The following is a 235,666-nucleotide window of genomic DNA, read 5'->3' on the forward strand; positions in this document are numbered from 1 at the left end:
ATTTGATTTGTTGAATGTTATATGACACTTTCTAATTAGGAATTAGTATTCAGTAAGGGGCATGTTGTTATTTTGATTGCTTTTCAAGCAACTCCGATGTTTCCATCCGCGTAAACAGGAGTAGGCTTTGGCTTAGCCTGTTCGGTATTGCTGACCATGAGGAGCAAGTATTTTGACCCCCTTTAGAAGCTACATGGGTTTTTAATTGAGAGTACAGGTTCCACATCAATTAACAGTTCTGTGTCGTGTTTTTATAAGATCATGTTCTTATTGGAAACGTGAGCACATGACTCCCATTTTATTTTCTAAGAGTTTTGTCGGGGCCCACACTCTGCAAAGGCAACAGAAAACAGCACCGGGTTATGGAGCACCCATCGCGTAAAGCCTGCTGCATTAATTCTGTTGCTACAAAACTTCCGTGAAATGTTGTAAATCTGTTTCGTCTTACACAGCGCAGTCATGTCCATTTTCCTCATAACTTGGTTAGTTTAGACATTAAGGGGAGTTTGTCACACTTGTCAGTGAAATAAGATCATCTGTTTTCAGTTATATTTCACAGCATCAAATCAGATGTGGGACGCATTCTGCCCATGACATCCAGGGAATAGGGGGGATCCTCGGCTCGCTGCTCTGCCCACCGGGTGGCGGGTGGGAAAGGACAGTTGGGTGGGCTTCAGGGCCTGCTCCAGCCTGTTCCCAATGCAGCGTGGAGTGGAGGCGCGATCGAGAGCAGCACTGACAGGCCCACAGCTGCGGGAGGGCTGGACGCCCAGAACACCCCAGAGGGAGAAGTGCAGGCGGGCCGTCTTTTACTAAGTAGCAAACACACACTCATTCTTACCAAGTCCCTTCTCCTGCTACATCCATCACAACGCGCTGAATTCCACCACATGGGTCCTGAATGAACTGAAGGCACCGTTTGTGCCCACCCTGTGAAGAATAGGTAATAAAGCAATGCTTGGGCGAAAGAACTCTTTGAATAACATAATGGGAATCGCTAAGCGTGGTTCTTCAGCAGCTCGTCCCCGTGGCAGCCAGTGCGTGGCATTCCCTTACCCGACGCAGCGAAGTGGGAGGCGGAGGCTCTGCCGCCGGGTTCCTTCGCCATCTGCCCAGCGAGGCAAAACTTCAGCTACAGATTTTTTTTAAGGATGTTTTGTTCCTCTTTCTTCCTTTATTTTAGCCTTTTATTGGGTATGGAGAAAAGCCATGTTTTTAAAGTGGACCTTGCATGTTTCAGAAAGATAGGGAAGAACAGACCAATGGTGAAGGCGCCATCCTTTTTTTTTTTTTTTTTTCTTTCAGAAAAGTCCACACTAAATATTTGTAATTTCCTCTTCAGGCCCTTCTGGCTGTCTCCTCGCCAGGTGATGGTGGTCCCCGTGGGACCAACGTGTGACGACTATGCCCAAAAGGTAATCCTTAAATCATGACTTTTTGTGCAATTCGACATCTGTCGTTCGGCTTTCCAAATTCCATGAGCTATATCCTTGGTAAATCAGGCTGCTTATGACACAAAGAAGTGTTACTGTTTTCAGTGTTACTATTTTAAGCGTGAAGGGATTGCATTCTCTCTTTAATGCTTCTCTAACGTGGTTCCGTGACCAGAAGACACAGTTTGCCTGGTGTTTCAGGTGCGCTTGTATCTTTCATCGTTTTTTGTTAGCAAATAGCCAGTGCCTCCATGTGACATGGAAACTCAGGCGCACGATGCCGTTTAACTTGCCCCGGTTGCTCTTGGACTCCAAGAGTAATTTCGCTTCATCTTTAATGCACATCTCTTCAGTTATTTGAAACCTTTCTTTAAGGGCATGCCAAACCAATATTTCACCCTACCCACCAAAAAACTGCCTTACTGACAGAGGTCGATAACGGTTAAATAAAACCATGTAAGATCAAACTGTAATTCTAACTGTAGATCTGAAGACCTTGTTGTCTCTGTGCCGACAGGTGCAGCAGGAGTTCCACGACGCTGGCTTCATGGTGGACGTCGACCTGGACCCGGGCTGCACGCTGAACAAGAAGATCAGGAACGCACAGCTGGCGCAGTACAACTTCATCCTGGGTAGGGAGGGGAGCCGCCCAGGGAAAGCCGCGGGCCTTGGGGCAGCTCTGGGATCTGGAGACTTGGGCTGAAGACAGTCACGGTGGTCAGTGTCGTTCCTTTCCATCCTGATGCTTAAACTATTTGTGCAGTTGGAATAGGAAAGGAAAATTTCAGTGTGACAAAAATAATCTCCAAGGTCTGTCTAAAAATGTTCTATTTCTTCAAATGGTAAGTTGTTATTAAGTCGCCTGGACTAAGTGACTCAACAAGCAAAGCAGTGTTAGTCGTTGCACAGTGTTGGGTTTTTTTAATGAAGAGATGTTTTTCAGTCAGTGGCTCGACTCTGCCTGGTCGCCTGCACGGTGTAACCAGAAGCCTTACCGGTGGGGTGGCTTTGAATGCCCAGTGAGAACCCTCGCGTCCCAGCACTCCCGTTGTCCTTTGTTTCAGTTGTCGGCGAGAAGGAGAAGACCAGCGGCACCGTGAACATCCGCACCAGAGACAACAAGGTGCACGGGGAGCGCACGGTGCCCGAAACCGTCGCGCGGCTGCAGCAGCTCCGGCAGTCCCGCAGCAAGCAGGCGGAGGAAGAATTCTAACGAAGGGCCGGGCCGAGACTGGCTCAGTGGAGAAGGAAGAGCAGTTTTTCCATGATGTCCACTCCGGGAAACGTTAATGTGTACTGAACTCGGACTACTCTGGCCAAGTCTGCATGGGTGGCTGCAGGGGTGAGCGTTTTTTGGCCTGGACAGGTGTCAGATGAGGTGTATCTGAAGGAGATAATTACCAGAGACACGTTAAAATTATTTTATCCTTAATTATCTGAGCACTGGAAATAAACCATGGGGAATGCTTCACTGTGATAAGGGATGACATTTTTGTGAATTTCATGCAGTTGAAAAATAAAATTTTTTAAATTTGGTTTATGGTATAAAAATAAAAACTTTAATTCCTGCAAGTTTCAAAGGATTTCTCTGGCCTTCACATACATTCTGCATGGGTCCCTGGGACAAACTGCATGACTCAGTATTTACCTTCGAGGTGTCACAGCAGACGTGTCAGGTGGGTGGAGGGAGCCAGTCTCCAGGGTGTGCTGGTCTCCTTAGGGGTAGGAGCTGGGTGCCAGCTTCCTGGTGACAGGGTGCTGCCTTTAGGCATGCCACTTCTACTTCACTTCTTGGATACAAACCTTTCAACATTTAAAACGACTGTTATGAGCCAGTCTTTTGTTACGCAAATTCCCTATTCTCTCTGAAGGGAGAATTTTTGAATTTTTTTACCAGTGAATGGTGATTGAGAGAATACCACAAAATAAGGAATTCCTTGCTTGCATAGCTGTATGTGAATTTCTCTAATATAATCATCTTTAAAAGGCAACGTCTTGGCAGTGTTCTCAGAACCCCAGTAGTGTGTTTGCGAGGGTCACTGAAAGGCAAATTTGCATAGATTACTCCTCACTTTACTAAAGGAGATAGGATCTTCAATCAGGGGCTTTTTGAAATTTCATAATTAAGTCTTCTGACTGTCTTAAGACTTTGATAGGTTCGTGGTTCATTTTTATGTGTGTCTCAAGAGAAGCTATAACCAAATCAGGAACATCTAGTCAGAGTCATTTTAAAGTAATGCTTGATTTCTTTAAAATTCACAGTATCTCAGCTTGGATATTTCTTCAGTTTTAAAAATTTCTTATTACAGAATAATGTTGTCATCCAAAGACCAACTATGGTTTTAGCTAAATTTTTCTTACCTATTTTATCCTTAAAAGTAACAAATGGCCTATACAATATATTGACAATTTTCTTGAGACGTTTACAGAAGCTTTATAAATCTTTAAGCACTTAAAGATACAAAAGACACGGTGGAGACAGGCTGACGGAACTGACACCCAAAGAAACGGGTCCATGGCTGTCCCCAGAGCTGGCTCCTCCTCCGGGGAAGCCCTGGGGGCCACCCACGGGGGCTCCCCCGTCTGCAGGCTGGTCCCACCAAAGCTCCTTTCTCGGTAGTCCATCCGATCTGTTTGCTTCGCTTCTCTTCTCCGGGAAGCAGTGCCTGCTCTACGTACTGACGTGCTCATCCGTTCTGTTCAGGCGCCTAACGCAAGACCCCAAGACCTAAGCCTTGACCGCGTCTAGTCGATGGAGAGGTGTCTTGGTAATTACATATGGGAACGGACAGTTTGAGAACAAGATGACAAAGTTGGAATCACCGTGTGATAAGTTCTGTAAAGACAGGTTTGGTGAAGGAAGAAATAGGTACCCCCCCCAAAAGTAGGTACCAAAATGTGTAAAATAGTTACCAAACCCCCAGTCTGTAAAGACAGATGAAGTCTGTAGGGTAGAGCAGTCAGGTTAAGGCAGTGTGGGCAAGTGGATAGTGGGAAGGACCAAGAATGAGGACCGAGGTCACACCGGAGACCCCCACCCCTCCCCTCCACACATCACCAGGTGCCCATCGCATCCCCTTGCTTCACTTCCCCACCTGCGCTGCAGCGGTGGGCACCGGCACCGCGACGGGACTGCAGGACCAGGGCTTCTGAGACCGTCGGGCGCGCCAAGCGGCGGGAGATGAAAATGCGGACTCTTTCTGTGCGCCTGGGAGGCTCCTGGCTGATGCTGGGGAGTGCACTGTGGGGGAGGCTCTCATTCCCCACTCTGACTTGCCCTCCCTCTTCTGCCTTAAAAAGGTCAAATAATAATAAAAGGTGCTTGAGAAAACCAGCCTCTAGCCCTTGTGATTCTTCCATGATTACCGGTCTCTGAGCAGTGGCTTTCACCCCCCCGGCGCGTGCCTCTGGCCCTGTTTCGGATTCCTCACTTGTAGACCCTCTGCTGGCTGTTGGAGAGGAGGGTCTCAGCTCATGCCCCTTCACTTCTTTTCCTCCGTCCTTCCAATATTATATCTCAATTTTTGTTAAATTCATACTGTGTGTCCTTGTTACTATGTCCATACATGCTGTGATTTCTTCTAGCGCAACTCTTTTTTTGCTTGTTATATTGCACTTAAAACATATCCCTTTTAAAAACATTTTCTTTGAAAATCTGACTAGAATGGCTCTTTTCTACCTTTCATTAGAGTTCTTCCAAAAGCCAAATCTTTTTTTTTTTTTTTGGAGCTTTACTAAGATCCCGTTGACACACGGCACATGTAAGTTGACGGGGTGCAGTGTGATGCTTTGACACCCACAAATACCATGAGGTGACCACCACAGTGAGGCTCATTAGCATCTCCACCCCCGACACGTCGCAGCCACCAGTACCCTGAGTCCGGCAGACAACTCTCTCGTTTCACTTACCCTCTGAGACAAGTCCCTTCTAGACCCCCGTCTCCTGCCCCTGCCTGGGCGCCCAGCAGCACCCACCTCTGTTAGCCTTTTCCTCCCTCCCTGTCCGGTCCTCTTTCCTGGGGTCCCCATCGTCCTTCTCCTCGGTGCACTATTTCCTGTTGGTCAACGGGATTTCCCGGTTGCTTTTCAAACAAGGATGCACGGGGTAGGATTGCGGGTTGAAACTGTTGCTCTTAGAACTTGGAAGGCGCTGCTCCCACTCTCCTCTGCCTTTCAGCGTTTCTGTGAGGGATCCATGCCCACCCCCAGGCCCCTCCCATCCCCTGCCCTTTGGAACCCCCGAAAGGGTGAGGTGTCTTTCCCGTGGCCTTACCCTGGGATTTCTTGGGGACATTAGGTCTTTGGCCTTTCTGGAATTTTGTGGGGACTGTAGGTCTTTGGCCTTTCATCATGAGGAGCAGGGAGTCAGGTTCTTCAGTTCCGAGAAATGTTTTTTGTGATGTTTTTGATGGTTCCCACCCCCCTACCTTCTGTTCGTGTGTGTGTTGTGTGTGTGTGTGTGTGTGTGTGTGTTTCAAATTTCAGCTTTTTTTTTCGTTTTCAAGTGTTTTCCTTTTCTTATATTATTCCCTATATTAAAGCATTCTGTTATTGTTCCTTGGGTTCAATTTATTTTATCCCAGGTATTTCTTTAAATTACATCGAAGTTTGTTTAGCACACTGCATTATCTTTCATTAAGTTCACGTATTTGTATCTTGGTCTCTGTCGTACTGTAGGCGTGGCTGCCCAGCAGAGATCCGTGTGTAAGAGGGAAGCACTGAACGCTCTACTAGAAGTGTGTAAGTAAGTGTGGGTGCACACGCGCTGCTTGCTCCCTGAGGGCAGTTCTGAACTGGAGAGGTGGTGGGGAAAGGATGTTCTCCATTCCGTTCTGCTCTGAGTAGGTTTATTTAGACGATCTATTTTCTAAGAGTTCTCCTTAACTTTAACTTCCCATTTATTCCACTGATGTGAAAAATATTTCAACTGTCCCTTTTTTTTCGTTTTTAAGGGTTCTTCCTTATCCTTTAGGGGTCATTACAGTTCTTCAGAGAAGTTTCCTCCCTTCTCCCTGCACGGTAAGCCTGGGACATTTTGGGTTTGATTTTCCGTTGGGAAAGGGGCCCCGGGAGGGGAAGCCTCATCACGCAGAGTGCCAGATGGGCCCCTCACCCTCGGGTCCCCAGACCGCTGTCCCGGAAGGGTGCGGCCTCTCTCTCCAGACAGTGAACCCAAGAGCTTGAGGTGGGGGGCAAGGCGGAACGACCCTCCCGCCAGCACAGGGTAGGGACTCCGGCAGGGGTCTCACTGCTCCTTGTGCAGACTTTCAAGCAATGACCTTACATGTATCCCCATCTTTCCATTGCACCTTTCAAGGCCGACCACTCTTCCGAGCTCCTGGTCCCCCGGGAGAGAGTGTGACACAGAGAGAGGTATGAACTTTGGAAATAGTTTGACTAACGTTTCAACTCTGTCGCCAGCTAGACACATTGTTTTAAATTTCTCTGAACCCCTTTTCTTGCCCATGAAAAATGCCTCCTCCTTCGTGCATTGTCGTGAGGCGTCGCGAGTTCTATGAGCCCCGTTGCTCTCGTGCGCTCCACTGTGGTCCTTTGCTCGCATAGCTACCCCTCTTTGTCGTGGGCGTCTGCCCTGACGGCCTCTGGCTGCCACCCCCAGAGCCCCGTCGTTCTGTCCCTCTGTGTCCTGTGTCCTGTGTACCCGACTGCAGCAACCTCCGCACCCCTGAAATGGCTCTCGCTGAAGACTGAAGACCCTCCATGTTGCACTTGACAATTCCCTCTGAAGGAATTCGTGTGCTCGGGGGCGGGGGGGGGGGGGGGGGGGAGGTTGGGACCCCTGGGGACCCCGCTCTGGAACTGGTGCTGTATTCGGCAGTGGGAAAGGTGACTAGATCCCTGCCCTCGTGGGCTTCACAGTGTAGTGAGGGAGGGAGAAGTCAAATGCTCACAGTCGTGACCACTTCGTGGGGGAAGAGTCATAGGGTAGACAGATGCGCGGGCCGTCTGTGGGTCCTGGAAGGCGGGCCAGAAATGAAGGCCTGGGGGACACTGGGGGCCGTGGCAAATGAGAGGAAGGAACAGACAGAAGAGGTTCAAGAAAGCAGACATGGCTGGACCTGGAAGAGGGGTGGGAAGGTAGTGGGGGCAGGAGGCAGGGCGTCTGTGGGACTGAGGGGGCGCCGGCCGGGGAATAGAATCAGTTTGGTTGACCGAGGAGGGTCCGTCGTAGGACGAGTAGATAATTACATCTAGATTCACAGTGGCCTGCGTGGAGTGATAGTTGTGTGCTGGCTTTGAAAATAGGAAGTCGTGTTTTCTACAGGCTCTTAAAGACAAACATTCTGGGAGAGACAGATAAACCAGTTTCTTCAAGTTATATGATTTCTTGTTTTCAATATCTCAGAGTGCCTTATAAATCTCCAGTGATGCCAGAAACCTTCTATCCAAGGAGACTCTGGCTACTGGCATAATTAGGTGAGTGACTCGGTGGATGCGAAGTCATGAAAAATTAAAGGTTATTTTAATTCCAGGCAGCAGAGGGCGACCTTGCCTTCCTCCTCCTGTTGGATGCGCACCCAGGAGAAAAGGCTGAAGTGAAATCAGTTAAAATAACCCCAGTGCTAGCGTGAACTTCAGGGAGAACCTTTTCTGCTTCCTGCATGGTTCCATGCCATGTTCACGTCCACTGTTTCTGAAAAGTCACCTTTCAAATTGTTCTAATGAGATGCCTGTTGATGCCAAAACAGACGCAGGTGGGAACATCTTTCTGAGTTGTCCACTTACTGGGAAAGGGTAAGGAATCAAACAGCACGATTTGACTATGTTCACATCTTGAAATGGGACCTTGCACTGGTCATGCTCCGCTGCTCCTCATTATAACTGGTAACGGGAAAAAAACCACCATGAGAACCTGGAAAGCTGCATTGGGACGCCCCCCACCCGTGTCGCCCTGAGGAGGGGTGGGGAGATGCGGATGGGCACAGCCCCAGGTCTGTGTGGACTGTGCACAGACTTCTGGTTCCTAAGCAGGGAGAAGAAAACTCAAAAAAGGCAGGCAAGGCCTAGGGTGCTGCGAGGAGCAAAGCTCTGACAGAGGAAGGAAATATCTGTTAATAGCTGGGCCTGTCAGAGAATCAGTGTCCCAGAAAAACACATTTTTTATGGCACGGTGCCCTACAGAGGATGGGTAAAGCCCCGTGCCTAAGAGAAAGTACAGAAACATTTTAGTTATGTGAAGGATGCCATGGGATCCATTGCCGGGAATTAGATAGGGGTGGAGCTAGAGAAAGAGATAAAAGAACACAAAGATTTCAAGTTTTAGTAATTCCTCGTTCCTGCCTCTCCCGGCTGAGGCAGCAGTGAGAGGGAGGGGAGCACGAGAGTCGAGCAGCTGCAAAGCCAGTCTGGACCTCCGTCAGGGACGCGGCTGCTCGGGGCGCACACGGCAGCGGCACACTTGCGCCGGCAGGGGGCGCTGGCAGCCCTTCTCACAGGGACCGGGGAACTTCTCCACCTGGGGCCAGACCTCTGCACGCCCTCTGCTGATAAAACGTGAGGCAGACAACTCCTGCTTCCTGGACCAGTCTTCGCAGCCAGAGGAGGGGGCTGCCGGCACGTCCTCCTGCTCCGCCCATCAGATACGTGGAACGTGGGGAGTGAAGAGAGATGAAGGGAAGGACCTCGGGGGCGGACGCGATGTGAACGCAGGAGCAGGCAGTTGGCCTCCCCTCCTCAGAAGCGCTGTTTAGGGTCTCTGATTTGCATGGGCGCGTTCATGCCCCATGGAACCAGAGAGCCGCCCTTCGTTAACTTGCCGTCTCAGCTCTCCTTGCAATAAATAGTGATTTTTCACAAAGATTCAGTTCAGAGAAGTGAAACTGGTGACTGTGTCCATGGCTCTGGAAAAGGGTAGGCTACCTTGAATTACCCACTGAGTATTAATTCGCTGTGCGGTTAAATGGAAGGGCTGGTGGAATAAGCCCTGGTGAAGAGGTTTGGGGGGGTTTGGGGGTGAGAACAGCCGGTCAGGAGTTCTTAAGGGTTTGTCTGTCAAAGGTCAGCCCTTCTAACACACTTCACACTCACCTCTGGTTCTTGTTACAATCCTGGGCTAATCCCTGGGCTAACACATAGATCCCTGGAGGAGGAGCCTGGGATGTACATTCTAACAAGCTCCTTAAGGGTCTCATGTTCACCAAAGCTTGGGGACTGCTGCTTTACATGGGAAACACAGAGACCTTGAAGGAATAGGAATACACTTAAAGTAAATTAATGAATTTATAAGTATAGCAAGCTATTATTTACACTGAATTATCTATGCTAGTCTCCTGATTTGGAGTCATGCCTGCCGCCCACTCTGTGCTCCAAAAATCCCGAAGTGAGTGTGTTCCACTTTCATGAGTACATTTGAATGTCAGATGCCTGGCGTGTCCCAGCAGTCATCAGTGCACATCCTCCTAGTCTTAGCACAGCTTCTTACCTGAGCCACCAATCAGGGTCTTTGACACGGAACTGGAAATCGGGCTTATTCCCCTCCTCCTGGGCCCTGGCATCTAACTGGCACTTATTTTTAAAAATGTCAAAGTCCTCTTTCTTTTAGGAAGAAGATTTCACTTTTCCCTCTAGCTAAGCATTTGAAGCCAGTGCTTCCCAAACTTAATGTGCAGCGGACAAATCGAGAGCTCTTGGGCATCTGCAAGGTGCCTGACTCCAGGGGCCTCCCGTGTGAGCGGGTCCGCGCTGGGCCGTCCCGCCCCGGCTGCGGGGCAGGAGCCACCCTTCAGCCTGCTTGGGCAGCCCCGCCCCCCGAGTCCTGATTCCCCTCCTGCCGAAGTCACCCACCACGAGAACTAACTCGGGGATGGCCGAGGGCTGTGCTCCTGCTGGGAAAAGCCTCATCAGTCCCAGGAAGACGCCCCACTCACCTGCCCTGTCTCTCTGGCTGTCGAAGGCACCTTTGTTGAGGTGTCAAGCTCCCACGGCTTTCAAGCACACCTACGTGCTCTGCTGTGGGTGGTGGCATGTAGCTTCCTCCGTCCTGGAGTTCAGCTAACAGGATGTGCACCGTGGATGGACGTTTGCTCAGAGGGTGGCGGAGACCAGGCTCTGGGCGCTGGGGCTGAGCTCCCACAGGGCTGGGGGAGGGAGGGAGTCAGAAACGGATCCCTGAGCAGGAGATTCATAGGTTCCTTAATTCGTTCTCTAGCTTTCCCCGTGCCTTTGCAAGAATTCAATGGGCACAGCTCAGAGATCCAGTGAGAAGGAGATTTTCTCTGTAACTGGGACTCCTTCCTGAGCCCTCTCCCAGGGGATCTTAGGCAAAAATCAACTACATCTTCAATCCAGTCTAAAGCTTACTTATTCCCTTTAAATGAATGGTTAGTTAAAAATGCTCAAGCTTCCTTTGTCTCTGTCCTAAGACTGTGTCCAATATGGAAGGACATAGCTTACTTGCCCTTGTGGCTTCAGGGGCAGTTGGCGTCCCCAGGGAGCCCCAGAGACCTTGTGCCACCCCCTGGCTGTCCTTGTGTCTAGACGGTGTTTCTTCCCCACCCCGGGGTGCAGGACCCCTGCGGGCCCACAGCGCCCACAGGCAGGCGGGTATTGCCTTGGGCTGTCCCTGTGCCTCGGGCTGTCCCAGTGCCTGGGGCAGCACACTCAGAGCTGCCTTCTGGGCACCCCATTTCACCCAGGTCCTGCGGGCCCCCCAGATGACCTGAGGATGGGCTGAGGCGCCCACCGGCCTCCAGCTGCTCCTTGCTGTCCCTCAGGGTTTTGTGCAGGACACCTTGTCCCAGCCGAGGCAACTCCTTCTGGCCATCTCCCCCGGGGAGAGAGGCAGGTGTGTCCGGGTCCCAGACAGCGTCCTCAAGCGAACCGGGGCCGTGGACCTGGGACACTGGGTGAGGGGCTGAGTCTCTCTCTGCCTGAGATGCTTTGTCTGTGGAGTGAGAATAGTGACAGCTAATGTCAATTGAACACTTACTACGTGTCTGGCACTTTTTAATGTGCTTTCCACTACAATGTGCCGGGGAGTTTCCAAGCCCGCGCTTCTCAAAGTCTCTGTGACAAATGCCTAGTTTTGTTCTTTCATTTCCAGTTTATCACAGATTGATGTTCTTGCAGAATGCAATCAAAATGAATTCATGGGAAAAAAGAAAAAAGTATACAACTTGTGCATATTGTTTGTTGAAAGTGTATGTATTATGCCAATAACTTGTTATTTCACAGTCGAAAGTTCACAAAAAGTTGCGAGGGAAACGGCGACTGCCCCGCGGAGGCCCTTTAGCGCACACTCTGCGTCAGCGCCGTGCATGTCGACACTGGTCGTTCGTAACGGGCAGATGAGCTTTCTTCTTGCTTCAGACACCAGCAACTCAATGAGGTTTGATTGACAAGTTTCTCAACGCTCTCTACTTAACTGCAGTTTTGTATTTGTCTACTTTCTGACTGGTAGCCAGCACCTGACGGACGGCATCGGTTCACAAAATACACTTGGAGGAGCACTCGTCTCTGCGCGTGAATTGAATCCTTGCAGTTATGCCTACAAGGGCAATATTATCGCACAAGTAGTGACGGCCACTAACAAGTGTTAGAGTTTGGGACCCAAGCGTTGGGGCCCTGAAGCCCCAATGCCTACCGTGTTTGGGAGGGGAGGAGGGACATGCCGGGTTGATTTCTGTCCGCGTCTTGGAGACCTGGGTGGAGTGAGCTAATGAGCAGTGAGAACCGGCAAGCAAGGTGAGGTAGCCAGGGCACGGGATGGGATTAGGGTGGGCCCGGGCGGTCGGTGCCATCCAGGACCAGCGGAAGGCGTGGCGAAGGTCAGACAACCTGTGGGGGGGCCCAGCCCTGAGCCCTGGGAGTGGGGGGCCCTGAGACCTGAGAGGCCCCTGTTGCTCCGAGTGGATTTTGTCTTTCCACTGGAAGGTACGGAGGAGAGCACGCAAAGGCTTGCGGCTTGTTCTGTCAGGCAAAGACCCCCCCCCACACCCGACCCCGCGCCCAGGGCAGGTGCAGGTGGTGAGTGTGAGCGGGTGGAACGAGTGCGGCTGAATGAGACCTGGCCCTGCTCTCCCTGCTGCTGCAGATCCACGCCAGTTAGAAGGGAGGCGTGGCTCCGAATGAGTCTTTATTTCCGTCAAGTTCCCCTTTTAAAGGGAGTCGTCTTAATGGAAAGAGAATAAAATGTTTCTGGCACTTTATCTTATTTTTGCTAAGACCGTACGGACTTGGGAAATGGTTTCCCCACGGTAAAGCGGATAAAGAGGTGAGAGGGTAACTTCCCTGAATTGTCTTGTGGGCAGGAGCCTGGGTTAGAACCAGGAGCTGTGGTTCCTGGCGAATGCAGGGGAGTGGGAAGAAACTAAGACACAGGTGGGGTGCGTGTGTGTGTGTGTGTGCGCGCGCACGCGCACGCGTGTGCCCCCGCTCTAGGCGGCAGCCCCCTGACTCGAAGACCTCTCTGATACAGCCTGGCTCCCTGCAGGCAGCTGGGGGGTCAGCAGTGAGCGAAGAGACTGCAGGCAGCCCTCACTTTCTGGTGCTCCACAGATGCTGCGATTTTTACAAGTTGAAGGCACAACCCTCCACCAGCAAAGAAGATTACAGCTCACTTTATTGCGATACTTGATTTATGGAGGTGTTCTGGAACGGAACCTGCAGGATCCGAGGTGTGCCTGTACCTAGCTCATTTATGGTAGACGCTCAAGTTATTTGGTGTAGATTTGGGTGGAGATGAGGTTCAAGAACTGGGTCCCTAGTGACCATCAGAGGTACTGCATGTACAATTTCTCCCCTGTCCTCTGGACAGGCCTTTCTCCAGGACCAGGGATTAGCACTGGGCCTGGAGCTCCATCCCAAAGCACCCAGTCCCCATTGCAAAGTGCAGAGAGAAAGAATACAACAGCTTAGCCTAAAACACAGTGTGATCGTGCCCCTGGTCTTATAAAAGCCTCTAAGGACCCCCTTCTGTCCTTAGGCTAAAATGCAAACTCTTTAACAAGGGTGGCAAGGCCCTTTGTAACCTTACCCTTTGAGGCAGGCAGAATAATGCCCCCCAAAGGTGGTCCGTGCCCCAATCCCCAGAACGACCCGTGCATGAGTAGAGTCACATGGCAAGAAGGAAGTAAAGTTGCTAATCAGCTGGCATTAGGTAGGCTAGGGGAGAGCAACCTGGGCGATCCAGGTGGGGCCAGTGTAATCACAGTGGTTATTAAAAGTCGAAGGTGAAGGTGAGAGGAGAGAGAGATGCAGTGCGAGGAGGGGGTGGCCAGCTACTGCGGCTCTGAAGGTGGGAAGGGGAACCGTGAGCTGAGAAGCGAGGGTGGCCTCCAGGAGCTGCAGGAGGCAAGGACATGCCCCCCTGGAGCCCCCAGGAGGAGCACAGCTCTGCCAGGCCCCGTGAGACCCACCTGGGACTAACAGCCTATGCAACCGTGAGGTACTAAGTGTGTGTTGTCTAATGTCACCGAGTTTGTGGCAGTGGTTGGAAGGTCGGAGCTCAGCTTCCAAACAGGAAAGTCAGCAGCGTCTTCCTCTGATTCCCCCCCTCTCCTCTTGTAGCTCCATCATCCATTTCTGTTCTCTCAGTGCATGGTTCAGTGAGAGAAACTTCCTAGACTAGAGCCTTCTTCCTTGTCCTCGGTGAGGGAAGTTATCCTGAAAATTACTCAAGACTGTGGGCATAAAATGATTCATCCCAGAATGCCCGTCAGACCCAGCAGACCCTGAAGGTTAAAAGTAGTTCTTACAGCAGGGGGAGGGCCAGGCCTGGCTTGGGGTAAGGGCCCTGAGGGCAGCCTCACCGGGACGACGAGGCTGGAACGGAGACGAGAGGACGTGAGGGAGGAACGCTGTCTTCATCTGGGGACCTTCCAGGCGGGGGGAACGGCAGGTGCAAAGCCCATCATTCATCACCTGTTAATCAGATAATTCATTTTTGAAAGGTTTTATTTATTTATTTTTCAAGAGGAGAAGGGAGGGAGAAAGAGAGCGAGCGAAACATCGGTATGTGCTTGCCTCTCACGCGCCCTCTACTGGGGACCTGGCCCACAACCCAGGCATGTGCCCTGATGGGGAATCGAACGGGTGACCCTTTGTTTTGCAGGCCCCTGCTCAATCCACTGAGCCACACCAGCCAGGGCAAAAATCAGAGGATTATTAATAATACTACTCCCTGTCCTGCTCTCAGTCTCCCGGTTCAATCAATGACTATCTGGTCAGACCTTTTACATTTGGGTCAATCTCTGTTCCCCAGCTTCCAACATCTTGTATTTGCCTGCTCCCCAATGTCTGAAATATTAGATTGAACCATATAAAATTGCCAATATGCAACCATTTTTGGCCCACAAGAATGTCAGCCTCATAGGTCTCAGGCTAATGCATTTGGCAGGGCCCCAGGCTGTAGCAAAAATGTGTTAAATGCAAGCATCCCACACATGGCTTGGAGGAGGCATTTTTTTTAGAGTAAAGTAACAGTTTTTATTTTAAAATATCAATATTTACAGGACAGCAGAAAGCATATACTTTGGCAACTCTAACTTCCCATGAAAAACTTTAGATGTCAACTTAAAAGTGCTATAGGACACAAGGTTTTTCAAATGCTCTGGGAAGTCCCCTGCTTTCCCACACTGTGTGTCCAGGTGAGGCTGGGGGACCGCCTGCAGTAAAGTCGCCTGGGAGGGTGGCTACTTCTTTCGAAGAAATGCAGATTCCTGGTGTCCGTCTGGACTGAGTTACTCAGGTTTGGGTTGGACCCCAAGTCAGTCAGATTTCACCGTGCACCCTGGATGGTTCTCATGCAAACCAACACCTAAGAAACACTACTTAAACAACCAGACTGGATTTTACAGTATTTCAGACATGGCTGAAGAGGGAGACACCTCACCCGCATTTTTAGACTGAGGACCGAACTGAAACAAGCCGTGTTTTCTCTTGGCCCAGCCTTCCTCTCTGAGTCTCACTGACCTCACTTCTACGCAAACGTGCAGGGAGCTGATAGCTGGGCCTTTTGTACGAGCAGGTACTCATGGTGGCCACCCAAGTGAGAGTAGGAAACACCTTTGGGACAGAGGAAGGCAGGGTATTCTGGAAACTTCTCCCAGGCATGGTCTGGTTTGAGCAGTTTTCCCTCTGGTCCCCCTAAAGTGTATGTGGGAGGCCCCCCCATTGCCTGGCTGACTGGCTACAAGGGAGTTCAGGTCCACACTCACCCCTGGGGGGTGTGGTCTAACCCCCAGGTCAACCGCCCTCTCAATCCAGTTGGCTGAGGAGTGAACGTGGATGGAGGCAGGCGGTCTTCCTTCTAGGCTCTCAGCTGCTTTGTCTCTTGTGTCAGTCTTTTAAGCGATGGCCCCGCCCAGCGGTGGGGGTGGAGCCGAAAGGCAGGGAGCTGCCACCTGGTGCGCAGCTTCCCCAAGGCTTTAGGTGTGCTGTGTGCATGCCCCTTGGGACCATTGTCCACGCATGTTGTACCAACGCCAAACTCCTCAGGGAGGACTTTTTGGGGGACTTGAGTTGTTCACCCTGGATGCTGTGAGTGTGTGTGTCTGTGTGTGTGTGTGGGGGGGGAGGGGGGGTGCCTGTGTCCATAAACACTCAAAATTTACCACAATCTTGATGAACTTTGTTTTCTCATTCCTTCATTTAAAAAAATATACTAGAAACCTCAAAAAAAAAATAGAAGTGACCGAGCCCTGTTTAAAACCTCTGTGAGACTCTCAGTCAACGTCACTGACCACGTCAAGGAACTGAGAAAACAGAGGGCTTCTGGGTGACCCCTGGACCCTCATATCAGCATCGCCTGCAAACGTGGGGTCCTCCTCCTGACCTGCCGAGTCAGAACTCTTGTCCTAACACCCGGGGCAAAGAGCTTGTGTTTGAAGCAGGTCCCCTTGAGTAACTTACGCAAACTCGAGCCTGACGGCACACGGCCGGGAGTTGAGGGGCCACTGGACACTGGATTTCCCAAGGACGGGAGCAAGGCTGAGCTTGGGGACGACGCCAAAGGCCTCGGTGACTGTGAAGGAGTGACTGAGGGGGACAGAGGGGAGGGGTGGGACAGCGGCGTTGGGTGGACAGCGTGGCTCTCCAGGAAGCAGTCTCTCCTGAGGCGACTGAGTGACAGCAGATATGTCTCTCTCCGAGATGTCACCTTGTTTGAGCTCCACAGTCACTCTGGGAGGCTTTCAGGTGGGCCAAGTAATAGTCAAAACCACCTGGCCAAAGAGGCAAGAGATAAGTGTGCTGTCTCCTGTCCTCACCCCGAGGCCCCCCCTTGCAGAGTGGCACCCCACTCCTGGTAACCCCCAGATGGAAACAGCAGAGAGCAACCTCCCACGGGGCTCTGCGGGTATTTAGCCCCCAAAGCTTGATGATGACTTGATAAAGAGTTACTGATGGAGTTCAGCTTTCTAGAAGGAAATGTGGAAACTCCTTGTGAAATCCTGACAGCTTATTCATAATTCAGGGTGACTTGCAATCAGGATGAAAATTAGCTTCTTTGAGTGCAGAGAAAGGAAAATTAAGGGTAGTTTCCTGCTAACTTGAAACAGGCCTTGACCGCATGACCCCTCTGCCCATTTCTTTTGTTCCTGGGCCTTCCGTGAGTCACGTGACATTCCGGACCCCCGCAGAGCCGGTAGGCAGGGCAGGAAGTGAGGGCCCGGAGGTTGGTTGGGACACACGGCAGAGTTTGAGCTCAAGACACCCAGCCGGTCACAGCTGCAACTTCACCGTCGTCCCGGGGGGCCTTCTGACACCTGGGCTTCCTGCTGGAGTGACCAGCGGGCTGCCGCCTTGCCGAGGTGCCATTCCCCACGTATTCATCTGTCCCTTGGCCCGAGATCATCTTGGACCCTACTTAGCTGCAAGCTTCCCTTTCCTCAAGAGTCCCTGCTTCAGCGGTTAATTCCTGGGAGCTATAGTGGGGCGGGCAGCACTGCCCTTCGTCCTGGGCAGCAGGGGCCTCGGACCTGAGTCCTGCCTCAGTGGGGCCAATGCATCACACATGTCGCAGACGCTGAATCACAAACACTTGATCTGTCCTTGTGGTCTAGGAAGAGTTGTTTTTAAAATGTGTTTTGTAACCAATTGAATGAACAAGAATTACCAGAAAGGGGCAACTGTATTTTCTGATGCCAAATGTGTTGTTCCAACACACATGCGCTCATCTTCTCCAACCCCAGCTGGGTGTCCCACGACTTAATTCAGTGCTGACACTCCCAGAGTTAGCGCAGGGCCCGTGTCCCAGGGCTGCCCCACTTCAGGCGCCATTTGCAAATGGGGCGTGCAGGCTTACCTGCACTTCTGCCCAGCCGACCGCAGCCTCAGGTGGCCCACATTCTCGCAAACACGATTTGCTGGGAATAACCAAGGGAGAGCCGAAGGGAAGAGATGCTGAGGGCATGGGAGGTGGGTCCCCCTTCAGGAGGTCCATGTGCTCCCCAGCCCAGAAGCTCCCTGACCCTCCTTGTTCAGGAGTGTGCCTCCAAGGTCTCCATGTTGGTGTGGCTGATTAAAGCATTGGCCATTGGTGGCTGAACTCAAGCCCCTCTCTCCTCCCTGGAGACCCGGGGGTGATGGTTCCTGGTGACCAGCTCCCATCCCGAAGCCGCCCCGGGGCCTTCGCATGAGTCACCTGAGCATAAACTCCGGTGTGGATGAGAGGAGCTTGTTATGAGTAATGAAGACACCCCTGCCACTCAGGAAATTTCAGGGTTTAGGAGCTCTGTGCCGGGAACCAGGGATAAAGACGCATGTATTTATTGTGTAAAAATTATACTACAGATATATGCTGTGCAGATATACACGGGGCTCCCCAGGCCAGGGGAGGCTGTGGGAATGGGAATCCGTGCGTACAGGCTGGGGAGGTGGAGATCACGGTGCTGATCCACAGACACCAGAGACTCAGCAGCCGTTCTGGCTTCCAGGGGAGTCTGCACAGGCCCTGGGAAACCAGGCTCCCCAGGTCACTGTGCTCTCTCCATTCTCCATGCCTGTGTGATATGGTTTGGAAGGTATTTAGAACTGCTTGCAGAATTTTAGCTGGAAAAGTGAGAGAGCTGGAGGAGGGAAACCAGCATGGCCAGTGAGAGTCCACCATGGACTTGGCCTCAGTCATGACCCAGGAGTCCTGTGTTCGGGCCACAGGTTCTCGGGAGGCAGGGCTGGCCCGGGGTGGCTCACTTAGCCTCTCAGTCACAAGGGCAGTCCTTGGGGAGCAGGCTGGGCCCAGGAGGTAGCTTGTTTGATAACTTCTAAACATGGAGACATTTGGTGTGTGGTCCTTTAACTGTACGCTCACTCCAGGCCCCTGGAATGCGAGGGGCAAGACTAAACAACCATCTCTGCAGGCCCGGAACTGGCAGGGAAAACACCCCCTCTTGCCTGATGGCAAAGACCTTAGGCTGCTGTAGAGAAACCCGGCATACGCCTCTCCCTATTGCCCGGGCTGCAGCAGGCTGGAATGGGCACAGACAGCAGGACGGTTCGGAACAGTATGAGGACCAGGAGGAACATGCATCCAGACCACTCTGAGAGGGCCCCAGGGGGCCCTTGGTGTCCTGCCAGGGGGTTGGTTAGGGCAGGACCATGAGGCTCAGAGCTGTGCCACCTTCACTTCCAATGTCCCTGCTCCCACTCTTCTAACAACCTAGTTTAAAAACTACCCTCTTCTCCCCAGAGTAGTCTCTCCCCAAGGAAAACGGTGAGAAGAGATGTTTTTTAGCCTGTACCTTTCGTGCGCACCTTCTGAGGTTCAGAGGCCCCTTCGGCGGAGCTGGTCCCTCAGCACCGGACAACCACAGGAGTGTTTCCTTAGTGTCAGGTCTCAGGGCATCCTGAGGGCAGAAAGGACGCCTGGCTGCCAGCAGCACACGGCCAGTCTGTGCTCAGCCACAGCGGCCGGGAGGGCCAGTGGCATCTCATGCCGCACTAGTTCATCTGTTGTCTAAAGTCAGGGACAGATGCGAGACAGTCAGCCCCAAACAGACTGCCATTCTGTGCAGCTGTGGGCTGAAGCGGGTCCCCTGGGGCTGTGTTTGCAATGATTTCCCAGTTGGAGGAAGGTGGTCCCCGTTAATAGCTGATTGGCACCCCATTGTCTGCCACGACAATTTCTCCTCATGGGGGCAGGGGGGGGACTTCTTTCCTGCTGGGGCTTGGTGTCAATTTTCTTTTCCGTTTCCTTTTATGTGTTTTCCCAGAAATTTTATTTTTCTCCTGTTCTAAATTGAGAAAAGTAGAAAGAAAAGGTATACCCCAAGCATATATAAAAACTGATTTCATTGAGTCAAATGTACATATTTTAAGTTAAACGTCTTAGAGTCAAAATAGAATAATTTTCAGGTGTACAAGGTGTGTGGGCTACACAGTTCTTCACTTCCTGAAGACGGCCACCAGGGGGCAGCCCAGACATAACAGGCCTTAGGTTTGTGACCAAGGCAGTAAGGATGGCCTGGGGGCAGGCCTGAGATTGGGCAAAACTGGAGAGGTTCGGAAAAGGAAAGCTACTAGGAGACCAGGAGACCTACCCTTGCCCTGGAAGGCCCCTAGAATCAGCCTGCAGAGAGGAAGAGGCTGTGAGGGGAGTGGAGACATGAGCTTGTGAGGCCGGTGGTAAGTACCGGGAACAGCTCGATTGCTGTTGATTTTGGAGCTATAAATAAATTCTAACAAATAGGCAATTGACATACAAGGACTCTGCAACTGGTGGAGTTCTATTGGAACTTGGCCCTTGGTGTACACGGTGGTTTTTAATCATAGCCCCAGAGGTTTGGCACTAGTCCCACTGAGAGGTAGGTCTCTACCATTTCCCCTGGACTATGGGGAGATACCCCAGTGGCGTGAGTTCAGTTCTAATTTGTGCAAAGGTGACTGGGTGTTTTAATGGGAAAGTGAGAGACAGCAGGGATGAGGAGTGAGCGAGGGCTCCAGTGAGGCCAGAAAGGGAGAAACCGCTAACACCAGGCAAGAGGGATGTTTGGTGTCAGTGTGAGTAGGTCCTCTGTGCCTGCCCAGGGGCACTAATCCAAGCCAGGCTTCTGCCTTCCCATCCAGGTGGGGAGACAGGTGCCGTCTGCTTCCTGATGATTGCATTCCAGAGCAATGGCTCTCGGGCCCTGGAGAGCGACAGTCCTGGGCTGTGGGAGACGCATACACATCTCTAAAGGGGCAGAGAGAGGATCCACAATGATACGCTTTTAACAAATGCTCCAAGAACAGGGAGGTCAGGGGCCCATGGGAACAAATATTAGATTCTCTTGGCACGTTTGGTCTTTCCAGACAGAAACTCAAGGTGGGCAGAGTTATCCCAGGGACACCGTCTTAGGCTGCTAGAAGCCAAGGTCAAGTCTCTTAGGGCAGGGGTCTGGACAGAGTCATCGATGCCAAGTTTTTGCAGTTCTCCATACGGAGCAGAGACAAGCTGGTCCTCTGTGTCCCATTGGAATCCTTGATCTGCAGAATCGGCAAGCACGAGAAAGTGGTGGCTGTTCCTACACCACTACGTTTGGGAGTAGCTGGGGATGCGGCAATAGTGTTGGGCTGGCCAAAAAGTTTGTGTCATTTGTTTTGACACAAATAAAAGGCTTGTTTTTCATTTTCAACAATAGCTTTGTTGATTTGGATATTTTTAGTATGTTGCCTACCTACCATATGCTGGAAACTGATCACAGTTAATGTTTTCATTTGATCGCTACCAGCTTCAACTGGTGGTCTACCCGACTGTGGAGCATCTTCCAGCAAGAAAACTCCAGCACAAAGCTTTGCCAACCACTTTTGGCACGTTCCATCAGTCACAGCACCTCCATACACTGCACAAATCTTATTTTGCATTTCGGTTGTGTTTTTATCTTTCTTGAAATAATAAAGCATAATATGCCAAAAATGTCACTCATTTTCTTCCATCTTCCATATTAAAATAGCTACACAAAAATTCACCACATTTTGTTAAGTTTTTATTTAAATGCATGCTGATATGACAGCTGTCACAATACAATCCAACCAAATTGTTCTGAGTGACATTAGAGACAACTAAGCACTACTAGATCCATCTTACGGAAGAAACCAATGAACTTTTCGGCCAACCCAATAACTGGAACATTGCGGCTCATCTCCCCTGGTCGGAGCAGCTCCCTAGCCCCTGCGTCTGACTAGTGAGACCAGCCAGGCAGTTGAAGCCTTGGATGGATTGTTCCTTCCATCCTCAAAGTCATGGTGTGATGCATCTTCAGCAACTGGCTGCTCTGGGTTCAGAGTGGAAAAGCACAACTCTTTTCCTTGGCACTCTGCTCATAGATTGGGTCCAGGATCCTGTAGTGCAGCGGGTTTGGGGCGTAGCAGAAAAAGCAAGTCAGCAGCCACGGACACTTTCCTGGCTGTGCCAGGAATAACTGGGCTAGCAAATGGACAGCCTTCAGGAGGGACTGCAGCGAGGAACTGGGCAGCGGGGGGACAGAGGGTGATGCCAGTGGGACACTGAGGCTGACAGATCCTGCCCTTTCTCAGGGCACATCATGTTCCCAAACACTGTAATTACAGAAGGGTCGCTTGAATGCTCAGGTGCCTATAATTCATTGTTCATTACTAGCTATGATGGTTGGACTAGCTCTGTGTGTTCATTCTGAATGGCTTCCTAATTTCAGTTTCTACCCAGAATAAGCTTCCTCCTCTCAGTTGCTAAAAGAACTTGAGCTGTTTTTCTTAGACCCTTAACTTGGTGTGCATGAATGTAATCGAGCCATTTTTACTGAGCACATATCATATACCAAGCAGTGGACACGGTTCTGGAAATAGAAATACCTGATGATATTTTCCCTCTCCTCAAAGAATCGAGTGTAGAGGAACGGCACGTAGGTATCATTAGCAGGTGCTTCCTGGCCTGGGGTTAAGAATGCAATGTTCGTGGTGGCTGAGAGTTAGTTTTTCCCTGTTCCTGTTCCCTCCTGCTCTGAGGGAATTCCTCTCCAGGGTTCCTGGGAGCAACGAGCTACCGTCTCCTGGGGACTGGTGCTCTTGAGGCCCTTCCCGCAGGCAGCACTGACTTCCTGGCCTGCGCAGCTGGCTGTGGGCACATTGCCCGGTTGCTCTAGTAGCCAAAGAGGAAGCTGCGTCGTGACAGTGCCAGGGGCACCGCCATGGCTGCCATTTGGGCGCCGTTGCCCGAAGTCGGCCTCCAACTGGACCATGTGCTCCCTGGTCCATCGTACTGCCTTGGCGCCAGGCACCACATCTCGTCACTGTGGAGGCTGCAGGCGCCATCACTGAGGACCCCTAGGCCTGGCAGCGTCCCACCAAGTTGGAGATGGGGTGAGCCGGGCTCTGCCTCTAGAAAGAGGAGCCCACAGGCTGTCCAGTGAGGCAGTGGGCAATGGCTGGTGGGGCAGTGGGCAGATAAGGCGGGAACACCCTCTTGGTGGCTTCCGTGTTTTCCCTTCACACTGCTTGCTCCAGGTCCTCGTCCTCTTCGTCCTAGCCCTGTCCTCCTCCCGTTCTTCCCTTCTTCTTCTTCTTCATTTCTCTCCCTCCCTCCTTCTCTCTCCCTCTCCCCTGCTCTGACCCCTCAACCCCTTCCCTCTTGAGCCTGACCCCTGGAGGTGTGGAAAAGGGTAGGAAAGCCCTTTTCCATTTGTCTCTGATATACACTCTCCAAGCCAGCTTCACCATGAGTAAGGATGCTATTTTAATCTGGCTAATTATGTCTATTGTTTGGTTAGAAACGTCATTTGGAGGTTTATCCCAACCCTCCACCACGTCACTTTTTCATTTTGCTTGCTTTGGTTCACGGCCCCCGGCTCTGGGATCGAGAGACCTGGGCCCCCGGGGGCTGGTCCGAGACTCTGTCGGAGTTGTCATCCCTCCTTTCCAACATGCTTTTGTCAAGCTGATGTGCTTTGAATCCTGATGTATCATTTTTCCCCATCAGTCCTTTTCTGAGGTCTGAATTTTGGGGTGAGCTGAGTTTTACCCCTGCCAGAACCCTGCTCCTCATTCCAAGAGGATCATTGTTCTACTGCAGTTTCTCAACTTCAGGAGCTTGGACCTTTTGAGCCAGCCAACTCTCTGCCGTGGGGAGGAGCCGTCTGCAGGATGTGAGCGGTGCCCCTGGCCTCCACCCACTAGATGGCAGAAGCACTCCCTCCTCCCCCACTAGCTGTAAAGCCAACAATGTCTCCAGACATTGTATAATGTCTTTTGGGGGACAAAACCGCCCGTGATTAAGGACTCCTCTAGAGGAAGATGGACAAGGTGGAGAAGGAGCAGAGAAGGGCCTGGTCCTTCGGGCAGGGAATGTGTGGGCTCCCCCGGGAAGCAGCACTGGAGCTGAGCCTTGTAGGACATGAGTGACCGAGCGGTCAGAGAGAGGAGTTCCAAAGGTGCCATCAGGGAGGGAGGTGTTCACGACCCTCTGTGGTGTCGTCTTCACTGAAAACACATTCCTCCCACGATCTGTGCCCTCACACATGCTAGGGATCACCTGCCAACAGTTCCTGGCACTCCCTGCCTCGATGCTTCTCATCATCCCCTGTGAGTGGGCTCCATGGCCACACGTCCACATTCTGCCTTTGCTTGTTGCACACGCCGTGCAGTGCACCACCTTTGCAAAGACTGGATTTCCGAAACAAAGTCCTCTAGATGTGGGTTACTTTTTCTTAAGCACCATGTCCACACTCTGGATAAGATGAGGCGTAGGTGATGCTGAATACACTGGATCGGTGTCGTGGAGAATTTTAGGCATCGCTTCAGATGGTCATATGGTAGATTGTCAGCTGTTAAGCACAGTCATTTGTGAGAAGAGACCTACGTTCTCTACTCCACCTGGGATGTGACTCCTCTGGCAACAAACAGATCTAGGAGGGAGGGAGGGAGGAGGGAACCTGCCAGGAGTATGGAAGAATTTGCCAGCATCCTTCTCCAGGGCACTAAACCAGTGGTAGAGGGTGGGAGTCTCACAGCAGGGGTAAATGAATCACATAGAAGCATTGCTGAGTTTGGCCATTTATTGATGCCACTCAATGGCAGGCTATGATTACAGTCCGGTTTTAAATACCGAGGTGCCCAGCAGGGCGCCCCTTGAGGCTGGGGCTGGCAAAGCAGCACAGAGATGCAGGGAGGCAATGGGTCGGGCCACTCCATCACACAACCATTCTGGAGGACAAGGATAGGTAGACTTGTGCTTCCCAACCATGTTTTTTTTTTTTAAATGATATAACTTAAAATAATAAGAATGCTAATAACATCAATACTACTTGAATTGGCAATACAAAAACCAGGAGTAGCATCAAACGTGTTGGCCGAGTCGTAGCACCAGGCGGTTCACGTCACGTGTTCTCTCTCTAGAAAGTGAGTCGCTGTGCGGTGGGCACCAGACACGCGGCCCCAGGACTTCGCCTGAAAGTCAGCAGGGAGAGGGGCTGAGACCCGCGGCCTCTGGGGTAGCAGTGTGCAGCTGTCACAGCTTAGAGGACTCTGGCCAACTGACTGGGAAATCATGATCTGAAAGAATAGGAACCCCTCAGGGTGCGTTTCAGAAACTTGATGAAGCTCACTGACACCTTCACCGAGTGTCTGAAAGCATCACTTGGGGATGACTCTGCCAACTGGGTGTCAGGAGGTAAGACGGAGGTTCACCGTTGTTTCAGAAAACCCATCACAGAACAAGTCATTTCTACAAAGAGGCCATTGTCTGCAGCACCAAATGATTTCTCGTTTCACTGTTGAGTCTCCTGAAATACTGTTTTCTCACGGTGTTGAAGTAGGTTTTGTGTTCAAGAATTAAACTGACCCACCACCTTTCGGAGAAGACCTAACTCTACCGCTGTGGACGGCAAGGCCAACCAAGCTGGGTTTGAGGACCGTCAGGTGTTTGAGCACCGGGCCCTGGGGCAGCCCTGTGTGGTTCATGGGGGACCCTGGTGTCTCTTTCTACACTTCTCAGCTGCTGTCCAAGCTGGGAAGGAAGGAAGGACATGGATGAAATAAGTCAACAATGTGGCTTCACGTTGGGCCCCATGAGCATCGAAGAAAGGGTGAGGACACCGTCTATGGTCTTGCCTCCGGTGTCCCTGATAACCCAAGGCCCCTCTCTTGTTACAATCACAGGGACCTCTCAGAACCCAGACGACCCAACGCTGAGGGGTGGTCAAGGCAACAACCACGTCAGCCGGCTCCGACAGCAAGTGCTGTCTTTATCCTGGGGTGGAGATTGACAGATGCCACACGACTGTCACAACACAGCCTCGATATGACGGGAAGTGAATGTCTGTGATCAGGGGCCACGACTCTGCCTTTGAGAAACGGGAGAATGGCCTAAAACAAAGCACCTGGCCAGGCTCTCCCTACCTTTCTACCGTCTTCACCACATGGGACATAAACAACGCTTTGTGTATTGGGAAATCGAGCCTAGTTAAGTGTGTTGAGGTCAGTAGGAAGCCCAGTTTGTTCCTGAGTTTTGTAAGACTGGTCATATCCGGTCTCTGATGACATGCATGACCTTGTGCCAATACAGTACCAGGTGAGATCAACCCGCCGGTTTTCTAAATGAACTCCCCTCCCCCCGAGAGCCTGCACTGCGCTTCAGGGACAGTCTCTGCGAACCGCCTCATTAGAAATAAATCAGGTTCCCCCCCTCACATCGCTAGCAACTTAAGCGTCTTCTCTCTAAAACTACTATTTCACAAGAGATTGTCATTGCCAGCAACGTTTACATCGGAAGACGGAGAATACAAGACGGTAATTATTATCTAGAAACCCATTTCCTGGCTTTAGGTAAATAGTTCCACTTTCCTCCTGTGTCTGGTCTATCCTGAATTGCATCCCAACCCCAGTGTTCTATGTTCCATAGAAATTTATCACAATAATATACATTAATGGCTTGAAAAAAAAATAAAAAAGCACATAATACAACAATTTTAGGCTTCCGGTATCCAAGCCCTGGAACTGGCATTGGCCGGCAACGCCGTTCACCACGCGTGTGGCCGAAGATGCCTGTGGACCCCCCCACGTCTGCACCTACGGACACGTTCGTTCACTTCAGTTCTGCCACCATCTGGTTGTTCATTAGCACCGTGTTTCTATAGCACCACTCTGCTGCGCGGATGGGTCACTCGAGATACGGGGCATGGCACCCGCGGGGAATGTCACCTGTGCCTGTGCATGGGTCTGCAAATGTGCCTGCCGCCCGCCACACCAAGGCCACGTCCCTGCCTTCCCTGCAGCCCAGACCTGGTTCTGCGGGCTTCGTCACCCGCCCACCCTCTCCCTCCGGCTTCAGTTCAGGCAATGCCGCTCCTCCCCAAAACCAGGACATTCGCCTTGAATTTGAGACCCGAGCCTAGTCTGGCTCCCGCTGAGTGGTGGGAACACCCAGGAGAAGCCGTCTCACTCTCATCGCAGTTCTGTGGGTCCCCCCGCCCCCCGGGCTTGCCTGTTTCTCCCAAACAAAAGACCCTCAGAAGTAACTGCTGGGTGCAGGGAAGGGTAGATCCTCTTTACCTCACTTCTGAGCAGTTTTTCTCCAGACTACAAATTTGTGCTAGGTTCTTGTGTTTAATACAGCTCACCTGGTTCTCTGAAATATTTTAATCCGGAGCATCCTTCTCCCAGCTGGGGTGGGCGGTGCAGCCGGGGACCAGGCTCTCCCTGCTGCTGTGTGTACACCCCTAGCAGTGGAAGACGGTTCACCCTGAGCCCAGGATGGGGGCAAGGAGCAGGCTGGGGAGGGAAAGGCTCTTCTGCTGAGGAAAGGAACTGTCCTGGGGAAATGGGAAGAATCAAGGCCCACGTTCCCTGTCTTATATGAGTCTAGTTGACCCTTGAACAAGGCAGGGGGTTAGGGGTGCCAAACTCCATGCAGTCAAAAATCCACATATTTACCTTTGACCCCTCGCCCAATGCGAGTTTCCCTTGGTAGCTGTGGGCTTTTGGCTCCAGGACCACCCCCTTCCCCCACCACACAGACGCTAAAATTCGTGGATGCTCAAGGGCCCTAGATGAAGTGGCAAAGACCGATGCATAGTCTACCCCCCACATCCACGGACCCCCAACTGCGGATGGAAAACAGTATATTAGTTGAAAAAAAAATCCGTGTATGAGTGCACCCATGCAGCTCGAACCCGTGTTGTTCAAGGGTCACCTGTTCTTTTCATTGGCTTTTTAAGAATTTCCATAGAAATTATCCTCAGCTCAGAAATGTCCTCTGTGTAACCTAAATCCCTTAGCTCTGCTAAATCCTGTCACTTCTGCCTGCTTCCTCTGCCCAGAGACGGGTCTGCAGGGATCAGGGACAGACTGAGGGGTGCAGCCGGCACTCCTCAGTCCCCCCCTCCCTAGCTGAATACTGGGCGAAGAGAAGGGCCCTCCCCCCGGATGAATTCAGGAACGTTCCTCAGCGCTCTCCCACGGTATTTTAAACTGCGGCCATCCCCAGCAGAGGTGGGTGGGGAGGATGGTTCCACCCCGAGGTCAACTAACAAGATACTTTGTTCCTTGGATAAGTGCGGCTCTGTTTCCTGATACTTTTGAGGTAGTCTGGGGAAAATCTGGTTTCTTCGTTTTTCTCTTTGAAGGGTGAAAAAAAAGACATCATTTCACAGGCTTGCCTCATCTGGCACCTTTCCCGGGGGCTGAGCCCCAGGAGATGCCTCATTGTCCTGGCTGTCAGGGAGCAGCAAGTGCGACGGACCCACCCTAACGCAAGGGACATGGTGTGGCTAACGGAACACAGTGGACTTTGTTTTGTTATGACCCCACGTTGGACCTGAAATGCACAGAGCGAAACCTCCAGGAGGTGGCCCCTGGGGTTAGAAGAGGTCACGGTCAGCAGGCTGCCAGCAGTCTGTGGTGGCGGCGGCTTCCTCCTGGACTTAGGACGCCTTGGGGTTTTTGAGTGACTGTGGCTTCCTCGGCCTTTGGGTGTGGACGGCGTGTGCCTGGGAGCATGACAGGCAGCACTGAGCCCGCACGGTGGGCACGGAACATTTCTGCATGGTTTTCAGGGTCTGGCAGAAACCGGATGATAAGTTGTCTTTAGTGCAAAGCACATCTGTGGGAGGAGAAAAAAGTTAAATAGCAAAGGTTACCCTTTGTAAGTGAGTGAGCACAACTTCTATTAATAATGGGAGACTTTATATGTCTGCGAAGAGAGGTTCCATAACAATCCATAATGACAGTGGACGTCCGCGGAACCTGTCATGTATCAGGTGCCATGCAAAGAGTTTGTGTTCAACTGAACTGTCAGTGATGATTCTTCACGCCCCTGAGGCAGTGTCCGACATTCTGCCTTGCCACGGTCACCTGGTGGGTCACGAATGCTGCTCTACTTCTGCACTTTGGGGTCAGCCCTGTGACTTGCGCTGGGCAATGGGATGTTAGTAGACACGATCCCCGTGGGGCCTGGGGATGTGCAGAAGGATGACCCTGCCCTGATGAGCTTCTGCCCTCACTGTGAGGACACGGCTCGGGCAGCCACTGAGCCAAGGAGGATGAGAGACTTATGAAGCTGATCGAGACCAAACCAACAGCTGGCAGCCAAGCCCACCGAGGCCTGGCTAGCTCAGCTGCACCTTAGCAGACCTGTGGATGCAGGACAAAAAATACACGATGATGATTTCAAAGCCCTGAGTGTGGAGGTGTGTCGCCCTGCAGTATTGTTATGCAGCTGAATGCAATGGTTTATGTGCATCGGTTCATTTGATCGTCACAGCAGCACTGTCGGGTAAACACAATGATTCTTGCTGCTTTACAAACGAGGAATGTAAGACCTGTTGAAGTTAAGTAAGAACTTGCACAATGTTATCCAGCTGATAAGTGGCGCGGTGAGATCTGGATCCTGCAGCTCTTGCTTTAATCCGTCATACCATTCAGAGAACCAAGCAATCACCGGGTTGGCCAACTACCCACTGCTTTCGGAGCATTGCTCAGCAGAGTGAGTAATGTGGTCCCTGCTGTCTAGAAATGTACCACAGAGCGGGAGGCATCAGACTCACACAGATAGTTCCCATCAGAAATATATAATTCGTTACCTTGTTCTGCTCTAACCAGCTCTGGCAAGAAGTCCCTTAACTGGGGGGCGGGAGGGTCCTGCTTTGCTCACACATGAAGCAGGGAATCAGACCAGATTTCTCGGGAACCACCACCACACAGTCTGTAGGTGGGTCTCAGACCGCCTCGCCCACTACTCCTGGTCAGGAAGGAATTCAACAAGGTCCAAAGCACAGCTTTCTCTTCTGTAAAGGGAAATTGTTTCAAACTTTGCTCAAGTGCCTCTCTGAGCTCCGGCTGTGTCTTTCCTTTTCCTTTACAAAAAAAGATTTGAATAGTCCCAAAGGAAAGCTTTTTTTCACAAACAGGCATCTGTCCTTTGTAAGGAGAACTGTCAGTAACAGTAGAAATAGAGGCAATATCCTTTTTACCCAAAACCTGGTGCAGTATTTTTGCCCGTCTCTGCTTTTTCACCTTCTGGTTATAAAGGAAAAAAAAATGCTTTTTATCTTCTCAGAACACATCATTCCCTTGCTGGTGCCTTTTTTTTTTTTTAAAGTAATTGCTGTCCTCTGTTATCTGTGAAATTCTATTTTGTGAGGAACTCTTCAGTGCCCTTGAGGACGGGCAGCATAACGATGCTCCCAGAGCCCCACCCCTTGGCTGCTCACTCTCTTCTTCCCGCATTGTAACAACCCGTCTCTCTGAAAGTCCCACCGGAATCTTTGGAACGGGCTCTGACATTTGAGAAAGAGTGCGTGTTTCAGCCAAGTATTCCTACTGAGGAAGGAAACTCGAGCTTTTCGCCTCCCAGGTCACTCTGCCCAGGGCGGCTGGCATTCTCTGCGGGGCCTGGGCCGTGCGCCATGGGGGCTGCTGTTTGGAACAGGGAAAGGATTCCTTCCTGGGCTTCTGGCTTTGCAACGGGGCTCCGCACAGCAGCCTGGGTGATGGGGCTGCCCCAGTCTCTCCTGAAGCCTTTGTGGATGCTGGACGGAGAAGGGCATTGGTGGTAGCTCTTTGCCCCCCTCTTTTTGCCACGAGTGGGTGAGTGCTCTGGGGCTACTTCCGGAGCAAGAAGGCAGAGGGAGTGTGGAGTCTGAGCTAACATCCCTCCCCTCCACCAAGCTTCTGCTGGCCCTTGGCGGGTCGCACAGACTCCCTCTATCCCAGCCTCCGGAGTGGTATCGTTACTGCCGCAGCATTCGCTCCAACAAGCACTACTACAACCTGACTCGAACTGTTGACATGTGTAAGCCTTTTCCGCGAAGGGTCCCAAGTGCCATCTCTCTCAAGGGTGTCTTCCATCACAAAAAGGGCCTCCTAGACACCTCCAAATTTCAACCCTGTGGGTGGTGGAATTGTGTCCTCCAGTTTGTGTCTGCCAAAGTCCTAATCATTGGTAACTGTGAATTTGGGAATATTTCTTCTATTTTTTAAAAAAATTATTTTTAATCATAGCTGATTCAATATTTATTCACCTCACCAAGTGATCACCACAACAGTTCAGTAACTGTCTGTCTGTCCCTGGCTGTAGTTACTGTGACACTATTGACTGTTCTCTCTGCTGTACACTACGCCCCTGTGACTCACTCTGTAACTGGCGGTTCCCACTTACTCCCCTCCCCTCTGGCAACCATCCAGTTTTTTCTTTGTATGAGTTTCTGTTTCATTTTGTTTGATCATTTGTATTGTTTTAGATTCCACATATACATAAAATCATGTGGTATTTGTCTTTCTCTGTTGTATTTCACTTAATATAATACTCCCTAGTTCCACCCATGTTTTCCCAATGGCAAGAATTCATTCTTTTATGGCTGAGTGAAAGTCCGTTGTATATATGTACTTCAGTTTCTTTATCCACTTTTCTATCGGTGGACACTCAGGTTGTTTCTATATGCTGGCTGTTGTAAATAATGCTGCAGTGAACATAGGGGTGCATATATCTTTCTGAATTAGTGTTTTGGGTTTCATCACATAAATACCAAGAAATGGAACTGCTGAGTCATAAAGTAGTTCTATTTTTAATTTTTTGAGCAACCTCCATACTGTTTTCCTGCATCAATTTGTAATCCCACCAACAGTGCAAGAGGGCTCCCTTTTCTCTGCATCCTCTCTAACACCTGCTGTTGGTTAATTTATTGACTGTAGCCATTCTGACACATGTGAGATGGTATCTCATTGTGATTTTAATTTGCATTTCTCTGATTAGTGATGCTGAGCATCTTTTCATATGTCTATTGGCTATCCGTATGTCTCCTTTGGAGAAATGTCTACTTAGGTCCTCTACCTATTTTTAAGTCAGATTGTTTGGTTTTATGTATATGTTAAGTTGAAGGAGTTTTAAAATATATTTTGGATAGTAATCTCTTATCAGATGTATCATTGGTAAATATTTTCCCCCATTCTATAGGTTATCTTTCTGCTCCTTTGCCTTGCTGTTCAAAAACTTTTTAGTTTAATGCAGTACAATTTATCTTGTCTTTTGTTTCCCTTGCCCAAGGTGCTATGTCAGAAAAAAATATTACTAAGAGAAATGTCTGAGATTTTACTGCCTGTGTTTTCTTCTAGCAGTTTTATAGTTTTAGGTCTTACATTTAAGTCTTTAATCCATTTTGAGTTTATTCTTGTATATAATGTAAGCAAGTTGTCTAGTTTCAGCAATACATTGAAGAGCATGTATCTGTCCAGTTTTCCCAGCACCATTTATTGAAGGGACTGTCTAACCCATTGTATATTCTTGCTTCTTAGTCATAGATTAATAAACCATATATGTGTGAGTTTGCTTCTGGGCTCTCTATTCTGTTCCATTGGTCTATGTGTCTGTTTTTATGTCAGTACCATGCAGTTTTGATTACTCTAGTCTTGTAGTATAGTTTGATATCAGGTAGCATGATACCTCCAACTTTGTTCTTCTTTCTCAATATTGCTGTAGCTATTCTGGGTCTTTTGTGGTTCTATATAAATTTTAGGATTATTTGTTCTACTTCTATAATAAATGCCACTGGTATTTTCTTAAGGACTGCATTGAATCTGTAGATTGGGGTAGTATAAACATTTTAACAATATTCTTCTAATATACAAGCATGGTGTATCCTTCCATTTATTTATGTTGTCTTTAGTTTTTTTCATCACTGCCTTATAGTTTTCAGAGCACAGGTCTTTTACTTCTTTGGTTAAATTTATTCCTAGATATAGTATTCTTTTTGATGCAATTGTAAATGGGATTGTTTTTGTAATTTCTGTTGCTGATAGTTTGTCATTTGAGTATCAACAATACTTGCTGAATAAAGTAACGAATAGAATCTCATTCATCTGGAAGAATATTGTCCCAGAGAAAGTTTGCTGGCTCAAATGGTCATTTGTGTCAACCTTGGGTCTAAGTACGGTCTCTATTACTTATTATTTTTATGGCCTTCTTTACCCTTCACTTGCCAAATTAAACAAAAACAAAACCCAGGAAGAGTGTGCATAAGGATTTTGCTTGGAGTTTTTAATCATTATAAATGTACTATGTGTAATATAGATAAATCTTAGATGTGTTATTTCTTAGCCCAGGTACATGAAAAGGGTTTTTTTATAGTTCCTACTATGGAAATGATTTAGGTTTTAAGTCATCAACAATTTAGATGGCACCTAAAGGAAGTGGAAAGGCCTGGAGAGCGAACCTCACGTGAATTCATACCCGATATTACAAGACGGACGCAGGAGGCTTGTTTATTGTGATGGCTGGAGGGCTGACAAGAATCTGGGCATCGAATGATTCGTCTTCCAGGCATTTTCAAGGGCATGGTGGACAGGGTGGGTGGTTGGCTTTTAAATCAAGAAACTTCTCGCAGCTGCTGTTTCAGGTTGTTTCTCCACGAGTCAGCGTGGTGCTGCCTCCAAGAGAAGCTAATAATTAACTTCTGTGCCCTGACGATTGTTGGTGAGTGAAATTCACTGTTATTGACACCCACTGCCAGCCAACCGTTAATTGCCATCTCTTCCATGTTTGAATTCAAGATGAAAAATAGCAGGGATGCATTTAAGCCAGTTTTGATTACAGCAATCAGACAGTTAACTGATTTTAAAATAAGTGACATTACTAGGCATGTTCAACCATGACTGCCAAAACTAATACAACATAGGGTTCTAATGCCTCAACATTTTATTTTAAATACATTTATTGAGGTGACATCGGTTAATAATAACATGTGCTTCAGCTACACATCTTCATAATATGACATCTGCGTACTCTATCGTGTGCCCAACACCCAAAGTCTAGTCTCCTTTGTCACCAGATGTATCCCCCTCCCACACTCCCCTTCACTTCCGAAAACTACCATTCCGCTGTCTGTATCTACAAGCTTTTTTGTTTTCTGGTTGTTTGCACTTTGTGAAATCATACAGTTCTTGCCATTTTTCCCGTCTGACTTAGAAATTAATCCAGTATTTCACTTAGATTAATACTCTCCAGATCTATCCGTGTTGGGGAATGGCAACATTTCACCATTTTATAGCTCCATAGTATTCCATTGCATATACATGCCACATTCTTTTTATTTTTTACCCAGTCCTCTGTCAAAGGACACTTTGGTTGTTTCCACGTCTTGGCTACTGTAAATAACACTGCAGTGATTATAGGTGTGAATACAGTGAACACTTTATGAATAAGTAGTTTCAAAATTTTCTGAAAGTGGGATCGCTGAGTCATATGATGACCCTAGTCTTAACTTTTGTTGAGAAGCCCTCCGTACTGTTTTCCATAGTGGTTGTACCGATTTACATCCCCACCAGGTGTGTATGAGGTTCCACTTTTCCACATTTTTCCCAACACTTATTTCCTGTCTGCCATTCTAACAAATATGAGGTTGTATCTCAATGTGGTTTTAAATTTCATTTCCCTTACAGCTAGTGATGTCGAACATCTGTTCACATGTCTGTTGGCCATCTGTATGTCTTCCTTGGGTAAGTTTCCATTTACGTCTTCTGCACATTTTTAACTGGATTGTTTTTTTTGGTTGCTGAGTTGTATGAGTTCTTTATATATTTTGGATCTATTGATCTAGCACTGTTATCTTAGGGTCTGCAGCAATAGGCTCTGAAGTGCAAATACAAATTTGCAAGGGACTCATTAAGAAAAAAGCTCCTGAGAAGACCATTAAGGGAATGGGGGAAGCAAGATGGAAGAGATGGCAAGCAGAGCCAGGCTGCCATCTCGGGCACAGCCCCGGCTTCAGCTCCCACAGGGGAGCTCCAGGGTGTAAGTTGTGTCTTATTGGAAGTATCATTGCCAAACATCTTCTCCCATTTGTTTGGTTGCTTCTTTGTTTTGTTGATGGTTTCTTCTGTGGTACAGAAGCTTTTCAGTTTGATATAGTCCCATTCATTTATTTTTGCTTTTACTTCCCTTGCCTTTGAGGTCAAGTTCACAAAAATCCCCTGATATTAAGGTCCATAAGTTTAGTGCCTATGTTTTCTTCTACATATGTTATTTGATTAGATCTTACATTCAAGTCTTTAGTACATTTGGAATTAATTTTTGTGTATGGTGTCAGGTAGAAGTCAAATTTTATTCTTTTGCATGTCAGTTTCCAGCTTTCCCAGCACCATTTACTGAGAGACTTTCCTTTATCCACTGCATGATTTTAGTTCCTCTGTTGAATATTAGTTGCCCATATATGCCCATATATGCATGGGTTTATTTCAGGGCTCTCAATTCTATTCCATTAGCTTGTGTGTGTGTGTGTGTTTTCTATCAGTACCAAGCTGTTTTGATTACTGCAGCTTTGTAGTATAGTTTGAAGTTAAGGCATACGACACCTCTGGCCTTGTTCCTTTTTTTTTCTGAGGATATCTTTGACTACACAGGGTTTTTGTGGTTCCGTAAATATTTGAGAATTTTTTGCTTTTATTTCTGTGAAAAATGCCACTAGGATTTTTGATAGGGATTACATTAACTCTGAATATTGCTCAGGGTATTATGAACATTTTTAACAGTATTAATTCTACAAATCCAAGAGCATTAAGTATCTTTCCATTTCTTTGTATCTTCTTTGATTTCTTTCAATGTCTTATAGTTTTCAGTGTACAGGTCCTTCAGAAAGCAAAATAACTTGCCAAGGTCACATGGACAGAAAGGGGCTTCCATGGGACGCAAACCCTTGCTCTGTGATTCCGACGCTGGATTCTTTCCACCTCTGAGGAGCTACGGCACGTGAAGAGTGGGAAGGAGACCCGACTCGGCATTCTGGGTCAGCCATCACCCCGCCGTGTCATCGCAAACATGCCACATAACCTCTCCAGGCCGCATCTAAGTGCACTTCCAATGACAAAGGTAACCATGTAGCATTTGGGATAGGGATGCTTTTAGAAAGTGAATGCTGACTGTAATAGTACACAACAGTCATGTTCCACCATTCAGATCTCCCTCCTTGGAGTTTTTGGTCTACTTCTGTGTCCTCTCACCCCCACATTAAGTCCCAGTGTCCCCATCTTTAGCCTCCAACACCCAGAGACTCTGGCCTTTCAGAGGACTCCCCACAGCCCACTGAAGCTGTTCTGTCTCTGCACACAAAGAGCCTTAAGGCCTGCAAAGTCACTTCCCCTGGGTACCCATTGGCCAAGGCCTGAAGAGCATGACGGTCCAGCTCCCTGGCTTCAGGAGCAGACAGCTGGGACATCACTTACATACACCCTGGAGCTCCCCTGGGGGGCCAGGCTGAAGCCTGGACTGTGCCCGAGATGGCAGCCGGGCTGTGCTTGCTCTCCCTTCTGTCTTGCTTCCCCCACTCCCTTAATGGTTTTCTAATGGTTTTCTTAATGAGCCCCTTGCACACACATTTGCTTCTCAGAGTCTGTTTCTGTGGAACTGAAAACAGTGCTAGACTGACACCAAGGGCCATTGAGTACTTGACTGGGTTTCTGAGAAGGGCGGGAGGGCCTCTGAAAAGGCTTTGAGAAGTGATTCTCACCTGTGTGCGATGACATCAGCACGCTTTCAGAAAACTCGGAGCATTAGAGTCAAGCCTCACCAGATCAGGCCACTTCCTCCCAGGGACACTGGCTGGCTGGCCCTTTGCATTAAGACTCCCGGCTCAGTAAAGGGGACTGACTAAAAACAACCCAGAAATCACACCACGTGGGACCCCTTATTTGTGAAAAGCTCCCCTCGCCCCTGAGCAGAGCCGTTCACTCACCAGCCCTCTTCCTGCAGGCCTGCTGGTTGCATTTCTGGGATTCGGGAGGTCTGGGTTTGTGATCGCACAGGCATTGGTCCTGATCTTCGGTTTTATCGTCCTCCGAGGAAACACAGCGGACCGTCCTCTTCTGAAAGCCACCTCCGCAGGAAGCAGAGCACTGGAAGAGAGGGGCGCACGGAGAAGGTCAGAGCTCTTCCCCAGACGCAGCCCGGAACTCCAGCAGAACGCCCCTCGCCCACTGTGGTCAAGTAGGGAAACGTCTCCATGATCAGAATCCTTGCTGGAGTCCCAGAATAAAGGCTCTAATCATTTGGAGATGTGGATTTAGGAAGAGCCTGTGCTATAGCTTGTGTGGACTCAATTTGTTTAATTTACTGTTGGGCTCTCTGTAGAATGTGTACAGAGGTTCAGTGACAAGTAAAATGGGGAAAAAAAATTCCTATCTGGACCCCGCTGCTTCAGTAATGCAGTTTCTCTGAACTGGTTTTGCTCTGGGGCTGGACAGCAGATGTGAGGAAAGGGAACAGAGCCCCAAAGAAAGCCAAGAGCAGGATAAAAAGGGGAGCGGGGGAGGCGAACGCTGGTGGAAGGGAGAGGAAATCTGGATGGACCTAGTGGGGCCGTGTGGTCTCCAGCCATTCCAACAGGCAAGGTCCCACGGTCGGGTCACGATGTGGCCGCCCGCACGCAGCTGGCCTGTGGAGGCAGCTCGGACAAGATGATGCCTGGAGATGCAGGAACATGTGTCCCAAGGTACCATGTGTGTGCATTTAAAAATTCTGTGTATTGTGGTAAAATGCATAAAACATAAAATTTACCATTGAACCATGTTAAGGTATATAGTTCAGTGCCTTCAGCACATTTGTGTTGCTCTGCAATCATCACCACCATCCACCTCTAGACTGTGTTCATCTTCACAGACGGGAACCCTGTGCCCATTAAATAATAATGTCTCCTCTCCCACCTGCCTGGCCCTGCCCCCAGGCTCTGGAAAGCACTGTCCTATTTTTTTGTCTCTACGAATCTGACGGCTGCAGGTACTTCACATAAGTGGAGTCATGCAATATTTGTCCTTTTGTGACTCATTTACTTCAACAGGCGTAATAGTCTTCAAGGTTTGTCCACGTTATAATATGTGCCAGAATTTCATCTTTAAGGTGGAATCTATTCCATCGTATGTGTGCACCACATTTGTTTATCCATCCATTGATGGACACGTGGGTTGCTCCCACCTTTTGGCTACTGGGAACCACATATACTCTTGTGATTTGCATTCTATTTCAAGTTTTATTACTTTTAGCATCATATTTCTTATACAACCAAAACCTCCCAGAGGGCAGAAACTAGTTCCTCTTTTATTGTCCTGCATGGCAATTGGATAAATATTAAACATGACCTGGTATTCAATAAATCCTCATTGACTGATAGGCCAACAAAGAAACTGCCGAATGGCAAATTCTGGAAAACGTGATAGACCCAAATCATACCAAGCATAGTTTCCAACCACAACTATATGAAACTAGAAATTAACTCCAAGAATAAAGCTGGAAAAAAACCACACATATATGGAGATCAAACAACATGCTGCTGAACAACTATTTTGTCAAAGAGATAAGAGATCAGAAGATTCATAGACACAAATGAAAATATAAATACAACACACCACAGTTTTTTGGATACAGCGAAAGGGGTACTAAGAGGAAAGTTAAGAACATTACAGGCCTGCCTCAAGAAACAAGAAAAATCCAAGTAAACAATCCAACATCACACCTAAGGAACTGCAAAAAGAAGAACTAATGAAGCCCCAAGTCAGCAGAAGAAAGGAAATCAGAAAAGGCAGAGTGGAAAGAAATGAAATAGGCAGCAAAAAAAAAAATAGAAAAAAATTAGTGAAACAACAGCTGGTTCTTTGAAATAATTAAACTGACAACCTCTGGCTAGGCACACTAAGGAGAGGAGAGAGAGAACACTCAAATAAAATCAGAAATGAAAGAAAAATTAGAAAGGACACCACAGGAGTACAAAGGTTTATACAAGAAAACTATAAAGAGCTTTATTCTACCAGATTTGAGGATATAGAAGAAAAGGACAAATTCTTAGAAATATACAACCTTCTTAGAGTGAATAATGAAGAAGCTGAAAACCTATAAAGACTGATCACTAGTAAAGAAATTAGAATAGTAAAGACCTCCAAAAATAACCCCTGAAGTCTAGGACCAGATGGCTTCACTGGTGAATTCTAACAAACATCCAAAGAAAGTTCAATACCAATCCCTATTAACCTCTCCCAAAATTTTGAAAAAGAGGGAATACTTACAACTCAATTTTCAAGGCCAACATTATCCTGGTACCGAAACCAGGCAAAGACAACACACAAAAAAAGAAAATTACCGGTAGCCAGTATCTCTGATAAACACAGATACAAAATCCTAAACAAAATACTAGCAAATCAAATACAACAGCACATTAAAAGACTCACATATCATGATCAAGGGGTGTTCACTCCACAAATGCAAGAATGGCTCAACATGCACAAATCAGTGTGATATACCATGTTAACAAAACAAAGATACTAATCACATGATCATATCAATAGATGCATAGAAAGCATTTGACAAGACACAATATCCACTTCAGGTAAAAATGCTCAATAACATGGACATTAAAGAAAAGTACCTCAACAGAGTAAAGACTATATATGACAGGCCCTCAGCTAAAATCATCCTAGATGGTGTAAAACTGAAAGCTTTTCCTCTAAGATCAGAAAGAAGACAAGGATGCTGCTCTCAACAGCTATTCAACATAGCACTGGAAGTCCTAGCTAGAGAACTTAGGCCAGAAAGAGAAATAAAGGCATTCAAACTGGGAATGAAGAAGTAGCCCTGGCTGGCGTAGCTCAGTGGATTGAGCACGGGCTGCGAACCAGTGTCACAGGTTCGATTCCCAGTCAGGGCACATGCCTGGGTTGCAGGCCATGACCCCCAGCAATAGCACATTGATGTTTCTCTCTCTCTCTCTCTCTCTCTTTCTCCCTCCCTTCCCTCTCTAAAAATAAATAAATAAAATCTTAAAAAAAGTAAAACTGTTGCTATGTGCAGATGGCATAATTCTATATATAGAAAACCCTAAAGTCTCCACCAGAAAAAAAAAAAACCTTATTAGAAACAATGAGCAAATACAGTCAAGTTGCAGGAAGCAAAGTCAATATACAAAAACTTGTGTTGCTATATACTAACAACAAAATATCAGAAAGACAAATGAAAGCAATCCCATTTATAATTGTAAAAAAGACTAAAATACCTAGGAATAACGTTAATAAAGGAGGTGAAGGAACTGTACATTGAAAACTATGACACTGTTAAATTAAATAAGACTGTGAAAAATGGAAAAATATCCCGTGCTCATTGATTGGAAGGATTAATATGGCTAAAACTGCCATATTACCTAAAGCAACATAAAGATTTAATAAAATCACTATCAAAATCCCAATGGGATTTTTCACAGAAATAAAACAAGAACTCTCAAATGTGTATGGAGCCACAAAAGACCCCCAATAGTCAAAACAATCCTGAGAAAAAAAGAACAAAGCCAGAGGTTGCACATTCTCTGATTTTAAACGCTACTACCAAGCTACAGTAATGAAAACAGTCTGGTGCTGACAGACGGACACATAGACTGATGGAACGGAATTGAGAGCTCAGTAATAAAAACTTACACTTACACAGGCAACTAATTTCTGACAAAGGAGCCAAAGACGCACCGTGGGGAAAGCAAGGTCTCTTCAATAAATGGTGCTGGGAAAACTAGAAAGTTACACGCAAAAGAAAGGAACGGGACTGCTATCTGACACGGCACACAACAGTTAACTCAAAATGCATTCAAGACTTGAACCAATAAAATACACTAAAGAAAACATACAAACTAAACTCATGGACCTTGATCTCTAGGGGTTTTTGTGAACTCAACCCTAAAGGCAAGGGCAAGTAAAAGCAAAATAAATGACTGGAATTATGTCAAAACTAAAAAGCTTCTGCACAGCAGAAGAAACCATTAACAAAGCAAAAAACATCCAAATTGGAGAAGATATTTGGAAATGACACTTCCAATAAAGGGCTAATATCCAAAATATATAAAGAACTGATATAACGCAACAAAAACCAATCTGGTTAAAAATGGGCAGAGGACCTGAATAGACACTTATCCAAGGAATACATACAGGTGGCCAACAGGTAGATGGAAAGATGCTGAACACCACTAGTTATAAGGGAAATGAAAATGAAATCACAGTGAGATACCACCTCACACCTGTTAGAGTGGCTGCTATCAGGAAGACAAGCGTTGGAAAGGACGAGGAGGAAAGGGACCCCGGGTGCACTGCTGCTGCAAATGTAAACCTCCATGGAAAACAGTATGGCGGTTCCTCAAGAAATTAATAATAGAGCTCCCATAGGACTTAGCAGTCCCTCTTCTTGCTATCTATCTAGAAAGTCTGAAAATACTTATCATAAAGATACATGTACCCATGTTCATTGCAGAACTATTCACAATACCCAAGACGTGGAAGCAACCTGAGTGTCCTTCGACGGAGGCCTGGGTCCAGAAGATGTGGTGCGCTCATACAGTGGAGCACTATGCAGCCAAAGTAAAATGGAATACTGCCATTCGCAACAACGTGGATGGAGCTTAAGGATACGCTGAGTTAGTTACATGGGAAAGGACAGGGACTGTATGAGTTCATTTAGGTGCAGATATAAACAGAAAGTAACAAACAAGAAAACAAACTGTAGGTACAGACAGCAGAGGTCACCAGAGGGAGAGGGGGCGGCGGACAGATGAAGAGGGTCAAGGCGTCCAGCACACGGTGATGGAAGGAGACTGCACTTTGGGTGGGGAGCCCACGATAGACTGTACAGATGTCATGTTATAAAACTGTACCCCTGAATTCATATAAGGTTCTTAACCAATGTTACTCCAACACATTTAATAAAAAAAGAAAAATAATATGTTCCAGGTAAAAAAGCCCACATATATGAGAATGACCAATGAAAATAACACAGTAAAAGCCAAAAGAAAACATAGCACATGCCAGCATTTGAACTATTCATGGGCGTGCAGGGCACCTATACAGCTATGAACAATGAAAAGTGCTAAGAAGAACACGGCGGCCCCTAAATATCTGGGGGCACAACATCTGGCAAAATACTGCAATGGTCTTTGTTATAATTATAACACTCAAAATACACTTACATAAGAATGAGTTACTTTCAAAAGTATTTATAGTTGAGGGGATCCATATATTGGGGCCTCTGGACTCCCCCCTCCCCAGCTGGGCCCTTGACCTTCCCCAGCTGAGAAGGTAACCAGCTTCATGGACGCACAGCCCATTGGCCTGTACCTCGTGCCCAAGTGGCGTGCCTCTCACCTCCCGACTGGGCTTTCTTGTTGCCAGTGAGACCTGAGAACGGTACCACCCGCCCACACGTGACTAACCCCTGATGATGGAGGGCGCTAGCCATCTGGGGGGTGGCCAGTGCTGGGAGACAGAAGCCAGCAGACTTCTCCTCTCCTCCTGCCCCTGGACAAACCGCCCCAGGAGGCAGTGGTTTATGCAACTTTTATTGACATGAGACCTTTCTACAATGAGTAATCAACTTCCCCTGCTATCAAAAACAGTCAGGTTGGTAATGCACCGTCACACGTCTGACCCTGTCTTCCCTGCCTCCTCCCCACCCCCCCTTTTTTAATCACAACTGCTTCCCTAGTGTTGTATTTCCTAATAAAGTGATCAATTTTGCCTCAAGTTTTGATTTTCTAGAGTATCCAGGATAAGGCAAATTATAGTGATGGCTGAATCTGTCATGCAAGAATTTTTATTAACTGTAATAATTTTATTAAGTTTAATAATTAATAAACTGGTTATTTTATTTATACAATAAGTAAATTCTGAATAATAATAAATCTTTCTCATTTAAAATTTAATTTTGTACCTGCTCTCCATCAAACTGGCTGTTGGCCTGTCCAGTTAACCTGTGGATGCCGAGAGACCTGGGCTCACTAAGTCAGGCGTGGCCTCCAACGTGAGGGCACCTGCGATTCCCACTTGCTCTACGAAAAGTCAGAGGCTCTAGGGTGTTCGGGCCGCAAAGTGCCCTTCCTTAGGCTTTGCAGCTCTGGGAAAATACTGGTATTCCATCTGTTATCTTTGGAAAGTCTTTGATCTTTTTCTCTTCTGAACCCAAGACAGTGGACACTGACCACCACCATGTCAGCTAGGAGTGAACTTGGGCAGACTCAGAGGCCTGTCAGACACGGAAGAAAACCGGAACCAGAACAGACAGAAACACACGGTGAGTCCATGGACCCACTGAACACTTCCAATGCACATACACACATTGCTTCTGAAACCAAAAGGAAGCAAATGCTTTTTTAAAAGACTAAGCTGAAGAGCACACAGCTGACTCTTACCCGGTCCCAGGTCCCAGTGGCCCAGCGGCAGCAGGGGTGCCCGTTGCAGGCTGCGGTGGACACGGGCCTCTTCGCCGGATCACAGGGGCCCCTCGGACAGGCCACTGCCCTCTCCTGCACTCCGCCTCCGCAGGACCTGGAGCACTGGCACAGGGCGGGGGTGAGGTTAGGTAGGAATCACAGGGTGACGTCTGCAGCCACCATCGCGTCTGTGGTGCCCAGTGTCACTACGGGCTTTGGCATCTGCCCTGGACCCTGCGGCAGCTGTCACGGCCCCTGACAATGGCCACTCAGCCTCTCGGACAGCAGCGGGGAAACGGAAATGAAGAGGAGGGAGATTGACAACGGGCATTCTGAGGGCAGGGGCAGGAGCAAGGAGCAGAAGATGCCAAACAGTTCAACGGCAAATAGTAGGTCAAACAGAAGGAATTCTGGTCAAAAACCTAAATGAGTCATCATCCCAGAATGGACGTTGTCATCTGAGTTTTGCCTTCTGGCACCAGTGTCTAGAGACCGAAGTGTAAAATGCAGACTTTATTGCGATCAGCTTGGACAGCTGAAATGGGGAGCGTGAACATTTGCAACACGATTTTTGTTTGTTCCCTGTTAAAATGGGACTCGGTCTTCCTTTCCCACCACAGGAAGCTGAGAATTAAATCGTCTGCATTCCCAGTGGGGAAACGGGAAGGTTTGCCCGGGGTTCCGGTGCCCTGGCTGCAAAGCCCACAAAATCAATCTGAAATGACGAGTTGGGTTCCCGAAGGGACGCAGAGCTAAAATGTGCCAGGTTTTTGCTCACTAAAATAATGTTTAGGATATATTGTCTCATCTTCCTGAAGTTTCTAGGAGGAAGTTAAATAATGCACCAAAAGTCTTTGAAAAGCACGTTGAGTACTTCGAAAAAGCTCAGCACTTTGAAAAATCTTCATTAGGGCACGGTGACAACCACCACCACAAAACAAATATGTTGTCAACACCTTGCCCATCACATCAGGTACCACAGAAAGTGGAAATGATGCACAAATAACCCTTTATGCTCAATAAAAAAACTAACCTGTTGCTTTCACAACATTCCAACCTTGAGAGTCAACTGGACTTTTTTCCCATTTATTCACTCTGTTTTTAATTATATAAGGAGAGGAGAGGGAACCCACTTTTGGGGCCCTTGTGTACACCTACACGTGTGCATATAGATTTGGGACCCCCTGGTGAGCCCCCTCCAGGAAAAAGGGATGAAGAAGATATAGACCAGGGGTCTTGGAAGAGTGGTCCCCAGACCAGCAGCTGCAGCAGCTTCTGGATACTTGTTAGAAATACAAAATTTAAAGCCCCACCCCAGGCCCCTGAGTAGGAGACTCTAGGGGTGGGGTCCAGACACCTGAGCAGTAACAAACCCTCCAGGTGATTCTGAGGCGTGAGAATTTGAGACCCGCTGGAGAGCAGACATTCCCGCAGCTGAGAGGTATCTTTCACCAGCAGCCTGGGCTGGCTGCATTCACTGCAGGGGCCCAGGGCCTCCGCATGGGGCGTGAGACACGGTGTGCAGACAGAGCAGCATCGTGGTGGCTCAGGGACAGCCCCTCAACATGTTAGCGCCCCAGCAGCGCCCCAGGATATACCCAACCAGCTTTTGCAGTTCCCGTCTCCACTGCTCAGAGCCTCAGAGGGAAGATTTCCAACCTTGTGGTTTGCTCAGAACAGAGAAGTTTACACGGGAGGGTGGTGGGAGGCCTTCCAGGAACAGTGTTCTGGGAGCAGGCTCGGGACTGGGGCTCGCAGGAGCTGCTGAGCAGTATGAAGGATACCTCTTTTTCATAACTGTAACTGCTCAGCTTTGAGAACCCACAAATGCCAGTTCTCTGACGGGGCAGTCAGAGCTCCTCTGCAGACTCCAGGGCTCTGGAAACCATCGCCAGGCTCAGCGAACACGAGTGCTCGGAGGCCTGAGCCCAGAGCGTGGGCTGGCAGGCACCTCCTGTTCTCCAGAGCTGGGCAGGGAGGAGGAGGAAGAGGGGGCAGGGGTGGCTGCTGCCCCACAAAACACCAGGCATTGGCCCAGAGGCTGAGAAATTGGTGTGACTGTGTGACCCAGTAGACAAGTCAGTAGCTTTGGGGGACTCGGTCTTCCACGGTGTGACCCGAACTCCGCATCCTACAGTTGTGCCTCTCTGTCTTCCCCTCCCTGGCCCATGGTAGCTTCCTCCAAAAGTGTTCTTCCTTTGCTCTTTTTCCTCAGCCCACTCTTTGTGCTCAGTGCCCTCTGGGCTGAGGTCTGCAGCAGAAAGGGCACAGGCACCAGAAGCTGCCTTAGGCCTGAACTGGCACCCCACTGGTTTATACTTTCTAGCTGCGTGAGCGCGCGTGGGTCTCAGTCTGCACCACGACATGGAATTAGCGAGCCTCCGATCCAGGCTGCTGTGCGAGTTAAACCAGGTGCTGCAGGTAAAATGCCCAGCTCACGGACACTCTCAAAACACGCTGGATGTTCTTCTGTTCTCCTTTCCCACCCTGCACGGATGTGTTTGGGACCAGTGTTTTGTATCTACAGAGACATCTGCCTATTGGCAAGTTAGATCAACATACTTCACCAAAGAAGGGTGCCCTTGTTTTCACGTGTTGGAGTAGGACCAAGACCCAGCCGGCTCTGGGCCCTCACAAAACAGAGGACGCAGGCCCGAACAAACAGACACATGCACACACGCTTTTTATTTGTGCAATGGTCTGGGTGTCTGAGGGGCGGAACCCGTGCTAGACTGAGTGTGGAGAGGATCTGGCTGTTTCCACAGCTGGATCACGAAGCCCGGGAGAGGCACGCGGGGCCCTGATGTGAACCGCTCTCATCCAAGTGGTCCATGGCCATCTCCCCGGCAGGGACCCCAGCTCCCCTGCACCTCCCCGGGGGAGACTCAGTTCTCATGAAAATGCTGACTCATCTCAGTGAAAACCACAGGACACAGGCTTCAAGTTGTTGAGGGGGTCAGTCTTTCCCTCACTGTGTTGGGTCCCTGAGTGGAGGGCAGGACACAGGCCAGGTCTCCCCTGACGCGCCTGGTGACACACAGACATGCACGCACGCTGGCCTGGCTGTGAGGACGGCGCACTGCGGGCTGTACCTGGCTCCAGGGCTCCACCCGCCAGTCCTCGCAGGGCTCCGGATTACAGCTCTTGCTCAGCGGGGGAGGAAGGCCAGCCAGGGACTGGCAGTGGAAGGGCCTCAGGCTCCGGTGGTCCCGGCTGTCCTCGCACTGCACCTCCCGGACCTGGAAGCCGCCGCTGCAGTTCCTGGAGCACTGTGGGGGTGGGGAGCGAGAGGAAAGGGGAGTCCTGAGTCCCGGGGCATTCCACGAAGCCCTGTGACTTGCAGTCACGAAGAGGCTCAGCTCTGTCAAGGGAGGTGATCTCCCTCACATGCTGCAGAGAAGGGGCCACTCAGGCTGCTCCGAGAGACCAGGCTCCCGAGTCAAAAACGCAGGCGTGGGAGGGTGGGGGTCGGCTGTCTGATGGAACCGGGAGGATGTCCTGTTCCTCACTCACTGGTCACGCGCACGTGGGCAAGTCACAGACACATACTGAGCCTCAGGTGTCTTGTCAGTAAAGTGGGGTCACAGCTGCTACCTCCCGGGGCTATGCTGAAGGCTGCAGACACCCCTGGGGCTGGGGCCCCTGCTGGCACAGGGTCTGTCTCACTGGGCAGCGGCTCCCTCTGGTGTCTGTATTCCTTCCAGGTGACCACACTGCCCACAAGGGGACCTCTCTGCCAAGCCACATCCACGCCCCGCTCCGAATCTTCCCACAACCCTGCCTCTCTGTGACTCTGAACGCAAGATGGGGCTACGCTTTCTCAAGTGAAGGGTCTACTGAGAAACACAAATTGAGTAACGGCTCAGGGGTTTGACTCACCAGACTGAGCAAACCCTGCCCTGACCCCCAACCCCATCCTTCCTCACCCAGGTGCCATCACAGAGTTTTCCCAGCCCATGTTCCCCGGAAGCTGTGACGGAGGCCCTGCCCGCCCCAGTCCCCCTCTTCCCAGGTGCCCGCCTCTGGGGAGCAGCCCCTTTGCTCTGGTCTGTCTCGGTGAGGGGCGTGGCCCAGCAGGCTGCTAAGTTCGTCAGGTCACAGCAAACACGGTCCCCTACAATCAAAGTTCGTGTGGCCTATTCCGGACAACTTCTCCTCTTAGCTGTCCAACCTCTTCGACTTTGGAAGTGACTTCATCCCCCACCCAGTTAAGTTTTGTCTGATCATCACGTGAGCCTCTACGGCTCAGTCTCCAGTCTGTTCAGAATGTTACTACCCGCCGGGGCCCTTGGGCTTGTCCGGTGGCGGCATCCTCATCTCCTGGCCTGGCCCGGCCCGGCCCGGCCCGGCCCGGCCCGGCCTGTCTGCGCACTGCCTGCACGCGGATGGGGGCCTGGGGCGGGTGAGGTGCAGGCGGACCCCTGTGCTTCTGCGTTATGTCCTGAATGTCCCTCCTTCACATTACCCACCAGCCACTGCTCTCCCCTTAGGCCTGGGCTTCAGTATCTCGCACCCCCCCAGATGTGCACCCCCCACCCCGCCCCCGGCCAGAGAAGCCTTCCTTGAACACCTTGAACCCCTGAGGCAGCTCTCCCTCTTATTTCCCTCAGCTCCTTCCAGCTTCTGTCACAGGGACAGGAAACTCGAGAACAAATTGATTTACTGTGTCCATCCTTCTACTAGACTCTCACTGCCATGAAGGTGGCACCCCACCTGCCCCAGTCACCAACGTGTCCCGAGCACTTAGCACAGTGCCAGGCACGGCAGAAAGGGTCCGTGCAAACCTCACGCAAACCTCCTGAACGAGGCATGAACTCCGAGGAAAGCGCAGTGGGGGCTGTCCTCGGGCTGCAGAGGTCTGTGATTACCACAGAGATGCAGGACCCCTTTCCTTGCTCTCTTAACCCTTTCAGCCATCACTTCACTGCATTCTTGGACGAGAAAATGCAGCCCTCCCAATCATGTGTCCATGGCTGCAAGGGACGATTTCACGGGCCTCCTCTCTACTGAGTGAAACATCACGCTCTCCTTCTGGCCGTGGTGGACTAGTCATAGCTGTAGGGTTGCAGTTGGGAAAAAAAATGCCTCGTAACCTTTCAGTAGAGGCAGATCCCAAGACGCCACCCCCTCTTCTTCTGCCACCAGGCAAGACTGCAGCAAACCACCTGGCTTCAGGCGTTGGGCTGCCGCAAGGACAGGTGTGGGCCTGGGCGATAGGGGGCAGACTGATGCTCTAATGCTCCCATGACCATCGTGGGTAGCCTCTCAGAAGGAAGCAGCACTTAAAAGACAGCTCCCCCGCCCCCCTGGCCAAACCAATTAGGGACTTCGTCTTCTTGCCATGCTCTAAGCACACAGAGAAAGAAAATAACTGCCAAATTAAAATCAGCCACAAAGGAAATGAGGAAGCAGGCTAATAATTTCCATACAAAGCAGCCATTTGTGTGACCAAACAGACTTCTGGGAAATAGCACATGGTTCAAACAAGAAAGCTCATTGCTAGGAAAAGGATATTTTATGAGACCTAAGTATAAAAGGGGGTTTTAGTTTCTTATTTTCTATAATCTGGCATGCTTCCATTGAATTTTCAAAATAGCATCACCCTTTTGTAAAGAAGGGATTCCCATTCAATGAAAAACGAAATGCGTTGATATGCCGAACTCAGTAATAAGGGAAGACACTCAGTAAAGCTACGACCTTTCTATTCCACTTTCAAAAAGTCTGATGCAGTCAGCACGAGGGCGGGGGCAGGATATTAAATCACTCCACTCCTGACACTCTTCTACCTTTGTGTGCCGAAGGCCAATTGTTATATTCATTTTCTTATTGCCCTACAGGAGGGTAACTTGTATTCACGTTTCCAAACCTGTGGACCGGGCTGAGAACAGGGCCAGGCTAACGAGAGCAGAAACACTGGCTCACCCACTGTTGTGACCGAACAGGCCTGCTCGTTCTCCAGCCGCTGCATCAGTGTGTGTAACAGACAGAGACTGCAAACCAGACTGAGACAGAATGAAAACACCCTCAGTGCACAGCAGCCACTGGCAGAGACAGACAGAAGTCACAGTGATTTCTCCCTTGTGTCGCTCTTGACACATGAAACGCGCACAGTGCGTTCGGAAGAGTACAGTGACATTCAGGAACGTCAGAGGTACGGAGGGCAGGAGGCTACGCACAATTACGACCCTGACCCCAGCTGGCTGCATAACTGTGGATCGACCACTTCTCTAAGCTCTGTTCCTCCATCGGTAGTAGGAGGAGGATAAATAGATGACTAAACGGTTCTGACATCCTGGAGTGGTGTGAGTATGTGAGATCACTAGACTTGTACTCCGTTTTGATTTAAGAACCCTTTCTTGCTCTCCAACTTGCATGCCAAACACTAAGCCAGGGTACAGGAAGAATTCTTTTCCGCTCCCTTCCTTATGCTAAACAGATTCCTAAAACCCTTAAGATCAAATAACACATTCCAAAAATTTTACATCGAACAGCACCAAAATTCAGTGTTCCATCTGTTCCCCCTACCCCACCACCCCCACTTCCTTCCTCCCACTTGTTGGGCGCTTGTTATGGTCCAGGCTCTGAATCCCGATGCAGCGGCAGGGAAAAGTCTCATAAATGAGTAGAAGTAACACAGGGTTTAGGTCACGAGTTGTCCATCACCTAGTGAGGGCACGAAGGAGGAGGTGGTCAAGTTCCCTGACGAGGTCAGGAAAGGCTTGCACAGAGGAGCCAAGACTTGAGCTGAATCATGTGAATGGATGTCCACTCGGCTGGCAGAACAGGGTGGGGGGCGTTCAGGGTGGACAGAACGGCACGCAGAGGAGCGCGGTGCTGTGGGGCGAGAAGGCTTGTTTGGGGACAGCGGGCTGGTCAGAATGTGAGAGCATAAGGCGGGACAGACCACGACCGAGAACGGTGGGGGCCACCACGGGGGCCCTCCCGGTCTGGACCTCAGCCCTCAGCTGGAGGGGTCTGAGGTCCCTGCTTCCTGGGGCCCCAAGGGCTTCTACCCAATTGGCATTCCTCTTTAGGGGTCCCTGAATCTGAGACCCTCAGGGGTGTCAAGGCAGGGTGATAGTTCAGACACACAACAAATTATATCGAGAGTAAAATACATGCAGTGGTTTTCAGTGTACGATCCGCCTTCCTGCTGCTCAGCTTTTGCTTTCTGGGGACGGAAGCTCCCCTGTAACCCGCAATTCTATGTTTTGACTTTTGCACATTGGACTTTGTTCCTGGGAACAGGTTATGTATAAAAGTTGGGGACTGTTTGTACTTAGCAAGACAATGGCTCTTTCCCTATTTAATTCACTTGTAAAAATTCACATCTAAAACCATGTAGCTCTGCCATCAACCATCTGTAAAATCCAATAAACATGGAGACAAGGAGTAGAATCAGACAGAAAGATGGGCAATAAGTGCAAATACATTAGCAAACACATGAACCTCAAGGTCATAAGGAACAGCTGCCACTTTCCCTATTTTCCAGCAAAGCTACAGAAAATAAACTCAACCACCACTGAAATAAAACTGCGACATTACTGAGGTGGAAAGACAGAACCTTCCAAGAGGAAAATGTAAACGTATTTCTAATTCATTTCAGAAGTAATCAAGATCTCTTCGACTTAACCATGGAAAGGGCAGAACTCATTCTCAGGAAGATAATAAAGGGATGGCCAAGCCACCGGTTTGCCAAACTTCAGAAGATTCGGGCAGAACGTTCCGTCAGGGAGTGTGGGAGCTGTGAGCGACACGCAGCTTTGGCGTCAACCCGACTGAGGGGTTCTCCAGCTCGCCTGTGTCACTTATTACACTTCTTCCACCACAGCGATCACATTTTTCATACAGATTTTAGTTCTGGATTGCCATGTGTCTTACACCGGATGTACATAGTTATTGTGTAGTCTTTCTTTCTGAAAGGCTGTAATTCAACGGACTCATCCCCCAGGTGATGGTTTCTTAAGCTGAGAGTATGTAGAACCAGCTAGTGATCAAGTGTTAGTGATAGAAACACTAACTCCAAGCTTTTGTTTCCTCGAAACAAAAGGAATTATGAAGAATGTTCTGTAGTAGGGGAAAATTCAATTGTTTACCTAAAGCTCCTGTGTAAGGCTGGGTGTGTGGTGGTGTTTGGCAAATGCCAAGGCCCAAGGTAGGTCAAGTGCTCCAGAGTTCACGGACACTTTGAGCACCTTGTCTGCTCAGGACTGGGGAGGACACCTGCTTGAGCCAGTCACTCGGCTGACAGGACTTCCTCCACGGTCCCTGTCCACAGGCCTCCTGCCCCTGGAGGCCAGAGGTGAGCAAACACGTAAGAGCCCGTCCTAGTCTTTACGGAGAGCTCAGTTTGCCCAGGGTTTCATCCGAACAGTCTTTACCCCTGACAGTTGTTTCACATTCTCTCTTCAGATCCTTTTAACAACCCTGTGAGGTGGAGGCACCATTCTCCACTTCGTTTTTCAGAGGCCAGTAAGCTAAAGCTCCTAAGAGGTTAGAGGAGTGGGCCAGTGTCCCATGCTGGTCAGTGACCGAGTTGGGGGTGGGGGACGCCGACCCAGATGCGTCAGATCCCCAGCCCAGTGCTGCTTCTAGGATTCCATTCCGCAGAACTGCTTTTTCCCAAGTCTGTCTTTGGGACAAACCTGAGGACTACGGCCTCGCGTTGGCTCTGGGCCGATTAACGCATCAAGAGGAAGCAAGTCATTCTGAAAAAACTACTCCTACTCATTGTAAAGCCAGGGATGCGAGTGTGAAGTCTCATTCTAGTGTCACGTGTGAGAAAACGCCCACAGCGGTGGTAGCAGGCTTTTCAGTGAGGGCCCGAGTGGTGCTAGAGACACAAGCCAGTGAAACAACTGCCACTCGGACTGCAGTGGAGAGCTACTGGGGCGTAACCTGCAGCCCCCGGGTGTGACACCAGGGGTTCGAGTGAGGCTGTAGCCTGCCCTGTCGTCCTGTGAGAATTAAAGTGTCTCTGGATGTGGGGTAGATGTTGGTGGGATAACATAGAAAATTCAAGGCAAAATTAGAATTCTTCCCTCTGAGAAAGTATCTGTAAAAAGGCAAACCTGGGCCCAGGCTGGATGGCTCAGTTGGTTGGAGCATTGGCCCATAAACCAACAAACAAACAGGTTGCAGGTTCAATCCCTGGTCAGGGTACATACAGGAAGCAACCCACTAATGTTTCTATCTCCTATTGATGTTTCTCTCTCATCAGTGAACATATCCTCAAGTGAGGATTAGAGAAAAAAAAATTTTCAAGGCAAACTTGTCAACTTAAAAGAATCTAAACCCTTTGGGATATTTAAGGCAAAGCCAGGGGCCCACCTTCCTACTCTAGGTTCCGGAGGTTTGCGTCTGAGCGAGCTCACAAGCGCTGATGGGAGTGACACTAAGGAGGCCCTCGAATCTTTCCCGTGCATGATCCCCACTCCAGACGTCCTCACGACCCGGTCAGTCATGTGGGAGTCGAAGCAGAGTCTGTCTTCATCATTGAAATTGAAGGTAAAATCTAAACCGACATTTCCAGGAAACCGTGGTGTATGCAGTATCCATAATGAGAGTCAGAAAAAACAAATGTCGGCGCAATTGACTATTAGTAGTTAAACAGCATCCCTGACATGAGGTTTATCTTTTATCCTGAAAACAAAGAGAGAGACATTTTCTCTCCTGATAGGACTGGGTAACTTGGGGGGTTAGATTTCTCAGCTGTGGTGGTGACCACATTCCGGCAGAACCTGATGGCGGGTCACATCTTCTACAGAACCACCAGGGGTGCTGTCGGGGTTCACAGTACCTGCCCCCCTCCCAGCCACAAGGGAGAGGAGACCAGAGACCCGGGGAAGGGAGGCACGGGCTGAGCAGGGCTTTCTGTAGGGGGTCGGGCCCCAGAGAGGGGCTTCCAGGCCCCTCGCTCAGGGATTTGTACCAGATAGAATTTCTAGGATTTTAACTGGAGCAACCTCTGCAAAGCGTGAGCCATTTAATGTGCCTGCCCTCTTTACAAGCCGTGTCATTTCCACGGAGAGAATTAGTCCTGGTGATGGGAACGTGGGCCTTTAGGACTTGCTCAGAGATAGAAGAGGTTTCTGGTGGCTTTTTCTGGGTATTGAAGAGAATTTATAGCCAAGCATCTAGTCCCTGTTGGCCCCTGCTTTGGCAGAGAAAGAAACAAGAGCCAGCGTTCACCCCTGAAAGAACAATGGCGTGCAAACAGAGAAAGGGAGGTTGGCGGGGGATGGTAGACCAAGAAAAGCCCAGTTGATTTTCTCAGGGAGCCGTCCCACTTCCCCTTCCCTCCCCCAAATCAGAGTCTCGCTCTGGGAAGCGCAGCCTAGAGCAGGTACACACCATCCCGCGCTCTGTCTGCCACGTAAGGCAGCCACGGGAACCAGAGCTGTCCTGGGAGACACTTCACAGCACCGCTTGTTGGGGGACACGAGCTCTCCCTACATGAGGACCCCAGCCCCACCAGACCCCTGGGTAGCAACTGCTTTTCCCTTCTGTGTCAAGGCTGCACAGGGAAACCGGCTGCCCAGAGAGAGGACAGGGGCCTGATGGGCATCCTAGGGTTGGGCTTCCTTGGCAAATGGGTGTATGCACGCATGCTCCCACCTCTGAGCCGCTGCCTGCCAGGTGACTCTCAACCCAACATGGGCCAGTGTGTCACAGCCTGGGTGAATAGCCCAGGGCCGGCTCCGCCCCATCCAGGGTGACAGGGCTGCTGGGCCTGGGTAGTGCCCCAAAGCCCCAAGGCCAGCTAACCCTAAAAGCCAGTGCAGCCTTTACAGGAACTCTGTGGAAAGCACAATGGAACCAGTAACCACTGCCCGATGAGCAAGGACGGTACAGGAAATATACTTTAAAGACCAAATTCTTCTTTATGGCTCAGCTTTCTTTTTATCCTGAGTCTGGCAGATTGGAGGTGGAGCTTGCTTTGGGAGCACCTGCTGGGCCATGATCATGTTTAACTATTCATTCTAATGCTAAACTTCAGTAATCTAGAAATAGCATTGCATGCTGGACAAGCAATTAATTATGCAAATTTAACTCCCTCCCCTCCCCCTCCCCAGCCCCACTTTGTCTGGCAAGGGAAAGGACAGGCCGATAAGAACACGTGGGCTCAGAGTTCAGCGGGGAGAGGAGAGGGAATTTCAGGGGAATTTCAGGGGAAAAGGGGAAGGGTTTGCAGGAACAAGTATAAAGGACACATGGATAAAAACTAGGGGCGGGTGGAAATAGGAGGGAGGAAGGGAGGGCTGGGTAGGTGGGTTGGGATGGGAGTAAAAGATAGAAAATTGTACTGCAACAACAATTTAAAATTTTTAAAAGAACACGTGGGCTAAGAAAATCTCTGTACTTGTTCTAAGACTATCGTGCACAAGGGTAGTGGGTCTGGGGCAATGCCTGTGACGGACTCACCCACTGTTTTACCAAAGAAGGGAGGCGGAAAGGAGGGAGGAGGGGAGGCGAGAAATCTACTTTCTTAGCAAATGCTTACAGAAGACCCCCGCCCCTGCACACCACTGGGCCTAGGAAGTTACCTTGCTCCAGCTGCCCACTCTCCAGCTGGCACAGGGATGGAGGTGGCATCTCTTGGCGGGGTCAGGCTTCTGAATGGCAGCACAGTCGGTGTCCACCTGGGTGCTGCACTCCACGCGGCGCCAGGAGGCCCCCAGCCCACACGTGGTGGAACACTGTGGTGGGGGACAGAAGACAGAGCTGAGCGCCCCTTCCTCAGACACAGCCCCCCACACCCTGCCCTTGGAGCTTTTAAACAACCCACGCACCGGGGCCCTGCCCCAGGCAAATAACCCGAATCTCCCCTCAGGTAGGGCCAGGGCACCAGTAATTTAAATGATCTCCCAGGTGGTCCTCATAAACAGCGGGGCTGAGAATGCCTGACGTCTGTGGGAGGAAAACCCAATGCAAATTAGTGTCTGCTTCCCTTTAAAAATGCTGCGGGCTTGAGTGCCAAACTGCCACATTTCATACCAATTCTGTTCCGAGTGGACATCAGAACCAGGCACCTGCCTCTTACCAGCTCATACCCGCACCTCACTGCAGTGACGTTACCTGTTAGTCCTCTCCGTCACAAACTGTGATAGAGGCAGGCATTCTTATAAAGAAACCAAGGCTGGGAAAGCTGGCTTGCCCAGGGAGGAAGACTAGGATTTTCTGCCTCCAAAATGCAGTATGATCTTGTTACAGCTGTTCTTCTCAGCCTTGAGTGCCCACGGGCACCACGGGGACACCAGGCTAGACGCAGGTTCCGTCCCAGGAGGCCTGGGCTGCAGCTGGAGAGCTCGAGTTTCTAACTAGGTCCCAGGTGATACGGATGCTGAGGTCCTCAGACAACACCAGGGGTTAGAGAGAGGCCACAACGTTTCACTACTTGACTCCCTGGTGGTGAACAAATCAATCGCCTTTTCCTACATGTACAGCCCATTCCTCAGAAGATGTTTTCATTTATTTACAATTCTGAAATACCTCAGGTTTAGCAGTGGGCACCTTGAAAACTAGACAAACCTTCCCCTCATCAGTTCTTTTATTCTACATCCTGATTCTTCCATAGGACTGCTCTTTCTTGCACTCCCCCACGCCTGCCCACCCTCAGGGGGGTGCTGTTCCTAAACATGTACAGCACAGCTCTGGGCTGTCAAAGGGGTGGGAGTTCCATCTACGATGGTTTTGGAAGTTTCTTTTGATGAGTTATAAACAGAAACCAGTCTTACATTTCTCTTGCTGTATTTTCACCCTCCATGTAACGTCACACTTTACTTTGTGCAAGTTCTTGTGTTATAAGACGTGTACAACACAACAGCATTCCGAGGTAGATGAAGTTATTATATTGTACAATAATAAAAGGGAAGAGTAGAACACAGCCTAGGTTATCAATATTTCCAGTCCACTCATGGAGGTAATCTCTCCTCCTCCTTAAAGCTGTTTAGGGTTTGGTTTGTATCTCTCCTAAGTTTCTACCACCTCCTCCTCTGGACGACACTATGTGTACATAAGGAGACAATAACAGCTGAAGTGCATTGACCCCTGACCCCTGGTGGCCCAGGTGCTCACACCCATGTTCTTTGCTATGGGACTTTGCAGCTCCTCTCATCAGGCAGTGGACTGCATTGGGTTGGCCAAAAAGTTCATCTAGTTTTTCCCGTGTGATGGCTCTAGTAGTGCTTAGTTGTCTTGAACTTCATTCGAAACAATTTTAGATTTTATTGTGACAGCTGTCCCACCAGCGTACACTTAAAAAAACTTATCAAAGTTGGTGAATTTTTGTGTAGCCATTTTAATATTGAAGATGGAAGAAAATATGCAACATTTTTGGTGTGTTATGCTTTATTATTTCAAGAAAGGTAAAAGCATGACTGAAACACAAAAAGAAGATTTGTGCAGTGTATGGAGAAGGTGCTGTGACTGATGGAACGTGTCAAAAGTGGTTTGTGAAGTTTCTTGGCACTACTGACACTGTGGCCAAATAATTCTCTGCTGTGGGGCTGTCTCATGCATTGGAAGGTGTTCAGCAGCACCCCTGGCCTCTACCCACTGGAAGCCAATAGCAGGAGATAGCCAACACACTCAAAATATCCAACTCAATAAAGTCATCGGTGAAAATGAAAAATGTGTTTTTTATTTTATGGAAAAAAAACTAAACAGACTTTTTGGCCAATCCACTATTTCCCCAGCTCTTGAATCAGGACTGTGCTTTCCACTTTGGCCAATAAAATGCAGTGAGCGATGTTGCACAGTTCTCAAGCGGCCTTGCTTGTTTTGGTCCTCTCTCTTGGACCCCGTCCCTGCCCTGAGAATGCAGCTGGGCTAGCCTGCTGCAGCACAAGAGATCATGGGAAACAGGGCCGGGCGACCCAGCCAAGGCCATCCCAGCGCGGCCAGCCTTCAGCCAACACTCCAGCAGATTCATGACAAGCCAAGCTGAGATCAGCTAAGCTCAGCCTAGATCAGCAGAAGCCCCCAGCCAACCCACAGACTGGTGAACAAAAACAAATATTCACTGAGGTGTTGTGGTGCTTTGCTATTTAGCATTATTGTGGCAACAGACCATTGATACAACAACATAAAAGGCATTTTCCCCACATTTTCTATCACCTTCAGAGAGGCAGGGTACAATTAAAGGTCTGCAGTTGGCTAATTGTGTGACCTTTTGCAGTTTCCTAACTCCCCTAGCCTGAAAAATTGGTGGGAACGCTTGGACCTCCTTCACAGGGCTGTCGTGAGGACCACAGAGGTGCCTTCTCATCTTCAGGATCAGGAAGGGCCTTATGGAAGAAGCAGCTCGAAGGCTGATACTGAAGAACAGGTAGGGTTTAAAATGGCAGAAGGTTTCAGAGAAACGAGTTCAGATTTATGGAAGCTTCAGGGGGTTGAGGAAAAGCAGGAAGCGTTGGGTTTGAAAGCTGGATTACGTGGGGTTGGGAAGTCCATTTGGATGCTAGAGTGGATTTTATCTGCTCTGATAAGTAACGAGGAGACATTAAAGATTTGTGAGCAGGAGTTTGGAATGGCCAGAAAATTCCTTTGGGAAGACGAATCTGGCAGTCCGCCACCTCCTGTGCTGATGTATGGAAAGCGATGGAGACAGCAGAGACCGAAGAGCACAGACCGGCAAGGAGGTGTCCGGCAGGTGGCCCACACAAGAGGGTCCTTCATTCTTGACCACTGGGGCACCAGTGGCATTTTGCACGGGACACTTCTTCCTTACAAGGGACTCCCCCGAGTGTGGCAGGACCTCTACCATCTTGGTAGATGTGGAATGCTAATAGCAGCTCCTCCCCCCATCATTGCATAAAAGCATCCCCACTCTTTTCTGAATGCCTCCTACCATTTCATGAGATTGGAAAACACTGGCCCTACACTAACAGGAAATAAAGAGGAGATGACAGAATGATGAGACGACACTGACAGAAAAACTATGGGGGCGCTGTTAGTAGCAAGGGGCAGATTGGTATCAATGGTGATGCCGGGGTTTCTAAGACTTGGTGATGGAGAGGATGGAGTGACCACATTATGGGGGGGAGGGCGATCCTACAGAAACAGCTTCCGAAAGAGGCAGAATAAAAAATTAGGAACAATGGGACCTTCGAAACCCTGAGTTTTCCTTCCGAGTCCTGATCCTCTCGGACAATTCTGTGTCCAACACTTTATTTCATCAGCGGCACAAAGGGAGCGGGCCCGGAGCCCGGTCGTGAAGGAAACCCCGGCCAAGTGCGGGACTGGGCTCCAGACTTGCGGCTCTGGCGAACTGCCGTCTGGGCTGGCTCCCTTTTCCAGACAACTCCCTGGAGCTAACAGCTCTCAGTGGCTCCACTACGGCTGCCAAACTTTTGTTGAGCAATGATGCATTCAATAAGGCAGTTTATTTCTGTCGAAGTCACATGATGACATTGGAGATAGAATTAATTCTGTGTGTCTTGACTGACCTCTGGGCTCAAAGACTCATCAGGTTTGAAGTGTACTTTTATTTTGGTTTCGTTTCTTTGGATATAGTAATTTCTCATAGAATCCACGAATATTTAGCAATTAATTATCACACGTTAAATATCTTCAGGACAAAAACATCAGAACACATTTGCATTTAATAATTCTACAGCTGCTTTGGGATTTGGGGATTGGATGAAAAGATGAGGTTGGGAAAAGAAACTACTTTCTGGGCCATCCTAAGGCTGCTTTTTAATCACACCTTTGTATTCCCTTGTGGACAGAGAAGGGCTTGTCCTTCCTTATGAACAGTCCCCTGATGCAGGGACCCCTCTGTCTGCGGATGGTGACAGCTTCTCACAGGGTCTCCCCTCTGGATTGCAGTTGGGCACCTCCCTGCACTCAACATAAATGCTCTGCTCCCCACAGTCACCAGTGACCTGCTCATGGTCAAATCCATCACGTCCACTGCCAGCCTGCATGTTCCTAGATATCCATAGCGCCATTTCTCTTGGTTTACATCTTAACTATTAGACTACTCCTTACTAGTCTGCCACATGGGAGCTGTTTGTTAGCCGGCTTCTTGAGTGCTGGTGTCTCCTAGAGTCCCATCGCCTCTTGGCATCCTGCAGGTTAATGGGTGAGCTGCTTCCCTCTCAAGGCTCTAACCTCTACCTACTGGTCTTGCCCACCGAACCTTTCCTCCAGGTTTCACCCCTCCCGAGACTCTCAGACCCAAACACACAAACTCCTGCTGCCCATCATCTGGCTGTCCCAGAGGTACCGCCAGGGTAACTCGGTCTGTAAGTAAAGCCACCATCCCTCCTTTCTTTGCCTCTGTCAGGACTCACTCCTCCTATGTAATGTGCGATATCTCAGTTTACAGGAGCTCCACCTGACAGACCCCAGGATTCCAACCGAGCAGTCACGGCAGACTCCTGTCCCCTCCCCTTCACGCCCCACATCAATTATTCACGAAGCCCTACTGATGTGAAGTTCTAAGCAGGGGTGCCCAACTCCCGCAGTGGGCCCAGGATCGCTCAAAATGCAGTCCAACACGAACTTGTAAATTTACCTAAAACATGATGAGATTTTTGTGTGATTACATGTTGCAATGTATTTAATGTGTGGCCCCAGACAACTCTTCTTCCAGTGTGGCCCAGAGACGCCAAAAGTTTGGACACCGCTGCACCTAAAGGTATTCTGAATTTATCTTCCCCTTGTTATCTGAGCATTCTTGTCAGAGTTCTCACGCCTCGGCCAGACCACTGCAGGAACCTCCCAACAGGTCAAATCCCTCGTCCTCACTGCGTCCAGAATGAGCTTCCTCAACCACACACAGGGCTGTGTCATGCAGTGGCAGAGATGGCTAGATATCCACTACCATAAGCTTCCCTCTCTTCTTCTGGGGCATGTCATTAGAATAAATTTCTCAGCTGCCTTGCAGTTGGGTTGGGTCACGTGACCGAGTTCTGGACAATGGAGTGTGAGCAGAAATATTCTGTGCCCCCTTCAGGCCTGGCCCATAAAGCCCCCTACAGGAACACCTCTGTGCTCTTCTCCCTTCCTGAGACTCGGATGGTGACCCAGGGCAAATCTGAGGAGAGGAGGATGGTGGCAGGGCCCTTGTCAGCCCGGATTCCCGAATGACTGCATGGACCAGAGTCTCATTCTCTGTAGCCACCATCGCAGGTCTGGAATTCCCTTGTATTAGTATGTGAGTGAGAAACCAACTTCTGTTGTAGGGAACTGCAATATGTATGGCTCAGTCTGTTACAACAGCCTAGTCGTGTGTGTGTGTGTGCGCGTGCACGTGTGTGTGTGTGGTTTCTAACTTCATATACATACAGTACACATGTCACACTCTGATTATTCTGACATCAACTCTATACCTAAGTCTGTTAGCACCTACTCTTTCATATGCTGTTTGACTAGGTTCTCCTCTTCTCAATGCCCACCGTGGCTTTAGTTGTAGGTACTTTCAGACTACATCTCTGTGAACTAATGAACAAAATCACACAAACTAACTAGTAGCCTCAGTTTCCATACCATGTTCTCTTTGTCTTTGAGTCTACAGAGGCTGCACACTGCCCAGACTGTGTTGACAGACGGAGGACCACAAGCCCATTTATCTGTCCTTTAGGGATGCCCCATGTGTTTGGAAGGAAAGGTACATTTGAGGGTCCCACTTTCCAGTACATCCTTTCAAGGACATCACTCACAAAGCGGAAAGAGGTCAATTTCATTTCCAGGCTGACCCTACTGTGGTGACAGTATAGGGGCCATTTCGCTCTGTGAGCTCAAAAGGAACCATGGAGCCCTCAACGTTATGGTAAAATACTTTCTTGTGAACTTTGTGATTTTCTCAACTGTCTACCCAGGGTCACCTCTCAGCCAGAATTGTTTCTGTGCCATCTGACCAGAGAAGAAACTGCTACAACAGAAGGCAGACAGAGTGGTGGTATTTCCTCATTGGCAAAGCGATGGGCCAGAGGCTCCGAGGTCTGCCTGCCTGGGGCCGAGTCCCTGCCCCACCACGCGGGAGGGTGTGGGATCCTGGATGGCTCTCAACTCCTCTCAGCTTCCACTTCCTCATGTCTAAAACGGGGAAACTATTACTAATCTCCTTGGGCACTGGTGAGGATTCAATGAGAGAATTCATGTTAATTAGCATAAAATCATGCTATTAAAGCATGGCGCATGCTTTATAAATGCTCGCTGTCTACATCCTCCTCATTATAAAGAGCCCACGTGAACTTTCTCAATGGAGAAAATATGACTGAAGTGTCAGGAATCATAAGACCATTCCTCTGCACACGAACATCTTTCTTCCCTCCTGAACCTGTACCCTTTATGTGCAAATGGAGATACTAAGCTGCTGCTACATTGACAGGAGATGTGATAACTTACTTAAGAAATCACATGTGAATCAATGTGAAATCAGGGTTTGAGTGTGAACAAAAATTTTTGAAAGCTTGATTTACCTACTTATTGCCAATATGGTCAATTCTGTGACTAAAGATAGTGATTCATTCACACAAAAATTTTTTATACAGCTCAGTTGTTCACTGGTGCTGAAATTTGCTAGAGACAGCAGATTAGAGTGGAAAGAGTTAGAAGGCTCATCGTCCAAATGGCCAGTGTCCTTAGAGAAGTCGTGGAACTGTTGGAAATCTTAGTTTGTCTGCTTATAAGTTGATGTAAATCAGACCCTACCTGCTCCTCAGGGATGTCAAAAGGGGGAAATAAGAGATTGCATATAAAAGTGATTTGGAAATTAACATGCTTTATAAATGAAATGTTTGCTTTTTTATACTAGTTACTATTGCTTCACTTCCTTTTGGCTACAAAGCATGAGCCATGAAATGTCATAAAAATGCTGAATGATTATCTTGCCACAAAGTCCTCTTCTGAGTTGTGAGATAACTTTCACGAGTATATAAACTGTGCATTTGAAATTCAAATGGGCGAGAAATGATTTTGAATTAGTTCTAGAAACGGAAAAACACATGTCTAGCCAAATGCCTAAAGCCTGAAAATAGGGGCCAACATTTTTTCATCGCGTACCTTCTCTTCCCTCCATATTCTAACTTGTTTGAAAGCCAAAACAATTTTTTGTATATAAGCAAACACCGCCCTCCACCCCCAAGTCATTAATACAGTGAGCTGTAGAACTCGTTGAAAGAGTGTGGTGATAGATTTACGTTCTGTTATTACTTGACAGGTGTAATCGGGGGCTCAAACTCTGGCTCTCTGAAGGAAGTGCGCCCTTTCAGTCGCCCTTTGGCCCGCTGGAGGGGATGCTGGAGACGACCTGCACTGGCTCACTATTCCATAGATGCAGAGCAGACTCAGCGAGATGACCAAAGTCCCCACTGTCACACACCTGGCTGACCCAGCCCTCACTACCTCTGTTCTCATCTTCCCTGGAGACTCTTTTCTTCCCCATTTTTGGAATTAAGGAGGCAAAGACGGAGGTGAGTGCATAAATCTGATTGCTTCACACTGATTCCGAGTTAGACTGTGCTTCCTACAAGCCCATTTTGAAGCTAGCACAAGAATGCAACACCCCTCACTATTTCCCAGAGAGACACAGGCATGGGGCGAGCGATGGGACACCTACCTCCGACCAGTTTCCAACAACCCAGTGCACAGAGCTGTGGCTGTGCGAGAGCTGCTTGTAATTGGAGACGTTCAGCAGGAACCCCTCGGCGATCAGGCTGGTGGCATCCTCCTCGGTCAGCGCTGGTTCAGAACTCCGTGTCAGCTCCGTGTTGCTCGGAAGTGCTGGGGCGTCGTGGTTGGCTGGCTTTTCCGAGGGTGCTGGCTGGCGGTCTCCCCCCAGGGGGAGAGGAGCATCCCCGGGTTTTCCGGTGACCGTCCCCTCAGCTCTGGGTGTGCCATTTTTGAGAGCAGTGGGCCCTTGGCTGGGGAGCAGTCCTTCTGTCACTGTGCTGACAGGGGGCCACAAGGATGCCCCCCAAAGATAAGGTGTTGGCAGAGGTCCAAATGGCATTCCTGTACTTCTTCCCCCAAAAGCATCCTTTCCTGGTGCTACGGTCCTGGTCCATATTACAGAGTTGTTTTCATCTCTGTTCTCATGTTGTTCCCTGTCTTCCCCTGAGCCACTAGGAGCCTCCGTGTCTGGCTCTTTGCTCCAGGTATCGTAAAACGGAGTCACCTGCCACGTCATGGGGTTGCTGGATGACGACAAATCCGAACCGATCACAGTTGTAGCGAAAAGGTCTCCCTCTGAGGTAGGACCAGGGCCTGCACTGGAAACACGCTCTTCCTCTGGCCGGATACTCGGAGACCAGGAGGTGAGGGTGGGCTGGGAAGTAGTTCCAGGGGAGATGACGTGACGGGTGTCCAGCGCCGTGTGGGTGGAGCTGTTCTGCCACTGATTCCCATCCGCGGCTCCTTCGGAGGCTGGGGCGGGACTAGGGCTGCTGACTGACGGAGCACCTGTGGTCACAGGCTCAGGCGCCGTGGGCGTGGCCAGCATCCCGGGCCCGGGTGTCGTTGGTGGGATGGGCTTTACCGGGTCACGCTCAGACGTTGGTGGCCTTTTCCCAGTGAACACTGTGCCTTTGCTGGGGTTCAGGATTCTCCGGCTGGACGGGCATTGCTGAAGGCCACACAGAGCTCGGCTGTTGGGCTTTCTCGTCGCGTCACAGGGCTCATCGTGGTTCTTGGCGCACGTGACACTGCGGATCCGCACTCCGCCGCCGCAGGACACGGAGCACTGGAAAAGAGGGACAGCGGTCATCCCGGGTGTGAAAGTGCATTGGTTCTCACACTCAGGTTCATTGCAAACCAGGGCAGACCCACAGAAACTGAACTGTGCAGCTGAAACTTTTACGTTTTATGCGTTTATATTTTGTTTCTGCATTCGTCTAGTTTTCCGTGGAAATATGTATCTCCTGGAGACCAGCTGAGGCTCAGGACCCACCACTCACCCTCCACAGACTGAAAATACAAACCACGACTGTGTAAGTGAAGTCTCCCTGGGCTTTGAACTACAGATTGTGGAAAGATTTAAATAAGTTGCCTACCTTTTCAAAGACATAGTGATAATATCTTTCCTTGGGTTCTGATGCTGTTAAATTAATGTAAAATGTGTATGCACTCTCTGAAGTCTACTAAGTGAGTTCTGACGAACTTTTCCCTCCATATTGAGGACACTCATAGGCTCACCCAGGCCCCAAAAGCTCCATTTCACTTGCCTGCCTCAGGTAGAATCATATTAAAAGACAGACACTCACACATGTGTGTAGATCCAGGGCCTTTCCTGAAACTGAAGGAGGGTAGTTCATCAGCAGTGGGAGACACCCTTTCCAAAGGGTTCGGTGCACCTTGCAACCTGGGAGTTCTCATGACCTCACTTACTAACTTCCAGTTACACTCAGAGAGTTAGATCAGCTTAATTTGGGGGATAATCTTAAATATGCAAAATATATTTAAATCGATGTGGCTGATAACAGCAATCTCCTAAACCTGGGTCAGGGCTGGCCTTGACAGGTGTTGGAAAGACAGAGCTTGGAGAGGTCTCTTCAAGGGCCAGGTGTGCTGCCCGTCATCCCAACGTGAGAGCAACGCCCCTTCGGTTCCACGTTACTGCGGCGGCTCCGGTGAAACACAACTGCGGGTGAAGGTCTGACACACTGGCTGTTGGGGTGGGCGGGGGGCTCTGATTTGCTACCGATGGACTAACAACAGGCCACGAAATATCCTGATGATTTCATCAACACTGGCAGGCATCTGACTACTGGACAAGTGTGAGGGGGATCCTGTAAGAATGGGAAACGAGCGAGACAGAACACTGGGTGGAGAACTCAGGAAACAGGCCAGCGGGGCCAGACGCTGGCCATTGTGCCATTTTCTCTGGCGTCCCTTTGGATTGGCTGATGACAAGGAGTGGGGGGTGCTGATGAAGCATAAAAAACGAGTTTCCCCTTTTCCCCCTGGGCTCACCTCACTCCAGTTGCCTACTGTCCAGTCCGACGGACACAAGATGTCTCTGTTGCAGGAGACAAGGGGCTTGGGCTTCAGCAGATGCTGGCAGTCTTTGGCTGGCAGCGCCTGCTCGTCGGAGCCCATGGTCTGGATGCACAGCACCGGGCGCGTCTTCTCCCCGTGGGGCCCGCACGTCGCCGAACACGCTTCCCACTCCCCGGCCCACCACCTGCAGACACACGTGGTCCCGTGAGAGAAGGTCACCCAAAACTCCCAACACACACACACAGGGAGAAGAGACTCGAATGACCTCTTTCTGGAGTCACGTACACTTTAACCGCAAAGAATTTGTTTGTCGAGAGGCTACTCCATCCTGGAAGCCATTGACCACATATGTCTTATATGAGGAGTATCAGAATGTTCTATTACTTTTACATGCTCAGAATCTTTACTTTTAAAGGTTCTCTCTTAAATACTCATTTGGGAAAGAACGCAGAATATCCAAATTGGATGTACAAAAATTAGCACTGAAGGACAATACCCATAAATAAATAAGACTAAGTCTTGCATATGAAATCACTATGGGAGCAGAAGTGACTCGGAATGATGGGTATGAACTTTTCAGATATTCTGTGATGAAAGTTCGGTGACAGAGGGAGATGTTGCAACTTCAAATTCATATGCAAGGAAAGTACTCAACCCAGCTTGCAAAAGCAAATAATAGCAACTAAGTGATCAACATTTATTCACTCATTTATTCTTAAAAAAGCAAATTCATTTAATTAATTTTCTTTAATTCTTTTGTGGATTTGCCTGCACAATTTACCTTTAGAGTCAGATCTTCTTGCTTGTTTATATTATTTTCATTGTGTTTTAATGTGTGAGAAGTATTTTCAATTTGGGGTTCTGGTTTTAGCACAAGAACCTGTCCACCCTGAGGCCCTGGGCAGCAGCACAATGTGGTAGTGCCAGCGCAGACTTCTCAGCAGACAGAGCCGGGTTCGAGTCCAGACTCTACCACTGTGGCTGAATGACCTGGGAATTTTTTGTGAAGCCTCTAGTGTCCTCATCTATACAAAGGTATAAAAAACCAAACAGAGTTGCTAACAAGAATGAATGATGTGGTAACATAGAAAGGATTAAAGAAGAGTGGGTTCTCAATATGTTTTCAGCTCCTTTGGGTAAATATGCTCCTTGGTATTTACCCAAAGGAGTTGCAAACATATGTCCACACAAAACCTGCATGTGGATGTTTATGGCAACTTCATTCATTGGTGCCAAAACTTGGAATCAACCAAGAGGCCCTTCCATGGGTGAACTGATCAACTGTGGTCTATCCAGACAATGAAAATGACTAAAAAATGTCAACACTAAAAAATGAACTATCAAGCCATGAAAAGACACGAAGACACCGGAAATGCCCATTACTCAGTGAAAGAAGCCAATCTGAAAAGGCTACACACTATATGATCCCAAGTATATGACATTCTGGAAAAGGCAAAACTACAGAGACAGTGCGAAGATCAGTGGTTGCCAGGGTCTGGGAGCGGGGGAGCTGGACAGACAGAGCACAGAGGATGGTCAGGACAGTGAAAGTGCTCTGCGGGATGTTACAGTGATGAGCATGTGTCACTCATTATGTGTTTGTCCGGGCACATGGGATGTACACCACCAAGGGTGAACCCAAAGGTAAACTATGGACTTGGGGTGATTATGACATGTTCATGTAGATTCATAAGTAAAAGGAGGAAGGAAGGGAGGGAGGGAGGGTGGGAGGGAGGGAAGGATGGTTGGTTCTTAAAAACTATAATTTTCCTCCCCACCCCTTTACCCTAGGACACGACATCCAGTTTCTCTGAAACTGTATCCCCTCACAGACCACCTGGGGAAAATACACACCCTCTACCCAGACTGTTTCATAAATATTTTGGGAAGCTATAATTCAATCATAAATAAGGATTTTTCTAAATTAACCTTATGTCAGAGTATTTCATGGAATTCTATTTAGTGTACCATAGCCTACTTCAGAAGAAATTGTACCTGTTACATGCCATGTTTAGTTAACATTTTCCAAAGTCGAAATCTTCTGACCCAGTTCATTGGTTTCCACATGAATGAATGGCATCAGGGAAGCACCAGAGGTGACTTTGCTAGTTGTCACTTTTGACAAAAGTTTTACTCCAGATGCACTAAATAAGCAAAGATAGATTTGGAGAAAGGAATCCCTATACCACAGAAGGGCAAAATAAATTTAAAAAATGAAATTCCAATAAACTTAGCTAGGTGAAGTCAAGTCCTCTCCTAAATAAGGGTATCATAAGTTTTAACCATTAATGAGCATATACGTGCAAGTGTGTACGTGTGTATGTGTGTGTATAAGTATGTGTATCACCCTGAGTATAAAAACAAAAAAGACAAACATCTTACTCTCGAGGCTACAAAAACACCAGTGGGGTCACTCATATCTGTCTCTGCGGACTGTACCTTAAGGTGGGAACCGGGCCACTTCAGGCCTGATCTGCTCGTTTTGCTGACCTTTAACGACTGACTGCGTACGAGGCCCAGGCATGAGTGATGTGCAGAAAAAGCCTCCAAGAAACTCAGAACTTTGGAAATAGATACGTACCAGCAGAAGGAAAAGTACTCGAATAGTATAAAATGCTACCAAATGACGAAGCTTTAAAAAGAACTGTCAAGTTGCTTACGCTTTGCTCTTTTCCTTAAGCACATCTTCCAAACTGTTTGGAGGAAATCACGTTCCCAGCACAGCAGCGAAGCCGGGGGACTGGGCGGGCTGCTCTCTCCTCCCTTGAAGTGCAACGGTGTGAATGGCAGAAACGTCAAAATGCTCACCAGGAAGCCTGGGCACTGGGTGTCTGTCGCATTGGAGCCGCCTGGGACGCACAGTGGCAGTCCGGTAGCCCAGCTCCTCCTGCACGTGGCATCAGTGCTTCCATCCTAACTGCCAGGCTCCACAGCAATTGTGTGTGAGGGGGCTGTGCAGTAGGTGCATTTCAAAATTTTGCTCTGCATTAACAAGCTGTATCATGAACTCAGCTGAAGAAGCATTCCGGGGGAGGGGAGGAATGCATCAGTGACCTTGTTCTAACAGTGCTGCTCTTAGAACTGAGAAGTCAGGGGATGTCAAGTAACCACAAAGCCCCAAGGAAGGCAAGGACCACATGGGCAGGGACCAGGAGGCAGGGCACTGGGTGAGGCACCAGCCAGATTCGTGCCGGCCCGCCCCAGCCCACACAACCACAGCTCCGTCTTGCTGATGTATTCTGTATAACCTTCCTGGCAGTAAGTTTCCTTAGGAAGTGACATATGTGTGCTATTAAAAAAAATCCTTTGCCACATGCCTTAAGAAAGCCCTAATCATGTGGTTTTCTGAGTTTTGGAGCCTCTGTGACCCGGTGGTGGGCTCTTGTCCGCACTCGCCTTGCTTCTGCATCGTGTTTGCACTCACCTGCCTGGCTTAGTTTCCATAACAAATTGCCACAAACGTGGCAGTCCAAAGCAACAGAAATCTGGGGCCAGACATCTGGAGTCAGTATCACTGGGGTGCAATCACAGCAGAGGCAGGTGGCACTTTCGCCGGATGCTCCAGGGAAGAGCTGTTCCCGGCCTCTTTCAGTCTGGGGTGGCCGCCAGCACCCTTGGCTTGTGGCGTCTCACGTCAGTCTGCGGGGTTAGTGTGTTCCGATCTGTCTCTGCTGCATCTTCGCATTGCCTTCTTGCGTGTGTGTGTGGGTGGGTGTGGATACCTCTCTGCCTGTCTGTGATGAGAACACTTGTAAAGACGTTTAGGGCCCAAGTGGATAATCCAGGGCACTCTCCCCATTTCAAGACCCTTAATCACATCTGCAAAGACCCTCTTTTCCAAGTCAGGTACCATTTGCTGCCTCCAGGGAACAGGATATGGCTATCTCTGAACCAGTTGTCAGCTACCCCATGACCACATTTAGGGCCAATTTCAAGTCCAGAGAGCTCAGACTTATAACTGAAGAATTACTTGATCAAGGTCCCTCCTTTGGGTCTACAGGGGTTCAGCCTTGGCTCATTTTCTATCCTCTGGACTCTTGCCCCAATATCCATCTTCTTTCTTTTTTAAAAAGATTTTATTTACTTATTTTTTAGAGAGGGAAGGGAAGGAGAAAGAGAGAGAGAGAAACATCAATGTGTGGCTGCTGGAGGCTGTGGCCTGCAACCCAGGCATGTGCCCTGACTGGGAATCGAACCTGCGACACTTTGGTTCGCAGCCCGAGCTCAATCCACTGAGCTATGCCAGCCAGGGCAATATCCATCTTCTTCTAGCCCTGCTTGTATCTTATTAGAGGGTTACCTCCAACCAGAAAGCTCTGGTAACTAGAGTACAAGTAGGTAGAGATCACCACCCTTGTGGATAGAGAATTCTGGAAACAGGGAAACCTAGCTTTTAGTTACAGGTGAGTATGAAAATGTCAGCTACAGACTGATGTTTGTTATAAAACACAGAGCCGACACCGAATCCACAATCTGTGTACACAGCCGATGTCCCCAGTTCTGCCTTGGCCTCAGCAGGTGAGTGTCTGCATCAGACCTTGTTGGTTCCCACCACTCCTAGCACCGCGCTGGCTTTGCTTTGGGCCAGCGCAAATGAGAGGAGTGGTACCAGCCTCTCCCTGAGTCTGCCTCCTGCAGACCCACGGCAGGCTTATAGCTAGGCAGGCTTGGATTCAAACCCCGGCCATCGACTGGCCACATGATACTGAATGAGGTCATGAACCTTTCTCCCTCTGTAAAATGGGCATAAGAATAGTTGTTGATCCAAGTAGTTGAGAACAATAAGGAGAATATATCAGCATCTCTAAAACGTTGCCAAGAGTGGAGTAGGTGCTTAAAAAAACCCCCACTGTTTATTTCTAGTCTACTTTCACAAGCGCATACTGCTGCTTTGACTGGCAGAGCAGCAGGCTGTCCAGTAGCTCTAAGAAATGCTCATCATCCCGGCTGACTCTTCCCCAAGAAGGACCACCAGAAACTGCAAGGGTGCGCACAGCCTAGCGCTGGCCTAACCCCAGAGCACCTAGTTGTTCCCGGCAGAGGTCCGGCGAGGTGGTGGTGGGGTGGCAGCACTGCTGTCCTGCCTCGACAGAGGCGGCTGGCTCTGCTCCCAGCCCACCTCTTCCCTACAAGGACCCCTGGGGAGAGACCAGGCCTCTGACTCGGAGGTGAGAACGCCCGGCCCCTGGGTCCCTGCTGTTCGAACCTACAAGATGGTGACATGGCTTGTCTTCCCCGGCTTGTCTGGACTCTTCGTTTCTTTACCTAGTTCCTTGGCATTTATCACATTCACCCAGCACTTCTTTAGAATTCAGCCTGTCATTTGTTTGATTTGTTACACCAACTAGTTGCCTCCTGTTAAACTAAACTCTTGGTGTGTCTTCTTGGGACTGCAATGAATGCCTGATGGGATCTACGACCTAAATACACCCCTGTTTAAGGTCACTACAGAATGAATATACTCCCCAGAATCCATCCTTCCTCCTTTCCTTCCTTCCTCCTTTCCTTCCTCCCTTCCTTCCTCACTCCCTCTTCCTCTCTCTCTCTTTTTAGACATAAACACCTCATAATAACATCCAAGCCACCTTCTAGGATCCCAATATCTTCGACCCATAAGATTAACAGCGAATGGATATCTCTGTTACAGTGGTTCCAACCAAGGGTGGCTTTGTCCCCCAGGAGACATTTGGAGACATTTTGATCGTCACAACCTGGATGTGGGGGGTGGGGTGGGGGCAGGGACCAACAAGCTCTAGATAGCTATAGACCAGGAGCACTGTTAAACATCCTATAACGCACAAGACAGACCCTACACCCGACAAAGAACTACCCGGCCCCAAGTATGATGCGCTGAGGTTAAGAAAGCCTGGCTCGCACATCTACCCTTCCGACAGCCTTCGAGGCAAGTGGGCGCTGGGATCTGAAGTGTCAAGTTGTCTGCATGTGGCTGTCACCCTGGTAAAGTGCTCTTAGGAAAGCCAGACCCAATCATTGATGGACTTTTGGGTGATCTATGTAGCATTGTCTTCAACAATGCTTTGAGGCTTAGTCTTACCAGATAACTAAACACACAACACACCAGTTTTGTCTCATAAGAAATACTGCTCTCTGGGAGGAAAACGCCCCCCACCCCACAGCCTGCCAGAGGCTCCCACACACAGCCACAGATGCCCAGAATAGCTTTCCCACCTTTATTCTAATAACAAAGCCCCAGCCCCCCGCCCCCCGCCCCCCACCCCCTTTATTGCTGAGCAGTGGCTACCGTTAAATCAGACAGCGTTCCAGGAAGGCACACAGAGCTCTGGCCGCTGTCACTGCTTACCTGGGGGGACAGTCCTTTTCATAGCACTTCTTCTGCCTCCCATTGGGCTGTGTTTCCGGGTCACAGAACGTAGCTTTCACCGTGCCATGGCCCTTCCTCACGCAATGGGCAGTCTGGCGGCGGACACCTGGGGGGCGGGCAGAAAGGTTCACACACACTGAGTCCTGAGCCCACGTGTTCAGTGGCAGGCCCCTGGTCATGTCAAGAGATTATGCTTATAGCTGATAGGAGAGTTGTCTGTATTTGGTTCTTAAAGTAGCAGTGAGAACTGGGACCTCTTGTTACCCACACTCAGGCTGCAGTTGGCGATGGACAGAAGGACCACAGATAACACAGGCAGACTAACGTATACAGGCTAGCTGTGGAGATAAGGCTAAAGTACATCTGCCAAATAAAAAACAAAGTGAGATGTAAGTAAGGGAAGTGTACATCTCCAGGCATCACAGCACCATCGCCACATGATTAGTTTGGGAAAGGAATAGAGGAGTAGGGACCTTTCTATCAGTTGGAGTTCATAAACTCTGAAAGATAGGAATAAAATTCAAAACAATGTTGTGAAGTTTCAGAGGTTATGTGTTTCAGGCGGAGGGTTTTGATGACACTGCTGCCTCTGGAGACCAGGTCGGTAACGTGAGTAAGAGAAGCAGACTGGGAGTGGCAGGCAAAGCACGCTCATCTGTGGGCGGGACTTGACCTTGGATATACAATACGAGCTAACTCATGCAGTGCTTGCCTTGTCCTGGGCACTGTTCTAAACCAGGGTGTGTGTCTCAGACAAGCATGAACACATAGAAAATATATTACCTATTATCGGTTACAATATACACCTAAAATCCCACAACAGCCCAATGAGGTCAACACTCTCATGATCACTATCTGACAGGTGAGGAAACTGAGGCACAGTGAAGCCCCGTAGGTTGGGAGAGGAGAAGGACCGCTGGCTTTGCTAACTGGGATGTCATTAGCAAGAGAACTTGGAGGGGCGGCCAGTGTGTCATAGACTGAAAGGTAAAGGGACAGTGAGGGAGAGAATCACCCGTCATCCCTCTTGAGAGAGAGAACCCTTCAATGTTGAATGTGAGACGTGGGGTAAGGCGTCTGAAGACTGAGGCCCCTGGGGGACAGAGCAATCAGCCTGCAGAAGGCTGCCACCCTGAGCTCTCAGGACAGTGGGCTGTGAGAGGGCTTGTTGCGTCCAGAACTGCAGAACTGGAAAGGCCAGGAGTATACCAATAAGACGGCCACCCCCTCCCCTTGCTGGCAAGGGCAGGGAGGGGCTTCCCCCAGCCACACCGCCAACAGGACCCGGACTACAGCCGACCCTCCTTCACGAAGCACCATGGCCTACCTCTCCTGAACTTGGCCCAGCCCAATAGCCCAGCATGGCGCACGTACTCCAAAACCAGTGATGGAACCTCACATCAGAGGGAGTCGCAAACAGTTAAGTAAATCCTTTAAAATGAATCATCAGCATGTGATTGTTAAATCAAACAATGTTTTATCTTTTTGAAAAGAGAGGTAACCTTTCAACCACACAGGCTTTCTGAACTGATAGATGGCGTGTTATTCTTCTTTTGTCATGTAAATCAACACTTTGGACAGCCGGAAGCAACACTGTAAAGAGAACCGTCATGGCGCCACGTGTGAGCCATTGTTGGGGAAGTCACAGACTCCTGGGGAGGAGTCGTAGACACTGTGAGCGGAGGAGTCTTAGCCACTGAGACGGAGAAGGGCTGGGGCCAGCAAAGCTGACATGGATCTGCCACTGTCGCATAGCAAAACAAAAAGCTCAGAGACGTAGAAGCTTTATCAAAACTCTGGGTAGTTTGGCAAACTCTAGATGTCAGAAAATCAAAGAGAATGACAAGGTGACTCTAACGGTTTGGAAACATCCCCAAAGGCTTGTTTCTGGGCACGAATAACAAGAAGTGTGCTGGGGGCTCCTGACGGCAGAAGTAGAAAAGGGCACAAGGTATTAAGTAAAACCCCCTGAAGAACACGTTAATGACATTGCCTGGGTCAATCCGCTGGCCCAGCAGTGAGATGAGCAGGCAGACTGGCCAGGCAGGGACTGTTGGGTGTGTAACAGGAAATTAACCAGGATGTGTCGGTTCTCAGCGGGCATTGATGGTCCTGGTGACCAGGACTCTTCTGGCCTCCTAGCCCGTGAGCTCTCACATGACAGATACAAAGTTAAGCCCAAATTCTCCATGAGGCCCCCCACCCCAACAGCCTGACTCCTCCCACGTTACAGAAAGGCACTAGCTGGCCAGTGGCATCTCTTTCAATTCTAGTGCTTGTGGGTTCACTCGGCAAAATGTAGTCTGTAATTCCATTCCATAACACTTTCTGGTTAAATAAATGTAACAAATACGTAGAATCCAAGGGTGCTGGGTTTTAGTCTCTACTTTTCATTCTACACATCATGTAACTAACTGGAAGAAAGTGACAAAGACATTCAGAGCCCGTTTGAAGGCGGGACGCTGATTCCGGGGAGTGTCTGGCAGTGTAAAATCTATAGTCCATGAAGGGACACCAGTGTTAAAGTTTAATCACTGGAAACTTTAGATGAAAGGATTCTAGTTAATACAGTTGTACGGTTTACCTAGAATATGGTTGTTAGCCATTGTTGTCAGAATGGTTCGAAAGTACACTAGTTCACATTGCCTCAGTGGCAGGTCACAGTTTCCAGTGATGGCTGTAACAACAACCTCTCTTCCAGCCAGTTCCTTCCGCAATGCGACCATGCCATCCCTCCATCCAGGCAGGGGTGACTGGCTACCCTGTCCTTGAACCAACGGCGGGGAGTGAGGTTGTGTGGGCTCAGAGGACAGGTCATAAAAGGCCATGCAACTTCGGTCTGATTCCTGAGGCTCTCTCACTCCTAGGATGCTCCAGCTGCCAAGGTACAAGAAGCCCAAACCCTGGGAGGAGGCCAGGCATAGGAGCCCCAGTTGACAGTCCAAGATAAGCCCCGCCTTTGAGTCATCAGCCCAGCTGCCAGTCACGTGAGGGAAGAAGGCTCTCGGTGATTCCAGTCCCCCGGCATCTGAATCACCCCCAGCTAGGTGAGCCTTCCTAGCCAAGGCACAAACATCCAGCTGCGGAGACACACCATCCCCCCGTGTCCCGTCTGAATTTCTGGCCTACAGAATCATGAGCACGATAAAATGATGGGTGTTTTATTACACTACATCTAGGTTGGCTTGGTAAATTGCAGCTATAACTGGAACAGCACTCAGCGAAGACCAGCCATCTTTTTTTTCTCCAGTCAGGATCCAGAGCTGCGATCCAGCTTGGCTTGCTGGCAGTCTAACCACTATTGATGTTACTGGTGTTTCACCTCCTCTTCTTCTGTGTTATAGTTTTGCTGCTTGTCCCTCCAGATCCGCTCTGCCCCTGCTCTGAACCCTGGGACACTGATCCTAGGATCGCTGTGGCTTCTAGCTGGGTTTGGGAAATGAAGACTCTGTCTCTTCGGAGAAATGCTCCTTTCCCTGACGTCTTCAGGCCCGGGGTGGGGGCCTCATTCGATCCGCCACCCTTGACTGCTAATGGGCAGGGGTAATGAACTACCTTTCTCTGTTTCTCTAAACACCACCCATACCTTTGAAAGTAGCCAAGGTATTCAGTTTGGGTGTGCCATATTTTTCCTGCAGGGAACTTGGACTGATAATGTCTCCTTTGCAGTAAAAAATCCCAAACATTAATCTTGAGTGCCATACTCACTAATTTACTCTGTAAACCAGTTTCTAGAATAACAGAATGTTCTCTTGGCACAAGACATTATAACACTGCCCGTGAAAGGGTTAGAATCAAGTTATCTTTTTAAGATCAGCAATCATGACGTAACATTGCAAATGCAGGAAGCGCAAAAGATTAGATTGAATTGATATGACCTTGACCTCTTCCTGGAAATTAAAGAAAGAAAAATAATGTTGGCTTTTAATTTGGCTTGCCTTTTATCGCTTTCTCTTACACACTGAACACAGCCGAAAAGGAAATGTTGGTTAATTAAGGATGCCAGCCAATCAATATGTTGTCTCAGCACTAAGTTAGCTGCCTATCAGGAAGTATTTCCTTGAAAATGGTATTAAGTATAACTCAATTACATTTCAAAATATATGGGAAGCAAATTCAAAATGTGATTCTCATAGGATTCTGAGCTTCTCCATGTAGCAATGAGAATATCACCATGTAGCTATAAATTTTTGGAAAATTTTCTTGGATACTGGAAGCAAAAGATCAATTAAGAATTTTTACTTTTAAGACCTATCTTCCCATACCCCTAAGCCTGGTGGTATTGAGTGGAAATTCTGCCTTGATATAAGAAAAAGTTCCTTATATCCAAGGAAAAAAATGCACAGTGGCATAGCTCTTCATATTCCCAACTGAATATTAGGACTTTAAAATAGAGGTAGTCTATTATGTAATTAATGCATTTCATATAGGAATTTCCTTATCCAAAAATGGTTTAGGAAGGGTATGGAAAAAACAACTGAAGACTTGGCTTACTATAATGACCTATGGCAAAAAAATTGCAGTATTTCCTATTACATCCAAAGATTAAAGATACTCAAAGCACTGAATATTTAATCATATCATGTGAAAGAGATTCAAAGTACTGCAAACTCAGTCTTTCAAATACTGACAAAGAACGTGATATCCTTCTTTATAACCCCTTAAGTGAGTATAAATAAAGCAGTACAAGTTAAATTTTACATGAGCACATAAATCATAATGTTGAAAATTTATAATATCTAAAAATATACCCTAAAACTAGGTGTCACATTGATTTTAATAATGTGAGATGATAATAATTCTGTGGATCAGTAGAGGGCACTGTCACTACAATCGCCCTAACGATACAGAAGTGACATTCACTGTAGAGGAAGAAGGGATGAGTACCGACCATCTTCTTGGCAAATCCATCCTGACTCTACCAACTTGCGATGTCAGTTCTTAATTCTGGCTCCTTGACCCCTTCCCTTCATCTCTGATTTTCTTGATCAGTGAGTTTTCAGATCTAACCTTCATACGGTTCAGTGAAGGGAAACTTGAGTCTCAGCACTACCAGAGCTAAAACACATTGAAGAGTGTGTGTGTGTGTGTGTGTGTGTGTGTGTGTGTGTGTGATCAAGAGCCACAACGTCAATATCAACACCATCGCCATCAAAACCAGCAATGGATGAGAGTCTTGCTGAGTGATAGCAGGCCTCTCGCTAGCCTTCTCCAGCCTCAGTTCCATGAGGCTGCAGTACTCGCAGGCTGCTGTGAGGACGAAAGGATGCATATTCCCTGACAGGTACATGACGCACCCTGAGTTCCGGCACAGTGCTTAATGCCTGTTAGGTCCTTGAGAAAAGTTTTTGAACCTGAGTCTGAAGTCTCTTTGTAACCCACTCTCCCCATCACCGGCATTAACTCCCCCACGTCTGTTTCCTACAGATCGTGAGATCAGGGTTGGCTTCATGCTCTGACACCAGGGACCAGAGCAACCCACCTCCTCAGCCCTCACACTCCCATGATGCCACCTCCTCACTGCAACCGACTGAGCTCTTAGTCACACATTTCACGGTTTTTTCTAGCTCAAAAGGACACCACCACTGACTTCAATAAACGCAAGTATTAATGGAAAATCAATTAAAGTTTCATTTTCTTATTTTCCATTGCTGAAAGCCACACATCTCAAAACAGCAGGAAGACTTCATACAAATAGTTTTTATCCCCCTGAAATCCAAATGAACTGATTACATAAATTGGCTGTCATGGTCAAGGATAACTCATAAAAAAAGTATAAGAAATGCTCAAACCAGAGCATTGCTGGTGCCTGAAGGAGGCTTAATGAAATTAGGCAGGACATGGTTCTGTTCTATGAAAGATCCGTTTTCAAAATTTACCACAGTCAAGAAGTGCTTTTCCTGCTCATAAGTCCCTCCTGCAGCCACTGTGTACAGATCAGAGAACACACACAGCTAAGATCAGAGGCCTGAGAATCTCACAACATTCACGGGTTCAGGAGAATGCAGGCAGTCAGCATTTTGCAGGGGACACTGAGCAACACCAGCCTTCACAGAAACAAATTGAGAAATCCTGATTGAGAAGTAAGTGCATTTGTTAGAGAGCAAAACTAAGGGCCTGCAAATAAGGGAGGGACTCATCTCTGCTGGCCGCATGGGGTGAAACAGGATGGGGCTGAGGAGACCAGCAGAACAACAGACCATGAGATTAGCCACCTTGGAAAGATTTGCAATTCATGGTTCCCCATGCACGGAAGTTGGAAGTTGCCACTCCATCCTAACAAGTAAAATGCCAAATAGACTGAAAAATCAACAAGTCTTCGTGAACAGAAGAGAAGAGAGGGCCAGGGGGCCAGCCGCTGTGGCTGAAGAGATGGGCCGTTGAGTAGGAGTCACAGCTCCAGGGAGCAGAAACCACCACAGGAACCAGAATTGCACCAAACTGTTCATGTCAGATACTGAACTGCTGATCCAGAAAACACAAAGCAGGATAAATATTTTAAAAATTATGCACACCTAGGCATATCATTTTTAAATAACAGAAAATCAAAGCTAAAGAAAAAGTCCTGAAAGAAGCCAGAGGGGAAAAGCATTTTTCGGATAAAGGAACAAAGTCACATCTGACCTCTAAGAAATCACTCAGGGAGAAGAGAGCAGCGTCAAACACGGAAAGTGTAGAGAGAAAAAAACCCACCATTCTAGAATCCTGAACCCTGTGGGATTATCATTCAAAAGTGAAAGATAAGTACTTTCTTAGACAAACAAGAAATGGACAAAACTCACTGCAAGTAGACCTGCCACGCAAGAAACGTTAAGAGATTGATTTGAGGAGAAAGAAAGTAATATTGATCAGAAACCTGGACCTACATAAAGAAAGGAAAAGCATCAAAGAGGCAATAATAAAAATTTTAACTTTCTTTACTCTGAATTGATCTAACAGTTTGTTAAAAAATAATAATGCCAATGATGTATTTGATTATGTATGCTTATATGTATATCTTATATATATACATGCTTATATATTCTTATATATAAGTGACATGAATGACAGAAGGACCTAAGGGATGGGAGGTAGATTATTGTAAGGTACTCATACTGCCCACAAAGTGGTGCAGTGCTCTTTGAAAGTGGATTTGGATTGGCTGTGAATGTATATCGCAGACTCACAGGGCCGTCCAACCCTTTGGCGTCTCTGGGCCATACTGGAAGAAGAAGAGTTGTCTTGGGCCGCACATTAAATACACAAACACTAACAAAAGCGGATGAGCAAAAATAAGGTTTTAAGTAAATTTATGATTATGTGTTGGGCTGTATTCATAGCCATCCTGGGACGCAGGAGGCCCACAGGCCATGGGTTGGACATTCCTGATAGGACAAACACTAAAAAAAAGTTCAGCCACTCCGGCTATGGATTCTCATTAGTTCATTCACAAAGTACAACAGAAAGGTTATCAGATCGCCACTGTGTACCACTTGAAGTTTGTTTTATATATTTATGCAGATGTTAAACTCCTCATTCCATAGCATGTGCTTGAACCCATCTCAGTAAGTCCTTCTATTAGCTTCATGGAGTCCTACATTTAAAACAGCGCCCTCTAGCGATCGTCCGGACTTGGTCGGTCCCCCCTGACAAGTACAGCGGATGAAGTCAGATGGACCAGCACCGCCATGAGCGAGCACGCTTTCAGAAAGTCAAAGACAGAACTGACTCTGGTTTCCCGACGAGGTGAGTTCTGCCTCCCAAACATCAGTAGGCGGTCACACGTCAGGGTCACAGTGGAACATGTGTCCTAGTTATGATTGCCCAGCTTTATCGGTGGCATGTGGACAAACCTCAAACTACACGGTTACTCTGAGCCTTAACAGGGGCACCGTCAGATCAACCCGGCAAGGACCAGTTTCGGTAAACCTGAGTGTCTGTTTTACACGCATTTGTTTCCAACACACACCATCTAGCTTCCCAGGCAGCTGAGAAGAGTCTGACAGTCTCTAGGAGCTTGGCAGGGAGTTTTTACATTCCTCTTTTGCTGGGACCTTGGAAACGTTTTCCAGGGAAAGAGTATAAAACTAAAATAATACAACAGTAACAATAAAATATTTGCCTTTTCCTACCAGGACACAACGTTCCTCACACAAAGGGACGATGAGAAACCCGGCAGGGAACTCGGCCAAGTGGGGCGAAGGGGACTCAAAGCTCAGGGCGGCGCGGGGAAGCGTGCTCTCCCCTCTGTGCAGCCATGGCTGTCCTCACAGACTCGAAAATGCAGGACGGAGGCGACCACAGAGCACAGAACTGGAAAAGGTCACGTCCAGAAGCGATGACCCGTTCTCTAACAACAGTGCCATTACTATGAATTTTATAAAAAACAGGGCATTTTGTATGTCATATATCACAACTGGCAGAGTTTTGTGTTACTAGAGATGCAACGGGGCAAAACTGTGGCTTCTACACTTTTTATGAACACGCTCTTGAGTTTTTGCCAAAATGCTTTCTCCTTGAACAAAGAGCGTCCCAGAGAGGCCCGCCTCTGGGTCCAGCCTTTTCTGCAGCTGTCCCTTCACAGACAATCCACTGGCTGGACTTCCGTGGGCGACCTTTCAACGGGCAACTCAGGTGAAGTTGTTCAAGAAGCCTTTCGTCCCGGATGGTAGCACGTGTCATTCCCTTCCCTTCCAACCCTTCCCGAAGAACGGCCAGTCCTAAGTCCCCCCAGCACCCCTCCAAAGCCACACCCCAGGGATCGGGCAGGAGGGCGGGCAGACGGGGCTGAGAGGACCGAGAACGGAGACGAACGCGGAGCAAAGACCGCAGCAGGTCTGCTCCGAGGGTCCTCTTGGCCTTTGAGAAGTGGGCTATGGAAAAGAAGTTGGCTTTATGACATTTAGCTAAATGTACAACGTTGTGTTGCCACCTACCTTGTAACATGGATTTATAATCTAGAACAAAGGTAATAAAAATGTTCAAATAGTCAAACTAAGGAAACAGCATCTTAGTGAATTTATGCCCACATAGCCTTTTGCGTCAAAGGCGCAATAGTCATACATAAAATATAGGCTATAGGAAGTACTAAATAATAAAATATAGAGATATAAACAGAGAAAACCAAAAAGAAGCAACACTCGAATGTAGGTAACTGCCCCCACAGAGGGGCGGGCAGGACGGACGCGGAGGGGCCGCCGGGCTCTGGGCCAGAGCAGTCAGCGGCGGCCCTGTGCTGAGCTCCAGGGAAGTTCGAGGGCCCCCAGTGCCCACGTGAGGAGGGAACAAGACTGTCCTTGTCGTCACTGAGTTTTAGAGCCTTCACCGTTGGTGAGTCTCAGGCCCAGGAAGGCGGCAAAACAAGGACACGGCTTTTCACCCCGCTGCTGGGCCAAGTTGCCTGCCGCCTCCAGGACGATTGTAACATATCTCCAACGTCCCTAGGAGCTAGCAACGCTGCACGACCCTGACTAGTCCTGCCCTGAAATGAGGTCTCGGTGTGGTCAGGGAAACAAACCTGCAAAAACACTAGAAAAAGTGGGTGCACAGGGAAAGAAGGGGGGAAAGGGGCAGGAAAGAGAAAAAAAAAGACAAAGAAACTGAAAGGACATCGCACCCCAATCAAGCCTGTGAATTCTAATTCCAAAATATGTAACCAGTCTAATGCTAAGGAAAGCAACAGAATAATCACAAGAGGAACTCATTCTGGATAAAACAGAGTTGACAGGGCGGTGCTATGAACTGAGGGTCGGTGTCCCCTCCAAACGCATACGCTGAAGCCCTGACCCCGGTGTGAGGGTATCTGGAGGTGGGACCTTCGGGAAGCAATAAGGGTTGGTTTAGGTCACGAGGGTGGGGCCTCACGACAGAATGAATGCCCTCATAAAAAGAGAAAGGGACACAAGAGGTCCCCTGCGCTAGCTGCCATGGGAGCATATAGCAAGAAGGTAGCCAGTCATCTACAAGCCTGGAAAAGGATTCTCACTAGGAAGTGAATCTGCCAGCACCTTGACCTTGGACCTCCCAGCCTCCGGAACTGAACGGGAAATAGATGTGTGTTGTCTTGGCCCCTCGGTCTACGATAATCTGGTACTGCAGCCCTCGGCTGGCCAACACAGGCAGTCTGACAAACACTTTTCAAATAAACGTCTTACTGCCTCAGGGCATTTCCACCTAGACCTCTCACAGGCACTGTCACCGGACATGTGTAATCACAGATTCTGCTTCAGGCCTGTGTCTTGTCCCGTGGTCCACGTCTCAGTGGTGAAGGACAACGCCATGTAGCCAGTGACCCGAGGGAACACAGCGGTGTTACCCTTCAGCCTTCCCCTGCGCTCAAATGCCGGCAGGTAAACCAGACAAGCGGGGAGTCCAGTCCAGTCTACATCCTAAATATCTCTACATCGGTACGCTTTGGCCACCTGGTCCACCTGAGCTCTCGTCCAAGCCACTGTCAGGACTTTCCGAGACCACAGCAGAGGCCTTCTCTCTCTGTTCCCTCGCCTCTGCTAGTCACCTCTGGGGGAAAAGGGAGGGGTGAAACCAGGGGTGCTCTTCCAGTGCTCCGTGTGTTTCCCTTGGAAATGAACACGGAAACAAACATGATGAGACCTGACAAAGCTGAGCAGTCCATACACGGGAGTTCGCCACCACATTCTCCCCTTTGCTGGGGCATTGGAAACGTTTTCCAGTGAAAAAGCATAACACTAAAGTAATACAGTACCAAAAGTAAAATAACACGATCACTGTTACCTGCTTGTCATCCTTTTACTAGAAAATCAATCTGGTATAAGTTTCTTAACATTATCATAATTTGTCTCCTTTCTGAAACTAAAAATGCCACCTGCAAATTAACACGAACGAGATCATTGTTTTACATGGATGGCCAAAAGATGCTCAGCAGGGGGAGCTGACGGGAAAGGAACTGGTTAAGGAGCTGGAATCTTGCTTTGTCTTGCCAGTGAAATGTAAGGCATCCATAAACATGAGAGCTATGAAGATTAAATCGCACATGCAAAGGCACCCACATTGTGGTGTTAAGTGAAAACACGTGTGTGCAGGTACATAAATACTTCCACATGCACACCCCATATACACACTCACGATTAGAAAAGAGAATACCGAAAGGCAATAAACCAAAGTCCCAAAGTGCATGTGTAAGGAGGGTGGCTTTAGTTTTCATTTTTCAGGAATGCATTTAACTTTCATAATATAGAAAGTTTTCTCTTAAAGGAAAGAAAATACATCACCAAGTGCAGCATTTTAGGCAGTCTTCCATTTTTATATGGAGCGGCGTGTGTCCCGCGTGAAGATTAGCGTTTCCTTCCCTGAGTTCGAGAGCTGCGACAGGAGACAGGCTGCCTGTCTTCTCTGCCAGACCCTGGGGCTCGCTGTCACTCAGAGGCAGGGTGGGTGGATGGACAGGTCCTGCTGAGGTCTAATAACCAGAACGATTGTGGACCGAGTAAGCGGAGGTCATGCTGAAGGGCTAAACTGGCTGGATTCAAACACAATGCTTGACACACATTTCGTAAGGATGTCTCTTGTCCTGGCTAACTGGGGATGCATCTCTGTGGTCACGTACACATCGGCCATTTATCCTGCATCTCCCGTGCTCTGACATATGCATGTGTAATGCAAGGGTTCATTCCGTGCTGAGGTAGAAGGGGTTGGGGGTGGGGTGGGTGTTCCCCTGTTTTACTGCGGGGTCCCTGCCCAGTCAGGACTGTCTGATGTCACTCCTTTGTGTCCCTGGACAATGACTTCAGCCTAAAGCTTAATCCTGGGCTTCACCGAAGAACAGAAACAAGGCCATGAGAAATCGCAGAAGTATTTCTAACAATAGTCCTGGTGACTTCATTCTGCTCATAACGTTGCTCCTCAGGGAAATATTTTTCATCAACTTCTTTTATGCTTAAATTGCTTTGCGTCTGCATGGAGCCTGGTCCTCCTGGGCAGTGGGGGCGTGCAGGGGGGAGGGGGTGCAGGTGGGAGGGACCTGTGGAAACACTAGATTAGAGGCAGCGTGGTGGGAGCAGCAGGACTGACTCTGGATCACTCTGACTAACACCTCTTGTGGCTGCTGCCGCAGATGGCGCAGATGGTACCTTTGACCCAGACAGAGTTTTAGGACTTTCAAAACATCACATATTTTGAAGTGAACATATGGTATGATGCCTGTGATTTCTGAAACTTAATGCTTGGTTTTCTGTATGGCAGGAAGGAAAGGAAGACGTTGGTAATACAAAAAATTGTTTATAAGGTCGATGGTGCATGACTCATTGTCTGTCTCTAAACCTCTTTCCACAACTACCTCCTGGGGTGGGCAGTGGGAGGGGGTAGGAGTGGGGGGGGCAAGTCAGCCCGTGGTGAGACAGAGAACGTGAGACGGAGCGTGTGGAGGAGCGGACTGGCTCCTGCAGGCCCACTCGCTCCTTCACTTCTACTCCCTTTGCTACACCGCAGACTCGGGCACTGCACGCTGCAGCTGCTCTGGTTTCACAGGCAGTAGTTACAGGCTAGAGGCAGAAAGTTCCAGGGCAGACTGAGACAAGACCCAAAAGGACGAAGAGAGGCCGAGGCGTTCTCATACGGCACTGACTACTATGGAAGTCCTCCGAGTGAGTGGCGGGCCCTGAGCCCTGCCCGCGTGGGCCTTGGAAAAGAGCACGTGGCCCCACAGCTGACCGCGTGTGCTCTACCGACTCCCCACGCCTCTCTGAGTTGGCTCCTGGCCTCTCTCTGCGGTTAGATCCTGTCCGTAGGACTAAGGCCCAGCAATGAAAGGCGAGCAGAAGTGACTGGTTCCCCTGTGAGGCCAAGACCATCCATCAGAGGCAGTCTCTGCCTCTTCCGTCTCTCCCTCCCCCGGTGGGGCAAGCCGGGAGCCACACACTTCGGATACGTGAGCTCTGAGATTAAGTAGGGCCACCCAGCCTGCGTCACACTTGGAATGGGTTAGAAATAAATCTTCACTATGTTGAATTCCCGAGATTTCAATTTTCTTTGTTCCTGTACCAAAACCTATCCCATCCTAATACTCGCCAGCAAGGAATCTCCCCTGACACTTGACTTTGTGAGAGAAACTACTCTCCTAGTGAGTCTGGCAGAAGAAAAAGAACGCTGGGCTAGAATTTAGGTGGGTTTTTTTTTTTGTATTTGGCCATAATTTATACTGTATCTTCGGGCGGGCTGCTTGCCTTTTGTGGTCCTCGGGCCCTCAGCCAGAGCAGTGCTTGTGTTTAAAAGTCTTTCTGTTTGGCTTTTTAAAAAGACGCATAACCCTTCCGTTAAACAAAACGTTTCATGAAGGCCAGGCTATAAAGCTGGTGAGAGAAGAACTGTCCCTCTATTTAGTCCATGAGCTGCACAGTTGCTCCCCCAGGGTCCCCGGGTCCTCCCTACGGAAGCCGCAGACTCACGGGCTCAGAGGCAAACCGTGGCCTCAGATAGCCCCACGGCCCATTCTGCAGCTGACGCGGGCTCACGGTGCAGCAGCTGGTTCTCACCTGTCCCACAGGTAACACTGCACTCCGTCCAGGGGCCATACTGCCAGAAGTACATCAGCTTCTCCACGTCGTTGTCCACGCCGTCTTTCCGGATTGTGTACTCATACTTGATGCCAGGGTTGGTCACCTGGAATAGAAGCTACAAGGCCAGAGAGCGGTCACGCCAAACTGCCACGACTTTACACGGAAGACCACAGTCACATAGAAATACTACACCATGTGCATTGTCTTAAAGCAGTTACAGACACATTCACTGGAACAAAGGCCAGTGCGTGAACATTCCTCCACCTCTACTTCCCCCTGTACATCTACATCCACCTGTATCTGTGTTTGATCTGCTCAATTCTATTTCTTGGCTGAATTCCCATGGCATTTCAGTTCATGGAAACAGGAAGGTCTAACCACAGAGAGCTGCTCTGAGGGAACGGCAAGCAGGCTCTTTTCCGGCAGTAGGCTGGTGGGTTGCCTGTGCCTTGTGCACTCAGCAACCTTGTGATTGTGGGTGAGCTACTTCATCTCTTTGTGCCTCAGCTTCCCCATTTGCAAATGGAGGGTAACAGTAGTACTACTGATAGGGTGCTCATGAGGGTTAAACAAATGAACAAATGTAACGTGATTAGATATGATCAGGACAGTAGCTGTTGTGTAGTTAGTTGGCACTCAGTAAACATTACCTGTTATTGCCGTTGCTGCCTATGACGCCTTTCTCTAGCCCTCAGACTGCTTAGCTATTTTAAAGTATACAGTTCTGGGATAACAATAATCAGGGGTTTTAGCCAAGGCATACCACACTTGGGACCATCCCCTCACTTCCCTCTCCTGCAGGTAATCTACCTACAGCACATTTGAAATGAATTCATCTTAAACTTGGAGGTGGTGCCTTGGTTGCCCCATGGGATGGGGGGTTCTTCTATGTAAATATTTTCCCATGTGGACAGATGAGATATCTGGTTTCCTGACATTTATGAAACACAGATGTGAAGCCTTGCCCTCTAGCTTCTGTGAGTGCTCTGACCCCGCCTCTGAAAGGACTTCCCTCTAATCTCTAACACTGTTAGAGCTGACTCTCTCTCAGGCCATCTGTCCTCCCCAGCCCACCTTGTCTCCGCTGGTTGTAAGTACTGTAGCCTACAAATCACTCATGACTTTGAAGAACAACACATCCTACATCCTGACCCCTCCTTCCCCCAAGAGTTTCGCAAAGTGAAACCTTTTGCCTGCGGACAAGCATGTGAGACCACGTGAAATAAGCACATCAGCTCGTCGCCACTGCTGGGAAGCTGCTTGGAAACCCATGCCAGACTGACACAGACTGATGGCATTTCTCCTGTACCCAAGGAACACTCACCCTGAGAAAAACAGCCTGTGTCGACCACACTGAACACTGAACTTGAACCTCCTCCCAGTGGATGTTTTTAGGGCCCCTGGCATTTCATTACGGGGGTTTGGACAATTTCTAGGCAATAAAGGATTAACAGCACAAAATTAATACGTTGCTTCCTCCCTCGTTCCTTGCTAGAAGAAGTTTTAAGGATTCTTAATTCATGTCTCCTAGCAAATACCTTGGAAAGGAATATTAGAAACTTTCTCACTGACGTGCATGTCAGCATTTCCTTACTTCATTACCTGGATCCACACAGACTCGTTGGTGGGACCTGTGGCCATCAGCTTCTCCAGGTCCCCCTTCCGGTCATACTGGAAGACGGTCCCCGCCAGCTTGTAGTTCCCGTTCCACTGGATAATGAAGCCTCCGTTGAGGTAGTATTTCTCAGGGTCCTCACTCCTGATGGCCAGAAAGTTTCCAGCTCCCTTCACCTCCATCACCCGTATGTCCCGTGCTCCTTTCGGAATCAGTCCGATGTCAACATAACCTACGGAGAGAGGAGGCAATGAATGAAAGGGGCACACTAGCTTAACTGAACGCATCTGCTTGATCGTCACCATTCAGCACCCTTGCCCTGCTCCTGGGTGGCCACTGGGGTTGGTAGATGTACTAACTACGAAGAAATTTAAAGAGTTCGGCCACGAGCAGAATTCTCAGGAGCTCTGTGACTCGGAATGTAAACGGTTTTGTGACGAGAGGTAAAATAAGTACAGACTGCACTCTGAAGAAGCTTTTGTGGTTGGTCCAGCATTTATTTTTCTGTGATTTTATGTTGGTTGTTCAGGATTTTATGCCCCTTAGCTAGCTTCCCAATAGCATCTCTGCTCTTTCATTTGTTGCTGCTACGTCCTGTTGCTCATCCTCATTGCCTGCAAGTTAAAGGTGGATTCTTCGGGGTAATTTCATCGTAACTGAAATTCATGGTGAGAATCCTGGAGGGAATCTTGGGGTGACTGCCACCCTGGTGCTCGTGAATACAGCTTGTGATGAGAAACTCGTCTCTGAGCACAGCTTTTTAGAGCGCTAGACAATTCTATTCATTAGAAACAGTTTTTTTCTTATTTTTTCTTAGGTTTTGCTGAAATAGGAACTTACATTTTACTCTCACGTGTTCTAATCCAGCCTTCTAAAGAAGCAGAGGGAGCAGGTGAAGGTGAGGGAAGGAGACCAGACTTGGGGTAGTAAACACGAAATACAACACTCAGAGGATATGTTTAGAACTGTATACCCAAAACCTATATAATTAACTAGTGTCATCCCAATAAATTCAATTTTAAAAAAAAGCACAGAGGACATCCATATAAAGACGATGGTCCACTCTAGCCAGTCTTCTTGCTTGCTGGTTATCACAGCAGGAAAACCAGCAGGGAGGAAAGGAACTAATGCGTAAATGTTCCCTCTCCTTGCCAGCCTCCACACACTACACTTCACACACTCGTCCTGTTCGTGCTTCCTGGGAAGCACCAGTTCACTAACGCGACAGAATGGAAGGAGTGTGGACTTCGGGGACGGTGCTGTGAGAGGAGGACTGGGTCATGGGGTCAGACCGGTTGAGCTCTAGTTTCTGTGCTGCCACAAACGAGCTCTATGACATTCGTCGACTTATTTAACATCTCTGAGTGTCGTCTGCACAATGAAGGGGCCTGAATGAGATGCTGTCCAATGTCCCTCCCAACTGTGCTATTCTGCTCTTTTGCCCTTGTCCCAGCTAAACGTTACTTAGTCCTTCAACCTTTCCATGAAAGACATGGTTGTAAGGCCCTGATCATCCTGGGTCTTCCTTCTCCACGGAATACATACCAGGTTCCTCAGCCCGACAAGCCAGCCCTCATCTCTGTCACCTGAAAGTGTCCTGACTGCTCCCTCTCTCTCAGACACAGAGTAGCATGGGGTCCTGGCAGCCCGACCAAGGGCTGGCCAGCAGGAATGCCTTGCTCAGAAGCTGGGTGCAGGCCACAACCTCAGTTCCAGTTTTCAAACTGGCAGCTGTGATCTGGAGGAACCAAATTGTGAGTCTTGTATTAATTCCATTTGGCCCTCACACTCTTACCTGAGATGGGAGGTTCACGCTACTAACTTATAATGGGCCCAGTGAGAATATTTATCACATGCAATTGAGACTCATATAATTTTTTAAATGCCTGGGAAGCATTGCTACCTGCAGCTATTTTCTGACTTAGGAGGTTGCATGGCTTCTCATGCAGAAAACCAACTGGCTACCACCTCATCCCTTGTTGAAAAACAAATGAAAAACAAAAGAAAAATTTTTTTAAAAAAAGAGAGAAAATAATTGGATAGAAATAAAACAACAAAAGAGCTTGCTTATTATCTTCCACTTAAGAGAGAAAATCCAAAGTTATAACTGTTTCTCATGGGCAGATTCTGCCAAATCAAAAGGGAGGTATTTCAAAATTTAAAATGAAAGCTTTAAAAATAAAATGAAAGCTTTCAGTGATGTAAGTGCTGCTTCTAGATAGTGTGCAGACAGATGATGTGAACTGAAGCAGATTTAGCCATGAGCAAAGGTAACACATATTTGCACAAGAATACCCAGGAGAAAGCCAAAGGATGAAAGTAAAGGGATGTGGAGTTTAAGAAGAACCATGAGAAAATGCCCCCCAGACTCCCTTGCGTGTGACAGAAAAGCCCACCATGGAGAGAGGGGGGAAAGGAAATGCACGGGTTTCCCTTTCCCTGCACCCCCAGTCTTCTGCGTCAAAGATGATTACAGTTCATAGTTTATTAGGTTCTCGAACAAAATTTCTAATGCATACACATTTGTTTAAACAAGTGGGATTGTAATGTATGAACTACTATTGCTTTTTAAATTTAAAGTCTTTTCATATTTTTTGAGCATTTCAACAACTGCAAGAATGACACAATCTCATTTACTGAACCAATGTCCTGTTAATGGATATTTGGGTGGAAAGGAATGGCAACCAATCCCCTTATTTAAAAAATGAGGAAACTGAGTTCCCAAGAGAAAAAAATCTATAGGCTAGGCTGAGGGTATCTATACCTATGACCAGGGTTTACTAACCCTAACCTAGTGTTTTAATGGGAGAATGTGATTGGTAGAACAGAGATGAAAACAAACCCTTGTAGGTCTCACCCTCGTGGGCCTTCTTTACAGAAATGAGAATCACATTAAAAAGTTGCAAAAGTGAAGGGTTATCAAGGCATTTACTGTGCTTCGAGAGAAGGTGTTCAGGGTTAGTGAGACTATTTAAGAGTGATGAACACATTCCTCCAGCAAAATCACTTTTCTTCCATCTTCCCCATTTTGAATTCTTTCAAGGTCACAACCTGTCTATGGCCAGACCACCCTGAACGTGCCCGGTCTCATCTGAGAGTCATAATCTGCTAAACAAAACAAAACAAAACAAACAAACAAACAAGAGCAGCCATCGCTCTCGCCCTCCAGTCCCAGTCCCCTGCCGCTTCAATGATATGTTCGTGTGTTACCGGATCCTTCTTTCTGCTTAAACATCTTCCTCACGGTCTGGCAGGCAGAGCCGTCCCCCAGGCACACGCCGCAGCGGTCCTCCGTGGCGTTGGAGTCGATCTCGTAGTCACAGCCGACCCTCTGTGGGAAGAGAGGGTGGGGGTGAGTGACACAGGCAGGAGATGTCACACCTGCCTCGGGCCTTTGACTGTCCCCCCCCCCTTCACTCTCATTGAGATTGGGTTGGGGGCAGATACAAGCGCAAATGCTTCCCTTTCCTGGTGCAGCGGAGAAACAGCCAAAGCAGCCACTGAAGGTAAAGGCAATACCTGCTTAGAGCAGCTACAGGTGCGCACTGGGTGGCCCTCCCCTGAGTCAGGGGCAGAACGGAACACAGTTCCAAATGTCCAACTATGACAATGTCTCGGAATCGAAATGGTGGAGTGGCAGGTCCCTTTGAGATGGGCAAACCTCATGCCCCTCCTCCCTACGGGGTCTTCCCAGGGGTGGCGCCATTACTCCACCCGCAACTGGGTTGCTCAGTCCCTTTCCATTCCTCACCGGGTGACTCTCCCTGGCTCCTGCCCAAGGACAGCAGGTGAACCAGCAGCCGTCTGGGCAAGGTTAACGCTGTGACCACTCCAGCTGGAGACAGGTGAAATCTCCAACCTGCAGAGCCTCCTGTGACTGCAGCCCCCACTGCCACTCACACTCAAATGGACCTGTATCCCAGCCATTCTAACCTCCAGCCACAGAGGATGAGCTGGCCATTCCTCCTCTGAGCCAAGGACAACCTTGCCCTGTGTGCTGGACCGAGTCTGTTCTCACTGTTCTTTCTGTCACTGGGTCCTCCTGGATCATCACCTTTCCCTCTCCACTGATTCCTCCTCCTCGGTCCACGCACATGGCCGAGCGTTCCCCACCCTAAAGTTCCCATTTGGAAAAGGTGGGCATCAGCGTTCGGTAGCATCAGATACAGAGAATCATGAACTTAGACTGAAAGTCGTGAAACACGGGGGATTCTGTGGAACCTCTCTGTGGTTCGTTTTCCTCCACGGCCCAGGCTCCTAACCACACGTCAGTGGTAAAAGAAAGGGGAAAACCCATAGCACATTCTGTGAGTCAGATTTTTCTTTTCTGTCTGGGAAGAATTATACCCTATAGTTCTTTTCTCTCTCAAAGGTAATTATTTTCCTTAGTTTAAAGCCATCTCCGATCGACTAGAAGGGAGAGCAGTCTGGGTTACTGAAGACTCCCTCCCTCTGCCAGCTAGACAGAGGCTGACTGTCGCGGACAGAAACAGCTCCACGCCTCTAACGCCTTTCGGTCCACAGGCCACGCTCCCTGAACAGGCTGAGAAACAAGTCAAGTTCTAAGAGATGAAAACACTTACTCCTGCGAATCACCATGGAAAGAGAAGAAATTTCCTGGGTGTGAAGCCTTCAGGGGTCAGGAGTAAAATGCCAAACCTTCGCAGGGGATAGGCTTTCATGAAGCTGGACCATCCTCTAGGGGGGTGACCTTCACAAATCACGCTCCTGGTGACCCCCTCTCCTTCAGGGACTTGGCATAAGCCAGGGAAGCTTAGCCTGAGACACACTAACTTGAAAGTGTCTTCTTAGAATCTTTACCAAAAGAGGATTGATTTCTAAAAATGTAAATGATAAAGGAAAGAAAGGCAGATATGCGAATGCGGTGAGCCCGCCTGTCCTCCCTAGCAATGGGGGCTGGGGCTGGGGCAGGAGACACCCCACCCCCCAGCGTGCCGTCCCCAGCACACGCGGTGGGTTCTCACCGAGGCCGTGCCCCTTACGATCAGCACTGAAGCAAGCTCACAACGGAGGGCCTGTGCAGGCTCCAGCCTGCCCTCCTGGTTGCACAGCAAACATAAGGGCTCTTGGGAAAATAAGTAGGCACCACTCTCCTCCTCCACGCCCTGTGCTCGGGCAACGGGGCCAGAGACTGCACTGCCTTCCCGTCTCCGCAGAGCCAGAGCGGCCCCTGCTGCCCCCCAGCGCGGGCAATGGCGCCCGCATGGCTCTTCTCTGAGGCGACTTGGGGGCCAGACAGCCACCCAGGTGGGCAGCATTTTGAAAAAGAAGAAAATCCCTTTAATTTCCCATCAGATCATCATTTCTTTCTTTTAAAAAGTTTAATTGGGATTGAGCACGGGCTGCGAATCAAAGTGTCGCAGGTTCGATTCCCAGTCAGGGTACATGCCTGGGTTGCGGGCCATGACCCCCAGCAACCACACATTGATCTTTCTCTCTCTCTCTCTTTCTCCCTCCCTTCTACTCTCTCTAAAAATAAATAAATAAAATATTTTTTAAAAAGACCTTTTAAACAACTCAAGAGTGGCCTGGTATTCTAATATGCCAATAAAAAAAAGTTTAATTGAGTGTAGCTGATATACAAAATAATGCAGGTACGTAATGTGTACAATTTGACGAGTTTGGACTTACACAAACACCTGGGAAACCATCACCACAAGGGTAATAGATGTATCCATCGCCCCCGGACACTCCCTCATGTCCTTTGTGTGTGTGGGGCGGGGGGGGTTATGTGTAAGAACACTTAACAGGAGGTCTATCCTCTTAACAGGCTTCCATGCGCTCCATGCAGTACCGCTAGCCACAGACACTATGCTGTACAGCGGGCCTCTGGGACTCACTCATCTCGCCTCACTGAAACTTGGTGCCCGCTGGCCAGCAGCCCTCCATGGTTCCCTCTCCTCAGCTTGGCCACCACCATCCTATTCGCTGCTTCTCTCAGCTTGGCCGTTTCACATGCAGGTGTGAGTGGAATCACACAGCATTTGCCCTCCTGCGACCGGCATGTCGTAATTAGCGTCGTGTCCTCAGGGCTCATGCATGTCGTCACAAATGGCAGGGTTTCCTTCTTTTCCTAAACTGAATTAATATTCTGTGGGGTGTCTATACCACATCTTCTTTATCCATTCATCTGTTGACGGGCATCTGGGTTGTTCCTGTATTTTGGCTATTAGGCTACAATGAACACAGAAGTACAGATATCTCCTCGAGATCCTGGTTTCAATTCTTTTGAATATACACCCAGAGGTGGATTTTCTGGGTCATATGGTGGTTCTAGTTTTAGCTTTTTTTTGGAGGAACCTCCACATTGTTTTCCATAGTGGCTGCCCCACTGTACCTTCCCACCAACAACGTACAAGGGCTCCAGTTTCCCCGCATCCTCACCTGCACTGGCTACCTTTTGGTTTCGTTTTATTTTACAACATCCATCCGAACAGGGGTAAGGTTCTATCTTATTGTGCGCTTGGTTTGTGTTTCTCTGATGTTTAATGGTGTGGAGTGCCTTTTCACAGCTTGTTGGCCATTTGTACGTCTTCTTCAAGAGATGTCTGTTCAAGTCCTTTGCTCACTTTTTAACCCGGTTATTTGTTTTTCTGCCATGGAGTTGGAGTTTCTTATATGTTTGGATATTGATCACTTATCATATGTATATGGTTTGCAAATATTTGTTTCCCATTCTATAGGCTGCACTTTTATTCTGATGACTATTTCCTTTCCTATCATCAATTCCTGATGCTTTCATTTGGACTGAGGAGTATCTTGAGTATTAGGGAAATTAGGTCCCAGTCTTTCTCCCAACCTTCACCCCTATGTTCATGAATAATCAGTAGGTGTTCTTGCTAATCCTCATTTTGGCTTGTAACACTGTTTTACTTGTAAGTTCTTAAGTAACTAAGAACTGGCACCATGCCCTAATCCACCTGGAATGTCCTCATTTCTTTCTACAGTCCCTTGGCAAAGGTAGAGACTGGAAGAATGTCTGGTTCTACAATGAGTCTGATTCCCAGCCAATGAAACTTTAAGTGTCAAGATAGTTAGGAAAGATTCATGCTTAACTGAAAAGAACAAGTAAATGGTTTTGCCATTTAATAAGTGAGTGAGACAGTAGCAATAATGTAGTTTCCTCACCATACATTTGAGGGTCAGAAGATAGATAGGATCTAGAATTCTGGAGCAAGACTTGGCCCAGAGAAATCGATTTAGGATGTTCAGTATATCACTGAAATGGCCAAGATGGCCTCATGAGAGGACAAAGAAGGTTCTGGACAGTTTCTGAGAGGAATGACAGGGCAGTTCACCCAGGACAGGTGGGAAGGTTGTCCTACAGGGGTGAGGACTCAGCGGGGACTGAAGATACTGACTTTGTTAGGGCACAAATGCATGACGTTGACTTTTTTGTTTAAAGAAATACATAGTAGTGGGCTGACAGTAAGATCAAAAAAGGGTTGTGGTTGGGTTGAGGAGAACCAGGGGCCTGGGGTGGGAGACTGATGGGAGGCGAGAGGAGCCGTCCAGCGACGGCTCGTGGGACAGGTCAGGGCACCTGGGAAGGAAGGGAAGCCAGTGCTACGCTGACCAGGAGAAGGGGGAGAGCGAAGGGATGGGAAGTCAGAGAGCCGGCTGCCCAGAGAAGGGGCGAGGGAGCTGGAAGGGCCCCGGGCTGTCCAAAGACAGTCAGTAAGGTCGCAGAGCTGGGACAGCTGTGATTAAAAATGAGAGATAGCCTGAAAGTTCAAATTTTAAATTGATATATTTGATCAACTAGCTTAGGAGTGCTGTTCAAGTTAAAAAAAAATGGGGTGGGCACAGGTAGTTATCTCCTAGAACAAATCCAGTTTTGACCCAGCCTTGATAACTCCGTTGATGATAGAATCTGCAGATCTAACATGCCAAAACGCTGGCGAACTTAAATGCAAACTAGACAGTGGAATATATGTGCAAGAGCAAATGCAATAAATATTTACATAAATATAAGCCAATACATTTTCATATCCACAAAGAAGATGGATTAGATGAACACTGTGCATACTTTTTTCTGATGGCATACCTTTTTATTTCAATATATATTCAATTCCCTCTTTAAAAAACAACTGTAGCAAATGAATAACACTGAAAAAACTGAAAATGTCTACAACCTGGATCTGAATGGCCTTACCTCAGGCCATGAAGGCGAATTTGAATTGAGTCATTTTTTAGCTTAAAAACTTAGCTCAGTGTAGTACAGACAGAAAGTGGGTAGTTATAACTTCTAAACGGCCTTAACTGGTTTCCAGAAAGAGGAAGGCAAGCCAAAAGAATATGGCTTAGTCTGTTAAACCAACTTAATTAGTTTGAAAAGAGGCACCCAAGACCCCAAACAACTGTGTTTTCTGTGACACGCTAAGGACGCTGTCTCTGTGTGAGCAAAGATACTTAGGTCTAAAAGATCATTTCGGCATCACATCCGTTTCCTGGTGAGGTAAGTTCTCAGCCCTGGCTGCATATGGCAGTCAGCTGGGGAGCTTTTACAATATCAATGGCCAGGCCCCAAATTCCAGAGATGCTGAGTTTTCAGATGGAGCCAGACATCAGTCACTTCAAAGGCTCCCCAGGTAATTCCAACAGGCAGCTGGGCCCGAGAGCCACTGCTTCCGGCAGCTGTGGGCTGTTTGGGTCTGCATTAGCTAAACGAACCTTTTCTTACTCTGGCAAACACATTTGGCCTAAAACATATTAATTATTTTTGGCTCTTTGTATATAGCGGTAATTACTGAGTCTGAAAGAGAATTTCGCCTGAGCTTTTTCAAATTAAGAATCTACGGTAATTATGGCTTGCAGTTCACTCACTCATTCCTGGGAATCAACACACTGCCTCCTACGCTTTGCTCAGTACTGGAATGAGTCAAAAGGCCACTTCAAGGTGGTAAGTGCACCTTCCCAGGGTGCTGGACATTTATGGGCAGGAGCTTTTTACAGTAGTAATATGGTCCAGTAGGAAAAAATACATGATAAATATTTGCAAAAACAAATAAAATGTATTAAGAGCTTATTGTATGCCAGGGCTCTGTTAGGGCTTAACATAGATGATCTTCCTGCACGTGCCCTGACCAGGGATCGAACCTGCAACCTGTTGGTTTATGCGCCAGTGCTCCAACCAACTGAGCCATTCAGCCGGGGCAACATAGATGATCTTATTTAATCTTTTTTGACAACCCCAACTAGGAAGATACACTAATATCTCAATTTTATAAAAGAAAACCAAGCCTCAGAAAGATGCATAGGGTGATATAGCTAATAAATAATAGTAATGAGTTCACATTCTAGGTTCTGAGCGCTAAGTCATTATGTTTTACTAAAAGCTAGTTAGGTATTTCTATAGCGTAGTTTTTCTTTCATTGATGAAAAACACCTTCTCTCTAAGCTGAGACTTGTGCCTGGGTGTTGGATCACAAAGCTTGTTCACTGTTTCCTTGCAAAACAAACTGTGAGCAACAGGAAGGAATTTTTCAAAGGTTGTACACATGAAAGCATTAACACATCAAGTCTGAGTAATTTATATAAAGGCAGAGGTGATCAATAGAGCCAGTGAGAAAAAGCTAAATAACGATCAGAAGACCCAGTCACGCAATCTCTCTTCCTAAGAAGCTCATGTCAGTAATCAGTGGGGAATGAAATGTAAAAATGCCTTGTGAAAAACACTATACAAACTATTACTGATTTCAGTTTTTCCTAAAATGTAACAACTCTGTTGGCAAGTAAGTGAATAATTTAATGCCACTGAAATAATCTGGGTGGCCTTTTCCTAAAAATTCCTACCTTATAAAGTATTTTTTAAAGATTTTATTTATTTTTAGAGAGAGGGAAAGAAAGGGAGAAAAGGAGAGAAACATCGATGCGACAGAGAACTATCCATCAGTTTCCCTCTCGTATGCACCTTGACTGGGGACCGAACCCGCAACCCAGGTATGTGCCCTGACTGGGAATCAAACTGGCAAACTTTCCCTCTGCAGGACAATGCCCAGCCACCTGAGCCACACCAGTCAGGGCACAGTTCCTCCTTTAATATGGTTCTTCTTCAATGTGCTCCTGTCCATGCCTAAAATAATACCCCAGAGCATGCCACCAAATCAAGAAATGAAGAAAGCAGGAAGAAGACGACTCCATTCCAAACTGTGTCTCTGACATACTCTGAGAAGTCTTGTCCCTCTGACCAAAAATAAAACCCAGACCACATGCAAATTCCACAGAGCAAAAGGGTTGAATGTCTGAAACCTTCTGAATTAATAAAAGTGTGATTTTATAAAGTTGTAGATTAAGGAAACATACCCAATACCTTACATATGCCATTAATACAGACATTTCTGCTGTTGCCGCCTTCAAAGCAAGGGGTACCATCAATAACAGCGTCCAGCATTTTCTCGGAAAACTGGCCGTCTATGGGTCGGCAGTAGAGCTCACAAGGATGTGCTGAAGGGGAAAAGAGACAGACCTTTGAAGTTAGCCCAGCACCCCTCCCCCAGAGTCCTTTCTTACACGGTCATATTCATGACCCCGAGTGCTGTTAATCTGGAGATGTTTCATCTTTACTTTTCTATGACACATGCTGAAAAATAGTGTTCTTTTCCTTTTTCCGTTAAAGAGTGTTGCAAATTAAATTGGGAAGATTGCTTGAAAATGCTATGCCCTTTGTAATCAATGATGAAGCCTTTCAACCCAGCATTGATTGAACTGTGCTTGTGAAAGTAAGGCACTGCGCAAGTGGGGTTAACCTGGAAGTTAAGTTCTACCCACTACTGATGTGGGATTTCAGACCAGCAGGACACCTGGCCCCGGTTTGCAGCAAAATACGTACACCTCCAGGGGAGGTGGTTCCGTCCATTGGGACCAGCTCTCCACTGACGCCAAAACTACTCCCCGACCCCTCAAACACTGTCCCTTATTTTCCTCAAGCTCAAAAAGTCCCTGGACACAGATTTACATCCACACAAAAACAAAGGATCTGCTTTTTTGCTGAAGCTGAAGCCAACCTGCTTATCATAATGGTCCGTCCTGTCCCGCTGCGTCCTACACTGAATCCATTCTAAGGTTCGATTTTCCAGTCCCTATGAATGAAGACAGGGTGGTCTCCAGCACAGAACTGTTCTAAAGATTTACTTAACAAAATACATACTCCAAGTAACCAGAAAGATAGATAACCTTTAAACATACATGACCTTACTTAACAGATAAAAATTTTAACAAGTAATACATATATATGATAACAATTCAAATAGGAATTTTCTTGTGAATGCCTTGTTTTCTTTAAGGGAAGAACCTCTAAATGTCTTCTTCAGAAAAGTCCTTTTGGGATCTCTTCTGGATCTGCTTCCTGTGGGAAGGACTCTCCGTTTCTCAGTGGTTCGCCCAGCGGGGGGCTCGATGACCCCAGCTGCGGGGCCATTCGCCACGGACCCACCGCAGTGTAGACGAACACCAGGTGCAGAGCCAGAGGCACAGCTCCAGGTGTAGCTGCTCCAGGGTGCAAAGTAATAAAAGTATAACACCCACAAATGCAACTAAGAGCAAGAGCTCCAAGCACTGAAACTCTGGACAAACTTGAGACAGAGGTGCAAAGCATGTGCTCAAAGCTTAAAGAAAGAATACCGACTGATCTTATATAAGGTCCCGTGCAGGAGTTGTCTGGAAAAATGAACAGCCAACATGAACTGGAGAGATCGCTGGACAGAGCGCCAATGGAAAGGGGCCTGAAGACTGCAGGGACAAGGCATGACATGGATGGTTATAAATCTTCGTTCCTGGAAGCTTGATTGGCTTTGCCACAGCCCCACCTGGAGCAGAAGAACTTGGAGCAATTCTGCTCTGAGACATGAGAACACCCACCCCTGCGAGCGAAGTCCAGGGAACAGTTTCAGAAACCCTGGGCTGTCAGGAAGGGTGGAAGCAAGGGAAACACTTGAAATAAGTCTTTGATTTGAGCTTCAGAATTTGGCTCCAGAATTCTGAAGCCCAGAAACTCCTAATCTGAGACATGAGAGGTTCGGCTGGATCTCCCGGGTTCTCTGCACGTTTACATTTTCCTTAAAGGCGGTGTCTATCTAAGCCCCAAGGATTCTTGTAATAAACTGTATGCCTGCGCCCAGGTGTCCCCAGGTGCTGGGACTGTCCCTCCAGCTCTTGAGAATGCTGCCAGCAGTGGCCCAATTGTCACCTCGGCTTAAAAGAGCTTCCCTGCCCAGGACGGTCACCCCCTTCCAGGGGCAGACCATATCCAGTGACTGGTTCGTGCTGGGCATAGGGACCTGGCTCCCGTGCCCCCCACCCCCCACCCCGCAGTGTGGCAGCCCTGGAGGTCCATTCCCTTTCCAGGGCTCCCATGGAGCTGGAGGAGCCCTTTGTCTAGGCTGCACTGCAGCCCAGCTCCTTCCCTCTCCTTCCACAACCGCTAAACTTCCTGCACGCTGGTCTCCGTCTCAGAGTCTGTGTCCCGGGAACTTGGTCTGCCGCAATTCCTGTCAGATGGCCCTGGAGGACCCTGGCCCACGAGGCGCGGACTGTGGTCTGCCCTCCTGCCAGACCCCCACATTTGCTGGAAACCTAACTGGCATCAAGCATGAATTGGGCTTAAATATTTAGAGGAAACAATTTTAAAAATTTGCTTAAATCCGCAGTTATTTGGGTGTTCTGAAAAAAAAAAAGAAAAAGAAACCTAAAAAGGAAGAGAAATTCCAGGAAAGTGATGACATTAAGATCAGACTCTGGTCATTTCCTAATTGAAGATGCAGGATATAAACTATTCTATTAATACAGGCTGATGAAGTCTGTGGGAATCTGCATAAGTTCCTGTGTGTGTGTATGTGTATCAGCTTCTTAGTCAAACAACCGTGAAGAAGTTACTGTCTTCTCTGAGCCTAAGCTTCCTTCTTGCTAAAGGATGGGGAGGGGCTGGGGGGATAATGAGTAGTCACAGGCTGACACAACCTCGGTGGTCTCAGAAAATGCAGCTGACCTGTGGCAGCTCTTCCTGCTGGTGTCTGCATGGCTGTGACCAAGTGGAGTTGGGATAAATTCTTTTCTTTTTGCCAAGAATGCTGGTAAAGAAAATGTCTACATTGGAAAGTAGGCTTACCTAGATGAGTAGTTTTCAAAAGTTTTAAGCAGAATTCTTTTTCTTTTTTTTTAAGCAAGACCTTGCCAATAAGGCAGATGAAATCAAAATTTTATTAAGCACAGATTTTGTAAGTTCCAGTATATAATGGTTAAAAATAAATTTGTGGGATTCATAGAAACTATTAAGGTCAACAGAGAATTTTGACACTGAGCTTATGAATGGTGTTACAGGCTTATATGGGCTGCAGCATCTAATTTTTTTCTGTGAGATTTTGGTTCCACACTATTGAAAAATCTTGACTTATATGGACAAATAACTGTAAAATGTTAATGATAATAGTTTAGAACAACTCAACCTACAATTTCAGGATATTTTTCATTTAAATTGTGTTCATGAGAGATTTATTTTAAGGTCTGCAGAAAACCAAATTAATTTGACTAGGTAAGATAATGCATTGGTGGTTTCTGATATGTTAAAACTTGACATATAATATGTTTGAGTGTAAGCACTATTCTTTATTGCACTTTTAAAAGTAGTTAAATTTTGTAAATGAAATTAGCACAAGCAATGTTGGAAGCTCTGGGATTCCATGGAACTGAGTTTGCAAACTGTAGGATTTGCTGGAGTTTCTGTGCTTATTCTAGATGTTTGAATCCATGCTTCTCTTCAGTCACTGGCCAGTCTCCCAAAGGTCATGCACCAAGACACTTAACACTGTGCCCTGAGTGGGTAGAAAACTCTACTGTACACATAATTTACTCTCTAGTGACTCCTAAGGGAAGGCTGGGAGGGTGTAGAGCCCTCGATGCCTGGCACGGAGTAAGTGCTCCATACACAGCTGGGGTTTTTAAAAATTTTATTTAAATTGTTGTTGCAGTACAATTTTCTGTCTTTTACTCCCATCCCAACCCACCCACCCAAACCTCCCCTCCTCCCTCCCATTTCCACCCGCCCCTAGTTTTTATCCATGTGTCCTTATACTCGTTCCTGTAAACCCTTCCCCTTTTTCCCTGACATTGCCCTGAAATTCCCTCTCCTCTCCCCTCTGAACTCTGTCAGTCTGTTCTTTATTTCAGTGTCTTTACAGCTGTTGATATGGGCGACCTACTTGTCACTAGCAGGAATGCCTATCGACTAAGCAAAGAACAGCTCTACAGGATACGGTCTGATGAGGGGACAGAAATCAGTGTGTAGGTCAAGGTGGTAGTTACTAGTATCGGCAGGCAAGCTCCTATGCTCAAATAATAAATAGCCCAGGGGCCTAAGGAAAACCAGGGACGGAGGGTGGAGGCTTAGAGCCCAGGCAGGCAGCGAGCTTCGCTTAATTCCATCTTTTGGTTTATTCAGCCTCATACCAGTGTCAGATGCAAACCAGTCACTCCAGAATGAGTGAAATTTAAGTCTACCTTTATAATTCTCATTTCTTTGGTACCTATTCTGTCCTAGACAAAAAGTATGCATGTGATGACTGCTTATAAAGAAATGAAAAACCAAGCTGAACCAAATATGTCTTCCCAACTACTCAAGCCATCGGAGTTGGGAACACACAAGTCCGACCCTGCCTCTGGTGTGGGGAGTGGGGACTCCACACTAAGTACCTGTCATACTACGGGGGCGGCTCATGCTACTTCGGTTCTGCAAGCCTGCTCATTTAGGGCCATAGGAGCATGCGCCCAAAAGTTTCAACAATAGAGAATGTCCAGAATATGGGAAAGGTAGTGCCTTTCAGCATTAGTTTTGGGGTTTTCTTTTTTTTTTTTTTAGTATATACATGAGTTTTCCTATACTCGATGCCTGGCTCAGAAAGCTGAATTGTGCCAATAGCCGATGACTAGCTCCTGCAGAGCACGAATGATGCTAAACAATGAGGGGCAAGAAGCACACGATGCCCCTGACAACCAGGAGCTACCAGTATCTTGGAGACCGAAAGTGGACTACCTGTCTCAAATCTCCTTAGCTCAGGAAAGTCTTCTAGGTTTCCTCCCTCCCTGGAACAACCACGAATAGCACAGATGTTTTCTGAGGTTGATCTACAGCGAGTGGTTAATGATCGTCTTCCTTTCGGGTCTGCACTGCCAAGGCTGCCACTCCACTCCACAGCTCGGTTCTGTCCCCACCCCCCAACCTGCATTCCTTAGATGCTTGCTTTTATGTTTGATCCCTCTTAGACTGTCTTGTACAGACAACACGCTCTTTTCTGGCCCAGTGCTGGCTCTCATTTGTTTCCGATGAAGTCATTCCCGCTGTCTTTCCTTGTCCTGCTCTGTGCCCACATGGAATGACTATTTGGACGCCTTCCCTGTTCTGTCTTCCAGTAGAAAGACCACTCAGACTAACAGATCATCAACTACTTCCTTGGGAGCCTTCTGTGAAATTACTCTAAATGCACAATGACCTTTTCTGCCCAAAATTACAGTTGGTCTCACATGCTCATCAGCAAGCACTTTCATCAGTGAGCAGTGACCAGATTTCTGCACGCCCCACTTACCGCTTAGCTGCCCCTCAGCTGTTTGGAAGTAAGCCACTACATCTGATCAGCTTCTCTGTTATCTCCCACAGAGCGCAGCCCAGAACTTGGACCTATTCAGCCTCTAGCACTGACTGATCAGCTTAACCGGAGCAGTGGTTTTACCTTCTAAAATATAAAACACCTGCACGGTACGCTTCTCTTTCTTGTTGAATGTTGCAGGGTGGCACAGACCCCCTGACACAATGCTTTCTGATGACGGCTGTGGCCCGAGATCTGGAATCTGCTGCTCCCACTCCTCACCTGCACTAAACACCGGAAACCAGCTGTAGAACTCGTTCTTGTAGGGGACGGTGTCGAACTCGCTGCACTGCATCTGCCGAAACGTCGGTGCCCCCGGGCGGCAGGGGTGCACGTTGCACAAGCGGTAGCGTTTCCTTTCTCCGGTGCAGTACTTGCCGCCAAACTTGGGCCTGCCGGCGGGACACACAAGCCATCCTGTTAGTTTCCTCAAAGGCCAGCACCTTCGTTTCAGACTCCCCCAGCACGTGGCCTCGCTCACTCCTTCCCAAACCATGCCCCTCTCCCCCTTTTACATTCATTCTTCCACCTTCATACATTTTTGTTTGTGTGGTGGCCCATGCACATCTGGTCCCAAGCGGACAGCTGCCTGTTCTGAAAGAGTCTGACCCCCTCCCTCACTCAGTCCGTTGCTTTGCCACCAGCTGTCACTTTTTGTTTGTTTCCTCCTCTTCATTTTCATAATCACCAGACTTGCCCAACCCTTGTCTTCATTTCTGGCTTCCCCTCTGGCCATCTTCCTGTCCTCATTCAGCCTAGTATATACACACCATTATTTGGTTAACTCTTGCAATTATCTGAATTACTTTAGTGTCTTCTTTAAACACCTTTAATGGCAGCCAATGGCCACAGAATCAAGTCCTGCCTCTTGCGCTTGCCTTCAGGTCCTCCCAATCCTGGGTTTATTCACTGTCATGACTTTATCTCCCACTCTCCCCTCGCGTGCACACTGTTCCAGCGATACAAGTGGATGCACTTAATATTTTTTCTCTGTGCGTCTGGACAGATTTCCCCTCTTTTAAGGCTCAAGATGTCCACAGACTGCCCATGCTTTAAGGAGCCAATAAATGCCATTTTCATCATGATTCTTCCCGGAACCCTGCCAGAAGGAATCTCTTTCTTCTCTTCAATGACGCCCCCTTACCCTACCGCAGGTGCTTCCTGCACCCAGCACTCCCAGAGATGATTTTCTGACTAAGGAAGGTCAATCCTTGCAGCCCGGTAGGGGGCACAAGGAACTGTCCTTGGTATTGCAGGTGAGGCTGGTTTTCTATCCGTCACGACAGAGTGACACTCTGTGACTTGGCATCTCTCCCATTCATCTCCATCCAACACACATCGCTGAGGCCAATTTTATGAGCCAAGCCCTGCTGGGCTCTCACTAGACACCGGACCAACACCAAGGGTGTGGTCTCAAGGTCATTTGGTCACTCACTGACACGGATCTGTGACAGTTCCCCTGGCATTGTTCTCAGCGAACCTAAGCTGACCAGCTACTTTCTTATGTGGTCCCTCAGTTGAGGAGACTCTATGACAAACTGTGGCCTCTGCGATGGGAATTAGGACCATCGCCCCCCTGAAGCTCTGTGAGAGAACCATCCTTCCGTGCCTCGACAAGGATGTCCATCTTTTGACAAGCACAGGTCCCTGACCATTGTCCCAAAAGGGCTACAGATGGATGGCAGCTGGTATGCAGCATTCACAATACATCCCAGAGCGACTTGTCTGTATTTCTGATTTCTGACACTTTGAAATAAACTATAAAGATATTTCTGTATAAAATGAAGGATAAGAAATTCCTGTTTTACATTTTTGAATTCAAATAAATCATATATTGTTTAAAAACCAACTTTTGTCAAAGAGTAAGAGTTTGAAACAATTTTGTCCAAATTCCTCAACTGTACACTTATGTGTGTGGAAATGATAAAATATCATAATAATGACTATACTAACTACAATTTACTGACAATTTTTGTTGTAGGTATCATATTAAACTATAGACATGAACTCTTAGAAATTCATTATATGAGGTATGAGGTATATGTGGTGTGTATATATATCTAAACACATAATAATACATTTATTAATGAAGAGAAGATGCAAAGATTTGAAACAGAGATAGTGAGAAGACTGTAATAACATTTATCATTTGCCTTTTTAAAAAATGTGACTCTTCCTCTTCAATGCAGACTAATGTAAAAACAGGCAAAAGAAGTTTAATATATTTTCTTCTTAGAGGAGGCATTCTATGTATGCTTTAAAAAAATTATACTTGGGAAACTGGTATACCAAGAAATAATACAATTAGGAATATTTCTCATATATATATTTGGAAAACAAGGGCATTTAAATTAAATTTATATATAATATCATTATACAAACTTAAAATATGAAAAAAAAATTGAAGGCCACTTGTGAAATAATTCCTATGGACTCCTTAAAAGGCTAACACGGATCTCTAAGGTTTACAAAACGCTTATCTCCAACAGTAAAAATAATAATCCTCAAAAATGTGCCTAGCTGCTTTCTTAGTTACCTCAGGAAGAAAAACATTTTTGCAAAATTATATGTTCTCTGTGACTGACAGGGAGCTACAGTCTCACCAGCAGAATGGGCTCTGAGGAATCTCTCCCCGAGAGAACGGTTTATCTCGGAGAATTTAAATATGCAACTTCCTAGAGGCTTTCCCATAAATCGTGCTTATTTTTCCAAGTGATAGAATCAGCGTGTTTATCCAGGTTCTAGCAAGAATCCGGTGCCAAGCCAAAGTGAAATCCAAGAGAGACACTGTTTTTCACCCTCTGTGCGTCTCAGGTTCCCTCGTGTCTTTGGGAGCCCACCTAACGTCCCTCCAGAGGCTCGGGGTCACTGAGGTCACACTAGCCACGACCGGCCACTCCAGGAAGGAGGGGAACGAGTTTGGCCGCACTCACTCAGGGTTGTTGCACAGCCTCTCCGCACTCTGGGCTCCAGCCCCACACGTCCTGGAGCAGTGGGACCAGGCAGACCAGCGGCCCCAGCCTCCGGGGATGCTCTCTGGCTTCTTCCCCACCATGATACACTTGCCGGCCATGCACCACTGGAAAGAGAAGAGGAGCAGGCGTGTGGGTCGGGAAGGCTGCCATAGCAGACTGAGCCCAGAACCCTGAGGTCTGACCCCAATCCTCCGAGCAGGCTTCCTACGGTCATACATCACACGGAGAACAAAGACGAGCTCACAAAAGAATTTCCTCCACGAGGGATCAGAGAACTTCAGGAACTGAGGGAACTTAATGGTGCCCAGCCACAGCCAACGTGGGAGTGTTACTCCAAGTGCGGTTGGCGGACTGCGTGCCAGAGTGTAAATCCACACATCGCTCCCTTCATGGGAAAGTCTCGCCATAAAGAGCATGTCAGCTTGGTATGTGCGCTCAGCAACATCGTTGTTTGGTGACGTGACTGATGTACCTCTCTGGTTCCAGCCCCTTATCTCGTAGACAATAACAAACATTGTGCAGACTGGAACTGTAATAACACTTCTTTATAGCCCCTGTGGGTATTTAATGTCAGCAACAGATAACTTTACCTTCCCGGAAAAAGTCCACTCATTGCCAAAAATTATGACTTACTAAGAATTTCAGGTTCTTTCTAGTATCAAAAAAAATGTCTCCTTTTCTGTAACTCTACCCTGTGTTTTTAGTGCTGGCCTTTCCAGTGACCCAGACACACACACACACACACACACACACCCCACGCTCTCCCTCTTCAGGGCAGAGCTTCAGCAATTCTCAGTTTGGGAGGGTGAAATACAAAACAGGAAACAAAAGGAAGTCAGAAAACACAACTCGGTTGTTAGAAATGGCCTCATGACCTGGAGGATTTGGGCATGTGTCAGCTCTTGTCCTCCTTGTCCTCATTATTTCTGATCACTGTGCATGCTGACCAAGTTCTAAAATCGCAGTGATGGGTCAGGCCATACACAAGCTGCATAAAGACTCCCACTAACTGCCCAAATTCTCGGCCCACAACAGACCCTACCGGCTCCAGGGAGCTGCACGTGTTACCCAGTTCTTGGGAAGTCTGGAGAATACCTAACGTCTCTGGGTTCTTGGGTGTTTGGCTTTGCTGCTCAGGAGAGCGGACAGATGTTCGAGAAATGCAGTCAGGCCAGATGATGAGAAAGAAGGAAGCGAGTGGCCCACATCCATCATCTTTGGAAAGAAGCCACCACTGACCTGTCCTTCCTAATGTTTAACATGAAGGGGAGAGAAGTCAAAATAAGGTCAGCAGATGTTACTAACCACAAGCTCCGTAGAAGCTCATCAGGAAAAGACGGAACAGATGTTTTGCCAGCACAGTGTGGAACCGTGTCTTTCCTAAACGCCTTGCTCCCAGCAAAGGCTCACTAGCTGTAGTAGCAGTGAAGCCTTTCCTCTGGCTGACCTGGTTCTACGACCTCCGTCTGCCCAGAGACAGCTGCTCTCCAGGGCCTTCTCCCCAGCCCTCCCTAAGAACCCAGTGCCCACCGCCCGCCCGCCTTTCTTCCTTGGCCTGACACATCACCTTCTTCTCGCCACAGCGTGTCCCGTCCGCCGCGGCGTCCAGCTTGGAGCGGCAAAAGCCTCTCACCAAGCACCACAGTGTCTGGCAAACATTCTGGAAAACAAATGTGAGATCACGCTTTTAAACATTTTCAAAACTTGCACAAAAGCATTTCTAGAGTGGTGGTAAAATGTACACGTTTACCCACCTACCCACAATAACTGCTGTTCTTAGTGAACAAGCGTGAGGGAAGGTGACCCACTGCACACTCTCAGTTCACGCTTACCTGGACTTTGTCGTCACGCATAAACAGTGGTGTGCAGCCCATACTGGGCAATGAGAAAACAGGAGATGGAGCCCATCTCCTCAGAGCTGAAACTGTAATTTCAGTCCGTGTGGCACAATGTCACTGCCCCTAGGCAGGGTAACTGGAGACACTGGCCATCAAAGGCCGATCCAAGAACTGTGGACAGAAGTTGGCAAAGAGCTGGGGTGGCTGTAACTTGAGCCTGCTCACTGAAGGAAAAGGAAACCGGTCCTCCCGGAGAGCCTCGGCTTGCTCACTTGTTACGGAAAGTAGCCCGCTTGTTTAACCTGCCAGCCTCCAAGAAAGGAGACCAGTGAGGGGACCAGGGCATTTTCTAGGAACAGGCAGAGATGAGAGACATTTAGGAGGCAGAACTGGTGTAATGTGGTAGCCAGTTAGAAGGGAGGAGTGGGGGTGGTTTGCACCAACTTTATCTTCTCTGTTCAGTTTTGCATGTTCTAAGCATTTATTTACTGCCTCCTCAAAGTTGTTCCCTATTTCTTTTTCTGTCCTGATCTCATCGTATGAAAACTTTCCTACCCGCCTCCTCTACCAGAGCTCCTCAAGGGCAGAGACTCTGCCTTATTCATTGTATTGTATTTTAAACTATTTTTAACACACAAAATATGCCATAGGACACAATCTGAAAGGCGCAGGATAATACAGTGTAAGAAGTGAGTCAGCTGCCCCCCCATCCACAACCACAGAGGCGGCCTTCACTGAGTCTCTGGTGTAGCTTCAGAGGAGTCAACACACAAGCGGTAGTACAATACACACACCTGCTGTTTTCACAGAGATACACAATTTCTATAGCGCTGTAAGGCTTGTATGTAGTATTTCAATGCCTGGATGGAGCACACTTTAACCAACTCCCTACTACATGTGGTCTTGTTAATCTTAGAGCGCTCATCTTTTCCACCACACTCAGCACGCGGCCCAGAACCTGGCGTGGGCTCAGCGAGAGAGCTTCTCCTGGTCTGTGTGCTAACAATAATGCTTCACACCAAAGGGCCCACGTTCGGGGAACAGTCAGTACCCAGCCTACAAAGTAGCACTCGCATGGCAGTTGGGGCTTTCTCCTGTGGTCAGTGGGGACCTTAATATCGAGAAGAGCCATGGTTAGGTTTGTGGGAGGGGGGTTTGAGATCACTTGAGAAATGCTGGGGGAAAGACGAGGTAGGAGGTGACTACAACAGTGAGGAGAGGTGATGAGAGGCTGAATCAAGACAGTAGCCATGGGAACGAAAAAATGGGGCAGGGCTGCAGACTCCTGAGGAGCTAGTTTTTGGATGTTGAAAATAAAGATGAAGAAATGGGGGGTGAGCCTTATTCCTACTGTGAGAGCTGGTGGTGCTCTTGAACCAGGCGGGGGATTCAGGAAAGAGAGCAATGTTGGGGATTAAGTCGTTTGCTCTGGAGTCTACACGTGTGAGTAACTGATTCTTGAAACTCACTATAGAGCTTTCCTCGCCACCCCCCGGTGGCCAAGGATGGCTGGCTCCACTGAACACGAAGAAGGTAGAGGTAAGGGATATAAATGACTACAACATCGATCCTTCTGCCTTACAGATACCTTGCCACACATAGAACGTTTCCAGACACACGTTCCAGAACGTGTGTCTGGATCTTCATATTTCCAAGTATTCCCCTGGCCCTTCTTCCAGCACACTGGACATCTGAAGTGCTGCACGTGCCCACGAGAGGCACCAAGATGCCCAACACTTACTTCCACTTCCTGGCAGAAGGTAGCGTTGGGGCCATACTGCAGCTGGCACTGGTGGTGAACATCATAGATCACTCCGGGAGCAATGACCTTGGACTTCAAGCCTTTCTTCTGGGGCATGTCGTCAAGACAGAACCCCCAGCCTCGGCTGAGAAGAAGTTAATAGAAATGAGAGCCCATGTCATGATTTCCTTCATCGTTAGTCTTTCATTCAACAGACGCTCCTACCACTTTTGTTTACCCTTTGTCCCTCAGAACAACTCGAGTTCTACACGGCAGAGAACACTCCAGGGCCACTGTGGGAGCTGTCTAAAAGGAAACCAAAGCCACGCCCTGCTCCGTTAGTTCAGACATTATCTACGAAATACAGGGAGTGGTGAACTTAGAAAAGCATCATCTTATCCCCAGTAGGGTTTGGGTGACCACTTGTGACGTATCCTGGTTGTTGCCGCCAGTCCCCAAGGACTTATGTGTGCACACTCAGTTCACAGGAAGCCACCTTGAGACAGGAGCACGCAGCGGGCAGGATACCCCCTGGCTGTGGCTGGAGGGCAGAACCCAGCTGGCTCTCAAGGTCAGATGCCACCCTGAGAGTGTGACCTGAGAGGCACTGAGAGTGTCCCAGGTCTCGTGTCAAACTCAGACTGCCTTCTGGTTTCGGGAGACCCGGATGGGGCTGCTCCGGGACACACTGTCACTTACTCCAGGAAGCGGGTGATGTACTCCTTGCTGCACTGGGACCACGTCAGCGGGCTGGGGTTGTACTGGAGCTGGCGGGACATGATGAACGGGTGCCTGCCCACGGGCTCGCAGTCGTTTTCCTTCCCGTCGTGCTGGATGCCGAAGCTGCAGGGGGTGGAGCGTACAAGAACATCACGGAGACGGTTTCTCCAGGGAGACGGTACCCACGGAGGGTCACAGAAGGCATCTGCTTACTCAGGGGGACTGTGACGTTGGAGATGGACAGCTAATTCTGAACTAAAGGGCGCAGGGAACACTGCAGGCAAACTGTGCTTCAAGCAGGCACCTCTGGGAGCCACGTGGCTAAACCGAAAACCACTGTGCGGTAGAAAGCAAAGAGCTCCCGGTTGGCTTTCTCTGAGTCTAGAGTCAGGAGGGCAAACGCTGCCTCAAGCTGTTGTCTTTCTCCTGCTGCAGTAACCACCGCACCAAGGAGCAAAAGCTGCCTTCTCCCTTTTCAGCATAATGTAAGGGAGAGCTTCAAAGGGAAAGCTCTCCTATGGGAGACTCGTCATAGGCCGCGAGCTTTGAGGGGCTGTGTTTCTCTCTCACGCTGCTACAATCACAGCCCCACATTCACAGGCATTCGAGGGGCCTCCTAGTCCCATGGGTGAGAGCAAGGCTTCCGAAGACAGACGGTCTGGACGGGAATCCTGGCTCTGCCACTCAGTGATCCGTGTTCCCAAACCCTTCTCCGTTTCCTCTGCCAGGAAATAGGGTGCTCGTCACAGGGTAGCATGAGAATTTGAATGGAATAAAGATTGAGAACCACTCAGCCAGGTGCCTGACATAGAATAAGGGCTTCACACATGGGAGGAAATTTTCACTGCTGTTTGTATCATTGTCTAGCTTGTTTTTCTCTTCTCAATGGAAAAGCTTAGCGTTGGAGACTTGTCAGAAGTCACCCAGTAGCTTGGGGGCAAAACGAGCTCCTCTGCAGATCTCTGCCCTGCTGTTCCAGGGTTCTCTCCCGGGTCTCCCTCGGTCCGCTCCCTGGCCGCCCGCTGCCGGGGCTGACCGGGTGCGGCAACCTTGGGAGGCCTTGGGAGCTTACCCACCCACCACAGCAGGGGGGTGCCTGGGAAAGAAACCACCTCAGAAGGGTCCGTTCATAGGCCTAGTCCTCAGAGGAGCCCCCCAAGATGCCTTCTGGGACCCCACAAGACTCCCTTCTCAGGGCCCTGCTTACTGGCTGCTGTGGCTCCAGTTTCCAGATCTGAATGGAGCACATTATGCAGCGAAATCCAACCCTCTGACATGAACAGTAGCAACTCCCGCAGAGAATGGTCTCTGAGGGGTTTGACTTTTCTCATGTGTTTAAAAACGCATTATGCTGTGATGACTTACACACAGACTCAGACGGCATTCTATCAGCGCACGAATGCGAAAGCACAGAGGAGTCAGAGTTACCCTACGGAGCTCTCACCGCCCACAGAGAATGGGATTCAGGGGAAGCCTTTGCCTGAGCAGGCCTTCCCCGGGGTGCTGCAACCCCAGACCTTCCCAGCTCATGAGCTATTCCGTGAGTTCACCTGCTTTGCAACCAGCAAAAACCCTACCCTGCAAACATGGCTCTAAAACGCACACGAATAATGGTTTTTCTAGCATTGAACATCCCAGCACAACAAGCCGTATGGATGGATGCTGCCAACTGGGTGCATTCAAACCCACACTCAACATGCATCAGCTCCCCAAAAGCTCACCGAGGTCCCTCTGGAGTGTTCCACTCACTAAAGCATTTCCCCTCCAGCTTCACCCCCCTTTATACCCCCTTTATACCCCCGTCTGACTCTGCTCCTAAGCAAATGTCCCTCGGGACAGTGTCTACTTTCTCTAAATGGGTGGGGCCCTTGTGTCACAGGAGAACAGTGGCTCAGTGAGAAAGGAGGGACAGGGACAGACAGCACCTGGGGCCACAGAGATGGGAATCTGGTCTCCTGGAAGCTACCTCCTGGCAGGTGTGGTGCTCCCGAGGAGCAGCGTGCAGGGAGGAGCTCTCTCGAGCCTGAGAGAGCTCCCTGAGCGGTAGGATTCCCCTGCTTCACTCTGTGGGTTTAAAGTCCTTTAAGGTGGGTTTGCCCAACTGCAGACACAAAACAATCTAGTTCATTGTCTGGGTTTCAGGGTATCAGTTGGTGAAATGGGTCTATTCCTTGTCTTTTACTGTTCCTTTTAGGGTGGAGTGGGACCAACAGAGAACAAGAACCACGGAAGTCAGAATATCAGCTTTTCTGACTCATCCAGACAAGATCCATTTGTGTATGCAAATGAGCCAAGCTCTGTAAGTGAAATATACCCCTGACTGGAAGTGGGGGGTGGAATACGGGGTGGACAGTGCTTTTTAAGTGTTCGCCTACACCCTATTTTCATTACTTGGAAGGAAAGGACGCCAGGTCCAGGCAGCCCTCTACATTTCCTCCCGGACTGCCACTTCATTTCTGGTAATGCGCTCCGGAGCCCAGCAGGGTGATGGGAGACCTGGCTGTGGATACCTGATGTAACCCAGGGCCCTTGCAAATGGGTGTCTTAACAGTTTCCTCTCAGAATAAAAGCAAGTACTCGCTTAGGCCACAGCACATGATTCTGCAGGACCTGCCTAGCATGTTTCCGAGTCTCCTCCCAAGGTCAGATTGAATGTAAGGACATGAAGGATCTATTCCTTGAACACAGGAGGGAGGAACTGAGAATATCTTTTATGAAGCCAAGTCTTTTCAGCTTTTCCTTAGCTTGAGTACAGCACTGCTGGGAAAGTCACGAGCGATCATTTCTTGGTTCGATCCAGCTGTACCGGCACTGCCTGGCACGTCAAGCCGACCTGATGGGCGGCTGTTGGAGACACATCTCTCCACATATCGGGACTGAGGACACCTATACATTTGCACACGCGAATAACTTTCATTTCGTCAAGTTTTATTATCAGCATGCCAACAACGAGGACCTGGCCTTTTAGAGACCTAGCATTCTGCCCCCAGTCATTCTTTAATTACAAGCCAGTCACTTAGCCCTGGTCTCTGAACTTCTGACAACTAAGGCAACTTGGAAAGGCGGCTGTGTGAGAATTAGAAAAGGTCACCATGAACAAAGATTTGTCATTAGAGACCAAGGTAAAGATCAGCCACAGCCTTGAATTCCCAGCTATCATGTACCCGTGTGAAAGCGAAGCAGTGAAGAAGGCTGGTAGGAAAAAGATGCCCTGGAACCCTGGCTGGGGTAGCTCAGTGGATTGAGCACGGGCTGCGAACCAAAGTGTCGCAGGTTCGATTCCCAGTCAGGGCACATGCCTGGGTTGCAGGCCATAACCCCCAGCAACCGCACATTGATGTTTCTCTCTCTCTCTTTCTTTCTCCCTCCCTTCTCTCTCTAAAAATAAATAAATAAAATCTTTAAAAAAAGATGTCCTAAAAATACAGCATTGGAGGGGAGCTCGACGCATACCCTGGGCCACCAGAAAGGTGAACAAGTGGGTCCCAGAGCAAATCAAGCCTGAAGCATCGCTAGAGGCAAAAACAACCAAACTGAAGCTGTCCTAGCTTTGGGAACGTCCTGAGAAGGCAGGGATATTTGGAAACAGCAGTAATGCTGGGGGGAAACGGCAGCAGGAAAAGAGAAAAAACACACAAGAGACGGATCGACTCCACAAATGCAGCCATGGGCATGAGTTCATGGGAGCCGGGCGGGGCCGGTGAGGATGGGACACTGTGCACGCCGCCCAGTCACAGAGTCACCAGGAGCTGAAGCCGACCCAACAGCGTGTAACAACAAGGGCACTAGAATCTATCATATTTATCTCCTCGGGCTTTTTCGTAAGGATCAAAGAAATCACAGTCCCTAAGGAACTACCTGGTTCAACCTCCTCATCTCACAGGTAAGAAGACAAACGCCAAGAGGTGAAGGGAATTAATTATCTAAGGCCATAATACGGGCTGATGAAAAAGCCAGAATAAGCACTCACCTTCCTCAAGCCCCAAGCCCATACCCTGGTTTTGTGCTTTAGGTCAAGGCATCTTGCGGTTCCAGTATGACAAGAGAAAAAGAGCGAGAGAGCCCAGCCGGGAGAGGCCAGGCCTGGAAGAAGCCAGTCTCCAGGGTTCTTCCCAAGCCCACCGCTTCTCCAGACCTTCTCTACGGAGGAGGAGCTCGAGGCTGGCAGCCACGGGGCGGACAGCAGGCAGAGCTGAGCCACTCTCGTGGCTCCCCACCCGGAGTTTGTAACCAGGACGATGCGCTCTCTTGTTCGTGGTTTGTAAACACACGGACAAATCAAGCTACACATAAGCTAAGATCCTTCCTCCATGGGGAACCTCTGATACCTGGGGAATCCAGAATCCTCATTCTTTCTTCATTCGAATATTCTGAAACCTGCTTTCAAATGAATTTATCCAATCAAAGTGACACAACTTGGATTTCTGCTAACTGTTGTTTGATGGTTCAGATTCACAGCAGTTTTCAATTTCTGATTTATTTAATGTTCTCCTTTACACACGTCAGTAGAATGAGACTAACACTAGTATCTACTTCGTAAGGTCACTGGGGTGATTCAAGGACACATTGCAAAGCATCTGGCATAAAGGAAAGGCACAAAATGTTACAGTTTGTGACTTTTTTAATGATGTTACTATATCATTGTTTCACAAGAACTAACCAGGGATTGTTACCCCTGAGTTAATCGGCTGAGTTAAAGCTTCCGCCCTTGCTTCTGCATACCTCATTTTAATTCAGAGAACTGCCGTGGCCTCGGGACTCTGCCTGCGGTGCAGATGGCATGAGAGGTCAAGGCAGAGAAGACGTTGGGGTCTTTAAAGCTGTGGTTATTCGTACGTGGCAGATGAGAAAGCAGAGATTAGCAGGGAGCGTTTGAAGTCACAGCGCGACCCGAGGACCCCCATGGAAGGTGCTGCCCATCCCTTCTGCTGTCTGATACTGACGCATGAACATGGCGGAGTGGTCTCAGTTTCCTTGGCCCTTTACCTGTGTCCAAGCTCATGGGCGATGGTGAAAGCCAGAGGGAGGCCCGAGTCTTCATTGATGTTACAGCTCCGGTGAGGCTGGCACATTCCCGACAGGTGAGACAGACCCAGGGTCTCGCAGGGGCGGTTGACTCCCGCACAGATGTCTTTTCTGAAAGCAGAGGACAGCGGTGCACAGGACCACGTGGAGAGTCACAGCAACGCCCCCAACACCCGCCTGGGGAATCTGAGTATTAATCCACACTCAGTGTGGTCTGAAAAGCAGGAGTGAAATAATTTTTTAAAAGTCCATGTGAACACAGAGAGCAACTGTGAATTCATTAAGATTATTCTGATTTCGCCACTTGCTCATTGAACGAGTGGTGAACTTCATGGACCCAACTTCCTGCACTATCGGAATGAGAAGGTGGGCAGGTTAGCAAGGAGCGCCCCTCACCTTTTCCCAGCAGCTCCATGCCGACCTAGTAAAAAATAGGAATAGTAAAAAATAGTAAAAACAAAAATAGTAAAAAATGCCTCTTGCACCTAAGGATGCAAAAATTTATGGATGCGAGAATTTATGGCAGACACTTTATTTTAAGTTGCTTTTACACTTGATCTCAGGAAGCCAAATTATAGTATTTGCTCAGAAACAGAAGGATTTGCTTGAAGATTGAAGTTAATTTCAACTTTTCCACAGGGAATGGACAGCAAGTAGTAACTGGGGTTTTTCAAATGTGAAATAATTTTTTTTGTTTTTTTCTGAAGTCTGTGCTCAAAACTTGTATGAAAACTCTGGACTAGTGAAAAAGGCAATTGGTCCCATAAACCCATTCAGAGATCAAATCAATTTTCGCTCCAGCTCCACTACCCTAACAAGATTGCCTATGGGAGGGATGGACATGCAAATGAGCACATGCAGAGATAGAGAAAGAGAGAGGAAGAGGGAGAGAGAGAAACATCCTTTCCCTTTTCACCAGGACCTCCTTATTTCCCCACCCTGGAAGAAGAAAGGAAAGACTCCAGGATTTCTCAAAATACTAGTTACAGTTTTCACACATAAAAATGCACTCCCATATCCTGGCAGGGGCCACTCAGTCACTGACACGTGTTTTGAGTCATTTGTTGGTCACTGGTTTCCTTCAGTTCAGTAAAAACTCTTTGCCAAGAGTGACGAGCACCGATGCCAACCAAGTCTGAGCCTTAGTTGGTTCCAGATCTCCGGCCCACAGGCTTTGGGCGGCACTGTTTCTGGCAGTCCACGGTCTGCTTGTGTGTCTGCTGGACGGTGGAAGACATCCAGCCTTCGGAAACCGCGGTGCATTCTCAGCTCTCCAGGAGGCCGCAGCTGGGACAACAGGCTGGAGACAGCATCTGCCGTTGGGTGCGCACGCCGCAGGCGCGGGCCCCACGCCCACTAACAGCAGCAGCTGCTGGGTGGTTCCCTGCTAGAGGGCTGCACAGGATCAGACGGCCCAATCGCTCTAAATAATTTCTAGGTCTGCAGTCAGACTGACCTAACACTTTTCCACTCCTACCGCAAGAGGCATTTTTTACTATTTTTGTTTTTACTATTTTTTACTATTCCTATTTTTACTAGGTCAGCATGGAGCTGCTGGGAAAAGATGAGGGGCGCTCCTTGCTAGCCTGCCCACCTTCTCATTCGGATAGTGCAGGAAGTTGGGTCCATGAAATAAAGAGCTAAAGAGGCTAAAAGGGGTAAGAAAATTATGGTTTTTGTAGATAAGGTGCTTAAGCTGCCAAAAGGACATTAGCCCTACCTTCCCCAGGCACAGGGGGTATTATAAGAGAAAATACGCCTTTAGTTCATCATCACCAAGCGCTTATTTTATGAAATAGTAAAGAGACTTATCTAAGAAAAAGAAGATCAAAACTATTAACAGTAAAATGACAACAAACTCACAACTATCAACACCTGAACCTAAAAAAACAAAAACAAAAACAAACTAAGCAAACAACTAGAACAGGAATGGAATCACACAAATGGAGATCACATGGAGGGCTATCAGCAGAGAGGGGGAGAGGGAGAATGGGGGAACAGGTACAGGGAATAAGAAGCATAGTTGGTAGGTATAAAAAAGACAGGGGAGGTTGAGAGTAGTGTAGGAAGTGGAGAAGCCAAAGAACTTACATATGGACATAAGAACTTACCCATGGACATAAACTAAGAGGGAGGAATGCTGGAGGCAATGGGGGTACTGGGAGGAGGGGGGGAAAGGGGAGAAAAAAGAATGGGACAATTGGAATAGCATAATCAATAAAATATACTTAAAAAAACATGCCTTGGCATGTAGCCACCAGCCCTATTATTATACAGGGTGTGTTCCAGCCAGAGCCACCTTCTACTGAATGCAACTCTACAGGTAACTCTGTGAAAGTGGGTCTCAGAACAGCCCCCACAGGCAAGCTCAGCCTTACACCTCTCTCCCTTCCTCATTCTACTTTTTCAGACCAGGGGTCCTCAGGAGGAGGTGATTTTGTTCCCTACCCCATCCTGGGGGACACTGGGTAATGTCTGGAGATAGTTGGTTGTGACATCGCGGAGGAAGGTTATTGGCATCTCACGGACAGCGGCCAGAGATGCTGGTAAACATACTGCTGGGCACAGGACACCCCATTACAGCAAAGGATTGATTACCCAGCCCTATGTGCCATGGGGGCCGCGGTCGAGGAACCCTGCTTTAGACACTGAAACCCTCTCCACTGTCTAGGAGCTGATGAGGTTCGTCACAGCTTGAAATAAGACCCCTGTTCTAAGAAAGGAAAATTATCATAATAACAAAAATAGGAGAGCAGATCCTTTATGTTATTATTGGGTAATAGTTAAGAATATGGCTATGACAGTCAAACTATGTGGTTTTAAGTAAGTCCCAGCTTTACCTGTTATGGCAAAGAGATTTTGGGCAGGTGACATAAGCAAGACGGAGCTTCCAGGTGGCCAGTGCTGGTCCTGGAACCCAGGGCTCTTCCCTACACATGGGTCCTGCCCACACTGAAGTCCTCGCCTGGCTTTCTGGCCAGGCCCCCAGTGCTGGCTCCCCAGGACCCCCGAGTTCACACTCCACACCCTCGCTAACCTATTTCTGCAGGGAGCGTTGAGCAGCCCAAGGTGCCATAGGTCCTAATGGGCCTCGTGTGACAGAGTTGTGCCACAGACTTCTTTTGGAACATGTTGGCATTTGCCAAAGTTTTGATACTTTCACTGAAAACAGTGATTCTGATGGTTGGAGTTTCTGGTTGGGGTAAGGCAGGTGTTTGGATAGGGTGGGGGCTGGCTGTCATCCTTGTAGGTGTTCTTTGCACTGGGGTTATCCTGTCGAAGGGACTGATGACAGGCCAGCGTGTTCAGGGACAGCCTCTCCTCTGCAGGGACTTCCCCTGTGCCCCCCTCACACCACACACACACACACACACACACACACACACACACACACACACACACAAGGCCTGCCAGGGCATGAAGGGTCAGGCAAAGCGGCTTCTTTTATTACATATCCCTGGATTTCTGGGCATCTTCACAGGAGTGCCTCATGAGAATTTACATCCCTCCATTAATGAAGGACCTTCATTTGTCTAAATTAAAATAGTATCTGGTATACAGTAGGTGCTCAACAAATATTGAATCAATGAGCAAGTGCAGCCTTCCAAGAGCCTTGGTTTCAGGAAAGTTCACCAGCTTTTGACAGCTATGGGTCCTAGAGGGACTGATGGTTTTCATTAGAACTGCAGGGTCTATCAATAGTCAAAACAAAATAGCATCTTCCCGAGGGCGAAAGGGAGAGGGCGCGAGCAAACAACTCTGCCTATTCAGGGGAGGTCTCTCCCACCTTCCGGCCTCAGCATCAGTCAGAGGTCAGTTACAAGAAAGACTTATTTCTGTAGAAAGAGTTGCATGTTTCTAAACTAGAGGAACATTGTTAAAATTAAAAATAAAGGGTTGGAACACCCATGTTGAAAAGTAACCAGAGTCTTTAATGGGGATCTGCAAACAAGCTGCCCGATTGTTTATAAGGCCGCATAGAGAAGCCAGTTTTAGAGATGACATCGTCACTGGGCTAGGAAAGAGGCCAGCGCTCGGCCAGCAGACTCAGTGCATTAACACAGAGACTTCAGGCACATTGAGCAAGTTTGCTAACTGCCCCCTCACTGGCACGGGTGTCAGGAGTTGTTTAGATCGTAGAAGCTACCTTAAAACCGACCAAGAGCAGCAAAGAGTAGGAGAATTTCGTGAGTGTGGATACCTGACCCCCCTCCCAGCTGCCGGCCCTCCCCAGCTCACAAGTCCTGCCTTCCCCGTGGGCTCAGGGGTACCTGGTGAGAAGGACAGCCACATCGTGGTGGGCGGGGTTCAGGTCGCTCTTGGGATTGATGCTCTTCTGCCACTTACAGAAGCTGGACAGTGTCTTCTCCGCATGGTGAACTATTTTCAGTCCTTGCTGGAGAAAGAAGAGGAAGAGACACATCGGCACAGGTGAGTTTACTGGGACTGGCGCCCATCACTTTGGTCCCCAGAAGCAGCTGAGTGAGATGAGCTCTGGCCTGGCGCCTCCGACACCTGGCAGAATTGGGCAGAGGCCCGGGCACTTCTCTGGGCCAACCACCAGCTCTAAACACTAGGACTCTCATGCCTTCCACTGAGAGAACCTGAAGGGGAGACCTGTAGAACAACAGTGACCCCTGCAACAGGTAACTCTGGGAACAAACCTAGAAGTATCTTAGCAAAGACCAGCAGCTGTTTGAAGTTGTATTTCCAGTGGCTCTCTGCTTCTACAGTCACTACAATTCCAAAGAGCTTTTCTTAAAAAGAAATTTCTAATACAAAATGAGTGGACTTGTAACAAAAGCTACTTCCTTTTAGGAAGTATCCTACAAGGCTGGGGTCGCACTGGATGTTTCCCTGTCCAACCAGCTGACATCTGTGGGGGAAGGGCAGAGGGTTAGGGTCACTAGAAGCGGGTAGGGTCACTGGTTGTCTGACAGCGATCAGGATACTATAGAAGACGCTGAGGCTGCAGCTTTCAGGGCCGCTGAGTCATCTGGTCCTCAGTTGTTAATGAGAATGGAAGGAGAGGGTTTGTTCCAAATTAACTGGGTGAACACGTGTCAGACGAGGGAGAAAGAAAACAGGATGTCAGCTCTAAGGGAACTCCAGTTGCATTTGAATTTCTACAGGGGAAATTCCTTTGCCTTTCTAGGGGTCTCTATACAGGCCATCCCTGGTACAGGGTGGGTTCTACCTGGAGAGTGACTGCGTCCATCGGCCCACTGTAATCTCAGCCTATCGCTCTGGGCTCAGCCCAGGGACATCGCGCACTCTCTGCATCAAACCATGGACTTGCTTCTCCACTGCTCTGCAGTTTGCTGAGGCCCACACCCAAATCAAACCGGGCCTCGGAGACGCCAGGCCCCCACACCCATGCTGATTAACCACCACAGACCACCATCCTTTCGAGAAAGCACAGAAAGGTGGCTCATCACTCGTGAAAGCTTGCCAAACTGCTTAGCATAATGAGTTCAAATAGAAGAAACAGACTTCATTATTTAAAAACCCTCACGATGACATCATCCAGCAAAATGATGGATCAAGGAGGACATGGAGGAGGATTTCTGGGGACCTGGGTGAGCACAGGCAGGCAAGCGGTAGTTCGCATAGCAACGACCCGCACTCACCGCAGAGCACTGGCCAGGTGGCATGCAGCAGGGATGTAAGGGGAAAGGAGGGAAGGAAAAGGAACAAAAGAAAAGGAAATAAAAAAGAGATGGAGGGAGGGGAAAAAAAGAGAAAAGGAAGGAAGGAAACATTTTCCAGATTGTCATATATATTCTCTTATTTAATTGCATCTTCTTCTCAACATCATTATTTGTAAAGAAAGCATTGTTATATTTGTTACATAATAAGAGGGAATTAGTCCTGGCTGGCGTAGCTCAGTGGATTGAGCACAGACTTCGAAACAAAGTGTCGCAGGTTCGATTCCCAGTCAGGGCACATGCCTGGGTTACAGGCCACAGCCCCCAGCAACCGCACATTGATGTTTCTCTCTCTCTCTCTCTCTCTCTCTCCCTCCCTTCCCTCTCTAAAAATAAATAAATAAAATCTTAAAAAAAGAGGGAATTATGCTCATTACATAATAAGAGGGAATTAAACCTCAGAGGAGTGGAGAAGTAGCTGAAGGTCACTCAGGTCAGACTCCGAGCAGACAACAAGGTCAAGGGCCCCTAGACAAAGCTGCGGCTCCAGCTACCGAGCGGCCTCACCAGAACGTCCTTTCCTGCACCAGCTGGACTCGCCCTTTGGAAGACCTTACGTACCAAACCATGCGCGTCTGTTTAAGGAAAAGTGAGTGGGAATATCCTCTCAACATGCACAATTTGCACAGATCTCAAGGGAGTTATGCTGAATGAAAACATCTCATCTCAAGGGGTTTCACACTGTATCATTCTGTTTTATAACATGATCGAAAAGACCAGATTACGGAAGTGGAAAGAAGTTGGAGCTTTCCCGGGGTCAGGTTGGCAGGCAGGAGAGAGCTATAAGAGGGAAGCATCCACTCTCTTTCATCCCTGAGCCAAACTCAGTGTCAGCAAGGGCGTGTCATCAGCAGGACAAAACAGTCATTTCCAGAGGTTGCGCATGTGTGTACACTCTGCTTCTAGCTTTCCCAGCCTTAGGAACTGCCCATTTCCCTGAGTGACCTTAGTAACTCTGCCTCCGATCCTCTCATTTAAATGATGAGAAAATCCAGGCCTGAGAGGGGCAGCACCTTACCCAAGCCACATGCTGTGCATTTGGCGGAGCAGGGCTCAGATCCCAGGTCTGCAGCTACTGGGCTAGGACTAGTGGTTTCCAAACCATCGAAGACTCCTCACAATCTTTTTGCTTTGAGTTGCTGGAAAGCTTTAGAGCAATTCGCCAATAGAGGATTACGATGATCACTTAGTTTTCCTCCACCGCTCACTCCCACTCCCGGTGAGGAGACCAAAACAGGCCGGGATCCCCAACTGCATCCCCCTCTGACTCTGATCACTTCTCAGGCCCCTCAAGGTGCCCTTCTTCTGCCCTTCTGCTGGTTCAGAGCTAAGTTCATCCCCAATCACCATCCTATTTGGAGAACTCACCTATGTGTTATTGACTCTCAAATCCGTATCTCATTCCAAGTCTCTCCTAGACTTCAAATCCAGTACGCAAATATCCTGACAAACACCTCCTTCTGGGAGCCATCACAGGCACCCCCATCTCAGCATCCCTGAAATCGTTTCCCTGCATGTGCGCTGCAGTTCTTCCTGCATCCCCCCGCTTAGTTACAGGAATCCCCAGCAACCCAGTTGCCCAATCTAGAAACACCAGTGCCTTCTGTCAGCCTCCACCCCCCATATCCTGCGTCCCAATCTGTCACCGTGGGCTGCTCACTTTACCCCTTCTCCATCTTCACTCCCAGCCACCCGAGTTCAAACCCTCATCATTTTATGCTTGGGATTTATGCTTGCAGCATCTCTTAACTACCCTCCTTCTTTCTTCCTTGATCTCTTTAGCTGTATCCTCCTTGCTGTTGCCAGGCCAACCTACTCAAAATCACAGTCCACCCATATCATGACCCAGGGTTCCAGGCTCTTCAAAGTCTGTTCTCTAGGAAGCTCTCCCTTCTTTTGCAGCCTCACAATTTATGCTCCAGCTATCATCAAACTGCTTGTTTTACCACTGCCCCCACCCTACCTTCCCATACAGCATGCAATTTTTTACCTTAGTTTCTTCAAGCTTCTCCATCCACCCCGTGCATCTTTCTCTCCTCTCTTCGCCCCTTTAACCTAGTCAACATCCATGATTTCTCCCTATTGCTTTTGTTGGGTCCTCCTGCAAATAAAGCAACTGCACGCACAGCTGAGCTGCTGATCACTTGCAGCTGGTACCCTGTCCCACGCAGAATTTTCCTCTGGCAGGGGTGTCCAACCTGTGGCCAGGCCAGTACGTGGCCCAGGATGGCTATGAATATGACCCAACACAAAACTGTAAATTTACTTAAAAACTTTTTTTTGCTCATCAGTTTTTGTTAGTGTTTGTGTATTTAATGTGTGGCCCAAGACATCTCTTCTTATTTCAGTGTGGCCCAGAAGCACCAAAAGGTCAGACCCCCTGCTACGATATGGGTCACTGAACTTTAATCCAAGTTCAGTGACACGGTCTTAAGGACAACTTACTGCTTTCCTACTAAATGCCATAACTCTTCCAGGAGGTTTTACTTGTGCACAATGTTTTTTCAGCCCCCTTAGCCTCTAAATCTCCAAATCTCCTAGGAGGTTAAGTCCAATAAACACTTAGTCATTTCGTTTCTTGAATGCACTTGATCCCAGGAGCCTTGGGAAGAGTACTTACTTACCTGTGCCTGGCTACCATGCAGCCTAAGCAAGTGCAAGAGGCCAAAGCACTCAGACCATGCTGGCCCACAGTGACCGTGGGGGACTTCAGCTCAACAAGTGCCATGAGGCATCCTTGTAACTATCTATGCTTGTCCAAACAAACCCCATTCACACTAATTCTTCCCACTTCCTTTGTAAACAAAAATAGATCTCCCTCTTTGTTCTTCTGTCATTTTTCCTCCCTTCATTTTCTCAAGTGAGTCCAGTTCACTTCCCACCCCCTCTTTCCTATTCAATTGGGTGGGTGACCTTACATAGCAGGGAGCTGACCCAGAGGAAATCAACGGCAACTCACAGAAATAGCTACGAAGGCAAATTAGGAAATGATTTTGCAAGTACATGGCTTTTGTTATAAGTTGCTCTGTCTCTCTGTAATGAAAACAAAAAATCATGTATTGATTCATCTGAGAAGTCCCAGTAGCAACTTCTGATTCAATGCAAGGTCAGACCGTGCTCCTAGGCAGGCTTGGGTTCCTGGGAGAAAGAGACAGGCAGAGGAGAAGAGCAGTAAAACATTTAATCTGAAAACTCCCCATGTGCTTAAGGAATAACTCATCTGACTATCGGAGGAAGAGATATTTGATTTTAAAGAGTAACTGGTCTACAGACTCTTTGCTGGTGTTATTGACATTTATCCTGAAAGAGCAGAAGTTACACAGGTTATTACAGACCCACAAATCACCCTGGGGGCAGGGCAAATCATCAGCCTGGATTTCCAAAGTTAGCAGGCCTTTAACTCCAGAGTCTCATAAAAGTGAACCCAACACTTAATCACTCTGAGACCAAGAGGAACATTATCTGTGACAGCAAAATTCATTCATCTCCTTCCCGCCTGTCAGCCTTACAGATGGTCCTTCAAGCCAGCCCGACACCCTCTGGTCCCCACCCTGGATGGCACAGTGACCTGGGGCCCACCTGGCTTTATCCCAGCTCTCACACGCATCCCAGTATATCCTCTATCCTGTTCCTGAAAGAAGTCTCCAACCTCTTATGACGCTGATCTTACCAGGGTGCCCAGCCTGTGGCCCACAGGCCGCATGTGGCCCAGGATGGCTGTGAATGCGGCCCAACACACAGTCGTCAATTTACTTAAAACATTAAGAGATTGTTTTTGTGATTATGTGTTGCAGTGTGTTTCACATGTGGCCCAAGACAACTCTTCTTCCAGTGTGGTGCAGACACCAAAAGGTTGGACACCCCTGCTTAGGCCTTTGGCACCGTTTCCTTATCTGTGAAATGAGCTAATAATAGTAATGAGTTTACAGGGTTGTTGGGGGACCTAAGTGATGGTGATGATGATGACAGGAATCATAAAAATGAGACTAACAAGTAACTACGAACACACTACTAATCCATACTATTACATGGATCGTCGACACATTTGATTCTCACGGCAAGTCCAGGAAGTAGACAGTATTATCCTCCTTTCACAAATGAATAATAAACCGGAGAGAAGGAGGCACAGACAAGTCAAGCAGCCTACCAAAGGCTACACAGCTAGAAAGTGTGGGACTAACTATACATCTTGACCTTCCCACAATGTCAACTGCTCACAGGAAAAGATGGAGGGAAGGGTCTCATCCCATCTCTAAGCCCCGCCCAAGAGGGGAGCAGGGAGGCCAGCCGATGAATTGGTCTAGAGTGGAAAGGGCTGGAGGCCAAGTCTGAGTCCAGGTCCTTGAGGGAGAGTGTAGTGTCTCCAGCACAGGATGAGGGCCCTAAAACCTAAATGAGAGCTTGGTGCAAGGTTAGACAGAGCTTGGATAGAAATGAAAGCAAGTTAACTCATAGCTGAAGCCACTGTGTGATTTCTCGGCCCATGATGGCCAAAAACACTTGACACGCATTCCCAGCAATCCCACTTCTGGGAATATATCCAAAGGAACCCAAAACACTAATTCTAAAAAACATAAGCACCCCTATGTTCACTGCAGCATTATTTACAATCGCCAAGATATGGAAGAAGACCAAGTATCCATCGGTAGGTGAGTGGATAAAAATCTTGTGGTATATTTACATAAGGAAATACTACTCAGATATAAAAAAGAAAATTTTGTCCCTTGTGACAGCATGGATGGACCTGGAGAACATTATGCTAAGTGAAATAAGCCAGTCAGAGAAAGACAAATACCATATGATCTAACTCATATGTGGAATCTAATGAACAAACTGAACTAACCATCCAAATAGAGACAGACTCCTAGAGATCAGGATGACTGCTATTGTCAGGGAAGGGGAGAGGCTTAGGGGGTGGAGGGATTGAGCAAAAAGGAAGAAGGACTCATGGACATGGAGAGCAGTGAGGTGATTGCACGGGGGATAAATAATGCGAAAATACAATAAATTTTTTTAAAAACTTAAATAAAATAATAAATTACATATTTGGATAAAATTTAATCAATGTTTTACAGACCCATCACATCATAATCTCCCTAGTTATCTTCTTGCTGGACACAAATCATTTTCATCTCTCCTGGACAAAAACCATTTGTACCCTATTAATTTTCTGCATGTAAACATCTAACTTTATCTTGTCGAGGCCCTCATCAACAGTAAATAATAATCAGACAGAGTTACATTTGCACAGAGTTAGATAGCTCATGTTAGATATTGAAAAGATACATAGTTTCTGTTTTTCCTGGTTTCTAAAGAAGTCAGAGATAAATTTTCTTAACAGACGCTTCACAGGCAAGGAAATAATCCATCTATCCATATTCTAAGACACCCAGAGGACGACTTGCATGACTAAGGACAGTGGGTGGTAAGAAAGAGAAGAACAGTGGTTCCAGACTCTGGAGATTACTGATTTCAAATCAGACTGAAGATTGCAGAGGCTTCTCCTGCCCAGAATACAATGAACCCTGCCTGGGGCACTTTAACCCCAGGTGTCTCCCTGTTGGCAGTCTGAATGATGCTCTTCTTTGCATATTTCAGCAGCTGGTTAAACTTGGTAGATTGTAAAGGCATTTCATCAGGTTGGAGGGTTTATGCATCCACTAAATTTCACTTCATTCATTCATTCATTCACATCCCAGGCACAGGTGTTCTGTGCTAGGGATATAGCCAAGAACAAAGAAATAGTTTCTGCCTTCATGGAATTCACATTCTGATGGTGGCTGAGAGGAGCGTGGAGGGAGTCAACACACAGAATGTTAATGAGCCGTGAGAGTGGTACCCACCGGGGACATGAACTGCGTTCTGTAATGGAGAACGGAAGGGGGGCAGCTGTGAGCAGGCTGGTCCCTGAGCCCGCTCTGAAGGAGCAGCGCAGCCCTGGAGCCTGAGAGGGGAGAAGGTGCCGGCCGGGAGCAGAGCGAGGGGAGGGGTGTTGCGGGTGCTGGGATCCTCGAGTGCACAGGCCGTGAGGCTGAAGATGGCCTCGCATGTTCCTGAACCTACCCCAAGTCCAGCGAGTGTGAGTGTGAGGGTGGACCCAACGCAAAGGGTGACATAAGGAAAGACCAGAAGGACCATGAAAGTCTCTGCAGGAGGCAGTCAGAAACGACATCACTGAATTCCCAAGAAACCAATACAGAAATACTATTTTCCTCTCAAGGGGCTTCTAAGCACCTTTCTGGCGCCCTCTTGCTCATCCATTAAGAGCTTGCCTAAAGAAAGGAAGTAGGGAGCAAAGATACAGGTCGGGAGGGGGGAGGGAAACTATTCCTTACCTCTTCTTCTTCAAGTAGAATGAGCCGAACCACAACAATGTGAATTGCATTGCCAATGCTTGGGTTATGGAACAGCCCAGTGACCTAGAGTCAGAAACAGAAGACCATTAGCCCACATAAACTGACAATAGATAAACAGCAGAGGCGGGGCAGGGGGACAGCATTGTGATGCACTTAAACAAATGTAACCTTGTAGGTCACGAAGTTTTGGTGGAGTGCAAAGAAGAGCGAGGTACGCCCCTGGCCCGATCCAGGGGTGACTGGATCAGTGATTGGCTGTGTGCTTGAGGGATTGATGCTTTCTACTCTTTGACCCTTCCCCTGACCCAGGGGCTTCCCTCTTTTATTATCAGTGACTCAGGTAAACGTCCTTCCTCATCTTGACAGGACTCACCGTCTCTGGGAAGGCAGAACACAACAACAATGCAAAAGCAAAGCCTGAAATTCAGGGTCATTAACTCTATTGCAATTCTAGCTCTGACTGCCTTGAGGAAATCATGTTCCAGTTCTTTGTAAAGTTAGTTTACTCATTTATGCACTAACGTAAAACAGTGAAATAAAGTCCTGCTGAAAGGACTGAGTCACTGGGCAGATACCTAGCAGAAGATGTAACTGACAAACAACCAATGTCCCTAGGACGCACAGTTTTCAGAGTACGACTAATACGTTCTGAGTTTCCATCCTCAGTCACCGAGGCAGGGAAGCGATTCATAGACTTACATTAAAAGAACAATAAGGGAAAAAGGTCTCCTATTTTGGGAGTGCGGAGCCTGTCCGCCAGCTGCCCCTCCCCTCACGGAGTCCGACGTACCATGTTCATGATGGTGAGGATGTAGGACTCCACGTTCTCGCTGCCGTGGTACTCGACCATCTTCGTGTCTGCCACCACCAGCGTCTCCACCCACCTCTCTCTGCTGATGGAGCGCCGGGAGAGGCTGCGGCCGGGCACCGTGCTCCTCTCCCGCCTCTCCCGCCGCGGAGCCAGCTTCCGGGCGCTGCCGAGGCTGTCTGCACACCCAACAGAAGGCAGGGAGTTAATTCTCTCTCTCTCTCTCAACTATTGCTCACTGAGGACTTGTGATTAATAACTGTGTGGATGCGATGTTCTTAGACACACAACTGACATGGAAGATTGAGCAACTTAAATGAATGTGACCAAGACGACTGAAATTTTAAACATACAGGGAGGCCCAAAAGTGCTTCTGTGAAGTTATCATCACCTATGTCATGAACTAGGTCCCTCACTATAAGCAAGATAATACCATCATGATTGGGAGTGTTCTCTTTCTTCTCCTTCTCCTCCTTTAAATTATTCACTGCCTACCGTGTGCAAGGCAATGCATCAGCTTTAAAATGCCAATTTGACATCCTCGTGACTGTTTGAGGAACATACTGCTGTCACCGTTCTGCAGAGGGGGAAACTGACACTCAGAGTGGCTGGTTCCTTAAGGTCAGTGTAAGATGCAGGGCTTTCTAGGCCCTTAACATCATGTGTTTTCACACACACTGCACCATCTCCCACGGAGTCAACACACATAAAATTGGAGAATGCGCAAGCTGGGAAAGCTGCATGTGGTTCAGGTCACGCTACTTCACAGAGGTACAGACACAGCTGGGAGATCCAGGGCAGGACCGGGAAATGTCCCAAGTGACCAGCAGATTTCAGGATGAACGAGATTTAATGAATGAAGGTTGTAGCTTAGAAGGCAAGACCTACGAGAGGCTATAGAGTCGTGAAAAAAAAAAAGAATCATTCTCAAGATCCCAGAATACTATAACTAGTGAGTAGTACCTCCTTAAAACTTGAAAGAGGTGTATTTAAAACCCAGCGGAATAAAGTGCTACTTCAACCACCAGGAGGCTCAGCTCGAGTGGTGGTCAGCTCCCAGAGGTTTCCATGAGCTCAGCACGGCTTAGGACAGCGAGGCTCGACCAGTGAACCACAAGCATTTTTCAAACATGCAGCTCCTGACTGTTTAGTCAGGGGCAGGGACCCCCTTTCCCTTAGATTGTCAAACAAAAACAATGACGACAGCCAACACAATAAGAGCCATCAGTGTGAGTGCATCAAAATTATACCTATTTTTTCTCAGAGAAATTGTTGCAAGAAATACACACTTTGGTGTGCCACAGAGATTTAGTAATCGTATGTGCCAGGAGATGAAACACGGCGGAATTCACTGCCTTAGCTGAATGTTTAAGGAATTATTCCGAGTGAAAAAAGCCAGCCCCAAAATGTCGTACATTGTGTGCTTCCATTTCTAGAACTCTTTGAAGTGAAAAAAGTTTTAGAAGATTAACAGTTGCCAGAGGTCAGGAATGAGGGAGGGGGAGCGTGGGAGGGAGGCGGGTGTGGCCACAAAGGAGCAGCACTAGGGTCCTTGCGGGCACGGGACTATTCAGTGCCCTGACTGTGCTGGTGGGTAGGTGAAACTACACGTGGGATGGTAGAACTACACCTGTGTAGAAACTACACGCGTGTCCTTAGAAGTAATTACACAAACACATACATGTGAATATAGCTAAAACTGGGGACACCTGAATAAGATCTTCATCTTATTCAGAACTTTCTCCAAGTTCTGCTTCCCAACAGTCAACTGACCTTAGAACCCTCCTCCCCTTATTCCCAAATCTGTTCTGTCTTCCTTCCCTGCGAGCTGGGCCCACGGCTACCTGGCTACTCCGCTGCCTGAGTGGAACCCATGGAGCTCCATCCACATCTGCTATGGACCATACAGGGCAGTGCTCGCTCCTTTCTTTTGAGGCGCTTGTGAGCCTTACAAGGGAATGGCCTCGACAACCACCTGCCATCGTGGTATGGCCCCTGGGAGGCCTGAGTCAGTAGGAGGTTATCCAAACCTGAACATCTAGAACTCCTGAGAAGGTCTCTGCATATTTTATACGGTCAAAAATCATATTAAAATTAAGATGCTCATCCAGGCCAGAGCAAAGGTGCTTTGGCGGGGGAGCAAATGCATAGCCTTGACCTTCCAAATAACCAGACTCAGCGTTGGCAATCGGGACAGCGACCAGTCGCCCAATTCCTTTGCCAACAGGAAACATAACTTGTGGGGGTGAAATTTAAAGATATAAACCACATTCCCGCCAGCACAGTACCTTTCCCATAATGTGCCTTAAGCCATCTGAGATAAAAATGGAGTATCGCCCGCAGCCACAAAACCTGGCCATCCCTGTCATTTTCCTTTTTCAGGTGTCCTGTTAATGTCAACTTAATGGAGAGTGACAACTGTCAACAGCAACCTCCGAAGGATGCCTGTAGCGCACACACTGGACCGAGTGGATTTTCTGGGTATTCACAGAAGGCTAAAAACAGACAGGTTGAAGTCTCCCTTAGCCCACCTCGCAGAAGAAATGTTACTAACACGACACTAGCTGGCTGTGTTCGCAGAACCTTCACAAGCATAAAGTTCAGTCTGATTCACAACTAGGACCGCACTGTCCCCTTAGACACTGTTACAAAAGAGAGGAACTGGCCAGATGAGGAAGGCATTGCTATCAATAGTTCATCAGGTGGCCAACCTTTGGGCATCTCCGGGCCACACTGGAGGAAGAATTATCTTGGGCCACACATAAATAGACAAACACTAACGAAAACTGAGGTGCCAAAAAAACGTTTTAAGTAAATTTACAATTTTGTGTTGGGCCGCATTCATAGCCTCCCTGGACCACGTGCGGCCTGCGGGCCACGGGTTGGACACTCTGGAAAACAACATCCAGCATTTGCTCTAGAATCAGCCCAGCTTCACTAAGGGGATTCTTTTTTTTTTTTTTTGCTACAGTGTCACACGGCATTGACAGTGATGATGAGCTTGAAGGTCGACGCGTGCCTTGTCAATCGTGAAGGAAATCCTGCGACCATCCGAGCTCTCCTATGGAACAATTTCCATCACCTTCTGTGTGTTCAAACACCGAGGAAGTGTGGTGGCACAGGTAAAAGTGGAAGTCATGCAGAAGGCGGAACTCCCCTGAACCTTCACCAGCTCATAGTTCTGGGTGCTGATGGAGAGGCTGCTGCACAATGAGCTTCCAGCGAGCCAGCTCAGCAAAGGCAACTGCAGGGCTGACAGTGCAAGGACCCTCTCGGGGTCCTCTCGGACCTGGAAAACTTGGCTCAGCAGAACAAATGAGTTGGAACCTAAAGTTGCTTGGTGGTATTGGCAGGTGACTTATGATTCCCATTTGTAAACGTAGGCTACCCACAGCATCTACTGCAGGGCTGTGTCTGGCACAGAACCTGGTACAGAGTCAAGGCTAGATGAACGGTAACACCTCCTTCCCTGAAGCCCATATCCTCCTCTCAAAATCCCCCCAGTCTGTCTCTTCTACTGCCTACCTGATCCTCTGGCCCCTCTCCTTCCTCCTCTCCTCACTCTCTCAGTACCATCCCCATTGGCCTTGTTCTGATTTCTCGAACGTGCCCTGCTCTTTGCCACGCCGGGCCTGTGTCTGTGCTGGCTGTGCTGCCCGGGACGCTCTCCCTGCTCCTTCATCTTGCTGACTGCTAGTCCTCCTTCAGGTCTCGGCTCAGATGTTCTCTCCCCACCCCTCTATTCACAGGATACATACCCCACACACATGCTCCCACCCCAGTCTGCAGGCCCTTGCGGAGCACTAACCACACTTAGAAACTTTACATCTGCACGTTTTCCCATGAACGTCAATCTCCACCACTAGACTGTAAGTACTTTGAAGGCAGGGACCACAATTGAGGGCAGTGGCTGCATCTGTTTTTTGTATTCTTCACTTTTCATTTCAAAATAATTTCAGATGTATAAAATACCTGCAAAACTAGTAAAAAGTTACCATAAACTTTCCCCTGGCATCCCCATATGTTGCCACCTTACCTAAGCACAACGCGACTGTCCAGGCCAGAAAACTGACACTAATATACAAAACTGTTACCAAACAAGTAAGGCCGAGAGATAAAAAGAATTGGAGGCTGTAAGGTGCACTGTGAAGGACACGAAGAGGCTGCCGAGACAGACAGAGTGTGGGAGGAGAAGGTATTTTAGCAGGACGACCAGGAAGAAACACTTTGAGGGAGTGGCATGTATTCGGGGACTCAGATGATGAGAAACATGTGAAGACACAGAGGGAGAACATTCCAGACAGTGAGAAGAGCAAGAATGAAATTCCGATAACAGGAACCAGCGTAGGGGTCCCAGGAGCTAGCAGAGAGATCGGCTGGGACGTGGTGAACATGGGGCAAACGGCATAAGAGACGACCCTGAACAGACAGGGCGAGGTACGCGGCCTGGAGAGACGGCCACCGAGGAAGTGCATTAGAAATGACATGATCGTCTCAGCCTCTCCTCTCTCGCACTGAAGATGCCAATAAAGATGTTCACTCCCGCTATTTTCAAACACCATGTTCTTCCCTGGGCCTCCTCAAATTCTGCCAAGGCCCAAACACTGCTCTTTACCTACCGCGGGTTCCAGTATAGAAGCCCAGGCGGTGCGTCATTGTCGCGCGTCTGCAGGCCCTCCGTCTGCCTTTCATGACCGCGGCACTTTTGAAGAGGCCTGGCCGGTTATTCTGTACAACAATAACCCTCCGCTGGGGCTTGTCCACTTTCTTCAGGGTTACACCAGATTATGCGTTTGGGGCAAAAATAGCACAGACATGAAATCATGCCCTTTTCCGTGCATCCCGTCCAGGGGTGAACGGTATCCATGTGTCTCATTGTTGACAAAGCTGACTTTTGTCACTCGATTAGGGTGGTTTCTCAGCTGTAAAGTTACTGTTTTTCCCTTGGTAATTAATAACTATTTTGTGAGGAGACACTTTGAAGTCATGAAAATATCTTGTTTCTCATCATACTTTCACCCACTAATGTTAGCAAAACTGGTGATTCTTGCCGCCAACAACTATTGCTCTGACAAAGAATGATTTTCTATTTCCATGATTCCATCTACACTTAAGAGTTAGAATTTTACTGTAAGCAAAAGTCTGTCCCTTTGCCGCCTTTTAAAAAAATATCTATTTATAACCATTTGGACTTACAAGTATTTATTTAAATCCATCATGAAAATAATATATAAAAATAAAGAAAACAAATGCTATCTAAAAAAATGTGATAGAAAGTGCAGTGCATACAAGCCAAATGTCCTCTACCGTAATCCCAACCATTTGACACTGGAAAGGCTCTTACACTCTCTGTGGCTAATTTCTCAACTCTGAAATGGCATTAAACTTGTATGTCCTTGTCACTTTCCAGGGCTGTTATGGTGATCCCAAGCCAAAACAATTATGAAAAGTTCTGTGTTCATGTCAAGAACCAGTAACTGATACTACTTCAGACTTCTTAAAGATCTGAATTTAAAAAAAAAACAAAACTCCTGAAGGCTCAACCAACCTATTAAATTACTGGTAATTTAAATCCACCTTTTGCTCCTTCACTTAGGTCTACACTCCAGCATCATCATAAAGAAAGCTGGAGAATCTCATGTACAGGTGACCCTGAATCCTGTTTCTGCCACCAGAGCACAGAGTCAAGGAGATGAGGCTACAGGTTCGATCCCATCCCAAACCACTGCAGAGGCTCACCCTGCCTCTAATCCCAAATCCTGAAGTCTTCCTGCCACTGCCTCTCTTTATGGAAAGCAAACATGCATGAAGTATCTACCATGCGCTAGTCACTGTCCTAGAAGATGAGAAACAGCGGCGAGCAATACCGACATGGTCCCTGGCCTCAAGGAGCTTGACTCTCATTGCAGAGACTTACCACAAACAAGTGAGGCCACCCAAGTGATAAAAAGAATTGGAGGTTGTAAGGTGCACTGTGCAAGACACGAAGAGGCTGCCGAGACAGACAGAGTGTGGGAGGAGAAGGTATGTTAGCTGGGCGATCAGGAAGAAACACTTCGACGGAGTGACATGTATGTGGGGACTCAGATGATGAGAAACATGTGAAGACACAGAGGGAGAACATTCCAGACAGTGAGAAGAGCAAGAATGAAATTCCGATAACAGGAACCAGCGTAGGGGTCCCAGGAGCTAGCAGAGAGATCGGCTGGGACGTGGTGAACATGGGGCAAACGGCATAAGAGACGACCCTGAACAGACAGGGCCAGGTACGCGGCCTGGAGAGACGGCCACCGAGGAAGTGTATTAGAAATGACGTGATCATCTTGGCCTCTCCTCTCTCGCACTGAAGATGCCAATAAAGATTTTCACTCCCACCATTTTCAAACGCCATGTTCTTCCCCTGTGCTCTTCCTCTAAGGCCCAGACAGTGTCCTTACAGCCGAATCACAGCCTGCCGAGTAACTCACGGCCCTGCACAATTTATTCCCAGAAGCCTGAACCTTCTCTCCCTTCCAACCACTCCCTCCAGCCTCTCCATCCAAAGCAACAGGGAACTTTCCAAAGCGCTTTGTTACTGATTCGTCTCAGGACAGTGACCTTTAGTGACTTGGCTGTGCTGCTAGATAGCATTCCATTTTTACAGCTGACTTAACTGTTTCTGCTTCCTTTTTTCAATTATTCTGAGACACATGGAACACTTTGGACCCACAAGCGGCTCAGGAAATTCTAAATTAAAGTGCCTGCTGAGCTGCAGCTGGCCCCGCCAGGCTCCAGGACCCGGGGGCCGTGCCGCACAAGCACACACTGGTCTCTTCAAAACACACCGCGGGCGCTGAGCACCCTCCCTGCCATCTCGCTCTCCTCTAGGAAAGCACAGAACTACGTCAACAGATGCACAAACAATGTCCTCCCTCGCAAGAGGCACAATGCAAAATAAACGCCGTTAAACGAATATCCACATTGCCTCCCTCAAAGCTCTTCAAGTCTCCTCTTTGAAAACGCACCCAGAGCTGGAATTGCAGAATTTTTTCAAATGCGGAGGAACGGTTACTACTACTTCAACACAGAGAATACAACGGGAGCACGAGCTTAGCCTCGGGAGCTTAGCCTGAGTTCTGAGCACAGAATGAGGTCTCCGTGCAGAGTTTTAAAGCTAAATTGCACTAGTTCTCAGGAACTCCGGAGAGAACTCAGCTTACTTGACTTCTCTCTGCCTCAGTTTCTTCATCTGTAAATTAGGAACACATCGGTATTTATCTTGTGGAATCATTATACGCATGAAATGATGCCAAAAACACCTGTAACAGCAGTTGGCACACTGTAAAAATTAATAAATGTTATCTAATACTATTAGTAACTGATCAAATGAGCAAAACCTGCCTGGAAACCCTGCCATACTCACCGTCAGGTACTAGCACAGGCAGCCTCAGGGCTCGGGGAGGTGAGCGCAGGTCTCCACATAAGCCCCGGTTACACAGACTACCCCAGAGAGAGGAAAAGCCTTCAAGTGCTTCTCCAAGGCAAGCTTCACATGGGCGGCGATAAAAGCTCAGGGATGAGAACACGTACATAGAGGAGTGAAAGCAGGTTATGCAAAGGAAGTCACAGAATCTTCTTTGCCGCGGATCTGCCTCTTGCAGAGGCGGAAGAGTCTGCAATGCCGAGCCCTGGGGTTCAGCCGAGGGCGTGCGTGAGTGGACAAGTTACCGTAGGTGTCAGTGGTGCCACCGGCGGGGAAAGGAGTCGGTGAGGTTGGACAGTGTAAAGAATGAAGGCAAGGCCAAGTCCCAGATCACTCAAGTAGATGAAAAACTGTGATTGCTCATGGAATAAACTGTCAGAAATGAGCCAGTGTGGCCTCTCCGTTCAGACCTCACCACCCTGGAGCCCACGGACTGCCTCTCGGACAAAGAGACGGGTCCAGATGAGATAAGCTGACACAACATCCTCCCGGGGCTGAGCGCCGGGCCCTTGGCTCACTCGGCCCGACATCTGGTCTCGGGACTGGCACGCTGCCTGGACCACCGGGCTGGGTCAACAGCAATTCAGGTCGTGGCGGAACGGGGGGTCTGTTCTAGGCTGGACTCCATGTAGCTCGGCCTCATTTTAAAATGATTGGGGGACTTGGTAGGAATTCCTATCTTGATTTTAAACAAATACGAGTCAAATACCCCAAATTCCACCCTGGTTTTGTAATTGTGGAAGGCATGAAATCTGGGGTCTTATGGCTCCGAACTGATGCTTCTGACACTCAGGAGATGCTTCCCACTGAGTCCTTCTTAGGGTCTGATTCATAGTGCAAAAGGCTACAAAGGGACCCATCAGTGTGACCGAAAGGGCCAATCAGGGAACCATTCTTGCACCCCTCAGCGGTTCTGCTCTATCAGGAGTTATTGTGTGGGGACGTGGCCAGTCGGCGGCAGCAGCGAGAGCGGGGAGTTCGTTGCTGAGGAAATCAAGGTCTAGGGAGGCAAAACACAGAACCAAGTAAACAGAAACCACTGGCGTACAAAGTAATGTCCTCGTTAGTTCTCACAAGAGCTTTTTGAACACACGGACTTGAAGCTACAACTCTTTCTTGTTTATTCTAAAGCACCTTTGATCCTCCAGACTCCAAGAGGCATCACAAACCGGGATCTGGAAATGGACTCAACATGGGAGTTTGATTTATAGGGAGAGCCTGCTTTCCTTCACAGAGGGGTCATGTGGCTCCCAAATATAGTCCCGATGCCCAGATAAATTAGGAGACAGCAAGAAAAAAAGAAGAATCAGGGGAAGAAGCTAAAAAGAGTGAAAAATAATGAGGCCAGTTTAAAGGCCGTCACTGTCTTCTGTCTTCACTGCTATGTTTGCTCCTTGAACTTGGCTCCAGTTCTAGCCATTTGGAGGGGAAATGTGATTAGTTCTTCCAGTCAGACTGTTTATATGACAAAAGCCCGCTCGGGTCAACAGAAGCAAATACGAAGCTATTTCTGAGACCTAAAAAAAATTGCTAGGGCCCAATCATTCCGGTTATTATCATTCAGAATAAGAATCTCAGAATCTACTATAATCTGACAAGGAATTCCTTTCCAGTGTGACAGCGTGGTCCCCTTGGTTGGATACCTGTCCTCCAGGTAGAGACCAGAGGCACAGGTGTGAGTTTTGGTTGGGATACCACGTGTTTGTATCTGAATGACGGATAAAGTAATGGCCAATGGCTGGTTATATGTCTAAAGGATGGGAAAAGCCCCTTCAAAAATGTCAAGTGAGTAATTAACCATTCTCAGAGTCTACTGACTTGCAAAAGCTTTTTGTTTTTGTTTTTGTTTTTTTTAACTCCAGGCATGAGCTGGTTACAAACTCCTGTATCTGTGTCTGTACATGAACTTGACTCAGCCACAGACTTGAAGCTGCCAGCTCCAGTGTGTGTATGTAAATGAGATGCACATGCTGGCCGTAGGTCATGTCATCTGTGTCCGTGAACTTTGCCAGTCTGTTAGGGTGCTTCTGTGTAACAGATGGCTCTCAAAGATTACCTCTGAGTTGTCAACATGAAATAGACATCGGTTACTTCAGTTAAAAGTGGTGAATCAGATGGGTGGTTGAGGCTGCCCCGAGAGCAACAGTGCATTGTGCGTATGCGTGCACAAGATAATGGGACGTGGTTTTGTTTGTTAACGAAAAAGGGAATGCATCTTACCATAAAATATCCGGCTGTGCCCGAATGTGAAAAAAAGATGACAAAAGTCAAAAATCTTCATGGGAACAGGATGGAGAGGGTTTGAAGAAAAGAAAAATTTTAGTTGCCTTCGTTTATAAAACCTGCAAATGTAAAAGTCTGAAAGGAGCCCTGGCTGGATGGTTCAGTGGGTTGGAGCCTTGTCCTGTATACCAAAACGGTTGTGGGTTTGATTCCCAGTCGGGGCACATGCCTGGGTTATGGGTTTGAACTTCAGTGAGGGCATGTGTGGGAGGCAACCCTCCCGCCCGTGTCTCAGTCTCCCCCTCCGCCTTCCTCTCTCTCTAAGTCAAAACACACATCCTCCAGTGAGGAATACGTATGTACATGCATACATACGCACATACATATTTTCAAGCAAAGAGTTTGAGAGAAGAAATTTGTTTAAAATTTTGACAAATCTGGTTCAATTTTCACTTAAAAAACACTTATGATTTTCTTACTGCCAAATATTACATTAATATAAAATTAGGAATGTGGTTTTCTTTCCACCAAAATGATAAATTAGTCTTGGACCATTCAGTCTGCTGTTAGCAAGAGGCCGTCAACATTATTCTTTGTTTTCTGCATAATTTGTCCAGATAACAAAGAGCTGGCTAATCACCAGAATAATTTTGTGCTTCGTGCTAACTGCGTGGCCTTGATTTTCAGAAAACAAAGACCCGAGTGCTAAAAGACTGAAGCTCCTTACAATGACATTATTTTCACACATTTACTTTTAGATACGCGGTTCTTGTCCATGTAAACAGGTAGCTGAGCGAAGCCGTCCATTGTTGCTGGGAGCTTAGGTTTCCGTCGGAAAAACAGTGTCTGCTTTCTTTTGATAGCTCTTTTCAAGACAAGACCCTCAATTCAGAAAAAAAACATTACTGCCCAAGTAATTTTAAGCGTCACATCATAACATTACAAAACTTTCTATATGGCGAAAATGCCCCCAGCTGGCTGATTTGTCCCAACACACTCTCTGGACCCTCCAGCGCAGGAGGCGGGCAGAGAATAACCAGGCTCGCTCAGCACGCCCTGTATTCCTAAACGAGGTCAGCACCCTCCTAAGGGCTGCCCTGGTCACAGGGAGAGTGGCCCAATCGGGAAGAGAAGCAGCAGCGTTCTTCTGCACAAGTAGGACGTTTCTAGTGTTATTAGCTGTGACATAGTACGAACTACACATTTGGTCTCTGCCTCTGGTTCCTGACACAGAGCTCCTAAAACTCTCGTGTCCCGAATGAAGGAGGTTATAGAAGCATCTCTCACAGAGCTCCTACATCCCTTGGAATGTCCAGGGAATTTCCTTGGACACAACGCCCTTGGAATGCGCGAGAGGAACATCTTTGTTTTCTAATGAGGAGACTATCGGTGGGCTCCTGGACAGCTTCAGGATGAGGACTACCCACAAGAAGACCGAGCCATGATTAGGAACTTGGAAGTTTCAGCCTCACCCCATCCTCCAGGGAGGGGACAGGGGCTGAAGTTATTATCATGTGCCAGAGGGTGCACGAGGGCTCTATTCAATTGTTTTCCTACTGGTCCGCATCCCCTCTGCGGTCATCCATAGGAGGCTCCTGACTTCCCCTCATGCTCACCCAAAGCCTTCGCTTGAGGCCAGGGCCAGAAATCGGGGCTTTGTGGAGGCCAGTCTCAGAGTCTCAGTGAGAGCAACTGCACCAGGTATCCCTAATTATTCAGACTACAAGGTCTAGGCTGCTGGCTTCTCAGCACATGCTGGCACTGCCCGGGCAGCCGTCAGGTCCCCTTCGCATCCAGCAGCAGAAAATGTCATAAGGCAGACAGCTCACTCAAGACTCAGCAAGGCAGGAATGATTTGTGGACAGCAATCAATTGTGTTTATTTTCCTAAAAAAATATAGTGTTGGTAATGTTTTCTGAAATACCACATTTTTACATAGGCATCTGAAAACTCCCTTTGTCTTTCTCGTCACTGCCTCTCCGACCCTCAGTGTGGTAAATCACGCAACTGCAAACTGAAATGACCTACTTACGAAGGGGCAGCTGGTTCGCATGGCTCAGAATTCCACAGTTTCTGCTGAGACTGCTTACTTTGCATGGTGAAAGAGTTACTTGCATAGAGTTACTGAAAATCAGTCCCTTTTATTTTCAGAGATATAATTAGAGAAATTGATTACTAAATTTAGGCTATAGCGGGAGTATCATACCTGAGTTACACCCATTTTATCCAGTATGGCAAGCCCGCTCCTTAGTAACAAAGGTCGAGCGGCATTTGTGGACCTACTGACTGTCTACAGACCACCCTGGGAAATTGGTGTGTATCTACTCTGTAGCTTACAGGTTGCAGAGTTACAGGCAGGAAGGAGGGTCACTTCCTGGCGGTCTTGAAACGTTAGTAATTTGGGGGTACCTTGAGAAGAGAATCCACACGCGGTTTTAGGCATTTGAGTGTGAAACCTGGATGGAGATGAACTTCTTAATTTTGTTTCTCTTGTTTTGGAAAAAATAAGCCTATGAGAATGATTCAAACAAACGTCTGGGGAAGCGGTCTTTAGAGTCGAGGTTTTTTGAGATGAAATCCCAGACTCTTTACAAGCTCTCCAGACCAAAGCTAATTCTCCGGCTTCTGCAGTGGTTCTGCTTCTTCTGGGGGTAGATGTACAGGCTGCACAGAATGTGTCATGTGGAATGTGTTATACATGTTGCTCCTCTGGAAGTGAAGCAGGCAAAGAACACAAAACATAAGGACACCAGCCCTTTGTTTGTGATCAGAAATAATCTGAGGGGACTGCTAATGCCCATACAAAGGACTCTTAAGAAAGAAAAATTACCCAAAACTCAAAGAGCAAAAAGATAACTGGGTAATGTGTTATCTTGCAGGGAGTTGCCCAACCAGCCCACCCGGGCTCCCAGGACTCTCCAGGCGCCAGATGTGATGTTGTTTGACTTACTCTTCACCACCGATAAGGACTCCAGTGTTTCACAGACCTGGAAATAGATGCTCATTTGCAGAGAGTTTATAAGCTACAAATGCTTTTTGTGCACTACACAAGATAACGCCAAAGGGTGCGGTTTATTGCCTCGGAGGAAACTGGCCCGTGGTGCATCTAACTTAGCAACCGCAGTGCCTTCTTGACTGCGGCTTGTTCTCCCTCGTCTTTCCTCACTGGCTTGAGGCCCACCAGTTCCTCGCGTCCTCCTGGGAACCTGCACTGTCGCCCTGCCGGTCCCTTCATGACAGCTGTCATTAAAACCTGACGGACGCTCGCCATAATTTCTATCAGACTTGAGCTTTTTTTACGCATTAAAAATTATATTTTGATATAATTGAACAAAGGAACACACTCAGTCACAAAAAAAATTAATTTAAAGTAACTGAAGTAATTTACTTGTAATAATGAAACATCGTGACAAGGATCCATCTCTTAAACTCATCGCATCTCTCCAAAATTCACCTGAAAATTCCTCCCTGGCCCAAGTTCAAAGGCTACAGAGTCTTCCTCACTGTCACCTCTCTTCTGGTTCTACCACATACAAGCTCCTGTCCAGAGAACTGGTCCAGCAGGACTAAACTCTACTCAGAGCACGGGAGAGACTCACCAAGCTTGCCAAAACAGAATCTTTATTTTACTGGTGTGGGGAGAAGAAAAATCTAAGGACATGCGCACAATTACAGTCTCGGTAACACCACAGAGTTAAAGAAACTATGGATTTTTATGGGTTGGGAAGTCGGGTGTAAGTAGAGATGAAGAAAGAAATTCCATCACTTTTTGGTTCTTCTTTTGTGTGTGTCACAGGAGAGAGGTGCTGTTGGTTGTCCTATGTCCTGGCATCACGGAGCTTTGTGCGGTCTCTGTTTCCTTGCTGAGGGCGTGCCAGACAGGCGTGGTGGATGGGCCATGAGGAGGAAGAGAGGCGCCCATTTTCTGCAGGTCCATCAAAAAGGTGAAAATCTGGGGTTCAAGCAGGCAATGGTTTCAAATGGATAAAAACAAAATGTGCACCCCTCCCTTGCTACTTTTTTTAGCACCATTTTGCCTATTTTTTTGAGGCAGAAAGCTCAGTCCTTTCAAGTAAACTGCCTCTCTATGCATCCAAATTTCAGCGAGTCTCATGTAGGGACTCAGAGCAGAATTTTCCTCTTCTTGTTCAATGGAATAGGAAGTGCATTGAAAAGGGGGAAGCAATGGACTAGTTATAATAGCCCTGTGCCAGACCCTGTTAGAAGCACTTTGCATGTATTAAGTCATTTAATCTACACAATAATCCCATGAGATAAATACAACAGTTGCCCCCATTTTATAGATGAGAGAAGTTCCTTACTAGAGGCCGCACAGTCAGTAAGCCATGGACCAGAGATGTAAACACAGCCAACTTGGTTCTTAATCACTGCATTTGCTCTCAGAAATACATTCCTCCCTCACCACCTGTCCTGTGGCAAGTAAAAGACCTTGATCACTAAATAATCTAATGGTCCTGATCTTGATAGCTTTATCATTATACAGGCATTCTTTGACTTGCCCAATTTGTCTACTTCATTAGTTATTGTGAAATTAAAACTGCACATCAGCCAAAATCCACAAATAAGAGCTTAATAATTCTTCCTATCCACTTGAGCTTCCATTCTTAGGTAGGAAGGTAGATGGGTTGGGTGGATGGGTGATGTACATAGACAAACATGTAAGCTATAAGAATGGGCAAAATATGACCTACAGAGAAGGAACAGGTAGATGCTAAGGAAATGCAAAGTGGAGTTGTGACAGGTGGGCTCTCAAAAGAAGCCAAGAAGGATATGTTTTGTAACAGGTTTTAAAAGCAGTCATGAGAAAAGCAGACACTCTTGTACACTCTGGACTGAGTGAAAAGTGATGCAACTCTTCTGGACCACAGTTGAGCAATTCTAGAGTTTCTACATGTACTTTACTCTTTGGCCTAGCAATTTCGTTTCCAGAGATTCAATTAGAAAATAGTTGCATATGTGGTCAACTTGCTTTGCTAACCAGGGAGTGATAAGAGGGTCAGGTGGCCTCAGCTGTCCTACAAATTATCTCTTAAGTAGGCTGATTTCACAGCACTATCAACTTCTAAGAATCTTCACGGGCTAGGCCTGCAAAATGACACTTAAAATCCCTTCTCACTGAAGAGCTTACCCATAGGACAAACCTTCCTCAACTCCTAGCCACTGGGCATCTTTACTTGCTGGCACTCAAGTTAATTTAGGAATAAAGGCAACATGAAAAGCAATAATTTTACTGGTTTTCTGAAAAGTGGAGAAGTCTCCATGGTAGATAGATGCTGTTTTTTTAATGTCTTTTGCTCAAAACCCAATTTTAAAAATTGCTAAACAATCATCAAAATATGGAAGCCAAAGAAATATCTGGAGAGTGGGAGAGAAAGGGAGGAGTCAAAGCACTCATTTATATCTAATATCTCATTTAAATACTTAAATGTTACTTGTTGCTTGATGTGCATGGTGACCTTATCCACCTGTACTGACAACGGCAAATACAAAATTTTTATGACAAATGTTTGCCAAACATCTCACAAGAAATACACTGCTTATAAAAACATCCAAACAGATATCCACAATGGAAGCCATCCAGATACTTCTAAAATTGTGAGTTGGACAATGGGATGAAGATGAATCCTTCGGTGAGAATGAAAGCAATTTCTGGCATCAGCATACTAAGCTTCTTCAATGGGCACTTAATAGCTCCCACCCCCCAAAATGATGGCCAACTCCAAAAAGTGCCCTTATTTTCAATGCTAGCAAGTAAATTTCCAGATTCGGGAATAGCCATTCCAAGTCCTTTCACCCTTCTTGTCACAAGTGGGTCATGCAGCCTCAGTCCTTCGATGGCAGCCACCAGCAACAAACGCTCAACAGGGTTCTCAGCGGTCAGAGAAAAGCCAGAGCCAAGAATGCGATCAGTGTTTATATCACCAGGGACTTGATGGCTCCAGAACAAGCCTCATCAGCCAGGGAGCAGCCGAGGTGAGCTGCAACAACACTAGCTCTGCTTTGAAAGGAGTGCTGAGTCGCCTGTTTGAAGTATGTTCCCAATTCTATTTGCTCATTCCAAGCGCAGTCGGTCATGCTGGCACTGGAATCTAGGGGGGCAAAAGTGGAACGGCGAGCAGATGGAACCCCCCACAGGCTAAACTGGTACAATCACTTTGTAGAACTGTCAAGTGTCAACTACAGCGGAACATATGCATACTGTGTGACCCAGCAATTGCACGTGTCAGTGTGCAGGTGGATACATCCCTCCAAAATGTGTACATGTAGTCCCTAAAAGACACAGCCCAGCATGTTCACACAACACTAGCCACACAGGCCAAGTGGGAACTACCAAAGGCGCATCCACAGTGCGCGTCTGATGGAGTTCTCTACGGCAGAGAATGATCTTCAACCACACGCATCATTACAGATGAGTCTCATCAGTGCAATGTCGAGGGGAAAAAATACATGTACACAAGTGTGCATAGTGAGTTATTCAGTTTATATGAAGTATCAAGAAGGCAAAAGTAATCTGTTCCATTAAGTGCTTCCTGTTCTATTTCTTGATCCGGGTGTTAGTTACGAAGGTGTGTTTAGTTTGTGAAAATTTTCAGCTATGCACTTGTGATACGTGCACTTACATTCTATAACTTTTCTGAGTTGAATGGATAGAAAAGTAAAATCCCCTATCCGGCCCGTCAGTTGCAGTGGGTGCTCAGGTCGGCAGGCAGGATGCATCATCGGGGGAGAGACGCTTGTCCCTCCCCTGCTCCGCAGCCCCCAGAGGGCTGGAGCCAGGGGCTCCCTGACCTCCCGGCACAGGAGGCTCCCTTTCCCCTAAGTTTGGATTTCCACCTGCAAAATGCTAAGCGTGGGTATTTCAAAGGCTGCAAGTCTGGTAGTGACAGAGACGTGGCCAGGACAGAAGATACTGCCGAGATGGCAGAGCGAACTCTCAACCCAGCCCCTCTTGTCAACGGCAGAGGAAATGCTTGAACACTGCACCCTGGGTTTGCACCCATCTCAGCTCCCAGGTCTACTCCATGGCTACCCCTTCCCCCCTTGTATCTCTCTGTTTGCAAGCAGAGCCCTTGCTGAGAGTGAAGCCCATCACCTTATTAAGCTACACTGCCCTTCCTGCAGGTCCTCTGAGTGTCCCAAGGGCTGACCCCAACAGCTAGGGTCTCTGCTCACAGTGATCTGAGGCTGAGATTTCTTTATGTAAACAGGCAGCGAGGTCGTTATGTGAAGACTTTTCATTCCGATGGCAATGTGACGGGACTTCCTCCTCCTCCTCCTAGCTGTAATAAAACTTTCCCTGGCAACTTGAGAGAAAGGTGAGGAGGCAGCTGAGAATCCCAGCATCCCAGTGGGGGCGGACGGCTGGCCTCAGGCCCTCGGCCTCTCCTGTCGTGTGTGCTTGGGTCAGCTGCACACCCTGCTCTTCTTGTCCCCCCTCCGCTTGGGCAGAAGCCCCTCCTCCCCTTTTCCTGTCACTGTCATCACAATCTCAGGTTTGGTGTACAAGATGCACAAGGTGAACTCCGTGGATCCTTAGAGTCTAGAAAGGACATTCTTATTCTTCCTTTTGTGTCAGGGAAAGGGAAATGATCCCATTTCTTTCTAGTGGCTAGCATTTTGTCTGTGCATTTAATCCTATTTTTGTCACTAAGATCTTGTCCGTCTTTCTCCTGGTCTCCTGCACCTCAGCTTCTGCTCGCCCACTGGTGTCTGCCTCTCTGCCTGCAAGGAGCTCAGACGGCTGCTACCTCCCAGCAGGCTGGCTCTGGTCTCACGGCCTCCCCCACGCTCCTCTCCTCCCCTAACAGGGTGGAAGAGGGAAAGAGCCACTAGTCCCAAATCAGATCTGGGTTCAAGGGCTGGCCACATCAGTTACAACCAAGTCGTTTATCCTTCCTGCTCTTGAGTTTTCTCCTGTAGAAGCTGGGGGCCAAACACAGCGAAGATGGAGCCTGCGTGCACCCCGGGTCCTGGCAGGGCAGAGGCAGTCGGTGCTCGCTGAGTGTTTCGTGGACTCCCCTCTGCTCCCCAGCCACCTGCACCGGAGCTCGGGCCAGTGGCCTGTGAGTGGCTGTCACATGTGCTTCCAACTGCTCTGGCCCCCTCTCCCCTCTCTCCTTCCGCAGAGCTCTGGAGACGTTTCAGAGATGTTTCAGGTGGTACAGACGGAAGACATAGGAAGGTCCCTGACTCTCAGGTGTGATATGAGGATTTTTACACCTTCCCTGGGTGAAACTACCGAGACTCTGGCGGTGACTGGTGCAGGGGCCCGGCATCCTCCTGCCCATCCCGGGGGCTCCGCGCAGGTGGAGCTGCAGGGAGCCGTGCACCGGCCCAGCAGTGTGGCTGTGCGCCACTCACATCTCCTTTCTGGGCTTCCGTGCTCTTTTTTCTAAAGGGATTTTTTAATATATAGTGCTGGATTTTGAACGCTTTTCAAAGCATAAAGCCCTTTCTTTCCATGAAGTCTGATGTCAAGACCCCAAATGGAAACTTGTGGAGATGCTCTAGTTGATTGGAGGGAGGGTAGGGGGCAGATCCCACACCTCGAAATGCTCCCCTTGGTCCCTGAGAACTGAAGCTGACGTCATGCCTTTATTTCTGTACACTAAGCAATACTAGAAACAGACATACTTTTCTGTCCCTATTTTAAACAATTCTGAGACCAGAGAGAACACATGGACTGTGTGTGCTCTTAGACATTCCTCTCCCTGAAAGATAAGGCTCTGCCCCTTGCAAACAGCTCAGCTATCATGACTAACAGCTTGCTTACCATGAGCCACTCGAAGACACTGGCCTTGCTGAGCCCACCAATCCAAAGCTATGACGTCATAAACTCTTCCAGGCCCAACCATTTCCTCCTTTACAAGGTGGGCCTTGAAACCACTCACTCCAGGCCCGAGAATCAGGTAAGCGCCCTGCCCTGACTCCTCCACACGAGACTGCTGAGCTCGCCCTACTGCAGCTCGTCTGGTCAACCTAGTGGTTCATGCTCAGCAGGTGTTCCTGGTGGTCTCTGAGCTGTGGACATGCTGCAGAAGCACTGGTTTTTCATCGCCACCGAGGTAGCTATCTCTAAAATCCCACTAAGCTCTAATATTCTACTTAAATCCCTCCCAGTGCAGTCGCCCAGCTCTCTAAGCACAATTTCTCTTCATCTGATCATGTAAGACCAAACATTTAAGGGAAGGCATTTGGCAAGAGCCAGCCCCTCCCTCCCTGCCTTATCATCACATCCAGCCCGGAGGACTGAAAGGTTGCATTACCCAGGACTTTCCCCCTTATGTTATCAAACTCTGTTGCCCTCCCAGAGCTCAAAACTGCCTGAAGTCCTCAAAGCTCTGGGTATATAGGCGCATCAAGTTTGAGGAGGGCGGAAGGGGGCGGAGATGAAGCATCTGAGAGTACATCATGTCGACCAGGAAACAGAACCAGGGGCTGGGCACCATTGAGAGGCCCCACAGGAACTGCCGCCATGAATGACCTTGCCGGGCAGGTCAGTGAGGAAGGCCTCACCATGAGAGGTTTGCAATCATAGCCATGACTCTGGCTGAAGACACCTTGGGAAGATCCCTTCTCAAGCAGACTCGGAGGGCCAGCAGCAGCCGCGTTCGCCGGGAACTCCTTAGAAATGAAATTCCTGGGCTCCACTGGAGACCTACTGAACCAGAACTCCAGGGAGGAGCACTCAGCGATCTATGTTTCAACAAGTCCACCGGCGACTCAAATGCACGTTCAAGTTCAAGAACCACTGCTCACTTAAGAAATACACTCCTAATTATTTTATTTTACAGAGAGGAAACAAAACAGAAGCCCAGAGAGGCTGAGTCACTTGCCCCAGACCACACAGCTCACCGGTGCCAGGGTCAGGGTGAGCACCCAGGCCTGTGCGTCCTGTTCTGGTCACCTTCCACTGCACGGACCAAGCAACAGCCACCAAACAGCCTTAGTGTACAGCAGTCACCAGAAAAGCTCCATCTGCAAGAGGCTTAAGGCAGCGATCTGTTTGAAGGAGGGTCTCCAGGGGGCTAATGTTGAATGCCTTTTCCCTTGGTGAGTACATTGATTTCTCTCCCAAGGGAGGCTTGCTTGAGGACGCCCGGGCAGAAGGCTGCAGCTGTGGGGCTTCTAAAGACATGCAGGCCCTGGCCAGTAGCTTAGTTGGGTAGAGCATTGTCTCAATACGCCAGCACTGCGGGTTCCATCCCCAGTCTGAGCACATAACAAATTGGTCGATCTCTCTCCCCCCGCCCCCTAAAAAAAGTCAGTAAGTAATACAAGAAATTCAGTGGCAGAGATCCAAGTCCCTGGTGAGTGGGCCACCTAGAAATCATGAATTTGCCCGTAGTACCTCACTGAAAACCATCCTTCGTGTTTGTTTGGTGCTCTGCACTTTACGAGGTGCCCTCCTGCTCTGAAGCCTCATGAATCCACCTGTTTGGAAGGCCAGGCCCAGAAAGCTCCCTGTCAAGACAGCACGCCTTTGACCTGAATCTTTGCCAGCGGCTGTCTGGCTCCTTCTGGTTCCAGGGGAAGCTCCCGGTCCTAATCAAGTCAGCTCAGCACCCCCTGCCAGAGGCTCCCCCAGAGATTCCTCTCTCCTCTCACCTCTGTTGAAGGGGTGCTTCTACCCCATCTGCTGGAGAAACAGGACCTGCAAGCAGGAAATCCAGACAGGGTTGTGCTGGGCGCCGTGACTCAGGGCTGCCCGGACCCTCTGCACCTGGACCAGGGTCGGGCCCAGCCTGGACATCCGGGCTGGGATGATCCCTGCACGCACGTGTCCCTGCATCTCCAGGTGCATTCTCAGTGGCCCAAGAGCAGGCCCTTCAGGCTGGTGCTCATTCCCTTCCCCTTGGAGGCACTTTGCAGCCTTGCAACTGCGGTTCCACAGGAGGAAGGTGGAGAGCAGTTCCCCGGCTGTCAGCAGCTCTCCCTCCTTCGAAGAGAGCAAACCCAAAGCGAATGAAGTCTTCCTTCGCCTTGCAGACTGTCCTGATGTATCGGATCCCTGGGCACTTCCATTTTTGAGACCTTCCAAGGCCTTCGACTATTACAGATACTTGAGTGCTAGCTCAGGGTTTATTCCAGAGGGCTTCTGGTTCTCTCTCCAAGCTGATTTTCTTCATTGTCTCCCTGGCTATCCCAAGCCACCTTTTAATTCCTCAGGCCCCCCAAGGTGTGTGTGCTTGAGGCCTTGGTACCTTTGCTCCTGCAACACGCTTGTTCCTGGGTTTTGTGTGCCTGGAGCTGGCTCCTTCCATCCATTCTCAGCCTGACTCTGACCACCATTTTATTTTCCCCTCTGTCCTCCGTGGCTTCGTGCTGCTAATTCCATTTGTTAGTTCCATTCCCGATATTAACTGGTTTCTATTTTAATATCAATGCATTTCTGTATCAGCCTTGCTATGAGACGGCGGGCACCCTGAGGGTGCTGCCTGCTGGGTTCGCCGGCACTGCCAACGCATGGGCAGATTGGGCAGAAGCACAGAGGCCGAGATCCCTCACATTTCCTACAGAAAAGGACAAATATGTTTCACAAAAATCGGCCCCAGGTCCTGGTGCGCTCAGGAAACGCTCTGCTGGCCGGTGAGTGAGCCGTGGACACCCCGCCCTGCTCCCCGGCAGCCCTGGAACCCAGCCCTCCCAGAAGGAGGCCCCGTCCTCGTGTGCCTTGGGCTCCCTGAGGCTGGAGGAAGTTATTCCACCACCGGGGATGTTTACTGAAATAATGCATTTCAGCTGCAAATCCACAGGCTGGAAAAGAAACAAGCAGGGGAGAGCGGGAGCCAGGCACTGACTATGAAAAGGCCGCTGTGAGGAAGGCGGGAGAGAGCCAGCTCCCCGCAGGGCCCTGCCGGCTGTGGGGCCAGATGCTCACACCCAGGCCCTGGGCCGTGGGGGCCCCCCCGCCTGTGAGAGTCAGCCACAGAGTGAGGGGGATGGAGTGGGTGTTCTGGGCTCACAACCTCCCAACTCCACCCTTTTCCCTCCAGGGGGCGTGACCTTTGCACTCCAAGCCATCTGCCCAGAGGCCCTCACGTGCTCAGGACACGGGTCCGCTCACGGGCATTTGGTGAGATCGGGTGCCTCTGCAGTGCCCCTGCCCAGGCCGCATGCTCTTCAAGCCCCACCTCTTCCTGAGAGAAGGGCAGTGTCCCCGCCAGCAGGGCTTCTGGCCCCAGGCACACAGGCTCTTCCACAAAACCTGCTGTCACCCCGGCGTGGGGCAGGCCACCTGCCCCGGAGGGCGGTCAGTAGAGGGAGGGAAGGCCAGTTAGAACAGGGAGGGAAAGACAGGATTTCCTGAACCACATGACTAACTGGGAATGCCAGGTATGACTGGACAAGTCATGGAACATCTCACTCATGATAATCTCATTGATAGAGTCTCTCATTACACATGTGCGTGTGCATGGACACATACACACATATCTGTAAATGTGCATACACACACGAAAATAGATGTGCACACAATAGGAGATGTCCATATTAGCTCTGTGATGAGAGTGCAATGATATTTTATATTCACATACCTGTATAGAGTTTCCAAGTGTTCTATGATGCAGCCATAACGTACACAATCATAAAAGGAGTTTAATGGGAGAATAGCTGGCAGCCCACCGAGTGCCCAGGTAGATAGGTAAGAGATCCAGTGGGACCGTGCTCTGCAGTCCTCTGAAGAACCAGGGGCATCGCCTAGATGAACGTCTGGGACTTTGGCAACTGGCAGGTCGGGCAGATCCTGCTTCTGAGCAAGCGGCCCAGTCTCCCACAGGTTCCCTCCACACGAAAGGAAGAGACGCTGGCAGTGGTGAGACCCATCACACTCAGTGTCGGGCAACAGAGCGAGAGGGCTGAGAATCGGTGCTGTGTGTGTCTGGTGAGCGCTAACCCTCTCCGGACGGGGTGGATGGACGGGGTGGATGGACGTGGGTGGAGAGGTGGGCCGGGGGAGGACCACGGAACCTGTCTGCTGTGTCTCCTTCCCTCCTGCTCTTGTACTGGTCCCTCTATGTGGTTAAAATGTAGAGTTGAAACGCCCATTCTTATTTTTCTTATAAAGCTTTCATTCATTATCTTAATCTGTAAAGGGATGAATAAAAATCTATCATTTTATTACTTTTTTAAGTGACAGGGAAATAGACTAAACTCAGTCAGTGGTCTTCCAAAGGCTGGCTGCCACCCCCGGTCCACAGGAAGCAAGAGTCAAGTGGCAGAAGGGCCTCCGCCCCCTCATCGGACGGCAGGGGCGCTCAGGGGGGGCCCCCACTTCACACCGTGTCCCTCCCTGGTATGATGACTGTCATGGACTCCATCGCTCTGTCCTAATGAATCTTAACTGTGGCCAGGAAAGACGGGCAGCTCTCTGCGTGACCCTTCCGCTCTGCCCATTCAGGGTAAACCGACTCTTTTCCCGAAGCTCTGCAGCAATGCAGAGGCGTCCGCCTTGGCAGAGACCGTCCCAGGACTGAGCCCAGGGGTTAACAGCCCAGGAGTCGGACGGACCTGGTGCAGACCCCGGCTCCACACTTACTGGTGGGGAGATACCTCGCCCGCCTCAGTTTTCTCACCTGTACACAGGGAGAGGGGGACGGTATTAGAAATGGCCTCCCAGTGTTGTTGTGAGAGTTAAATACATGATATTCGTAGACTATTTAACTCAATACCATGCATACAATAAACAGCAATTCACTTTAATTATTATCATTAATTAATAAATTCTAGTTCCCCCTCTGCCTGTTACTTTACAGTACAGTGAGTATCAAAGATGACAGGTGTACACACAGAAACTCCCTGAACTTCATCCGGATATACTCAGACACGGCCCTTACCTAATACCTTGAAAAGGTAAGAGTGATAATAAAGCAAAAGAGGTCAAGGAACAGGATCGAGCTCCCAAAGAGGGGCCAGGAACGTCTACCAAGATGAGGGGTCACATCCTTGGAGATCAGTAAGGCAGTTGGGAGCAAGCGCCTTCTCATGGACTGTGCGGGCAGACAGACCCAGAACCGGGGCTGGCTGGAAGGGCAGACCCAGGGACAGGAGTAAGACGTTCCGCCCCAGCAGCGGCGGTTCCGTAGAAAGACGCCAGAAGTCTGCAGACGGCTCAAGACCCTGACCAAGAAATGTTCAGATCGCAACTTATAGACTGTGTGTTATTATGAACAAAACGATACATCGTCCCAAGAATACACAAGATTTATAGGGTTTAAAACTGTTCAGCCCCCTGGCTGGCATAGCTCAGTGGATTGAGCGTGGGCTGCGAACCAAAGTGTCGCAGGTTCGATTCCCAGTCAGGGCACATGCCTGGGTTGCAGGCCACGGCCCCCAGCAACCACACATTGATGTTTCTCTCTCTCTCTCTCTCTCTCTCTCTCTCTCTCTCCTCCCTCCCTTCCCTCTCTAAAAATAAATGAATAAAATCTTTTAAAAAATGTTCAGCCTTGTGGTTAATAGCAGAACATTTGGCCTTCGGTAAAGATGGCAGAAAGACATATAACTTCATGTTCCGACTTGGACGGGCTGGTAGTGGCTGGAGCTGCAGCTGCGCTGAGAAACAGTCAAGGGGCACGTCCCGACGGAGCAGGACAGGGCGCTGTGACAAGTCGTGACATCTGCCCACACGGCCAGAGCCAGAAGCCAGAAGCAGCAATGCACGTGCCGCATACTGACCGTCTCTCTTTGCACCGAGTACCCAACTGCAAGCCATGCAGGGAGCACCAGAAAAACATGGGTGCATACTTATCTGATGCTAGAGTGGGAAGGAACTTTGTGAGCAAAGACAGAAAGGAAGAAACAGCAAAGAAAAACTTCTAAACTAAAATCTGAAATACCTGAATTATCAAGATATATTAAAAATTTTTAAAGCTGGAAAAGCAGTTTTTCACAAATGTGACAAAGGTATTATATAAATATATAGAGCTCTCTTATGAATTATAAAGAGAAATGCTAATGATTAAGAAAGACAAAAGAACACCACAGAGAGGTGCTTCTCAAGGGAGAATTTCAAATGACTCAAAATCTTAAGTTACAAATGTGCACAGTCATATGCAAGGAAATAATAATGAGAGCAATCATGAGAAAAGACATTTTGCACATAAAACTAGATTAGACTAAAAATATATATTACTCAATGCTGATTAGAATACAAGTGGACACTTTTTTATGTTGCTTTAGAAATATAAATTGCCTTTTGGGGAATACTTGGAAATATTTCCAGCAATTCATTGATAGAAATATAATCTAAGGTAATATTCTAAAACATGAGCAAAATTTGCAACACAAGACCAATAATCAAGCAGAATTTTACTGTAACGAAATTTTGAAACAAATTTTAAATGTCTCAACTAAGGAAATTTGACCTAACGGATGCATTTTAAGTAATCCTTAAAACTGTTTGGAAATAGTTTTTAATAACTGAATAATATTACATAAGCCGTGTAGAAAAATTTTGCACATCCCAATTGTGTTTCATTATATATTATAGTGTATCATATTTTTTAACCAAAGTTAAATTATATTATCACGTCATATATGTTACATTACAGAAAATAAAATATCCACAAATAGTGGTTATTTTTGGTAATGTGATTATGAGTAATGTTCATTTTCTTCAAATATCTTATTCTAGATTTTACCAGTTAAAATAATATATTATTTCTTTTAATTAAAAATATTTAAATCCAATCTGATTAAAGCTGTTGCCTAAAGTTTTTCAAGCAAACTAACGGCAGCTTTGGATGGATCGGTTTTAGCCGGAGACAGAGGCTGGGGCCACGCCTTGTGCATGTCCAGCCGGTGCTGTGATTGGCCAGAAGAACCCCAGGTCACTGGCGTTCCCTGAGCACTTGCCATCAGTGCCATTCCACAAGCCACCACTCCACACGTAGCCAAGGGGACTTGTCAGCAAGACGGCTGCTGCCTACCAGCCCCACACGAGGGCCCCTCACCCTCTCCAGCTCACACTGAACCTTGGCCACGCAAGGACCGTGCATCTGACAGGTGAAGACAATGAGGCTCAGAGACTTTCAGAAACTTGTCTTTGGTCAGAGCTCCTCAGTGTCAAGATTCACACCCAGATCCATGTGACATATCAAAGCCTGGACCCTCACACACACTCACACTGAGCTCTTCGCATCAGGATGCGTCTAGAGGACGGCTGAGCAGCCAGGGATGGACACAGCCCCTGAGCAGTGACCAGTGACCAGTGACCAAGCCACCAGAGGAAATGCAAAGGCCCCAGATTCCTCCTTTCTCTCCTCCACTCTGCAACCAACAGCTCTGTTCCCTGCTTCTCCTGGCAACTGGAGACCAACAGTCCTCCGTCTCTCCAGGGAAGCAGCCAGCACTATCACTCCTGGGACTCTAGGGTGAAAGCTGTCCCCTTGGGCAAAGAGGAACCCCAGGGGCTCTGCCTGAACTGCTCATAGTGCTTCCGGGTCAGTGGGGAGAACATAGCCCTGCAAAGCCCACCCTCAGAAATTACGTCAGAAGACAGAAGCAGCGACATCTGCCAGACACCTCAGTTTCTTCTGACATTAATCATCCTGACACTTAGTCACCATATATTTCTGAATAGCAATGACAGATTTTACAAATTATAACAATAGCAGCTCACAGGCATCACCCATTCAATTTACTGTGCTAAAACACGTGTAGCTTGCCCTGGCTGGTGTGAATCGGTGGACTGAGTGCTACTGGTCTGCAAACCAGAAGGTCACTGGTTCGATTCCCGGGGAAGGGCACATGCTGGGGGCATGCACGGGGCAACTGATCGATGTTTCTCTCCCTCTCTTTCCCCTTCCCTTTCCCTCTCTAAAAGTAAATAAAGAATTTTTTTTAAAAAGTGTAGCTTTTTTCATCCCTCACAACAGCCCAATCCCCCGACAGTGATTTTTCCGAGCCCAATTCCTGACAGTGATTAATGAAGAAAGTATGGGTGCTTACATCCAGAGTCGGTGAGGGTGAGGAACGGGGAAGCTGCTCGAGAGGAGGGAACCCCCAGAGAGGAAGGGGGCCGGTGCCAAAGAGTGCAGGGAGAGACTGGAGGGCACTTCCTTGGAAGAAAGGTCAGGGGGAGTGCGGGTGTCTGGCTGGGGCCGGGACGGGGTCTGTAGCCCCTGGGCCCCCCATTTCTACACCAGCATGTCTGATTTCCACCTTTCTGCAGGGTACCCAGATGATTCCTGCCCAAATCTCAGGTCTCTGGTAGCTTCTCTTGATTTTCAACTAACCGGAGACCTAATGAAGTGGTTTTAATAGCCACAATAACTCTGAAATCGTAACGACAGGCACTGAGCATTTCCTGTCATATCCTCACAAGAACCCGTCCCTGAGGAAGAAACCCAGGCACCGAGGGGTGGAGTGATTTGCGCCGGGTCCTCTTTCTAAGGAGCAAATGAATGAACTCGTGAGCGACCACACCAACACTCTAGCTCAGGGGTTCTCAGAACGTCCGCCTACATTAGAACCATCCAGTGGGCAAGCACAGGCACTGGGCCCCACCCCCGGAGTGTCTGCCTCAGTCCGTCTGCGGTGGGGCCTGAGAACTTGCATTTCTGACGAGTCTCAGGGGATGCGGATGCTGCCGGCCCGGGAACCACACTTGGAGAACCCGTGGCCTGGCTGGGGGGTCAGCAAGTTCTTTTTGGGAAAGGGCCAGAGAGTAAATGCTGTAAGCTTTGTGGATCAAGAGGTAACATCAAAGGCACTCTCTAGGTACTCATATAACCATTTTAAAGCTGACCTTTTAAACACGTAAAACCCACTCTTAGTTCTCGGGCCATACCAAACAGGTGGCAGGCTGCACTCGGCCTGTGGTCTAGCTTCTAGACTAATTCTGGCCTTGGTCCCTCCGTGATCCTGCCCTCCGCCGTTTTCTTGTTCTTCCTAAGGCAGCTGCTGTCTAATGGCCAAGACAGGAAAAGGCACTTGAGCTCCACGCTGCTGAGAGGTGGGCCCGTGTCCAGCACAGGCCACCCAGGGGCAGCGATGGCACGAAGGAAAGGAGAGCTCTTCCGGGGCTCGAGGGAAACCCGGTCACTCCAACCTGCAACGTCCCGTGTTGACACTTGGAAACGGAGCCATGTGTTTGACTTTCCAGGGCCAGATAACATGAAAAGTTGTCTGTTTCGTGTTCTTTCCTCTGGGAATAGACGATTCTTAATAGCTTTTACCAAATCGTCATGATGGTAATGGACACATCCAAATTAATGTTGTCTGCTTTAAGAGCACACAATTCTTGGCATATCTTAGGGTACCCAAAAGGGAAAGATCTGGCACTGCGGTTATTCTCTGTTTACCAGGGGTTCCCCGCCAGAGGGACCCACGCTCTGAATTTTTGATTGTGTGGGCTTGGAAGTTTTGAAGCGTCCACTGTTGTCCTTGGGATTATAAAGAGGGGAAGAAAGCACAGGCCTCCTGGCACAGAGGGACCCTTCCACCCCACCCCGGGTGTTCACGAAATCAGCGGTGTGCAGAAGTCGTTCCAATAATGGTGCTGTAGGGTTTTCCGGAGGTGAGACCGCCTGAGGGTGAGCCTGACGGGGTCTTCTGCTGCCACCCCCTGACTCACTCGGGTTCCAGAGAACACGGCTCAGAGCCGGCCTCCAGGCTGCGGTCTGCTGGGGACAACGAGGTGCATGGTGCTGCCTATATGACACACCTGGGGGATTGGGGGGGGGGCGTTCTGCAGAATGGATCCGCCCAGCATCAAAGGTGTCCTGCATGGTCAGAATGGGCTGTCAGCCTCTTCCCCTCAAGCTCCGTCTGCACCAAGGTTTGATGTCACCCTCCATGGGCTGGAACTCAAAAGCTCAAGTGCATGCCCCTCTCCTCCCTGACAGAAAGATAGCTAAGGAAACGGCAGAAGAGGAGCACATTAAGCACTGCACGCTAGTCCCCACTCTCTGCTGTCAGAGCCCAGCGGTGCTGTGATCAGTGCTTCACAACCTTTACCAGGAGGGTGCTCGAGGCTGGGAAGCAGAGGGCTGCCGTAGAAAGATCCCTGTGAGACCAGAGGCACTGCGCCTTTCAGGACGTCTTGTAGGATGGTGACGCTGCCAAAGGGTGGCCATTCCTCCTCCCGCACTAAGGTCCTCCCTCCCTTATTCAAAACCCCGGGGGCCCAGTGTGTTACAGCTCAGAATTTCTGCAGTGATAAAAGTAACCCGGAAAGGGGAATGGTGGTTGGCTGGGAGAGAAAGAATGGGGGACTGTTGATCAGGTACAGAGCTTTAGTCTTGCAAGAGGCAGAGTCCACAACGTAAAAGCAGATGATGCTACTGAGCTGTCTACCTAAAAGTGGTTATGAGGGTAAATTCTGTGTTATGTGCACTTTGCTACATTTTTTAAAAAGCAGCTGGGATCACTGACTCTATTATGAGCATCCCTAGCAGCAGCTAGTGTGGTGCCCAAGTCAAAACTGTGGATCTGCCCTGGCTGCTGTGGCTCAGTGGACTGAGCACCAGCCTGCGAACCAAAGGGTCACTGGTTCAATTCCCAGTCAGGGTACATGCCTGGGTTTTGGGCTCTGTCCTCAGTGCCGGGTGTGAGAAGGCAACCACACACTGATGTTTCTCTTCCTCTCTTTCTCCCTCCTTGCCCCTCTCTCTAAAAATAAATAAAATCTTTAAAAAAAAACAAACTGTGGATCTACAGCAAAATGTACACCTAGTCTCGCCAACTAGGATAAAGTCATGAACACCCTTGAATCAATGTGGGTCACCTCTTTGCCGCCGAATGGGTTTGCCGAACACTGAAGTCCTAGGGGTTTTCAGAGTTCTGTGCCCTTGGACTCGCAGCTCAGGAGCTGTGAGCTCCCACGGACCCCGCCCTGCCCCACCTTAGTGGGAAATGTTCATTGTCCAGGGTTTGCAGACGAGAAAACAGAAGCAGGAAGGAAGAGGAGGAGGAGGAAAACGGTCACTTGCCCAAGGTCAGCCATGTAGTCGGAATTCAAACCTGCCCGGTTCCCTTGCTGAGGCTCCACCTGGGCCCCGGCTGTTGTGGACACAGACGCTGCCGACACACAATGAAATCCTGAGGAAGCCCCTGGAAACTGGCTTCCCAGAGCATTCATCCCGGAGTGGGCGCGGGGGAAGGCGTGGGAGGTGGAGCCAACCAGGGACTCGATAAGGGCCTCTCCCCTTGCAAGGCCAGGACCTGCTCTCTCACCCACCCCTGTTCCTGTCATTCTCTGAGCCACAACCAGGGGCCGGTGCCTCTGCTGTCCCCTGGGGCTGTGCTGTGATCTCCTGTTCCTGGGGGCTAAAGTGGGACCTCTCCAGCCCGGGAGCTTCTGATCCCCTTCTCCCCAAGGCTAACAATGCTTTCCACTGGGACGGTTCCCCGGACAGAAGGCATGCAAATTAAGTGTCTCGATTCTCTCAACCTGACAGGGGGAGAAAGGAGAGCACAGGAGATCTGAAGCCTGGCCGAGCGAACAAGAAAAAAGCTGCTGCTCTCATCTCTCGGGAGGTCAGCCGCCTGGCGCTTTGGCTAGGGCGTCCCTAGGGCGTCGCAGATGCGCCAATGGGTCTGCGCACCAGACCCGCAGCAGCGGCCGCCTGTCATCAGCCCCGCCACACGAGCACCGTGGGAGCGTCGCTGTCGTCCGCGTTCACATCAGGCGCTGAACTGGCCCACCACCGGGCGGGCAGTCCTCAGATCCTCAGCCTCATGCTGATCCCAGGGGGAGAGCGTGGAAGGCCAAGGTCTGGGGTTCCAGAGGGGCTGCTGGGAAGGGCAGACGCCCAGCACCGTGCTCTCTGGGGGGGGGGGGGGGCAGTGGCGAGGGGCGTCTTCATAGGAAACGAGCCCGGGCCCCTTTCTGTGTAAATTCAGCCGCGGCACCCTCAGAAGTGGGCCGGGCCGTGGGGTCGGTGCCGGCGAGCTGCTGGCAGGGTTGACACCCACGCTGTTCTTAGCACGACTCAGCCGCAGGGGACAGCCTTTGGTCCAGGGGCCTGGGCTCCCCCTTCTCAGTTACGTGAAACAAAGAACTCCTCTGTCAGCCCGGAGAATGCGCTGGGCTCTCACCATGGTGTATTTAACGAGAATGGAAAGAGCTTCCATAAAATCCTGAGTCATCATCTCAGCTGAGCAAGCTGTCTGCTGGAGCCAACAGTGTGCGATGGGTGTGTTTAAAGATGCACACACACACCACCTAAACACACACAAACACACAAACACATGCAATGTGCATAAACACACAAAACATACTCTACATGCAAATGCATATCAGCCCACATGATACACATAAACACGCGGCCTACATACAAATGCACACAGAGACACACAAACACCTGCAATGTGCATAAACACACAAAACATATACTGCATGCAAATGCACACCAATACACATGATATACATAAACACACAAAACACAACACATGTAAATAGACACAGAGATATACAATACACATAAACACAAACACTCTACCTATAAATGAAGATATACCTGATACACATAAACACATGAACACGGGCTATATATAAATGCACACATATACATAAACACACAAAACACACTCTACATATAAATACACACATGGACATGCAACTGTACCTTGTGCATCATATACAAACGACATAAATGCATGCTCTACATATAATAAATACACACATAGACACACGCTAACACACATCCATACACAAACACATACACACTCATCACTCGGGCTGAATGTACCTAAAACATGAGACCCTGAACTAGAACAGCCTCGCTGTTGGACTGAACCACTGAAGTATATGCGGGGTCTTTAACTCCGCACCACGTCTCGGGAGAAACGTGTGCGTGTGAGAGAGAAAGAGGAGACACAGAGAAAGAGCACACGGGCCGTGCCCGGATAGGCAGGCCCTCTAACCTGGCCACAGCATCGTGGTCTCACCTCTGCCCCTTTCCGGACGTTGGGGAGCTTGGGTCGAGACACAGTTTCTGGACGGCCACTTCTTTCTCTCAATGCCCCGACTCACGATGACAAACCAGACATACCACGGACGAACTCACGACCTGCAGTTCTGCTGCCTCAGCTTAAGGGGCCCCCGATATGCCGGCCCCAGCTGGCCCCTGCATCAACGGCCTGTGCTCCTAAGTTTTGGGGATGGAGCCTGGGACGGGGCAAGGGTGTAAGGGGGGCAGGAGGCCTGCAGGGGGCAGCACGTGGGAGCCACGCCTGGGGAAACCGGAGACACGGGTCAAGACCTTCACCTCTTACGTGTGAGCACGGAGCGTGGCACTGGTGGGTACAAACCCACTTGACAGGTTTTAAACCACACTGGTATCCAGGAAGAATGCCAACATGGCTCTAAGTGCTGCAGAATAAAAACAGAACCAGACTCATAACAAATGGGAGCTTAAAAGAGGCCCATAAAGACCTTCCAACCCCTTCATCTCACTAAGGAAACAGACCAGGCTTTACATATAAGGGGGGACCCCAGAAAACCGTCCCAAATGTCCTCGTGTGTGCCCCCACTGGGGACAGGGAACAAGCACAGAACATGGGCTGCCCCCACTGGTGCGACCTTGGCGCTGCCGCAGACAGGGTCTCCGTGGAGAGCAGGAGGTCAGGCGGGACCAGAGCGCCGAGGGGCTGGGCAGACAGTGGCCGAGAGCCCACTCGGGGGAGGCAGGACGGTGGCAAGGGGCAAAAACGCACAACAGCGGAGGCTCCGGCCCCAGCACACGCTCCGTCACCCCAGCAGCCTTTGCCTACAAAGCACCAATTCAAAGACAAAATCATTAAGAATGTCAAGGCGGCTACTGCCCAGCACCAAACCCCAGCGCAGAGCTCCTGGGGGCGACCTGTGTGACCGCACCTGGCCCCTCACCGTGAAGCCAGCCCTGACGAACCCTGGCTGTGCGTACGCTCTTCTGCAGCTCCTGCAACCTGACTCGCTGCTCCCCAAGGACCTAGGCCCAGCCCACGGCTCATCCAAGGGGGCCTCCTCCAAGTTTCCCAGTCACATCAGACTCCTCTGCTCAACGTATGGTGCGGTGTTCGTCACAATGCCCATACACTGAAAGTAGCTGTTTTTGTTGGAGTTCCACTGCAGTGTATGGCCATGATGGCAGGGCCCCACCTGGCACGTTCAGAGCCGTGTCCCTTAGTGTCTGGCCCACAGGTAGTGCCAAAGTAACATCCCCTGGAGGAAGGAAGGTCAATCAGCGACATACAAACCAATGTAAACAAAATCCTGAAACTTTCTAATCCTTGGCTTACTGGCCCAGAAAGCCCCCTGGGGACCCACATTTCTGCCTGTGGTGGACAGGATGTAGAGCATAAAGCACACTGGTAATTTCCTCAAATATGTGATCTCAAAATAATAAGCAAACGTCCTTCCCCATAAAGAAACCGTCTTACGGTGTTTCTGAGACTTCCAGCTGCTGTGCAGAAGGGACTGCGTGGGGGGCGGGGATGCTGGCTGCACCGAACACGGCAGCGATCAGCCGTGGGACAAACGCATAGTCACCTTTCAGTGCCACCAGCACACACCTGCCTGGCCTCAGCGGCTCAGAGGCCTCCCGGAAGGTGTGGTTGCAGCCCAGGTCCGCTGGGTGGCTGGGTGTCCACTCACCCCCGCAGGGCCCCGCTGCAAACACACACATGTTCGATGGACACTTACCAAACAACCAGGCCTGCGTCAGACGCTGGGCCTGATGCTGAGCATACGAGCATGAGTCCACTGCTGGAACCACAAGCTCCACAGGACGATCGCAGGGAAGCTGGGATTCACTCCCTCAGTCACTCAGCATTTACCTGGTGCCCACTGTGGCAGGCTCCGCCCCAGGCAGGGGGGACACAGCAGGGAGCACAAGTGAGGGAGTATCTGGCCTCATGAAGCTTACATTCTAGTGGGGGCACCACAGATCATAAACCAATAAAAAACATAAATAGATAAAATCACATCCAGTAATAACAAGTGCTGTGGGGGAGGGGAGGGAGAAAACAAAGCGGGATAAACAGTTTACAAAGTGAGAGAGGAAAAGCTGTCTTGGTCATGGGGGAGAAAGGCGTCTCTGGGTGATTTGGGGCAGAGCCCAGAACAGCCCGAGGGAACGTGTCAAACAGAAATCTGGGGCAGGGCCCTGGAGGTGGAGGGACCCCTGTGGGGAGTCCCATCCAGGAACAGCCGGAGGCAGGGAAGGGTGGGGGCAAGTCCCAGAAGGGACAGGAGAAGGCACCGAGGAGCCCCATCAAACTGCAGAGTGAGCTTGGGAAGGGGGCACACCCGACCTCCTAGGGCCGTCCAGGGAGAGGAGGGGCCCGCACATCTGAAAGGAGACTGTAGGGATGCCAGAAGTGTGCCCAGCGGACTGGCTGAGAACCGGCCCTTCCCACCCCCACGGGAAGCTGAAGACCAGGTGTGCTCTAGGCTCCGTCGGCCGGCCGTGCAGGCGCACAGCAGTGTGGCTGCAGCACACCGCCTGGCCCCTCTGACTGTGCCCGCCGCCCAGCCCAGGCCTCTGCTCCTCAGCACCGCACCGAAAGCACACACTTGCCCCTTCCTCCCCGAGGGCTGTCTCAGGCCTCCACCCCTCGGTCCTGCCGCGGTTGGAGCCAGGTTCACCACCGCACCCCACTTCCTAGCACAGCGCCTGGCACAGAGGAGAGCGGGTCGAGCACATGCATGTCACTTGCTTTCTCTTATCCATCCGTCCGTCCATCCGCCCACCCATCCACCCCTCCTCCATCCACTTCTTTTTCCCAAAATAAGAATCGGCAGTAGTCATTTTCAGCTGCCTCCTGAGGCCGCAAGTCCCAGCCATTGCCACATTCGGCCTCCTGTACATCTTCCACAGCAAGGCCTCAGAGCAGACACTGAGTCTCTTCAGGAAAGTGTGGGCATCCTAATGGGTTAAACTGGCTCCACACACAGCTAAAAGGTAGTATATACTGCCAACCATACAGATTTTTAAAAAGTATATTTAGTAGCTACCAAACAACAACAAATAAGCTACCAAACACATCAGAGAGAGTTACCGTATTTTTAGGACTATAAGACACAGCAGACCATAAGACACACCTGGGTTGTAGAGGAGGAAAATAGGGAAAAAATTCTGAAGCAAAAAAATGTGGTAAAGTATTTAATAACCTGTGACCCCACTCCATTCACAACCACCCCTCCCTCCACACACCCAGCCAGGTAAGCTACATTGGACTATAAGACGCACCCCCCGCCCTTTCCTCGCAACTTTGGCCGGGGTGCAGGGGGTGATGGAGTGCATCTTATAGTCTGAAAAATACGGTAAGTTCAGCATGGATAAGCTCATTTTTTTAGTTCCTACCTGGCCAGGAGCTCTACCAGGCCTTGGAGGCACACCCGAGGATCAGCAGATATGACCCCTGCCCTTGGTGAGCTGTCCGCCCAGAGGACCCGGGCTGCTGTTCACAGCAGAGCCTGTGGCAGGGGAGTAGCTGGTGTCATGAGTCACGGGAGAGACGTCTCATGCAGACCGAGGGGCTGCCACCAAGGTTTTCTAAAGGAAGCCGTGCATGAGCCCTGAAGGGACATCAGGCAGTAAAGCGCAGCGAGAGAATGAGTTTCAGGCAGAAGGAACCTAAGCAAGCGCACGGGCCAGAGAAAATAAGTAGCATTTCCCCTGAGGGATAAGAACCGGTTCAGGATGGCATGGGCTGCATTTGGAGCGGCAAGAGATGAAACTGGAGAAACACACGGAGAAAAGCTTCCTCAAATGCATTAAACACCAGGGCGCACTGACGGGCTTTCAGCAAGGGCAAGACAGGATCTGACTTGTGTTCTAGAAATCTTGCCCTGACTTCTCATGGGAAAGATCAAGGGCAGGGAGACTAGGTAGGGGGGTTGCAATGAGCCAAGTGAGAAGCTGTGATGCTGAAGCACCGCTATGCTCTGGGAAAGGCCGACAGCGTGGAGAACTCTTTGGAAGGCAGAATCGACAGGGCCTGGGGATGCGGGTTGACGGCAGACATGGATGAATGAAGAAGAACCACACCAGGAGTTTGTTGGCCACACAGAGCTTTGAAGCCAGAGGTTGAGTTATTTGTTTTAGGGGCAATAACATCACTGTCCTGGCAGGGCCACTGGTGGCTCCGAGGATGAGCATGGGGTGCAAAGGAAAGATCAGACAGTTATCTCGGGTCTCTGAAGACAGCAGGGGGAAGTCAGAGGTTGGTCAGAATAGGATAAGCCTCTTCCTGTCTCCACCCAAGGCACAGAAAAGACCCAGGGCACAGCTAGGAGCTAGTACTCAATAAGATACCTTGTCCATTTCCCCACAGTTCTGGGAAGTGCAACGGATCTTAGATAGCCAACAACTCAGATAACATGACTCCAGAATTAGGGTTTTCTGTCCAGCAAGAGAACCACCTTTGGCTTGAAACTGGTCCTCTGCTCAGATGGACCCAAATCCCCTTTGCTCCTAGCGTGCACGCCCCAGTGTTCCCTGTCCTTCCAATGTTTCCTGCACTTCAGTGCAGTCCTGGCCACTCGGACAGCACGTGCTCAGCACCGAGCATCCTGGGGGAGGGAACCCCAGCGGATCCCACGCCTCCCAGGGCAGCTGCTTCCTGCTCCCAGGGCAGCTGCTTCCCGTTTGGGGATAGAAACCTATGGGCCCGAAATGATGAAGGCGCAAAGGTGACGACTGTCAAGTGCTGAGGAAATGCACAGGGGGGAGTTACCATGGGAGGTGTGGGGCATGAATAGACTCTTGACTGGATGAGTGGGTGTCTCACAGCTACTGAGCAACTGTGCTGAGGCGTCTGGTGCTCTGGGTTCCTGTAGTCTTGGTTTTGGAGTTTACTAACCCAGCGATTTTCAACCTTTTTCATCTCATGGCACACGTAAACTAAGTACTTTTTAAAAGTCTGTGGCACACCAAAAATATACTTTTTACTGAACTGACAAAATAGGTATAATTTTGATTGACTTACGAAAACAAAAATATAATAGTAATTACCTACCCTTTTTTCTCCAGAATGACTTATTGAAAAATCAGATGCCTATTACTTGTATGTAAGGATTACTGATACCAAAAATGAACCAATCAGATGCAACCTTATTATGCAACCTGTCCAATAAGATGCTACTCTATATGATTTACATATACCTATGTTTATGGTTCAAGACAGAGCATTCATGCAGGGGGGCTACTGCTGTGTTGGCTGTTGGCATTTTTACATTTGACAATCTAAGGGAAAAGAGGTCAGTGCCCCTAACTATGAATAATAGTCAGGTATGGCATGTTTTAAACATTCTGGCAACACACCAGTGTACATCTGCACAACACATTTGCTGTGCTAAGCAAATATTACCCTTTCATCTCCCCGTACACTCATGCATTAAACATTTCCCCAAATTCCCTCCAACAGTCTCCTCGTCTCTTTCAGTGGTGAAACCTGGAAGCCCTTTCCCTGTCCTCCCACCAGTTCCGGAGGCAGGTCATCGAGACCATATGCCACCCCAATAAAACGTACAGAACACCAATTCAACTGCTAATTACTTTATAGCAAAGCCAAGTGCGTCCAGATCGTTGTGGAGTGGCAATAATCATAAGGCAGTTAGGCAGTCAAGAAATTCAAGACAAACCTCAGGAAGACTGTACCAAGGAAGTCTGCTGTTAACCAAGGAAAACCGAAGTGCATTTTAGACTCAGTATGGTACATGGTGGTCATTTCCAAACTCCCACTAACTGGACTTCCATGAAATCAGAACAAAACTGCAAACAATCCCCCCACACTGTATCAGTGATCTGGTATGCTAGTTAATTCAAATGAGCTTTTATTACTGTAATTAACACTTGCTGAAATGTAAGGAATATTAAACATTAAATTATTTAAATAGCTATTAAATAGTAATTATTAGATATCAGCACTAAATACTAAATATTAACATTTAATAACATCTCTTTGTGCCATTTAAAAAGCAACTCAAAAACTTCCAAATGACTTTCATAAGAAACTCACTCGAGACTTTGATTTCTTGCAATGTAAGGGACTGTTCAGAGGCCAAAACTAGAAAAATAAATTCAGAATTCAGAGAGAAAAGCAAACGATGCAGTGTGACGATGACCTTTTTTATGCATCGACTTGGTCAGGCTGCCGCTCCCAGTTAGTCAATCAAACACCAATCTGGGCGTTGGGGTGAAGATGTTTGTAAGTGTAACTAAAGTCTGTGATCGGCTGACTTCAGGTGAAGAAGATCCTTCTGGATAACTGGGCAGGACTGACGCAATCCATCGAAAGGCCTTCAAGAGGCGAGCTGCGGCATCCCGGGGGAAGAGATTCTGCCCGGGGACGGCTGCCTTCGCCCAGGCCTGAGAGTCGCAGCCCGTGCTCCCGGAGGGCTGCCCGTGCACTCTGGGTCTGCCTGGCCAGCCCCCGCCGACACGCCGTCCAGGGCCCTGCACGAAATCTCTTCATGTAAACGCTTCCCGGCTCTGGTCTGGAAGCTAGCTGCTGGTCTGGGGCACCTGCCGCTCCCTACTGTTGCTCCGGGGAAAAGAGGGTCCCAAGTTTAGGACCCTCATGGTGAAAAGTCAGATTAGGCATGAAGTGAAAAAGTGAAGCAGAAAGCAAAGAAGCAAGCAAGCAAACCTAAACTTGGCTCTCTGGGCTTCAACTCTGGGCACAGGGGAGAAAACTATTCGTGGAGAATCGACACCCACAAGCCACCGACTCGAGGCCCCACTTCACAACTGAATACAGGCAGCTTCGACATTACGCAGAGAGTACCACGTCACATTGGCCAGACTGACAGAGTTTAAAGTGAGAATACGAAGTATGAGAGAGAATAGGGAAAAGAGGAAACTCCCATTCAGTGCCTTGGAACGGCAGCTTCGGAAAGCAATTCTGCATCTCCTGGTAAAGTCACAGATGTGTGTATCCTGTGCGATATTGATTTCATTCCACTGCTACACCCTTGGGCGCCCAGCGAACCTGTGCTCTGACAAACATGGACAGGAATGGTCTCTGCAATAGAATGAAGGTGTAACCGCCCCAAACTGCAAGCAATTCTGACCCACTCATAGGAGACTGGATAAAGACAAGGAGTCACATAATGGAGTCCTACAGCAAAGAAAATGGGCAAATTACAGCCGCACGTCCTGGCACAAACATAATGTAGAGTAATGAAAAGTAAAAAAAAATCTAATACATGCAGTAAGATTCCATTTCTCTTCACCATCTTTACCATATGTTACGAAGGTAAAGCCAGGACTGGGTCCTGACATACCTGTGTCCTGTATCCAGGCCACTGGCACTTCGGACTGAGAACTACACCCTATTCGCAACTGTGTGCACAGAACCTCGGGGAGCGCCAGGCATACAGAAGAGACCCAAGAGCTATTTGTTGGATGAATGAAAACATTTTGAACACAGAAACACATGCCAGGAACCTGACCCTATGATTCTAGCCTAGAGTCCTGGAGCATGAAACCCCAAACTCTGACCTCCCCTGCCCGGACCCCTTTCTGCCTTAGCTGACCCTGTGGCTACTGTCACCCAACCTATCCACCTCGTGTTCACTCCCCCAGCTTCCTAAAACCACAGTTCCCCCAGACGCTTCCATCTAAAAGCCATGCAAGTGCCAGTGGGAGACATTCTTGCTAAAAAACCTAAGAGAGGGCCTGGCTGGCGTAGCTCAGTGGATTGAGCACAGGCTACGAACCAAAGTGTCGCAGGTTTGATTCCCAGTCAGGGTACATGCCTGGGTTGCAGGCCATAACCCCAGCAACCGCACATTGACGTTTCACTCTCTCTCGCTTTCTCCATCCCTTCCCTCTCTAAAAAATAAATAAATAAAATCTTAAAAATAAATAAATAAATAAAATTTTTTTAAAAAACCTAAGAGAGAACACTTGCCTGTCATCCATTAAATGAAGTTTTGAAATTTGCTCTAGATTTAATTCAGACAGGCTGTATCTTCCCATCATTTAACACAGATTCCCAACAGTTCGAGAAAACAAGGACTGTGGGAAGATTTCATAAACGTGAGGCTCAGAAAGCTAGCACACGGGTTAATTTTAGTTCAAACTGATCTAGTCGGTAACAAAATGGCATGACAACAAAGCCCTGGAGGAAAAAAGCATTTACTTGCACCAGGCTATACTGAAAAGGAGTTATTGTGGAATTCCTGGGCACCTTTCTAGGTGGAAAATAAATGTAACTGAAGACACATATTTTAGAGGAAAGTAATTGATACATTTTCTCTCCTGAAGTACTAGAATACTTTTAAAATATATATTTTTCCAACACCAAGGGTGTTCTTGCTTCGAACATTACAAAGACAGAACGCTTCACACAAGGGGGCTCTTTCTCGACACAGTCACAGTGATTTAACCTTGCAGCACCAACCAACCTGAGTACACAGTGCACCTGAATGTCGGCTCGTGACAGGGCTACTGTGAATCAAAGCCATTACCTCTGCAGGAGAACGCGGTATCAACACCCTGCAATTACCTTGTTCAGCCAGATCAAGTTCATTTCAATGTGGCAGGTTTCTAAAATTCCAAATGCCATGTCTACCTTAAGAGTCTGCACACACACCTGAAGTAATTCTGGAATCTCTGCGGTCCTTTAAGCATGAGTCACACGTATCGTTTTAGGGAGAGAGATGGTCACAGACCACCGATGATCCGTTGAAAGACCATGAAAGCAGAGTTGAGGCTTCCTCAGCACTTAGCAAATGCGTATCTCCTTTTCTGTCTATGGACATCGCACGTACTAGAAGCCAGTGTCGTCTACTCTCATCCACTGGGCTACGCTACGAATCACTCTTCGTTCCATGTCAGTGATTGACAGAATTCCTACTCCGCACCCAGCACTATGGGTCACACTGTTTGGGGAGGGGTTCTTACTCTAACGGGGCTTTCAAGATATGTCGCTGATGAAACAAGATTCATATTCAAGGAAGAGTTAAAGAATAAACACGAAGGAGCCCTGGCTGGTGTGGCTCAGTGGATTGAGTGCAAGCCTATGAACCACAGGGTCACCGGTTGAATTCCCAGTCAGAGCACATGCCTGGGTTGCGGGCCAGGTCCTCACTGTGGGGCACGTGAGAGACAACCACACATTGATGTTGCTCTCCCTCTCTCTCTCCTTCTCTCCCCCTCTCTAAAAAGTAAAATCAATAAAACCTTAAAAAACAATTTGGAAACAACTTAAAAAAATATTTCTACTTATAAAAAAAAAGAATAAACACCAAGGAATATAGGGCCCGAGATATAATAGAACCTCGACTTCTGAACACCAGCTACCTTGAAGCTTTTGAAAAATTCACTCCCTTCTCTGAGCCACAGTTGCTTCTCTGGTGCACAAGGAGGCTACACGCTCAGAGGTCAGAGCCGTCCAGTTAGGACGTTCTGCAGTTTTAAGCAAAGATAAGAGAGTCTCTTCTAGCGCAGGGATGTTCCACCTTTTCGTCTCAAGGCACACATCAAGGAATTACTAAGATTCTGCTAAATATAACTATTTCCTAAAGAGACTAAAGATATCTGTGATACTGAGAAAAAGATATGCTAAGATACTAAAATATATCTACTTTTTGCCGATCTGAAAAACAACAGGTATAATTTCGATTTTCGCACAGTGGACAGCTATTGTTGTGTTGGTTATAGTCATTTTTCTATTTGACAATCTAAGGGAAAGAGGTCAGTGCCCCCAACTAAACAGTCAAGTGCTGCGTATTTTAAATATGCTTGTGGCACACCAGTGTGCTGCAGCACAGTAGTTGAAATCACTATTTTACAAGACGTGTGTGAACAAAATTCACAGTGCAAAGACCGGCCCAGGATGTGTGTGATCGGAGGAGGTGTCACGGAAGTGGAAGGGGCAAGGATGTGGAAGGGGCAGGGATGTGGCCACGGCCTTTTCCCCTCCTGGTAGGAGTACAGAGATTTACAGAGAGCTGAAGTGATTCATCCAAGGGTGCGTAGATTTGGGCAACAGAATGGGGAGGAGATAACAGGTTGAATAGGAAAAGGTCACGTTGGGACAGAAGGACAATAAACCAGAACACACTCCTCCACCAGCGAGGAGTGTGGAGCCGCAGTACCCTTCAATCCGCAGGCCGGCTCCTCCCTCCGCCTCTTGTAAATGACGTGTGGGTGGTGTTCTCCCTCGGCCCGGGGATGCTCTTTGACAGGCTCGATAAAGAAGTCTCCATGTGGCAGATGAAAAAGTCCAGTCTGTAAATACATGCAATAGAAAGGTTTGTTTGAATCAATTCTATACGCAAAGAAAATTAGCAAGCAAAAAATATACAGATCTTGATGATCCCTGAAGCTCCTAAGACCAGTGCTTTCATAGCTGCCATTTGCCCTCATGGAAGAGATACACAGAAGTAATTTAATGAAGAGTCTTCATGGTTATTAAATGTTTACGGGTCATGGGTCCCTTTGAGACTCTAATGAAAAACGTGCACATATACACGTCTATCTGAATTGTAGCATACGGTTTTTCAGGTTCATGGATCTCCCTCCCCCCAAAAAACCCACAGTTGGATACCCATAAATTTTAAATTAAGAGCCAATGCTTCCTGGCTGCCCTATTAGAGAGCTGGTATCTGTATTCCATATTCCACAGACAGCTTTGTGGAACATTTATTTACCTATACAAGGGATGGGAGGGCAAAAAAATGCAATTATCTTCTGGAGGGCAGGTCCCTTGTAGTACAGGCTTTCCCCTGCTAGGTGAGTGTTTTAGGAACCCATCTGTATCAGTGTACCAGCTGGAGTTGTTGTGAGAGGCTGCCTTCAGCTTCAGTAAATTTTTTTCACTCTTTCAACCTTTCCCCATTTCATGACGGTGATTTGTGAGCATACCTGCCCACACAGCACTGAGTGTTCAGCGGTTTCTGACCAAAAATGGCATAACCCCCATGTCCCACCCTCCCTATTCACCTGGTCTTGCCCCCAGAGATCAAAAAAAAAATTCTGCCACTTTTTTTTTGTTACCCCAGATTAAAAAAGTCCTCAAAGGGAAACCTTTTTCTGATGTGGAAAAAGCAAAACAAAAAGTGGCAGAAGGACTAAAAGACACCAAAATCGGTGAGTTACAAAACCATTTTGAGCAGTGGAAAAAACATCACAATAGGTGTATCGCATCGAATAAAGAGTACTTTGAAGGTGACTGAAGTTTAAACATGTAAAAATAAATATACAATTTTTTATAAATAAGTTCTGGTTTTTGGGGGGACGTCCCCCTCCTTTGTGGGTAGCCCAGCTACCTGCACAGTCTGTGCCGGACAGAATTTGACCTGGAGTGTTTCGTTCCACTCTGCTTTCAAGGAAACAAAGAACTGTAACACCACGTCCTGGGTCTGACACTGGGTTTCCAGCGGCCACCGTGGCAAGGCCTCTGTCAGTTCCGAGGGAGAAGCGGCACCCACATTTCACAGACGCGGGCATTTGCAACACACCGGAGAATGCTGGCCAGGGAGCAGCTCTTTTTGGAGGCCAGGTCTAGGAGTGTTAAATCCTATGGTTCTCGTTTCTCTTGAGAAAAATGTCTTAGTGCCCATGTAAGATGCTCAGAAAACTACTTTGCTAATGGCCGCCTGGGATGGACTTAACTCTGGGGATCTGAATTCTGTATCAATGAATAAATAGCACTTTGCCCTCGACCACCTGCCAGAGGCATCGTATTGAGGCGATCAGAAACTCAGACTCCAGGATTAAAATCAGCTCAAATCCCAGCTCCCCCATTTATTTATTAAGTCTGTGATCTTGGGCAAATGACTTGCTCGGTTTCAGCTTTCTCAGCTGATAAATGGAGATGAATGAAGGGCTGCTTCGGAGATTAAATGCATTAATACATGCAAAGCTCTTAGGAAAAGGCCTGGCTCATAGTCTCATCCATCACAGGCTCTTTCCAGATCTCAGATGTTCTACCATTTCATTGTATTAGGGCCTCCAGAGTCAACATAGCCGTTCAATAAATTTCAATTTTGCAAAATTAAACCTGGAAACACCGGGGATCTGGGACACTGGGAAAGGCCTCCAAAATTCAAGGCCATCCTCTCCCCACCCCCCAGCCCCCACCCACCCAATACTTCAGCAAGCCAGGGCTGCTCCGCTCTGCAAAGGAGTCTGAGCACCAGCTGAGCAGCCCCCGGTCAGGAGACAAGAGGGGCCCCGTGAAAGGAGGCTGCCCCCCACTGGACAGCCCTGCACTGGGGGTCTTGCCTAAATGTTTGCATCGTTGCACCGGTAATACCACCAGATCTTAACGTAAATCTCCGCAGTTTTGACTTCCCATTTTTATGACTAACTTTACAAATATCTTTAACAACAAGGAGAATAGGAAAAAAAGGAACACTTTACTGGGGGTCATAACAACGGCTCTGTGACCGTGAATTGGCGGCCCAGCCTGTAAAATGGGGGTGATGCCTCCTACCTCACAGGGCTGTTAGGAGAACCAAAGGAGCTCAAGCCTGCGCCAACTGCTTTGCAAAGGAAGGGCGGTGACGTGTTAACTGCCAAGTCTAACGGTAGTTCTATCTGACTTCAGATTCGCTGAATTTCTTGAGAGGCATCTTTTCTCAGCATCATCCTCTGAGGACAAACCTCTGGGACGGGGAGAACCCACACGGTCCAGACCGCAGTAAAATAGCCGGTAAGAGACTTGGGCAGCGCTGAGCCTCAGTTCAATTCCGCTCTGGGACCACGGCCAGGGCCACATGGAGAAAGTGTGCCTGTGGCTAACAAAGTTCACTTGCTCCACAGAAACAAGGTAGAAGGCAAGAACCCCCGAGGGGTGGCTGGTTTGGGGTCTCTTTGTGACACAACCATGTAGAATATATAGAAGGTTTGAATATATTTCTTGCTGTCAATTCAATGGTTTGAGAGGAAACACGTGTTTTAGCTGGGAAAAAAAACTTTAAGGATACTAAGCAAATAGACACAGATACAGTGTGATGTTTTGGAGATGTTTATTAGGAGGCACGATTGTAACTGAGGTACTCTCAAAATCCATTCTGTTGCTGATACGCAGTCATCAGCCTGTGCAATTACAGCGCTAAGTAGCTGTCCACCGGTGAGCCCCTGAAAGCCGGGAAGAGAGGCATACGGTCAGAGAATGGGGAGCGGGAGGAAGACGGAGAGGAAAAGAACAAGTACACCAGAAAGAAGACAAGGGGAAGAGAATACCAGGAACCCTGAGACAAGGGAGAGTGGAGGGAACGGAAGTGGAGCAGGAGAAAGAGGCAGGAAAGGGAGAGCAAGACACACACTTCTTTCAAACCCACGAAGTAGGAAGTTGGAAATTACGCACAATAAACACAGTCAACGGTAGGAATACGGGGTGAAATATGTTCGTACTCGGTGGATAAACCAACTAGATTAATCAGGCCGTTTTTGTTAAAAAAAAAAAGGTTTAAAGCTGTAAGAAAACTTTTCAAGCTGCCCTAGGGAGGTGATCTCCGTGCCCCACCACCCCACAGACAGCCGCCGTGCGTGTAACTGGGACAGGCGGGCGGCCAGGAGGCCCCACACTGAAGGGGGTGGTCCTGCTGATTCAGGTTGCTCCAGGCTCCCCTGCACCTCCACGGCCTCTTCTCAGTTGTTCACGTAACTTCGCAGCACACAGGGAGAGGAAAGACAATGCCTGAAAAGCAGGCCTCTAACGGGGTGATTCTGAAAGCAGATGCCAGCCACAGGGAGACGGTAACACCATAAGCTTTGCGAGGCTTTTGTGCCGTCAAACTCACTCTTTCAAAAGCCCTTCTAAACCCTAAAACATGGGGAAATTCATTTTAACTCAGTATTTTATGGATGTTTCACTCGCCAAGATATTCGTGTTTAATTATATTTAAATGACACTGTAGAACTGTCCTTTGTCTGCTTTTGAAATTTAGGTACATGAAAATAAAATGCGTGCTTATTGGACAGAACACATTCATGTTTATTTGACAGGGCTTATGATTGAATATTATTATTCTAAATAATTTAAAAGGGTTTTTTTTTCTGCCTGTGCCTTTTATTTCATAGCTTATTGTGGGTCTTGGCTATAACTCACTGGATTCAAAGTATTCCTTATGGGAAAATATGACCTTACTTATTACCATGTTCAGAAACATTTAGTAGTGTGATAAACTACCCAAATTGGGAAAATATGACTTTACTTATTACCATGTTCAGAAACATTTAGTAGTGTGATAAACTACCCAAATTGGGAAAATATGACCTTACTTATTGCCATGTTCAGAAACATTTAGTAGTGTGATAAACTACCCAAATGGCTATATACTAAAATGCACTGTTAAAAGGAGACAACTGAAAACAAAACAGTATATGTGAAGTAGGCAACATAATAGCTCCCCTCACCCCCACCAAAGATGCTCAGAATCTGTGAATACGTCAGCTTGCACGGCCAAGGGGACTAAAATTGCAGATGGATTTAGGGTCACTAATCATCTGACCTCGGGATGGGAGATTAGCCTGGATTATCCAGGTGGGCCTGCTGTGACCAAAGGATTATTATACGTGGAAGAGGGAGGCAGAGAGAACTGGAGAAATGGCAGCAGGAAAAAGACTTGGCCTGATGCTGCTGCTGGCTTTGAAGATGGGGAAATGGGACCATAAGCTACGAAAGTGACCCCTAGAAGCCAGAAAAAGTAAGGAAATGGTTTACTCTCCAATCCCCAGAAGAAATGCAGCACAGCTGACCCCTGATTTCGTGCTGAGACCCACATCAAGCCATGGATCTCCAGGACTGTTAGACAGCGAATCTGTGTCCGTTTCGACCACACAGCTTGTCTTGTGCTGATTTGTTAGAGCGACGACAGGAAACTGATTCAATATGGTTCCATATGTCAAGGGCAAGAGGAGAGACAGTAGCAGCTAGAACTGGGGCGCAACACTAAATAACAGAAGATTGCCTCAACTGAGATGAAACCTAGTATCTAGCCCTGGGGTGGATGGAAAGGGCTAACTTTGCTCCCTGGAAATTCAGCTACAGACTAAAACTTGAAAGAACTGAAAACGAGGCCATTGTTTTCACCTTAAAACAATTGCAGTGTTGTGAGTTCATCTCAGGCCCTAGCATTTTTTTTTTTGCCAAATTAGCACAAAGAAAATGTCAGATTTGTTAAGGTTGAAATACAATTCTCTCTAGTTGTCTTTCTAGAAATCTCAACATAGGATCAGGGACTTGGAGGTGGGAGGCAAGAGGTGAGAGGAATGGCTGGAAGGAAAACAGCCTAGCAATTAGGAGATGCAGCTGGAAAGTGAAAGTTGGAATACCTGCCCTGCCTTCTTCCTATGGGTACAGCGAAGGGCAAATAAAACTACGCGAATCTGCAAGTAATAACACAAGTTCGCCCCTCTGTCATTCTCAGCTTAGTAACCACAGCCATTCGTTTTGGTGCAAGTCACAGTGAAGCTTCACTAACAGTTTTCTTTCTCAGGCTTGGGGAAGGTGGGTGGCGGCTTTACTGATGTTGCCACAGTCCATCTGACAAAGTCTCCTCTACGGAAAGCATGAGCTCATGGTTCTAAACAGGCTTCATTTCAAAGGTTCCAAAGAGACCTTCCCGGAACTGTCTGTTTGACCTCGAGGGCACGGAGGAGGAAATGGCCTTACGTGCTGGGTCCTGGTGGCTTCCAACCAGGAAATAAATATAGGAGAACTTGGAATCTGTGGGAAGCAAGACGCCCCATTCATATCAAGTGCCAACCTTCCAGGAGCCTCCTGGGAAACTGTGGGGACGATGCTGGATCCTTTCTCACTCTTAGTTCATTTCTAACTTGCATGCTGTTTGCGGGGAGGGGCCCGTGACTCAGCTTCTCCCAGGAAACTCCAGATGAAGTCCAGCTTTTATTGATTCTACGTCCACAGCTTTTACTGGGGCTTTGTGGCAATGTAAGAATGTGTTAAAAGTGTTTCTCCAACTGCCTGAAATACACAACACATTCAGAAAAGGATAGGGGTCTAACGAGAGAGTCAGCTCTGCAGCAGACCCGGCGGGGGGGTGGGGGGGTGACTGAAATGGTATTTCACGGCTCCTGCCCTTCAGGTCTGCCCTCCCCCAAATACACATACACTTCTGACGTCATCTTCTAGGAACTCCTTACCCTGGCCACAAAAACAAAAGTGCAAATAGCTCCCAACCTAGCACTCGCTATCCATCTGACAGCCTTTATTTTTCCTCATAGCACGGATTACATACTGTCCATAGGCATGTACTGGTCGATTAAATCCTACCTAATGTCACTCTCCACAGCAGAATGCCCGTCCCATGACAGGAGAAGTTTTTATCTACTTGGTTCAGTGCTTTATCTCCACTGCTTAGAATACGGCGGCCCAGTGCATGCTAGGGCTCCCCTTACATCTGTTCAGTGATGAATGTTCAGTGGTTGATGTTGAAAACCGATAATTAGATCTTTATTGCTCTGGCTTCAAGTAAACAAGAAATCTGTCTCCTGGAAAAGAATTCAAATGCCTGGAAGGAGTATCTGAAGCAAGTGTTCCAGCCTGTGAGTGAGGGGGTCTCAGTCCTTCTCTGGGAGCGGATCTGGAGACACACGAGAGAAAAGCGAAGTCAGGGCCTCGGTGCCCGAGTGCAGGGCGTTCACCAGGACAGTCACGGGTCCGTACTAACACAGTCACTCCCCTTCCTTGTTTTCTTGCATCTTCTAAATCTCCTAAAGGGGTGCATTTTTATTATGACAACTTGTAACTAAACAAGAAATATGCATTCAACAGGTACAAAAGGGGCTTCGCAAGGAGTTTGTAAAAAGCTGAGCAGACTGAAAAATCAACAGCTCTTCCAGGATCCATAAGAGAGGAACAGCTGACCCCTGGCCTGGAGAGACAGGCGGGGAGGTGGGGGGGACACGGGGGAACGGCCTACCAGAGCACAGGCTCAGCAGTGGGGGCCCCGGGGGTGGGGGCAGAGCTAGGGAGGAAAACCCACCTGTGACTGACGAGCTCCCGGGGACCCGGTGCGGACCACTCTGAGAGTTAACTCCGGGAGGACCCTACAGTAACCTGAGGTTTACCTCCAGGAGCTTGGCCAAGTGCCCACAGTAAATACCAGAGAAACCCCCTGGTGCTTCCATGGGGGGAGGGCAGAAAGAACTGTTTTAAAATACACAAGTACTTTTTTCTTAACAAGGCCTGCTTCAAGGGGACTAGCTAACCAGGGCCTAGCCTAACTGGCATATTATCAGAGCCTAGCGGACCTGGGGAAAGACAATACCCGACTCTAAACAGCTCTAGCCTTCCACGTGGAAGGAAGGAGAACACCCAACTCCAGCCCAGTCCAGCCACCCCGTTCCACCTAAGGAGGAGAAAGAGCAGAAACACTGGTGAAGTTCACGGTCCGGATTACAGAACACTTACTTCTCTTTCTCCTCCCCCTCACCACCACAGAACTACAGGCCTGGTGACTGCAGGTCCTTTGACCTGGTACAACTGTCCACCTCTCAGGAAAATATTACCCCCCAAAACACTAACTGTATGAAGACGTGGGTATGTTCATTGGCTTGACTGTAGTAATCATTTCACCCTGCATATAAAACGTCGTGTTGTGCACCTCAAACATACACGATTTTTCTTTAAAACAGTCACAAGGCATACCAAAATGCAAATAACACAATTTAAAGAGCAAGCATCAGACCCAGGCATGGCAGGGATGTTGGAATTATCAGACCAGGAATTTTAAACTACAGTTAATATGAGAAAAATTTTAGTAAATAATTTTGACAACCTGCAAGAACAGGTGGGCAGTGTGAGCCGAGAGATGGAAATCCTAAGAAAGGACCAAAAAGAAACGCTAGACATCAAAAACACCAGCAGCAGGGAGGAATGCCTTTGATGGGATTACTAGTAGATTGGACACAGCTGAAGAAAAAACTCCGCGCTTGAGGATACAGCAATAGGAACCTCTAAAACTAAAAAATCAAAGAGAACAAAGACTGGAAAAAAAGAACAAAATATCCAAAAATTGTTGGGACGGCTATAAAAGCCGTAACATACACATAATGGGAATACCCATTTGTAAAAAAAAAGAAAAGGACAGAAGAAATATTTGAAACAATAACGACCAGGAATTTCCCCAACTGAACGTCGGACACTAAATCACAGATCCAGGAAGCTCAGAGGACAGCGTGGAGGATTGAAAAAACCCCTACAGCTCAGCGTGTCAGAAAACATTTGACAAAGACTCTCTACAAGAAACACCTTACAGCTAACGTCATACTTAATGAGAAATTCGATGCTTTCCTGCTAAGATCAGACATAAGGCACATGTGTCGTCTCTCACCACCACTTTTCAACATCCCACTCAAAGTTCCAGTTACTGCCGAAAGAAAGCAAAAGAGAGAGAGGGAGAGAGAGAGAGAGAGAGAGAGAGAGAGAAGGGAGGGAGGGAGGGAGGGAAGAAGGGAGGGAGGAAGATTGGTTAAGAAGGAAGAACTAAAATTTTCCTTGTTTGCAGATGACAGGATGGTATAGATAGAAAATCCAAAAGAATCAACAAAAACTAACTCCTAAAACTCCCAAGCAATTATAGCAAGGTTGTAAGATACTGGTTTTCATACAAAAGTCAACCACTTTATCTTATATACCAGCAAAAACAAGTGGAATTTGAAATAAAAAACCAATACCATTTATATTAGCACCCCTCAAAATGAAATACTTAGGTATAAATTTAACAGAAAAATATATATGAACTATACGAGAAAAAACTACAAAACTCCGATGAATGGAATCCAAGAAGAAGTGGAGATGCAGTCCGTGTTCCCACACAGGAACACTCAATATTATCAAGACATCTGTTCTTCCCCTCTGGCCCTACAGATTCAGTGCAATCTCACTCAAAATCTGAGCAAATTCTCTTGTGGGTATTGATGAACCGATTCTCAAGTTTATTTCAAGAGGCGAAAGACCCGGAATAGCCAACACAACAATGAAGGAGAAGAACAGAGTCAGAGGATTGACACCACCAAAGTTCAAGACTTATCCCTGGCTGGTGTAGCTCAGTGGGTTGAGTGCGGGCTGCAAACCAAAGCATTCATTGCAGGTTCGATTCCCAGTCAGGGCACATGCTTGGGTTGCAGGCCATGGCTCCCAGCAACTGCACATTGATGTTTCTCTGTCTCTCTTCCTCCCTCCCTTCCCTCTCTAAAAATAAACAAATAAAATCTTAAAAAAACCAAGCATTTAAAAAAAAAGATTTACTATGAAGCTACAGTAATCAAGACAGTGTGGTGCCAGCAGAAGAACAGGCAGATAGATCAATGGAACAAGACAGAGAGCCCAGAAACAGACCTACGGCCAGTCAGCCGCTCTTTGACAAAGCAACAAAGGTAACAACACAGCACATGGTGCTGCTCGACCTAGAGACTAAACACCGTTCACAAAAACTGACTCAAAACGGATCATGGACCCAAATGTAAAATGCAATATTATAAAACTCTTAGAAGATAACATAGGAGAAAACACAAATTACCTCAGGTATGGCAATGACGTCTTAGATATAACACAAAGGCATGCTCCATTAAAGAAATCATTAATAAGCTGGACTTCATGGTAATGAAAAACTTCTGCTCTGCAAATCAAGTAAATGAGAAGACAAGCCACAGACTGGGAGAGAATATTTGCAAAGGACTCATCTGATGAAGAACGGTTACCCACAATAAACAGAGAACTCTTCAAATGCAACAGTAAGAAAGCAAACAACCCAGCTGAATAACAGGCCAAAGGCCTGAACGGACACCTCACCAAAGAAGGGAGCTGCAGATGTCCAATAAGCATACGAAAAGATGTACCATATCACATGTCATTAGGGAAATGCCACTATCCTTATTAGGATGACCAAAATCTGGATAATGGATTCAATATTTTCACAGACAAACAGCGTCAGTGATCTTTATGGGGCTGCTTTCTTTCTGCCATCACTCAGTACAAAACCAGGCTGTCACATTCAGGTGAGACGGTGACAGGAATTGGAAGAGTTGAAAGGAGAGTAAGCTCAGGTGATTCCGAGAGACGGACGTGAAAAGAACAGTGTTCAGGAGTTTCCCATGTCAAGATGGTATACCAAAAAACCTAAACCTGTATTTCTACCACCAAATACTCAGTCTTCATCAGTCAGCATCCAGGACTTCGTCAGACTAAGGTTACACCCAGACTGCTTTCTAAATCACGTGGCTTCAAGAGGCACGCGTCCAACTTCATCCCCCGGGTCAGGCGTCCTTGGCTGCCTGGCTGACATCTTGCACTGCATAGCTCTCTCCAGAAACGAGTCTAATGAACGTGAATTTGGTTTTTCCCTTTAGTTTTCAGCAGCATTTCAGAAGTTCCTGGAAGTCACCCAGCAGGAGTAATATCATCAGGGAATCTCAGTGGCGAGATGGCCGACATCTCCAGGTAAAAACGGACGCATGCCTTCATCTCTTTTCTTCTTCTGTCTTTGTCACTTTTACCGAGAATACAGTGGTGGTAACTAGAGAAATGCAGCTGCAAAAACGCGTTTAGAAATAGCAAGAGTTTTCTGGGATTAAGTGACCAGCACCCCCATTGCCACATATATGGGTTCTTAGGGACATTTGGTCTCTCAGACTTTATGCTCTCAGGTTATGAGATGAAAAGTGTCAAGTTAGAGATGCAATAGATTCACATTTTTAAAAACTTGAATCAGTAATTAAAACTCTTCCTGCAGAGAAAAGCCCAGACCCAATAGCTTCACTGGTAAATTCTATCAAATATTTAAGGAAGAAGTAATGCCAATCTTACACAAACTCTTTTAGGAGACAGAATAGAAGGTAAAATTTCCCCATCTTTTCGGAAGCCATATTATCATGACATCAAAGTCACTAAAGACATCACAAAAAAACTACAGACCAATATTTCTTATAAATATAGATGTAAAAATCCTCCAAAACAAAACGGAAAAGGAACTCACAGACACAGAGCACAGACTGGAGCTGCCGGAGGGGAGGGGTCGGGGAATGGGGTGGGGCAGGTGAAGGGGCTGGGAAGCACAGATCGGCAGTTAAAGAGCAGCCACGGGAACGTGAAGGACAGCACCAGAACTACAGTCAATAATACTGTGGTGACTGTGTACGGCGCCCGCTGGGTACTGGAAATGCCAGCGAGGACACTTCGTAAAGCAGATGATTGCCCAACTATGCTGTACACCTGAAACTAACACAAAATAATACTGAATGTAAACTGTAGTTGAAACTTCTAAAAAACCTTCCCAAAAAAACCCAAATTCAAAGATATATGAAAAAAAGTATACAATAAGGCCAAGTACGATTCATCCCATGAATGCAAGGTTCATTTAACATTCAAAAAGCAATTATTGCAAAATACTAAATTACTGTACCAAATTTTTTAATTCACTCATCTACTGATGGATACTGGAGCTGCTTCCAAATAGTGGCTATTGTAAATAATGCTGCAGTCAACATAGGGGTGCATATATTCTTTCTAATTAGTGTTCCATTTGCTCAATGGAATACTATTCAGCCATAAAAAAAATAAGTAAATCTTACCCTTTGGGACAGCATGGATATCCCCTCCCACCACTTTCATTCAACTTTGTACTAGTGTCTCTGGCTAGTGTAATAAGACAAGAAAGAGAAAGGTTTACGAATTGGAAACAAAAAAGTAAAACTGTCTTCTTTTGCAGATGACATCAACTTGTATTTAGAGAACCATAAGAAGACTTCAAAAATCTTACTAGACATAATAAGTGTATTTAGCAAGATTGCAAGACACAAGATAAGTCTAGGAAAAATAACTGTATTTCTATAAAGAAACAACCCAAAAATAAAACTAAGAAAACAAGTCTAGTCTCAATAAGATAAAAATAACAGAATAATTATAAACCAATTTTTAAATAGATGTGCAAAATTTGCTCCCAGAAACCTATGAAACATTATTGAGAGAAATTAAAGAATTTCTAAACAGTTGGAGAGACATACCTTGTTTGAGGATAGAAGACCCATCTGGGGGAAACCCTCCCCAGAATGATCTATAGATTCACTCAAAATTCCAGGTGGCTTTTTTGTAAAAATCAACGAGATGGTTCTAAAATTCATATTGAAAAACACCTAGAATAGCCAAAATAACTTTCATTTAAAAAGAATAAAATAGAAAATTCACTAATCCTTACTAGTCAATTAATTTTTAATGAAGTTTCCAAAGCAGTTTTATGAGGACTGGATAAGGAAAATGGGAAGGAAATGAGACAACTGGACATACACATGGGAGAGAATGAAGATGGACACTTACCTCACACCACACACACAAATTAATTTAAAACGGGTTATAGGCCTAAATGTAAGAGCTAAAGTATAAGAGGAAAATCACTGTGACCTTGGATAAGACATTAAAAAAGTTCTTATATATGATGTCAGAAGTACAACCCATAATACAAAAAAATCGATAAACTGAATTTCAACAAAACAAAAATTTTTTTCTCTTCAAAGGGTATCTTTGAGAAAATAAAAAGGCATGACAGACAGGAAGAAAATATTTGGAAAACACATCTGATAAAAGACGTGTATATGGAATACACATTAACTAATATATAAGGATTCATATATTTGTGTTTGTATATATTATATATAGTCTTATGAATCCGTAAGATGATAAAATGACAAAATAGAAAAAGATTTGAACAGTAACTTCAATAAAGATATGAACTGGTACCAAGCTCATAAAACCATTAATCATTAAGGAAATACAAATTAAAACAACATTTATATCTATGACATACCCATTTAAGTAATTATACTCTAAAAGATTAGATTTGAAGAAACTCAAGTCCTCATATATTGTTGATGGAAATGTAAAATGGTACAACTATTTTGGAAAACACTTTGGAAGTTTCCCAAAAGACTAAAATATACTATCTATATAACCAATGATTCCACTTCTAAGTATTTACCCAAGAGAAAGAGGACTTATATGCAAATATTCATAGTAGCATTATTCACAGTAGCATTATTCACAGTAGCATTATTCACAGCAGCACCAAACTAGAAACAATAAAAATGCCCATCCGCTGGTGAACAGAAGAACAAACTACAACATATGAATGCAATGGAATATTTGACACAGTAAAAAAAAACACTTATAAATCGAACACATGGATGAACCTCAAAAATAGTATGCTAAATAAAATAAGCCAGACATAAAAGGCTGTATCTTATATGATTCCATTATATGAAATTTTGTTAAAACATGAATCTTGAGAGTCAGAGAACAGTATTTGCCTGAGGCTGAGATGGGAATGGGAATTGACTGCAAATAGGCGTGAGTGAACTTTTTTGCAAGAGAGAAATATTCTAGAAATGTATTGTGGTAATAACTCCACAGCTGCACAAATTTACCAAAAATCTCTGAACTGTACACTTACAGCGGGTAAATTTTATGGTATGTAAATGACACCTCAATAGAGCTATTGAAAAACATTTTATTACAAAAATTATTTCCTTTCTTCTGAGCTGCTGGTTCTCCAATGAGGGCAGTAGGGACAGAAAGGAAGATGGGAAGCAGCATGTTAGAGTTATTGAAGATTTTTTAACACATGTATTTGTTCTCTACAGTGTAACGCCCAGACATCAAAGACCACCGTCACCTATTATCGGGGGGCTATATATAGTTTGCAAATACTCTCCCAGGTGATTCTGATGTGCACGATCCCACAAACATACACCCTTGAGAGCCTTCCCTCAATCTGACTAGGTCACAGAGTCTGTTTTTAGTAAGCAAAACTCCTGATTCTTGTTATCAGAAAGTTTAAGAAACACTGCCTATGTTCCACAATGCTAGGAACCCTCAGGATAGTGGCAAGGCTCAGTGGAAAAATACTGCTTCAAGAAGACCACTTGTCTGACCCTCTTTTGATCACATACACCCGGTCCACCTCCAGAGGCAAACACTGCGGGCAGCAAATACCTACCTGATTCTAACGAATAACCCAACAGTTAAGACTCCCAATTCCTCCACCTTTGGTGGGGATTCTGGTCCACTGAAAGGGACTTCTCTGAGCTCGACACCAAAAGGGCCAACCATTCTGTTGTGACCGTGACCTGATCATACTCATTCCACCTTAGCCAAGACATGATCGGCCACATCTGTGCCTAGGTATAGTCTTCTAGGGTTGAAAGTGCTTCAGGTAGTTCCAATTCGGTGACCGCGAGACCACACTTTCCCCCTGAAAAAGTAATGTCCTCTCTTTTGAAGCATTCCGTCACTCCCTAGTCAGTAGGAGCTTCCCATTCTTGGAGGAAAGTAGGAAACATTTAAAAATAGCTTTGCAGTCATCTGCTATTGCTTTGTTTTATTGGTTGTCAAGTCTGCTCAAAAATCGGGCTGCCGGAGATAAAGAAAGGCTAACCGTTCTTACTGATTACGGAAAAAAGACAGCTTTGTAGGAGAATGAACATGGGCATGTCCAGAAAACTGAAGTGACCATCCGTCCGAGGGTCACTGCCAGCTCTGTTCACGTCACCACGTTTCCTAAACCTGTCTGCAGTTCCTCCCATTGTGCAGAATGGGTGGACAAAACCTTTACCATTCCCACGAAGGCTCATTGGTAATGAGAACACGTGTCTTGAGAGGAGAAAGCAACGATGGCCACTTTAGCTACCACATAGACAAGTGTGGTTTGGTGGTGACATTAGTCATCAGAAACGGGCACAAACACTACAGGAATCGAACGGCATCTGGTCGACAGGCGGCCCTCTATCGTGGTCAGGCCTTGGAAAGGACCCTTGCCCGTTTCCACACCAGCTGCCCACGTCTGCCCCTCCCTGGGCCCCGGTCCCCGGGGGAACCACAGGCATGACCGCTTCTAGGAATCATGAACACATACGTCACCGTGTGGGGTTACAGAGAGTCACCCCTATAGAAAAGGGAGTGGCATTTTTTCAACGTTTTCCAGAGGCACAGGGAAGCAGGATAAGAAACACAGCTGTTTTCTTCCTACTTTTCCACGTGAATCAAGCAGACACCGAGTGTCTCCGGTGTGTGAGTGTTCCCGTGACAGACAAGTGAAGACAAACAGAACAGTCCGGGCCACCAAGGTGCTCTGAGCCTCACTCAGAGGAAGGGGCCAGGGGATTCCTAGTCACCTGCCATCAAGATGATCTCATGAGGACGTCAATCAATTCCAGAGCAGATGGGCACCCCGCCCCTGCCTTCCTCACCAGCTAACAGTGGTGGACCCTGCCCGGGACACACCGCAGTCTGTCCCGGGATACGGACACCTGGCCAGGTTGGTGCCCTCTGCTCAGCCAGCACTGGTTCCTGTCACGTGACAGACCTCAGAACAATGCGTCTCCTCCAGCTGACTCAAACAAGCACCTTTGGGGGAGGTTTGGGTCTCTCTCCCCCGCCCCCTCTCCTTTTGGGCTATCCAAAAAATAAGCACGTCCAAGATGAGAAATTTAATTAAATTTGATGATGATTCACTGGAATGGTATGAAAATGTACCAAGATAAGAGGAAGAGAGGGGTGCGGGAGGAAGGGGAGAAGGGTAAGGAAGGGGGAGGAAAGTAGGAAAAATATACCAGGTAGAACACACACAAAAAAGCAAATTTTGTCGTTCTCTTCTTGGTAGTCCTGTGGGATGTCATTCTCCAGGAAATCCAGGTGAGTCGGTGAGGAAAGGAACGGAAAGTGACTAGGAGGAAACACCAGAAATTAGGCGCACCAGGTAGCTGTTTTGAATTTCTTCCATTGTGGGAGGATTCTTGGATTATAGTCTTAGAAGAACAGAGGGACTACTGAAGAAGAGAAGGTGACTCTCATCATAAGCAAACCTAGTACACGAAAACTCCACTTAACATTGCAGTACACCTCCCGCTTTCTAAAGCACGTCCGCACACCCCTCCTCTGCCCTCCAGGCCCTCGGTCAGGGAGCAGGCAGGCAGCGCTTCTCTGCACTTGCCCAGACTGCCTCTGCAGCACCGTACAGACAGGGGGCCCAGAAACCCAGCGTCAAAGGATGCAGTCCCAGCTCACTGCAAATGTGACTCAGGACACAGAAACCAACCTCTCTCTCTCTCTCTCTCTCTCTCTCTCTCTCTCTCACACACACACACACACACACACACACACACACACGGGTATGTTCTGCTTTGTGAGTAATGACCAGTAGCTGTGGGAACACAGGAGGTTTAATAGGCTGTGAACATTGTGTCAGTTCCCCCCGGGGCAGAAAGGCCACAGCCGCTGGTGGGGGCACGGCCTGGCAGTGGCCCCAGGGCCTCGGATCCCCAGAGGACCAGCTGCTGCCCCATGACGAGCGTCGTGAAATGTGGACGTGGGCACACTGGTCGACCAAATGCCAGCAGGCACTGTGCAAGCATTCTGTCCCCCAGGCTGAGAGTGGGCCATACCCGAGGGGAGGGAGAAATGTGGCAGCCAGTGCGACCCAGGCCCCACAGCCCGATGAACAGCATGCTCCCCGGCCTCTTCTTTATTCTATCAGAAAAAGCTGGGGGCGGGGGAGGGTGTGGGTTCTGTGGCCGCCCCCACGGGGCTCTCGGGCAGGAAAGCGGACACTAATAGCCAGGCCCACTGAGGAGGGGAACCCCTGCTGGCTCAGGCCGGCGCTCCCAGCAGCTCGGGAAAGCAACGATGAGCACATTAGCCACAGCGACACTCTGACAAAGACTCAGAGACCGGGCTCCTGACATCCTGTCGCGGGCACGTCGGAGATACAGTCTGCTTTCCTTTCTTTGAGACAACTTGCTGTTCCTGACAAACCGATCCGCTCAGGAGAAAGTAGATTTTCCTGTGATGGTCCACTTAGGAGCAGGGGGGCTGCTGGGCTCTGCGTCCCCCACCTCTAACCAGACACCTCGGTCTGCCCCTGGCGCCGCCTGCAGCTGAGATAGGCCCCTGCTGGCTGCTGGACGATCTTTAAGTAAATCCCAGGCAATATGTCCTCTTACCCCAATGCTCTACTGTGGCTCTCTTAAAATTACAGACACGTTCAAACATATCCACAACGCCTTTATCACACCTAACAACAGTGAGAAATCATTTCTGAGCGTTACCAACAATCAAACTGCAATTGTCTGGGAGGAAAAAGTCTCTTTACAGTTTATCTGTTGACATAAGGCCCAGACAAGGCCCACACTTGGTGGTGGGTTGTTTTGTCTCTTTCATATGTTTTACTCTGCAGCAGGACAACCTGCCTTCTCCCACTCCCCACCACTGGCTGGGTGCAGAAACCAGGTCCACTGTCCCGTGGAATGTGCCACATTAGGATTTGTCTATTTTCTTGAACCCTGTTCCGTGTAACTCTGTAAGCTGACCTAGAAGCTTGATTAGGTTCAGCTATGTGGTACATGTATGTGTACATGTACTTGTATGTGTGTGCACACAGATTTACACACATACATGTACATACACACTCACGCGAATCAAGTGTAGCTTCCTGTCTGTCTGCCCTTACTGGTCAGGCGATCGAGTCAACATCTGAAAGCCGGACTGTGGAGCCCAGCAAAGGGGGCTGTGCCTGGCCGCTGTCTGGATCCCCCCAGAAGGGCAGGACAGGACCCCTCACAGTGCGCCCCATTTGCATTCCACACGCACCGTCTCCCACGTTTCAGGTAAAACTGGAACCGGGGCGAGGTCATTCCGTGAAGGAGCAACGGAGAACAGAAGGCCAGAGGACTCTCAGAGGCTTGAGGAGCGGGTGACCAGCATTCTTGAACAGTGCTCCTGGCACCAGGGCTGGGCCTCTGCGAGGACCAGGCTGCACAAGCTGTGCAGACCAGAGGTGGGTAGCAACAGGTTGCAGGGTTTTTTTTAAAGATTTTATTTGTTTATTTTTAGAGAGGGAAGGGAGGGAGATAGAGAGAAAGATAAACACCAATGTGCAGTTGCTGGGGGTCATGGCCTGCAACCCAGGCATGTACCCTGACTGGGAATTGAACCTGCGACACTTTGGCTCACAGCCCACGCTCAATCTACTGAGCTACGCCAGCCAGGGCTTGCAAGTTTTGATGACCTTAGAAAACTGCAAGGCTGGCTCCAGTTCTCACTCTTCAGTAGACCTGCCTACGCACAGGTACACGCACTTCAGTTTGGCGTGCGGCTCCGTCGGCCGCCGCATCACAGAATAGTCCCGGGGGCATTATACAGTTCAAGGCACTGGACTAGCCTTGCAGGATGGAGTGAGGGGAGAAGGTTGAGGGTAATGAGGAAGCATAACACACAGTCCCTACCCAAGAGCTCAGTCTAGTGAGGCAGATGAGACAAAGAGCATGAGAAAGAAAACAAAGAAGAAAAAAAACCCAGAACTGGAAAACCTGACATGAAGGGAACATTCAGAAAACGAGTCACTGCAGATACGCGGGTATCCCAGAGAGCGCGATTCTGCGCATACTTTGGCCATGGCCCACTGGATTCTCTCCCAAAACTGTGAGTTTTGACCACGTTCCTAGGCCCTTGACTATTTGTTTCCACCACAGTTCTCACGGCCTGAAAGTTTCTCCTAGAAATAAACAACCGGAGTGGTTGGCCATTAACTAGCCTTTGGGTTGTCACTGAGGTCCCTCACAGTCAGTTCAAAGGCATTGTTAAAGCACTGGCTCTTGCCCGCTTGCTCTGAACTAGGGATTGCAGAGGATACAGAGAATTTAGGAGTCATCTTTGATCCTCTCCTGCAAGAAGTTTATAGTCAGTGGCGTGTTGTAGCCCCTCGGACTTCCTTATGAGAACCATTTGCTAAATAGTCAGGATTTTGTGAGTTGCTTGTTAAAAAGAGGTGTGGTCACTTGAGTAACAACCCTCCAAGAGATATCATATCTTAATTCCTGGAGCCTGTTAATAATGTTAACTTATACGAGAAAAACAAAAAGAACTTTGCGAAAGGGATTAAGTTAAAGATCTTGAGATGGGATTATCCAGGTGGTCCCTGAATACTATTGCTTACGTGCCTACGGCAGGGTCACAGGAGGAAGGTAGACACCCACAGCAGGGTGGTGGTGGGGGAGGCTCTGCGAGCCCTGAGGCAGGAACTGGAGCGATGGGACCCCAAGCCAAGCCACGTCAGCAGCCACCAGAAGCTAGAAAAGGCGAGGACCTGGGTCCTGCTGACACCCTGACTTCAGCCCCACAAACTGATTTTGGACCGTTGGCCTTTACAACTGTGAGAGAATAAGTAATATTTGTTGATTGAAACCGCCAAGTTTAAATCAGCGGCCATAGGAAACCAACGTGGGTGAGTAGCTTAAAATGAACCATGTGGAGTATTTACACCACAGAAACTGACAAATGCTCAAAACCAAAGCTTTTGTTTCAGGGAGCTGCTGTGCTTACGTTATAACTGGGTAGTCCGGCCTTAGATGAAACGAACCACGGAATGTCACTTCGTGGTGTGATGTGATGTGACATGACATGACAAGATGTGATATAATATAATGGGACGTAATGCGATACACTGGAAAATGCACTTAACTTGTAACCATGCTCCTCATTCTGCCATTCCCCAAGTAGATTCCATCTGTTTTTATACAAAAGATCTCTTTCCTTTTCTCTGCAGTTTCCTTCCTAAAAAAAAAAATAAGAGCCTCAACACCAACCCATTCACTCTAGAAGCATTTACTTAGTACCTACTAGGTGCCAGAATGAGGTACAAAGATGAGACATAGTGTCTGTCATTGAAGAGTAGACACTCATAGTGACATCAGAGAGCTAAGTGACCAAAAACTACCAGTGGGAAGTAAAAGGTCAACAGTAACCGCTGAGGTATTTCCCGCCGCCATGACTGACACTGCCTCCGCTCCCAGTGCCAGATCACCGAGGCAGTGTGCCACCGAGGAGTGGGGCTCTCGGTGGGAGACCCTTGCCCAGACTGACCTAAGGCTTCTTCTAGAAGGGGCTGAGTGGGGAAGCTCGTTTCTCTGTCGGACACACGCCCAAACCACCACGTCCCAACAAAGTGAAACTGAGCCCAGCACAAAACTGGACCCCAACTGCAGGAAGCAGCAGTTGTCATAGGAGAAGGCCACCCTCCCTGTCACTGTGAAGATAGTGCTCTTCGCCAAAGAGGCTTGTGTCCCAGCGACAGGCCCGGCATGGCTCGAGGGCCACCAGGTCTCTATTCGCTGCATCTTGTCCCGTGGCACCTCATCGAGTCCTCACGGAGTGCTCTGCGTAGTTTTCAGAATACCTCAGGCAGCTTTCTCTGGTGGCTTCTGAAGTTAACATCCGGGGGTAACTAACAGCAACAGCAACAACAAAAATCTAGCCTTCCTTTTTGAAGACACCGCACTCTGACTCCTTACTCTGTCCCCAACCCCCAGTAAACCCCTTGAGTATTTGTCAAGCTACAGATGTTAGCAACAGCCCGCCAGACTAACCGTCCCATGACTTGCCTTTCATGGGAGAGGAAATAAATTTACTATTACTGGGCAGTTTAACACAGGGTAACCAGTTTACTCCTCCAGGCGTGGGACCTAGTTAGAGCAAAGTTCTGTCTACTCCTTCATTTAAGAAATGCTTTTTGAGGGGCTGTCTATACCAGGCCCTGAACTAGGTATCGGAGAGCAGAGAGAGTGGAGAAGCAGGCCCGCCCTCAGAGAGACTTACCGATAATCAGCAAGTCCGCAAGGGCCACTGGTATTAGGAAATAAAGCGATCCAGGGTACAATAGGGTCTGAGAGTGGTGGTCAGTCATTCTAGAGGCCAGGAAGGCCCCATAAATTATCTGGTGTATAGATTCTGGGGACACGGAGACATCAATAGAATTGCTGTTGAATCTCGCCAAGTTCCCCATAAAAACAGACAGACGAACTAGGATAACCAAACCAAAAACCACAGATAAAACTACCACAAACCCCAAAGGAAGAGTGGCGAGGACAGACAGCTCACAGCCTCAGACACGTTATGGGGACAGGCTATAAATGCTGTCAATGAGAAACTCACATTTAGAGAGACGGTATCTGCTATACACAACCTAAAACGGTGAATGCCACGACCAGGGAAGACGCCAAAGGCAATCACACAAGTTCACTGTCATGTGCCCTGAAGTCCACGGTGCACTGACGGACCCGTTCTAGTGTGGGTACTCTTCTGTAGGATGCCACCAACAATAACGCTAACACCCACAGCCACTGTCTGCTGCAAGGTTCCAACTATCAGCAGTCCTTCTGGCGAGACGGAGCCAACAGATTCCCAATGGTCTGCACGTGGAGAGTGAGAGGAAGAGGGGAGTCAAGGAGGACTCCAAGGTTTCTGGCTTCAGCACCCAAAAGGATGAAGTAGCCATCAACTGGTACCGGGAGAGCTGTGAGCAGAGAGAGTTTGGGAGTGAGGAGGGGGCGGAGCCTTGGGCGTGCGGAGCCTGACATGTCCAGTGGACCTCCAAGTGGGGATGCTGACCATCGGTTCAATGAACATCGATCTGAGGGCCGGCAGTGTGGCCCGCCAATCAGGAGTCGTCAGCCTGTGTCCACCCGTATGTTTAACTGATGAGATCACCAAGTGAACGAGCAAACAAAGAGGGGGTGAGCCCTGGGGCGCACCTACCTTAAGAGGTCAAGGAGGAACCAGTACATGAAGCCAAGGAGGTGTGACCAATGGCATCGGAAGTAACTGGGGAGAGGTTAGTGTCCTAGAGACTGTGTGAATGAAAGGGATCATTGCGTTGAATGCTGTCCATAGGTTAACTAAGATGAAAACTGAGGATTGACTACAAAACGTATCACAGTGAAGGTCATCGGAAAAATGGGTCATTCTATCCCAGGCCACCACACAGGAAACCGAGATTCATGACTCGTGAGTGTCGGAGCCAGGACTCGAACCAAGGCTTCCTGCCTCCACATCTCTCACCCAGTACAACGCTAGTAGAGAATTCAAGGTCAAGTCTGGTCACTGATCTGACTCCACAGTCAAATTCAGTTGAGAAATGACTGAAGACTCTGGAGCTTTTAAAACATTTTGGACCTGGCACAGAGGGAGTACCTAAGAAGTGGAAGACATTTTAATCCTCAAGAAATGTACATTTAACTGGGAAAGTCAGGTTAGAGGCCGTGCAGTGAAAAACACTGTTACAGAATGCTGACTAAGAGAGCTCAGAGCACAGAAAAGAGTGGAAGCACAAGTGTGATTCTCATAATGCAAACCTCCCTGAAACCCCTTACCCAAGCTTTCTGCATTTTAATCTCCAGAGAGTGCTACTGGGTAAGAACGCACATTTGATTGCAGAAAAAAAATGCTTTTAAAACAAGTCTGTAAAATACACATCAACTAATAAATTCAACATCCCTGAAACAAGATCTGTGTGCTGGGTTCCCCTTCGATTGTGCCCCCTAAAAACCCAGTGTCCCTGTGACCAAGTATTGAGTATGTTTTAATCAGACAGCAATGGCTACTTTTCACTTTGTCTTCAGCTCCCCAAATGATCGAACCCAAATGTTGCAGTCACAGTAAACTCACTAGAAAAAAAGTGTTGGCTCGTTACATCCCCATGCCCTCACATAAGCTATTTACCTTTATGTTTATGCTATTGGTCCTGTTACATCGTAAGCCATCTCAAATCTGTTTCAAAGGGAAGCTGGAGGAAATGAAGATCAAAAATGCAAGTGAAATAATCTATAGAAATTTAGACCTGATTCTCATGTGAATCCCTTGGAGTATCTGAGACCCCTAAAGATCTACGGACACCAACCAAACAAAGAGTATCATACACATCACAATCCAGGGACTCTGCCCAGAAATTGAGGGGTTTGGGTACCAGAGGATCTGCCCTTCTCTTGCTCTACGTCCAGCCCTCAGACACGGAGTAGAGAGCTGGGACTGTCCTTACCCGGCTCCACATCAGCCCCCGGGGAAACCCGGCTCTGTCATTCTGGTGTCCACACACTCACTGCTCACCACGCCCATCAGCTCCGTAACTGAATTAACTCCGGCCACTCCCTCTGCTCTTTGGCCCACTTCTCTGCTGGACTCTCACCAGCCTCTCATCTGCCTTCCAGTTCCAGCTGTTGGCCTCCGGGGAGGACGCCGGGGAGTAACTGAAAGGCATGACGTGTATGGTCGGAAGAACACTGGCCTTGAAGTCAATTCCCTGAAGACCACAGTACAAGTCTTGGCCCTGCCACTTTCTAGCATCACGACCTTGATCTCTAAGCCTTAGTTTCCTCCCTGTTCAACAACAATGAAAAGTCAGAGGCTCATAGTACCTCTTCTGCCAACTCACAGGGTAAAAGTCAAACTCAGTAAGGGGATCTAAAAGCACTCTGCAACTGGAAAGTAAAAGCTAGAGCTTCCCAGACTTTAAAGTGCTTGAACCCCGCCCCCCCCATCAAGGAGTTTTCATAAAGAAGAAAGACAAATAATAAGTATAATAGAGGAAAATGCACAGTTCATCTGAAGGCAATAACTTATACAAAGGTGAAAGTCAAAGTACAGCAGGGGAGTGCAAAGGTACAGCGATGTTAATGATGGTGGCCGCAGCCAGTCTTCTGGAGAAGGTGACAGCTGAGAAAAGACTTAAAAGAAGCCACCTTTTAAACCAGGCATGCAGCTTTCTCGGGGCTTGGGGGCAGTGATCACGAATAGGCCCCATGGGGACAAGGAGACCAGAGTGGCTGGGGGGGAAACGAGGGGAAACGGGGCTCTGCCCTCCAGAACCCTGCAAACTGTGTTAGAGCCTCTGGCTTTTACTCTGAGTCACGTTGGGGCCACTGGAGGGATGCCATGAAGCTTTGTTTCAGGTTTTGAGTGGATCATGTAGCTACAGAGATGAGACGAGCCTGTCTCAGGGTGAAGGTAGAGCTGGAAGGTCCGTTTGGAGTCTAAGGCAATAATAATCCAGAAGCAGACAAGGTGGCCTGGACTGGGATGCTTCTGGAGGAGGAGAAAGGGTGGTTGGAAGCCTGATCTGTGCTGATGGTACAATCAACCAGACTTGCAGACGAATGTGGAAGTGAGAGGAAAGCAGAGTGAAGCCAGAGATGACCCCAAGGAAAGGGAAGCCGCTGGCTCTGATGGGAAGGCTGTGAGTAGCAGAGGTTTTAGCAGGAGAATGAGAAACTCAGTTCTGGGGAAGTTAGTTTCTTTAGCTCAAGTTAATGTACAGAGAACACACACACACACATTTTAAGTGGGCAGCTCAGAGACTTTGCACACAAAGAACATAGCAGTATAATCACCACCATGCTCAAAAAATAAAATATTTTTGCCAGTACAGAAGCTTTCCTCATATCCCTGCTAATCATCAATCACTCACTCCAAAGATGACTGTGACGTTTTTGTGACTGAGTCCGCCTAGGTGTTCGCCAACCCCATATCCTCTTTCTGGGCACACAAGACAACCTCACCTCCCAGCATCCCTTGCTCTGTTGCTAAGTTATGCAGTCATGGCTAGGATGCCGCTTCCTGGTCTGACCTATAAAATCTCCTTAGGCATCCTCCCACCTCAATAGCTTTTCAGAAGGGTGGGAAGGAAAGGACTCTAACATGACAAAGCCCAATGACGAGGGACCTGGATTTCTGAGTCACCACCAGAAGGGGAGCCATTTCTCGGAGGAGAGCCATCCCGAAGAGATGGCGACCCAGACTGGGATGGTATATGAGTGAGAAGCAAACTTACTGTGGCTGGCAACTAAGATTTGGAAGTGATAGGTTAAAGTAGCTAGCGAGCAAATCCTAATAGTATTCCCAGGAAAGCTAGAATGGTCTCCTCTATGCCCAACCAAAGATCTAGTTTGTACAACCTTTCTGCCCATCAGTGATCAAAGAGTTTAGTATGGAGGAGATCCCCAGAGAGGACCTCACAAAACCTGCTGAAAACCTCCGTATCTATGTGAAGACTCAAGTCACCCACAGAAATTCCAGACAAGCCCTCCCGGCCAAACACAAGAACACAGAGCCCCCGGAGGAGACCGGAGGTGGTCGGGAGTCTAGTGGCGCGTGTGAACGCCCTGCGGGCCCAGACTCTGCAGGGAAGGAGATGGGGCTCGACAAGTCATTGCACTGGACAGGAGTTTTGACAGTGGCCAAACTGGGATGGCTTTCAGCTGACAGCCAGCCAGAGCAATGAATGGGGCAGGCGCTCCTGACAAGAGACAAGTTTGCACACCCAGGATTTGTCTATAAAACACCACATGCAACCAAAAGGAGCTTTAAAAGAAAGTACAAAGCCCTTCACTAGCTGTTTAAAACTATTTGAACGAGATGCAGTGTTTACAATTTTTATGTGATCATAATTATTTTTGGTTTTTGCAAAGAAAGACTAGATAGTGTCCAATGGGTACGTTTAACATGGATGGTTTTGCACCACAAATTATAATTGAGAAAGAAGCAATTAATTGATCCCCTGACAAGTGTTCAGAAGAGGGAAAGGAAGCTGGACCCAACTGTAAGCAATCCTCCCCCTGCGAGTCTCGGCCCCGCCGCTGCGGAGAGGAATGGCCGGCAGCACCTGGTCGCACAGGCCCCCACCACGGAACCTGAGGAGTGCGGTCCAGACCAGGCTCGGACCTGTTCTAGAGAACAAGGAGGAGGACAAGCCAGTCACTTCTGCAAGTGGGACTTAGAAAACACTGCCACACTGGATCGCACCCTCCCCTGGCCATATCTGAATGGGTTGGCCTACCATTTGACTGCTTTCTGAGTGCAGTTAGGGGAGTGTTTGAAAAAAGCCCTTTTAAAAACAAGGAAGATGAAGATACATGATATTTTCACTTGTATACCCCAGCATACATGTTAGTGATAAGAGAAACATTTCCAAGGGGTTTCAAGAAATAAATTGGTTTTTCTGCTTCTCTTCTAAGTGATTATATTCAATTTATGCCTCTCAATAGGCATCCCAACAGTGAGCTCAAGAAAAACCAGTTTTTGTTCTTGGAGTTGTAGAGCTGAAACTTTTTTTAATGGCCGTCTACTCAGTGGGGACAAAAAATTCACAGTTCACCTAACTCGGCCATTTTGTAAAAATTTTTAATGAAAAAAATAGTGATAACATTGCTAGTAAATTTGGAGAAGATGCTTCACAAAAGTTTGAGCAACACCCTATGGGTAATCCAATTTGCACCTTATTGTTCGAAAACAAAATGTCAGAAATATTGCTGATGAAAACGTGTGCACGACTCATTATTTGATTAACTATATAACAAATAACAAACTAAATTAATAATAATAAGCACAGTTTGTAAAGCAAAAAGCGAGAATAGTAGCAAACGAAAACAAACAGCTCGGTACCACCCTGGTGGTAAACCAGTAAGATGCTTTTGTCCAAAACCCTCAGAACGACAGCCACCAGGTGTTTGGACAACAGCCACCACCTCCCCCCCATCCCCACTGCATTGTGGGGCACGACAAGGCACCTGAGCTTCTTAGTAAGAAACCAAATTAGAGTGCATAATAAGCTCCAGTGACACATTAATTTTAGTTTATGAATACTGCAATCTAACAACCCTTCATAACTCACACAATTGGCTGGCATTGCATAGCTCTCAGTCATCCACAGAAATTAAAGTCTCTGGGACTGTGCTCGGCCCTCCACTCATAAAGACCTGGCCCTGCTCTCGGCCCGTCAGGAGGCTGCTCGAGGCTGACAAGCCGGCCTGGGCAGCACTTTCAACAGCAGCTCCGATGACACCCCACCCTTGACCACCGTCAGGCATCACCATTAGTCCCACAGGGAAGGAGGAGCAAGGGAGGGTCTTATTTATGTTGAAGAAATGGATGAGCTCTGGCTGGCATAGCTCAGTAGATTGAGCGCAGGCTGCGAACCAACGTGTTGCAGGTTTGATTCCCTGTCAGGGTACATGCCTGAGTTGCAGGCCATGACCCCCAGCAACCGCACATTGATGTTTCTCTCTCTCTCTCTATCTCCTTCCCTCTCTAAAAATAAATAAATAATTTTTAAATAAAGAAATGGATGAACAGATACAGCTAGAACTTTCTACTTACAGATCAGGAAGATTATACTTTCCAGTCAACCCACAGTAACTGAACATGAGGCCTGAATATATTTTTATCAATCATTTCTCTAGTGGTAGTAGGAGATTTTGTAGCTTAAGAAATAAGAGCTGAATTCTGGGGACACACAGGGAAAGCCAAACCCAGCTTTTCTACTCCTTAGCTCTGTGACATTAAACAAATTAGTTAAATCTCTGGACCTTAGTTTTCTCATCTGTGAAATGGGGACAATAATAGTAATAGTTTCTATCTAAAGGGTTCTTATGAGAATTAAACAATATAATTCAGGGATTGGCAAACTCTGGTCCATGGCCCCCTGCTTTTGTAAATAAAGTTTTATTGAAACATAGTCATGCCCACTCATTTCCGTATTGTCTGTGGCTGCTTTCACACTGTAAGAGGAGTATTGAGTACTGGTATTAGAGACCACCTGGCCTGCAAAGACAGAAATGCTTACTAGCTGACTATTGACAAAAACAGCGCACACAACTGCGGGCATATAAACATTTGGCTATTGCATTCTGTTACTTGCAAAAATTATCTCGTGAATTTAAGGAGCTACGAAACAGAAGGGGACAGTTAAAAATGAAAGCTACCTCTTGGCAGCGGGTTCTCAGAACACACAGTTTCGAGGGAAAGTCACCCAGACATATAAACACATAAAATAGTTAAAAACGGAGCTGCTTCACTCAAAGCCATGGCAGGGGCCTGGAAAAACACTGTATCGTGCATACATAATGACGTTGGTGCTCCTTAAACCCTGTAGAAACTAATTGAAAACGTGTAGTTCAAAGTCTGAATGCCAGAGGGCTTTTTCTTCCATTTCCACGTGCCTTTTTATTCTCACCTACTACTCTTAAAAGGCACAAAAACAATTAATAGCAATAACCTAAGGTAACTTATCCCTGATGTCCCTTCTAGAATAAGTGGAGGTACAAAGAGGGATTCTCAGGTCGCTGCATGAAGTGTTTTCCTTTCCTCCTACTGTGTACTCTAAGCATTTCCACTGGGACTGCTTTGCGGACAAAGACATGGGCAGATGTTACACTTGCCTGACACCTCTTGAGAGTGAACTCAGCAGGAAACCCTGCCACCTCAGGCAGGACCCTTCCTGTGCACCGTCAGGAGGCTGCATTTCTGGTGCCAAGCAAAGCAGCAGGAGAAGATGATGCAGAGAAGGCTGGGCACCCAGGGGGTCAGCAAAACAGCCCCAGGCTAGTGGGGCCTGGAAAATGTAACTGGAAAGCTAATCCTTTCAAGCCAGGGGCAAATAACATCAACCCCATCTTGGGGGAACGCACCTGCCGTACTTGGCAGGCTGCTGGGAACACAGGACACGTGCTGACACAGACAAGTCTCCCACCCAGCCGTGGGGTTTAGAACGCTGACTGCAGCTAGACACACTTCAACTGGCTTCCCTATAGGAAGACTGCTTCCAGCTCATTACAGTCAAGCCAAGATCAAGGTCCTTATGGTGAGTTCCAGGGTATATTTACCCCCAGACCAAGCCAAGAGTTAGGAGGAGGAGATGTCTTTGCAGCCTAGAAACATTAAATGCTCAGACTAATGGAGAAACAGGTGTGAAGCCCTTTGCTGGGGATCAGGAGTTCTGCAAGGGTTGCCCTGGGCAGTGTGGCAGGGGGATGTGGGAGACGCCCGAGCCTCTGCCGTGTGCACAGCTTCTCCCAGTCTCTCCATGGAGCACTCACCTGGGTGCTGCTGCGAAGGGGCTTTGCTGCTGTAGTTAAGGTTGAAGATCAGATGACCTTAAATTATGGAGATGATCAGCATGACCATGATCTAATCAAACAAGTGCTTTAAACGCGGTTTTCTCTAGCCTGTCACAGGGGAAGGCAGAATGGAAGCGTGAGAGGATTGGATGGGTCACTGCTGGCTTGGAGTTGGAGGGGGGCCCTGTGGCAAGGAACGCAGGTAGCTCCGAGGAGCTGCCGGTGTCCCTGGCTTAGAGCCAGCCAGGGAGCAGGGACCTCAGTCCTACAACCACAAGGAAGTGAGCTCAGAGGCAGGCTTTTCCCCAGAGCCTCCAGCTGAGAACCTAACATCCCAGAGTGCCCAGACAGGCTGTGCCCGATCTCTACCAACAGACTGTGATCAATTCGATGGGTGTTGTTCCAACGCTGCTAAGTGTGTTATCACGCATTTTAGCAACAGAAAACTAATAGTTCCTCAAACTTCCGTTTATCTCCATTTCTCTCTCTTATTCCCCTTCATGCAGAGGCACACTGTTGTTTGCTATTCAGGTGTACCCTTGAATCTGTGTATGGCCCCCAAAATATATATGTTCCTGTTTTATGCATATAGTTTAATTTGCATCAGTAGTGTTGTGCTATGTATGCCATGCTATTTATTGATTTAATTTTACTCAGATTCATCTTAAGATCTAGCCATTTGCTGTAGGTAGACCTAGGAAGTTCCTTCTAACTGTTGCAAAATATTTCATAGTGTGTCCACTACAGGTTATGTACGCATTATTTTTAAGTTGGACTTCAATGCCCTGGTACCAAAATCAGCACTGTGGTAAGTGGCCCTCATAGATGTTTCCTTCTGATCCTGTAAGAATTCCTCCAGGGTCTATACCCAGGAGTAGGATGGGTGGGTCACAGGGTTAAGAATATTTAATACAGCTGCGGGCTATCAGATTGCTCTCCCAATGGCCACATCAGGATATCCCCTGGGCAAGGGTTTCTGTTTGCTGTTGCCTCCAAGGTGTGACACTACCAACGTCCTCATCTTCGTCCATCTCTCAGGTATAAAGTGTTGTCTAGTTGTTCTAATTTGCGTTTCTCTGAATTGATGACTTGGAGTGTCACTCCTTGCATTTATTAACCAACCGGGTTTCTCCTTTTGTGAACTGCCTGCTCATATACTTGGCCAAATCTTCTATTAGGTTTCCCTTTTTTTCCTTATTATTTTCTAGAAAGTCCTTATACTTTTTAGACAACAGAGTCTTCTGGTATCTTCCAATGTGATATTTTTCTGTTGACTCAGAAATACTTAATGTTTTATCATTGCATTCATCAATGTCTTGCTGTATAATTTGTGCTTTATTGAAATCTTCATTAAGGGCTATTTCCCACCATTAAGTCACTGAAATATTATCCAGTATTTACTTCTCTTAGCTTCATATTTTTATCTTTCCAATGTCAGTCTTAAACCTACCTAAGGCCCAGATTTGTAGAAAACTCTCTCATTTTCTTTTTCTCCATATTGCAGGCCAGTTTTCTTAGCACCATCTGTCAGCAGCCTGCTCTGGACAGAGACGAGATGATAAATACGGATGTGGGCTGGGCTGAGAACCCCGAGTGACCCTGCCATCCTCCGGAGGAGGGCGTGATGCGGGGACTCAAGATGTTGGTGGGAAGAGACTGAAAAAGGGTCTGTCTCAGCAGACGCTGTCTTGAACATCTGCTTTGGCCCGTGCGTTATAATCACTATTCTTTCATTCGTCATCTTCTTTTGGAACCCAGAGTTCTTTAAACTTGGTGGGGGTGGTAGTAGAGAAAGGGTCATGCTGACATGCCCCACGTGGGCCCTGGTGACATCAGCAGCTGGCATTAACCGTGCTGTTCTGAATGTGTTCCACTCCAGCACGTGACATTCCATCTCAAAATCCTTTCATCGCAACGTTGATGAGGTCCAATGAGATCCACAAATGGCACAGTTGGCTCGGCTAGAGCCTTCAGTGATGGGGGAAGGGCCCGTCACGGCACCACACTCGTGAGCTGGGCCTCTCCAAGCTGGCCCTCCCTGGACCTACAATGAGGAAGACTCTCGGGCTTTCTGCAGGACTTGGTCTCGGAGATCAGGCCTCCTGACCTGCCCGCCTAACAAGGCCTTGGCCAGATGTGATCTTCCATTGCACGCTTTAAACCCACTGGCCTTTCTCAAAGCTTCCAGGGAAAGCTGTCCATTCCTCTTCTCCTCCCATGCAGCCAGGACCTTCCCTCCCCCCCTTCCCAAAGCCGTGTGCAGCTAACTTTCTGCCATATCTCCTCCCCTCCACTTCTAGCTCCACCCGGAAGTTCAGAAGTGATTTCCCAAGAACTGCATGGAAGGAGGATCTGACCCTTGGCCTTCGGGCTGCCCCCGACTTCTTTAACCCCCATGGGCCTTAATAATTCATTCCTCCCAGGGCCTCTCTGTTCCCTGGAACTCGCTCCCTGGAAGCAATTCCTCTACATGGCTGTGGACAGATTCCACCGAACTGAGCAACCATGGTTACCAAGCACAGAGCCTCCCTTGCGGACGGCCCTTCCAGTCCTGCTGCAATGTCACCCAGCTTCCCTCCATTCTCGAAGAATCCAGCCTCTCCGCCCTGAGGTATCCACTTGGCACCAGGGCCGGGAAGCCCAGACCCTTCGAGGGAAGGCAGCAGCCTCAAGATATCTCACTGGCATTCAGGGAGCCCCCTTCACCCCCTCCTCGGTCTGCCCATGCCTCTGTCTCAGTCACACGTGAGCATTCCGAACCCTGACACAGGAAGGAAGGTGGGCGAGACATCCCAGACTGGGGGAGAGGCCAGGGTCACTGGATATAAACTGAAATCAGGAAGACGATGAGGCAGGCATTCTGGCTGTCCTGTGGACTGAGGCTTGGGTGGGCCTGAGGAGCAGAAAGAGTGGGGCACTTCGGGAGGAAGGTGAAGGGCCTGTGAGGAAGGGCAGCCGTGAGGGCAATGGCCCAGCTCGGGCTCCTGGGAGCCACCGTGCAGCGCTGAGCCCCTCGGAAGTGAGAGGGGAAGGGTGGCAGGAGGGATGAGGAGCAGACAAGGGCCAGGACACAGGAATGCAGATTGCATCCACATCACACGTTGTGTAAGGCCAGCCCAGTTACGTGATCACATTTATTTCCAAAAGAGAAGATAATCAGAAAATGGGCAGCTCCCCTGCCCACCCCCCCAAAGAAAGCAGCTGGTTGATATAGAACCAACAAAAAGGTCAAGGGCCAGAGCGGTTCTAACAAGTTTGAAGCCACTTGTTAAAGCATTCTGCCTTTTCATCGGCTTCCGCAAAGACGGCCAGTACTGTCACTGTGAGCGGCTGCTGACTCAGGGCCTCTAGTTTCTGACTGAATTTCATTTTCAAAGTGATTTCCACTGTAGCCCTGGCCAGTGTGGGTCAGTTGGTTGGAGCATCATCCCACACACCAAAAAATTGGGGGTTCGATTCCCAGTCAGGGAACATACCTGGGTCAGGGAACATACCTAAGTTTCAGGTTCGATCCCCAGTCAGGGCATGCGTTAGAGGCAACCAATCAGTGTTTCTCTTTCACATCGATGTTTCTCTCTCCACCTCTCTCTCTCTCTTCCTCTCTCTCTCAAATCAATAAACATATTTTTAAAACGATGTCCATTGTGGCTGTGCTACAAATGGACTCTTGACTTATGCAGTGATAAGTCAAGTAATGACATCCATGCACACACACACAATTCAGATAGGACATACCCAGAATCAGAAGAGTGGGGGGGATAGTACAGAGTGCAGTAATAATAGGACAAAACAACAGATAATATTTACTATGTGCCAGACACTCTTTTAAGCACACATGTACTCATATTAACTCATCAAAACTGCATCCTATACAATAGCTACTATTAAATCCACACAAACTGAGGCAGGTAGAGATTGAATATCTTGCCCAAAATCAGACCATGAGAAGGGGACAGACCTGGGATGCCCATCCACACGCTGTGGCTCCAGAGCCCATCAGTAAAACCACTCTGTTACCCAGCCTCTTAAGTGAAGGTGATTTATCTGCCCAGCAAACATCAACAAGGACCTTAAGTCAAGCTCTCCTGTGGAAGATTCCTCACTGACCAGCCCACACAGCCGTCTAGCAGCCAAAGCCAGATATTTTGCTGCACTTACTGCATGTGAAGTAATAGTAGCAAGAGGAACAGCATTGGTTCCAGCCAAAGGGCCCTGTTGCCACCTCCAGCTGGTCCTCATCTTGGATGACTTCTCACTGCCCAGACCACGTGGGAGAAAGCTCTCGCAAGGCAAGAGCTTACACGGTCCATGTTTACTGCACTGCCCAGTTAGTGACAAAATGATGGGTCCAGATGGAGCTGACCCCTTCATGATCTCCTTTTTATTCTGGCCACTGGTCACCGTTACCACCCCAGGAAACAAAATATATAGCCATGGCTAATGAATAGCTCCCCAAGAGGAAAACTCCAGGTAACAGACAGTCCTGACAGCCCTGCCCCACGGCCAAGGCCATTGCAAAAGCTAGAAGTGGGCAGGTCCTCTCAAGTACCTTCTGATACCCAGGGAGCGTCCTGCCCAGAACGGTAACGCAAGGAGACAGGACCCCTGCAGGGTGGCTGGTACCAAGACAGCTCCCCACCTTCTGACCATCGAGGCCTCTTCTGCGGGTTTCTTCAGACTCAGGGTCCAGGTGATCGTCAACAATGCCATGTGTGACCTGCGGCAGAAATTATCTGCAAAGGTTCGAACAGAAGAAAAAGAAAGCAGTATCTGCCATTTGCTTTCTAAAGGCAAAATCTGGGACTCTGCGGGAGGGTGCGCAGGCTGGGGGCAGGGCAGTGAAACAGGAAGCGGACCAGTTCCAAGCAGCGCCCCCGACTGGCTGTGTGAGCTTCCCCAACATCCAGCAGCCTCCCGTGCCTCGGTTTCCTCATTCGCACTACCTGAAGCTCCTACCTGACGACGTGTTTTGCCGCAAGTAACCTAATCAGTAAATAAACATTTCATGAGGGGAAAAAGCCTAAGGTCATGGACACGGCACACCTATTCAAAATTACAATGTGAAAACCAAAAATAATCAATATGGTTGGAATTTTCTCAAGCAGAATGGAATTTTAAAAACTTTTGTTGTTTATACTGAGTTCCATTCAACCAGCATGCAGACCAGTGTGCTATGCGTTAAAAACTTGGTAACACAAGTAGCACACAGTCTCTACCACTTAGTATGGCACATGCTCAGAAAGAAAATTTCCACTGAGCATTGCAGGGATGCTGGTGTTTCCCCTTTAATTTGGGGTCAGTGATACAACGTTTGCTCATTTCAAATGATGGTTTACAAAAGAGCTGAATTCCCCTGCCTTTAAATATAACCCATACTTTGACTCCATTTATCTCATCATAAATACGAGGCTCACTCCTTCTGACTCCCGTGCAGCACCAGAGACGACCGTGGGAAGCAGACACCAGAATGAAAAATCGGTCTGACGTCCACATGTGAAAGGGGAAAAAGCCACTTGCTGATTTCCCCGCTCTTTGGTGAACCTTTTCTTCCTCCTTTTTTTTTAAAGATTTATTTATTTATTTTTAGAGAGGGAAGTGAGGGGGAGAGAGAGAGAGAGAGAAACATCAATGTGCGGTTGCTGGGGGTCATGGCCTGCAACCCAGGCATGTGCCCTGACTGGGAATCGAACCTGCAACACGTTGGTTCGCAGCCCATGCTCAATCCACTGAGCTATGCCAGCCAGGGCTTCTTCTTCCTTTTTAAATAACACAGTTAATATAGTTGTCTTATCGTCACCGGTTCCAGGAACACACCTGTTTCTCTCTAACACATCTTCCAGAGCACAACAGCTACAAAAAACGTCACCGTGAGTAAAGTAAGACCTGAGCCACAGTCTCATAATTATGGAAAGGCACACGGACCTCTGTGTGAAGTGGTAGCAGGGAATAACTACAGTGGGGCGTGATGGGGAGGGAGAAGAAACAAAATTTCTGGTCACAAAAGCCTTGTTCCAGTCACTTCCAAGTAAGCCTCAGATCACAAACCACTGCTGGCTCTTTAGTTCTTAAATCATTACACAAACGACTGGACTGAAACTCAAAACTGGTGGAATAAGGAGAGAATTTCCTTTTTCTCTTAAGAATTGTTACAAATGTTTCAAATATTCTACAATAATATTTGTTACTTTTATATTTAGAAAAAACAATAAAGGCTATTTTTAAAACAAGTTCTCAGCATTTTTGAGAAACACGGAAAGGCTTTCCTGCACGGCCGCATACTTCACGGCGAGCTCACTGCCAGGTACGTGTCAGGGAGCGACGGACTTGCTCCTCCCTCAGGACCCCTGGACCGGCTCTGGACTCCGGGGGGCGTTCCAGGGGCCGGGGCCCCACCCTTCCCCACACACCCCCCTGGAGGACGCAGAAGGGTAAGGACCGTCCACCCAAGTCAGATCAACCCCTCTTAACTGCCCCCCTCCCCCCATACACACAGTTCACCCAAATTCCATGGGCAAATTGAAATTTAGGACAGATGTCACCATTTCTTTGGAGGATTAGGACACCACGTTCTAACTAGTCAGACACACACGCTGCTGCTGGCCAAGAATTCTTCTCTCAAAAGCCTGCTTAAAAATACATATTTGGGTCACAAGGAAAACACCGAGTGTCAAGACGACCGGACTGACCCTTGGGAACAGTTAGGTCCCAGGTGGCACTGGCGGGGAAGAGGACTCAGACAGAAGCAGAAAAATATCAGTAGAATGTAAGTACAAGTAATATCAATAGAGTATAAATGTAAGTGACTATCTCTTTAGCACTTTCCATAACCCGTGAATGGGTTATTTTTCACACATTTTTCAAATACTACCCCTTTAACTCTCCGGACAACCTATGAAGTCTACTCTGTTTTTTACAAAAGAGAACCCTGAAATTCAGAGAAGCTGTACGACGCAGGCTGTGCGGTCACTAAGAGGCGGGGCCAGGGGCGGGGCCAGGGGCGGAGCCCACGCCTGTCTTCAGAGCCCCATTCATAGCCCTCGGGACCGTAAGCTCCATAAAGGAAGCACCACGTCTAGTCTACTGCATCCCCAGGAGGCTCCACAGTAAGTATTTGCTGAATAATAAAAGAAGACGGTATAGCCCCCCAAATTACTTCACTGACTAAGAACCACGGTGCCAGGTAAGGACGTGTCAAACATTACCTCCAGTCCTTACGCTAACTTTCCAAAATCAGTGCCATTTCCCCATTTTGCAACAGATCTAAGATAACTAAGGCTTAGAGAAATTAAATACACGCCATATTCTCAGGATTGGAAGTGCGGAGCAGTAGAAGATTTTCCCCATGCCTGGATAAAATGTATAATCAAACAGAGGATAATATCCACTATCTGTCTGTCTGTCTATCTATCTATCTATCTATCTATCTACCTATCTATCTATCCATCCATCTATCTATCTATCTGAGCAGGTTATGCAGAACCCAAATGAGAGATACATGCTATGGAAGCTCAGTACAACTTAGAATATTTGTGGTTTTGTTTTTTGTTTTCTTGAAGTCCACATCCTCACTACACTAAGCTGTCACAAAGCATCCCCCAAGTGAGAAAGTCGAGTGAATGGGAGGGCAGACTCTGGCCGCACCTGCTGTGGTTGGGAGAGAATGTTTACCAGCCACGAGAAGACGCCCTCAGCCTAGAGGGGTGAGTGGTGCCAATTTGGAATGGCTTCAAGGTGGCCAGGTATCCCCTCCGCCCCTAGAAAATGCCCCTCCCCTAAACCAGCCTTGATATTGTCCAATGGGCGACTCACTCCCTGTGTGGGTGCCAGCCGTCTCCAAACAGCCTGTTTGAAAATGCGAACACCTGAATAGTGGGGGCACAGAAAACTCCTGGGAGGAGAGGATGGAAGTCAGCTGGACGACCTGGGAGACTAGAAGCCAATTCATTCCACAAATCGTACTCGGTATTCACCAGAGACTACAGAGATAACAGAGAACAGGAGTGAATGACCGAGAGAAGCCGCTGCTCTAGGGAGGCCTTCCGTTCCCGCGGAGGCGGCGGGCAGACGATGGGTTTAAGACCACGGGAAGCACAGATTACAGGGCGTCCTGGGGAGGAAAGAAACGGGGAAGCGGAATGGAGAATAACGAAGTGGGGCAGACCCTGACTTGGGGTGCCCGGCTGCCTCTCAGAGGAGGTGATAAATAGGCAAACAACTGAAGGACCAGAAGAAGCCGGATGATCTAAAGAATGTTCTGGCCCAAAACAGCAGCAACCAAACACATCAGCACAGGCAGCGTGGCTGAAGCCTGAGGACCAGCAGGTGGGATGAGAACGCTGGGGCCGGGGAAGGAGGTCGTGCTGGCCTCCGCAGCAGCCTGGATTTTATCCTGAGAACCATGGGTAGCCACTGGAGGGCCTTCGGTGCGCCAGACAAGACCCAATTTATATTCTTAAAAGGCTGCTCTAGCTCTCTGTGTAGAATGAATCACACAGAGGCGAGGGAAACAGGGACGAGGCCAGGGAAGAGATGGGGGCCTGGACCAGAGGGAGAGCGAGCATGGGGTGCGAGAAGAACCGGAACCGCCCTGGCTGGCGTAGCTCAGTGGATTGAGTGCGGGCTGCGAACCAAAGTGTCGCAGGTTCCATTCCCAGTCAGGGCACATAACTGGGTTGCAGTCCATGGCCCCCAGCAACCGCACATCGATGTTTCTCTCTCTCTCTCTTTCTCCCTCCCTTCCCTCTCTGAAAATAAATAAACAAAATCTTAAAAAAAAGGATTTTCTTTAAAAAAAAAAAAGAACCAGAACCGTGCTGTGGAGACGGAGGCAACAGGACTGTGATGGGCCCAGGCGCGGGTGGACAGGGGAGGGGGAATCACATTTCCATGGTATTCAGCCAAATGCGTATTACAAGAAAGTCATAAAAGCTCTGCTCACCGCGCCCACACAAATAAACGAATTCCCTAGGACAATCGACCACCTGGGTCCCACAAGAAATCCTCGAGAGGCATCCGCTTCTTGCAGGAATCTGACCCGCAGGGCAGGGAATGCCTTTGTCTCCCGCGGAACAGGATTCCTGGGCTGAGGTGAGGCTCTCCCCATCAGCTTTCCAGCATTGGCAGTGACTCTTCTGCTTGGCACTTCTTGAAGGATGTGATCGTTTGGGAAAGAAGCTTAAAAGAATGTGTGGATATAGTAACAACACAGTCAAGGAGGCAAGTGAACGGCAGTGAGTGTCTGGATTCCATTAGGCATTGCTCAGGGAACTCGTCCTGCGGGCAGCACTGCTGAGAGTTAGTGCATCAGCGAAGAAAACCTCACTTGTAACTTTTCTCAGAGAAAACTTTCCTACTGAGCAAAGCTTGCCTGTCAGAACTCTTCCTGTTAAGAAGTTTAAAAGTTGTCTACCATAGAGGATGCAAGATAAAGGCTCTACTTAACGAAGAACATAAAAGTGTCACAATGAAACTAGGATTTGCGGGTCTGCTTAACGTCTCTCACATTTTCAAAAGGAAGGACTGTCATGAAAAACGACATTGCCTTTTAATTACTCTCTGCAGCACCCCCACAGAGATGCTACAGAGACATTCCTCCAGCGCCACCGGACACCCACACCGGCGTCTACCGCCACTGCACAAAGTCAGAAAATATGAAGCAGTCTTCCAAGAGTTTTACGGACTAAAAATATTCAATCATGCCCTGGCTGGCGTAGCTCAGTGGACTGAGCGTGGGCTGCGAACCAAAGTATCACAGGTTCAATTCCCAGTCAGGGCACATGCCTGGGTTGTAGGCCACAGCCCCCAGCAACCGCACATTGATGTTTCTCTCTCTCCTCTCTCTTTCTCGCTCCCTTCCCTCTCTAAAAATAAATAAATAAAATCTTAAAAAATATATTCAATCCCAAGGATCATGTCAAGTATACAGTCTCTTAGAGCCCATCAGCCCGACTCAATGGGGTCGGAGGATAAAAAAGAAAAATTTTAAGAGGAAATGAAGAGAAGGTAAGAAAAGGAAAGGAAACCTAAATGCAGACTAAGAATTGTAGAACCTAAAGACATTAGAAAAATAGAAGTAACAGGGAGAGGAAACATGGAGAAAGAATGGAAAGATGGAGAAGAGGAGTGGACCAGTGAGGGAGGGACAGGGACAGGAGTGTGCAGGAGGCAATGAGGAAGAAGGAAGAGCTGACCTTGAGATCAGGAAGGTCACACCTCAGAAAAAATGTGTCCCCAGACCAGACGACTGACTAAAACACTGGGAGGTGAGAGGCTGGTTATAGTGACTTCCTCTTCTTCTGACTGAAAAACAACTGGACTTGGAGCACCCCACTTCTGACATTCATCGGAGGTGCTGCCTCACTCTGGGCCCAGCTCCCCTCGATGGCAAGTCCCTCGTTTATGAAGTGAAGCTCCTAAAACAGGTCTTTTCAAACGTGACTCTTCTGTGATTTAAAAAGAAAAAACAGCACAACAATGTTGCGATTAAGACCAGAGGAACAGGAAGTACTTCCTCAATGTCCTCCCAATGTGCGCCCTTCAGAAAGTCATGTAACTTATTTGTGCTTCCGTTTCCTTGCCTGTAAGTGGGAGTTGATGATAATATCTATTTTGTAGGGATCCAGTCAGGACTAAGTCCAAACAGAGCCTGCTGACGTAAGAAGTATGAGCTACTTATTAGTGTAGATCATGCATCCCAAATTCCAATGTCCTTTATCAGCTAATCCATGTGGGGGGGTTGTATAACAGGCGAACCACATTTTAGATCGGCATTTGGCTGCCTGCTGCTTTAGGCAGTTGGCGCTCCCCGAGTCTATGCATTATTGTGGCACCCTGACACAAGGTGCTTTCCTTTCCCCAGGGGATCCCAAGTCAACCTCCCTTCCTGGCCTAACTGTGATGGGTGCCCCTCCCCCACCCAGTCTCATCCCTGGGGGGGAACCAGAGAATGGGGGTCTACATTCCACGATGAGGAAAGTGGACAGGATGGGGGTGCCCGTGGATGGAAAAGGCCAGCTTCGTACCTCCTAGATTTGACTACGTCACTTCAAAAAGCCTGAGAATATTATGCTCTCTCCACCCTTATCTCCACACCTCTCACCCAATCAAAAAGTGGTAGAGAGTTATTTACTGAAACACAGCAATAAAAACAGTAACTAGACCTGGCTGGCGTAGCTCAGTGGATTGAGCACAGGCTGCGAACCAAAGTGTCGCAGGTTCGATTCCCAGTCAGGCCACATGCCTGGGTTGCAGGCCACGGCCCCCAGCAACCGCACATTGACGTTTCTCTCTCTCTCTCCCCCTCCCTTCCCTCTCTAAAAATAAATGAATAAAATCTTAAAAGAAAACACAGTAACTTAGCCTGCTCTTCTGCATTTGTCTGTTCGACCATTTTTATGTTCACTGTCAACAAACGACAGTATTTTGCTTGGTGGTTCCATGAAATGGGAATAAGAAAATTTCGCGTGTTAATAGGGTAGAATAAAGTGACTAGATTGGTCGGGGGAAAAGACACTACGAAAAGATGGTTTTGCCACTTTCCGAAGCTATTTTCCTAAATGTACTTTGATAAAAAGATGAATTTTTCTGAGCAAACCCCTAATTTAACTCCCCATGCCCCGACAGCCCTGGACACAGCCGCCGAACCTGGGGGAAGGAGCGCGTGCCCGAGAGGGCAGTTTGCGAGCGTGCATGTTCTCTAAGCTTTTGCAGAGCAGTGTGATGTAGGTCCGGGAATCACAGGCCTGGCACAGCCCATTTTATTTCTTCACCTCCCGCTCTATAAGAACTAATGCCGAGACTTAATGCTTGGGCTGGGCTCTGGGATCGCACTGCAAGCATCCAAATTCCTCTCCTCTCCCTGGGCAGGTTTCCAAGGGCCTCCCGAGGCCCTTGCCTCGGTTTCTTCATTCCACCCTTGAACCGACCGTGGAGACTAAGACATTTGAAGAGCTCAGGTCAAGAGATCCAGCAGCCTGGACTTAATCACAACGCGGCACTCACCAGCTGTGGAAACTTGGGCAACGTACTCAACTCCTCTGTTAAGTAAGAGAAGATTGAGGCCGTAACGACAGTACCACCTCACAGATGTGTGGGGAAGGCTAAATGAAATCAACAGGTAAAGAGCCTATAACTGGTCCTGGCACACCCAGTTCGGTGTTGAAACTACAAACAGTCATAGCACTACGGCAGCCCTGGTCTGCTGTCCTGTGAGGCTGAATCCCCAGGCCCACCAGCAGGAAGGAACATCTTCAGCCAGCACACTCAGCCTCGGTTCAGTTTCTGATCCGACCAGTGCACCAGCCTCAGGCCCCCAGCTCCCAAGGCCCCTGGTGTAATGCAGAGATGCATGAAGCATGAAGCTAGACCCTTCCATGGCTGCTAAGCTGAGCTGCCTCCACGCCCAGTGCCGTCATGGTCGCCCAGGCTCTGTGGCTTACCTTCCGCACAGTTTCTTGGCTCACACGCCAGCACTGGAGTTTCACCCTGAACTGCAGCCTCCTCCGCCCGGGCCTGACATCCACGGCCCTTACGGGCACTGCTGGGGCTCCCTCCACTTCCTGTGCCCGAACCTCACGCTTCTCTGCATCTTCGCCCCTTCCCTTCCATCCACTCTGTGTGAGCACCAGGGAGCCAGACGCTGGTGTTGGGCATTGCGCTGACCCACCTGCACCCCAGGCCCTGGTCCTGGATGCCCTCTGCCTGCCCCTGGGCACCCTGGCACCTGCGCTGTGAGCATGCAAACTGCTGTTCAGCATCCACAAGCAGCAGCAGCCGGCCAGCCTCGCAGGCACCACACCTGCCTAGAGCCTAACCCACCGCCAGGACCGCACCCCCGAGTGGCAGTTAAGTACATCTACAGGCTGGAGCCGGCTGTGGAGCAGGCCTGCCACTTTCCCCGCTGCACCCCCTCCCTGGAAGCCCCTTACCCACCAGGCCCAGCAGCATACCACCCTCCAGATGGACGTGGACAAGATGAGGTGGATGGAGGCCTTGGCCAGGGCTGGGGACAGCCTCCAGGTGGACCGGTGTCCTCCCGGGGCCAAGGGTCTGCTCAGGGGCACATCCCGGAGACGGTGGCCCTAAAGGAGCAGCCTGTGTGGTCACCAGGACAGCAGCAGCCCCAAGCGCCGAGGAGCTGGCCCCCAGCTGCCCAGGAGCACTGGGACACTGTGGTGGCCAGGGGTGACATCTGGTTCCACTTCCAAGAGGTTGTCTCCAAAGCAGTGGGGGGCCTGGCTGTACAGTCCAGACCTGTGCCAAGTACCGCGGACACATGCCGGACGCCCCGGGTCCACACAGGACACCCCAAACCCATGCTTCACGCCCAGCACTGCCTTCTCTTCACTAGAAAATGTACCAAAGCGTGGACACCCCCAAAAGTCTTTATACAAGTCACACCTTTTTAAAAAATCCCATCCAAAGCAAAGGCTCTGGGTCTTGGACCCTCTTCCTCAGGGTCCTTGTTTCATCATCCACCCTCTGTACGGCTAACCTCGTCTTCCCGTGGATTCTCTCAAGCCTCTCCCAGCTTCCCCAGAAGAAAAAGTAACCCTTTGTTTCTCTCCATCCCCTGGCCTCTATAGGTTTCTTTCCTTCAAAAAGAATTGTCTACATTTAGAGCTTAATTTCCTCCTCCTGACTCTTCCATGTAACTCGTTGTGGTTTCTCTCCTCCACTTCGCTTTCCCCTGCCCCCTTCCTCATGCTGGCCGTGACATCCCAGACCCTGGCACCTCTTCACCGTCCTAGTGCCACCCCCTTTCTGGCTCCGTGGTCACTCTGAGCTTGCAACGACCCACGTGATGCATCGGAGAAGCCTCAGGCAGGCCTCCCCACCCCTCGTCTCCCAGCAGGGCCTTCCGGGGAGCAGGAGGAGGGCTGGGATTTCACTCCATGAGGACATCCAGGTGCACAGGCCCAGCAGGTCATTGGAAATGTTCGTCAGGAACTCACAAGGGAAGGAAAGTACTTGGCAATCCTAGCACGGACGTGAAATATGCTCCCCGTCCCTTTCCAACCAGGTCTCCACCCCGCTTTACCGATTCCCGTTCTTCCTTTCTAGTGCAGACATACGATCCCAAGGTGCTTTGCTCAGAGACATGCTTCACATTATGCAGCTGAATCCATGGTGAGACGGAATTGGCTCTGGGGATGGCTCCACTGTAAATAAACTGACAGGGTTGCACCTACCCACAAAGGGAGGGTGAACAAAAGAGTCTCTATCTCAGAAAAGCTTTTTAGAGCAAAGGGAATTTAAAACAAGAGTTGTGCACACGGCAACTTTGAAGCAGACCCTTTCACACTGAAATGAGCATAAAGTTTACTCAATATGCACAGTGTTGCATAAAGAACTATTGAGAAAACTCTAGAGGCAGCTGAAAAAACACGGGGAGCTAGGAGGCCGGCGTGCTGCCAGCCAGGCCCTGGGGCAGCCTCTCCGGCTGAGACCTCTAAAAGCTGGAGCAGAGGCCTGCAGATGAGACACACAAGGACAGAAGACCCTCGGGTACCGGGACATCGGGCATCACACCAAGAAGCGGGGCAACAGTGAGGTGTGGACACAAAGGCAGGAAGCGAAGGCAAGGACAGCTACCAACGGCAGAGCCAGACTTGGTGGGTCTGCCCACCAAGAAAAGCTGGGAATCCGTCCCCAGCCCAGCATGGGATCACAGACTATCTGACCTAAAAGGGCATCTGGTGATGAGCCAGACAAGCATGGTGAAACTACAGACAAGGTACTCTTTCCTCCCCCTACTCTCCCTCGCTCCCCTCTTCTCTTCCTGAACAATTCAGTCCTATGCCCTTCAGAGCCACGTAGGCATCGTATGGGGTTGGGGTAGGGAGGCTGGGGGTGAAGGAAGAGCCGAGGTAGAGCAGAGCGGAATGTCAAGTCCAAGCAGAGTGGAAGGGCTGTCTGCCTAGGAGGAGGCACGATGCAGGGGACAGCTCCCAGAACCCAAACCAGGTGAGACAGGCATCCTTGTCGTAGGGTCAGTGACGCAGCGCTGCGTTTCAGAGTCCGAGCCCTAAGAAGCTCACGGGGACATAGCTTTGCTCAGGAATCAAAGCCCAGCGACCTGGCACGAGGGTAAGAGCCCAGGCAGGGGGCCGAGGGCATTTGCGTGGGGTGTTGGGGTGCCAGCATAGAGTGCAGGAGCCCAGCAGAGGTGAGACAGGCATTCACGCGCGAGAGGAGGAAGTTGCAGAAATGACAGCAATGGGACAGTGGCTCTAAACAGGGACTGATCAAATGAGTGACCAGGCCAAGGACCATGGGAGCCACTTCTGTCGTCATCAGAGATGTTTTCACGAGTTTTGGAAAGAGAAAAAACTAGAACAAATCCTTTAATGCTGGACTGGAGTTAAATGTGCTGGTGTATAAATTCACAACATTCTACATGGAGATAGAGACACTAACAACTATTGATGCAACTGCGTGCTTGGACGTGCATGTACGTAGGCATGTACACACTTGGCTTCCGTTGAGAGCCTGGCACAGCAACACCCGAGAGTCTAGTGCCCAGGCCTTGGCCCCTGGACACCACTCTTCAGGGGAGGGGCCAGGGGCTCCTTGAGGAAATGACTGACTCTAGGGCCGGGGACGTACAGGCTGAGCCTAGAACATCTTATTGCACCCGGAAACAACAGAACACTCAACCAACGAGGGGACAAGTCCAAAGGACACAGGAGCCAGACTCAGGGGCTGCCACGGGCCAAACTGAGATCATTGAACATGGCCTTAAACAGTGATGCATTGGTACAGACACACTAGCATAAATAAATGAATGCATGGGTTGAAAGCCCATGAGGAAGACCATGTTTACCCAGTTCCAGTCTTTCCCCCTAAATATGCAGTCATTAGAAAGAGGAAAATGACTAACTGGCCCTCTGCTCTCCAGCCACACCTCCCTCTTGCAGTTCCTCCGTGTGGCTCCCCTGGCTCCTGCCGGCCCGGGACCTGTACACGTGAGCCACAAGCCCTTTGGTATCTCACACTTTGTCACATGTGAAGTCACTGCCTGCTGAAAAAGTACTATTATGAGGGAAGGAAAAACAAATGTAGAGTCCTCTGGGTTCGTTTTTCTCACCCTAGATCAGTGATAAAGGACAAGATGGGTCAGAGAAGTGAAAACTTTAAAGGCCAAGCTTAAGGTAGAGACAAGTTTTTAATTACAGAAAAAGAAAAAATTGAAAATGTAAATTTTTTTGCCAAAAAGACTAAAGAATAAATAATAAAGCATATGTTACTTCTAGGGCACTGCAGATAGATGTGGATGAATAAAATTATTTATTGAATGTCAGAAGACAATTTCTGCAGGACACTGACCCTTCCAGTTATTCTGCAGCTGCAGCAGTGACCCTAATAATAACGGCCAGTTTCTAGAACACTCACTCTGTTCAAGGCCCCGTGTTACATATCCAATACTTATTTACTCCTCACGGCCAACCAATAAAATAAGTATTAGATTAGCCTCCTTTTACAATGCCGGAGATAAGTTGCCCAAAGTCGCAGAGCTAATGACCGTCGTCTACCTAATTCAAGAACCCACTGGGCTCCAGACACCACCCGCCTCTCATCAAGGCAGCCTTGGGGGATTTCTAGAGGAAATTATCACAAGAGGCCCTGGCCAGGTTAGCTCAGTTGGTTAGAGCATCGTCCCAATACACTGTGGTTGCAGGATCAATCCCCAGTCAAGGCACAGACAAAAATCAACCAAGAAATGCATAACTAAGTGGAACAACAACTCAATTTTTCTTTCTCTCTCACATTCTCTCTCTCCCACCCCCACTTTCCTCTCTCTCTCTAAAATCAATAAATGAAATTTTTCTTGAAAAGTATCTCAAGAAAAACTCTAATATCAGCATCACCCTTCTGCAACCCACCCATTTCCGCAGCACAGAAAATGTGAGGGCCCGCCCCGTACAACGTGGGCTAGACCACAATTTCTCACTTGAACATTTTCCGACTTTTTAGTGTTTTAGATTCCATTGTTAAAGAGATGTCTCTCCCCATCCATGAATTAAAATCCCGTGTGTGTACACGTCACCACATGATAGTATACGGCTCTACTGCCAATTGCTCCAAGTGTCGCAGTTCCTGAGTTTGTGGGGACGGCAGAAATTGCTCAGCCTTCCCGTCCCAGATGGGGAAGCTGGGACCTTGAGGTGTAAAGGGACCTGCCTTCCTGAGCGCCCCCGCTAGCCAGGAGCAGTCAGACATAAAGTGCAGTCTCTCAGCCCCGAGTCCAATGCTTTTGATGAATAAAAGCCTGAATTACAGTGGACGGTGCTAAAAATTAAACGGGAAGAAAAGCCTGCTTATCAAAGTCGTATCCCTTTATCGAAACCGTTTAATATAAACACAACTAACTAATAAGAAAGTTCATTCTTGCCGGGGGACGGATCTGTCTATCAGGAGATCTCAAACCCTTTCCTGGCCATTGGCCGAGTCAACTGCCATCATCACCGCCTTCCGCACAGCGAAGAGACACTGTGCGGGTGCCCCCCACCCCCCACGCCCCCGGCCTCCGAGCTCCATCATGCCCTCTGCTCCACCGCAGTCTCAAATGATGGCGGTCAAAGAGGTTTTGCATCTTTAACTGCAACTGGGATTTCACCCCTTTCTTCTGAATCATCACTTCGGATAAAAACCCCTTTCTGGTGACTTACTCCACGTTGGCTATCTCCCTCCCCCCACTCCTAACACATGCGGCTGCTCCTGACCCTCCAGCAAACTCCCACTGGTCTGGCAGCTGGGCTATCCGCAGCCCACTTCTAGTGCTCCCTCCCTGTCAAGCTATGCAGGGCTGGGAAAGAGGTAAGAAACATATAAATTATGCAACTTAAATACCTGATAAGATACATAACCTATATACCTTATAAGTTAAATCCATATATTTATAAGATAGTCTATCTTATAAAATATAAATACATTAATTATATATAAGTTATATAAATTAAGTAACTTGTAAGTTACAGAAGTTAAACAAGCCGATTTTAGCTAATAGTTTTACCCTATGTGTGTCTTCTACAGATGTGCTAATAATAAAAAGAACAGTAAAAAAAAATCACTAAAACACAGCAAAAGCAAGAAAGAGAAAGGAGAGCCAAAGAGAAAGCCCAAAATAACCCACAACCAGGGGTAAAAAAAAAAAATCAGTCATGAGAGATAAGCTGAGAATGTTGGAGGATCGGAAAGAGACAAATTTAATTGCAAACTTAAAGGGAAGAGACACAAAGACTTGCTGGAGGAAAGGAAGCCTGCTAGGGAGAAAGATAGTGTATCTGATGGCCCAGTCAGAGACGCGGAAACCGTGAATTTTTAAATCGTATGACTCACTCCTTAGGGTCAGACCAGAAAGCAATTAAGGGAGGGAAAAATTTCCAGAGAAAAATCCATCTGTAAACAGGGTGGTGGGTGGCTGGTCTGGGGAAGGGGGAAATCAGTGACAGCTAATGGGAACCATTAGCATGAAATTCGATAACTCTGATGAACCTGCGTCTCAGCATTGCTCACTGGCCTCCCCCGCCAATCTCACTGCAGAGCCCTGAGGACACACAAAGTGGGAACCTGTGCTCTGAAGATGAGAGAAGCTGGGGCCCGTGGGAAACACTGAAGGGTGAAAGTTACTCTTTGCAAATGAACGCCTGACGTATCTCAAGGAGGGAAATAAGAAAATCAAACAACACACACCACGGGGAAATCTCAGAAGGTCGTGGTTTTCAAATGTGTTTAGAGGAAGATTTTTCTGCCTTTGACTGTTTGAAAGGCACATAACCAGGCATCACCATGAAGAAGGCAAGAGAGCAACTGCAGGGCTAACAAATGGGCAGGTGATGGAGTGGAAAGAAGCCGCCTCGAACTCCCCGGTGCTCCCGGTCAAGGAAGCGGAACTGAATGGACATGATGTGGCCCGGGCCCAGGGGCAGAAGCCTCGTCTCCTGTCGCTGTCACCCATAGGGGTGCGCTGCCGTATCCACCTCTGTGCATGGACAGAGCCGGGAAGGAAGGCTGGTCCCCACTTCCCCATTGCCGTTTTACACCTCGACTTTCAGGAACAACCTGAAAACCTTCACACTTGCAATCTCTTAAAGAAATATGTATAAACATCAAGGTCTCCTCATCCTTAACCCATCCCTTTGGGAGGATCCATGAAGTCTAACCAGTGTCTGCGCCAGCCTTCCAGGGGCCCAGAAAGCTTCTCTCTTCCCAACTTAGATGAAGACTCTGAACCGAGACAGAGATGCCTGGCACACTCCCCGGAGAGATGCGACCTAAAGAACCGGAGAGCAACCGGCAGTGGTCGTGGTAAGATCTGTCCATGCCAAGGACATGGAATGTACCATAACCAAACACTGTGGAGGACAGAAAAGCAGCAAAGGATGACAGGGGGTACAGCTGGCCACCATAACCTACCTGATCTGGCTCCCACGGTCCCATGGATCTTTGCTGTCTTTTTTCTGAGTCACATTATCTCTTTCACCCATCAACACTGATGAGAACAGCAGCATCCCCCCACCATACCACTGTTTCTAGGCATCATTAGGTGCCCCAGTGTTTGCCAAAGAAATGTAATACTTCAAAGGCTGTGCTCCAGTAGAACTATTGTCTCTGGGTTGGATGGGCCAATTTTGTCAAATTTTAATGCACATGCAAATCGCCTGGGGATCTTATTGGACTGTAGGTTCTGATTCAGCCGATCTGGGTCGGATTGGAGGTTCTGCACTTCCAACAAGCTCCCAGGTCATGCCCGGGCTGCTGGTCCATGAGCCATGTATTTGGCAGCAAGGACTCAATTCATTCAAATCACAGAATCAAGGAGGCATAGGAGTTCATGCTGGTCACACATGAATCAGTCACGTCACACTGACAGATCATCTCCAACAACCAAGTAAAACGTTCTTTTAATCACGGAAGCAAAACCCAGGTCTCCTGCTTCCTCGCTTCTCAAAGTCTTTATGAATATCCGTCAGTCAATGGAACTATTTTTGAAAGAAACTAGATCATTCTGGAAGCCACTATGTCAGAAACTATTTAAGTTCCCCAGACCTACAATTTATGCTGCATCAAGAAAGAAGAGAAATACTAAAACATTAATAACGGGAGACTCTGGACACCTAATCTGCAATGTCTGTGATGAAGACGGGAATGAGGTTCAAAGTATGTTCTCCACAGAAGAGATATACAGAAGAAGGCAGCAGCATCTCTATGCTGCACTGGTGTGGACCTGTAAGCCGAGTAACTACCCCACTAATACACAGAGCTCTGGACTCTTGTCTCCATAGCAGCCAAGGGTCACTCCTTCCCCTGCACCCTGCCAGCACCACGGGGTAGGTCCCTAATTCAAGATCCAGCAAAAGAAAGAAAATAATGTGGCTTCTTGAAGTACAGGTTCTTCAGTTCTCTCTCTCATTTCCAATCCGTCATGCTTAGAACTCACCAAAATGAGCCCAAATGAATGGAAAAGTAAGCAGAAGGACAAAAAGAGTCAGAGGGGGAAAACCACTCATGTTTATGAGTGGGTAACACAGAGCAATAGTAGTGAGGGGCGGGTTCTCCCCCCACCCACAGCCTCCTGCTTCAGTCTCATGCCTGAGTAAGCACGGGTCTTACCAGGCAACCCGCAAAGGTCAGGGGTCAGGGCAAATGCTTCAGCCTGAGGGCAGAGTTTGGAGATAGCAGAGCAGCAGTTCCTTCCCTCCCGGGGGGGAGAGGAACCACAGATGGGGACACACAGGCATCCCACAACTCAAAGGGGGGTTTCCTGCCAAGGAGCCATGAACCTCCAGATGGGGGAACCAGGCGGGAAGCCGCACCAGGAGAGTTTTCCCACAGGGCCCTGCCAACTGAGTTCGTTCCTCAGACACATCGCCCCGGGCTACAGCCGGAGTTCAAGAACAAGAGGGCAGCAACAGTTACATTCTTTGACTGTAGGGAGGAAGGACCCCCGTGGGACTTCCCCTGTGGACCAAGGACTGAGAGAATCATGAGGCATAATTCGCGTCCCTCTCATCAGAGGCACCACCGAACATCGCGAATCTCTAAATGTTAATCTGGCCTGATAGAATGTGATATAATAAAAAAATTATTTGTGCAGTATGGTTTGAGACCACAGATCCTGCCTTATTTTTAAATTCATGAACAGCGTGTATCTGACTTATTTTCAAAATGAGTGGTTTACTTATAAAGAAGTTCTTCAGTGCTTGGTTGGAAATATGTCTGAATTTTATGTCCTACCCAAGGGCCCCAAGTTCTGCAAACATTTTCATTTATTAAATGTTTTAAACACTTGAGCACTTTGTAAACATTACAGGTATTTTCACATGCATAAATTTAGAGCAAATGGATATAAGAGGAACCAAAAAAAATATGACACTAATCTCATGTGTAACCTTTATACTGCAAAACGCAGTGAACATTTAATTCTTACATTTCTGAACATTAGAACCTAACACAATCTAAAGAGCTAAAATTATTGTAACAGCATATGCCAGCAAAAACTTATACCTTGCTGGTTAAAAGCTGGAAAGCTATTCTGAAGTTTCATAGTGTCCTGCATCCTAAGAGAAGGAAGATTGAAGTTCTTGTTGGAGCATATCTTCCATTTGTTTTGGTGACTGAAATTTAAATTTTCAGTTCGGTGTAAAGATGGCTACCCAAGGAAGTACGTACGGGTTGCCATCCCACATGGCTACTAGACATATGTTTCAGCAGAAACATTTCAGTGCAAATTTGAGTGTTTGGATGGGAGAAGTGTTTCTCCTCTGTACATATTTGCAGGACCTGAGCCTTTGTGTAATTGTCTTCTGCAGAAAGCCTCCTCTTTTGCATGCAGCTCAAGGAGGTGTCCGCTGGAGAGCAGAAGCAAAGACCCAGTGGTTTCAGGACATAGACACAAGCTTGTTCTTCACTTTGAACCAGAGGAGAGATTGGGAGAGGAAACTGGTCGCGTCTTGCTGCAGCGCAGTGGAAGGGGACCTGCTACTAATGCCCACAGACACCCCACCCCTCCACACTGGTACTTGAAACAGAACACCTCAGGCTTCGGGACACAGGCTGGCGATGGATGCATGTGCTCCCACGTAACTGTCATCGGGGGGCCACTGGGCCAGGCCAGATCCTGTAGGTAGAGGCCTCCGTGACAACTGCCACAGCAAACATTTGTGCACATGGCAAGAAAGCATGCAGGAGAGACAGGTGAAATTCTGAAAGGTGCCTCCTTCAGGCAGATGAATTTTAAAAGGCACCCCTCTGGGCAGACAAATTACAAAAAGGAGCTCCACCTGGGGCTAAGGGATCGTAACAAGGGCCCTTTCCCACCTGGTGCCAGGACCTGGTTCTGCTGACATTCACCAGTCCCACCATTACCCTTCTGATGAGGACCACCCTCCGTGAGCACCCACAAACTGCGGCACATGAACAGATGAACTTGAAGCCAGTCAGCTTGTGTGCTCACAGAACGGAAAGAATTTCATTTGGCTTTTGGCGCCTTCTTTTTTAATAACCATCTATTATTTGTTCAATTATGTGTGAAGGGCTCCAGAATAATCCCAGGAGATTGGTTCTTCCAGAAAAATCATTCAGTGATTTGGACCTAAAGTTTCCCATCATCTTGGCTACTACGACATAATTCCATTAGTTAATATTTGCTTCTTTGTGCTCCTGAAGTTAGTAGGAATCTGAAATGCCCACATGGTGGTCCTCACTGCTCCCCGGGAGATTTCCTGTGAGAAATGCCATCAGAGTGGGATTTATCACGTTTCCTTAAGAGGCCATATGAGTATCACCTTGGGGAGGAGAGAGGACCAGGCTTCATGGACTTTCAGCCCCCCCACCCAGTCAGCCTACACAGGTCTCATGGGCAGAAGGGGAAGAGACCACCCGTGTCTGTGGACTGGCAGCTGAAACACAGCGGATGTCGATCCACCCCCCGCCCAAGTTAATATGCAGGTTTAATGCGACTCCTGTCAAGATCCCAGTGAGGTTTTCGCAGTCACATTGTTCTAAAATGTATATGGAAAGGCAAAGAAACTAGAATTTCTAACACAGCCCTGGCTGGCGTAGCTCAGTGGATTGAGCTCGGGCTGCGAACCAAAGTGTTGCAGGTTCGATTCCCAGTCAGAATACATGCCTGGGTTGCAGGCCATGACCCCCAGCAACCGCACATTGATGTTTCTCTCTCTCTCTTTCTCCCTCCCTTCCCTCTCTAAAAATAAATAAATAAATAATCTAAAAAATTAAAAAAAAAGAATTACTTATACAATTTTTGAAAAAGAAGAATAAAAGAGCAGGTATCAGTCTGCCTGATTTCAAGACGAATTGTGTAGCTATAGTAATGAAGATTCGATTGGTGGAAAAGAACATAAAATTCAGAAATAGACTCCCCAAAGTGTGCCCAACTGAGTTTGACAAGTGCAGAAAAAATCCAGAGGCCGGAAGGTAGCCTTCTTTAAAAAATGGTACTGGAGCAATTGGACATCCACAGGCAAAAACAAGGAAGGAGGGAAGGAAGGAAGGGAGGGAGGGAAAGAGGGAGGGAAGGAGGGAGAAAGAAAGGAAATAAGGAGGGAAGGAAGGAAGGGAGGGAGGCAGGGAGGGAGGGTGAGGGAGGGAATAAGGAGGGAAGGAAGGAAATGAACGTCTACCTAAGTCTCACGTTTTATACAAAAATTAACTCAAAATGAATCATGAACTTAAACATTACATGTAATCATAAGGAGGGGGTGGGGCAGGAAGAAATGGGTGTGACTACAAGAGGACAATGTGGGGGACTGTGATGGAAATATTGAGCATCTTGACTATATTAACATCCAAATCCTGCCTATGATATTATAGAGTAATTTTGCAAAATGTTACCATTGGTAGGGGTGGAGGGGGACAGGCAAAGGGTACATGGGGCCTCTCTGTTTTAGCTGTGACACCTGCATGTGAATTTACATCTCAGACAGTTGAACTGAAAACTACAATAATACTTCTTTCAAACTGTAATCCACAGGTGAGCTCAAAACAAGACGGGGGGTCTCAGTGTGGCAAAAGGGGATGGACAAGAGAGACAAGCGGGAGCTGAGGCTGCAGGACTGTTCCTGGAGAGAGCCGTGACCGTGACCGTGACCAAAGGGTCAGGCTGAATTCCCCAGCAAGGCTGGGGTTGAGGCTGGGCTTCGGGATACAGACAAGAACTGTCTTTATTTTGATAAAGAATGAGCTGAGAAAGACTGTCCCTTGCTGCGAACAGGAATTAAAAATACTTCTTTACTGACTCAGGTACAGCCTAGGTAGTGGGTACCTACACCCAGCCCTTGGTGGAAGAGGGGTACCCCATAATGAGTCTGAACCTCAATGCTATCACGTGCACAAGTGTAGAGTCTAACCTTTTAGACTATGCTCCAGTGCAAAAAGCTCAACTGAAATACTAATGACAAACTAACCCAGAGCCAGTCCTGTAGGGCCCCTGGCAACAGCAGGTCCGAAGCCACCCACTGGGGCTCTCACAGGTCACAGCTCCCCCTGAGGATGAGTTCCGGGTCTAATCGATTAAAGAACGCAGTTTCTCCATCAAAGAACCCAAAGTGGAACAAATCAACTAAATTGTTCCAAAGGAACAAATTCCATAACTTCAAAGTGTTGAGGGGAAAGGGTGATGCAAACGGTTGAGACGGACATAAGGAGAGTTAACCAAGCTGGGGACACAGGCTTACTGTCCGGAAGCGGCCTCCGGGGCATGGGGACCAGAGTCCAGTGAAGGAAGGTGGTCATCCCACAGCTCGCCATGGATGACCTTTCTTGGGGGTCAGGTTGCAACCATCTGAGGCTGCTCCAAGGGACACTAAGTGAACTTCAAATGAGAGACAGTTCCAAGAGAACACAGCCCCCACCGTGAGGGCGACCACATCGGGAGCCAAACATATGCCAGTCCTGAGCCATGGCGATGAGAAGCAGATGTCCTGCCGCACAGGACAGTGCTTCCTGCCTCAGAAAGCTGTCCCAGATGCCACCTCCAAGCCCCTACCTCTGAGGGGCGAAAGGTAGAGAACCAGCATCTTCTAAGCCTGCCACCCTGGGCATCTGAGTAGGGGGCGCCCCTGGGTGGAAGGCAAAATAAACATCCTGGATGTCAGGCCCCACCTGAGACAAGGGATCAGGTAAAAGCAGACACCAGTCCCACCATTACCCTTCTGACTAGGACCACCCTCGGTGAGCACCCACGAACTGTGGCACATGAACAGATGAACTTGAAGCCAGCCAGTTTGTGTGCTCACAGAAAGGAAAGGAACTCATTTGGCTTTTGGTGCTTTTTTTATAACCATCTATTAATTGTCCAATTGCGTGTGAAAGGCTCCAAAATAATCCCAGGAGACTGGTTTTTCTGGAAAAAATCATTCAGTGATTTGGATCTAAAGTTTTCCATCATCTTGGCTACCGCCACATAATTCCATTAGTTAATATTTGCTTCTTTGTGCTGCTGAAGTTAGTAGGAATGTGAAATCTGAATCTGAAATGCCCACATGGTGGTCCTCACCACTCCCTGAGGCCATTTGAAATAGAGAAGGTCCCATTCTCTTCCCCAGCCTGGGAGCAGCTGAGAGCAGTGGTACTCCACCAGGCTGCAGGCTGTGATCACCGCGACTCCAGTATCACCCGTACTCACCGCGCCTCCCAGAACAATCACCTTTGATTTCATGCACTTTCCCCTTAACCCATTTAGAGGCCAGAAGCAAGGGCATCATAAGTGCTCAATTCACATGAGTTGGATGTATCTGTGCACCCACGGGCAGTGGGTGTGCAGGTCAAGACGCTGGGGACAGAGTGGGGAGGGCGTGGAGCCAGGCACTCACCAGTCCATGGCAGGAACTGAGGGCTGCAGTCCCCACTCTGGTGCCTTGCTGCAGAACCGTGCCCCTGAGGTGGCAGGGGGGCCCGGGGGAAGCCACCATCTTGACATGGGAGAGGTTGCCGTGCCTTCTCTCCACGATGTAGCTCTTGGAAAGAAATCCCTGATTGACTGTCAAGTTGAAAAACAGGTCCTTCTCCTCATGCAAAATTCTGTAGTACACCCGGTCCTCGGGGTCGTCCGCAGCCCTCTTCCGCCTGCTGCTGGGGAAGGGGTGGTGCAGGCCATAGGACAGAAAATGCCCACTCGCGTCTACGCGGACGGGCGCCACCACGTGGTACTCTGGCAGGGCCTTGAGGAAATGCTCTGAAAAAAAAAAGGAGACACACTGAAGCCGAGATTCCTGCTGAGTCTGCAGCAAGGCACACGCACTCCCGTTTGGAACTCAGGTTTTAGATTGCTCAGTGCAAAACCCCACTGGTGGCCGCAGGTTTCAAGACCCTTTCCACCGCACAAATGCGGCCAAGGGCAAATCCCCTGGACCGCTGACCCAGGTCTCCCGCCTCGATGGTGTGTGACCATCTAAGCTGACACCGCGGCGTGGCTCTGGATGTCAGATGGTTCGCCAGGGACAAATTAAGGTGAGAACTAATGCATAAGGAATACTCTTAGGAAGAAGGCAGAATCAGTGTGACGAACAGAAGCATTTCAGGTCTAGAGTTCATTAACACGAATCATAGCACCTCACTTTCTACTAAGGAGTTCAAACACCTTGGGGAAGTAAGTCCTGTTAAGTCAGGTTGAAGAAAACGGGCAGAAACACAGCAAACCCCTCATGTACACTCTGACAAGCCTCCCACCAATGACAGCACAAGTGGCCCATAATATAGCTCAAAGGAACTTGGGTGTTTCTTTTTCATTTTTGTAAAACGTACAAAATAGAAGGGTACACAAACCCATAAGGACCTGGGGCATGGGCACAAAATACAAAAAAGTGCCACTTAAACAACGCAAAACAGAACCTCACTCCTTCCACACACAAGAACACATACACTCGCTCATACTACACCCCACCTCCAAGTCCTCGTCTTGATGTTTGAGAATGACAAAGAATCTAACTTTTAGGGAGTAATTAGCACTCTGGAATACAAACGACGTGAAGCAAACATTAACACTTAGTAAGGTAAACTAATCTTTTGCTTGAGGCAAATAAATAGAAAAATAAAGAAAACAAAAATGGAAGGAAGGAAAGAAGGGAGGGAGGGAGGGAAGGAAGGAGGAGAGAAAGGGAAAACAAGTCTACTCGCCCCCTAGCAGCTGTACTTGCACGCTCTAACTTGTGTGACTTTGCTCCTGTCACCTCCCCAGCTACTATGTTGTGCACACTCTCTGTTGACACCTGTCCATGCTTTAAAGTCCCAACCCCAATCCTCCCCCCTCTTTCTCCTAATGTCTCTGGTGGAAGTTCTCTCTGCATCTCTGAACCCACCTCCATTCCGTACTCTCTGGAGCTCCCAGAATAGCCTCACTTCACATGCCCTTTGTTTATTAGGCCATTTAGCCCCTCCCCCATTGGGGGCAGAGCCTTGCCCATCACAGCACGCACGGAGCGGCGACCCCGTTCGTAGCTGGCTAGTTCAAAGCCCTGGCCTTGATGGGGTGCAATGATAAAAGACCTTTGAACACACTTTGTACAGAGATTCACCCCCACCTTAAATGAGCACACCAACTCGCTCTTAGGTACGAACAAACTGTCTCAATTTTTAGTTGCCAAATGTCCCGACCCACTGCTTCCAACGGCAGCAGCGAGGAGCAACAGACCACATAGTGACACGGGCAGATCTTCAAAACAATGCACAAGGACCAACACAAAGCAACACAAGTTAATACAGAGCCGTTTACATTAATGGAAAATACATGCTCACAGAGACAATACTACAAAGTTTGCCAGGACATATGCGAACAAAAAATACACATGGAACCCATTAAAATGGTCTTCTATGGGGAAGAATGAAAGTGGGGAATAGGGATCAAATGTGCGCATAAATAAAACCGAAATGGGATTCTGCATAAATAATGATGCTACTATGCCGAGAACTAGGAGCCAAATGGACTCAGCCCTCTGTCCCGCCCGCTCCCCAAGGACTGGCGGGACCTCTCTCGGTAGCGCCAGAGGTTCCCTGCCCTGCCCTTCCAAGGTCAGGCCTCAGGAGAGGGCTGGCCAGGTTAGGGAGGCAGTCACTGTGGGCTTCTGATAGTAATTCTCTTAGTAACTTCCCTTCTCGCCCACTACGTGTAGTGATGTCTCCGGCTCCTCCAGGGTCACAGCAGTGGAGGGAAGCCGGAGGCAGGAGAAGACTCATCCAGCTGAGCATCCAGGCAGCGCTCCCCACGGGGTGCGGGCCATGGTGAGGTGCCGACTCCCTCTCTCAAAAGCAGAACTTATGTTCCTTATAGGGCCTGTCTCTGAAGATGCAACTCAAAGAGTTAAACAGGATTTTTGAAAGTGTAAATGAAACACTGATGCACCTATTTCCCAAAGAATACAAGAGCAAACAAATGTGCAGCTTTTGACCAAGTTGCTTTTAACCTCATGGGTTTTTTAAAGAGCTAGCATGAGGTGGCTGTGTGACAATCCGAGGGTAAGGATTACTGTAGCCCTGTAATGAGCGCTGTAAGTCCCTCTTTACATGACAAGAGGGACTTACAGCCACCATGAAAGAGAGCCTTGTCCCCATTTCATGGGCAAAGAAACTGAGTCTCGGGGAGGTCACGGAGCCAATACGCAACATTACCTGAATTGAAATCTTGTGCTTCCTATTTCAAAGTCATGTTCTTGCCGCTGTACTTCAGGTGCATATAGGCACTTGCACTTGGCAGAGAATATAACAGGGTAGAGGTAACAGCACCACCCCTGGCGATGACGTTCTAACAAGCAAAGAACTGCTTGACTCCTTTAAGAGGCCTCAGTCTGCCCAGCGATGAATGGAGCTCACAACGGCCTCTGTATCGGGCAGAGGAATGGGAGATAAGGCGGGCTCTGCCTCTTGTTGTTATTGCAAGGAAGCAGCATGGCCGCGTCAGCCCACCGGAGGGGGGGGGGGGGGAACAGGAGGCCATGTACCAAGTGTGGTTAATGTTGGTGGCCCCACTATGGTCGCCATAGTAACAGCATCGACCTCCCAGGGCGGTGTGAGGGTGCCGTGTAGGAATGTAGGTAATTGATTTACAACAGCACCTGTCACGCAGCACTCACTAGCTATTGCTGGTATCGAAGACATGAACATGGCTACCAATGATCCCTGTGGCCGCAGGTACATGTAACCTCCAGAGGAGGGAGGGGAGAAGCCTCCACCCCCCTCAGGTTCCTCCCACCAGGTGTTTTGTTTAGAAGATTAGGTAGCTTTCACCTTGGCCAACAGACAGCAGAGTCCAGAGGGAATATGGTAGGGACGGAGAAAAAAGGTGTCCGGAAATAAGAGCAGCCCCCGATTGTTACTGTTGCTGTGGTCAAGCACAGCATTAAAATTACACCAACTTGGTCTTGTCTAATGCTCAGAGTTCTCAGGGGTGGGTATTAATGGTGGCCCTTGTCTTAGCCTTAACTCCCACCTCTATAAAAAATAATATAATAACGGGGGTGAGGGTTCATGCTGGGCAACCTGACCCCAGAGCCCACCCTTCTGAGCTGAGCTCCACGGCCTCTCGAGGGTCTGCTCTGGGGCGCCAGCACCCAGGCGGAGGGAGGCTGGGACACACTGAAATGCCGTCACAGGCTACTCTGGGGTCCGTGAAAATAAATGATAAGCTCTGAACACTTGGATTGCCCTGTTTCAAATTCAGTTTGAACCCACAAACACTTCATGAGTACGAGCACTTTTGAAAATACAAAATACCAAGCGGTCTTTTACCCTCTGCTTCAAGAGAAAAGCGAGAGGTGAGAGAACATTCACCCGCCAGTTTTTATAAATTTCAGGTTAAATCTATGATTATTCTTCACATTTATTTCTATGTTAGAGAGAAACTGACTTTCTAAGACTCCTTACTGAAAAGAACAATGAAATTCCTATACTAGAAGTTTATTTCCATAATTATCTTCCACAGATGGTTGCAAACTTTCAACTGTATCTGTATTATAGAAAACCACACGTGGGAAAACGTCATGTGGAGAACCGTGTTGGTCCCCTCAAAGCTCAGGCGCAGGGGGCTGGATCTGTCCCCCGACCCCATCAGACCTAAACTGCAGAACATAATAGCTCGTTATTATCAACACACATAAATATCCAAACGGTGGAGTCTCTTCTTACATTACGCACATACCCAAAACCATCTTCTCCTTGCAGAACTTACGGCTCTTACAAATGGCACAGAGGCACGATGCTCACGTTTTTTGTGGGGAGACACATGGCACCACGCCCAGTGCCCTTGCACGGGTCGGCACACCCAGGGCACATCCCGAACACGGGGTCAGGTGCCTGCCCCCTTGGCTCCAGGGAGCTGTCGGAGCAAAGAAGGTCACAGAAGTGACCGCTGACTCGGACACAGTCCAGGGCACAACACCCCTGTGGGGACAGCGTTGGCTGTCAGACAGGGGCATCGGACTGTGAGCAGGAGGGGCATTTCCCACTGTTCTCGTCCTCGGACGGGACCCCTGTGGAGGGCATGGCACACCTGAGCCAGGTGGGAACTACCCAGGCAGGGTCTGTTTGCCAGATCTGCCTGTGTCTAGTCCCTGAAAGGACTGGGTTTACCTCTCACCCTCTTTCCTCGGCCTGAAGTCCTGAGTCTGCCCAGCCCTTAGACCCAGGAGGAACATAGCAGTTCCTAGCGAGGTTCTGAATGTGTTTCCAGCGGTGGGACTCGTCCCCTCTCCGGTGAAGGGGCAGGTGCTAGGTGCTCAATAATGACATGTTGACCAAAAGACTGACCCTCTGGGCCGCCCATTCCTCCTCTGTAAAAATAATGTGATGGGAGGAGTGATATCTAAAGCGATTTGCAAGTTTAAATGTTCAGAATCTGGGTGCAATTCAAAAATGCTGTCCGAGTTCCAGCGGAAGTCTGGGGAAAACTGGCTAATGGTGAGCGGCCGGCAGGTCATTTGGAAGCAGAACCCAGGCCATCCTATTCCCAGAAAGCCTCAAAATGTTCTTCTCCGACTAGTTTGCTGTCTCAGCTTAGTCCTGGATTAAAGACACAGGTTTTGGTGAAAACGCTTTTTAAATCTGAAATTACTTTTCCACCCTTCCATACCTACGCAATGCTAATAAGCTCAGCTCAGAGCACTGCACGGCTGTTCTTCACCGTCAGACGCTCCCGGTGCCGAGCCCTACAGGTGCCCGAGGGAAGCAGCCATCTCCCACTTCCCAGAGAAGACAAAGCCAGGCCCTGGGCTGCCTGCTCCACCCTACGCCGAATTCTCCTACAAAGAAGACGAGTCCTTGCGGAGCAGGCAGAGCCGAAAACCAGCTGGGGAGAATTCGCGTCTTTGAACCGAGCCATCTCTGAGCACCCTGGGAAGTGCTCGCCGGCTTTGTTTGTGCTGCCACAGAAGAGAGACTTTTCACAAAGGGGCTGTTTTTCAAAGAACAACAAACGCTGCTATTTTAAACTTGGGGGTGGGCGATGGTATCTGGACCGTTTACACAAGCGAGAGCTGGCTGACTGACATCCAACCCCAGTGCTGCCGGCTCCAGCTCCCAGGCCAAGCCAAGGGTCTGGCACCTGAGGGGCCCGGACGTCTCGGCAGATGAGCTCTCCAGCGGGTCCGGACTCGGCAGTGTGGGCACAAACCCCTGCATGGGGATGCTAAGAAGGGCGGGCTATGGTGCTTGCCACCCAAGTGGTGCTGGGGGTCAAAGCGGGTCAGGAAGCTGTGGCAGCTTCCCAAGGCTTGAGCACAGTCAACAGACAGAGGAGTTGATGAACACTAACCCGGCACTCCGTGTGTGTGTGTGTGTGTGTGTGTGTGCAGAGAGTGCATGTGCATGTGTGTGTGTGTGTGTGTGTGTGTGTGTTGTCCCCCTTAGTGCTGTTGGGCAATGCTGCTTCACTGTAAGGAGCCAGGCTTTGGAGTCAAGCTCCCTGAGTTCAAAACCTCCCTCCACCACTAGCTAGGTCCATACACTCTCCCCATTTCAGCTGCCTCATCTGCAGAACAGGGGCAGCCACCAGGGTCCCTGCACCCAGGAGGCTGTTGCGGGTGGCCAGGGGGCTGACACACTGAATGCCCTAACAGCCACTTCCAGTGCTGTGACAGTTGTCTGCCTGAGGAACAGTGAACTCCCCACCAAACAGCCCGGTGCCTCTGACCCTTCCAAGTCCAATAAAACAGCACAGGCAACAGTACCACCCGCCTAGCGTGCTGGGCTTAACAATAATTAACAACCACAACAAGTTGTGCACCACAGCCGCTCCAGTGCTTTCTATGGCATTCCGAACTCCGCAGAATCCAGAAAGAGGCGCAGCTGGCTGGGATCAGGAAGGCAGAACAGAGGAACCAGAACCCCTGAGGTGGTAAATTTTCCCCAAAAGGACTGTTATTTTTAAAACACAGCCCTAAATCTTTCCAGGAAACCAAAGCAAAGCCAAGCTCACCCAGCAGGAGGGCGGAATCAGACTTCCCTTCCCTAACCAGACGTTTCAAATGAACTAGAAACGCTGCGAGGTCTGTCGCAGCCAGTTGCAACTTTTATTAAAAAAAAAATCACGTTGCGTGCTGAGAATCCGAGAAGAAGGGATGAGAACGGCGCGGCTTCAAAGGGCACAGAAAGGGAAGGGGGTTGCTCAGCGGCTACCTCTGGGAGCCTGCCCACAGCAGCATCAGGGGACAGAGATGGGGACCCCCACCCTTCGGTAAGAATGGAGGAATCCTCCCTCACCTGAAGCCCCGGATTCTGAGGAACTGTTACTGGGGTCCCAGCTCCCATTTCCTTGCCGCTCACCCAAAAGGCTCCGCAGAGTTCAGCCCAGTGGGGGAGGGGGAAGGGGCGCCACCAACTTTGCACGGGTTTTGCCACCACGGTTTGCAGAGGAGATAAAGAAAAGCCACCCACCTTGTCTCCTGTCCGGGAAGCGCACCTGGCCGGGCTGCGGGTGTCTGCCATAGCACAGGCCCCCGAGGGCCAGGAGCCGAGCGACCACCGAGAGGTTTGCGAGCCACCTCCCCTGGGCACATGGCATGATTCAGTTGTTGGGGAGAAGAAAAGTCACCGAGTGTTAGCTCTCAACTTAAGAAACTGAGTCCTCGCCTGTGGCCGAGCGGGGAGACGCCGGGGTGCATGGTCCAGGAGTGGGGCGGAGCGGCGGCAAAGCTGCCCAGAGCTCCCTTCGCTTTTTTAAGCCGAGAGGGGGCTAGTTACCTTGACTCCCCCTCCCTCCTCCAGAAAGGGGAGTGATCTCGGCTGACAGCCTCTGTTTGGTGCGGGGTGTGGAACGGGTCGGGGCGGGAGGGCCCAGCCCACCCCAGATCCCCACCCCTCTTTCCCCGCGCCCAGCCTCGCGGCCGGCCGGCTCTGCGCATCTTCCTCCGGGACTCCCACCCCCGCGCTCCTCCGCCCCGCCCAGGGCCGGGGAGAGCTGGCCAAATAGGGGAGCCCCGCCGGAGCCACCCTGGGCGGGACTCCCGGAGGGAGGCCCCAGGCCCGCCCCTCACCAGGCCCAGAGGCCGGCGGAGGAGGTGGAGCGCAGAGGTCGGGCGGAGGCACGGCCCTCCCCACCCTCCCAACCCTCCCCAGCTCAGTGCTGCCCCCTTTCCTCCCTGTTCTGAGCCCTTCCTAACGTTACTCTTAATGCCGAGACTCCCTCCCCAGCCAGACCCCTGCCAGACCTCTCGGGCATCCTCTTCCAGGGCAGGCTAGGAATCCCATTTCAAAAAATTAATAATAGGTCACTTTTCTCTTTACCGAGTCACTCAAAGGGAAACGGTCCAAGCTAATCTGCTAGTTTGACCCTGGACAAGTCCCTTCCTCTGTACAAAAGGTGTTCTGACCAAACCCTCAGGAGCCACTCTGAGTCTGCAGTTGCCGCTGGTGGTCTTCTACCTTTGTATAACCCCAGGCTTCCTACGCATCTCCACTCACCTGAAAGGACACCAGGAGAACAAAGGAAGTAAGCCAGCCCCAGAGAGGGTCAGGTCTTTCCCCAGGTCACCTGAGCAGGATGCCCCGAGGGGCGTCCGTTCAGAGGCTCACGCTTTACGTCACCCCTGAGAGAGCGCCGTACACGGGGGAGCTGGCCAGGCTTCCCGAGAATTTACTGGGATAAAATCCAGCCAAGACCCTGCACCTCTGGACTTGAGCGGGCCTCCTTACTCCATGCAGGAGGAATTTGGCCCGTGTGGGTTCTCCGTGGATTCCAGCCAACCATGTGTGTTCAGCAAGAGGTTTCGGGTATCAGCTCATCCCACCGGAGCTCGGGGCTCAGGGCTCCGGCGGCCAAATCGAAGCAGTGACGCAGTACAAGGTGGTCCTCACAGGCCCCGCCCGGGGGAAGGTCTGCAGAACTTCAGACTGAATGAGTACCTGCCACCACGTTTCCAGGTACGTGCGCTGGTTTCCCGTGGTTGCCATTACCAAGTCCCGTAAACACGGCCACTTCAAACAACACAAACTGATGATCTTCCAGCCCCAGGGAGTCAGAAGGCAGGGGGGCAGGTCTCCCTGGGCGAAAATCAAGGTGATGTCAGCGCAGCTGCATGCCTTGCTGGAGGCTCAAGGCGGGAATCTGTCTTCTCGCCTTTCCCATTTTCTAGAGTCTGCCCCGTTCCTCAACACGTGTCTCTCCTCGCCCACTGTCAAAGCCAGCCACGGCCAGTCGAGTCTCTCTTGTCACATCACCCTGTCACCATCTCCTTCCCCTCCCCTTTCACTTATAAAGACCCTCGTGATTACAGTGGGCCACCAGGATCCTCCAGGATAATCTCATCCTAAAGCGAGCTGATTCGCAATCTCAATTCCCCCTCAACCTCTATCCCCCAACGTGTAATGTAACATCCTGTGTGACGTCATCATGGGCCCGTCACAGGCCTGCAGGAAAGGGCCGGGGAATCAGTCATGTAGAAAACCAGGTCCGTGTGCTGCTTGACAGGCTTCAGGGAGAAAAACAGCATCACTCCTGTGAACGCTGCCAAAGATGCGTAGCCTGACTCTCGCTGAGAAGAAACAGTGGAACAATGGGAAGCGAGGGATAGTCTACAAAATAACTGGCTTTTCCTCTTCGATTGACCGTGAAAGGAAACTGAGAAACTATCCCAGATTAAAGGAGACCGAAAAGATATGGCCACCAAAGGCAGCCCAACTCTGAGTCAGATCTTTGATGGCAAAGGACGTTGTTGGAACAATCAGTGAGACTTGAAAGGGGACAGAGGACTGCGGGGCCCCGTGGTGTCCCCGCTGAGTTCCCGGTGGTGACGGCTGTGGCTGCGGTTGTGTCGAAGAATGTCCTTGTGTGTTGGAGGCACGCGTTTCAGGGTTTGGGGGGGAAGGGGGCGACTTTGTGCCCAGCTTGCTCTCAGAGGATTCCGAACACAAAATGCTCTTTGTTTAACTTCACTCCCAGCGATTCTGTAAGTTTTGAGATGGTTTCTAAATTTTAAAAAATCGTGTAACAATGTGTTCTCCTTCTTTAAAATAGTTTAGCACATGGCAGAGATGCTATAGAATTGGAAATTAGAGAAGCCCAATAACAAGAAGCCCAACAAACAGAAGGCTCTCTGAGCACCCAGGGTGCTCCCTGAGCACCAGGCTGAGCGTGGTGGGTGTGGCCACCATCAGACTGGCCCTGTGTGGGTCCTGAACCCCGCCGGCCCAGCGCCTTTATTTTATTCTGCCTCAAAGATCAAGTCTGAATTTAAAAAGAGTGTATCTACAGTTCCCAAGGAGAGGAAGAAATTAGGGATGAAAAGCATCAGGGAAACTATGAGTGCCACGGCCTTAACAGAAGAAAGTATTTCATTTATTCGCCCTGCACTATTGCCTGGCTGCCTACTCTGTCCACACATTAGGAATATAGCAATGGATACATAGTCAGAGCGCCTTTCCTCCTGCTTGGCCTGCTCTGGTTTGGGCTGCGGGAGAGAGAGGCGTGGGGAGAAACGAACACGTAAATATGCACTATGTGAGACAGTGGTGAGAACAATAAGCAGGCGGAGGGGGACGGGGAGTGACAGGGCCCGTGAGCTCCTGTTTTCTGTAAGGGATGCTTTTTAAGGAGCGATTCGCTGGCTCACACGGGAAGCAGGAGCGGGAAAGGAGTCCCGGCTCTGCAGACGCAAGTGCACGGAAGGAAAAATATGACGCGGAGACCAAACACAGAGTTCGTCCCAATGAACTCGGCTCACTAGTAAATGCAGCTCGCCGGCGTCCCTGAAACCTGACCTGATAGGGAGCCTCACGCGGAGGGCGGCGGAGGGGAGGGGTGAAAGGACCGAGGGACGTCCACTGCCCCACTTCACCACGCTCCTTGTATCGCTTTGGCCCACTGGGCTCGACCAGAGCCTGCGAGTGGCCTGGGTTGGGCTTCTCCTCCACGGAGGAGCGGACAGTGTCCTGAAGGGCCACGGCCCTGACATTTATGGCCGCTCTGTGGTGTCCTCCAGGGGTCCCCGAGAGCAGAACCTCCGCTGTGCCCCAGGAAAGTCTGAAGTGAGCCAAGGAGATCAGTTCAGGCAGCAAGAAGGACACGCCGTAACAGTCAGTACCCGCTTTTTTTCACTGTCATTGAGGTGCAATCACATACAATCAACTGCATGGGTTTAAAGTAGCAATTTTGTAAGTGTTGACATGTTCACACCTGTGAAACCATCACCATCATAAGTGTGTCTGTGTGTGAGTGTGTGTGCATTTCAAAGCAGAAGTTTCCTCCTGCCCCTGCTTGCCTCGCCCCCAACCACAGGTAGCCGCTGTCCTGCTCTCTGTCCCGGGAGATTGGAGAGCATTCCTGGAATTTCCCACAAGTGGAGTCGTCCAGCAGGTACTCCCCTTTGTCTGCCTTCTCTCACTCAGCAGTATTATCTGAGACTCATGGATGTTTCATTTGTCAGCACTTTGCTCCTGTTTATTATTTCTGCATAGTAGTCCAGTGTATAGATTTACCACAACGGGGAACACGACGGGGAATCATCCACCTTGTCGCTAACTTACCTGTTGACCCCTGGGAAAGTGGTGCAGAGAAAACTGGACACCCACCTAAAATCAGGCAGATGGGTGCACACTACTGACTCATGTTAAAGGTCTCTTCTTGCATCCGACGAAGCAAGGCTCCCACGTCCGACAACGGCATTTCAGGGGACCGTACGTGTTTCTCTTCAAGGTAAGGTAACTTTAAAACTTACACATCGAAATGATCTTTAAAGACTGGCTTTGAAGTTCACCCCGGATTAAGATAAAATGTTTTTATGGCTCCATAGAGTCTCAGCAGAGCTGGCCCCCACAGCCAACCCGGGATTAGGTTATCTCCACGGCCAGGAGACGAGCATTCCCAGCGCTTTTATTCTCCAGGGCACAGGAAGCCAGACTCGGTGCTCGGAGACCCTTTCCTGAGAGCCGGGGGACGGCGGACAGAGGGCCAGGTGCCTCTGCCGACGCCTCACCCTCCTCGGCTGTGCCTTCCCAACGCGCCTGCCATCGTCACCTCCTTCGCTGCTTCATCCCCCTCCGAGTGCTGTAGATAGCAGTGACTCCACGCTGTCCTGCGAAGTCCTGCGAAATCTGTTTTTTCAGATTTTAGTTGTTTGCCTTTTAGAGGGGGGGAGGGAGGGAGAAAGAGAGGGACAGAAGCATCGATGTGCTGCGAGAGAGAGACGTGGACTGTGGCCTCTCGCAGGACTCAGCCTGGGACAGCATGGCAACCCAGGCACGTGCCCCGACGGGGAACGAACCAGCGGCCCCCCAGTTCTCAGGCCGGCACCCAGTCCGCTGAGCCACAGCAGCCAGGGCTAGTGCTGCTGACTCTCCCCCACTCTCCCGACGGGCCTCGGAGAGCAAAGGCGTGTGCTGGCTCAGTGCCCTGCTCCCTGCAGTGCAGCAGCAGCTGTGATCCATCCCCTGAAGGTGGTGTGTGCATGGCAATGGAACCGGATGGGGCCTGTGGAGGCTGCTGTGTGAAAATCAAGGACCCGGGGTGTGTTTGTCAGGTGCGTGGGGCAGTCCGTGAAGGGCTGGCGGGGAGAGATGGCATTGCCCAGTGGTGAGTCAGGGCGTGGGCTACTGAGCTCACA

The 235,666-nt window shown here is 48.6% G+C and overlaps 2 protein-coding genes across 2 annotated transcripts in view; one reads left to right on the forward strand and one right to left on the reverse strand.

The window, feature by feature from the left end:
- Nucleotides 1-3,013, forward strand: part of TARS1 (threonyl-tRNA synthetase 1) — a 23,062-nt gene extending 20,049 nt beyond the window's left edge. Inside the window, exons 17-19 of the mRNA XM_045848321.1 lie at nucleotides 1,343-1,415; nucleotides 1,951-2,065; nucleotides 2,498-3,013. Coding sequence (XP_045704277.1) covers nucleotides 1,343-1,415; nucleotides 1,951-2,065; nucleotides 2,498-2,646 — 337 coding nt within the window. The 3' untranslated portion in view covers nucleotides 2,647-3,013. The remainder of the gene's footprint in view (nucleotides 1-1,342; nucleotides 1,416-1,950; nucleotides 2,066-2,497) is intronic.
- Nucleotides 3,014-24,397: 21,384 nt separating this feature from the next.
- On the reverse strand, nucleotides 24,398-230,871 carry ADAMTS12 (ADAM metallopeptidase with thrombospondin type 1 motif 12). The gene is made up of 24 exons (XM_045848252.1): nucleotides 230,505-230,871; nucleotides 223,457-223,818; nucleotides 169,037-169,169; nucleotides 127,275-127,471; nucleotides 126,464-126,547; nucleotides 118,692-118,816; nucleotides 114,382-114,531; nucleotides 109,375-109,518; nucleotides 108,676-108,820; nucleotides 106,664-106,756; nucleotides 105,055-105,200; nucleotides 102,344-102,513; nucleotides 96,799-96,932; nucleotides 89,676-89,796; nucleotides 86,453-86,697; nucleotides 84,827-84,965; nucleotides 71,319-71,445; nucleotides 64,970-65,180; nucleotides 62,619-63,740; nucleotides 54,595-54,747; nucleotides 46,141-46,317; nucleotides 43,028-43,171; nucleotides 36,560-36,719; nucleotides 24,398-28,440 (listed from the first exon to the last, which is right to left on the reverse strand). Exons 1-24 carry the CDS (start codon nucleotides 230,629-230,631, stop codon nucleotides 28,262-28,264), a joined length of 4,788 nt encoding a protein of 1,595 aa, XP_045704208.1. The 5' UTR covers nucleotides 230,632-230,871; the 3' UTR covers nucleotides 24,398-28,261.
- Nucleotides 230,872-235,666: the final 4,795 nt, after the last annotated feature.

Source organism: Phyllostomus hastatus, unplaced genomic scaffold, assembly GCF_019186645.2.
Source record: "Phyllostomus hastatus isolate PE091 unplaced genomic scaffold, TTU_PhHast_1.1 phas_contig_58, whole genome shotgun sequence".
Classification (NCBI taxonomy): domain Eukaryota; kingdom Metazoa; phylum Chordata; class Mammalia; order Chiroptera; family Phyllostomidae; genus Phyllostomus; species Phyllostomus hastatus.

What these genes read in the sequence shown, in the direction of transcription:
- ADAMTS12 (XM_045848252.1), bottom strand. Translation starts at nt 230,631, where the DNA reads ATGCCATGTGCCCAGGGGAGGTGGCTCGCAAACCTCTCGGTGGTCGCT. An exon ending in TCAGTTCCTGCCATGGACTG is followed by an intron (nt 169,170 to 223,456) that starts GTGAGTGCCTGG and finishes ATGTATTTACAG; the next exon opens with ACTGGACTTTTTCATCTGCC. An exon ending in GCCGGCCTGCGGATTGAAGG is followed by an intron (nt 127,472 to 169,036) that starts GTACTGCGGCTC and finishes TTGGGTGTGCAG; the next exon opens with ACAGCCTCGGCAGCGCCCGG.